This window comes from Myotis myotis, unplaced genomic scaffold (assembly GCF_014108235.1).
Source record: "Myotis myotis isolate mMyoMyo1 unplaced genomic scaffold, mMyoMyo1.p scaffold_m19_p_10, whole genome shotgun sequence".
Lineage (NCBI taxonomy): Eukaryota > Metazoa > Chordata > Mammalia > Chiroptera > Vespertilionidae > Myotis > Myotis myotis.
Window position 1 is genome coordinate 44869649 of NW_023416314.1, and position 255849 is coordinate 45125497.

A 255849-nucleotide genomic window follows, 5' to 3' on the forward strand; every position below is an offset into this window, starting at 1 on the left:
CTAATTAAATAATTATTTTCCAACAGTTTATAAGTTACAAATAATTTGAGATTCCAATAAGATTTTATCTTAGAAAAAAAGCGTGCTTCTAAACTTCACATGGAAAATGAACAGATTACATAATCTTGGAGTTTACAAAGAGCAGGGAAGTGGCCTCTTCTATCAAGTATTAGAACACGTAAATGCTTAAATATTTGATTTCTGGTTCTAATTCTACCATTTATATATATAAAAACCTAAGCAACCAGATGACTGGCTGGTCGCTATGACACACACTGACCACCAGGGAGCAGACACTCAATGCAGGAGCTGCCCCCTGGTGGTCAGTGTGCTCCCATAGCTGGAGTGCCACTCAGCGAGCTTACCGAGTGGCGGCGGTGGCAGGTGCAGTGGGGCCAGGATGAGTGGGAGCAGTGCGGCGCCCAGCCTGGGCTCAGGCTCCTTGCTGGCCGCCAGCTGCTTCTCTCACTACTACATCCCTCAGGGGATGTCGGACTGCTGATTTCAGCCCGATCCCTGCAGGCCAGATGGGGCCAAAACTGGCAGTCTGACATCCCCTGAGGGATCCTGGATTGCGAGAGGGCACAAGCCAGGCTGAGGGACCCCACCGGTGCACGAATCCGTGCACTGGGCCTCTAGTAGAATATAAGAGATCATTGGAACAGAATAGAACCTTTAAAACTGTATAATGAAGCAATCAGTATCAACTGAAAAGACTATTAAATGATACCCTGATAGCTGGATAATAATTAGAAAAACTGGTGATTTATATCCAACACATGTTAAATTTATCTCTCTCCCCAAAATGTGTTACCTAAGACTAAATGAGTATAATACCCTGAAGATCCATGTTGTCGCAAATGGCAAGATTTCATTCTTTTTTATTGCTTTGTAATATTCAATTCTATAGGTACCACATCTTCTTTATCCATTCATCTATCGATGGACACCTAGGTTGCTTCCATATCTTGGCTCTTATAAAAAATGCTGCAGTGAGAATAGGGGTGCACATATCTTTTTGAATTAGTATTTTCATTTTCTTTTGATAAATCCCCAGGTGTGGAATTGCTGGGTCTTATGGTATGTCTATTTTTAGGTTTTTGAGCAATCTCTATACTGTTTGCCATAAGGCTGCACCAGCTTGCAGTCCCACCAACTTTTCTGTATCTTGACTGTATCAGTGTCAGTGCAACAAGTTATTAGAGAATACTGAGTAAAGAAAAGGTATATGGCATCTCTCTGTGTTATTTTTGACAGCTGCAAGTGGATCTATAATTACCTCAAATTAAAAGAATAAGTGAGTGAACATTAATAAAGTCAAGTCATAGAATACCACATGAAAGTTATTCAGATAATAGAACGTGTAACATTCTGTTAAGAATTTAAGTCATAAAACAAAACAAGCCGTAGATGTGTCCTTTTATGTGCCTGCTTCTCTCCCTGCTCTGTCCCACTTCTCCTCTCTGATTCTTACATGTCTGCCTGTCATACAGAGTCTGAGCTTCTTGAAGAATTCATATGAAACACACCAAACATATATAACAAGAAATGTAAAATAACCATTTAAAGTCAGCTGTATATTTCCATTTGTGAGGGGAAAGGTACGTATATGTCTATGTGTGTTAAATACGCTTTTACTTTTATACACCTAGTGAAAACAGGGAGATACCTAAGCAATCAGAAATACGTTTGTTGCTCGAGAGTAGGATTACTCTAGGGTAGTCGTTTTCAATTTTATTTTTATCTCATGTCTCCTCTGTGTTGTTAAAAATTATGCAGGACCACAAGGAGCTTTGTTTTTGTGAGTTATATCTGTAGACATTTACCACATCAGAAGTAAAAACTGAGACCTTAAAAAGTATTATTTTATTTTTAATTATAACAATAAATCAGTTACATGTTAACATAAACAATATGTTGATATATACAAATAACCACATTTTACAAAATTTTAAAAAATAGAAGAGTAACATGGTTTTACCTTTTTGTAATTCTAAGGTTTGGCTGAAAAAAGACAGCTTCTGAATTCGATCTGCTATACGCTATACTCTTGAGAGAATTAGAGGAAAAACAACAATAAAATCTTAGTATCATTATGAAAATAGTTTTGACCCAGATCCCTACACAACTTTGAGAACTACTTCCCTGGAAGAGAAGAGGAAGATTTTTTTTTTCACCATAGAATCTGTTTTATAGTTCCCTAAGCCCTACCTGTTAAATAGGAAAAATAACACTGCTTTGTAAAATCTTTGTGAGGAATGTGTGTAATGTGCTTAGAAGAGAAATAAGCACATTTCAGGCAAGTAATAAATGACAGACATTATTATAATAATCACTTATTATGGTGATTGTTACGTTCAAAGCCAGGATGAAAACTTCTGAATTTAAACCCAGTGCTCTTTTCACGGAGGCCACCATATGGTTTGGAGGCTGTAGACATGGCTGCAAGGGCTTAATGTACCCTTTTTGGAAAACTGTGTTTTGAATCAGCCAGAGCCCCATTTGTCAAAGTGGGACTCTGGGGTTGTTGGGATAACTGCTAAAACCATCTCTGGACACTGATAGGCATTAGAGCACTGACGATTTCAAACAAGGAGGAGAGAGGCCACCCAGAAAGGAGGCCAGGGAAAGTGTGAGTAGCAAAATGGAGCCAGTGCAGCCAATTAGTCCACTCAGGGTTCTGCTCTATGAAGGACCCACTGGGCTTACACCCAGGGCAGAATGGGCATAGCCCACACAGCGCTTGGGGGCAGGGAGCCTAAAAAGACAAGGTTGACATGATAATGTGGAAATTGGGGGCAGAATGGTTAGGTACTGTCATCCATTGGAGCCATGGCAGGGGCATGGGTGCTCTTCCCAAATTTTACCTGCTCCCCACATTCCCCACACTCTTGGGGCTACCTGGGGTCAACATGACTGGTTTGGGACAATGGACACAATGAAAAGGTATAAGTATGATATGTACATTGTGAAATGGCAGTGAAAAGGCAGGAAGGATATCTATTTGTTTGGAGTTCAAATGAATGTAATAGAGGAAAGATAAGTATCTGAGGAGATAAAAAATTGAAATTTTCGGAATCAAGTAAATATATGAGTCCTTAGACTGAAAGTGTACTCCTAGAACCTAAAAAGGTTCATAGTGAATCTGCATAGCAACAAGAATGAAAGAAAATCTTTAATGCTGTTAGGGGGAAAATATAGATTGTATACAAAGCAATAATGATTATCTTAATAGCTGACTTCTCAGTAGAAATATCTGGCAGAAGATAAAAGAATAGTATTGAATGATAAACCATTAATCAAGACTTAAAAAATTTTTTCAAGTATTCTTTAGAAAGACGTGGTTAAAGGGAAAAAATTGGAAATAAATAATTTTGAGTGTGCCGAGTATTGCCTGAGGATATACTCCTAGGTTTACAGGCATAGAAAGCCAGGGAACTGGGAACATAGCTAAGCTACCCAGAATTCTATCACCAAATCTGCCACATCCCCAGTATTGCAGTGGAGCAGTAAACTAAATTATACTTAAAAGGACATATACTAAACCAGAGAATTGGGGGGCTGCAAAACAACTAAAAAGGATAACACAGAAGAAAAGTGGGAAAATTAAAAAAAAAAAAAAGGAAAAAAACAACAACACCTTAACATTCAACATTGAGCTTGCTAGCCAAAATTGTAACATATGAAGAGACTTAATGTTAAGAAAGCCTACAAAATCAAGTGAAAAAAATGAATTCATTACAAATGTTATTACATTTCTAGAATAGATGGTTATAAGATCAGTGTATTGAATGTATTTAAAGAAGTGCATGAAGGCAAACCTCCCATTATAAAAATAAAATCAGTTATGTAACAAATAGGCATGGAGAAAAACAGATTTTAAAAGAACAATTAAAATACCGTGGAAATGAAGAATATAGTCATTAAAGGAAAAGATTAAGACAAGAATATCAACTCCATAATATAAAACTCTTATAATGTAAACTATTGAGAAGGGAATTTGATATTTTGAAGAAATATATTTGAAACTCATTCATAACATTGCCCATAGAGACAAAGAGATTTAAAGTATACTTGTGTGACTAGGAGATGAGGCGACAAGAAAAGCACATCTGCTTTTGACATTTCTATTCAACATTTTCCTGGAGGTTTTAGCCAGGGAAATCAGGAAAGAAAAGAACTAAAAGACATGCAGTTTGGAAATGAAGATGTAAAACTATCCTTACAGGTGGCATGAGCTTGTATATTGAAAATTTTAAGAATCCCCCTTTCCCACAAAACAATAGAGGTTAATAAGTGAGTTCAGTAAAGTTGCACGATACAATACATAAAAATCAATTGTATTTCAAAACACCAGCAGTGAAAAATCTGACAATGAAATTAAGAAAACAATTCTATTCTCAATAGCATCAAAAAGTTATAATACTTGGAAATAAATATCTATATATATAAAAGGCTAATATGCTAAGTGTTTGTCCGACTGGTAGCTATGACATGCACTGACCCCAGGGGGCAGACACTCAATGTAGGAGCTGCCAAGCTGCAGTGACTTGGCAGTGGCAGTTCTCGGGTGACACACCCTGGAACCAGAGAAGAGGGAGCCTGATTCCTCATGGGCCACATGATTCCACCTTCGGCCATGGGTTATGTTGTTGCTGGGGCACTGTTGCCTGAATCTGGTTACTACACACTTGCATTTGTGTTCCACATCCTGTATGACAGCATCTTTGCAGAGTGCCCTCTTGCACTCTGGGACCCTGTGGGGGATGTCGGAGAGCTAGTTTTGGCCCAATCCCCGCAGGCCAGGCCAAAGGACCCCACCTGCCAGAGGGACCCCCCCTCACTCCACAGATGCCCTTTGAGCCACAGCGCCACCCCAGGTGTGGCTTTCCGGGGAGGGACTGCAGGAGGTTGGCCCAGTCCCGCCCTGCTGGCTACCTTCTAATTAATTTCAATGTGCACCAATCCGTACCCTGGGTCATTAGTAACAAAATAAGTATAAAACTTGTACACTGAAAACAACATATCATAAGACTGGTACTGACCTAGGAAAAACATAGATCAATGGAATAGAATTGAAAGTCCAGAAATAAAGCCAATCATCTATAGTCAATTGATTTTCTAATTTATTTTTACTTTTTTTAAAATTACAATTTACATTTAACATTCTTCTGTATTAGTTTCAGATGTACAGCATAGTGGCTAGCAATCATGCACTTTACAGAGTGGTCCCCCAGTATTTCTAGTGCCCACCTGGCCCCATACGTAGTTATTACGATATTATTGACTATATTCCCTATGCTGTAATTTACATCTCTGTGACTGTTCTGTAACTACCAATCTGTACTTTTTAATCCCTTCACCTTTACCCAGTCCCCCCAAAACCCTCTCCTCTGTCAACTGTCAGTCTCTTCTCTGTATCTATGAGTCTGTTCTATTTTGTTTGTCTATTATATAAGTAACATCATATGGTATTTGTCTGTCTCTGGCTTATTTCACTTAACGTAATACCCTCTAGGTCCATGCATGCTGTTGCAAAACATAAGATTTTATTCTTTTTTATGGCTGAGTAGTGTTCCATTGTGTATATTTATCAACTGATTTTCAACAAAGGCAGCAAGACCATTCTATAGGCAAAAAGTTTTTTTCCATATGTATTTTTTAAATTTATTTTTATTGTTGAGGGTATTAGAGATATCCCCTATCTTCCCCTCCTTTAACCCTCTACATCCTCTCCCTCCCCACCCCAGGTGTTCATTGCACTATTGTCTGTGTCCATGGGCTATGCATCTAAATTCTTTGGTTAATCTCTCCCCCTCCCCCCTTCCCTCTGAGATCTATCAGTCTGTTGCATGCTTCCATGTCTCTGGGCCTATTTGTTCATCAGCCTATTTTGTTGATTAGATTCCACATATAAGTGAAATTTAATGGGGCTTGGACAAATGGATTGTTACATACAAAAGAATGAATTTGGACCCCTACATTATACCATATACAAAACATTAACTTAATATCAATCAAAGACCTACAGGTAAGAGTTAAATCTAGAAAACTCTTAGAAGGAAACAGCACTAAATCTTTATGCCCTTTGATTAGGTGATTTTTTTCTTAGATATGATACCTAAAGCACTAGAGACCAAAGACAAAATAGATAAATTAGAATTCATCAAAATAAAAGACTTCTGTGTTTCAAAGGTTACTATAAGAAAGTGGAAAGATAAATCATGGGATAGGAGAAAATTCTTACAAATCCTATCTCTGATAAGGGTCTAGTATCTCAGTCATATGCAAATGAGTGAGAATGATAATGACATTGGGTTTTTTAGCAGCATCACCGTCACAAGAAGACATCATCCTAATTGGGAATATGTTAGAAGCATTTTCTTTTAGAACAGGAACAGAGAAATGCCATGTGTTCTCATAATGAGGAAAATTGATTCCAAATTAATCTATTGATTCAGTGCAACTTCAACTAAAATAACTACAGAGCACTTTTACAGAATTTACTAAGCTAATTCTGAAATTCTGAGGGAGGTATTATGGGCCAAAAATAGAAAAGCCATTTTGCAGAAAAAGACCAGGGAAAAATGACAATATTGTGAGATGATTTTGTGTGTGTGTGTCCAGATAATTTCTATGTGGGAAGAAGAATAAACGCTATTATTTATAAGTAGTTTTATTTTCCAGTTTATTAATCATATGAATCTAGAATTCACTTAAATATTAATAACATCCACTGAATATTTACACAGCATGTACATAAACTGATAAACTTAGTCACTACACAGATTAAATTTCCTCAAATATTTAAACATTGATTGCAAATTTAATCAACAATCTAAACCTTTAATTAGAATCCCTTTGAATATATGAATCTCCTAAATGCTCTAAATTTTCAAAAAGCTGTCAAAGTGCATATGTGGTATAATTATTATAAAACTGATATATACCAGAAACCCTGAGTATAAAATATTTAAACTAGGGGTTTAAAATTACTTTTTATCTTCATTCTTATATCTATTTTAGGAATTGCCTTTAAGGTGAAGTTTAGTGATATTTCTTTCATACCTTCCAACATTTTCAATAATTTTTCAGACCCCAAAGGAAAGAGGTACATATGAAAACGACTGAGAGTACAGAATGTGGATAACAGAATATGGGCTACCTTGTGGTTGGTTAGAACACATGAAGTTGATTAATTTTTAATAGTAAAGCTTTCCTTCTTATATCATGAGACTTTTTCATTCACCATCTGCCATATTAACACTAACTTTTTACCCTTGATATCTTTTCCAGAAATGATTTATTCTTTACATTTCAGGTAACTATTGTCCATTGTTCTTTGATCATGATATAACCATCTTTAGTCTAAGATTTTCTATTATATTTACAATTATAAACCTAAGATATGAAGTCACTGTTATATGGGCCAAAGGACTGATTCGAAAGCCCACAAATAGACCCAGGAAAGTATGGAAACTTCATTTATTGCAAAAGTGACATTTCTAATCAGTGGGGAAAATGATGGGTGACTGAATATATGAAGGTGGGATCATTGGTTACCCGTATAAAAAACTGAGTTCATTATCTCACACATACATAAAATAAGTGAGCTCCTGGTATATCAAAATGTGAATGTTTAAAACAAAACTTAGAAATTTTGAGAAGAAAGTATTGAATAAAATATTTATGAAATTGGATAAGAAAGGATTTCTTAATACATAGCACAAATACATATAAAATAAATACTTTTGACATATTTTACTGTATTAAAATTTAAAAATTTCCAGAACATTAAATCCCATAGTTTAGAACACATGAAGTTGATTAATTTTTAATAGTAAAGCTTAAGTTTTATTGAATGAGCTGGACTGAGTAGAATGCAAATAGAAACAACCTTACACAACTACACTTTCAAACCTGGATTTCAACGTGAGTTTCATGTTTCTGGGTGAAATTTCAGTGAGTTCTCCTAGTTTTTGGTCTCTATAAAATAATTTTTTTCTTATTCTTGGCATTTAAATTTTCAGTCCTCTATACTATAAAACTCTAAACTTGATTAAATGTAGTTTTTAATTTAAATATAGTTGGTATACAATGTTATATTGGTTATATAGTTTCAGGTGCACAATAGAGTGATTTGACATTTTATACATTACAATGTGATCACCCCACTAATTCTAGTAATCATCTATCACCGTGTAAACTTATCACAATATTGTTGACTAAATTCCTTTTCCCCTTTCCACCGCCCCCCTCCCCTAAACTTCCTTCTGGTAACCATGCTTTTGGTTTCTGTTTCTATGAGTTTGTTTTGTTTCTTTGGTTTTGTTTTTAGATTCCACATGTAAGTGAAACCATACAGTATTTGTCTTCCTCTGCCTAACTCATTCCACTCAGCATAATACCCTCTAGATCCCTCCATGTTGTTGCAAATGGCAAGATTTTATTCTTTTTTATCGTGGTGTAGTATTCCATTGTGTATATATACCACAACTTCTTTATCCACTCACCTATTGACTATTAATGGACGCCTCGGTTGCTTCCATAAATGTAATTTTTTTCTTCCCCAATTTGAGTTTTGTTTCAGACTAGAAAGCCTGCATTGGTGGAGGGTGCGTGATTGAGTTCTCTTTTTTCCTGTCTCCTCCTCCTCCTTTCTTGATTCTCAGATGATGTTTATGGCCTCTCCAGAGCAGAGTGAAGAGAAAGGTGGGGTGGATAAAGGCCCAGCATCTTAATTTGACTGTTAAAGTTAGAGTGGATGTTAGTGCTTCTAAGTGTGGCAGCTACCTGAAGCTGACTTCTTCTCTCCTGGGACTTTACAGAGGCCACCTCTCCCCCTACTCTTGGAAGCATCTGACAGCTGTTTCCTTGTTCTAATCCCCTGCCCAGGTTGACTCTTTTGACTCCTTCTCACAGCCCCTAGGCCTCTGGCAGTCACGTTTTTTGTTTTTTTTTATTTTTTATATATTTTATTGATTTTTTACAGAGAGGAAGGGAGAGAGATAGAGAGTTAGAAACATCGATGAGAGAGAAACATCGATCAGCTGCATCCTGCACATCTCCTACTGGGGATGTGCCCGCAACTCAGATACATGCCCTCGACCGGAATCGAACCTGGGACCTTTCAGTCCGCACGCCGACGCTCTATCCACTGAGCAAAACCGGTTTTGGCAAGTCACGTGTTTTTTTTTTTATTAGAAGTGCATTCAATAATGATCTACTAGAGGCCCGGTGCACAAAATTCATGCACAGGTAGGGTCCCTAGGCCGGCCGGCGGTCAAGGCCAATCGGGGCCTTCCGGCTGCCAGCTGGGGCCTTCCTTACCCCAGCTGCTGGCCAGGGTCGTCCTTCATTCCACGGCGCACCCTGGTGGTTAGCACACGTCATAGTGAGCGGTCGAACTCCCGGTCGGTTGAACTCCCAGTTGGTCAAACTCTTAAGAGGACAATTTGCATATTAGCCTTTTATTATATAGGATTATATTTATAGGGCACAAAACTGAAGTAGAATATCAAGTAATGAGTACAACTATGTGAGAGGGTTTTTTGGGGGGGTTTTACTTCCCTATTTATCAAATCTCATTTTAGTGGATATGACAGATCTTGTCATCTGGTAAATCCAAATGAAATGGCACACAGAGTTTCCACTGACATGTGAAATGGCCTGAAGGAACAAGTGTTTTCATGATTAAATGCCTACATGTTTTCATCAATAAGTCGATGTGATCAGTATAAGAAAATAAACTAATTTCACAATTATGAAGCTCAACGCAGCACAGCAGCAACTTAAATATAACTTAAATTGATCTCTGTGTCTTAATTTTGGAATGATTTTGTATGTTTTTTTCCAGAATAATTGATCATACAGACGTCAGCTATAATTCTAGGAGAATCTCCCCAAAATGTAATTTGATCAAAAGAAAGCAGAAACTTAATGTCTAAATTATGAACTATAAAGAATAAATAAATAAATAACAAATGTTGGTAATCATGCTAAAGGAAATACTGAACCATTTCCCTCAAACCTGGGGTCCACTACTCTTTTACACAAAGTTCAAAGACACCGTCTGGGAAAAAATATTGTCATGTAGGCAGTTGACAAGGGGACTATGCAGAGCATGTATATGTCCAGAAAATCTGTATTGTCAAAGCCATCATAGGGATACAGTAAAGTTGTTTTTTTTTTTTTCTGTTTCTGATATATCAGTAATAAAACATAGAAAAATATTTTCTTGAAACTGTTCCCAATGCCAAATTACTTGTACACACAGTTAAAAAGTCTAGTTAAATGTATGTTCGGATAATTTCATCCATGCAAAAATAGTGACTTATTTCTGGCCTTTTAGTTGTATATGAGATGCCAGAAAAATACATTTATTTTATTATTAGGCATCAGAGTAAAAGATAGAGATGAATGAGTGAGAATTAGTTAATATAATTGACCACATAAAAAGTATTGACATGTTAGGACACTAATTCTTCTTAAAAAGAAAACTGGTTGGGTGTCTCAGTTGGTTGGAATGTCGTCTGGTACACCAAAAGGTTGCGAGTTTGATTCCCCGTCAGGGCATCGATTCCTGGTCAGGACATGGATCCCATGTCATGGCATGTACGGGAGACAACCAATCCATGCTTCTCTTTTTCTCTCTCTCTCTCTTCCTCTCTCTCTAAAAATAAATAAAACCATGTCCTCGAGTGAGGATTAAAAATGAAAAGAAAACTGGGTTATAATCACCAAAAAAAGAATCATTGCAGTGTCTAAATCTTCAAACTTCCAAGCAAAAAATAGGGGTTGCCCCAAATGCACATAATTACCAGATTTTCCCCATCATCTCCTGACTCAAGGCAACTGTGCCCTCCAGCAACCACTGACTGGGCCTATAGTTACATCCTGAGGGCTGATGCTAATGCATACAACCTACTACTAAAAGAGTCTGAGATAAGCACGGTCCCCTGAATACTGCTAAACCTCACCTGCTTTGTTGAAAATCTACAAGGTGCTTTCCAAAAAAATCCAGACAAGACCCCATAGCAGTGGTTCTCAACCTTCTGGCCCTTTAAATACAGTTCCTCATGTTGTGACCCAACCATAAAATTATTTTCATTGCTACTTCATAACTGTAATGTTGCTACTGTTATGAATCGTAATGTAAATATCTGATATGCAGGATGGTCTTAGGCGACCGCTGTGAAAGGGTCATTCTATCACCAAAGGGGTCGCGACCCACAGGTTGAGAACCGCTTCCATATAGGGTTAACTATGTATAGTAGTACCCCCTTATCCTATCCCAGTTTTACTTTCTGTGGTTTCAGTTAACCACAGTCAACCATAGTCCAAAAGTATTAAATGGAAATAATAAGCTTTCAATTGCTCACCGTTCTGAGTAGCATGGTGAATCTTAAGCCGTTCTGATCCATCCTGCAGGGGACATGACTCTTCCCTTTGTCCAACATATTCGCTCCCCACCAGGTAGTCAATTGCTAGCCATCTGGGTTATCAGATCCACGTTTCAGTATTGTGGTGCTTGATTTCAAGTTGCTCTTAGTTATTTAAGAATGGCTCCAACACACAAAAGTAGTGATGTTAGCAATTCAGATAAGCCAAAGAGAAGGCGTGAAGTGCTTCCTTTAAGTGAAAGGTATGTATGTATGTATGGGGGAGGGGAACAGTACAGATTGGCGCAAAAGTAGGTTTACAGTTGCTTGTATGGAAAATAATAGAATAATACAATAATAAATAACAATACAAGAATAAACTGTGTTTCGAGTACTCACAACTGTAAACCTACTTGCCCCACCCAATGTATATAGGATTCCATACTATCCCCAGTTTCAGGTGTCCACTGGGGGTCTTGGAACGTATTCCCTGCAGATAGGGAGGACTGCTACCACTCAGTTCTAGTCAGTGAGATATAAGCAGACTTTGTTGAGTGTAGCTCTTGGGAAAACTCCTAAAGGGTGGTATGCTCAGTTGGGACACACCTTCTATGTCTTTTGCCCTTGCCCTTTGTCCAGTCGGGAATAAAGATGAGGTATCCAGCGATGGAGCAATTGTCATGTGCCCGTGGCTAAGGATGTCTGAGTAAACAGAAGGAGCAGGGGCTTGATGTGCTTGAAGCAGCCTGGGATTATCCATCGCAGCAGAAGAGTAAACTCTGATTTTGGTTAAGCCACATTTTCAAAGAGAGAGAGTTAGTACTAGGATTCTTCCTGAGTATAGAATTCTTCCTTTTTCCAATATGTTCATATCCATAAAACATATATTGTTTTAGATAACATTTTATATTAGTAAGATCATTCCATACTTATTTGGCAACCTTTTAAAAATTAATTACTGTGATTTCAAAGTTGATCCATATTAATACATGCAGATCTAGATCACTCATTTAAACCACTGTATCATAGTCCATTGTTTGAAAATGTTACAATTCGATGGTTGTTCATTTAATCCTTTCCCCCTATTGGTAGACATTTAGATCACATACTATTTTTCTTTTTACAGTCCTGGCATATGTCTCCTTGTGCACATGTGCTAGAATAGGAAAAGATATAATTTACTATAACAACTGAAATATCACCAGTTGTTTATAACACAAATAATGAAATTTACAAAATTATAAGATTTTACCAAAGACCGTAAAGGAGGGGGCCCATATTGTTTTAGGATAGAAAGACTGTGTGTATATAGAAAGAGGTCATAGTCTATGTCTGTGCACATATTCAGTGCAGTTCCAATAAAAGCCCAACAAAATTTCTTTTCAACTTTACAAGTACAAAAATATATACGTAAAAGTACTCAAAATTTTTGAGAAAGACTAATGAAAGCAGCTTGCTCGAGTAGATATTAAAATGCATTATAAAGTTAAAGCAATGAAAATGCATACGTCACTGGTACAAAAGAACTATGGGAAGAATCCAGCTTCAGACTGAGAACCAAGTGTTTATGGGGAGTTTATGTCTGTGAAGGTAGCTTTTAAATTAGATTAGTAAGTGAAGTTAAGACAATTAGCTAGCCATTTGAAAAAAGACCTGGATTCCTACCTCACTTACTAAATTCTTGCTGAAATCACGAAATACTAAGTCATTAGGGATTATAATTGTGGCTTGGGGAAGAACTTTCTTTTTCTCAGCATCAGAAAACATAATGGGAAATATTGATAAATGACTATTTAAAAATAAAAATTCTGTATAAAAATAAACACCATAAAAAGTTGAAAGATAGAAGGCAAATTGGAAAATTATTTTTTAAAATATTAGACAAAGAATACCCCAGGTAAATAGAGAGCTCTTGCAAATTAATAGGAAAAATATTTAATGTTTTAATGAAAAATTAGCAAAATACTTTAAGGCAAATTACCAAAGAACACAAAGAAGAGGGTTCCCCCTCAGATTGAAGGGTCTCAGGTTCAATTCCAGTTAAGGGCACATACCTCAGTTGCAGGCTTTATCCCTGGTCGGGGCCTTCTGATGGAGGCAACCAATCAACGTGTCTCTCTCACATCCATGTTTCTCTTTCTCTGTCTCTCCTTCTCCCCTCCACTCTCTTTAAAAATCACTGGAAAAGTGTCCTCTTGTGAGGACGCTTTATCATTTTATTGGAAAACTAGAGGCCCAGTGCACAAAAATCATGCACAGGTAGGCAATCAGGGCCGGCAATCAGGGCCTATCTGTGGGGCAACCGGTGGGGCAATTGGGGGGCTCCTGCCTTGGCTGGCCTGGGGCCTGCAGGCTGGAGGCAGCTCCTGCATTGAGCGTCTGCCCCTGGTGGTCAGTGCACATCATAGCGACCAGTCGTTCTGCTGGTCATTCCGCTGTTTGGTTGATTTGCATATTAGGCTTTTATTATATAGAAGAAACCAATGCTCCTTGGAGAAATGGATAATGCCCCCCCTATCCCACTTGGTCTCTGACTGCCATGCCCGCCTGCCCCTCAAATAGTCAAGGAAGCACTGGTAAAATGTAAATAGTATTTTCCCCTCCATCAAACCAGCAAAGGTTAAAATTATTGCCAACCTCAAATTTGCAGTTGTGAGGGATAGCAAGTATTGTTGAGAGTGGAAAACAGTCACATCACCTTAGGAAAGGGGTGCAGAGTATATCTTGAAATGTAAAAAATTTCATTCTGCAGCACACTTCTGGGAATTTACCCTAAGGAGAATGAATGTGCATTACCGATCTCTTTGCAATGAAAATGTGAAACCATCTTAATGTCCATCAGTAATGGACTCGTAAAGTAAATTAGGTAGGAATTTCATGCAGCTCTTGCAAGTGGACTCTATTGATTGACTGGAAAGATCTTATTGAATGAAAAATGAAGGTTTCAGAATACAGGCTATATAAAATTGTAATAATGGATTTGTGTGTCTGTTGATGAATAGAGAGAGATGCTTGAAAGGAAGCCCACCCTCCCCCCAGAAGAAAAGTAATAAAAAATAATTCACATTTCATGTTAAACAAATCAAATGCTACAAAAATGTAAAAAGTAAAAAGCGAAAGTGCTTCTCTCATGGACTCCCCATAACACATGGCCCCAGGGAAAAGCAGTGTTAACAAATTGAGTTCTAACCTTTAGATCTTAAAATTCATTTATAATCTGATGTAGAATCAACTAGTCAAATCAACCTCCTGTGGCATGACTGCCCTCCTCCACACTGGCGTTTGCTTTTTAGTATCTGATCTTTTCATCTCTTTGTAGAGATGTTTTGATTCATAGAATATCCCTTTTAATTTCTCTGAAAAGGTAAAGTTTTGATTTCATTTTTCTTTTTTGTAGTTTCTATGCATGTGTCTCCTGTCATCTCCTTTATGCTAATTACTTACCGAGAATGGGGGAACAGGGCCACCATCTATACCTGGACTATTCTGCACTCCACAATGCTCAGAGGCATCCTTTACATAGTTGTAGGACAAATTTTGTAAAACTGTTATACAGCAGCAGGTCTACAGATCAGTTGTATGGGAACTGGTATTAACTCAAGGACAGCATGCATTACTTCTCCTTGGTCCTCTCTGAGAACCTGGACACTGTTTTAATCGTGCTCTTATAAATTGAACTAAAGAATCATCGTGTCAGTTTATAATTCTGTGTAACATTTCAGTTACTGCCAGGGGAGAGCAAGCAAGGATTGGAGCCACCAGTAAGTATACTAAGGCAACAACCTTAATTCAGAAAGGTTGTGTCTGGCACTGTGGCAGAGACTCCTACCTGAGCACACACTGACTATACTGTTCAGCTCCCGTTACTGTTGGGTGTGATCACATGACAAGTTCTCACCAGGGGAATGTGAGCTCAGGTCATGGGTGTCCCCACTGCGATAAAGTAATTAAGAGTCAGTAAAGCTTTCTCCACGGTGGTTTAATGAAAGTATGCATTTTGTCTTTGTCTTGGGTTCCTTGCACAGAACTCCTAAAACCTTTGCAATCTCTTGAGGGAAGAGTGTCTTTTCTATATTAATGAGATGACTCCCGACAAGGGCGGGTGTTGGGGTCAGTGTAGATAATTTCAAGGTGAGGGCTGGTGACTTCAAAAACCAAGCCAGGGCCGAAACCGGTTTGGCTCAGTGGATAGAGCGTCGGCCTGCGGACTGAAGGGTCCCGGTTCGACTTCGGTCAAGGGCATGTACCTGGGTTGCGGGCGCGTCCCCGGTGGGGGATGCGCAGGAGGCGGCTGGTCGATGTTTCTCTCTCATCGATGTTTCTGACTCTCTGTCTCTCTCCCTTCCTCTCTGTAAAAAATCAATAAAATATATTAAAAAAAAAAAGCCAGGATTAGAGGGTTTTGTTTTTTAGCTCCACCTCCTGATCTTCAGGGAGAGGAGGACTGGATATTGAGTTAATCACCAATGGCTAATAGTGTAAGCAGTCATGTCTCTCTAATGAAACTTCCATTGGAAAGGGTTCAGAGAGTTTCTGGTTTGGTGGTCACATCAAGGTGCTGAGAGGGTGATATACCTGAAGAAGGCATGGATATGCATGTGTTGACATGGAGGGGCAGGCTGGCAGGGAAGTCAGAGACCAAGAGGGGTAGCGAGGGCATCATCTGTACCGAGGGGCTTCCTGTCAAAAGATCCTGGACTTGGAGTAAGTAGAGGTGAGCATCCATGCAGGGAAGAAGGTAGGCAGTGATGGAAGATTGGTTTCATGCCACAGAGATTTATTTTTTCAAACAAATATAATAAGGGTAATTCCCACAATATTTGTCACTGTGACAGAGGAGAGATACAAATATGGATGAACCTATGGCATCAGATTGGAATTAGAGCTATTGGTGTGAACTCCTGGACTTCTGTAAATACGGATGGATATAGAAATACAGGTAGATGTAAATAATGGTGTGAATGTTCTGTGGACTGGGAGGGCCTAGAGGCTTCACCTCCAAGGCACATGTATGCCCAGATTTTGGCTTCTAAATAGCATTTTATTGGAAAATAAAAGAAACCAATGCTCCTTGGAGAAATGGCTGATACCAAGGCTGGGGCAGGGAAATTGCAAAATGAGCCCAGAACATCTTTTTATACCAGAAAGCAAGGAGGTGCTGAAAGAATGATGAGACGTGTCAAAAGTACATCAGAGCCATTTTTAAAGCCATTTGAGTATCAAAATAAATCAGGATTGCAGTTGACCCTTAAACAACATGGGTTTGAACTGCGCTGGTCCACTTACATGTGGATGTTTTTCTGTTGAATCTGCTCAGTTCAAAACCGAGTTGTTTAAGGGTCAACTGGAGGTTGGGAATTTATGTATTTGGAGGGCAGACTTACATTAAACACGGATTTTTGACTGTGTGGGTGGTAGGCACTGCTAACCCCAGGGCTGTTTAAGGGTCAACTGTCTAACTCATTGAATAAAAAAGGAAACAATAGTCCATTCTGATATAACTAAATTGACAAGAAAGTTTGATGAACAATGAGATATTTACATATCCCATTGAAACTATTTACATACTTTCAAACAATGTCTTCAGAAAACATATTAATTTCAAAGGAAAAAATGTAACTTACAGTAAAGAAGTGCGTAAACCACCTTAAATGATGAAAGCTGGCATCATCAGTGATGGGGAAATTGCAATCTTCTGTCACCTGATAGATGCATGACAAGAACACATCATGTTCTCTAATGTATCTGCCAAATCGCGTACTCTGATTCTAGTCATAAGGAGACATCAGACACCCCAAAATGGAGAGACGTGATGCAAAATAACTGGCCTGTGATCTTCAGAAGTCACAAACGCAACACATACTTCCTAATACTTAAATACAACATGTAATTCTAAACTGGATCCTTTTGCTATAAAGGACATTATTGTGATGACTGGAAAAACTTAAGTGGGGTCTGAGGCTTAGGTGATATTAACATGCCACATTAATTTCCTGATTTTGATGTTCATATTTTCATTATTAAGATAATATCCTTGCTTGTTGGAAACACACACTAAAGTATTCAGGGAGTAATGGGACATCAGGTCAGCAATTCACACTTGAAGGTTTTTGGTGTTTTTTTATGTACTGTATATACTATTCTTCTGTAAGTTTGAGATTATTTCAAAATAAAATTTGTGCCAAAGAAGAAAATGGTTTGTGGGATTTCCTACATTTTTACAATATGTTTTTATTGATTTTAGAGTTAGAAGAAGGGGGAGAGAGAGAGAGAAACATTGATCAGCTGCCTCCTGCACATTCCCTACTGGGGATTGAGCCACAACCCGGGCATGAACCCTGAGCAGGAATTGAACCTGGGACCTCTCAGTGCATGAGACAACACTCAACCAATTGAGCCACACCGGCCAGGGATGTGGGATTCCTATTAAAGTCAACTACAGAACTTCCATGCCAGTCCCAAATATGTTTTCTCTCAGTGCATGCTCCCCTCCACAGCCTTGAGCAGCTTCTTTTCTCATGTGGCTCACATGGTACTGGCCACACTCCTCACTCCTATCTCCTCTTCACCGCACCATTTCTGGAATTAGGATGTGCTTATTTTTAGAACCTGGATTTTCACCATTAGAAAGGAGATACCAATGACTTAGGCACATTTCAGCACATGTTCCGTTCACGTTTACAGAAACATGAGGTCAGGTTGTCAGAGCCTTCAGTAGATACGACATTATAATTTGTATTTTTGTCCTAGTGCGTTATATTTGATACTCAGGAAATTTTCTATTTATAATATAAACCCAATGGCATTACATTATGTATTTCCTCACAAATATCCAGCCTATGAAAGTTTACATATATAAAAATATTTGTACCTTATTTTGATAATTAAAACTTTTAAAAATTATCAATAATTTATTTAAAGTTTATAAATGTATATATCCTTGAGATGTGAAAGCTAAATATTGCAATGGATTGGTATAAACATAGTACACTCTGTGTGTCAGAAACCAAATAATCTGTCAGAGAAAACACAGTATGTTTATTGCCATCTGCCTAGACAAGTAGAAAATATATAAATTAAGTAACTGAAGAAAAATGAAAAAACCATATGCACTGGAGAAAAGAATATGATTGCTCAACTATTTGGGGACTTCCTTTGGGATGGAGGGACTTATTAAGTATGCACCTTATCACTCAACTTCAACTAAATGTAATATCTTTAGCACTGCTGTGGTTGTTTAATGCAGGAGCTGGAGGGATGCATCACTGGGCCACTTGATATGTCCCTCAAAATGTCTCAGAGGCACCTTAATTCAACATGTGCACTTCCTAGAAACCAAGAAATTACCTGAACTCCTCCTCTCTCTTCCTCCTACACCTGTTCAGATGTCCAATTCTCCCTTTAATACAGGGTGGGGCAGAAATAGGTTTACAGTTGTGAGTATGTGAAACAGTTTATTTTTGTATTATTTAACTAAAGGCCTGGTGCACGAAATTCGTGCACTAATGGGAAGAGGGGTCCCTCGGCCTGGCCTGCGCCCTCTTGCAATCCAGGAGCCGTTGGGGGATGTCTGATTGAGCCAGCAGTTGGACATTCTTAGCACTGCTACAGAGGTGGAAGAGGCTTCTGCCACCGCTGCTGTGCTCACCAGCCATGAGCCCAGCCGGCTCAGGGCTTCTGGCTGAGTGGCGCTCCTCCTGTGTTGAGCATCTGCCCCCTGGTGGTCAGTGCGCATCATAGCGACTGGTTGTTCCACCATTCAGTCAATTTGCATATTGGCCTGTTATTATATAGGATTATTGTATTATTTTCTATATGAACAACTGTAAAAACCTACTTTTGCCCCTGTATTATATCCAACTTTGATTGGATATTAAGTATTTGAAACCTGTATTCACTGTCCCTGTCAATTCCTTAGTTCAGTAATTACTTTTTTACTTGGGTTATTGCTAATATCTCCTATTTTGTTTCCCTATTTCAAATTCTTTTCCCCTTCCATCAGAATTATCTTTATAAACCACTAATCTAATCAGATTACATCTTAAAATTCTACAACTCTATCCTAAGGATCTAGTGTAATATTTAATAGAAATACAAGTGTATGTATGAAGGTGTTAATCATAGTATAATATTAATGAAAAATGGAAATGACATAAATTTTCAACAATAAGGAAATGGGTAAATTGACTATAATGTATCCATTCAATGGAATATCCTGCGGCCAATAGTAATAATTTTCAAGAAACTAGAGCAGACTAAATCTGAGGGATGCATATTGGAGCTTGTGCAAATTTATGTTCCCATTTTTTTCTACAACCCACGCAGACTTATTCTGACTTAATACTACAAGGAAATTGCTTCATGTTCGTGGAGGTCACGTGCAACTTTAATGGATCTCAGAAACTCTGCAAACCTATCCCAATTAAACTACAAGCAGTCTCATAATGGCAGTCACTGACTTCTGTGCCTGCTTCTCTTGTTTTCTTTCCTTCTTTTTTTTTAAAATCCTCACCTGAGAATATTTTTCCATTGATTTTTTTAGAGAGAGTTGAAGAGAGAGGCAAAGACAGAAAGAAATATCCATGTGAGAGAAACACATGGATTGGTTGCCTCCTGCACGCGCCACAACCAGGGCCCAGGTTGGGGAGGCGCCTGCAACCAAGGTATGTGCCCTGGACCAGAATTGAACCAGGGACCCTTGGGTCCGCAGGCCGAAGCTCTATCCACTAAGCCAAACTGGCCAGGGTTCCTCTTGCTTTCTTTGTCCTGGTTTTTATCCTCTGGACCCATACCTCCAATTTAATATTCAATTCTAGTCTCGTTGGATTTGAACAAATACAGGACAGATCCTCCAGGCTCTCTTCAAAGTTCATGTTCCCACCTGGGCTTTATCATGCCTTTATTTTTACTGTCCTATGCCCCTACTTTTTTGAATAAAGATTTCCTTGCTCCTGAAATCAGAATTATCTGTGTGGTCCATCTTCAGAATTTATTTGTGGAATTCTGAATTCCCAATCTTCCATCATTCACTCAAGACAACTGATGAAACATGGTCACTGTGCTACCCCAGCAAAAGGGAATGCAACACAATTGAATGAAAATGTGAGGTTACACAGACAGGAAACTGCTATGACTACACAATTAACTATTACGAAGCTTGAATTTGTGGTGGAATATCCACAAGGACTGTGAGAAAAGACCCTTCCTGAGTCTTCTTCCTAAGATTGATTTGGGGAAGATGGGGTGGTGGGAGGGGAAGGGATGTCTGAAAGAAATGCCCAGCCTTTCTCCTGCATAAGCGACCTGTAGGTTGCAGGGACCCCTGAAAGGGAGGGTTTTTTGTGTCTGCTTATCTAAGGAGAATGAACTGTAAGTGGGTGGTCTTCATCCCCACTTAAAGGGAGTGAGTTCCTTTTAAGGGGATGCACAGGATTCTGGGGCTTAAAGTGTGATATAGTTGACAGTCTATATCCTGTGTATATCCTAAACATCCTATATTCAGGACATACTGAATGCTGATGAAAATGACTTTCTCTCTGGGAAAGCAAAGAGAGAAATTGAAGCCTCCTATATCACAGTATTTATCTAGCTGATTTAACATCTTGAAGGAAACCTCTTCTTGTGGGCTGAGGAAAGACTCTTTTTTTTCATGGCTATAGACATTAATATTACAGGAGGGAAGAGAAGATGTGTTCTATTCACTTCTATATCCCCAGAGTCTTGCACAGCATCTGCCACATAGGTGTTAAAGAGATACTTTGTTTAATGAAGGAAGCAAGGACTATTTCTTTGCCTCAGGGCCTGTGTCCTAGTCCTAAAATATCATTTCATGTGTGAAGGTTTCTAACTCATTTCAAGTTTCCTACTGGTTTCTTTAATTTAAATACACATTTAAACCTTTGTTTTTATCTAGGCGTAAGAATAAAGTAGCAATTATGTTCCTGCCCTCTCAATGACATACTTTTACTAATAACGATGGTGATGATGATGATGATGATAGACGATGTTTATTAAGTACTTACTATATGCTAAATATGCTTCTAAGCCCTTTTATGTACTGATTTATTTATTCTTCACAACAACTCTATGAAGCAGATGCTATTATCAACCCCATTATACTAAGGAGGAGACCAAGGCACAAGAGGTTTTAAATAATTTGCTCTTGATCATAATAGCTAGAAAGCAATAGAAGTAGCAGTTAAGCTTGAAAATTCGCACTCTTGAATTCATTCTTATTTTCCTTACATTATGTCCTTCCTATTTCAAGAATTCTTTCCTAATAGCTCCCACATATTTTAGGACCATAATACCAACTGTTATTTAGATTGAATTACCACTAGTCTCATTGATTGCTGTTCTTTCCTGTATATTATATTTTCACCATCTTGAGATCTTTATGCTAATGCAGTTTTCACTTGGCTAGAGTACTTTCATGAGTATCTCCTTTTTTCAGAAAGGAAATATGGATGTGATACTTTCTAAGTGCTTGCATGCCTAAGAAATTCTTGCCACCATGAAAGAACAAAATTTGAGTGGATACAGTCATGCAGAATTACTTTCTTTCTTAAAAATCCACACATATTGCTCCACTGATATTCATATAAAGATATGGTGCCAACCTGATTATGATTTTTTTTTTTTAGGTAACTGATATTTTCTGTATAGAAGGTTTTAGGACTTTATCTTTTGATTCTAAAGTGACACTAAATGTATATATAGATTTTTTCAATAATCTTGACCGATATTTGGTTTTTCAACTCAGAGGAATTTTCTTCAGTTCAACTTTTGTTGCCATTTCTCCTCCATCAGGTCTTTTCTCTCCCTTCAATCCTCTCATTTTTTTGGATTGGAGCACCTGGATTTATCCTCTATGAGTTTTCTCATCTTTTCTATCTCTTTGTCTTCTTGCTCTACATTCTGGGAGCATTATTTGTCTCAATAATTAAACTCTTTAATTGTTCTGTAACATACATTCTTTCTGTTCATTGCCTCTATTGAGTTTTTCATTATAGCAAATAGGATTTTTATATTGAAAAATAGTTTCTTATTGTCAAATTGTTCTTTAGCATAGCAGCCTGATATGTTTTTTATCAATACATTATCCCACTAACACAGAATGGTACTTAAAATTCTTTGAAGTCTTCACCTATTTTTTACATTAACTCTTTTTTTAATGTTGGCCTATTTGCCGTGGTTAATCTGTTGCATACTCTATTTTGATGTGTTCATTTGTTTCATGATTTTTCCCCCTTGAAGAGCTGCACTAGGGTGGGTCCTTTCAAATCCTGTGTAATTCTGGCATCTGTAGGTCCAGAGAAGCAGCAATTGGATATATTTCCTAAAGATCATAGATGAGAGGTAGGCAGGCCCACCCATACAAGGCAGATGGATATGTAGGTCTTCACCTTAAGTGGCTCTTCTCAGAGGTAAATGACTACAAGATCCTCAGATGATACAAGTGACTATGAGAATTCCATTCATGTTAATTCCTTGGAAAGTTAGAAAGGATGAAAGTGCCAGCAATATGACTGCTAAGCAGGACCCTTTGATCTGGGTAAGCAGCTATGGGCAGTTCTGGCTTACAGCTTTTTACAGGAAGGCAGAATAACTACAGTTAGGCAGCATGGACCTGAGGAAGACAAGAGAGCTGCCACCTAGCCAGCTTCTACTTGCTTGTAGTCACTAATAGCAGATAGTGAGAACGTGGATGTTCTTTACTCCATCATTTTATGAACCTAAAGTTGCTGGTATGTTGTTCTGGTCTCTCTCTATTTTCCAATGATAATAATTTGGCTATATTTTATCTTTAATATTTGTTGGATTATCTCAGTAGCAAATAGAACTTAGGTTTCTATCTTCTCATTATTGTAAATGTCCTTCATATTTTATTTTTCTGGCTTCATATTTGCAGTGATGGAGGTACATTTCTTAATCTCTAGAAATTGACCATAGCCTCCATTTATCTCCACCTCTTCAATTGTAGGTGCTATAGAATGCTCAGGTAACATTTACCAAACTGGCCCTCACCTCATAGTTCTTTAGACAATATGGTCAGATGAGAAATGCTATGAAAACATAATTCACTTCTGTAAAATCTCCATATGTGGGCTAGGATATTGCAAATGGATCAGCAGTAGAAAGACATGATGGTATGAGAAACATGATCAATTCTGGAAATTGCAAAAGGTCTGCCATGTTTATAGTGGAGTGTGGAAAAGATGAGGCTAGGGAGTTGGGTAAGAGCCAGATTGACTCTTTTTTTTTTTTTTTAATGCCCTGACAAAGAGTTTGAACATTATCCAGAAGGCAATAGGAAGTTGAAGGCTTTTAAGGAAGGGAGCAAAAAGATTAGATGTGTGTTTTAAGGAGATCATTCTAGTAGCAGTGTGAAAAATGAATTGGATGAGGAGAATGGAGCGAGGAAACCCATTAGGAAGCTATTAAAGAGGTTTAGGTGAAAATTTATGAGGCTTCTACCAGGGCCAGTAGGAATGTGGAGAATAGTGGAGAGATTCAAAAGCTATTTAGTAAGTAGAATAAACAGACTTGATGTTTGATTATGTGTGGAATGAGGAGAAGCCAGAGCCTAGAATGCCTTGGTGATGGGTGTGTCTGGTGATATATTACTTGAGGCAGAGAATATAGGAGGAGAACTGCGTTTAGGGAAAAAGAGGACATATTGTGTATAACTTGTCTAAGATATTTGAATGTAAATGTCCAAATATGTATGCATCACATACTAGTATCACACATACATAGTTAAATTATTCAGTAAGGATATATGAACTAGTCAGATTTCTAGATATGAAAATTAACAGCATATGGTTGATGTGTAAAGAATAGTAATGGTAAATACAATTTTGGGGTTATTAATATGGTCTAGGTAGCATTCTGGTGTTTTAGGGATGGACAGAAGAGAGGAGTCTAGAATCTCAGAGATTAGAGTCAGAGAGGTAAACAGAATATGAAGAGAATCTGAGGCCAAAAAAATGTGAGGGAGGTAGAGAAGGGAGTTTCAAAGTATAGAACAAAGTCATATTCTAGAGATTTCAAACAAGTTGAGGAGTAAAAAAATGTCCTGCTCTGTGACTAAATGGTTGGAGCATCAGCCGGTGCACTGAATGGTCTCAGGTTCACTCCCAGCCCCCCAGTTGGGGCACATGCCCTGAGGCAACCAATCAATGTGTCTCTCTCATATCGATGTTTCTCTCTCTCTCTCTCTCTGTCTCTCTCCTTCCCCTCCCTCCATCTCTTCCACTCTCTCTTTGAAAAAGCAATGGAAAAAAATATCCTTGGGTGAGGATATTTTGACAGGAAGTTATGGAAATTATAATTAAAGGGCACAGAAGAGTTCCAATATATTTCCTCAGAGTTGCATTTGACTTTGATGAGTTGCCTTTTGCACAATTTGTAGAGGAAGTACCTGAGATTAGAAGAAGGTCTCAGAAGAAAAAGTGTGGTAGTGATTGCGTATTGTTGGGAGTGAATAGAGCCAAATCCCTGGAGAGGGAGAGAAAGGATAAAACAAACCCCACACCCACAGAGCAGGTGGAGGCAAATGAACAAAATCACCTCAGTGTTGGGAGACTCCCACCATACCTGTGCTTCAGAAGGGATGGGCAAGGCTGAGGAACCTGAATAGGCTTCCGTAAGGTGACTTAGAGGGAGGAAGGTGAATGTACTAGATGCTGAGGCCTGTCATCTAGACCCCTCCTCCAGGAGGGAGGCACTCATTCTTCCAGTCGTCAGGAAGGTTGACTGCTGGTTGCTCATTCCCTCCGCAGAACTTGTCCTTGTCGAAGGTTATGCTCCCTCCCCAGGGGCAGCGGAATTCAGTGATGGTTGATGCAGGGATATCAGAGCCCAGTCCCCTTGCTTCAAATCCAGGGCCATCCCAGCTTCAGAGCTCCTGTGAGATTGGCTGAAACCTCAGTGCAACCATATATATTCCTTTAACCTCTTTCTTAGCAGAATCCAGTTTCCCTTACTTAGAGGCATTGTTCTCAAGAACAGTTCTTAATAAACCTCCTGCATCAAATCTTGGTTGCAGTATTTTGTTTCTGGGGGAACTCAACCTAAGGGAGTTGGTATATATTTCATAATCAGCTTTATGTCTCCTAGATTTGGATCTGACAGGAACAGAGTTTTGATTTTATCCTGTAGAGGACTGATCAAAAGACTCCAAAATGGGAAAGTAATGTGATAGAATTCTAAAGGGGTAGTTCTCAACTGGGAGCAGAGGATAAAGATAGGGAGGATATATCCTATGGCTGTGCCCATATTTGTCCACTCTTAATACCTTTCTTCCCTAAATTCTGATACCCTACATTGACTTCACCACTTCTTTGAGAAACATTCTAATACAATGGAACTGTCTGTACATTGGGGTGGACTGAACCAGGGGAGGAGGGTGGCACTGCAGAGGGAAAGCCCGGGGGGAGAGTGACACACGGTGGTGAGGAGAGGGGGAGGGCAGAGGAGAGCTCTTTCAGTTTATTTTATTTAAGGGAGGTACTTCAGTGTGTTTGTATTCTGGGTGAAAAAGACCAATGAAGAAGTTGTGAATACAGGAGAGAGAAGAAATAATTAAGAAAGGAAGGACCACTTTTCCTGAAAAGACCGTATACCAACCAATCGCTGTACATTTTTCTCCAGTAGTCTCATTTCCATATTCATAATGCTGAACTCTTACTCTGCATCTTTAGAGTTCCCATCTCCAAATTCCCAGACCCCTGAGTGCAACACTTCCCTCAGGTTGGTGATATTTGATAGAGACTTTCAATGATGTTTTTCTTTTTTTATAACAAAGGGAAAGTAGCCTTAGGTATTGCCATATTTTATGGGGTTTTGTTTTGCTTTGTGTTTTTATTGATGTACTAGAGCAGTGCACGAAATTCATACCAGGGGGTTTGGGTTGGGGGGGGGGGGCGGTGTTCCTCAGCCCAGCCTGCACCCTCTCCAATCTGGGACCCCTCGAGGGATGTCTGACTGCCCGGTGTGGGATCGGGCCTAAAAGGGCAGTCAGACATCCCTCTCACAATTCAGGACTGCTGGCTCCCAACCGCTCGCCTGCCTGCCTGCCTGATTGCCCCTAACCACTTCTGCCTTCCAGCTTGATCACCCCCTAACCCAGGGGTGGGCAAACTTTTTGACTCGAGGGCCACAATGGGTTCTTAAACTGGACCGGAGGGCTGGAACAAAAGCATGGATGGAGTGTTTGTGTGAACTAATATAAATTCAAAGTAAACATCATTACATAAAAGGGTACGGTCTTTTTTTTTTTAGTTTTATTCATTTCAAACGGGCTGGATCCGGCCCGCGGGCTGTAGTTTGCCCACGGCTGCCCTAACCACTCCCTTGCCAGCCTCATCAACACCTAACTGCTCCCCTGCTGGCCCAATTGCCTCTAACTGCCCTCCCCTGCTGGCCTGGTAACCCCCAACTGCCCTCCCCTGTGGCCATCTTGTGGTGGCCATCTTGTAATTTGGAGTGGTGGTCAATTTGCATATTACCCCTTTATTAGATAGGATAATTGGCCAATAACATTATAGTAGTTTCAGTCATACAAATATGATTTGGTATTTGTATACACTGTGAAATGATGATCACAATACGTGTAGTTAACATACATCACCATACATAGTTACAATTTTTTTTCTTGTGATGAAGACTTTTAAGATCTATTCTCTTAGCAACTTTCAAATATGCAAAGCAGGCGTGACTGCAGTCACCATGCTGTACATTATATTTCCCAGGCCTTATTTACTTTATAGCTGGATGCTTGTGCCTTTCGACCTCCTTTTGCCCATTTTGCTCACGTAATGTTTTGCTGACTCATTTCTAAATGACTTTCAGCTGCTGGGGGTCCTCATGAGAACGGCAAGTTTCAACTGCTTTGGAGATCTATTTATGCCTCTATACTTTTTGCTTACAACTTTCCTGATGTGCTGGGTGGTTATGCAGTGGCCATTCTTCCCCTTGAATAAAAACCCAAAGGTTAATCAGTCCCTTCATATCTAACAGCTAGTATCAGCTATAATTATGATGAAACAAAACTGGGAGTCCAGGTAAATGTTACCGCTGAAGGGAGGTGTGTTTGGGAGCGCTCGTGCGATAAGGCTTCGCTGCAATTAGAAATCACTCCTGGATGTTGACACCTCCCTCTGAGTTTCAGTGAGAGAATAAATTGGGTAGGGGGAAGGGACAGGGCATGCAAGAGGGAAGAATTTTAAAAGATGTCTGACAAATCGCAGCTTGAAGGTTGAACCCTTTTTTTTTTTTTTTTTCCAACTGCTTTGGGGGATGAAAGCAAATTTCTCTGGTAAGAATGGACAGATTTGCCGAACCGGTTTGGCTCAGTGGATGGAGCGTCGGCCTGCGGACTCAAGGGTCCCGGGTTCGATTCCGGTCAAGGGCATGTACCTTGGTTGCAGGCACATCCCCAGTGGGGGGCGTGCAGGAGGCAGCTGATCGATGTTTCTCTCTCATCGATGTTTCTAACTCTCTATCCCTCTCCCTTCTTCTCTGTAAAAAATCAATAAAATATATAAAAAAAAAAAGAATGGACAGATTTATGGGACCGACTTGGGGGCTATTAACAAGATGTGATCTGAGTGCGACGCTTCCCCCAGGCCATAAAGATGATTGCATGCAGGAGCTGATCATTAGAAAAATGATTGAGGCTATTATTAACCCATTAGTCAATTACTTATTAATTACTTTAAAATGTGGCTAAAAATGAGGCAATTAGGAGATCACAATTCTAACCGATATTTGAAATCACAGAGGGTGAATTGATGGGCACCAGCTGCTCTGACACTGCCTGGTGGTCAGCTCCTGCAGAGGAGGCTGTAGAGCCATAGCCCATAACCTCTCTTTCACAGCACCCCACACTCAGGGAGGGCAGATGTTTTTCTGGGAGAATAGAAACGCACTCACACTTCCATTTGACTGGAGAGCCGTGCTGTCAGGATCGGGCTGAAGCATGCAGCCCTGGTGGAAAGTAAGACCGGAACTTCCCCATAGTGGACGTGGGAACTAAAGCTGCACCCAGGAAATGCCTGTGGGTGTGCCTGAGTTCAGAATTAAACTTCCGGCCCAAGTGGGTTATTAGCCAGCCAGGCACAGTGTAAATGCCAATACTACAGCCTTCAGAGTCCTCTGCTTGTGAGAGTGGGTGGGCTAACCACTCAAGACACCCTCCATTCTTCATTCTCCACCGCCTTGAGCCTGCTAATACCATGTTGGCCTCAAGAAAAGGATGATTCAGAAAAGGTCATTTTTCTTCAAAATTCCATCTTAATTCTTCAGAGAGCCACTAACGGAAGGAAGTTGTATGTAACCGAAAGCTTAGGGATAAGCAGAAAGAATTTTTGTGGACTTGTGGTACCAATCGGTTTTACTGCCCAGTGTCCTTTCCTTTTTGGCTGGGAACAGCCCTCTTCCTTTGGGAAACTGCTCCAGTTCCATCCCATTGGTTTCTGGGAGGGTGTCGTCACCGTGCCCACACCTCATAGCAGCAGTCATTGGTCCAACTGAGGAAACAGTAACCCGAGTGATATATGGACACTGAGAAAGAGTATTTATTTTTTCATTGGGTTACTAAGGTCAGACCGTGGAAACCCAGAGCTGCCGGTAATCATCTTCCCTAACTTCGTGGAAAAAGTTCATCTATAGTAAGAGAGCAGCAGAATTAAAAAAAAAATGCGGAGAGGGCCGTAGCCAGTTTGGCTCAGTGGATGCGGAGTGAGGGTCCCAGGTTTGATTCTGGTCAAGGGCACATGCCCGGGTTGCAGGCTCTATCCCCAGTTGGGGGGCGGGGTGTGTGTGTGCAGGAGGCAGCCGATCGATGATTCTCTCTCATCATTAATGTTTCTCTCTCCCTCTGCTCCCCCTCCTCTCTGAAATCAATAAAATATATTTTTTTAAAATGAGGAGGGCCTGGAGGAGGAGTGCAGAAAAAGGGGCAGGAAAGGAGGGGGAATCAAATTATTTAAACCCTTTAGCCCAGGTGTGCCTGAGAGGAGCCATTGACCCCTAGACTTTCCAGGGATGTGAGCCAGTATGCTTCATTTGGCTTGTGATTCTGTTATTAGTGACCTATAGCCTCCTGATTAAAACCTAAATTGGTTCAGAGGTTGGAGGGATTCAACTGGCAGACTTGTAATTATGGATCTAGCAAAGAACTTGGGTGTTGGGTAGTGAGGTCCCTTGCTGGGAAGTTGAGGATCTTGGTTGAGCAGTTGTCAAAAGCTGGTTCAACTACCATCTACTTGGTCAGACTCTGTACCTACACTAACGCTGGGATTTCAGGGACCTTGTGGGAAAATGTAAGGCTGGCGAAGCATTTTTGCTACTTCTGATGCCCTTTGTAAACGTCCTGTAAGAAAAGAGATAAGCTTTGGTTCAAGATGGCCCATCTAAAAATAGTAAATAGAAAAATAAAATAGCATGTGACTTTGTAAAGAGATGCCCTTAAGCCCTAGAATCAACAATTCAAGCCCCTGGAGGGGAGGGGAGGTTTCAAATGATCAGAAATCTTTTGAAAATGCACATGCTTAATTATAAGCCTCTACACCAGTGGTTCTCAACCTTTCTAATGCCGTGATCCTTTAATACAGTTCCTCATGTTGTGGTGACCCCCAATTTCATTTTTACAAATTGAACATAATTAAAGCATAGTGATTAATCACAAAAACAATATATAATTATATATGTGTTTTCCGGTGGTCTTAGGCGACCCCAGTGAAAGGGTCATTCAACCCCCAAAGGGGTCGCGACCCACAGGTTGAGAACCGCTGCTCTACATAGTCATGAAAGTGGCAAAAAAAAAAAAAAAAAAAAAAAAAGGAAATACTATTGGCATCTGAGAAATGCAGGGTGTCTTGTGGGATTTATGCTTTCTTTCTTAAGATAGGAAGAACTATTGTCCTTTCCTTTGCTTTTTTCTAAGAAAATTTAAAGATCTTGAAAAACAAAGAATAATATGAAAATGCCTATTCTCCTGCAACCCAGAATTAACAGACACAGATAAACTACATGTAGTTCAGAATTTTTATTCACTATAGAGTATTTCATAATATGGCTATAAATATAACAAGCTTGTCTATTTCTTTTGTAATAGACATTTTGGTGGTTGTCAGCTTTATAGTATCCCAACAATTGATTAATCATTATATAGTTGTGTGGTACATACATATGATAATTTTTTCTAGCTTGTACATCTAGAAGTGGACTGCTGGATCATAAAGTCTGCATAGTTGTGATTTTACTAGTGCTACCAATTGCTCTCCAAAATTGCTATACCATTTTATATTCGTGCCAGTAATGTATGAGTATTCTCTTTTCACCAAATCCTTGCAAATAATTGATATTGTCAGGCTTTTTAAATATTTGCCTATTTAATGAGAGAAACATGGGACTTATGTTGTTACTTTGCATTCAATTTTGAAAAATCCAAATGAGGTTGACATCTTTTTGTGTGTTTATTGCCCATTCAGATTCCTTCTCCTGTGAAATTTATAACCTGTGACTGTTTTTCTGTTTTCTCTTCTGGATTTGTGGAACATCTTTTACATATTCTGCATATGTATCCTTTGTTTGGGTGGCGGTTACAGGCTTTGTTTGATCCAGTTCATCTCTGAATTCTGGTTTCTTACTAACCACAGAGTTGCTTATCTACTCTGTTGTTTAGTTTTCTTGTCTTTAAATAAGAGATGCTAAGAGTTCTCCCTCATATTGTTTTCAGGAGGACTTATTGAATTAGTAGCTATATAAAGGAATTAGCACAGTTTTGACAAAGTGCCAGAATGGGAAGGAGAGAAAAACGTAAGGAGCTCACATTCTTTTCAATTCTTTTACAGCAGCAGAAACAAAACAACCATTAGTAGGTCAATAAATTATCCTGGTACACACTGTGTAGTATTTTTGCCAGTTTCCTTAACCATTCGCATGCCCTTTCTTTGCCTGTCCCCATTCGGTGTGCCTTTCAGGCTTCTACACTGCTCTACAAATTTAGCATAAAGAGTGTATTTTAACAGAATTTATTAGATGGTCTGTCCCTTGATTTTCAAAGCTTCCTGAACACACCTTGAACTTAGCCCTTAGCTGACAGTATAGTAATATACTCTACATCTCTGCTTAAGCCTGTGAGGGAGTTAAGGGAAAAGACTGCCCATTCATCCCAATATGCTCAGCAGTAGAGTCATTACTGCCACTTAGAAGGGAATGTTGAATGACTGCCTGACAGAAGGTGTTTCCAACTGGAGGAAAAATGCTTTAAAATGTGTGTCCAGCTAATCAGTAATTAAAGGTACAAGAGCATTAGTGAAGGTTAACATTGGAATCATTTATTAAATACAGCTTTCATAAATTGTAAGGTTTTGTTTGGGAAATTTAGTACACATGTATTATGTGTACACAGCACCTATCACTAGCATACCATGAGCATACACACACACACACACACACACACACACACACACACACACACACGCTATTTATTGTAGAAAAACAGAAAAATCTTGGGGAAATATAGTGTGCTATTTAGTTCTTCCTAGAGCTCATCTTAGAGCTTATTTAAAAAAAATTTTTTTTCCATTTGGGGCCTCAGCACAGAACTCTGCTAAACTGCAGTTCCTGGGCAGGTAACACATAAGAGAAAAAGGAAGGTGTCATTTGGTAATTTGGCTGCTGCTAATGACACAGTCATTGTTCAGGGAAAAAGTTAGCTCCAGGCGAGGGCTGCCTGTTAAAGCAAAAGGATGGGAAGTTAAGAGAATTGGTTGCTAGGTTTTCTTTGTGGGAAAGCAAGCTAATTTTTTTTTTTTTTTTTTTTTTTTTTTTTTTTTTTTGCTGAGTATGAGAAAAATGCAACCTATTTATTCTGATGGAGATAATACTAGAAATGGGGAAGCTGAAAATCAGGAATATAAATCTTGAGAGGCACAGGGACTGTGAGGTCACTGAGGGGAGGGAATTTTGCCTGTTTTATTCACCCTTGGAGGGTGAACAGTGTCTGGCACTAGTGGACACTTGGTTAATATTTGTTGAATTAGTATATGAATGAATGTCTACTTAGATTTGAGAAGTATCCCCTTATCATTTTTGCAGCAATTCTTTAATTATTATAAAAATACTATAGGCCTGGTGCACAAATTCGTGCATGGGTGGGGTCCAGCTGGCCTGCTCCAATGGTGGCCCATCGGGCCATGCCAGCCAGAGGGAGGGGCCGTGGGCAGTTGGCCGGCTGGCCCTGTCCATGATCAGGGTGCTGGGGGCCAATCAGAGGCAGGGCTGACCGGGGGGAGGGCTACAGGCAGCTGGCCGGCTGGCCCTACCCCCAATCAGGATGTTGGGGCCGATTGAGGGCTGGGCTGGCATGGCGGGGAGGGGGCGGCAGAGGCTGATCAGGCCCTGGATCAGGCTGGTTGGCTGCTGCAGTGCACATCATAGCCACCAGTCATTCCACCATTCAGGTCCCTGGGCTTTTATATATATAGACTAGAGGCCCGGTGCATGAAATTTGTGCACTGGGGGGCGGGGGGGCGTTCCTCAGCCCGGCCTGCCCCTTCTCACAGTCCGGGAGCCCTCAGGTGATGTCCTAAGCTGCAGTCTGGCCTCCCTCTGCCAGAGGCGACCAGGTGATCAGGGAAAGGCACCACCCTTATCACCCCCTTGCTGCTGCTGCCTCTGGACTCCCTCTGCAGGAGGTGACCCAGCAACCAGGGGAAGGCAACACCCCCATCACGCCTCTGCTGCTGCCACTGCCAGCTGTGAGGCTGTCTGAGCCTTGGCCTTTGCAGCCACTGCAGCTTGCCTGAGCCTCTCTCAGCCCTCATTGCCTGAGCCCCGGGCCGGCCCTGGGCAAGCGGCAGCCGCCATCGTGTTCCCAGTGCTGCAAGTCCCTGCCCCCATCCCCGACGCTGCAAGTCCCCACCCACCCGCGCCTGCTGCGCATGCAGCCTGCTGATCGGTTGTTACTGTGATGGCGTCCCGACTAATTTGTATATTGCTCTATTATTAGATAGATAATAGTCTCGATATAATCAAAACTACAAAAAAAAATAAAGAGAATCAAAGAAAACAAATTTATAATCCACCCATAAAGATAGATTAGGATTTTGATATATTCCTGCTGTCATTTTTATGTAGGCATGTATTGGTATATGTGTGTGTGCATGATCGTGTTATGTAAACAGTTTTATTCTAATTTTTGTTTGTATTAATATTTTCCAATTTTTTAGAATAATTTATTTGAGGATATTTATAATTGCTGCAAATATATTATTAATTTATCTACATTAAATGATTATTTCCTAGTATTAGAAAATTAAACTGTTTTTAAATAGCTGCTATTTTAAAAACACAAATTCCAATTAGTAAAGATCCTTTCTTTAGTCTAAGGATATTAATATCTAATTACTTTGGTATACTTTTCCAAAATTATTTTTCAGACAGGATTGTACCTAATGCTAGTATACATCGCCCTCACTAATACTAAATATTATAGCTTTTAGAGATTTTTTTTAACCTTTAGAATCAGAAAAATATTGTTTTGTTGTTATTTTAACACACATGTCTTTCATAACTAAAAAGATCAAACTTTAAAAAAAAAGTTTTTTGCCTCTTTATCTTTCTTTGGTGAATTATCTGTCATGAGGCAATAGTGTCATTTCTTCTTGATTTGACAACAATTTTTAAAAATATTTTAAGAAGACTACATCTTTGTCTACAGATAATTTCCAGGGTTCTCAAATTTCTTTGAATGTTATTTTATGGTAACTTAGAAACAGGTTTTAGAATTCTAAGTAATTAATCTACTTTTTTTGTTGTTGTTGCTTATATGTTCTTTGCTTTGTGAGTTCTTCTATGTTTTTCATTCTTAGAAAAAAAGTTTCCTTCCTAGGGTCTACAAAATGCTCATTTATAGTGTTTTCTTTGGTTCAGTTTTATTTTGTCTTAATTTTAAGCACATCACTAAATCATTTCAGTCTAGCTTCATTCTTTTCTAAATACCTAACCAATTGTTCCAACATCATTTATTGAATGCTCCTCCCTTTACACATTGATTTATGATGGACATTTGGCTATATATTAAATTCTTACATATAAGAGTGTTGGTTTCTAAAATGTTTATATTGCTCCATTGATCAAACTGTCAATTCTTTCCTTAGATACACAGCATCTTAATAACTGAAAGTTTATTGTTGGCTTTATTATCTTGTAAGACAAATCTATCTTTGTTACTCTTTCCATCTTATTTTATTTTATCTCTGGAAATTTTTTACTATGCAACACTACATACTTTTAAAATGAACTATGTTACCACTTTGTCAAAAAATTAGAACTAGTTTAGAAAAATTTTATTGGAATCACATTAAATCTTTAAATTATTTAAGAAGAATTAATAAATTACCTTTATATTATTTAGTATTCTCCTTCAGGAACATGGTGCATCTCCTCATTTATTTTACAATTATATCTTTCCATATGTTTTCCAATTCTCTTCATAGAGATGACATAATTATTGAAACTGTTTTTTTTACAGATTTGTTATTAAAGTTATTTGTAAATTTGCTTAATTATTTTTGATGATATAGAATAAAATAGTTTCACCATCCTAATTTTGACTTATATTAGTGCTGGCAAAAAGAAGCAACCATTAATATTTTATATTTATGTTTGCATCTGAACATTTTCCTAAATTTTCAAACTTGTTTGAATAATTTTTGTTAAACTTTCCTGGGTCTTCTAGGTCAAAAGATCAATTATTTGTATAATGTTTTTCTCCTTGGCTTAATAGCTATGGCTTATTTCTCACATGGCAAGGAATTAAAAGAGGTCTCCAGCCCATAGTTAGCAAAATCCTCAGATCCTCAGTTCAACAGCCTGTGAAGAACTGAAGCAGCAACCTACCATATGAGGGAGATGGTAGGGGATTCTCTCCCAGTCAAGCCTTCAGATGAGACCACAGCCCTGACTTAACGCTTGACCACAACCTCTTGAGAAACCTTGAGCCAGAGTCCACCTAAGCCACACCTGGATTCCTGACCCCAGAGACTGTGAGAAAATACATTTTAAGTTTGTCACTTTAAGTTCCTAAGTTTTAGGGTAGTTTGTTATGCAACAACAGATAATTAATTCAGTGGGAAAAATAATCAATTGTATGTTACTGATAGTTGATTAATTTGGGTGAGGACTTATTTGGAATTCTGAATGGAATGAATGGAATCAAGTGTGTACTAGAATCAGAGTGTAGGAAATACAATGCTATCAGTTCAAGGATGCATCATTGTGTAAAGCAACATGCCAGGGGAAATTACACCAGACCATCCATTTTCATGATTCCAGTTGATTCATATGTAAATCTGTTTTAGAAGAGACAACACAAAGGCTCAGGTGGAGCCTAGCCAGGCAAACCTGACCTGTCTTTCCTCCCTTCCCAATGAAAACAGAAAGTTTCAAGGGGATATTGTTAAAAAATCTGGCAGAGCCCAAGGATAAAGCCGCTCACCACAGTGTGTTGGGAGCCTTAAGTGAGGAGGATGCTAAGGGGTCCGGAGCTTTCACCTACCAAACACTGCAGAAGAGCCACTCTCCTTGTGCCCCTCCTCCAACCATACACACATTAGCAAGTCTCTTTCTTTTAGGGAATTCAGTTCCCAGGATCCAACATAGCTGAGGGCACACAGAGGCAAATGGTGGAGCAGTGTATCCAGAGACATCCAGTTGATAGTCTAAAGAACAGAGGCAAGAGAGGGCTTTGAAGCCTCCTTGCTCACATTAGTACATTTTTTATTACACCTGTGGGCTGGAACAAATTCTCAGTGTTTCCCATCCTTATATTTGCCTTGTTGTAATTCTAAAATCAATTAGTTCTAAACACATAATTGCCAACGTTCTGTTCTATTTTAAACTGTGATTTTATTTAGTATTCGCATTACAAAGGCCATTTCTAGAACCTGCCTGCAACAGGGGCCTGGCCAGCCAAATAATGGGGTCTTGTGGTGAATAAAGCAGTCTCCAGCAGGTTGCCTGGGTTCAAACCCCACCCTACAACCTGTGGTGTGTCACTGTGGACGGGTGACTTAATCTCCCCAGGCTTCAACTTCCTTACTTGTAAAATGGATATAATAATAGCACCTACCTGATAGTATTGTTTTGAGGATTCAGTCAATTAATGCTTGCAAAGTGCTTAGAACAGCAACAGCTCCACAAATGGGTCTTCTCTAGGCTAGCCATTAGTTTTGTAATAGAATAGCAGATGCTGGAGGAGGGGAGGGGCGGGATACTGGTGGACAAGAAAAGAGACCTGAAGCTTCTTCCCCAGTACAGAGAAGTTTCTTTTGCCTCAGGAGTCATCCTGACCCAGAAACAGTGTTAGTGATGTGACATAAGGCTGCTTGTGTTCCCTGAAAAATCCCAGGTTCATATTAATACTTGTGGGATGGTCTCGGGAGGCCTGGACTTGGACCTGCTTTCACCTTAGCCCTGTTGGGCCTTAACTCATCCATATTTACTCAGACAAGTATGGCTTACGCTGAGGGGGGAAATCAGCTTATTGGGCCTTAATTTTTTATTTTATGGTTCTATCTTTTCTTTCAGAAAACCAGTGATGTATTCTCTTGCCCCTCTTGGGGCAGAGCAGGTAATAAGCTGAAAATAACTATCTACGGAAAGAAATGTTGCAGATAATAGTTCTTCTAACAGACTGAACATCTATTCAGTAGAGAAAGCCAAGCTTGCTTGCTATTTTTTAATACTCTAAACACACACACACACAAACACACACTCACCCCCCCCCCCCCCCCCAGAACTCTGAGACTGGTAGCTTTTCCACAGTCATTTTTATCTAAACTTCAGAGTGCATATGATCCTCCACCCAGGATTAGGGAATGGAGACTCACAGATCGACATAGCAAGAGGCATGAGGCTCCTTTGGCTTGTTCTCTAGGATAAACTCTAACTTGGAGGACAGCTTCTAGGTTAAGGTAGGGCTGGGAATGCCAAGGGGCATTAAAGAAGTCCCTTCCTGTCACGGGACTCATCAACACACACAGTGCACCCTCAGAGGTCTCTCTCATGCGTCTCGCAGGCCCATGCCACTAAAGTTCACATTTACTCTTACATTTCTTGCATATGTGTGTGCACTCAGACACGTTCATCCACGCACTACTCACCTATAAACATTCACACCTTTAAGACACAGTCACATATATAGGCACATGGTGATCATGGTCCAAGGTGTTAAGAGTTAGAGGGGATCGAGGATGGGAGAGGGGTTTACATCGGTTCAGACAAGGGAGCTTTTTTTTTTTTAAATCCTCACCCAAGGATATTTTCCCACTGATTTTTAGAGAGAGTAGAAGAGAAAGACAGAGAGAAATATCGATGTTAGAGAAACACATTGATTGGTTGCCTCCTGCACAGCCCCAGGCCAGGGAGGAGCCTGCAACTGAGGTACATGCTCTTGACCAGAATCAAATCTGGGACCCTTTGGTCCAAAGACCGACACTCTATCCACTGAGCAAAACTAGCTAAGGCCAGACAAGGGAGCTTGTTGATCAATTACTAGCAAAGTGAACTGAGACCTAGAGCCTTTTTGAAGTCCTTTGGAGAGATTCACAAGGGTAAGGTGCTAGGCCAGGAATAGCTCCTTGTGATTATTTAATATTTATCTTTAAATTCAGTTGTTTGAAGCCTGTCAATTTCAGGCAATGAATTCCACCTGATTCTGAGACATTAGAATAGGAGAAGAAGACAAATTTCAGTCATCAACCAGTCAACATGCATGTACTTAACTGATACCTGTTATGGGCGAGGCAGTGTCCTGGGCACTGGGACACAGGGATGATTGCGATATGATTCCTACCCCATTCTAGTCTAACAGGGGAGATGAGACTAACACATGAGACAGACTAATCCAAGATAAACGTCAACACCCAAAACGACCTTGTCCTATTTAATATGGTCATTTTGGCAATGGGATACTGATATCCAGAGAGTTACATTCTATGATCCTTGGACAAGATATTAGACAGATGCTTCTTGATACTAAACAGAATTACTCTCTCCATCCCTGTGCATTGTTTTATAATTCTATAAAAATATTAACAAGGCCTTGTGTTTTAACTGGGTACCACCTGTCTATATTTACTCCAGGATTGTGCTCAATTTATCAGCCTAAACTGAACTGAAATAGTCCAGGTAACTTTACTCTGCCATTCAATACACAGGAAAGCAGCACAGGTATAAAGAAACAAGTATAAATATAAATAACATATTTCATGCTTGGCATAAAAATTAAGACATGTTTTCAAACCCTTCTGTTATCCATTTTGACCTCAGCTCTTGTATAATTTCACTGACAAACATAATGCGTTTTCATTTCAGCAGCAGGAAAAGGTCAGGTTCCTCCAGTGCTTTTGACACTATATAGTCACAGAATCATTGAAATGTTTTGATATATTTCTCCTAAGGGGTTTATTGAAATCATACCAGCTCACCCAATCATCAAACATTTATTAAAATAAGGATTTTAAAAATAATCTGCTCTGTGCCAAATACTGGGCAAGTGGTAGGCTACAAATTTGCCTGGCTGAATATTTGCTCTATGCCCAGAAAAATATAATGGCATAGCTGTTATATTCATTTCCTAGGGCTGCTATAACAAATTACCATAACCCTGGTGGCTTAAACCAACAGAAATTTATTCTCTCACTATTCTGGAGGCTGGGAGTCTGAAATCAAGGAGTCGGCAGGGCTCTGCTGTTTCTGGAGACTCCGGGAAAGAATCCTTCCATGCCTTTTCCTAGCTTCTGGTGGCTCCTGGCAATTCCTGAGATTCCCTGGCCTGTAGGTGCATCACTACAATCTCCAATTCTGTCTGCTTCTCTGTATATCTCTCTGTATCGGCTCCTCTTAGAAGAAACCCACCCTAAATCCAGGATGATTTCATCTCTACATCCTTAACTAATTACGTCTGCAAAGACCTAATTTCCAAATAAGGCCACATTCTTGAGGTTCCAGGTAGACCTGAATGATGTGTGTGTGTGTGTGTGTGTGTGTGTGTGTGTGTGTGCGCGCGCGCGCGCGCGCACATGGGGGGGGGTACTTTTCAACAGCTGTCACTGCACTTGCCCTTGACTAGCTTGGATCTGTGTTGATAAGCCTGAAAGTAAAAGAGGTGACATTGGAAGGAAGCTTACCTTTGTTTCCTTGAATGAGCTCCTCCACTTTGCTTCTCGTCTTGCCCACGTCCCGCATACATCCCCATCCAGACTGCTCACTTGGATTCTGAACTCCTGATGCACAAGACTCTTTGACAGAGGACACTGGTACTTACGTGTTTGCCAAGCTCCTGACCCCATGCTCTCACAAGTGCCCTGGCCCATGTGGATTTCATTATCTACCTTCCTTCAGTTAACAAACATTCACTGGCCAGTTCCTAAGAGTCAGGACCTGTATTGGATGCTCGATTCTCAGTGATGAGAGACATAGTCCCTACCCTCATGGGGAATGAAGGATGGGAATAAGGAAAAAACAAGCAAAGATAGTTGGCACCCGGTTTTTGGCACATGGTAGGTGCTTACTAAATATTTGTGATCTGATAGGATGAGCAAGATCATTTCTAATAGTCATAAATGATATGAGAAAATGGATTAATGTGAAATAGAGCATTTAATAGGGTCAATGAGGAAGGCCAGAGGAGGTGATGTTTAGGCTAAATGTGAAGAAAAGGAAGGAGCCAGCAGAGGGTGTGTGTCTAAGGTAGAGGAAAAGAGCAAGTGAAACATCAGTGAATTGTATTTGGGGACAGAAAGAGAACTGTAATTGAGACAAATTGAACAAGGGAGAGAGTAGCACAAGTTGGTGTCAGGAAGGTAGAGGCAACAGACTGTGGAATCTCAGAGGGAGGGTGGGGGAGGATGGGTGGGCTGGAAGAGATCAGCGAAAGAACTTGTATGCACTTATGCATAACCCAAGGACACAGACAATAGGGTGGGGAAGGCCTGGGGCAGGGGGTGGAGGCCGGCTAGAAGAAGTCAATAGGGGGAATGAGTAGGACATAAGTAATACTTTCAACAATAGAGATTTTTTAAAAAAAGGTAGAGGGATGCTCAGTTATGTTGGACACTATAGATCAAACAAAGGATTTTGGGTTTAATTTCCAGTGCAATTGGAAGCCATTTGAGGTTTAAGCAGTGAATCGATGTGATTGAACTCACAAATTAAAAGAACAATATAGCAGCTCTAAGGAGCAAGGACTGTAGGAGGCAAGGCTGGGAGAAGGAAGACTGCTTAGGAAATGCATCAGTTAGGATGTGTTAGTGCATAAACAAGTTGTAGGTGTAAGCAATATTGATTCCTTCAGTCCTTATGTAACCAGGAGAGGACTGGCTGGCAAAAGCCACGGGGTTGGTTTCTCTTCAGACCCATCCTTTAACGTGAGCTTGCTGAATGAATAGCATCATTTTCCATGTCGGCCACAATGTGAAAAAGACGGGAAAGCGCTGTGCTAATGAATGTTTTTCATGCTTTCTGGCCACCCAGCTCTTTTCACACCTCTTTCTGTATTTGGAGAGTTTCCCAGCCTCCAAGGTGGCCTGCAGTGATCCGCACACCTTGGTGTTCACCCGGCATAGTCCCCTCTCACACTGTACTAGGTTTTGTCTGTATAACTAACAGAACCCAACCAAAATGATGGCATACCACTTCTAAGATTAGGTTATAAAAGACTGTGGCTTATGTCTGGGGCTCTTTTCTCTCTTTAGGATCACTCACTATGGTGGAACCAGCTGCCATGTCTTGAATCCCCAGGTATCCCTGTGAAAGGCCCACCTGGCAAGAGACCGAGGCTTCCAGCAACAGCCAACCATAAGCCTCTTGAAAGCAGCTCCAGTCAAGCCTTCAGAGGATACAGCCCTGGCTGCAACTTGACCAGGAGAGCCCTGGACCAGAACCACCCAGCTCAGCGACTCTCAGATTCCTGATGGTGAGAAACTGTGAACTAACAAATGTTTATTGGTTTACGTTTTGGGATAATTTGTCACATAGCAATAGATAACTAACTCATCCCGTTTATAAGTCCTGCCACCCCAAGGTGGAAGAGAGAAGCTCTCTTGATTAGCCTCCCTTGCAGCTAGCAAGCATGTCACACATGTGGCCCGCCGACCACGAGTTTGACCTGCTTGAGCTAAGGTGAAGGCTGAAGGTGAAGGCAAGTGGCTTAAGCCCTGCCAGTCTGACCCATGTGGCTGAGACTTCAGTTCAGGAAATGATGCCGTGAAGAAGGGGGTGCTCAGAGAACAATCCCAGGGAAGGAAGAGGAGGGAGATTCACAGGGGGCAGTGGTAAGTGGCTAGGGGTGAACCTCACGCCCAGCCTGTCACTGTGAACGTCTGTGCCTGCACCCGGTGGTGGAGGGAGTGGTAAGGTCTTGGGTTCTGTCTGCTGATGTATCATGATACTGTTCCTGGATTCCAAACCTGGTTCACTCCGGGACATTCTTTCATCACGTGCTGAAACTACCCATTGGGCTCTGTTGTTGGCAGTTAGGAACTCAGACTGACACGGAAGCCTTGGAAAGCCAGGAACAGAAACCACTGCCTCAAAGTGGCTGAAGTGATATGGCAGTGAACTCCCTCCCATAACAGGCAGCAAGGAGGAAGGAGGCTGGGGCTGTGCCATCGAGACTCTGGCTCCCCTTTGCTGGGGCTCTCAGGCCCATGCCCTTCTCTGTATGCCTGCTGCCTCCTCTCTGCCTGGGTTCAGTTTGGCTGCGGCAGTTCCAGGTGTCAGATTGGATATGACGATGTCCAGAGGTGGAAGGAGGCTGTATGTTCCTTGTATTCCTTTGCAAAAGTGAGGGGCCTTACTCAGGGGTCCTCCACAGTTCAGTCAGGTGCTCCTTCTTAAAAGGGGTCACTGGCAAGGAGAATGGTATTGCCACAATTGCCGTGGACTAATTATGTACAGTGGGGCCTTGACTTACGAGTTTAATTCATTCCGAGACCCAGCTCGTTAAGGAGCTCGTTAACTCAAATTACTCTATCAACTCAATGCAAAAAATCGGCTGAGAGACAGCTGGTATCTGAAAAAACTCGTTAGTTGGGACACTCGTAAGTCAAGGCCCCACTCTACTTACCTTCGGGTTCTGGGGACTCCCCTGAAGCACGTGGCCAGGTGGAAGAAGGTGGCTATAAGGAAAACCTTAGGGCTCTCCTAGAGATGCATAGATGCTGAGCAATCAACCAATACCATCTGCTGTAGCAGGTGATTACAGGGTCCTAGCAGAAGGGAATACAGTGGGGCATTGACTTACGAGTGTCCCGACTGATGAGTTTTTTGAGATACCAGCTGTCTCTCGGCCGATTTTTTGCATTGAGTTGATAGAGTAATTTGAGTTAATGAGCTCCTTAAGGAGCTCCGTCTCGGAACGAATTAAACTCGTAAGTCAAGGCCCTACTGTAGTTGTTTGTATGGAGATAATGTAGTGGGAGCAGAGAGACAGAGACAGACTGGGAATAAACTACACATCTAAGAGCAACAAGATTTGTTGGTGTATTGAATTAGGAAGGAGAGGAAAGGGAACGGGACAAAGGCAATGATGCATTAGTGTTGACCTGAGCATTTAAATAGTTCACTCAAATTAGGAGGGTTGGAAAGAAACAGGTTGGGGTGAAGGTGAAGTTACACATTTAAGTGGTTATCAAGTAGGCAATTTAATATATGAGCTTGGAGCTAAGAAGGAAATCGTGGATGGAGATATAAACTTGAAAGTCATCAGTGTATACAGGATATTTTAAATCCTAGGGCTGAATGAAATGCTGTAGGGAAAAGTATAGCAAGACAGGAATAGAGGTCCAAGAACCAAACTCAGGGCATCCAACAGCTAGAGGTCAGGTAGAAGCGAAGTCAGCAATGGAGAAAGAGAGTGTAGCCTGTTATAAAAACAAACAAAAACAACAACAACAACAACAAAACCCCAAAATAGATCTCGGAGGACAAGAGAGAGTTGTTCTCCAACCTCTCCAGCCCTGATTCTTCTCCACCCTCCCCATTCCATCCCTGGGTGTCTGTGATTGCTGGAAGGTAACAACCATCTTCTGCATTTTAAATTGCATCTGTGTTTGAAGTTTCATAGAACAGATTTACTTCAAGTGATTTCACCCTCAGTTGAGCCTAAAAACCACAGGTTACTGAAGAAAAATCTATATATATAAAAACCTAAGCAACCTTTTGATCAGTAGCTATGATACACACTGACCACCAGGGGGCAGATGCTCAATGCACCGGCATGGAAACATGGAACAGACTGATGAATCTCAGAGGGAAGGGGGAAGGAGGTGGGTGGGAAGAGATTAACCAAAGATCTTATATACATACTAGAGGCCTGGTTCTCGGATTTGTGCACTGGTGGGGTTCCTCAGCCTGGCCTGCAGGATCAGGCCAAAACCGACAGTCTGACATCCCCCAGATTGCGAGAGGGTGCAGGCCAGGCCAAGGGGCCTCTGGTAGGAACATAATTGGGGGGGGGGGAAAAACACTTTAGAAAACTTGTCTACATTTTCTTCTTTGCATGATATGTGCCTTACATTTCCCTTTAAATGTCATAGTAAATGGCTAAAAAAAATTCCCACAAGACAAGCTTTGAACATATCTTTTAATATCCCAAACGTTTTAAAACAAAAAATATAAAAGACCATGCCTTCCTCTTTTATTGAAACTATCTTTAAAGCAGTTCACAAATAACATTATGTTGCTTTAAATAGAATTATTTCAAATAGGATGACTGATACATAATGCTCTCTCTTTTGAAGATCAAAAAGAAAATTAAGGACTGTTCTTTTGTTTTAATCAATGGGAGTTAAAGTTATAGTTTAAATGGTACACCTCTTCTTCCAATTAAACCCTCAAAGTCAGACAGCCATCTACAGTTCATTAAAGTTCAGCTTTTGCATAAAACCTTCATTATCTCAACTTGATGAGTTTCCCTTCCTCTCAATACCCTGCACTCTCTCAGAAGAGGTCTCAACTCAAAAGACCCTTCAAAAATAGTGCAATAAGCCCTCATCCTGGCTCACAGCTGTGCCCCGATGAACCTGAAGAACTCTAACCCTCTTTGGAAACAATTATTCTTCCGCAGGGAATAAAATTATTTAAAAGAAAAATATTGCTCATTTGCTACATCCACATGAGCCCAGGAAAGTTGTTTTGTATTGTAATAGAATCCATCATTACTTCCTGTACTGGCCAAAAGAGCAATTGTTTTCTCAACTCAAAGGCAGAGGTTACTCAAAACACACACACACACACACACACACACACACACACACACACGGAAAGAATTAATTGTGTGATAAAGGACAGCAATTATTTTGCAGTTATTGAATAAGAGGAAAACTTATGTGTAGTTAGAGGAAACTCTGTATGCAAAGTCTGAACTCTGATGAGTTGCTATGGAGAAATTGAGGTCTCTGTGCTGGAGGAAGCAATTCCAAGGCCTACACTGAAGGCAGAAGAGAGGGAGCAGAAGGAGGCTGCTAGGCTTTTAGGCAGGTGGACTAGGTTAACAGAATAATGGGAGCACCGAGGGTTTTGCTTGTAGTTTATCATATAATTGCCTGGGCTTTAATCAAGTCTTTATTAAGCTGTATATAATTCATTTTAGAGTATAAAGTTGGGTTTCCTGTGATTGTCCAGGGGGATCGAAAGGTTCTCCAAGAAGGTAAATAAAACTTGAAAAATCCTTCCAGGCAACTCTGCTATGAAATTCATGGGGAGGCACATTGTTTAACAGTTAGATTTCAGTCTCTAGAGCAGTGGTTCTCAGCCTTGGCTGCACATTACAATCACCTGGGAATCTTTAAAATCCTGATTTCTGGGCTTCATCCTCCGGAAATTCTGTTTCTTTGTTACTAATGTTTTGGCCCCACCCCATAACAAAGAAACAGAATTTCCAGAGGATGAGGCCCAGGAATCAGGATTTTAAAAGATTCCCAGGTGATTCTAATGGGCAGCCAAGGTTGAGAACCACTGCTCTAGAGTCTCTCCAACATGGGTTTGGATCGGTTCCCTCACTTGCTAGAGGGCCTTGGGCAGGTGACTTAGGACCCAGAGTTTCAGTGTTCCCATCTGTAAAGTCAGGATGATAACATTCTCTATTTCAAATGGTTGTGGTGATGACTCAGTTAAGACAAGCACGTAAGGCACAGCACACAGCACGTGGTACTGAGAAATTGCTCAGTAAATGTCTGCTATGAATGAACATTAGGCCCATCTGGAAGGACCACACAGGACTTCAATGCACATTGGGCAGATCTTGCCCATTTTCCTGTGCAGAAAACAAAATTAAGGCTTAGATATGATTGCCTCCCCCAGAGTTGGTGAAGGCACAGGCCAGTGCTGCTCTTTTGGCCATTTGGGCTTGTTCGGCCTCAGGGTGTGGTCTCACCTGGACCGAGGGTACCCACCTGCAAAGGAGGGCAGGGCTCAGGAGTCACACAGCCCATTGCAACCACTGACTAGCCATGTGACCCGGGCAGCCCACTTAAACTTTGTGCTTGTGTTTCCTTAGTTGGAAAGTAGGGGTCATTAATAACAATTCCCTTCTCATAGGGTTGATATGGAGATTATGTGAGCTAATACATTTAGAGCATTTTTAGAGTGTCTGGTATATCACATTAGCTCAAAAACTATGGGAAAAATAATAGTATCATAATAATTATGATAATAACTTTGAAAAAGACCTGTAGGATTCCCAATTCTACTTTGCTTCCTGAAAAAAAGCTTTGCAGAATGAATTTATGGAAAGAAAATGAGAAGGAAGGAGATTAGGACCAGGTAGTTAGAGGTGGGAAAGAAAAGTCAAGAAGATTTGCAATAGGGACAACTCAAAGTATAAGCAATAGTGAGAGGATAAAGTTTTGAATAGCGAATGCAATATATAAAAAGAAGTTTTAAGTATAGAAATGTAATATTCAGCCCAGAAGTTGTATCAAAATATCCTCACTTAGTGAGCACTCAACAGTGTTGGAGAGGGGGCAATTCCCCCACTCCCCTTCTTGAGTGCTTATGGCTGAACACATAATAAAATTGACATAAGACCAGACTAATATGTGCACATGGGAGGGAGATCAAGAATGATGCTCAGAAAAATGATGGAACCAGCCCAGCTTTTCATGATTTTTAGACAAAGAAACTCTAAATTCATGAAGACTTGACATGAATTTATATTAATGAAGAATCTAAGCAAAGTTAGGGCTTGGGTAATAAATTAGTAACAAGGTTTTTTTGTTTGTTTTTTCAAGATTTTGAGAGAGTGAGGAAGAATGAGAAAAAGAGAAACATTGATGTTAGAGCTAAACGTTAATTAGCTGCCTTAATTAAAATCAAACCAGCAACCTTTCAATGCACAGGATGATGCCCAACCTACTGAGCAACACCGGCCAACGCAATGAGGTTTGTTTATACAGGCTGATCCTTCTGAATAAGGCTAGAGGGCAATAAAATGGATGCGTCGCTCTCTCTGTCTCTGTCTCTACACAGCGATTTTGGTCAAAGCCATTTATTGCTAAACAAAAAATTAAGAAAGGGATTGTTAAAACTCTTATTTAAGTGTTTAATACCGTAACATTCTCACCCCAAAGTGAGCACATTGACCTCTTAACAGCCAGGCACCTGAGGGCAGGTCAAGCTGCTCTGCATCCATTTGCTTTTGTTTCTTAAATATAGTTTTCTTGATCTCAGAGAGGGAAGGAGAGGGAGAATCATTGACTGGCTGCCTCCTGCATGCCCCCACCTGGGGACCGAGCCTACAACCCCGGGCATGTGCCCTGACCGGGAATGGAACTATGACCTTCTGGTTTTAGATTAATGCTCAACCACTGAGCCACGCCGGCTGGGCTCTACACCCATTTTCAGCCCTGAGGATGGAGGGCAGCTTGCTGTGGAAGGTGAGAAAAGGCTGGTTATTTTGAATCGTCTCTTCTGGCAGCTCTTTAGTTGGATATTCCACGATCCCATGACCACTGTGAACAGTCTAGCCAGTTTTGGACTTCATCATCCTCTCTCTTTCCAGCAGCCAGAGTGACTCCAGTAGTTTCCCTGCCCTGCCCGGGTGAGGGACATTGGCTGCTCTGAAAGGCAGCTCAAGGAACACCAAAAGTATTCTTGATGGTGGAGGGTCCTGAGGTCCATGTTTCTCAGTCAGCAGATCTCTCACCTCTGCTCTCTCCTCTGGCCTCATTCTGAAAAGATGAATAAATGTGGGGCCATGAATGTCTTCTAAGAGGAGAGAGGAGTGCCAGGCCTTCTGACCCGGAACTTCGCCTTCTGTTCCCTTCATAATCCTTCTTTTAATTGGGGTATCTTTTAAGTGTTAAAACTGATCAATCTCTACTCTTTCAAGTCAAACAATTGGAGTTAAAACTTTGTAATTGGCAATTATAAATCTCAGAAGGAACTAACACACACAGGAAGGAAGAATAAAGATTTTGAACATCCTAAACAACTTGCTACTTGGTACAATAACAGACACATGACAAAGTGGAGCTACCCAATCCAAAATTTGCCTTTATTTTATCTCTCAGGAAAAATGAACTCCAAATAGGGAAGGGCCAAGCTCGGAGATTTAAAAAGAGATTGATGCCCAACATGGGAGAGTTGTCACAGAACAGGAGCTCAGTGCTGGTCTTCTGGTCCAGGTGAATTATATGTAAGACTCTAAATCAAGTGAGAGGATGAAAACCTGTTTGGAATAATGAAGCAGGAGATTTGTGGGTATTTTATTGGCGTGCTAATCACTGGAGACAGCATGGGCTCACACAAAACAAGTCCTGCCAGTTGAACCTTATTTTCTCTTGTTAAAGGCAACTGTCTGGCAAGGAACCGAATCAAACAAAATGACAATAATTCACAGTTCTGCCATTAGGAATCTCAAACCATTTCTGAAGTATAGAACCTGGGTCTTGGGACCAGAAGTGAGGATATGGTCTAAGAGCAGCATGAAAGACTCGTGGGATTCTGGGATTTCTTTTATTAATTTTCTGTTTTCTGCCTTTATTGAGGAATAGTTGGCAAAATTTTATATATATATATTAGATTCTGTTCATAAGTGATACTGTACTATTTGACTTTTTCTCTCTGGATTATTTCACTGTTTCAACTTAGCATAATGCCCTCCATGTTCATCCAGGTTGCAAATGCCAGGATTTCCTCTTTTTTATGCCTGTTTATATATAATATATACATATACATACACACCACATTTTCTCTATCTGTTGTCTGTAAGTGGACACTTAGGCTGTTTCCATGTTTAGGCTATTGTGAATAATGCTGCAGTGAACATGAGGGTGCACATATTTCTTTGAGATAATAAAGAAATTATATATATATTAGCTGGATCATATGTTGTTCTATTTTCTACTTTTTACAGAATCTCCATACTATTTTCCATAGTGTCTGTACCAATTTACATTCCTACCATCAGTGCACCAGGGTTCCCTTTTGTCCACATTCTAGCCAACCACCATTCTGACACCGGAATATCACTTTCACACACTCGGTTGGCTAAAGTAAGTTGTAGGGCCAGCTCAGATTTAAGGGCAAGGGAAATAGACTTGATGTCTTGGTTGGAGTAGTGGTAAAGTCACATTGCAGAAGGACAGGTGACTGCCTCTGGAAACAATCTACCCATGTGTCCTTGGGAAAATTATTTAAACACCTGATTTCACTTTCTTCACCTGTAAAATAGGAAATTATAGCATCTGCCACTTAGGGAGGTTGTAAATGTTTAGCACATAGCACATTGTGGTAGACACACAACAGCAACCACAAAAACATATTGATTGAGCCTATACTATGTGGCAACACTATGCTAAATACTTTCTGTAATCTTATAACAACCCAGTGCTGCACATATTAGTATTATTTAATGAGAAACCTTAGGCAAAAAAACGCTAAGTAACTTCCACAAGGGAGGTTGCACAGTAACCATTTTCTCTAAATTTTGTGTCTTATTGTCTGCTCCATCTAAAGGACATTTTTTTTTTTTCACCTCACATGCCTTGCCTTCCTTTCAGGACCAGCTTCTGCTCTACCTCCTCCACAGGCTCCCTCTCAGCAGGTTCTTCTCCTCTCTAATTTCTTAGGGTAGAAAGTGTACTTGCCTTTTTACAACTCTGGAGTTACCTTTACAACTCTGCATTTTCTCTGCTATTCCAATAGAACAGCAATTTTCTTTCTTTCTTTTTTTTTTTAAATATATTTTATTGATTTTTTACAGAGAGGAAGGGAGAGAGATAGAGAGTTAGAAACATCGATGAGAGAGAAACATCGATCAGCTGCCTCCTGCACATCTCCTACCGGGGATATGCCCGCAACCCAGGTACATGCCCTTGACCAGAATCGAACCTGGGACCTTTCAGTCCGCAGGCCGACGCTCTATCCACTGAGCCAAACCGGTTTCGGCAGAACAGCAATTTTCAACTGGTGTGCTGCAAGAATTTTTAAAACATGCAGTATCTGATTATTTAGTCATGGGCACTGACCTCTTTTCCCTTAGATGCAAATAAAAATATGACAATAGCTAACATAACAAAGCTATTCAGTGTGAATGGAACAAAATTATACCTTTTTTTTGTTGGATCGGCAAAAAAATAAATTTTTTTTTGGTGCGTGCTGCAGAACTTTAGTAATTAGTTTACGTGTGCCATGAGATGAAAAGGCTGAGAACTGCTGCAATGGAAGGTCCTTCAGGCCCTAGCACCAGTCACAGCAGGATTTCAAAGCGTTCCTGTGGGGTGAGCACTCTGTGGCACCCTGAATTACCTTTCTGCACATGCTTTGCTATGAGATGTCCCCAGCAACAGCACAACCTTATGGCTAAGAATGCCAGTTATAGAGATTCCACCCCAATGGTTTTAGAGTGGCGCCTGGACACGAGTATATAAAAGCCACCAGAACAACAAAAACCAAGGTTACCCTGCCTCCCCATATAATGAAAAATGGCAGGTACCATTTTTCTGAGTCTCGGTTTTTCATTGGCAAAACGGGGATAACACTTACACAGACCTTGTTGGGCCATCCAGAGAATTAAATGAGATTATATATGTAAAAGGCTTGTGGTACAGTGCCCAGCACGCACGCACACACACAAAAGAGCTATGTAGTTATTTCTGGGCTTACTGCATGAAAGGCTGAAGAGGTGGATGTATGAGCGGTGCCCTGTATTCCCAAATTCTGTGATACCCTTCCTTGGTGTGTGCTGGAAACACGTTGGCAATCCTTGAATTTCCAATCAGTTGCTCAGAACACCAGCCAAGATCTACAAAGCTCCAGGTAAGTCCCAATGTGTTTCTCGGGCGCCATTTGAGCTTAGTTCTGATCTGAGAGCCTCCACCTCTCCCAATCACCAAGGTGGTGGAAAAGGTCCTGCGCTTGGGAACTCTTTCCTTTGATGGCGAACCTTGGCCCCAAACCCCACATTTGGGCATCTAGTGCTCTTAGGCCCGTGGTTTTTGGACAGGCGGTGCTTTTCAAGTTTGAAACCGGCCCTATGTTCTCCAGATCTGGCGGGTGTGGTTCAGTCTGCACCTTTTCCTCCACGCACCGCACCCCAAAACGTGCTTTGGCCACACGCGGCGACGGGAGGTGGAAGAGGTTGGCTTGCATCAGGTCGGAGGGGTGCGGTGGGGAGAGCGCCCGGAGCGCGCACCCACTCATACACTCCAAACCTGGGTGCCACCGCTCTGAGCGCGAGGTGCGAGCGGAGTCCCGCGCTCCTCTAGGAGCCGGCGAGCGCCCGGAGTTCCCCGCGGGCGCCCCAGCAGGGACCGCCGAGATCCCACTCTGCGGCGCGCACCCCTGACCCGACCCCGCCCCTGGCGGCCGTGAGTGGCGGGCGGAGCGCTAGGAGCGAGGCGCGCTGGGCTGTGCGGCGCCACCTCTCCCGGTGCCGGGGGAGGGACGGAGGGGCCGGAAGGGAGAGAGAGAAAGCCCGACCGACCGGCTGGCAAAGAGCTGCATGCAACCGGTGGGAGGCCGGGCCGGCTGGGGCTGGGGCTCGGGCCGTTTCTCCGCGGGTCCCTGGCGGCGAGCGCGGACGGCCCGGAGGCGGCGGCTCTGAGCTGGCAGGCGGAGGGTTGTCTCCCGCGCCCGCCTGCCCGGCGCGGTCCGAGGATGCGGGGGGGCGATGCCCGGGGCCAGGGACGCGCTCTGTCACCAGGCGCTGCAGCTGCTGGCCGAGCTCTGTGCCCGCGGGGCCCTGGAGCACGACAGCTGCCAGGAATTCATCTACCACCTGCGGGACCGCGCCAGACCCCGGCTCCGCGACCCAGGTGAGTGCCGCCGCCACTGCCCGGCGCGGTCGGAGGGCCCTGGGCTGGGAGTTGGGGCCGCACCGGGGCCTGAGGCAGAAGAGCGACGCGGACTGGAAGGAAGGGAGGGGGGTTTGCCCACGAGCCAGAGGAGGGGATCAGGAACCAGCGCCCCGGGCCTGATGCCGGAACCGGGCAGGGACCCCGGGGGAGGCTGCTGAGCGGAGGCCGAGTCCAGGTGGGCTGGGGTAAGGTTGGAGGGACCACACCCGCCACCTGCGCTACCAACGCTCGGGCTCCTGGGGGCGGCTCCAGAGCGCACAGCTCCGCGCCCCCTTCTCCTGGCTCTGCGCTCCGGGCCGGGGGAGGCCGTGACGGCCTCGGAGCCCTGGGAAGGGGGTCGAGGCCCGAGGAAAAGTCTGGGAAGTTGAGAGTTGGGGACGGCCCGTGTAGCGACTGAATCCCACTGGGCGCTCGTTATCCTCGCGCTGAAGCGCCCATTTCCCTTCTTTGGTCTGGGTAAGAAGGGCGGGGAGGGATCCGTCGTTGAGTAGGGGACAGGGAGCCCCAGGTCCTGGGCAGCCGGGCCTGAACCCGTTCCCTGCGGGTCCCTCGGCGTGGAGGCGGCCTGGGCCTGGCATGACCAGCTGCCACCTCTGGGCACACCTGGGTCAGTGGGCTCTCTGGCCAAGGCTTGTGCACCTGCAGTTATCCCCAGTGAAAGTTGTGAAGCTCCTAACTTTGGAAAGTTCATTTATTTTGGCATCTGACCAATTAAGGCTGGAGGAGGGAGTTTTGGTGGAGCCATTTGCTTTCCCCAAAGGCGCTGGGTCTCCCAGGTCTGACTTCTCATCCACTACTAGTTACTGGCATACACAGTTCCTGTAAATATTTTCTTGAGATTCTACTCACCTGGAGAAAGTATTTTTTCAAATATTCTCTCAGCCTAAATACTAAAAAAAATAAATAATTGTGATTGGATTGTTAAAGATGGGATGAAAAAAAAAATATGGCCTTTCCCCTGATAGTCCTGTGTATAAATTTTGGAAATGAGCTATTGCTGTGCAAATTATCCAGCACAAATATACCTCATTTTAAGCCAATCTGTTATATAAAAACCCATTTCCCAAAGGATAAATTAGACAACGGTTTGATTCACAAAGAGGTACACACCGAGCCTGACTTAAATAGCATTTCCTTGGAGAGTATATTCAAAATGAGTCTGTGGGGTGAAGAGGACTCTTCGGTTAAAAGTTTACAATATATTTTTCCTACGCAAAGGCTTTTATTTCTATGGAAAAAGAAAAATTATTGTTCCCTATTGCCTGTGGTTACATTAATTAAGTTTATTGGATGATCAGTAATGTGTTATGTACGCCAAGTGGAGAATTAAGTCAAGAAATACTGTTGATCCCACATGATTTCCCCAGAATTTTAATGCCCGGCCTTTGTGTGGCGTGTTGCTGAATGTGACATGCTACACAGACCGCAGGCATGAATGAGCGTGCCTCATGTCATGAACTAGGGGCGCAGGATGAAGTCCTAAGTGGGGCAAGTTCCGCCCTTCAGCAGCAGGAAGGAGACAGGTATTTAGCATGCGGCAGCCAAAGCAAGCCCTAATGTTGCTGCGCCCCACGTCCTTGGCTGCGACTGTGCCGTGAGTTCCCATTGTTTTCCCCCATAAGCAGTTGTCTTCGGCTTTTGTACAAGAGAAGATGGATGAGGCCTCTTGCTGAGTTGCATGTTTAACATCTTTTTGGCCGATTTTATGCCTCTGTTCTTTTTCACCCACGAGCTGGATTCCATGTTCTTAGGTTTCCCTCAGCCCCTACACTGGGCGGCCCTGTAGGAAGAGTCACAGAGAAGGTTCCTTACAAAAGACAAATCTGATTCTTTGGCTGAGAAATAGCCATAGACAGGAGTATGCCTTGCTGCTCTTTGAGTTCTTGAAAGCACTGCTCTGCTTTCTTAAACTACAGCCCAGGGGTTTTTGAGGCAGCCCCGGAGGATTATGGGTTTATGTCAGGAAGTATCCTGCTTTTGAGGAAGGGGTTGTGGGGCGGGTGGGGGGGTGGTGGTGAACTGTGAGTGCAAGGTGAGAGGAACTGAGGCTGAAGTTGACATCCAAAGTGTACCCTCTCTCCCAGGGCACTTCAGCTCGGGCCAGAATTTTGTTTTCACTTTCCTCTTTCCTCTCCTTGCTTACATTCATTCTTACATCAGATGCATTTATCTCCCTCCCTCCGAAGCTGTTTGTACACGCCAAGAGTGGCTTCAGTTTCTGAGCCCTGAAAGCTGAGTGGCTGGAGTAGCTGCACAACCAGCGCTGTGCATGGTGCCTCTGCTGTTGTGTAGTGAACCAGAACCACCCTGCACAGCAGCCCTGACAAGAGTCCCACGAGGGAGCTGTCTGTCTGCAGCCGTGACTTCCTCTTCTGGGAAGGAACCCACCTGCATGCCGCGCTCCAGCTTTCTCTAATTTCCATCCCTGGCTACCTAGTGGTGGCCAGGTTTTCTCAAGCTCAGTTGAGGAACTTTGGTTTTAAAAGGAGAAAACATATGTAATTCCCTGTGGACTGCATAATGACACTGACTCTCGGATGTTTGTTCATGTTACAAGTGGGGTAAGCCTGGGTTACAGACCCGCGGGCATCAGAAGGGTGATTCTTTCAGTGCTCTGATGTGGGAGTATTGCCCCTCATCTTTCTTAACTTGGTGTTAAGAGGGGATTTGATCAAGTGTGATTTTAAAAAATGAAGCTAAGTCACAATTGAAACCGGGATGCCTCACCCATTTCTTCATCGGTACCAATTATGGAAAGTAAAATGCTGACCTTTAAGCTAAGTGTGAGTACTTTTTTCCACAGAAAGCAATTAGGATGCTTCTGTTAGGGGTCTTTCGGTTGTTTTTTATACCGACAGGGTGGGGCAAAAGTTGGTTTACAAGTTGTGAGTATGCAAAACACAGTTTATTCTTGTATTATTATTAATTAATTATTGTATTATTTGCCATACAAGGAACTGTAAACCTACTTTTGCCCCACCCTGTATTGGCAATGTGGGACATAAATGTGCAAATCTCAGAGAATAGCCTTCATGGCCAAGGGAAGAGCAAGTGCAAGGGTCCTGAGACAGAAGTGTCCTTAATGTGATCCAAGGAAACACTGAGTTCAAGGGCATCTGAAGCAGAGTGAAAAAAAGATGGAGAATAACAAGAAATGTGCCGAAACCGGTTTGGCTCAGTGGATAGAGCGTCGGCCTGCGGACTGAAGGGTCCCAGGTTCGATTTCGGTCAAGGGCATGTACCTGGGTTTCGGGCACATCCCCAGTAGATGTGCAGGAGGCAGCTGATTAATGTTTCTCTCTCATCGATGTTTCTAATTCTCTATCTCTCTCCCTTTCTCTCTGTAGAAAATCAATAAAATATTTTTTTTTTTTTAAAAAAGAAATGTGATCAAGGGTTTGAGGGAGAAGAGCATGTAGGACCTTATAAACTATTATATAGTCTTTGGTTTTTACTATGAAGGAGATGTGGAACCATCAGAAGGGGTTGAGCAGAGAAGTGGCAATACACTGGCCGCTGTGTTGAGAAAATACTGTAGAAGGTCATGGCTTGAAGACAGAGAAACATGTTAGGAGGCTATTGTAGTAATCCAGGCAGAGGAGATGACCAAGGTCGTCTTAATGGAGATGGTGAGAAGGAATTGGAGTATGAACACTGAAGGCACAACATTAGGGTTTGTTGATGGAATGGATGTGAGGAGTGAGAGAACAGAAGTTAAGGATGACGACTCCAAAGCTTTTTGACTTAAGTATCTCAACTTACTACAGAGAAGACTTCCCGTTGGAGTGGGGGAGGGAAATGAGGAGGTTCCTGATTTATTTATTTTTTAATTGTACTTATTGTGTGTTTAACAGTGACCCGAAGCATGTCTTCTTTAATATCACCAACTGGTCTATGCTTGGATTTTGTAAATGGGGACTTCACTCTCTCCTAAAGAAGGCCAGTTGATTATAGGACAGCATTTATTGTTAAAAGGTTTCTCCTTGTATGGAATGAAAAGCTGTCTTTCACTTTCACCCATTGATCTTGCTTGTACTTTTTCCCGTCAAAAAAAAAAATGTCTCTTCTGGGGGATGGGGGTGAGGAGAGAATGTCTATTCTCATTACACACCTTTGGCTGTTAGGAAGTAGCTATTTTAACTTTTCTCAACCTGTTGTTTCCACATCTGGAAAAGAGGATTGGATCATGGGACTTCTAGGTTTTCACCACATTTTATTATTTTCTTAAATCTTTTCTTCTGTAGGCTGCCAACCATGTCTGTGCCACGCATTTAATGTAGGCCACTTAATTTAATCCTCATAATGTCTTCTAAGACCTTGCTGCTCAAAGTGTTCATCTGTGGACCAGCCCCATAGGCATCCTCAGGCAGCTTATGAGGACCCTGCCCGGACCTACTGCATATCATTCTGTGCATTAGCAGGAGCCTCAGCTGGTTCATAGGGACATTGAAGTTTGAGGGGCATTGTATACAAGATTGATGTATACGAATAAACTAAAGCTCAGAGAGCTAAGCTAGCCCAAGGCCACGGGCTCCATTTAAGAAAAGAGTTGAGTCTAAGTCAAAGTAGCATCTTAGGTAAACATATCACACATACTAAGAGTGTAGGAGTTATCGTCAATGAAAATTCCCTAGGTGTTTTTCATCAGAGCCATCTTTAGACTCACTTTCTCTGTTCTGCACTTCTATATTGGATTTCATTTCTAAGTGTAGGTTAAATTCTATGCAGTTTTAGGGATTCAGCTCAGTTTTGGGTTATGCATTTTTGAATTATATGAATTTGAATTATATGAAGTATTTGAGTTTTATGAATTATTCAGGATACTGGTTTTCCATTGACATTCTAGCTTTGTATTTCTAGAGACTTTTCTTCATTTTCTGGATCACCTGGTCAGGGTTTGAGCAGGGCCTTCGGACACATCGCTGATGACTGATGGACATTAACCCTATTCAGGAAAAGCTTTTTCTAAACCAGTGGTTTTCAATATTAGGCAGCCTTACCAAACAAACAAAAATAAAACAAACAAAAAAATTAAAACATTCAATCGGAATCTCTGGGGCTGGGGCCTCGTATCGGTATTTTTTTACTTCCTCAGCTGATTCAAATGTGCACCCAGGAGGAGGACAACTGTTAAGACCAAGTGGAGGATGAATCCACCTGACTCTGCTCAGCTTGCAAAACTACCCAAATCAACTAATTCTTAACTTTCTTTTGACATTATTACCCCAAACTTTTATTTTGCAGGCTCTTTAAAATTATCATGAGAATATATTACGTTCACTTAGTTGGGGGGGGGGGGAGGAAGAACAAAATGAGAAAATCATGTCCAAATGCTATTTCATTAAAAGGCCGTAATGTGGAAATTTTATTAATGTCACATTATAGTGAATTAGAGTGAAGTAAACTCATTAGAAGATGTACATGTAAAATGATAATTAAATATAGTTTCTAAGGGAAATTTTCCAAAATAATTACCAAGATTAAATATTAGCCTTAATTCACATTTTCACAGATAGTCCAAAGAAAATCAACCTGAAAACACTGGGTTTTTATGAATAGACATTGATGTGATTATGCACAATGGGGTTAATTTTAAAAATGAATGTTAATTGCAATCAGGAAATCGTCTTCTAAGGAATGAGTGGCATATTGGATGCATAATATGTGAAGAACTAATTTACATTTACTTCAGTGACATTTTGGAGCTTCTTCATAAATATTTTATTTAAACAAGTATGTTTTCATCTCTGTGGGATTCCTCTACATGGACCTTCAAGTGGTGTAGTCATGAGGCAATTGTCAAAAGGGAAAAACAAAAGCTAACCATGGTAAAGGCTTCACAGGCAGCCCTGTGACCAGCTGCCTCTTCTAGAATAAAAAATCAAAAGCACAAACTTTTTGATGTGGGCTAAACTCTCACAGAAAAATGAAGCTGACACCCAGGAAAATTACCCTGATATTCTCTATGTTGTAAAGAAGATAGGCAATTGCTTTCACTGGAAAAGCATATTGGCATTTTTGTATTTGTGTGTGCACATGTGCTTTCCCGTATGTTTGGCTTCAAAACAAACAAACAAACAAACAAACAAACATTTCATAGTTCTTTCTTAACTGATTTACTTGAAAGAACTAACAAGTTCACCTGCTATCATGTTGGAGAAAGGGGAGGAACTTAGTGATATGCAGAAGTGGGAGAGCTGTCTCATTTTTTAAGGGATAATTTGGAGTATTTCTACTTTCTAAATGAAATCAGTTTCAGCCATAAAAGTGCTCCGTGTCTGCTGCTTTTAAGTGTTTCATCGGTTGGCTGGTGGGAACTGCTTTAAACCAAAGCAATTCCCAGCAAGTAGGTTTTGCAGATCTCCGTGAAATAGTCATCCTGTGCATGTACCTTATCACACGAAAACTTTTATATCAACATTGATAGAGCTGCATCTGAAAGGAAAATAAATGAACTCACCCAGGAAATCAAGATGACAAAATGGAATAGACAAGAGCTTTGGAGTCATAATCTGATCCTGCACTTACTAGCTTTGTGACCTTGAGCAAAATATTTAACTCTTCACTTTATTCATCTGTAAAATGGGAGTGGGTGGCTGTCTAGCATAGTGCCTGGGGCCGGGGTGGGGAATGTAGAGTGGCAGGCTGTATAAAGCCCGGGAAATCATTTGGTCTGGCCCTGCCAAGGCATTAGGGGTGAGTTAATTAAATGTTGACCAAATATAGCAGGCCAATTTTTTAGTTGATAATTTTGTATGGCCTGCTAATGATGTTATAAATATCCAAATGGCCCTTGGTGGTAAAAAGGTTCCCTACCCCTGGCCTAGGGTAAGTGCTCAATAAATCGAAATTGGTGATAGTAGCATCACCTGTCTATGTTTCCTCTCAGCTGTGTCCATGACATGCATGTTTCACTTATTTGTAATCATTCAGAAACAAAATTTTCTATTCTACATTTTGTAAACTTAGCATTTTATTACAACTTATTAGCTGTATGCTCCCGGGTAAGTCAATTTTGTGTCCTTGTTTTCTCATCAGTAAAATGGATTACTAGTCTCCAGGTAAACTACAGAAAGCCCAATTTAATTTGAATTTCAGATAAGCAACAGATAATATTGCATGGGACATACTTAGATTAAATAATTATGCTTGTCTATCTGACATTCAAATTGAACTGGGCATCTTACATTTTTATTGGCTAAATCTGCCGATCCTCTATTAGTACCTATCTCATAATGCATGAAATACCATAGTAACCGGCACATAGCAAATGCTCAATAATTATTAACCATTATTTCTATTATAATTTTTTCATAATGAACAATTATTGTGATGACAATATATATTCTGAAGAGTAAACATACCTTTTTAATGTAACTATTTTAGGGGGGATTTCTAGATTTTAATTTTTCATTACTATTAATAATATTTTGTATTTATGGTATCCTACTCCCTTTTGGGAAAATTTCTTAATGATAAATGATCAACAGTGGGCTCAAATTGCTTTCCAGTAGATTGATGCTATTAAGCCCTGCTACATGCCAACAGTAAATCCACTAGCATTAGGTGGTATAAAGTGAACTTAAGGTTGCTATTTAACAGGAAATGTGTTTCTTTACAAGGGCATATGTATGGCCATTTACTTGTACTTTTTAAAGTAGTTACCTCATTGTTGTTTCAATTTGTACTTCTTGTAGGTAGAATTGAATATATTTAATATTTTAAACCTACTTGTATTTCCTCTTATGTAATTTTTCAGTGTTTATTCTGTACCATATGCCAGTTTATTTTTTTTTGAGAATCTAATGTTTTTCTTACAAATTTCCATTAGTTTAAAATATAAATATTCTCTTAACATTAGCTCATAGGAGGAACATTGTATAGTGAATGAATACCGATTAACTATAATCAATCTATCATAGTAATTAAACTGCCTTTAAAAATTTTAGGGGTGCATCATTGTAGCATTCTTTTTTTTTTTTTTTTTTTTTTTGAGGGGAGGGTTAAGCTTTAATTGAACAATGTTGAAAATTAGAATTTTTCATTTTCTGTCCATAATGGCAAAGAGATGAAAACTAACACATTGTAACATTCTTTCCGATGCAAAGTGCTGCTTTTATTTATAGGAAATATGAAAACAATTTGTTGTTACATAACTCGGATATCTTTTTCCTTTATGTTTTCTTTCCCTTTTTTCAACCTCTTGTCCCTTCCAGCACTTATGTAACCTTTACTCAAGCCACTCTGATAGGACCACTCTTTTTAAATTATAATTAAGTTAAATTTAAAAAAAAATGTGTTGAGTGCCTCTTAAGTGCCAGGTACTAGGTTAGGCATCAGTAATTCAGAGATACATTAGACATGGTCATTACCTCTATGGAATTGAGATAAAAGAATATTTGCAATGAAAAAAATGAAGAGAAGAAGGGAGATAAGTGCTGGAGACCGTGCAGGAAAGAGGAGAGAAGTAATTAGCTGACTGAGCGGGTCTGCAGGGGTTTCCTAGAAAAGTTGATTCTTGGGTGGAGCACTTTGCCTGGGAAGGGTGGGAAGGACAGTCTAGGAACTCAGAAAGGCCCTAAGACAGGAGAGAGTGGATCTTCGGTAAAAGTAAGCACAGTGTGTGTTGGGGCTGTAGAGGGATGAGGCTGTTTCTGGTAGACACTGGTCAGAGGGTGGAAGTTCTTGCATGCCATTGTCTAAGTCCCACAGAGGACTTGGGCTAGAGCACTTCCATGCAGAAATCTTGAAAGAAATACAATTTACTGTGATGAGCCTAAAGGATCCATTCTCAGCAAAGTACTACAGGAGATTTCAGGATGGGGGGAGTTCTGTGAGTGCACTCAAGTCTGCGTGGTTCTGTGGGAAGTGAGCTCGAGTGGGTGGTAAGGACGCTCTTCCTGTCCAAGGTATGGTCCTGACAGATTGGAATCACGAGATGGGGGATTACCTGTTTTAGATCCCCAATCATGTCACCCTGAACACAACTCATAGAGTTGTAAAAACTACCTTGAGCAAGTTTAGTCGCCTGGTTCAAGCATCTGGGCCCCAGATATAATTTCAGACTATGCCAACAGTGACATCTTGATTCTCTGCCTGGTTATTTAACAATGAAAAAGCAACATATTGAGTTACATTGAATGACTCAGTTTGTGGATATGCACAGTCTGTTTTTTCTGATGATGTAGGCCTGTTACCAGAAAGGGACCCGGCCTGGAGTGGGTCTGCTTTGGGCTGGCGGGTAGTACGTGGGTTCTTGACTTTGTGAGGAAAGTGAGATGAAGGGTTTTTGTTTTCATTTTAAACTGTAAGAGATAACAGCACTAATGTGATGGGAATGATCTAGTAGAGAACAGAAATGCATGATGTAGGATAAGGAGGGGAGGATTGCTGGAGCAGTGTCCTTGAATGAGCATTTGGATATCCTTCCAGGGAGTTCAGTGAAGAAGTCTGGTCTGCATATATACATTTAGGGACAATCAGCAAAAAGATGATATTTAAAGCTGAGAAACTAGATTAGATCACCAACAGGCAAATGAAGATTAAAAAGAAAAGAAGTCAAGCAACTAGTTAGATGTTAGGGAGATGAGAAGGAACCAACAAAGGAGTAAAGGATCAGCAAGCACATGGAAGGGTCAGGATCGTGGTGTCCTAGACGTGGAGAAAGTGTTCCTGAGAGGAGAGAGGGATCCCTTCTGTGAAAGGCAGCTGGTAGATCAGGTAAGATGAGGACAGAGAACCGACCATTGCCTTTAGCAACACACAGGTTCCTTGGTGACCTCGAATTGAGTGATTTTGGAAGAGAGGTGGGTGAGCTGAGTTGGCGAAAGTCTGACTAGAGTCTCTTCAAGAGAGAACAGGAGAAGTCGAAGAAAGAGAATGCACATAACTTTTTTTGAGTTTTGTTATGAAAGAAAATAATAATTCAAAAGATGGTTTTTAAAGAACAAAATAACTGCATGTTAAAAGTGATACAGAGAATTGAACTGCCTGAGTGGTGTGCTTGAGGAGGTGGGGTTTTCAACAGTTTGTTCATTGTCAAGGAGTCAGAGCAGAATACACAGGCCCAGGTGGGCAGATATGGTTTGGGGATCTTACAGAAGTTTGTCCTCTGATTGCTATTCCAACATGGGTGAGAAAGGAAGCAGCAAGGTTATCAGCTGAGACTGAGGATGGGATAGGAGGTGATGGAAAAGAAAACAGAAAAGGGTCTGATAGTCCAGGAGATAGAAGAGTGAATGGATTAGGGAGGTGGAGTATGTTTGCCAGGCAACCTTAAGGACCCTCTTGAAGTTGGTGATCATGACTTTAAAGTGATATCCCCCACCATAGGACAGCTCTGTTTGTGCAGGCATGGAGAGACAGGAGATTGTGTTTGAGCAGGGTCGTGCTTATGTATGACAACAAAAGAGTGGCAAGGAGTTGAGGGTGTATATAATGGAGCGATTAGGATGATTGGCTCTGAAATTTCATCTGAGTAAGGAGAGTAAAGTGGGCATGTGGGGGTTAGGGATAGTCCAAAGGTGATAGGAGTGTAGGCCCTCTGGGCTGGGATGCTTCCTGAGAATGCAGTGAAGAAGAGGGGGCCAGAGATTACGGAAGGGCTGCGGTTGTTGGATGGTCGGGTCTAGGGTATGATCATGGGCGTGAGGCACTAAGTTAGGCTGGAAGACAAATTACTGAAGGAGACAAGGAGAAGAATGGAAATACCAGAGTTTTGGAGGTATTGAATTAACCAAAAATTAAGAAAAAAGTAGTGTTGGAGAGAGTGACAACAAGCCAGATATGGGATGGGGGAGAGACCTGAAGAAGAGTAGGTGTCCATGACGAGGCTGGGTGTCAGGGGTGTAAGGGGTATAAGGGCTGCACTCAGCCAACATGACATTCAAAGCTGGGGGATCTTAGAGAAAACACCAGAAGTAGTAGACTGTTAGTATTTATCTAGGCAGAGGTGTTGAAGGAATGCTTTAAGGAAATGGAGTTGAAGAAGAGGAAATAGATATAAAAAATATTCAACAGGTAAAATAGTCAGTACACTGAAACGAATGGAGGGGTCCTAATTCCCAAATTTTTGGCACAAGCGCCCTGGAGGATGGTCTTATCAGGTTTACCACAGGAAGTCTGGGAAAGCAATGAGATTAACTTTGAATACTTTAAGTTTGAGGATGTGCCTATCCAATGCAGATGTCCAGGGAAGTTAACTGCTGGAACCATTGGAAAGAAGTTACTGGAAATCAGAGAGTGAGAAGTGGTTGAATTCTAAGGCCACTTCTAAATGGAAGGGTTTTGGAAAGTGATTCTCAAACCCAGCTAGGCATCAGAATCAATTGGGGAACTTCTGAAGATGCAAGTGCCATGTCCCCCGATTGACTAAATCAGAATCTTCTGAGCTGACACCTAACATATCTCGACACATGAGTCTGGTGTGCAGCCAAGGTTGCAAATGACATGCATTTATGGCCTTTATGGGTGGATATTACTTTTTACAGCCCCATTGTCAAAATAAATGCTCTAACCATTTGTTATAAAATATTAGGCAAGAAAATCCCAGCACAAAAATGCATTTACTATCTGTCATTGATCCTTATTTTCTTACCAGAGTGGGAGGTATCTCAAAGTATTAGTAAGTACGGCTGCTGTTGGTGCAACTAATAATAAATTCTGTATAAAATTTAGCTGTAGGATGTAACTCTAGCATCCTGGCACTAAAATCATGGTCTTCTTTATTGCTAGGCTTATAGTACTATGATTCTGATTTATTTTTAATTTAGGGTAACCATGCTGTAAATGCACTCTGTAAAAATTCTAAGTAGGCCGTGAACTCAGAGAAGAACATGCTTGCTTGATTCCTGTGGGCCGTCCCTCATTCTTGCCAACATGTTCACTTCCTGTCAGAAAAACCTGGGAAACAAAGAAAGAGGGGTCACATTAGAACCACTTTGAACACTTTTCAGAAAATCTTAGGTCAAACATATTTTCCTTTCTGAATTTTTCAAATAACATGGGTGTCAGTAATGTGGATGGCATAGCTGAGCCAGCTCTGAATGCTTCCCAAATTATTTCAGAGGGAGTGAGAGAACTGTTGTTTGCTTTTCTTTAATCTGTTCCACGGCGGCCGCTACTTTAGATTTAATGTCACTGTAATATCCTGAATTTATAGGTCATCCTTCTTCCAGGGCTTTTAAAGTGCTTTGTGTGAATTACTTTAATTTTCGGGGAGTTAAAATTCATCATGTTATGGAATATATTTCAGAGAGAGTTTACAAAGGGAACTAGAAAACCCCCTACGTGCTTCTTTTTGCCTTCCAGCTGCTGTGGGTAGAATCACCCATTGATCCTAACTCCACAACAGCTTTAGAGCCCATTTATGTGTGGATTTCTGTAGGCTTCTCGTGGGGCATCTAATCCCCAGAGGTTCAATTTGAGAGGATCCACTCTGTAGGCCCATAAAGATTAAAATAGCAGCTCTTTTTCATTACATTGGTTTTATGATCTTTTAATTTTCATATTGTCTTACGCTTCAGTGACTCAATCACCACTCTCTTACCAGTGCCTTAGAATGTGGGAATTGGGAAGTTAACGTAGATTCACCAACAAGAGCTCTACAGTGTACGCCTGCATAGTAAAGGGTGATGGTTCAGGACTGTGGACACAGTGCTATGGACAGCCATCAGCTTTGATCAGGGAAGCTCCTGGGGAGCAGCAGGTGGTAAATAGTGGCCTTAATCATGCAGCTAAGAACAGGAGGAAATGTCAGGAGGACCAGAGTTAGCTTTACACTAGCTGGTTCTTTTTTAAAAATATATTTTTATTGATTTAAAAGAGGGAGGGAGAGAAAGATAGAAATATCAGTGATGAGAGGGAATCATTGATTGGCTGCCTCCTGCACACCCCCTACTGAAAACTAAGCCCACAACCCAGGCAGATGCCCTTGACTGAAATCAAACCTGTGACCCTTCAATCTGCTGGCTGACGCTCCATCCACTGAACCAAGTCAGCTAGGGAACACTAGCTGGTTCTTTAAATGTTCAAGAACTAGTTTCATTAAAGATATTAAAATAACAAGTTTAAAATATCTGTGGATTGTATATTGTCTGTATCTACTCTTTTTGCAAAGCCTCATGCTAATTAAACTAGCATTCCTATAATATACTGAATGTGACATACAAGTCATTGAGTAAAATTTACTTTATTTTACTTTTTCTTGTAAAAAGGCGTCTATTTGGCTTTTAGTACAAAATGACTCAGAGAGACACAGAAAGAAAATGTACAAGCCAGTTATTGAATTTAAAAAAATCCCCAGTAGACAAATCTCAGTCACATTCCCTGTCCTCGGTCTGGACTAGAAACCAGGAAGCTACAAACCCACCAATATCTGACCCTTTGAAGAGATGGTTTTTAAAAAGGAAAGAAAGTACAGAAGAATAAACAAACAGTCCCTGAAATCTGGCAGGTGGTTTTTAGAGGCTCCTGTACTCTTGCCTTAGTCCCCCTGTGAAATGAGGTAACTGTGGTTGGAACGTGGCCACCTCCTCCTAGTACCTGGATCTTCATATGAAGGGAGGATGCTGGTAAATAAAACTTATTTTAAACTGATCAACAGAACAATAAATAAAGAAGACTTAGCAGCCATACACTTTTAACTTTCAGAAATGAAGCAGTATTTAAATATATAGAACCAAGATTGTTAAAATTTCAAAGCTAGAAAAATCAGAATTATAGAGGGAAATCACCACACTTCACTAATAACCTGACATTTCGAATAGACACATAAACAGAGGATAGAAAATTGTCATTAAAAGTTTGATTTGTATGAAATACTTAAGGAATTTTCTACTCACCAAGAGAAAAATCATGTTCGTAGAATATTTCAAAAAGGTGGTCGCTATCATAAAAGGGGAACTGATCAGGCCATGTGTATGGGCCACATTTCATTGACCATAATGCAATGAAATGATCAGTGAATGAGCAACAAGAAACAACACCACCAAAACCCTAAACACCTAAAACTTGAACTCTTTTGGAGATAGATTCAGTAAAATAAATAAATAAATAAATAAATAAATAAATAAAATCAGAAATGGAAACTGAAATTATAGCTATTGAAAATATATAATGGAGATAAGAGTACATATATCAAAACTGTGGAGTGCAGCCAAAACTATATTTAAATGAAAATTCATAACTTTAACTTGATATGGTACATAAAAGAATGATAGAAAATAAATAAATCAAGCATTAAATTGTAGAACCTAGAAATGGAAAAATAAAGTAATCCAAAAAAATGAAGGAGCAAAGAAAGCATTAGTGATACCAAAAGATGAAATTAATGAATTAGAAAGTGGGGAAAAAACAAAACCAAGGTATGTTTCTTTGAATTGTAAATAAATAAATATTTTGTTATTCTGACCAAGAAAAAAAAATGTGAGAAAACAAATATAAAGCAAAAGGGATGAGAAAAGGAATATTATAACCAATGTAGAAGAGATTTCAAAACTTATATAAGAAAATGCTATATATGCCAATAATATCTCCATACAAATTGAGTGGAAGGCATAAACATCTCAGAACAGGTATAAAAATGTCTAGAAGACATTATAAGCTACAGGCCAGATATTTGTACAGGTCAGCTTATCAAAATATCAGTAATGCATCATCCTCTTTTGTTGGAGCTATAATAGTTATTGCACATTTGTTTTAAATTCACATTGCAGAAAGAAGAAAAACATTTTAAATTAGCACAAGAAATAAGTAATGGTCACAAGCACTTCCACTACCCAGAAAGAGTCACTTATTTTTTTAAAAAAAACTGGAATTGAAATTGCTAAATGTAGGCTTATACACATTACATATTTTAATATAAAATTATCAAGTTGTTCTCTGTAGAAGCTTAACAATTCATATATTTTTAAAACTATTCCACAACACAGAAAAATATAGAAAACTTCCCAATTCACTTTATTAGGCTAGGAGCATACCAATATTAAATCTAACAAAGACAATAGGGAAATATTTTTTTAAACTATTTATGCACATAAAAAATATCAAGCACATAAGTACTCAAATTTTATGTTAAATAATAGTAAAATAAGTACAGTTTTTGTATTAAAAGAATGATGTGCTGTAAGCTTGTAAGGTTTATTTCAAGAATACAAGAATGGTAAAGCACTAGGAAACCTGTTATCACAATGATAAGGTTTTTTTTTAAATCTTTATTTTCTTTATTGGTTAAGGTATTACAAATGTGTCCTCATCCCCCCTTTAACCCCCAACCTCCTCCTTCCCACCCCCCACTCATGCTCTCATCCTCCTGTTGTCCGTGTCCATTGGTTTGGCTTATATGTATGCATACAAGCCCTTTGGTTGATCTCTTCCCCTTTCTCCCACCCTCAGCGATCAGACTGTCAGTCCCACAATGATGAGTTTTATTTTGTTGTTGTTGATGTATATAATTTGTTTTAATTTTTGACCATGTTTATACAAAATAAGTAACATAACTTTTGCAGATTTTTCTCAATCTCCAGCCATTCCCTTATTTTTAAAAAAAATAAATTTTTGAGACATATTTTATGTCAAATAATTCACCCACTTTAAGTTTACAATTGAGGGATTATTTAATAAATCTGTGAAGTTGTGCAAGCATCATTATAAATCACCTTTAGATTTCCTCCACCCCAGCAATATCCCTCATGTTCATTCGCAGTTAATCTGGTTGAGAAGGCCACTGATTCACTCTCTGTCTCCAAAGATTTGCTTTCTCTGGACATTACATACAAATGGAATCATATTGTATGTGGTCTCTTTCGTGACTGCCTTCTTTCACTGAGACACTGTTTTTGAGGCCCAGCCATGTTGTAGCCTGTGTTATTAGTTCTTTCCTTTTTATTAGTGATGAGTGTTTCATGGTATGGATATGCTATATTTTATTTATCCATTCACCAGTTCATGGACTTTTGTGTTGTTTACAATTTGGGGGCCATTATTGCTGCAAAGTAAATTCAGTTGCAAATTTTTGCATGGACCCATGTTTTACTTTCCCTTGGGTACATACCCATCAGTGGGATTTCAGGGCCATATGATAACTCAATGCTGAAAATTTTGAGGAACTGCCAAACTGTTTTCCAAAATGGCTGCACTGTTTTACATTCCAGTCAGTAGTGTAGAAGGGCACCCATTTCTCTGTATCCTCACCAATATTTGTCATTATCTATCTTTTTTATTATAGCCTTTCTAGTGAGTGTGAAATGGTGTCTCAGTCACAATAATAAATTTTTAGAGAAACATAATCATCTCAGGTGATGTCCAAAAGTCATCTGATAAAATTTTACATTATTCTTGTTAGTAACTTAGGAAACAAACCGCTACCTTAATAAGAATGCTGGTGTGATGATGATGGTGATGATATGGTAAAAATCACATTGTAACTGTTAATAACAATGATGATGATACATAATAGAACTTAATCCCAGATACTGTTCAAAGCTTTTTGTATAATAATGCATTTAACACAGCAACCTTGAGGTAGGTTCTAGTGTTATCTTCATTTTACAGAGGAGGAATCCAAAGCTTATGCAGAAGAAAGTGATTCCTCTGACTCACAGCTAGTAAGTAAGTCATGGAGCCAGAGTTTGAATGCAGGCATTGGGGATGCAGAGTCCAACCCGTTAATCCTTACCCTGCAATACAGAGACTCTCATCTCTGCTGGGCCCTCAGTGCTGCCTCATTGATCGTACTTCTATCATTTGGCCTCTGCCTTGCCCTTTTCCCACTCATCTTTAGCTCCACTTCTACTCTCAACTTGCTGCAGCTAACTTTACTTCCCACTTCTTAGATAAAATAAAGATTATAACCGCCCCCCCCCCCCAAAAAAAAACCCCCACAAAACCCCTAATGGAACAAAGTAACATGGCAATATAGTATTTGGTAAAGGTGGCATGTCAAATGAATGGGGGAGAAAGTGAATTATTTAGTAAATGGTGTTGGGATAATTGGCTATTTGGCTAATTATTGTATTTATCACGTTTTGAATTTTACAAACAGTAAAACCATTAAAATTCTAAAGGATGATAAAATAATGTATAATCAGGATTTTCTATGTATGACAGAAAAGCATAAAAACGGTGGCTTAACACAGAAAGTACATTTAAAAAATTCTCTCACGTAAGTAGACCTAGAGACGGGCTGCCCAGGTCTGGGAGGCTCCAGGCAGCAGTAAGACCCAGGTTCCATGGACTTTCTATTTTGCCTTCTTGAGTGCATGGCTTCTCACTCCAGTCACCGCATGGGCTGAGGTGGCTGCTGGAATTCCAGCGCTCACGTTTGCATTTCTCAGAGCGACTGAAGGCCCCACCTCCAACCCGATTTTCACTTCAAATCCTGAGCCTGCTCTTAAGTAACCTTTCTGGAAGTCCTACTCAACACTGTGCTCTCATAGATCAGAGTTTAGTCACATGGCCACACCTCAGTAGAAGGAAAGTTGGGAAATGTAGTCTTTTGGCTTATTATCTTGTCAGTCCAAATACAACTTAAATTTCAGGGTATTTTTAATTTGGAAAAAGGAAAAAGTAGATATTGGGTGGCAACTACCAGTATATTTTAGGTAGGTGATGCATTCTTGAGCATAACCCCAAAGCCAACAACTCTAATAGACAAGCTTGATGGAGTTTGACGAACACAACAGCGACAGTATTTTTTTCTTTTGCAAAAGGCATTATAAGCAAAATGAAGGCAAACAACAAAATGGGACAGAATAGTTGCCATGAATGACATATGATTAATTTTCGTAAAGTATAAAGGAATACACTAATCAGTAAGAAACGTGATTGTGTCTTTTGAAGGGAAGCTATTAATTCTTTGGTTCTCCTTTAAATGTACAAAAATACATTATGGACAATGCTTAATCTTATGTGTACTCTTCTTTCTTTAAAAAAATATATACTTTATTGATTTTTTACAGAGAGGAAGGGAGAGGGATAGAGAGTTAGAAACATCGATGAGAGAGAAACATCGATCAGCTGCCTCCTGCACACTCCCTCCTGGGGATGTGCCTGCAACCCAGGTACATGCCCTGGACTGGAATCGAATCTGGGACCCTTGAGTCCGCAGGCTGACGCTCTATCCACTGAGCCAAACTGGTTAGGGCTTATGTGTACTTTTCAAAGAAAAACCATGTTGATCTTTTAGCCAGCAGGAGCATTTTTTGTTTTGGGTGTACACATCTAGGCTCATCAGTTTAATGCTTCTCTGTATTAATACATGTATGGTGATGGGCTACACGATTTAGGAGAGACTCAGCTAGATTACCTGAATGCTCAATTAACTGCCTTGGTGAGAGTCATCTGCTTTCAAATTGCTAAGAAGATCAAATCAGCAGCCATTCTCAGTTCAGTGCTTTATCAGGAAGTGAATGAAAGTGAAACAAACCATTAGCCGTCATTTTTCTAAATATTAATAACTGAATTTCAAATCCTAGAAAAAAGCTTTGCTTGTTTTTAGTGGGATGTTTTTACCCGAGGTCAGGACTTGGGGACACTGGGAGGAGGTACTGCTTCTCGCCTGATTGCTTAGATAACAATAATTCTTCATAGCTTTCTCTTAATATCTTTTGATTAACAAGCAAGTTGGAGCCAAGTGGATTTCAGTTATTTGGTATCCTTGGTAACCACTGTTAGATGATGAATTGGATCAGTTAAAATTAATTTCTTGTGAAAATCTGCTTTCATGAGAAAATATTAGCTTTGATGTTTAGATGTACAAGAAATAAATGTACGTGTGTGTGTGTGTGTGTGTGATCATACATGGAGACTAATTATAGACAAAAACTACAAAGCCTAGTAAATTTATAAAATGGAGATGAGGGAAGGCTGTAAGGGCTCTGCCTTTAAGGACCGGCTTTTACCTGGAGAGAGGGGACTTCTATAAATGAAGGAACATGAGGTATAATAGCCACTACGTGAGCTTTTGTTCAGCTACAGGAGTAGCCTTTCTTCCCTTGCATTTGTGAATGCTGTCATGACAAAGCTATTTTATTGTTATCAAAGTTTGGAAAAAGAGAACATTTTTTTGTTCCAGTATAAAATAACCCACTATACTGTATATTTTAGCGCCAAGCACATTCTTATGTCAATTTAGGAAGCATTTTCCTTTGGTCACAATGGGTACCTTAGGTGAGGCCCATATCTATGACAAGTCATGCATTTCTGGAAATTTACACATTGGGGGTATTGCTCGAGCATGACAGAACCCTTTCTGGACTGTGTGGCATGGGCTGGGACTGCTGGTTGGTGAGATAGCAGTACGTCCATCCTCACATTTGGAGCCTGCAGCAAAGGGTGGGCTAGAGAAGCCCATTGTACTGAGGTGCCCCGGGTCCCAGCAACCACACATTTCCCTAGAGGGGGCCTGTGAGAGGGGGCTTTCAGTTGCAGGTAGGATTTTGGCTGCTGTGACTTCAGGATATTCTCTTTGCTCTCAGAGGAGCAATAAGATAGAGATTTAAAGTGAAAAAGCAAGAGCTGAGCTATAACAGGGTGAATCACAGTGTTATTTATAAGATTAGCTGCTTAGAACTTTTTACCATCAAATCTCCCTTGCTCTACAGTTAAATATTCCCTAAATGAATACTTCCAGGGAAAGGCAAATATCCTTGGCAGTCCATGTAAACTGAGTGCAAAGACTGCTTCACCACCTCATAGTTGTATAACTTGGTGCGAGTTACCTCATTTCTTGGTGTCTCAAATTTTTTTGTATCTGTGCAAAACTAGGATAATAGTGTTTGTAGGGGAACTGTAAGGTGTAAATGACATTATGGATTTGGACAAGGCCTGGCACTTAGAGCTCAATAAATGTTAGTTCCCTTATTACTCCCCTCAGGGAAAGGTTTTTCTGAGGTGTTTTAAAAAAAAATCTGTGCAAGTGACTCTTGCCCCATCCTTTATTTTTGCTTTCTTTTATTTCTTCCATTAATCTCCCTTGTTTTTCACTCACCTTCTGATGCCCTGCTACATTATTGTTTTATTGTTTTCTCTTCTCTAACTTCATCTTGTCATCCCCTCTTGCCTCATTTTGTCCTCCAAACTTGTTATTAGCCCTTTGCTGCTGTTTTTCATAAGTGATAATACAGTGTAATCTAGCTATTCATTCACTGCGTTTAACAGGAAACTCCCATGTTCTGGGCGCTGTCCTTGGTGCTAGACTTGTTGTGATGAGAAAGGAATGGCCCCTGTCCTCAAGATTACCGTCTAGTAGAGGATATAGATAAGTAAACAGGCAATTATAATGTAGCGCAGTAAGGGAAAGTGTGGTGTTTTATGGAAGTTCATAAGAAGGTTACAAAACTTGAACTTGGTAGGAGTGGTATCAAAGACAGCTTCCCCAGAGAAGGAATAAACAAGCTCTGACACGTTATAGAAGCGAAAGTTCAAGCAAAGCATTCAGACATAGAGTTTTGTTTTGTTTTTGGGGGGGAGGAGCATGTGAAAAGGCCTGAGTATTTGAAGTGGTGCATGACCTTAGGGAGCCTGAAGGAGTTTAGGGTAGGTGGAGTTGAATTTGGGAGTTAGAGTAGGGGGTGGTTACATGATGAGAGAGAAAATCAGAAAGGTACATGGGGTCTTGTGGGCCATGTTAAGAATTTGAATCTTGTCCTAAAGGCAATAATGATATGTTTTATGGTAGAATCCATCTGGTATAGTATATTAGGAGGGAAGTATAAAGGAAGTCCGAGGCTTCTGATTTAGGCAGCTAATTCATGCAGAATATTGAAGAAGGAGCAGATTGAGGGAGTGAGAGAAACTGAGTTGGGTTTTAGAAATGTGTGTTTGAGGTATATAGTAGTTGTAACTATGTGTCAAAATGAAAAGCATTTTCAAATTTTATTTTGAAATTATGACAGTGATTCTATATGCCATTCCCAACTGTTTTCTTGGTGTGTGTGTGTGTGTGTGGGGGGGGCGCGCGCAGTTTCTTCCCCATGATTCTGGTCCTTCTGCCGGTTCGTATATTTCGGTGTGCATGGTTGGGTAATGATGGCTCAAGTACATGTATCCAAGAGGGATCAAAGTGAGTCCCATGGCCAGAAACATGGGCTGATGGTGATTCCAAGGGAAGTACAGTGGGGCCTTGACTTACGAGTTTAATTCGTTCTGTGATGGATCTCGTAACTCAAATTACTCGTATGTCAAATCTTAAAGTGAACGAGTGAAACGTGATGCTGGGCTGATGTTGTGGCGTTCACTGTGACGTTCGCTGCGCCAACTAGCGGTGGGGTATCTGAAGCTGGCTCGTAACCTGAATTTTAGCTCTCAAAGCAAAAAATCGGCCGAGAGATGGCTTGTATCTCGAAAAACTCGTTAGACGGGACACTCATAAGTCAAGGCCCCACTGTATATGAATGAGGGTTTGGCAGGGGGAGGCAGGGGTAAGTGATAGGTAAAGTCTTATCCTGCCTAAACTCAATCTCCAAGATGAGAGATGTCTCTAAATCAGCTAATTTCATTGAAGAAACAACCATGGCTTTGTTATTGCTGAATTTTCCCCAAAATGTGTGGAGTCTATTTTTACTTCTGGCTTGTATGCCCTTTGAGATAAAGTTCCATGATAAGTGTATTACCTGTGGGGCTATGTAGAACTGCCTTTGATTTGTCAGACCCTAACTTCTCTTTTGCTTCCAGTGGAGCCCTCTCATTCTGGTCTTTCAGGATTGGTTGACCAAATCCATCTTTCTGTAGTTTACAACGGTCATGAATGTATAATTGATCATACCTCTATTAAGTTCACATTTTCACTGTGTTAGTTGTTTGTTTCCCTTCTCCCCACACTGCTGTGCTCTTGTCTCCATCACTACTCAAGTTTTCCCTTTCTTCACCTCTCACAACCCACCTGGTGCAAGGAACCGTACCTGACCTTGAACTTCTGGGGCTGATGCCTTATAGTGTAAATGGAGGAATGAGGAGTCTTCCCTTACAGGACGCAGCAGCCACACCGAAGGCCACCTTCTCAGGAAACCTAGCAGTGGTTTCTCAGCCCCTTTCTCAGCTCCAGCCCCTCCACTGACAAACATCATTTATTTGTTTTGTTTTGTTTACAACATCTCCTGTTACACCTGATTCCTCCCATAGATTTGGGAGACCATCCTAAAGGGTCTTGCAATCCACTGAAGTGAAGAAGGCTGAGTGATCTAACAGCTTCATCCTGGCCCTGTAAAGCCCAGGGCATGGGCTGGAATTAGTTCTTAGGAGACAGGGCTGCACAAAGACACCTGGCAAAGTGTACATGGCTTCTGCTCCAGTCTGGGCATGCCCCTGGCCTGCCAGCACTGCTCCAGCTGACCTCTCCTGATTTGCCAGCCTCTGGACTTTGCCCATCACTTCTCCAGCGGCCTCTCTCTTCACAGCCACACTGCTCATAAAATAGCTTACATTTGCTGGGTTGCTTCCTCATCTTCTTCAATTTGCACACCCACCAGCCCTCTGAGGCTGCTCTAACTGTAGTCACCAGTGACCTGCTAATTGCTAATCCCAGTGGCCACATTTCCGTTATTGGAATGCTACTGCTCTTGAAATGGTGATCACTGCTTCCTACGTTCTTGAATTTTGCAGTACCGAATCCAGTTCTTTTTCCACTTTCATGGGTTTCTTCTCTTCTGCTTGCACCTTAAATGTTGGTGTTTCCTAATTACTTGGCATGGCCCCTGCTTTTCTCACTTTTTGCACTTTCCCCCAAGTCTTTCCCTGCACTCTCAAGATCCACCAGCCCCCAATACTCTGATAGTTCCCAGTCCACGTCTCTGCCCAGAACTATGTTGAGCTTTAGGCCTGAAGTTTAATGGCCTCGTGGATGTCTCCCTCTGGATAGACAAAAGTCACCTCAAATTCATCATGTCCAAAACTGGAGTCATCATGTTGGCCTTTACCCTTGATATTCTTCTGCTGGAAATATTCTCCCCACAGTTCCCACAGGCTTGCCACACTCTTCATTGAGTCTCTCTCAATCAGCACCTTCTCAGGCCCCATAGGAACCTATTTCTTCCCTGGCTTTACTTTTCTTCAGAGCTCATATATCTGAATTTACATGATAGATTTTTTTTTTTACTTGTTTAGTGTTTGCCTCCCCCCATTAGAATTAAGCTCCTTTTATCTGTCTAGTTCACGATTATGTTTGTAGCACTAGACCAGTTTCTGGAATGTAGTAGGTGCCCAAATATGAAGTGAATGAATAAATCATCTCTCCAACTCCAGACTGAATTCTGGATTTTTTTTTATAATATATTTTTTATTGATATTTTACAGAGAGGAAGGGAGAGAGATAGAGAGTTAGAAACATCGATGAGAGAGAAACATCAACCAGCTGCCTCCTGCACATCTCCCACTGGGGATGTGCCCGCAACCCAGGTACATGCCCTTGACCGGAATCGAACCTGGGACCTTTCAGTCCACAGGCCGACGCTCTATCCACTGAGCCAAACCGGTTTCAGCAGATTTTTTTTAATCTTGTTGGTAACACCACCCCATCCTCAGTCACTCAGAAGCTTCTGTGTCATTCCAGAAACTTCTGTAACCATCCCCATGTCCCTACCTCCCTTCACACAACAGGAACCAATTCCAGCCAGTTTTATCTCATACGTTGTTCTCATATCTATCTCCCAGCTCCGTTCCTATAACCACCACCTATTGCAGGCCCTCAAGTCTCTCTCCTGTATTATTGGAGCTCCTCATGGGCTTCCTGCCTCTGTTCTTAACCAGCCTCCACGGAAGCCAGAGTGGTCTTTCCATAAAAACAAATCTGACCCTGCTGCTTTCCTTTGTAAAACTCTTCACAGGACCAATCAGCTACAGGATCAAGTCCAAGCTCCTTAGCGTGACATATGAGAGACTAATCTCGTCACACAACGTAGTGGGTGCTGTGCAGTTGGTCTCTGTACTAAAACTGTCTGCTCGTTCTCGAATGACTCTCCTCCCACCCCTGCCCCTCACACTTAAACCCCCCCCCCCACAAAACTTTATCGTTGACTCTATTACAGATGTCTCCATTTTGCCCTCTTTTGCCTAGCCCCCGCCCCCGCTTCCCTCTGGCCATCACCACACTGTTGTCTGGATCTTTGTGTCATGCACTCAGCTTTGAGTCTCTTTCACCTGGATTCTCTGTATCTGCACTTAAAACATTATTTGCCCATCTGTCCATCTGTCTGCCTCCTTCATTAAATTGGGAACGCTAATGAAAGAAGCCATTTATTTGATGGAAAAGACTGTGTTTCATTCATCTTTCTATTCCCTTGTATAATCTAGTGACTGCAGCATAAGTCCCTGATAAATGTTTGAATAGGTGGGAGGATGAATGAATAACCTGTCTAGATGGGTGTTTCTGGCTGAATTCTGGTCATTGTCAAGTTATGGCACAGAATTGCATTTCCCAAACTAGAAAGGTATCAGTGCAATCTGCAAAGCTCTGTTACAGAACTTTCTCCTTATACCTGTCTGAAAGTGCCCATTTCTTGCCTTCCCTGTGGACCTATTAAAGCGAAATGTCCGCTTAACAGTAACTGAAAAGAAAAAAGAAAACGAAAAAGGACCATTGGTAGATTACACCCATTGGTTTCTGTTCCGGAATCTGAAGGGTTTTCTCCAACAAGAACTAAAGGACATTTTTTTGCCATAGTAATGCAATTGCATTGTTATTATAATGTATATTGTGTCAGGCACATGGACAGTGTGGCTTCGTGGATAATTTCTCTAGGATTGAGAGTATGCTTAGTGGAAAGCTGCTACTCCTTCCCCTAGAGTACATATGAGATTTGAGTTTTCAATGTGAAAACAAATGTTTCTGTTGCAGAACTTTATCGTCAACTTGTTGGAATTCATGCCCAGAATATTTTGAGTTAACAGTTCTAAGTGGCATGTAAAGATTCACTAAGAAAGGCACTGTGCCAGTGATGCTATAAACTTGTCAAAAGCTAGGCATGCTGCACAATACTTAAATGGCAGGGAAAAGCCCGTCCCTGATTGAGGAGCTTGAATCAGCACAGTGGTTTCAGAACTGTTTTCCTGAGCTCTGAGATTGTTCGACATCGTCGTGGCTACAGCTGGACATAAGGGGCAACACTAAAGCTGCACCTCACTCCCGCTGCAGCTAGGCCACCGGCACCAGCATCTGGCTTATAGAGAGTGGCTGTTTATCATATTTCACTTGGCATTGCATTTGACTTGATTTGGCCGAATGTAGCTGGACTTGTGTTCTGTAATATAGGGAGAATTTTAAATGAATAAAACTGGGTAATAATTTCATGCAGTCAGATTCCAAATAGCTCAAGAGGAATGAAAAACATAAAGGGTCTTTTAGGTCCTCACATTCTAACTCTTAAAAGTGGGGGTGGGGGAGACCCCACCATTTCAGAAACTAGTGCTGATGAGCACAAATTTAAAGGGTTATGGGCATACAAATGAAACAGCCAGGCAAATATATATTTAGGGACTTTAAGGAGGAATAATACACCATGAAGATATTTCCAGGAATGCTGATGGCAAGACTGAGTTGGTGTTTTGGAAACACCCATAGAATAATTAGAGGTGTATTATCTTAATTTATATTCAAACCAAGAAGGAAGATATCTCCCTGCTTGGGGGAGGAAGTAATGACAGATGCCAGGAGACATCCAATAGAGGCAGGAGCAATGCCAGCAGATAGAGTTGGGCAGATGGCCCAGTCCTCACAGTGGAGGATATGTGGAATCGAGAAATTCAAGGCTCATGAGGTTGGTGACTATCACTGGCAAAGTCCTAAGCCAATTTAGCAGATGGTTTGTGAGCACCTAGAAAAGAAAAGGTACCCCCGAGTTGTCTTATTAAAATCAAGTCACAGTAAGCGTCTCATGTTTCCGTTATTAGTAGAGTCACTCATGACTTCAGCAAGATTTTTCATGAGGCTGCTTAGATGACCGATGCAAGTGTGTGTGTGGTTTTTTTTTTTTTCACTGGGAACAAAAAGACTGAGCTGGGTGGGTAGGGAAAGGCTCATGTCAGCTGAAGAGAAAAGCCAGAGAGGCGGGAAGGCACCTCCTTATGGCCAGCTCGAAGGAGCTGGTTAGAATCTGCTTAAGAAAGGAGCATAGATGAGCTGCTATGTTAATGTTCACTATGTTAATGTCCACTGCATTTCTCAACCTGTGAACCACGAGGCACCTGCCTTCAGAGATACTGGGGGTGTTTGTTTATAATGAAGATTCCTGGGCCTCCCCTGGGATCAGGATCTCTGGGTGCACAGCCCAGGAATCTGTATTTTTAACAGCTTCCCAGGCAATTATCAAGCACACGTACATTTCAAAGCTGTTGCTTTAAAGTTAAAATCATCTGTTGTGAAGAAGGTTCCTAGTTATGGAAGCGTAGGATTCCTTTAGTTGTTTTATAAGCAGATCCACTTTTTTATATCATATAGGCCCAGTCATTTCTCATCTTCCTAGTCATTTAATTGCCAAGGGTTAAGCTCAACTCTTTGGAGCACTAAAGTGGGAATTCTGAACCAGGTAAAGACCTTATGTAGAGCAATGGGGCATAGAAACTTAGGTCTTTACAGTTGCCGGAGAAAGTCAGTCTCCATGCTGCCTGAGTTGGGGGCAGTCGTGTGCTGCTGCCTGTGTAGCAGCTAGTTCTGCAGAATTAAAAATGTATGCGTAAATACACACTCAGAAGTTTACTATAAATTTTACTGCTATAAAGGCTATGCAATATACAATTCACAATAAAATAGACTTTATTGATGGCATTACAATTGATTCTTATAGAATGCATTCCTTGATTTTTGTCCAAGTTCTGTATCCGTAGCAACCTTTGATGGCAATTGACAAATGAGTGTAGGTCCAACATGCATGGTGGTTGATAGTTTCATTTATGTTGACAAGTGAGATGAAACTGAAACAACAAGGACCCATGTCGTGAGTTCATTTCAGTCATTTGTCAGTAACAATGTGGAGCAGCTTCTTTATTGAGTCAGATAATAGTTTTTGAAAACTCAAATAATTTATCTCCAATCTTTTGTGATAGTCACAATATAATCACTGTATATGTGACACACTTTTAATCAGCATTATTGACATTTTTTTCTTCACTTTTTAAAATTTTTTTTAAAATAAATCTTTATTGTTGAAAGTATTGCATATGTCCCTTTTTCACCCTTGCATTGTCCTTTCCTACCCTCCTTCCCCCAAGCCTTCACCACCCTATTGTCTGTGTCTATGGGTTATGTAAATACGCATATGAGTTTATTGGTTGATCTCTTCCCCAACTCTACCCCAGTCTGCCTTCCCTCTGAGGCTTGACAGTCTGTTCGATGTTTCTATGTCTCTAGGTCTATTTTTGTTCATCAGTTTATGTTGTTCATTAGATTCCACATATGAGTGAGATCATATGATACTTATCTTTCTCTGACTGGCTTATTTTGCTTAGCATAATGCTCTCTAGGTCCATCCATGCTGTCTCAAAGGGTAAGAGTTCTTTCTTTTTTACAACTGTGTAGTATTCCATTATATAGATGTACTACAATCTTTTAATCCATTCATCTGCTGATGGGCACTTAGGCTGTTTCCAAATCTTAGCTATGATAAATTGTGCCACTATGAACATAGGGGTGCATATATTCTTTCTGATGGGTGTTTCTGAGTTCTGTAAATGCTTTTTTAAAATTGATTTTAGAGAGCGAGGAAGGGAGAGGGAGAGAGAGAAACATCAATTGGCAACCTCCTGCATACCCCCTCTTGGGGGTCAAACTTGCAGCCTGGGCATGTGTCCTGACTTGGAATTGAACCTGTGACCTATCAGTGCATGGAACAATGCTCAACCACTGAGCCACACCGGCCAGGGCTTCAGCACTTCCTTAAGACTAGTCTATCAACAAAATAAAGTCAAGCCCTGATTTGTGGGGTGGGAATTTCCCATGGTATAAATTCTCCCACCACGGCCCACTTCAGCCTACCAATATGACATCACTGAATGCCGAGTTGGGAAAAGATGTGCAGTAGCACCATCATTTTATAGTATATCCACTATACAGATGTGATACATGTCAATAACCTTGAGAACATAGATAGTAGTAAAATGAGTAGGAAAGGATGACTTTTGAATACTTATTACCTTTGTTTTTAATATCATTTAGATAATTACAAGTTTACATAATTAAATTTTGAAATGATGGCCGTGTTTAATAACTAGCTCTCAAAAATTCATGAAAATTTAACAGTTGTCTCTCATGAGCTGCTGTGAGCTGGCCCCAGCCCACTACTGAATAGGGGTGAGTTTTCTGAACTTGCAGATAGGTGATTGGGTTACCTCCCTGCTTTTATGCAGGAGCACCAATATGATATTCAGGTACATTTTCATATTTGCATAAACTGCAGCTTTTCTATGCAAGAACATAGCAGTAACATGCATGACAAACGTGTCCTGCCCTGGGCATCAGAGTGAAGAGGAATTCCTGAACAGATGAGGTCGGATCCAATAGAACAGGTTTCCCATCGTGTCTGGGAAAGTATGACTCATGCTTTTTGCCAGCTCTGGGTTTTGCATCAGCAGACATCCTGACATGTAAAGCTGCCTCTCTTGTGTTGCATCCTACTGATTTCAACAAAACTGTCTTTGTGCTTTGACACTCTCCAGTCTACAGACCCTTCTAAATACAATTGTCGTACTATTGTTTCTTACTTTTCTATTTTCTTCTACACCTGTACTATAAAAGGGCAGTCAGATTGTCATTAAAATCTGATGAAAGCCTGGCTGTGGCCACTAGAGTATATTTTTGGACTCCTTTGCTCAAAGCCAGATATAGAACTGATTTACAATTTGTATGTTTTTGGAGCTGGAAGTTTGAAGCCACATGCAAAGATATTAGGATTTGAGCCACACCTTTCCATAAATTCATATTAAAACTGACAGTGCTGTGGGTGTTGTCTCTGATAGATGTTTTGGGTAGTCGGGGAGTTAGGACTGTGCCTCCATATTCTTTTTTTCCTGTTTTCTCACTGTATTGCTATGAGCAAATTGTTAAATAATTTCATTCCTCTCCCCAAGAGCATTTTCTAAAGTCTGTGTGAATTTCCCACTATAGAGACCTGGGCTCTACCAATATTTTCTGTACTGACTCTTGTAATTATGGCCCAGGGACCTAATTAAACAGAACTTTGCTTGCCAAACAAATATAAACACAAAATTGTTATAAGTTGCTAATTATGTTTTTCTGCTGTGGATATTGGCTTTATAACCCAGCAATTTGGCTACTATTTCAGTTATAAGAGACCTTCTGCAGGCTCTCAAACACTTCTTCAAGTCAGCATTCTTATGGTGTTCACTGATTCTTAACTGGGGTAAGGAAGCTTCTCCCTTAATGAGATATATCACTCTTTTCATTTTATAAATGTAATGTTTTCACATTTGAAAAACCAAAGTGAAACCAATCAATCTTTTTTGGCTGGAGGGAGACCCCGAACCCATTTCACAGCATCGGTGCCGTCTTCCCATTTCTCTCTTCAAGCCAAGTCCGTGCACAGAGCGTGTGTGCTCAGTGTATGCTCGCCTGATTCCATGGACTTTGTTCAGAGCAAAAACTGGAAGCACGTCCTAGGGCTTCTATAAAATACCCTTTGGCCAGGTAGGCACGTAGGTGTGAGTTCACAGAAGCAGGCGGGTAGACAGATGGCAGGCGAGGTACCCTGGGCTTCACGTGCCTGGTGACAAGCAGCACATAATTGCAGTTCGTCCCATGCCACCTCCCAGGGCACTATGCGCAGGCACCGACCTAGGGAGTGGCCGCCGTCTGGGTCCTTCAGCCCAAGTAGCCTATAGGCAGCGTAGTAGGAAGTTTCTGGGAGCAGAAACCTTCCCACGTGCTTTCCTGTTGCTTTTTGGCATCTGTTTCCGTTGAGACAGAGTGTCTTGTGGGCCCTTCATGATCCTCTGTAGTCAGAATTGGGACTATTTCAGCTTCCCAATTTAAAACATGTTGTTAAAAATTTTATATTTACTTCTTCACCTTTTATTTTAAAATTTTCATTATAATTGTTCAAGTAATATATACACAATGTTGTTTTTTTATTATTGATTTTTTTACGGAGAGGAAGGGAGAGGGATAGAGAGTTAGAAACATCGATGAGAGAGAAACATCGATCAGCTGCCTCCTGCACACCTCCTACTGGGGATGTGCCCGCAGCCCAGGTATATGCCCTTGATCGGAATCGAACCTGGGACCCTTCAGTCTGCAGGCCGACGGTCTATCCACTGAGCCAAACTGGTTAAGGCTATGCTATATACACAATGTTTGTTTTTTTTAAAAAAAATCACACAATACTGAAAAAAAAAGAGAAAGAAGAGCTTTAATTGTTATCCATGGGTCTACTCTCAGAGGCAACTATTTTTATAATTTTTTCTAGTTGTAGGTTTTTCTGTAAATAATATTGTTGTTCATACTGTTCATACTGTAAATAATATTGTTGTACCCTCCATACTGTAAATAATATTCTTGTATGTCATTTTGTTCACCAACTTTAGACTATATATATATATATATATATATATATATATATATATATATCGACAAAAAAAAAAGAGAAACATGGTAATTGGCGTACGACCGCTACCCTTTTCATTGGCTAATCAGCGAGATATGCAAATTAACTGTCAGCCAAGATGGCGGCCGGCAGCCAGGCAGCTTGAAGCTAACATGAGGCTTGCTTGCCTCAGTGATGGAGGATCGTTGGAGGAAACCAACGTTCCCCACCTGCGGCTGCAGGCCTCTGAGCGGGCAGTTTAAGAAACATTGTAACAAATACCGCCGGACTTCAGCCAGCAGATTCGCAACATTGTAAGCAAAGGCCAGAAACCTACTTTCAGCCGCGGAGGCCTAAGAGCTGGAGCCAAGAATAAAAGCTGGCCCAGAATAAAAAAAAAAAAAAGGAAAAAAGGAACGGTTGGGAACTTCAGTCACTCCCAGCCTGAAAACAGCCCTCAGCCCCTCACCCAGACTGGCCAGGCACTCCAGTGGGGACCCCCACCCTGATTCAGGACGCCCTTCAGGGCAAACCAGCCGGCCCCCACCCATGCACCAGGCCTCTACCCTATATAGTAAAAGGGTAATATGCCTCCCGGCACCGGGATCAGCATGACAGGGGGCAGCGCCCAAACCCCCCGATCGCCCTGTGGCTCTGTGTGTGACAGGGGGCGGGGCCCCAACCCCCTGAGCAGCCCTGCTCTGTGCCTGATAGGGGGCAGCTCCCCAACCCCCCCCCCCCGGGCCCTGCTCTGTGTGTGATGGGGTAGAGCCATAACCTCCCCATCGGCCCTGCCCTGAGTGTGACAGTGGCGGCGCCCCAACCCCTTGATCGGCCCTGCTCTGTGGGTGATAGAGGGTGGTGCCCAACCCCCTGATGGGCCCTGCTCTGTGTGTGACGGGGGGCGGTGCCCCAACCCCCCTGATGGGCCCTTCTCTGTGTGTGACAGAGGCAGCGCTCCAACCCCCTGATTGGCCCTGCTCTGTGCATGACGGGGTGGCGCCCCAACTCCCCAGTCGGCCCTGCTCTGAGCCCAACCAGGGGCTGCACCTAGGGATTGGGCCTGCCCTCTGCCACCCGGGAACAGGCCTAAGCCAGCAGGTTGTTAACTCCCGAGGGGTCCCAGACTGCGAGAGGGCACAGGCTGGGCTGAGGGACCCCCCTCCCCCCTGAGTGCACAAATTTTTGTGCACCGGGCCTCTAGTATATATATATGTGTGTGTGTGTGTGTGTATATATATATATATATATATATATATATATATATATATATATATATATATATCTCCTATCTAATAAAAGAGAAACATGGTAATTAGTGTACGTCCACTACCCTTCCCATTGGCTAATCAGCGAGATCTGCAAATTAACTGCCAGCCAAGATGGCGGCCGGCAGCCAGGCAGCTTGAAACGAACATGAGGCTTGCTTGCTTCAGTGACGGAGGAAACAAACATTCCCCGCCTGCCTTGCTGGCCTCTGAGCTTGCAGTTTGAAACATAGTTACAAATATAGAAGCTAAACAAAACCCCAGAAACCTGCTTTCAGCGAGCCGGGATCTCAGACTGGAGTTGATACAGTGTTTCGATTATAGAACACAAACAAACCAGGTACCTGCTTTCAGCAGCAGAGGCCTCAGAGCTGGAGTCAGAGCTAAAGGTGGCCCAGAATAAAAAAAGAAAAAAGAAAAAAAGGAGCGGTTGGGAGCTTCAGTCACCCGCCAGCCTGAAAACAGCCATCATCCCCTCACCCAGGCTGGCCAGGCACCCCAGTGGGGACCCCCATCCTGATCCAGGACACCCTTCAGGGCAAACCAGCCGGCCCCCACCCATGCACCAGGCCTCTATCCTATATAGTAAAAGGGTAATATGCCTCCCAGCACCAGGATCAGCGGAGCCGCGAGGCCTCCTGGTACCGGGATCAGCGTGATGGGGCAGCGCCCAAACCCCCTGATCGCCCTGCGGCTCTGTGTGTGACAGGGTGCGGTGCCCCAACCCCCCCACGGGCCCTGCTCTGTGTGTGACAGTGGTCAGCGCCCCAGCCCCCTGATCGGCCCTGCTCTGTGGGTGATAGGGTAGAGCCATAACCTCCCCATCGGCCCTGCCCTGAGTGTGACAGTGGCGGCGCCCCAACCCCCTGATTGGCCCTGCTCTGTGGGTGACAGGTGGGAGCTCCTCAACCCCCTGATTGACCCTTCTCTGTGCATGACAGGGTATGGAGCCCCAACCCCCCTGATGGGCCCTGCTCTGTGCGTGACAGGGGGCAGTGCCCCAAACCCCTGATTGGCCCTGCTCTGTGCGTGACAGGGGTGGCGCCGCAACCTCCCCATCAACCCTGCCTTGAGTGTGACAGGGGACGGTGCCCCAACCCCCCAATTGGCCCTACCCTGAGTGTGACTGAGGGTGGCATTACAACCTCCCAATCCGCCCTGCTCTGTGCATGACGGGGCGGCGCCCCAACTCCCCAATCGGCCCTGTTCTGAGCCCGACCAGGGGCTGCACCTAGGGATTGGGCCTGCCCTCTGCCACCCGGGAGCAGGCCTAAGCCAGCAAGTCGTTATCTCCCGAGGGGTCCCAGACTGTGAGAGGGCACAGGCCGGGCTGAGGGACTCCCCCTACCCCCGAGTGCACAAATTTTTGTGCACCGGGCCTCTAGTAATATATATAAGCAAGATGAGGAACTTTCCCATTCCCAATTTATATTTGCTATATTATTTTGGATTCCTTTATTGGTTACATTTTTAGGCTTAAATTCTTTTTTAAGTTTTCATTTCCTATTGTATGGACTTTAGACATTTTTTCTGGATCCTTTACTTTGTAAAATGAAGCTATTGGTTGACTATTAAACTAATGGTATACTGTGATGTTAAAATTTTTACACATTCTGAATTATAAAGTCATTCATGTATTATCTGTTTTGTTAATTCTAAACATTACATATCAACAAACTCTTTCATGGTATATTTAAAGCTTTTTTAACCAACTTCCAGTGATCTCACTGGCCAGAATGATCAGGGCTCATTTCTTCTAGAAAACATTTTGGTAAATACCATGACAGGCTGAGTTCTCACGATAGCAGACTATACACTACTATTTCTGTTTATTTCTGCTCCCATAAATTAAGCTGAATGCTAATGAAGAAGCAGTTATTTTTGTTCCAAAACTTGTTTATTCAGGTTGGACTTGTTATTCAATTGTGTAATTTAATTAAATATTACATATACTGATGAAAGATAAATACTAAAAGAATTGTTTCTATGAAAACTGAATTAAATGCTAAGACTCAATAAAGGTAAGTTATTTTTTAAATGGTGCTGAATTATAAAGTGGAGGAACAACTATGAAAGACTGAAAACCCTGGTAATAATCTAGAAGGATTCTTCTCTTTGACTGCTTCACAGATATCTTAAACTTTTTATTCTACTTTAAACGAACTTGAGTTGGACACACCCTGACTTGTGGGTGTTTCTGATATAAGAAAGATAACACAAAACTATAATGAGGGGACCCATTTTCAAAGGAAAGAACTATATAGCAAAGGATTGGTAAAGTCAATATTTTAAGTCAAAATAAAGCATTCATGTTAAAATAAAATATTTAAGCTTAAGGGAGGGGGGTGATATTTTTCCTTTAACTGACTTTTTCAATTAACTGGTGCCACCCACAATAGCTAACAGTGTTATCAGCTTTTAATAGTAGAGTATAGTGATTAAGAGTAGACTTCAGCCGAAACCGGTTTGGCTCAGTGGATAGAGTGTCGGCCTGCGGACTGAAGGGTCCCAGGTTCGATTCCGGTCAAGGGCATGTACCTCGGTTGCGGGCACATCCCCAGTAGGATATGTGCAGAAGTCAGCTGATCGATGTTTCTCTCTCATCGATGTTTCTAACTCTCTATCCCTCTTCCTTCCTCTCTGTAAAAAATCAATAAAATATATATATATAAAAAAAAAGAGTAGACTTCAGCAGGTTACTTCACCTTTCTGTCCTTAGGTTTCCTCATCTGTTAAATAGTATTAATCATAGGGTTTCATAATGATCAACGACTTAGCACATAGGTCAGTGGTTCTGAACCTTCTGGCCCTTTAAATACAGTTCCTCATGTTGTGACCTAACCATAAAATTATTTTCGTTGCTACTTCATAACTGTAATGTTGCTACTGTTATGAATTGTAATGTAAATATCTGATATGCAGGATGGTCTTAGGTGACCCCTGTGAAACGGTCGTTCGACCGCCAAAAGGGTCGCGACCCACAGGTTGAGAACCACTGACATAGGTAATGCTTATCAGAGCATTAGCACTTGTTTGGCATTCAAAGGTGGAGCTGTTATCATTGGTATTACAACATTGTAATTTTGTAAAATTTAGTATCTACTGAGCCATAAAGTATGATTGGACCCTGGAAAAAGGAACCAGAGTTTTATGTTGTTAATCTTGGGCCACTTGCAGGGTTTAGTTTCTTGCATCCAAAGTCTTCAGTTATATGCCATAAGTTATTAAAATAACTTGTCATATTTGAATTGGTTTTATACTTGACAATTACTTTCTTTTATGGCATTTTGTGTTTCTTAGACTATTTTATATTTTCTATCATAAAATATGTAGGACATTTGGTAAACAAAAAGAAGCATATTTCTTCACAATATTATTAAATATGCCCTGTCTCTTGATCATTCATTTGGTAGTGGGAACTCACTTTCTTCCTTATAGTATTTTCCCAGGAGTTCCTGATCACATCCATAAATATTCTTACACAGAGTGTGATGTCCTGGGACCCCATATCACTTGCACTTGGAAGTTAGGTACACTGTTTATTAGTTTTCTGACTAAATAAGTTAATTTTCTCTTTCTCTAATTCTTTTTCATTTAGCTGGAGTACATCTTCAAGTAAAATTTTCAGAAATGTACATAAGGCCCTGGCCAGTGTGGCTCAGTTGATTGAGCTCATCCCATGCACCGAAAGGTTGCTAGTTTGATTCCTGATCAGGTTACATGCCCATGTTGCAGGCTCAATCCCCGATCCTCCATCAGGGTGTGTGCATGAGGCAGTCAATCGATGTTTTGCCCTTTCCCTCTCTCTCTAAAAAAAAAGGAAAACAAATATATTTTAAAAGTGAAATAGACATAGGATATAAATATTGAGTCATTTTCTGAAAATGCTTTTATTTTGCCCTCATTATTATGGATGGTTTGGCTGAGCATACATTCTATAATAAAAATAACCTTCTCTTGGAATTTTAAAGGTATTGTTCCATGGTGTTTTTGCATTATAGAATTGCTTAAAAGAAGTCTGCAGGCAGCTCGCTTCTAGATCTTTCATGGTTTTCTCTCTACCCTTTGGTTTTGAAATTTCTTAGCAATGTGTTTGAGTACATGCCCTTTTTCATTCATCTTGCTCAGCATTTCCTGGGATATTCGATTAAAAACCTTATGACTTTCACTCTGGGAAATGTTATTTTTATGAGAATTTCTTTGTAGGAGGCCTCCTAGGTTAACTGTCTGTTTCTTAGCTTCTCCACAGCTTTTTGTCTCTTTGCTATATATTCTTAGTATCTTAGGAAGCAAAAGTTCACCTCAGAATATTTAGTGAGTCTTTTGTTCCCTCCTGTTATTTCTCATACTTTTTTCCTTTTACATGATCCTTTCACCATCATTCCATACCCTTCCTCTCACCTAAGTATGGAGTTTGAGCATTGAGAAACAAAAAAAAGATAGCTCATCAAAAGTTTACTCAGGCCATTCACTTATAATTCCACCTCCCCAAGCTGCCTAAGTCTGGGATGCTATAATAAACTACCATAGACTGGGTGGCCTATAAACAATAGGAATTTATTTCTCACTGTTCTGGAGGCTGTGAATTTCAGGATCCAGGTACAGGCAGATTTGACCCACTTCCTCAAAGAAGATGCCTTCTCTCCGTATTCTCACATGATGGGAAGAATGATGAAACTCTCTTGGGCCTCTGTGTAAGGGAACGAATCTCATTCATGGGGCCTCTACTCTCATGACCTAATCATATCCCAAAGGCCCCACTTCCTAATGTCATCATTTTAGTAGGATATAACACTCAGATGAATTTTGGGGGGAAACAGAAACAATCAGTCTATAGCACAAGCTGTTCCTAGACCCTGTTTTAGGGGAATTTTGAGGCTAAAGATCAGGTGGGCTTCTCTCTTCTTGCAATGCCCATGTTAAATGAGTGGTTCTTTTCATAAGTTCATGAGTGTAATGGTCAGAAGTCAGTGACCAACACTAGTCAGAAGGGATTTTCAGCAAAGTCCACTTACTTCTTTCAGGACATTAAGTAATAACTGGATGTAATTACCCACATTGACTTCTCAGTTCACTGATGGTTGTGGTCTCTATCCTTAATTTTTCAAAGATCTGAGGAGAAATTGAGTTATTCTCTATCTCAGAAGGGGATCCAACTCCTGACTCATAACCTGGTCATTGCTTCTTCCCTTTAAGTTAATCTACATCCATATTTTAAACCTAACTCAGTCAGTAGTAATGACATCTAATTGCAACATTTTCTTTCTCACTTTGGGGACAATGAGATAGGGGCTCCCTTCTAGTCTTTAACAAATTATAAACCAGCGAACCATCCAGAATTTCCCAAGGCAGTACTCAGATTATGAAGAGAATCAGACACTCTGTGCTTTCATCCCATTTCCTTGTATATTTTATGTTACCTATGGAAGTGGGATGTTTTAAGCTTTGATGTACCTTGTTTTCCAGGTGACACATAGCAGTTCATATGGACACAGTTGTGACATCCTGGCAAATGGCAAAGGTACTCCCTAGTCTTAATTTGCAGGGTTATCCAAGGGTCTTCTGACATAGACTCCCAGGGTCAACACAGTGAGGATAAGTATGTGACTGTTAGGGTCCTGGGAAACCCTAGGAGGAATCCCGGACTCTGGAGAGGGTAGTACTCCATTAGGAGTACTCTAGTAGAACAGTTTGAGAGGGACTATGCAAGCCTATTATTGATATTTAGTAGAGCTGTGTGTGGAGTTAAATGTATTTGTTAAAAATCTAACTCTTCATCAGTCTTCTCTTGCTTAGTAATTCTCTTGTGTTTTTTTTTTAAAAAATATATTTTTTATTGATTTTTTACAGAGAAGAAGGGAGAGAGATAGAGAGTTAGAAACATCGATGAGAGAGAAACATCGATCAGCTGCCTCCTGCACACCTCCCACTGGGGATGTGCCCGCAACCCAGGTACATGCCCTTGACCGGAATCGAACCCGGGACCCTTCAGTCCGCAGGCCGACGCTCTATCCACTGAGCCAAACCGGTTTCGGCCTCTTGTGTTTTTATGGTGGTAATGTCTCATCCTTTCTAGTAGTATCTATACCTTTTATTTCTGTTTCTTTTAGTATTGTGTAACCTAAATATCTCCCTCAATATCACGCACTCATGGGCTGGGCGAGGCTACTTTAGCATCTGTACCTAGACTTGCTGGATCATTAAGCCTTTACCTGCTAAGGGATAGGACGGTCCCCTGTCATTTCACTTCTTGTATTTTCCTTTGAGTCCCTCATGGGGGATATGGTGGATAACAATATCCCACATAAAATGAGCCACCTCCTTAGCTTTGGCATCTTTCAGCTGAGCCTACCTATTGCTTTTGTCATCCCTTTGATCCACACTTGCTGTTCTTGCTCTTTCTCTCCTCTGATGCTGCTCCTGTTCTCCTTGCCTTGGCTGCCTGTTCATCTCTGCTCTGTAGGTCCCTGCTTGACCTACCATAGTGATCAGCTTCTGTTTCTTCTGCCTCTGCAAGTGTGAGAACCCTGCCTCAGTATTGCTGCCGCTTGGAGTCTTCCTGACTCCGATGCTCACATTCTTGGTCATTAGGGAAACACTTCCTATCTCAAGCCCAGCTTGGACAGAGAGTGTCTCACGTGCTGCTTGCTCCCCTATTGATGCAGGATGCTGATGGGTGCCCAGAAAAGTGAGAGAAGCTCTGTGCATCTTCAGGAGAGTGTATGTCCACCCAGGGTCAGGAGATCTGGAGAATGTTAGTAAAACACCAATTGTAGCCCCCATTTTCCACTTCAGTCTCCAAAGCATCCCATGGGGTGTGCCCCAGACACTTCTTTACTCAGCATTCAGGTAGCAGCCTGCCTGTGCTCTTTGGCTGGGCTCATCTCCAGTTCCCCCTGTGCACTTTTGGGAGGTGATGAGCCTATTTCATGACCAACTTTTACAAAATGAAGCCAACTGCTTGGTTTATCAGAAAGACAAAAAGTAGAGCAGTGCTTTCCAGGGACAGGGGTGGTGGGGCAGGGAGAAGGGAGCGGGGAGTTATTGTTTAGTGGGTATTGAATTTCAGGATGGGGTGATGAACATTTCCTGGAGATGGGGTAGTGAGGATGGTTGCACAGCAATGCAAATAAACTTAATGTCACTGAACTGTACACTGAAAAAAAATGGTTAAAATGGTAAAGGTTATGTTATATAGATTTTTACCACAATTTTAAAGAAACACCTACCCAGTTTAAAGAGAAGTGAGGATTGCATCTCTGATTGGAGGGGCAGGTCTCAGGAGAGCACTGTTAAGAATATTCCTTGTTCTTTCCGTTAGAGTTGAGTAATTTGCATTAAAATCTAAAGTATTTTTTCTTTATGATGAATGCTTTTTAGAATGATTGCTGCATTCCTGGGTCATATACCGGTATTATTGATCATTCTGATGACAAATAAATGCCAATTTCTATGCATGACTACTGATGAAAATTAGAGAATTAAAGAAACCATCCTCATTTCAGCAGCATTGAGTATTTACTGAAAGGAAGTTGACTTACAAACATATAATTTGTAGAAAATTGACAGGTAAATACAAAGATACAAGAATCCATGCTTTCAATTAGTTGCCAATAATCTAAGCCTGATTGTGCTTTTAGCACAGAAAGGTGTACGATTTGGGGGAACGTCAGGTTTTCAGGTATAGAAATCCAAGCTAGTAAGAGGTTACATGTTGGAAAAGAGTCCGTGATTTTAGTTTTGGACCAGGGTTTGCGCCAGACAGAGAAACAAAGAAATAGGGAAGAGTTTGAGCCGGGAGTGGACTTTAAGCAACCTTGCCACGTGGAACTTTCTCAGGAGAGGTATTTGTAGGGTTAGTGTTGGCCATAAGACATGACTATCTGGAGACATCACCTGGCTGTAAGGTGTCTCCTGAAAATGTAGTTTATGTGGCACACTCCACCCGCAATTACATAATATCTTCATCAGGGCAGCTCAGCTCAATGCGTTGTGAAGTTAGGTCAACAGGTAATGCCTCTCTCCGGAGCCCGTGCTCCTTTCACTGCGCTGCACTGCCTCTGTGGAGTCGTAAATGTGCAGAGAAGCATGAAATATTGTGTCATTTTTTTAATCATGAGGAAAAGGTAATCCTAATGCTCCCTCTATACACACTTGAAAACATGACTTCCTCGGCAGTTCCTTTCCCAGAAGCACATTTTTTTTTTTAGTGGGTATAAACGTGGAAGTGATACCTAGGTTAGAATTTTATCATTCAGCAAACACTGAGTGCCTCCTGCATGCCAGGCATCACACTAAGTTGCAGAAGATATTTTAGATATACAATTTCTCTCAATTCCAGAATATGCGCTTAGAAGGGCCCTTTCATCTCATCCCATTTCGTTTTATATTAGGAAACTTGGGCTGAGATATGAGTTTCGGTTCCCTGAGCTTATGCAGGTGACTACAGGTAGGGCCCAGAATACAAAACAATTCATTCTTCAGCAAATCCATCTGGCTCCCAGTGGAAACAGGCAGCACGATCAAACTAGGCAATTTGAGGAGCGTTTAATACAGGAACTTTTTATAAAGGCATGGTCAGGATTCAGGGAAACCCGCAAGGGGCAGGGCAGTACTCCAGGGCTAGTAACAACAGGGAGCCATTGCCACCCATAGGCCTGAAAGAACCCAGGAAAAGAGCTGTGGCTTTTGGTAAATGGACATATGCCACAGGGCGACCTAGCAGGAAGAAAGCTGGAAGAGTAGATACTGTAACTTCATTCTCTTCCCACCCTCTAATAGCCCACTAAGATCTCCTATTGGCTGAACCCAACAGAAGTCAAAGGCAAGGGAGCCCGTTGATATAGTCCATATGAGTCAGCCTCCAAGGTCCAGAGCAGAGTGGAGAGGGGAGGAGAGTGGATTTGCAGTGCTAAATGGAAATGTACAACACACAGTTCCCTACCAGAAGACTTTGTATGCACCCGGTCTCCAAACCCTGAAGCACTTTCACATAGTTTCAGGGTTAATTAGATGTTGGAAGGTCTTTGGCTCTCTTATAAAGGATACCACCTATGAAGGCTGAGTTTTTTGAGTATAAGATTTTTAAATTTTCTCATTTGAAAGAGACAGTATTGTTTTAGAGTCATAGAATTCTAATAACTGAAATGCCCAGAACCTAAGCTCTCATTGGCCCACTGCCCCCAACAGCTCACCAGGGTGCACCAGGACTTCAGGTACTTCTTGCAAGAATTATTGGGAAACTCTAGGGAGTGTCTCACGTGTGTTTTGTGTTTTAATCCTCACCTGAGGTTATGTTCATTGACTCGAGAGAAAGAAAGATCCACATGAGAGAGAAACATTGTTTGGTTGCCTCCTGAACACACCCAACCAGGGATCGAACCTTCAACCTAGGTATTTACCCTGACTAGAATCAAACCTGCAACCTTTTGATGTAAGGGATGACACTTCAACCAGGACTCACATGTGTTTAAAAACAAGTTTGTACTCAGACTCTGGGTCATTTCCTCATATATCCAGGCTCTCACCTAGTTGTGCTATGAAAAACAATCTCATCATTTAACTCCCTTCATGCTAATAGAAGCCTGGCAGTCCTCTGTCCATACCTGTATAGGCACAGCTAACCGTGAGCACCTGCATGGGACTGCTCTCAGTCAGGCCCTATGTGTAAGGGTCAAGGTTGTGCCTGAGGAAGAACCAAGGAGAAAATCTGCCTACTTCTGGAGTCCAAAGCAATAACAGACTTCCAAATACTGCATTGGACCCCATGCGGGTGGACACATGTCAAGTGCAAGGCTACCTTGAGCTTTCTAATCAAGCAACCCACTTACCCTCTGTACAGAGAGGTAAGAGATAGGAAAACTAACCAGAAGCATTTGGAGAAAAGTCACTCTTCATGGGAGCCAGTAATGGGAAGAAGCAGCCCACCCTAACATTACACATTTATTTCTTTATGATATCATTGTAAAGCTCGTTCACTAACGTGGTTGTCAGCAACCTTTTGATCATGTTTCACAGGGTAGATGAGAAATGTAAACACTAATTGGATCAAAGCAAGACCAGATCAGCCTAGGAAATGGCTTGGGCTGACAGAGTTTGGAAAGGGGTCCTGTGGGAGGCGGGAGTTATTGAGTCAATGCAGCAGCCACAGCTTCAAAAGAAGTTCAAGCCTCACAATGAAAGCTCAGTAGCAGGCTTTTATACACATGCAAGTGCATCTAATTTTCAAAAAGAGCCCAGCAAGGAGGAATCTCTCCCCTTATTTTTAGAGGTGAGAAATGGCCCAGGAGAAGTGTGGGCAGCCCAAAATCTCGTAGGAGGTATTAGAGCTGGACACCAGGTCTCCGGTTGGCAACTCCTCTCCCCCTCCAGCTCCTGTTTCCTGCACACACACACACTGAGGAGTGTTGCTGAACTCTGGCCTGTACCCAGTCCCCGCATGTTCTCGGGTTTTGTTCCATGGTGTTCTTTTCAGGCAGAGACTGCCCCTGGCCTGAAACTTTGCACGTAAGATTTTCTATTATTTTGCAAGAATCCTGGTGCTTCTGAATGCTTCCATCCGCCTTGCACAGGCCAGGATGCCATGCCAGAAAACACTGCGGATCTCACAAGCACTTACAGGGAAAGTGCAGTGGGTGGTAAAATATTTTTAAGTGGATACTTTCCAATTAAATAATTTCAGTAGAGAATGAGTACAAAGAGAGTAGAAATCCAATAGCAAAGCTGATGGTAATTCCTGAGCCTTCCTGTTATGCAGACAGCCAGCAGGAGCTCAGGCACAGGGGGATTGGGAAGTCAGGGATTACGGACTGGAGAGCTAACACCCAGCTCTTACTGTCTGCAGCTTCAGCCACTGTGTAGCCTCCACAGACCCCGCCCCTTCTGCTGGAGGCAGAGGGCGTGAAGCCAGTGTGAAGAGGAGCTGGTTACACTGATGAGGCTGCACTTTGCAAATAGAAGGTGCAACAGAAAGTGTTCTCTTATTACTAATTTTAGGCCAGTTGCTTGGTTCACACAGGTAGAGTCATCTGGGCAGCCTTCTGAGGAAGGGATCTGAGGGCTGGTGACACAGTCCTGTTAAAGATGCTCCTCCCTGTATGTAATCACAGCAAAAGGCAGTCGATGCCCTTGGCCAGTTTCTGTGTTCTACATCATTTTACTGGTCTAAGGGCTTCTTAGAGTTAAGGCGGTAGAATGCTGTTTATCTGGCTCAGTACCTTAATAATGGCATGGCCCCTGCAGGCCCAAGTTAATGCTCCCTTAATCCTTACAGTTGGCACCACGAGCGAATGCTAAGAGAGCCTCCTGCATGCTACCTGAATGAAAAGCAAGAATGGTCCTAAAACATAGTCTCCAGTTGGATAGTGCCCATTGACTTGTGGTTGTTAATAGAAATTATTATAATGGCTTTAGCCTTAGCTATAGAACTTGCTGTGAACGCAAAGTCATTTGTCAGTTCCATAAGAACCACAGAATGTAAGAGCCATGTCCAAGCCCTTATGAGAGCCGAGGAAGAGCATAGAGGGGTAGTGACTTACCCAAGGCCACAAAATATAAGTGGTGGCAAAGCTGGTCCTAGAGCCCTTAGACCAGCCGTGGGCAAACTACGGCCCGCGGGCCGGATCCGGCCCATTTGAAATGAATAAAACTAAAAAAAAAAAAAAGACCGTACCCTTTTATGTAATGATGTTTACTTTGAATTTGTATTAGTTCACACAAACACTCCATCCATGCTTTTGTTCCGGCCCTCCGGTCCAGTTTAAGAATCCATTGTGGCCCTCGAGTCAAAAAGTTTGCCCACCCCTGCCTTAGACCATGTGAGCTCTTTCCTGGGGCTTCCAGATGCAGTTGAGCAAGCTGTGTCTTGTGCAACATGGGCGAACCTGCACAGAAGCCCTAGCTCTCTCTTCTCCCGGCGTAGCCTCTTGACCACATGGCCAAATGACCCAGGGTTGGTCTTTATATAAGAGAAGTGGCTTTAAGTCAAACGTGGCCCACTCCTCTTTTATGGGCAGTCTTCTCCGAACCCCGCTCCGGGTTCCAGTGGCACTCTGCGAGTTGTGAATAGCCTTACACGGCTATTTTTGAGGGCAGGGTCTAGTTTTATTTACCTTGCATCCCTGGGTTAGTCTTTAGCAAATACCAGGTGCTCCGTAGGAGCTCCTGCTCCTGTCCTTAATATTCAGCTCAATAAGCACCCACTAGATGCCTGATTTTGCTCGTTGCCGGCTCACTTCATAAAGCTTCAGGAGGCCTCAGTATTTATAGACCAAGGTGACCACTTTGTGGCAGTAGAAATAAGTCTGGATATGGAGTGGCTGAATGCAAAGACATCTCATGAAAAAAACAAAACAAACAAATAAAAAAAAAACCCCAAAACTTACATTGATTGAGTGCCAGTACCTTTCTAAGCACTCACTACAACCCCAAGAGGTAAATACTATTATTATCCCAATGTTGCCATGAGAAACCAAATATGGAGACCTTAGGTTGCACAACAGATGTTGGCTGCAGACCTCCATTGTGTGATTCTAGAGTGTTCTGAACTGCTGGGCTGTGCTGCCTACAGTGTTATTAAAGAGCAAAGTCTTCCCATGATTGCATTGCTCAGACAATTCAAGTTCAGTCTTTTAAACACCAAAGCATCTCATTTTAGCCTAAAAATATTACATGTTTCTTATACAAGATACCTCAGGGTCACCATTCAGAAGTCACCCTCTGGACTATTGAGGTGTGTACGGAACTGAGTTCCCCTTCACAGGGTAACTCCAGAATTCTGTGATTTTTTTATGCAACAAATGTATTATTATTATTATTATTTTATGTTTTTTAAATTGTAAAGTAATCCATGTTTATTTTATTAAGCTTAAAAAATACAGAAAATAAAGTATTCAAATGGAGGCCTCGTGGCCACTGGAAGAGATGGCTGATGAGGGAATCAGCTCCCTAAGGTTTCTCCTAATAACAATGTTTCCTCATTGGTTCACCTAACATCTCCTGAGAGCTGTCTGCTCTTGTCTGTTTCCTCTATCGAATCACATCACCTCTTTCCCTACAAGGCACCCTGCGATATCCTCACGTTCTCCGTGGCTAATGGTCTTAACTGGATTTCCCAGGGTTACCTTTATTAGGCCCCCAAGACACAAGGGTTTTAGGATTAGGAAAGCATCTTGTGTTGTGAACCACAGTATAAACATATTTCCTGGATCCAGTTTACACAGTGTCATTTATAGACCATCTGCAGCAAATTGATCAGAAATCTGACGTGCTTGTTTAAAATGGAGGTTAAGGGTCCTCACCCCAGACCTATTAAATAATACTGTCTAAGACTAAAACATGTTTTGCTTTTTCTTTTTCTTTAGGAAACTGTCCAACATAGAGAAAATAATATAATAAACTCTACATACTCATTACTCAGTTTCAAAAATTATTAGCCCATCGTCAACCTTGTTTCACCTACATTTTGAAGCAAAAACTAGACATCATATCATTTGCATGTTTTCTATATGTATCTACACAACATAACCACTGGACTTGAGAACCCGGGTTATTCTCTTTGTGATTATGGATTTATACATTTTATTTTGAATCAATGAGTGGTATGGGCCTCAGGACAGGATATAAATATATATGCAGAATTTCCATTATGAATCACATTTCCCTTAAATTTTTTCATATACATATTTGCACCTATATTTACTTAGTAACATCAAGTTGAAGTATCTGTACCTCCTCCTGCTAACAATACAGTTCATTTCATTTGCTTTTACATCCTTCCTTCTTTCTTCTCCCATGTATGTTGAAATTGTTGGAATGGAAGTGAATGTATGGTAGTCATTCCTTTGCTCTTTTAAGTCTTTTTTTTTTCCCTAAAGGTTACATTAAACTTCATAATCTCATAACTAAATTATTTAGATTTTATGAAATTTTTACTGTTTGCTTCGCTTATAACTAATTCTTGTGATCATAGAATGTAGTATGCACTTGTGTAGTATGCTCTTTCCTTCTTGGTCTCTCTATTCTGACATGCATTTTTATTTGTCTGTTTGGAGAATTTCCTTAGGTTTTATGCAGGAGAGAGCGCATGAATAGCGTGTCTTCTGAGTCATTGACGGCTGAAAATGCCTTTCCTTTCCTCCTGTGATTGTGGCTGTGGAATTCTAGGACTACAGTCTCCTTGGTGGGGTCTCAGGGTATCTGCCTGTGGTTACTGCTGCAGCCATATTTCTCACTCGTAGCCCCTGTTTTAAACATCTCACTGAGTCGATGGATCAAGTTGCCTCTTGCATTAATTTGTTATATGTCAAGAGCCATTTATTCTGATGGCTCAGCTTGGTTAGTCTCTTTAAGTTGCTAATTTGTCCCATGTATCCCCTGACGTCAGTTGTCAGTTTATGTGTCCTCTCTGGCCCTCCGCCATTTAGCAGGGCAACCGCCCTTCCCTTGTCCATTCGCAGTGTATGGGTGCTCAAGCTTTTCACCCATTGGACAATAATATTCCCGTTTTAAAGTAAGTCCTTACTGTGCAGGGATCCCTTAGAACTGTACGTGTCCAGCTGGTATGTCTGCTGGGTTAGAGGCTAGAGGTGTCACGATATGTTGTATCTGGTGTCCAGTGATGCTACTGCCATACATTACGTCATATGGCTGGGGCTAACAGTACGCTATGTCCTGTGGCTGTGGCTAACAGTACATCATGTCCTGTGGCTGGGGCTAACAGTACGCTATGTCCTGTGGCTGGGGCTAACAATACGTCATGTCCTGTGGCTGTGGCTAACAGTACGCTATGTCCTGTGGCTGGGGCTAACAGTACGCTATGTCCTGTGGCTGTGGCTAACAGTACATCATGTCCTGTGGCTGGGGCTAACAATACGTCATGTCCTGTGGCTGGGGCTAACAGTACGCTATGTCCTGTGGCTGTGGCTAACAGTACATCATGTCCTGTGGCTGGGGCTAACAATACATCATGTCCTGTGGCTGGGGCTAACAATACATCATGTCCTGTGGCTGGGGCTAACAATACGTTATGTCCTGTGGCTGTGGCTAACAGTACATCATGTCCTGTGGCTGGGGCTAACAATACATCATGTCCTGTGGCTGGGGCTAACAATACATAATGTCCTGTGGATGGGGCTAACAATACGTTATGTCCTGTGGCTGGGGCTAACAATACGTTATGTCCTGTGGCTGGGGCTAACAATACGTTATGTCCTGTGGCTGGGGCTAACAATACGTTATGTCCTGTGGCTGGGGCTAACAATACGTTATGTCCTGTGGCTGGGGCTAACAATACGTTATGTCCTGTGGCTGGGGCTAACAATACGTTATGTCCTGTGGCTGGGGCTAACAATACGTCATGTCCTGTGGCTGTGGCTAACAATACATCATGTCCTGTGGCTGGGGCTAACAATACGTTATGTCCTGTGGCTGGTGGAAGAGGGTTCTGATGGTCAGGGTGATTGCGGGGCATCCATGCCACATCTTCCCTGGGAGGATGCACTCCGTGGCATCTCTGGGTAGTTTCATGCACAGTCACCCGTGAGCAGCAGCACCTCCCCAATCTGGATCAGACTTGGGTTACCATTTGTCTCCTTTTAGCCCTGAATCTCCATCTGCTTATTCTCTTGAGCTTTGGACAAAAGGACCAATTAGAAAAAAAAAAATTCCTGTTCTTTAGAAAAATTATCTTTAGAATAATAATTTTGAATGTCACTAATTTTTATAATTTTTACTATGAAATATACCATGAAAGCCAAAGAGTATACATAGTGAATACATGTAGTTTAAAGATCAACAATAAAATGAATAGCCATGTACCTACCACCTTACTGAAGAAATAACTTCTGTTCTTCTAAATAAAGCTATGTTGTGATTCTAAGTGGATTCTTCCTCCTTTCCTGAGGTCGTGAGGTCTGAAGTAGGTAGTATGTATGGCCTTAGTGACTCCATAACAATTTTCTCAGCACTTCTTTCTGAAAAATGAGAGAAAAGTACAGACATACTGTGTAGAGAGCCCCCTGAGCTGCTTGCAAACAGAAGTCCAGATGATCACGCTCAGTGGTTGGCGTAGCTATGTAGGTCACCATGGTTTCTCTTGGGAGATGTTCCCTGGCCCACTGCTAACCCATGTGGCACCTTTCTGTGAATAAGAAAAAGCCACTCCAGCCCAACCGGTGCTGCTCAGTGGTTGAGCGTTGACTTATGAACAAGGAAGTCACAGTTCGATTCCCAGTCAGGCCACATGCCCACGTTGAGGGCTCGATCCCCAGTAGGGGGCATGCAGGAGGCAGCTGGTCAATGATTCTCTCTCATCATTGATGTTTCTGTCTCCCTCTCTCCTTCTCTCTTCCTCTCTGAAATCAATAAAAATAAAAATTTAAAAAATAATAGAAAAGAGAAGAAAAAGCCACTCTTGCCATTTGCCAAAAACTTTCTGTAACAACTCTATACACAAAAATTTATAACTCTGAGTGTGATTAGCGCCTCCTGGAGTTTACTAGCCACATTGCAAGTCATGGTAAACACAGGAGGTAACTACAGGGTTCCTAGTGGGCTTCATCAAACTTTTACCTACTGTGCCTACTATGTGCCAGGCGCTCTTTTAGATGCTGAGTAGACAGACGAGTTATCTGCTCTCATGGGTCCCCCATGACTGGACTTGGGAGCAAGCTGTTTTTTTGGGTGCATGAGCTGGGAGTCAACTAACAAGCTGGAGTTGTTCTTGATCTGGATCAGGACCCTGTGATGTCTAGCCAAGGTGAGCCTAGGCTTTCATTTATTTAGCATGGTTTCTATGCTATGTGAGCCCTGAGGGGCCATGCTGTACCAAGCTGATGAGTTCAGAGTTCAGGTGGGATTCTTAAATCCAGAGTGACCAAATGACCTGCTTTTCCCTGGACAGTCCTGCGTGAAGTCTCTTGTCCCATAGGATTATTTATATCGCCTCTTTTCCCTCTTAAAGGTGTCCCAACCCTGGACAATAAATTATAGGGTCATGTATACTAGTCAACTTCCTGTCGTGGTAACAAACACCTTCAAAATCGTAGTGACTTAAAACATCAGCTGCTCAGCTGCAGCCTCTGCCCTGCCTGCGGGTCAGGTTTCAGTTTCCTGCTCATTCTGGATTTTGCGCCTCTGCCCCAGCCATCCCATGATGGCACCCAGGCTGGAAGACCAGCCCTTACATGAGGTCTGAGGTGGCATGGGCCATATCTACTCATATTTCACTGACTAGAGCAAGTCAGGGGGCCAAGACCAACATCGGGGCCTTGGGGTTCATCCTCCTCCCTAGGAGGGAGGGGTGCTGTGGTGGGGAAGAGTGAATATTGGGTGGATGATAGTACAGCTGACCCTACTGCCTTCCCGAGTACCCCTCCTCGAGCCATCCTGGGGGTCTCCTGTTGGTGCCTGCATCAGGACAGTGCCGGAGTTATTAAGGAAGGGGTTTTACTTCCACTTGGATTACAGACTGTATTATGGGATTTCACTGGGGTGTGAAGCCTGTTTTGTGTTCGGATTTGATTAGAGGGAGTGGGGGTTGATTGCTGTGACAGCCTGATTAGCTGGGATGGGGCCTCCCTCCTGTGCTTCCACCACTACCACCTATCATAGAAGTTACACCAACACATTTTCACTCCTGTGTGAGCTGGCAGGCCAGGGGGAGCCTGTGGCCAAACCATGCTCCCCTACCACCTGTCTGGGCTCTATGGTGGGTGACTTCTAGTGCCCTTTACGTTGCCTCACTGACTGCCTATTTCTCATCCCTGCCCTTGTTGCTCTGCATCTGAGTTTTTTTGTCTGTTTACTTGTGTTTTTTTAGAGAGGAGAGGGAGGGAAGGAGGGAGGAAGGGAGGGAGGGAGAGAGAGAGAGAGAGAGAGAGAGAGAGAGACAGAGAGAGACAGAGAGAGACAGAGACATCAAGGGTGAGAATCATTGATTGGCTGCCTCCTGTACATCCCATACTGAGGATGGAGCCCACAATCCTGGGCATCTGTCCAACCAGGAATCGAACCCTGACCTCCCCTAGTTCATAGGTTGATGCTCAACCACTGTGCCATACTGGCTGGGCCTGCATCTGTGTTTTTTAATTTTTGCTTTTCCCTCTGTGTCCTGTGTTTTCATTTGCCTTTGTTCAGCATGCAGCACTAATTGGCTTTTCCTTTAAAAGCAATTACAGAAATTCCTCAGTGTTACTGGTTCACGGATGGATTGATGGTACCCATCCTTGTTTTTCATTGTTACATAAGTTGCTCATCTCATTCCCATGGGACTGAAAAACAGAAAAGTAGCAAAGATTTGAGCTCATTACCCATGTTGAAGTTGGAACCCCAGAGTTTTCAAACAGAGATGCGATGTTGTTTCACTATTAGGGCAAAGATTGATTGGGAGTCATAGAGGAGATACAGTATATCCATCACCAGCCCTGGCAGCTGGCTCTCTGTCAAGAGCAATTTTTCATGAAGAAATGGTTTCATCATTTTAGAACAATGATCAGGTACCTTCAGAGTCATATTGAAAAGCACGTGGGTGCCAGGAGGTCAGCTTGACTCAGGAGGTCAGTGGTTTGCAGGAAGGGTTCGTTTGCATGCCTAAGCAGACTGCCATGGATCATGGATTGCTGATGTGCTGTGGGTAGTTAAATTCGTGAATATTGCCCGGCCACTGTGGCTCAATGATTGTACCTCAACCTAGGAACTATGAGGTCACAGTTCCCAATCAGGGTACATGCCTGGGTTTCAGACTCCATGCCCAGTAGGGAATGTGCAGGAGGCAGGCAATCAATGAGAATCATCTCTGATGTTTCTATCTCTCTCCTTCTCTCCCTTCCTCTCTGAAATCAATTAAAAAATTTGTGAATATTAAATAATCAATTCCTAATTTTCTTCTTTACTATTGTATCTCCAAAGCCTAGCACAGTGCCTGGCATGTATAATGATTGAGAAAACTTTGGCTAACACAGTATGAATATTACTGATGGGCAGTAAAGGTATAACCCAGGGAGAGTCCTTGTAGCACAGTAAGGGCAGTAGGGGTGTGCTTTAAAGGAAGGGGTTACAGTGCCAGGACTGACTCAGGTTGACACCTCAGCCTCCTTGGCTCCACTAGAAGGTGGGGCGGAAGCATGGAGGGGGCTGGGCTTTGTTCTGAGAGTTAAAAGCTCAGCCACTAGATTCCACACTGTCATGGACCCTAGCTGAGGCCATGGCGCCACAGTCTACGTGGCAGATGCTGTTATCGCCCTGCCATATCCCCTCACACTCACCCTCACCACCTGAGCACATGCCCCCTGCCCTCTAAAGGCCAGCCTTTGTGTTATTTGAATGTGTGATTTTTCTGGCCACTGCAGCTTACTTTGCCACCCATGCTGCAGGTTGGAAATGCCCCCTGAGAACTTCCCTCAAATCAGTGACTGAAGGGAGTCAATGTTATAAATGGCCCAAGTCCCTGGTCCCTGGCCCCTGGCACGGGGAGACTCCCAGTGTGTGGAGCCTCCTCAGCAGGCTCACCCTCCAGTCCCCCGTGGTGGTAACTGGCTTGATAAAGCCGCCTTTACTTCTGGCTTCCTTCCCTGGATCACTGCCCTTCTCCCCTCGCTGTGTTAGCTTCATCTCAGCACACCACTTGCCCTTGAATACTTGTCTCAGGTTTGCTACCCGGGAAATCCAAACGGGGAGCACCGGCCCTGGTCCTGGGCACCCTGACCGCCGGGATGTGGGTATTCCTGAGATTTCAGAGGGCTTGAGCTTCATTTTGCTGAGACCCTTAAAAGTTGATATCAAGATAGGGAAAGAGCACTCTAGTTTTTTGTTTTGTTTTGTTTTGTTTTATAAAGTTGTACTCACACAACTCACAAGTGATACTATACAGCTCTCTGTGATGACAGAGGAATTGTTTTTGTTTTTTTATTGTTGACACTATTACAGGTGTCCTACATTTCCCTCCTCCCCCGTTTGCCCATCTCCACCCAGCCCTGCCACCCCTCCCCCGGCCTTCACCACTCTGTTTTGTGTGTCCACAGGCTATGTATATATGTTCTTTGGATACTCTCTTCACTGTCTTTTATCCAGTCCACCCTCCCTTCCCCTCTGAGATGACAGAGTAATTTTTAAGGACAATGAAAACGCCATACTCATCTAGTATCATGATTTGTGTTGCCGTGGGAAAGTGTAAATAGTAATGCAGTATGGTTGACTTGCAGGGCCTTTCTAGGCCCCCTGGATATACCCTGTCTCTTGCTGCAGCAACCTGTTTCTTGTTTCTAAGCACGGCCTGCATGTTACTTCCTCAGCTGGCTGCTGAGGGATGGATGGGTGGCAGGGCCATTTGACCTGCCCAGTGCAATGGCAGGGTGGCGGGTAACAATCATACTGACCTTTAATCTCTGCTTCTTTGCAGATATCTCGGTGAGCCTGCTGACCCTTCTGGTCACTGCCTGCGGCCTCGCTCTCTTTGGTGTGTCTCTCTTCGTGTCTTGGAAACTCTGCTGGGTTCCGTGGCGAGAACGAGGCCTGTTCTCTGGTAGCAAAGACAACAACCAGGAGCCTCTTAACTATACGGACACAGACATCAATGAGCAGGAGAACAGTGAGGGCTTCCTAGACCCTCCCAGCCCCTCCTCCATGAAGATCAGCCACACCTCCCCGGACATCCCCCTCTCCACCCAGACGGGGGCCCAGGAGAACTGTGCCCACAGCGTCCGCGTGAAGCGCCAAGTCACAGAGCCAACCTCGTCGACTCGGTCAGTAACGCCTCCTTCCTTTCTGAATGCAAAGCAGGGACCATCCACCCCTTCCCCTCTCTTGGCAGCAGTGACATTGAGTCACCAAGGAGCCTGTGACCTTTCACATGTCCATTCGCTGTCACAGACGTGAATACGGGAACTCGGTGCTGCTCAGTGTATTGCACTGAGGTTCCTGAGCTCCGCGCCGTCTCTGCTTGGTCCACAATAACATTTAGTTAGCGTGACTAAGACTTACTCTGTCAGGTACCGTCTAAGAACTTCATCCGCACTATTGCATTATGGCTCACAACTTTGTGTGAAGTAGATCCTATTATCGTTTTCATTTCACAGAAGAAACGTAATTCCAGCAGATGAAGTAACAAAGTTATATATTGGTAGGCACCTAGGTCAGGGTTTGAACCGGGTTCAATCACCATCAGAGCCTGAGTGTTTACCACTCCCAGTGCCAGGGCGTTTCTTCCCTTGCCTCGGACCTAGCCTAGCCGGCACGCACCAGCTCTCTGCACTCCAGACTGGCCAGAGGTCTTGGTCCATTTCTAGCCTCTGCAAGGCCTGTGCAGTGCCCAGGCCTAGGGCCCCTCTCTGTGTGGCTGGACACTCTGTGCCCTTTGGCAGTGGAGGGATAGTATAATGCAGTCATAAAAGCAAGCGTCTGGGGCCCAGGGAACTGGCTTTACTTAGACATGTGATACTGGACACCTTAATCTCCGGGTTTCCATTTCCTCTTCTGTAAGAAAGAGTGACAGCAGACGTATGGGTGGTTTTAAGAATGAAACAACGGCGTGGACATCCTGTGCTTTTCCAGGCCTCTACCTGTAACTACTCCAAAACATGAGCTGCCCGTCTGCTCTCAGGGCTGCTGTTTACAGCACCATTATCCTGGAGGCGGGCCTCTCCCAAGACTCAGATGTTGCATAAAGGTGGCTTTGAGGTCAAACAGCCAATTCTGAATCTTTGGATATAAAAATTCACTTTCAATAAGAGACTATAGGAAAAGAGACTTGGGGAGCAGCTTTTTTAAAAATGAGAATATTTGCTTGAGCAATAGCCAGAGCTGAAAAGCGTGTGCTGTTATTTAGAAAGTCGGAGCACAATTTGGGGGGATTTAAAAAAAAAAATCTTTTTTATTTGTTCTCTAGAAGCAGCAATAAGATTTTACCCTTTTAAATGTTAATCGAGTATATCCTGGAAGCTCTGCTCATTCACATTCAGTAGGATGGAATATGACAGTTTGTAATTTAATTTTTTCAGAAACCCACTTTAGCATCATTTCCAATTCTGAGTCAAAGAGCTAAACCTAAGCTGTTCCTCTGCGAGGAAAGGGGTGGTTGTTTGCCTTTTGGTTTAGAAGAAATCCTCGGATTCTATTGCTAGGATTTCTCTTCAGCTTTAACACTTAAGTATAACTGGAGCTCCTCGATGGTGCTATGGGGCTCACGCAGTGGTGCAGACTCATAACAAAATCTCAGTATTCCAATAACTGGGGCCTGTCAGGGGGGGTTCCCATTGAAACTGTCTCCTGTTTGGTTTTACTCTGCATGTTAATTGTTCTGATCTGGGTCCCCTCGACACAGGGTGATGTGCTGGGTTTTTATTAGATTGTAGATCTGAGGACTCTGCCATCATTCTGATGAATTGATAGCAACACATCACTCTGATTACCACAGTATTTATTCTAGAAAAGTGTGTAAGGGCTCTGCATACCAAAAAGAGATTGTATTTAAAAATAAAAACTATAGATACCTTCACCACTGATTTGTAGACATTAGCTAGAAGGAAAAAAATAAGTAAAAATAGAAGAGAGATGGAATTATTCCTGTAAAATATATTTTACTGCATTTAGATTGATTTTTGTTTTGGAGTCATGCAATTAAATTACCTTTTCTGACGTCCAAAGCAAGCTTAGTTCTATCTGAACTACTATCAGAAAACTAAACTCTTTCCATCTGCATATGACCTAATACTGATAATGTGCATCATTATGCATTTAAAATACTTACCTAAATTACCACTGAACTCCTTTTATGAGTTTTGTCTGGAAACACACATCTTTGCTGATGGTATTACTGTAAGAATGGTGTGTGGTCTTGTAATTCTCTAGGAATTATGTTATATTATAAACACACACAGTGACAAAATGGGGGAAATTAGTAAAATGTCCTTCATGCTCCAAAACATTTTTAACATCTTTTTTTAAGTCACATTTTTGATACCCTGTTTGGGAAGGGGAAGGTACTCTTCGCTGAGATGACGCTAAGTAGTCTGCTCTGCTGGTTACTGTTTCTTCTCCCTCTTTCTCCTGTGTTCTTTACCTTCTCACTGCGGCACTTCCTGTCTTACTGCTTCCTTCCTGCAGCTGTTACCACTTGTCCCAAAATTCCCAGGACACCTCCTTGGCCCAGACTGGCGGTTAAGGGCATTGCAGTTGGCATGGCTTCTGTCACAGCATTTCCATCAGAAACTCCCCTCCCTCCCGCCGCCACACACACACACACACACACACACACACGCACACACACGCACACCACACAAACACAAACACAACACACATACCCACACACACACCACACACACACACGCACACACACACCACACACACACACACACACACACACACCACACACACACGCACACCACACACCACACACACAACACAAACACAACACACACACACAACACACACACGCACGCACACACAACACACACCCACGTGCCCACACCCCACACACACATCACACACACACACCACACACACACACCACACACACGCACACACACGCATACCACACACCACACACACACACACACCACACACACAACATACACACAACACACACACAACACACACCTGGCCTCTTCAGCTTGCACATATGTGCTTCCACCAATGCCTTTTGGAATGTTCTGACGATAAGCTTTGTTTCACCTTCTAAGAATATTTCTGGTCAAGGTGACTTTCTCTTGTTCTTCTAATATCAAACACCTTAGCATTCTCTTTCTAGTTAGCACCATTACTATTAGAAACCTCCAAAATTCTTCTTAATTCTTTTTAATTTAGGTGAAATCTCTCTTGTATAATGAAATCTCTCTAATGTCCTGGGAATGTGGGTGACCCCCCGCAGAATTCCCAGGACATTTTACAGGTCTGTATTCCAAATATATGAAAACCCTGGATCCTTCAAACAGAAGGAACCTTGGCAGGCCATCTACTCCCGTCTCTGACTTATGTCCCACAATGCAGGTCCAATCTGTTTTTCAAGCCTTCTCAAGTTTCCTCTGTCATCTATGATGTGTGTTTCTAGAGTACACATAAGGATGCCATGGACATAATCATTTCTGATGATTAAATCCCAGCAGAGCAAATACACATTTACATCTAGTTTCAGGTTCTCATGGTGGTTGAGAGAGGTCTGAGGTCCATTTTTGAAGCTGTCAGTTTATGAAAATCTGAAGCAAGCACTAAATGAGTACTTCAAAAGCGGTTCTTTTAAATGTGTCTGTCTAACTGATGCTCCCAATGCAAAACAGTAGCTGAATAGAATTGTGCTGCTCACAGGGTGATTACGTTTCATCCTAGGGCACCACTTTCTGGAGTTTTATAAAAACTTCAGTTGCCACACCACAGGCTCCTTATCAAATCTGTGGAGGCTCTGTGTGCCGCTTCTATCCGCTGTCAGCCTCACCTCTCGGCCAGGCCACCGCGTGGCACAGCCCAGGGGGCACTGTCAACGTGGACTCAGTAGGAGGCTTGCGTGAAAAAGCTCAGTACACTCTAGCTCAGCCATGGGCAAACTACAGCCCGCGGGCCGGATCCGGCCCGTTTGAAATGAATAAAACTAAAAAAAAAAAAAGACCGTACCCTTTTATGTAATGATGTTTACTTTGAATTTATATTAGTTCACACAAACACTCCATCCATGCTTTTGTTCCGGCCCTCCGGTCCAGTTTAAGAACCCATTGTGGCCTTCGAGTCAAAAAGTTTGCCCACCCCTGCCCTAGCTTCTCTCTTAGCAACCTCAGTGTCTCCAGCCCTTTCCTGCCTTCAGGCCTTCACACGGGCTGTTCCCTCTGCCTGAAATGCTTTTCCTTTTAATTTTCCATGCCTGGCTCCTGTGCAGCCTTCATTCCCACCTAAAATGTCACCTCCTCAGAGAGGCCTCCCTGATCACCCTGTCTGAAGCATGTGTTCTTTCCTCCACTCCCTCCCACTCTTCATTCTCTCACACATTGCCTTGCTTTCACTTCTCCACAGGATTGAGCTCCATTGTAAACAAAATGATTGTTTATTGCCTACATTCCCTCTAGACTATGAGTCTGTGAGCTCAAAGACCGGCCCACCTACCTTGTTTCTCCTTAAATATGTCACCCCAGGTGTGGCCTCTGGCACATAGCAGACTTTTTCGTGAATGACTGACAACACATTCATCAATATCAGGCCACTTCTCTGTGTTCTGCTGACAGGACTGGCAAAGAGCCAAAAGTATAAACTGAGTAGGGGCCAGAATGGTATGAGGTTGGTGTACCAGGTCTCACATTCATTAAGAGCCTTACATTCAGACTCCCGGCCTTATCTCTGAACTAAGCAATTCCTACAGTCACCAAATACACTGACCAAACTGAAAGAAGATAGTCATCATCCTTTAAATTTAAATCATCCTAATACTTGCTACGTACGTGGTGCCGCTAGGATGAAATGTAATTACTCTGTGAGTAACACAATTCTGTTAAGCTAGACTGTTTTGTGTTGAGAGCATTGGTTAGATAGAAACATTTAAAACAATTTTTTGAATTACTCTTTTAGTTATTTCTTCAGATTTTAATATACTGACATCTTCAAAAGTGGAAGTTACATAGACTTCTCTCAACTAGATGTAAATGTGTATTTTCTATACTGGGATTTAATTACAGGAAACTGTTATGTCTGTGGCATTCCTATATTTACTTTAGAGGCATGCATTAAGCATCTGCTATGTGCAAAGTTCTACATTATATGCTAATAATAAAGAGAAAAAAAGATATAGCTCTGGCCTCAAAAGCCTGCAGACTAATTGGGGACATACTAAGGCTAATCTCAGGAATGGGGGACATAGGCTCAACTTAGTCTTGGGGGGTACAATATTGGAAGGTGACACCAAGGTTTTAAACCTGTTTTGCTTGGGCGGAAGTGGGAAGAAGCTGGTTATGCTTTAGTGTATCTAACTATACCTGACCACACACCTCCACTGGCCAAGGCCTGATGCCTACATCATCATTATCTCACTCGCTCTAGAAGCCTGTGAATCCCATTACAGGAAAGCCTCAGATTCCCCATCCTGCCCTGTAATCAGGTAACTGCGTCTGTCCTGTCTGCCACTCCCCTTCCTCGGTGTCTGCCTGTGGATCCGGACAACCCAACTCTCTCCTCCCCATCACCAGGGGAGTTTCAAGAAGGGAAACAGAGTCCTGTCTCCACTGTTTCCAAACCTCCCTGTCTTGACTCGAACTTAGTAAAAAAAACCATGATGGTTCCGAAATAACAATTTGCTTCTCTCTTCCCTCTCCTTGGACCCTGAAGCCTTGTCAGCATGGATGCCCCAGAACTAGGGAAGAGATCGACCAAGTTTCACCTCTGAGATGGGGGCCCTGAGAGGCGGGAGGATAGAAGAGTGTACCCTTGTCTGTGGCTGCACAGGGGAAATCCAGTGATGGGAGGGATGCTGGTGGTCCGAGTGCCAGATGTTAGGAGAAAGCTGCTGGGGCAGAGGAGCTGGAGACCTCATCTTGCTGGAGAGCTGGGGACCAAGAGGAAAACACAGTTAATTTCCCTGTTGAGGTCTAGAGTGTCAGCTTGAAGGCTGATAAGGATGAGGCCAAGTTAAGTAGGCAGGCTCAGCTCAAGTTCCATCTCCTCCATGACAGTTTCCCAAGCCAGAGGCATTTTTTCCCCCTCTGTCTGCTTCTGTGGCTCTCTAACCTCCAGTCATGGGGTTTTTAATCCCTCTCTGCCCTGATTTATAGTTAGTGTATGACTATCTCATCACCCGCCTGGGCGTCATTTCCTTGAAGGCATTGAAGAGGTTTGCCTCTCTCTCCCTCCTACCCTACCTGACACCTTGCTTTGCATATCCAAATTTGTTGACTCACAGGAATGGTCTCTTTCTTAAGATCCAGTGGTGGAAGCTGGCCTTTGGGTGAGGGCTCTGTGACTGAGACTTTGGAGGTCTCAACGTGGGATGCTGGACATGGTTCATTTGAATCTGAGGGAACGAGGGGAGGAAAAGCCACTTGCATCTGGGCATCTGTGGCTCCTGACCTTTACCTGCAACTGAACCGCAGGCTCAGATCCCTTCAGGCATGGAAGCGTGTTTTTGAGTTTGTTAGGGGAAGTCTGCTTCATAGATTTTGTTAGTCATCTTTGAAATTAGGCTTTCTTCAGGCGCAACCACGAGTCTTCCAGTTCGGGTCTGGGACAGCCACGTGCAGGAAGTTCTCATCCTGGCCTCTTTCAGACAGGAAACTGGCCTCTAATGGGAGGTGGACCACGCTGAGAGTTTCAACTCCAGGTCCAGCTTTCTAAGACAGCGTTAGGGTGAAATGTAGGTACAGCATTCCTTATCACACCCATCCTTGGGGCTCACCCCCTCTTCCATTCATTGTATACATTAAGCCGTGAGAACACCAAAATACTGGACTCCCCAGCCCTGCTCAGTGGACGCCTGCCTGGGACACAGATCCCTCCTTATCACACTCTCAGTGTCACTCAGCAGCGTTCAAATCCTAGAGCCTTGGTGGGCGGGGCAAGGCCTCTAGTTTAGTGCACTCAAGTACCACCTCCACTGACCATTTCAGAATTCCTCATCTGGGTGCCCAGAGCCAGGCCACAACACTCTGTTCTGAATCTTTCCTCTGTCTTGCTGTTGACTTGCTTATCCTCCCAACTCCATTTGAATAGCCCAGGAGAGCCATGGAATATTGATTTTCCATTTCCTCTACCTCCCTTCTCCTCCATGTCCCTAGGGCAGGCTCCCTGCTCTACTTTCTCATTTCTCAGTCCAGAGAGCTGCAGAGAGTATGCAGGGAGGTGATGAGTTACCTTGGCTCTCTGGCTGCCCTGAGCATCTCTAGCCCATGCCTCCAACTCCGGGAATGCTGACTCTCTCCTGAAAGGAAATTGAAAGCGACTGAAAGAGAGCCCCAGGGAGTGAGAACTGTCCTGGCCTGTTACAGTCCCTGCTCTCTGCTTTAAGCCACTGCCTTACAGTGGGTTCCACTGTTTTCCCCAAAGTAAGTGTGATTCTGAATGGGGGCGGGGGGAGTTTGGGAATGAAACTCATATATAACATTTGGGTGGATAATAGTATTCATACCTGCGCTCAATTTTTAAAAGAAATCTTCAGCTGTGTTGGAATTTGGAATGGAGGCATCCTAATTGCTTTCTGAGGGGATGTTTTGGTCTTTGAAATACAGATGTCTCCCTAACGCCCTCCCCAATGCACTCCGTCTACCCCCTGGCCGGGAACAGCGGAACACGTAGGACTTACTTCTCTTCAGATTTCATGTCTTAAGAAAATGCACGAGGAAAACAGAGTATGTTCCATTGCTAAGCAGCCAAATTCATGTAGGTTTAAATTAAAATGTAAATGTACATGGCTGGCTTCGTCCTGCAGATAAAGGTTAAGACAAAATGTTCCTGTGATGAATCTGAAGCCAGTCTTTCCAAAACATCGAAGGTAAGTTGTGATGCACAGAGAGCCTGCTCAGAGCACCTTGGGGGAGAAGTGACAGCAGAGTCTGGGGCTGGCGTGGACTCAGGACCAGCGTCCCATCACAGACGCTGGTGCAGAGAAGACGTATCCCGTGGGTCTAGAATACTCTAGATGGAGCACTTTTAGTATTTAAACAGCGTCACTGGGAGTTCCCAGAATGGCCATCATAGATGTGAACTAACTCCAGACCCCAATGTGGCCCTTGTGTGAAGCCAGCCTGGAGGGAAAAAGCAATAGCAGAGGAAGCCAGAGCTGGTACCAGCCCCTTAAGGCCTCTGCACAGGGCGGGGTACTCGCTGCTCCCTGCCAGTCATTTCTGCCCAGAGATCCCAGCAGAGCAAGACTAAAGCTCTGTTCTAGCACTCCAGAGGTTAGCATCTCCACAAGGGAGTGACTTGGCTATACTTGCACAGAGAGGCAATTTAGGTGCTTAAGAGCATCTGCCATCTCTCTCCCTACCCCTGAAAAATCAGAGATAAGAGATACAGAGGAAACTTAAGGTTGTGGATTTCTCTGCAAGAAATTAAAATCTCACAGCAGAAACTTTCAGACCACACAGTTTTTACTCACGTGGCAATGTCCATGCCTGGGGTATGTGTCTGCTTGTGGGGGACTGTGCTGGCTGTGACAGGTGCAAATGGCAGCTCTGTGATTGTGTTCTTGTTATACTAGCTCAGTGACTAGGAGTGTATTTTAGGACAAAGAGGAATGTTCAGCATAGCAACATCTGAATGACAAGGGGGAATAGTTTTAACCATGTCTCGGTGGCTATTTATCCCACTTTTACATCTTTATTTTATAAAGTAGCCTTCAGAAAGGAAAACAAGATCAACTCAAATGTTTATTCTGCCTCTCCAACTACATATTTACCAATCCATCCAAGACGGCCAGCTGTTGCTTTTGACCTGGTGGCGAGAGGCTATTTTAATTAAGATCATTGAGAGACTACAGAAAATACAGTATCATGCCTCTGAAATCTGAGCTAAAAACAAACAAAAATGGCCTTAAGAAAATCTTGTATGTAATGACTGCTTCTTTCCATTTACCAAGACCCACACGATGATGCATGTTTCAAAGAGAATTTCTGGGACGCTTCTAGTCCAAACCAATAAGCTTACTAGTACTAGGTGAAGAGTCGATTCTGTTAGCAAATATTTGATTTGCAAGTGTCGGTATCCAACCTTCCCTGACTGAATTCTTGTATACATTTTTAGCAGCTTCCCTTCCCTTTGATGCCCATAGTGTTTATTACAGAAATAAACTCTTCCTGCTGCTTAGCAGTTACCCATGTGGCATTGCGAACACTCACAGAGCTGTCACTCGCCCCTGTCAGAGCTGACGCGGTCCACTGCAAGCAGACACGTCCTGTCCCATACATCCACCCTCACACAAGCAAAACTTGTGTTCTTGTGAGGAAATGATCTGATTTGAAGCAGTAAGAATATACAGCCTTAGAAAGCGGTAAGCCAGTGATAGGAAAGTCTGTGCAATTTAGAGACAGAATCATTCTTCTTAAGAAGACAGACAGTTATTTCAGTTTCAGGATGACATTGTATATAAAAACGAATAACTTTATTTTTAAACCAGTGTGAACAAATCTTTACATCCCACCGGCCAGATAAGCTTTCTTAATGGTTTATCAGTTGAGAAAGTGCATTAAACCTTTAAAGCTCCAAGGTCACAGGTAATCATTTCATTTCCTGACACCAGCCCTCAATTTTGGGTTTCAAGCCTTGGGGAGAAGCTTACTCACATTAATGTGCATATTGAATTTAGCCCCCCTCCCCCAAAAAAGGGCCCACAGATCTAAGTTTTTTAACCGTGCGTAACAGTCTACCTAAATCCCAGGCACATGTTTCTGAAAGACCTGTAGCTAATGAGGCTATAACTTTGTCCTCTCTTGCTCCTCACTGAAGGCATAATTCAATCCGAGGACAACTCAACCTGTCGAACCCGGACTTCAATATCCAGCAACTGCAAAAACAAGAACAGCTGGCCGGGATCGGCCGCATTAAACCGGAGTTATACAAGCAGAGGTCACTGGACAGCGATGATGGGAGAAGGAGTAACAGCAAAGCCTGTGGGAAACTGAACTTTATTTTAAAATATGACTGTGACCTAGAGCAGCTCATAGTGAAGATTCACAAAGCCGTCAATTTGCCCGCCAAGGACTTTTCTGGGACCTCAGATCCTTATGTCAAGATCTATTTGCTTCCGGATCGGAAAACAAAACACCAGACCAAAGTTCACAGGAAGACCCTGAACCCTGTGTTTGACGAAGTGTTTCTGTTTCCTGTTCCCTACAACGACCTTGAGGCCCGGAAACTGCACTTCTCTGTGTATGACTTTGACAGGTTCTCCCGCCACGACTTAATCGGCCAGGTGGTGGTAGACCACTTCTTAGACTTGGCTGATTTCCCCAGGGAGTGCATCCTTTGGAAGGACATCGAATATGTCACCAATGTAAGTCCAGCATTTCTTCTTTTGGGGGGAGTTGTGGAGGTGTTTCTTGGTCAGCATGCGATTAAATGACTTATACCTTATTTTATTGGGGGGGGGGCAAAGTATGAAATTCATGTCAATATACATAGAACTATGGCTTCAGAACCTCCTCATGTCTTTCTAGAAACAGGGCTTTAACAATATTCACTCTGAAATTTCCAAGAATTATTGATGAAAACAATATACAAGAATAACCTTCGCTCTTTTCTACTTTCTAATTCTCAGCAGTTCTCTAATAGACAATAGATATTATATGCTCTCCTTACCACATTTTCTTTAGAGCTTTCTTAGGTTGTTTGTGCTAAGTGGATCCTGGCATCCTATTGACCGTAATCTGCAGCAAAGAGCCCAAGTCCTTACCCATGTTCTCAGGTCAGCTCAGTTCAGAGGCATTCCTCATGAGATCTTCACCTTTAACCCCAGACGTGAGAATGGTTGAGAAGAGTTGGCATCACATTTTCAAATATTGAGTCATAGCTACAAGAAGAGAAGCCTGCAAAGGTCTGCAGACATTGGCAGTGCCAATCTATAGAAGGTCAAATCCAGCTTAGAGCTCGGGAGAGAGAGGGCAGAAGAGCCTGGAGGGAGGCCTTAAATCCATGCATACATTTCAACACGAGATTGCGTGGGGATATTTTTACTCAATTTACATCCTTTTCATTATTCTGCAGAGGTGCATTGACACTTCCGAAATAGAAAGGAAAATTGGACTTTCCTAGGTAACTCTGATATTTTAATGCCACTTGTTTCTTCCACCTTTTCTCCTCAGGTAACTGTTAGCTTGTCTTCTGGAATATGGCCCTTCTAAGGCCTTTCTCTTCCTCTTCCTCTCTCTCTCTCTCTCTCTCTCTCTCTCTCTCTCTCTCTCTCTCTCTCTCTCTCTCTCTCTCTCTCTCTCTCCTCTTTCCATCTTCCTTTCCCTTTATCTGTCTCTGCCTTGCCATCCAAAGACACCAAACTCCCAATCCTTACTCAGCTCAGACCATGATCCAGCTTGAGTTTGGAGCCCATCTTGTGAGAGGCTGTCCCTCTGCTCAGGAAGAGAACACACATTCTCTGCCTGATGACCAAATAACCACACTAGTACTTTCTCATCCTCAGCCATGTTTGTGAACTGGGGACTCACCCATACTTGGGCACCTTCTCCATGCCACCAGGTAGGTACCTGTGGCAACTTTGTCCCGCTGCTCAGATGAGTGAAGTGTAGCATGGGGGTTTGCTGGCCTTTATCATAATGACAGGAAAGAAAAGGAGGAGCTGGAGAAGGTGCAGAGAGCATCAGGGGATGAAACTAAAGTGATTTGGGAGATCTCTTCAACCTTGAAAAGTGTGATATTGGTAAACCAAAAACTCGATGCACGGGGAAGCAAGGATTATACTTATTCCCGCATTAGTAGGCAGCAAGAGAGGCTCTAAAGAAACAAGATGGCCAGGCTGCTTATGCTGCTTTGAATGATGCAAGAATGGACCCTCTCATTGGAGTATTTGCCAAGTCCCCTTGGATATAAGCTGAGATACTGTCTGCCAACAGTGATGAGCCCTGGTAGAAGGAGGTTGGTCATACCATCTAGTGTGACATCAATTTATATTTTTTGACAAATGCATTCCATAAAATAGCTGGAATGGTTATTAAAAGGCTCAACAGGGTCCTAGCCAGTTTGGCTCAGTGGATAGAGTGTCGGCCTGGAGACTGAAAGAGCCCAGATTTGATTCCGGCATACCTCAGTTGCAGGCTCAGTCCCTGGCCCTGGTTGGGGCTCGTGTGGAAGGCAACCAATCTGTGTGTCTCTCTCACATTGATGTTTCTTTCTCAGTGTGTCTCTCCCCCTCCCTTCCACTCTCTCTAAAAATCAATGGGAAGGTGAGGATTAACAAAAACAACAAAAAAGCTCAACAGGGATCTGCTGTAAGTTGCTTCCAGAGACTTTGTGGAAAGAGCAACACTGAGTGCTAAAAATGTGGGTAAGGTTGATTCCTGAACATCTTCAAGGGCAGTTTCCCATGGGATAGGAATATAGAATGGCAGCCCACAGGATGTTCTGCCCCAAGATCACTGTCATGTGCTTAGCACTCTCCTGGGACTAAGAGTTCCCTGTCTATTTCTGGAGAAGTCTTGATTTCCATAGAATTTCTGAAGAATGTTAATTTATTTATCCAGGAGGAAATCCAAAAGGGCTAAAGGCCTCAAAATTCTTGTTTCTTCAGCTTAAAAAAAAAAAATTCTAAGAATTGATCTAGGCCTTGACTGATACTTGAATTTTCTCATAAATTTTAGAATTTAACTGTCAAGTTAAACAAAAATTTTTCTTGTATTTGTTTGGACTTGTATGAAGTCTATAGATTCACTTAGGGAAGTTTTGTATCTTTTTCGACATTGAGTCTTCCTACTTGTGACCATTGTGCATTTCTCCATTTATTCAGTTCTTTAAAGTTTATCATTTGAGGCTTATAATTTTTTTCTACAGGAGGATCTTGCATGTCTCTTGTGAGATTTATTGCCAGATATTTTTTTGTTATTTTAAATAGTATATTTTCTTTTTTAAAAATAAATCTTTATTGTTTAGATTATTACAGATGTTCCTCTTTTTTTTACCCCCATAGCTCGCCTCCAACTAGTTCCCACCCCACCCCATGCCCTTACCTCCCGCCACTGTCTTCATCTGTAGGTGTAAGATTTTTGTCCAGTCTCTTCCCGCACCCCTCACACCCCCTTCCTCCTGAGAATTGTCAGTCCATTCCCTTTCTATGCCCCTGCTTCTATTATATTCACCAGTTTATTCTGTTCATCAGATTCTTTTATTGACTTAATTTTTAGACTCACTTGTTGATAGATATGTATTTGTTGTCACTTTGTTCATAATTTTTATCTTTACCTTTTTCTTATTCTTCCTCTTCTTAAAGAATACCCTTCAGCATTTCATATAATCCTGGTTTGGTGGTGATGAACTCCTTTAGCTTTTTCTTGTCTGTGAAGCTCTTTATCTGACCATCAATTCTACATGATAGCTTTGCTGGGTAGAGTAATCTTGGTTGTAGGTTCTTGATATTCATCTCTTTGAATATTTCTTGCCACTCCCTTCTGGCCTGCATGGTTTCTGTTGAGAAATCAGCTGACAGTCCATATGGGTACTCCCTTGTAGGTAACTAACTGTTTTTCTCTTGCTGCTTTTAAGATTCTCTCTTTGTCTTTTGCCCTTGGCATTTTAATTATGATGTGTCTTGGTGTGGTCCTCTTTGGATTCCTCTTATTTGGGGTTCTCTTTGCTTTCTGGACTTCTAAGTCTATTTCTTTCATCAGGTAGGGGAAGTTTTCTGTCATTATTTCTTCTAATAGGCTTTCAATATCTTGCTCTCTCTCTTCTTCTGGCACCCCCATAATTCGGATGTTGGTACGTTTGAAGTTGTCCCAGAGGCTCTTTACACTATCTTCATATTTTTGGATTCTTTTTTCTTTTTGCTTTTCAGGATGGTTTTTTTTTTTTTTTTTTTTTTTTTGCCTCCTCATATTTCAAATCTTTCACTTGATTCTTGGGATTCTCTAGTCTGCTGTTGGATCTCTGTAAATTATTCTTTATTTCAGTCAGTGTATGCTTAATTTCTGACTGGTCCTTTTCCATTTTTTTTGGCATTCTCATTAAGATCCTTTAAGGTCTCACTAAGTTCCTCGGAGGTTCGTAGAAGATTCTTGAGTAACCTTATAACTGTGGTTTTGAACTCTATATCCAGTAGTTTGCTTTCCTCCTTTCCTTTCATTTGTGACCTGTTTCTTTGTGTCCACATTTTGGCTGCTTCCCTGTGTTGATAGAGTGGCTTTGTGTGGTAGGTGTCCTATTGGGCCCAGTGGCTCAGCCTCCCCAATCACCTGAGGTGGACACTCTTGGTGTACCCCTTTGTGGGCTGGGTGCACAGTCTTATTGTAGTTAAGCCTTGATTGCTGTTGGTATCCCTGGGAGGAAACGACCTCTAGGCCAATTGACTGCGAGGACCCGCTGTGTCTATAGCGGAAGAACTTTTGTGCAGTAGACACCCTTATGGGGCAGGACTTGCTTCAGTGGGGCTTTGGTGCTCACTGAGTCTGTCTCTTGAGTGTGTCACTTATGGATGTGAGGAGTTGAAATCTGGTATCTGACCACTGGGTACACTGGCTCCTGGATCTCTAAGGAGGTGCAAATTCAGTTGCTGTGTGAGTCCATCCAGCAGGAGCTACAGCGAGATCTACAGATTTCCCCTCTTTGTTTGGGGTTTGGAACTTTTGAAGCTCTCTGACCCAGCTGCAGTTTGTTAGGTTAGGCTGCAGGCAGACAGGCGATTCATTTGCACAGCTGCGCACAGCTTGGGTGGAGTTGTAAATTGGGTGGGGCAGGGTCTCAGAGAATCACCAGGGTGGAACAAACAGTGATGGCTGTCAGTCAGCCGTCTCTGCATCTTCTCGTTCCCAAATCCTGGAGTCCTGCGCCCCCACAGTAACAATGATCCCTGCGAGCAGCTCTGCGAGAAAGCCACCCTCGCTTTCCGACCCAATGCCAGACAGCCCAGTTTCTCTCCGTAGGAGTCTGGGTCCCTAGAGTCTCGCCGGAAACGAGTTCAGTGCAGTCGAGAGCTTGTATCTCCCTTCCGATTGAAAAAAACCATGCACCCAGGTGCCGCCGTTTCGTGCGCCTCCGTACCTCTGTTCTTGGCGCCTCCGCCAAGGCACCTCCTACCCAGCCTTAATGAGCTTTTTTCTTTCCTTCTAGTTGTAGAACTTCCACTCAGTCAGCTTTCCCCTGGTTCTGGATGATGGCTGTTTTGTCTTTTAGTTGTAGTTTTAATGTGGTTGTGGGGGTGCAGCACGTACAGGTATATACCGTATGCCGCCATCTTGGTTCTCTAATAGTATATTTTCTAAAATTGCATTTTCTAACTAGTAAAGTGATGCAGTTTTGTATATTTATTTTCTATTTGTCAATTTTGCAAAACTATTAATTCTTATAATTGGATTGTGGATTCTGCTGAATTTTCCTTGTAGATAATCAGTCATGTGAATTATGATAGTTTGTTTCTTTCTATTTGTATACCTTTTATTCTTTAAAAAAAATATTTAGTGCACAGACTTGGAGTTTCAATACAATGCTGAGTAATAATTATGGTAGTAGTAACCTTTGATTTTTCCTTATTTTAAATGGAATGTTTTTAATATTTACATTGATATAATTTTTCTAAAGATAGTTTGTGGTTATCTTTGTAATATTAAAAATATATCCCTCTATTCCTACTTGACTAAAACTTTATCACAAACAGTTGTTTTATCAAATGCTATGATCCTGTGAGGTTCCCCCCCTTTTGATATGCTACTTTGGTCAGTTACATTAATTAATTTTCTCATTTTGAGCCACTCTTATATTCCTAGTATGATCCCAATTAACCTTGATATATTGCCTGTCTTAAACATTGCTGAGTTCAGTGTGCTAATATTTTGTTTAGCATTTTTGGCATCTGTGCTCCTGAGTGGTACATGTAACCTACTTTCTTGTGTGGTCCTTATCTGGGTTGGGATCAGTGTGATTCTTGGTCTATAAAATTGGCTGGGAGTGTTATTTTGGATACATTGCATTTGCCTGTGCTCAGTGCCCCTAGATGCGTTGGAGGTTTTGTTTATTTTTCTACAAACTGAAAAGATCTCCTTTAGTGGCTTCTGATTAGATTCAGACAATGAGGAAGGGAGGAGAGTGAAGTGGGAATATTTATTTCTCTAGATGCCTTCTATTGAGTCTCCATAGGCTGGCAATACTCTTCAACAAAGAGCCACACCTCCTTTGTTTTGCTTTTGTTCTTAGAAGATTGTTTTTGTCTGGGTATAAATTTTGGGGGCATAGAACTCTTAGTTACTCTGATTTGGGGTATTGTAAAGCCGTCATTCCATAGTCTTCTGACCTCCAGTTGCTTTTGAGAAGTCAACAATTGGTCTAATATGTATTCCTTGTATGTAATTTTCCTTTTCTTTCTTACTGCTCTCCAGATTTTGCTTTCCTGTTTAGTGTTCTGTAGTTTAACTATAAAATTGCTAGGTGGGCCTTTCTTTTTATTTATCCTGGCTGAGATTTATTGGGTTTCCTGGATCTGAAATTGTTTCCTTTTTTTCAGTTCTGGAAAATTCTCAGCCATTTGTAGAAGTATTTTTGATGTGTTTTCATATTTGCTTAGCATATTTACTAATTTCTTCAATTTACTTTCAGTTCCCTTTTCTATTTCTCTTACCCTTCCATGAATAGTTTTTATATATGTATATAAATGTACATGTTTATGTATGTTCACATATATATTCATATACATATACATATATGTATATATACCCATATATACATATATGTATATACACACATCTTACCTAATAATAGACAAACATGCAAATTGACCGTACCTTCGCTATGCCTTAAGCCACATCCACCAGCCAATCAGAGTGACTATATGCAAATTAACCCAACCAAGATGGCGGCTGGCAGCCACAGAGCTGGAGCAAGCAGAAGGCTTGGTTGCCCCAATGATGGAAGAAGCCAAACTTCCCGGCCAGCTGCTGCCTCCTGTCAAGGCAACAAAGTTTCAATTATAGAAGGTAAATAAACCCCAGATACCTGCTTCCAGTCACATGGCCACGGAGCTGGAGCGAATAGAAAAAAAAAACACACAAAAAAGGAAAGGCTGGGAGCTTCGGTCTCCAGGGGCCTTGGTCAGTCTGAAAACAGCCATCAGCCCCTCACCCAGGCTGGCCAGGCACCCCAATGGGGACCCCCACCCTGAAGGGTTTGTGGGCAGCCTGAAAATGGCCCTCAGCCCCTCACCCAGGCTGGCCAAACCCCCATGGGGTGAGGGTCCCCACTGAGGGGCTTGACCAGCCTGCAAATAGCCATCAGCCCCTCACTCAGGCTTGCCAGGCACCCCAGTGAGACCCCCACCCTGATCCAGGACACCCTTCAGGGCAAACCAGTCAGCCCCCACCCGTGCACCAGGCCTCTATTCTATATAATAAAAGGGTAATATGCAAATTGACCCTAACAGCAGAATGACTGGGAATGACTGGTCACCATGACACACACTGACCACCAGGGGACAGATGCTCAATGCAGGAGCTGCCCCCTGGTGGTCAGTGCGCTCCCACAGGGGAAGCCCTGCTCAGCCACAAGCCAGGCTGATGGCTGCCAGCACAGCGGTGGTGGTGGGAGCCTATCCTGCCTCCTCAGCAGCACTAAGGATGTCCACCTGCAGCTTAGGTCTGCTCCCTGCTGGCAAGTGGACATCCCCCGAGGGCTGCCAGGCTGCCAGAGGGATGTCTGACTGCCAGCTTGGGCCCGATCCCCCAGGGAGCGGGCCTAAGCCAGCAGGTGGACATCCTCCAAGGGGTCCCAGACTGCAAGATGGCATAGGCCGGGCTGAGGGACCCCCCCCCACCACCCCCAGTGCACAAATTTTTGTGCACCGGGCCTCTAGTATATTATATTCTGTTGCTCATAACTCCAATAGCTATAACCTTTGCAGCTCTGATTCTTTTGTTTGGCATTTCCATCCACTCCATAACTTATCATGTCTTGTTGTCTCTCATATTTAGTGATTTATTATTGTGAGCTCATCTATCTTGGAATATTGCCAGTACAGTTATCCTTGGTTATCTATGGGGAATCGGTTCCAGGATTCCCGTGGATATCAAAATCTGCAGATTTTCCAGTCCCTTAGTCAGCCCTCAGCATCCATGGGTTCCACATCCTTGGATTCAGCCAACAACGGATTGATAGTGGAATCTGCAGATTCAGACCTCATGGACCAGGGGGGCCTCTGAAGTTTCCAAGCCCTAGGTTGAAAGTACATTTCTTCAGAGATGATTTGCAATTGTTTCTACCAGATGCCTAGGTGAACTACCAACATGCAGCCACTTTAAGCGTGGCTTTGAGCGTGAGTGTTTTTGGATAACTATAGGCTACAAATCTGTAAGTTTAGGCTTGTGTTGGTGGTTAAAAACTGGCAAGCGGGATATCCTATATAATAAAAGGCTAATATGCAAATAGACCAAACGGCAGAACAACTGGTCACTATGACATGCACTGACCACCAGGGGGCAGATGCTCAATGCAGGAGCTGTGCACTCCCACAGGGGGACTGCCGCTCAGCCAGAAGCCAGGCTCATGGCTGGCAGTCAGACATCCTCCGAGGGCTCCCGGACTGCAAGAGGGCACAGGCCAGGCTGAGGGACCCCCCGAGTGCACAAATTTCATGCATCGGGCCTCTAATATATATATTGCTTTACCCAGAGCAAATCCAAGTCCAAGACAGGAAGGATCTTGAACATCTATGTATGCAAGACAGATATTCTATTGTGTTTATCTTTTTAAAATGTGACCCTTGATCTTTAGGACCCCAGCTTTATGCAGGATTCTCCTACAGTCCTCTGCAACCCAGGCACAGAACCCTGAGAGATTTGCATGTACCTCCATTTACGCTCTAGCTCTGGAGCTCATTCACTGCTGTGGGGTCATGCTTTCTTACTGTTCTGGTCACTGAATAATTCCATTCCTGTCCTGTCAGCTTTGCTATGCATTTAAAAGGATTTTATAATCCAGTATTTTTACCTAGACGAGTTTCTGTGACCATCTAACCTATTACTGGAAGCATTGTGTACTGTGTTGCTCAAAGTCTGTTCAGAAAGCAGATTTTACTTGTACTAACTGAATAGTAATCTATGTATTATATATGTGCCTTGTGATTGAATAGCTGCAAAGAGTCTTAGAGGTCCTGGAATCTAAAGTCCTACTTTACCACATAAAACTGAGTGGAGGCCATTAGGAGATTCAACAAAGGTCACACAGCTGGATAATGGGGAATTAGGACTAAGTTTTTCAACAGCCAACTCAGTCAGTTCAAATTATTATATATGGCCCTGGCAGGAGCATCGTCCTGAACACCAAAAATTGTGGGTTTGATTCCCAGTCAGGGCACATACCCAGGTTGTTGTGGGTTCCATTCCCAGTCAGGGTACATATGTGAGGCAACCAATTGATGTTTGTATCGTTCTCTCTCTCTCTCTAAAAATCAATGAAAACGTATCCTTGGGTCATGATTAAAAAATGTATTATATATGCTGGTTTACTCCTTCTTTTCCCCCCTCTCTCCCTGGCTTAAATGCCACTTCCTCACAGAACTCTTACCTGAGCCCTGTACTACAATAGGTTTTTCTGGCATTTGCTTCCATGAAAATGATACTCTCTACTTCTGTCATTACTTATCATACCTTCTTTAATTGTTCAATTTTCTTTCTTCTCCATTAGATAGGTCTGTGAGTGCAAAGACCATATCTGGCTTGGATGCCACTGTGTGCCCAGCCTCTAGAATGGTGTCTAGAAGTGAAACAATTAGTAAGCACTAATTGAATAAAATGATGCTCCTTAAGGGGGTGGGGAGGGGCGCTAGTTTGGTGAGGCTCTAGGGCAGTGGTTCTCAACCTTGGCTGCACATTAGAATCACTGGGAATCTTTTTAAAATACTGATTCCTGGGCCTCATCCTCCAGAAATTCTGTTTCGTTGTTATGGGGTGAGAACCACTGCCTAGGGCCTGATTTGGTTAGAAGATGTTATACAGATCTGAGCCTATGAACTAATTTTTTGAAAAAAAATTGTTCTTTATTTCTCCAAGCAGATTATGAGTTTTATAAATGTTAGCAGTCAAGTAAAAATTCTCACACCTTCCTGTGAAGAACAAAAAATAGCAATTGTTGAATATAAAAATGATAGTTTAATTAAACCTCTCAACTTTGAAGCCAGATCAGTCAATAATGGTACCTGCATCATTGTGAGACACGAGTCAGCCCACAGAAGAGAAGGCAGCATCTGGGGAGGTCAGGGAAGGGAGAGCGTGAGCTGAGTGGTCTGGGTGAATGTCAGCTGTCATGCCCATACTCCTGGAATTTTTACTTTTATTTATTTATACATTTTTTCACTTAACCCTTAAACACTTTATTTATTAAGTAAAAGTTTACCGTATGATAATGTACAGAGTAACCTCTTAAAACTATGCTAACCTATTCTGACCCAACAGTTTTGTTATTATTTTTCAATTTTATTATTTTTTTTCTTTCAATTTATTTTGTATTGGTTTCAGATGTACAGCTTAATGGTTAGACAATTATATACTTTACATAGTGTTCCCCTCAATATTTCCAATACCTCAGTCGGCACCATATATAGTTATCGCAATATTATTGAGTGTATTTCCTATGCTTTACTTACGTCTCTGTGACTATTTTGTAACTACCAATCTGTGCTTCTTAATCCCTCCTCTTTTTTCACCCATTTCCCTAATGTCTCTCCCCTCTGGCAGTTACCAGTTCACTCTCTGTGTCTGTTTCTGTTTTGTTAGTTTGTTTATGTTGTTCTTTAGATTGCACATATAACTGTCTGACGTATTTCATTGAGCATAATACTCTCTAGGTCCATCCATGCTTTTGCAATGGTAAGATTTCATTCTTTTTTATGGGCTCCTGGCATTTTTAGTATACCCTGCTCATCTCTGGCTTTCTGGCCAGTAGGCATTGAGCACTTCAGGAATCTCTCTCAGTGACCCAACTTAGAAACTGGCTCAGAGACTTTCAATGGGACTGTGGTCATCTCAGCTTGACCCTGATTTGGAGGAGATGCCTGCCTCCTCACCTGGAAACACTAGAATTCATGAGGTTCCCTCTGTGCCAGTGTGGACCCAAGTTCAGAAAAGGGAAGGGTATGCTTTACAACAGCATAGGGTTTATTTTAATGCTAAGAAATGAAAAACCTTACATGTCCCTCAAAATTTTACTTTCTGAGTCATTGCCAAGTCCAGTATTTTATAGTGGCTGATTTATAGTGGCAGGGTCTACCTCCAAGACCCTGGGGCTACTTTTGGACCTAATAGCAGAAGACACTTGGAACCACTCGGGGACAATATAAATTTCCAGGAAATCCCAGGATGCATGCTTCTCACAGTTGAATATGTATGGCTCTGCCACATATTCATGGTGTCCTGGTAGATGTGTACGTGGCTGAGGTGGGAGGGGTAGAAAGGGGACCTGACATTGAGCATCTGTTTTTCTCTCGGTGTAAATACTGCCAGCAGGGCTGATTTGAAGTATCCATGTGACATCACTGAAAGCAGTTTTGGCAAAGATGCTCACATTGACTCTTGCCAGCGGGAGCCAGTGGTAGGAGAAGCTCCAGTACACCATTTACATGTGGCACCGAAAACACTAAGGCTGGTTGGATAACTGATCCCAAGGGACCAACCATTTGAAAAGCCCCACAGAAAGCCCTGGTGCCCAGCTGATGACAGCGGAGACAAGTTCCTTCTGTACGGTGGAGGTGCGTGGACTGGGCCATCACCGGGCTCTAATGAGCTGTGTCTCTGTGAGAGTCCACCAGATCCCACCCCCTCACTCACTGTCTCTCAGACATGTTGTCCCCTCATGTCTAGATGATTCAGAGGGGGTGGAGGGTGGTAGAACTGCAGAACAGAACGTCTGAAAGAAGGAATCAATAACGCTACAGGTCTCTGACAGAGACTTTGACAGCTTTTATCCTAGTGTATATGCCAGGACAAAGCATTTTCTTTCTTAAATGAAATATGTGACACATCCAAGAGTATATATGTGATTTAAAAATAACAAAGAGTACATCAGTCCATCAGAATTTAGCTGAAGAGAACATTATCAGCCTCTCCGAAGCTCCCTGTGTGTCCCTTCTCCATCCGCACAGTCCCCCCAGGGATAATCAATATACTGAGTTTCATACCTATAATTCTCTTGTTTTTAAAATAATTTTACCACATAAAAGTAGGTTGTTCAGCATTTTTGAGATTTAAATGAAATTTAAATCTATTTTTGAGATTTAATGAAAGACATTATAACATGCCATCCTTCTGCAAACTGCTATTTTCAGTATTTGTATTGATTCATTTGTGTTCATGTTTGTACTGTGGTTCTTTTTTTTTTTTTTTTTTTGCAGAGGTGTTTTAGTTTTCCATTGTAATGGCATATCATAATTTTTATCTAGTCTCTTACCAATGGATATTTGAATAAGCTTATTTTCTATTTTAGAAAAATGCTGCAATATGTATACTTTTGATACATGTCTCTTGGCAAACATGTGCAAAGATTTCTCTATGGTATGTATAACTAGGAATGGAGTTGCTAGATCAAAAAAAATTATATCTCAAAGTGGTTTAACCAGATTATAATCCCAGCAGCAGTAGGGGAGCCCATCTTATTGTGAATGTTCAGCTATTTGGTTTGTTAATATTTTGTTAAAGGTTTTTGCAACTAAATTCAAGTGTGAGATCACCTCTGATTCTATTTTCTTATTCTTTCTTGGGGTTCACAAAGAGGACAGGGCAGGAAGCTGCAGGCTGGCTCTGTTGGGGTTCCTGTGTACATACATGGAGGCAATACTACAGCTCAGAGAAGATAGCAGGGGATACTGATATTTTTCTCTATACAGTCTACCCACATTTAGATTATTTTAGATGAAATTTGAAAACCAGTAAATTTATAAGAGAAATAAAAGCATATTTATTTTTAAAATTTCTATGAACATGTATGTGAATGTTTACAGCAGTCTTATTCACAATTACCAAAAAATGGAAGCAACCTCAATGTCCTTCAGTGCATAAATGGATAAACTGTTATATCCATACAATGGAATACTTACTATTCAGCAGTAAACAATCAACATGTGCACAGTATGCACACAATAGTATAAATGAATCTCAGGTGCATTGTGCTAAGTGAAAGAAGCCCAGACCCAAAAGGCTACATACTTTTTCACAGTATTATTCCATTTACATGATGTTGTTAAAAAGGCAAAATTATAGAGAAAGAGAACAAATCAGTGGTTGCCAGGAGTTGGGATGGGGAGATGAGTTGACTACAAGGGGTCAGCAAGAGGGAATTTTGGAGGAGAGATGGAGTTGTTCTCCATTGCAGTCATGGTGGGTGCATGACTCTATGCATTTGACAAATCTCATAGTACAGTCTAACGAAACTCTGAATTGTACGGAATATAGAAATTTTTTAATTATTATTTTTTTACTACTACTCTATGTTTTATTTTATATTTTTAAATTCTTTATTGTTGAAAGTATTACATGTGTCCCCTTTTCTCCCCATTGACATCTCCCAGCCCCCAGCTCCGGCCTTCACCCCTCTTTTGTCTGTGTCCATTGGTTATGCTTATATGCATACAGGTTCTTTGGTTGATCTTTTACCCCCCCCCCCCCCACACACACACACACTCTCCTCTGCCTTCCCTGTGAGGTTTGACAGTTCGTCTGATGCTTCTATGTCTCTGGACCTATTTTTGTTCATCAGTTTATGTTCATTATATTCCACAAATGAGTGAGATCATGTGATACTTATTTTTCTCTGACTGGCTTATTTCACTTAGCATACTAATGTTCTCCAGGTCCATAAAAATCTAAAAATCACTATTTTTTTTGGGGGGGGGGGCGGCATCAATTGAATGAGAAATCTAATGAAAAGAGTCAGTGCAGAGAGAGTTTGAAAACATCTATACTAATAAAAGGGTAATATGCTAATTAGACTGGATAGACCGGACGTCTTCCGGATGTCCTTCCGGACAAGCCACAGTGGCTGTGAGGGCCAAGGGCCAGCGCTGTGGGAGAGGTGGTGGCGCAGGAGAGGCTGAGGAAAGCTGGCAGCCGCGGCAGCTGCAGCGGGTTGATGGGGACAGCGCCTTCCCCTGATCCACCGGTTGCCTCCTGCAGAGATAGACCAGACCATCAGTAGGACATCCCCTGAGGGCTTTCAGATTGTGAGAGGGGGCAGGTCGGGCTGAGGGATTTCCCCCCCCTTCAGTGCATAAATATTCGTGTACTGGGCCTCTAGTCTATAATAATGAAAGTGTAAAATGCAAATTGACTGAACGGCTGAACAGCGGAACGACCATTTGGATGACCTTCTGGAATAAGCCAAAGCTGCGAGGGCTGAGGCAGCTGGGGCTGCAAGGGCCTATCCTTGCATGAATTTCATGCATTAGGCCTCTACTATATATATATATATATATAAAAGCCTAAGTGACCAAGTGACCGGTCAACAGGTCACTATGATGAGCACTGACCACAAGGACAGATAGATACTCAATGCACAGAATAGGACTCCCTCCTGTCTGGATCAGGACTGCAGGGATCGGGCCAAAACAGGCTATCTGACATCCCCTGAGGACGTCTCAGATTGTGATAGGGTGAAGGCCAGCCTAGGGAGCCCACCGGAGCACAAACCCATGCACCGGGCCTCTAGTAGGTATATAACATAGGATAATCAATAAAGCAATTTCTCTAAAAAAGTAGGAGACAGGATCTGAAATTCAGGTAGAGTGCTGGCTTTAGATAAATGACATTTCCTTTATTGTAGAATTGGTGAGAAAAATGTGGGAGCAGATACAGGAAAGTTTATAGATTTAGAGATTTGCAGTTGAAGATGAACATAAAAACATATGGGCCAAAAAAATGGCCAAATATTTTGATCTTAAGGACTAATTCTAGTCAATGGATGCTAGCTGACTGGTGAGCTGTGTTAAGGATTTAGGGCTCAGCAAATGAGAAGCCCGGGCTCCAATAGCAATATCTGCCATAAGTTTTGGACAACCAGCCCCCTCTGTTACTCCTTCTAATTCCCTCTAATTGTTCATTCGTGTATTTGTTCTGTTCACACACTGTTCTCTGTCTGCAGTGACCTTTACTTGCACTCCTCTTCTCTGTTCAACTAAAGATTTAACCATCACCTTGCAAGCCCTTCCTATATCCACTAGGAACAGATTAGTGTCCCCGGGAGCTCTTCAAGTATCCTCTATGTATCTCTTCACAGCAGATATTACATTTGATTGTGAGTATCTGTCCTGCCTACCCCTCTAACTAATTGCTCCTTGAAGACAAAGTCTCTGACTGTGTCTTCAGTACTTAACCTAAGAGTTAGATGACAAATCCTCTTTGAGTGAATGAATGAGTGAATGAGCGAACGGGTGAATGAAATGAAAATAGCGCCAATATAATGTGTGTGTCTTAAGTATGATTCCCTAGAAGCAAAGGCTAAGAGGGATTCTTGTGCAGGTGATTTACTGAGGAACTGATTTCAAGTAAAATCTGTAAAGAAGTAAGGGCAGCAGGATAGGCAAAGATGGGGCTTCAGCTAAAGCCCTGAGCCTGACCCCACAGGCAGCTGCAGAACCTGAAAGGCACCACAGAGGCATCCCTCTCTGAGACAAGGGGCTCCCTCTTTACCTTGCCTTTGTCCCTGGCTATGGGCCACCCCTGGAGAGAGGGTAGAACTTGCCAGTCATTTTTAAGGGGTCTCCCATCAGCTGAGGGGAATTCTCCCAAGGAGGATGCAGCAATGAGCTGTGAGCAGCCGACACTCCCAGCAGCCCAGGGATGGGTGCACTGACCTGGCCACAGTGGGGTCTACTGCAGTGTGATGGACAGAACAGAACAATGGGAAAGGGGTTATGGTGACACAAGCCAGACCCTGGATCAGGTGACCTCTGAGATGTAGGGAAATGATGAAGAAAGAGGGAAGGGACCTTCTTCTTCCCATCCCCCCTGACCTCTACCCTACCCACTCCTTTCCTGGGCAAGCGTCTGCTGTGCTTTGGCATGGGTACCAAAGTCAGGTGTGTGTGTGTGTGTGTGTGTGTGTGTGTGTGTGTGTGTGTGTGTCCCGCTGGATGCTCCTGAGAAGGGGGGCTGACTTTATAGGGAGCCAAAGTGGGCTCCACTTGGTCCCCCTGTATGCAATCAAATATCTTTATGGGGACAGTCTATCTCAATGAAAAATATCTCCTGCAAACCTAGAACAACTAAAGGAGACTTAATAGAGTTGTCAAGGATGGCATTTTCATCTCTGAAGAAAGGTGAGGCTGGTCAGGTAGAATGTCCCCCTGGGACTGCTTTTAATGATCTTCTACCCGTGGAAGCATTACTGTCCAAAACAGCAAGCCAGCTTCCTGACAGAAAGCCTTGTCCCCTGGACTGGCGTTTGCTTGCTTGGAAATGAGTTTGGAGCCTTTGGAGAATCGAAGCAGGCTGTGGTATTTACAGTGCAGCCTGACTGTCCAGTAGCTAAGTGTAGTCTAATTCTGACAGATGGCTCTCAGGGGAAATTTTCTTTCAGATAGGATTATGCTTCCATGCTGAAATGCTCTAATTAAGGGGAGTCTATAAAGTGGGGAGTGGAAGGGAGGGACAAGCAGGCTGTTTCTTAGGAAGCCGTCCTGGAACATGGCCATGGTTGCAATCTTGACCTTCCCAGCCCCACCCTCCGCGGCACTGAGAATATAGGCCACTGCTGTGCTGGGAACATGGCAGTGCTGGTTCGCGGTCAGCTCTCAGCAGCCAGCGGTGACTTCTTGTCCGACAGGCCCTGCCTCTCTAGCCTCATCTCCAGCCAGTTTCCTTCTTTGTTAACTGTCTTGTTAATTAACTTTGTAACTCTCTTGCAGTATAACTTCCAGAATAATTGTATCATTAAAATGAGTATGACTGATTTTTTAAAAACCCAATTCAGCTATGTTTAACATTGTTAACCTTTCTTTTCTGAGTCCAATACTTTGGTTTTAACGTGTTTAATACTACTTAAGATATGGCTCTAGTACATTCTTTTTTTGTTTAAATTTTTATTATTTTTTAATATACTTTTTATTGTTGATAGTATTACAGATATCTCCCATCTCCCCTCTCCGCCCCACCTCTTTCCAGCCCCTACCCGCCCCCCAGGTCTTCACTACTCTATTGCCCGTGTCCAGGGGCTATTCGTATAAGTATATACGTTCTTTGGTTTATCTCTTCTTGTCCTCCCTACTCCACATTGAGGTATGTCAGTCTGTTCCATGCCTCCATGCTTCATTTCTTATTTTGTTGGTCAATTCATTACGTTCATTAGATTCCACAAATAAGTGAGGCCATTATTACCAATTTGAGACCTAAGTAACTAAAGGAAAAGTACATTTGGCTGTCAGATCCAGAAGGATGGATTTTGCAAGAGTGGATTGAGAAAAATCTAATTTGGAAGTCAGAGAGTGAGTCTGGGTCAGGAAGTGAGTCCCAGGTCTACCTCAGTCATTTATTCAACCAATGTTTTTAAATCCCTACTTTGTGCTAGGCAATGCACTAGGTATCAAGTATATAATGATCCCTATACTCTTGAAGGTGGGGGAGGGAAAGATAGAAAACAAAAAATTGCATAGATAATCATTTACATATGTGGTTGGTGCTGTGGAGACATAGGCAAGACCTAACCTAGTCTGGTGCATCCAAAAAGGATGCCTGAAGGTGGTAACATTGAAGCTGAAGCTAAAGGATGATTGGTTAGGAGTTCACTTGGAAGGGCAAAGTCCCAGCCAAAAGGAATTGGCATGTGCAAAGGCCCTGAGACAGGAAAAATGTTTGCAACTTCCAAGAGAAAACATAAGCATTAAAGGGGAAGGAGAGGGGGACAAGATGGAAAAGAAACTGGGATTCAGGCAGGAGCAGGAATAGGTAGGACCTTGTAGGTAAGAATAAGTCATTGGGTCTTTATTTTATGAGTAAATTTAACGAATTGTGAGCAGTGAAACAACACATATAGATTTATGTTCTAAAAATATCACTTTGGCTGCAGTGCAGAGAATGGAAAAGAGGGAAGAGCAAGGAAAGGGTCAAGCTACTGTTGAAGCACAGGATAGAGGTGATTTCCCTCACCAGGATAGTGGTAATAGAAAAGGAGGACAGTAGCAAGTTCCAGAAAAAAATTTAACGGTTTTATTGAGGAATAATTAGTATATAGCAAACTGCATATGTTTAAGGTATATAATTTGATAGTTTTGACATATGTATACATTTGTGAATCCATCGCCATGATCAAAATATTAATAAACAAATTTGTTACCCCCAAAACTTGTCATGTGTCCCTTTGTAATCCTTTCCTACCTCCCCTCCCTGCCACCCATCCTTTAGTCCTTAACAAGTATTGATCTGGATTCTGTCTCAATAGGTTAGTTGGGATTTTTCTAGAATTTTATATACATAAGAGCCATATTGTGTATTCTCTGTTTTGTTGGAGTTCTGCCTATCAGAATAATTGAGATTCATCCATGTTGTTGTGTGTATTAATAGTTCAGTATTTTTATTGCTGAGTACTATCCCATTGCATGGATATACCACTATTTTTTTATCCATTGCATATTTGTATTATTATGTTTTAATTTTATTTTATGGTAATTGTCTTTATTTTTATTTTTTAAAATATGTTTTTATTAATTTCAGAGAGAGGAAGGGGAGGAGAGAGAGATAGTAACATCGATGATGAGAGAGAATCATCGATTGGTTGCCTCCTGCACACCCCCTACTGGGGATCGAACCTGCAAACCGGGCATGCGCCTTGATCGTAATTGAACTGTGATTCCTGGTCATAGGTCAGTGCTCAAATACTGAGCCACACTAGCCAGGCTTTATTTTTATTTTTAACTCAATGTGTTGGGTGATATTGGTTAATGAAATTATTAGATTATTTGGATTATTTTCACTTTAGAACTATTACAGATAAAGTTGCTATCAGCATTCATGTGCTTTGTGTGGGCATACACTTTCATTTTTCTTACATAATTACCTGGGAATAGAATGGCTGGATCATATGGTAGGTGTATGGTCACCTTTCGAAGGAACTGCCAAACGGTTTACCAAGATGGTTATATGATTTTCCATCCACATCAGTAGGGTATGAAAGTTCTTGCTCTACATTCTCACCAGCATTTGGCAAGATCAGTCTTTAATTTTAGACCTTCTTTTTAAAAAAATATATTTTTATTGATTTCAGAGAGGAAATGAGAGGGAGAGAGAGATAGAAACATCAATAATGAGAGAAAATCATTGATTGGCTGCCTCCTGCATGCCCCCAACTGAGGATCAAACCCACAACTCTCGGGCATGTGTCCTGACTGGCAATGCATGGATCAATGCTCAAACACTGAGCCACACTGGCTGGGCTCTTTTGTCCATTTTTAATTGGGTTATTTGGTTTTTTATTATTGAGTTCTGAGTGTTCTTTACATATTTTGGATGCCCATTCTTTATCCAATATATTAAGTGCACGTATTTTCTCCCACACTGTGGAATTTTTATTTTATTAACATTATCTTTTGAAAGGGAGAGTTCTTAATTTTGTTCAAGTCCATTTTATCGTTTAATCTTTATTATAGAGTATCTTTGATGCATTAAAACTTACACAGTATGATTTTTTTTTTCCTGTTTTCTTTTAGAAGTTTTATGCTCTCAGTTCCTACATTTGTGACTTTGATCCATTTTGAGTGGTTTTTATATATGTTGTATGAAGTATGGATTAGAGTCCTTTTTTAAAATGGTATTTAATTGTTCCAGTACCACTGTTGAAAAGACTGTTCTTGATCTAACTGCCTTTTGTACTTTTGAAGAAAATCAACTGACCATGTATATGGGGCTACTTCTGTGCCCTCTTCTTATACACCGCTCTATTTGTCATCCTCACTCCAATACCAAGTGTCTTGATTGTTGCAGATTTAACATATAAGTCCTGAAATCAGGTAATGTGAGTGCTCCAACTTTGTCCTACTTTTTCAAAGTGGTTTTGGTTGTTCTGTGTCCTTCACATTTCTATATGAATTTTATAATCAGCTTATCTATTTACACACACACACACACACACACACATACTCTGTTGGAATTTTGAGTAGGCTTGCATTGACTATAAAACCAATTTGGAAAGATTAGACACCTTAAAAACATTGAACCTTCCCAACTACAAACAGGGCATATCTTTTCATGTGCTATACCCTTAATTTATTTCAGCAATGCTTTATACTACAGATCTCTAGAGCTCTCTCAATGTTCATCTCTCTCCTCTGATAATCTTCCCTGCAATTCTCCAGCTGGGTTGGCTTTTCCAAGCTCCCAAGTTCATTTCCTCAACTCAGGGAACCCACTAGGCTCCCCATGGGTTCCCACCTCTCTGTGCTGTGTCTTGAAAATTCTTTCTAGGTAGCAAGCAGAGGCGATTGTAGGACTTACCTTGATTGTTTCCTGTCACTCAAATATCACGTATCTTCATCGTCTGATGTCCAGTGTATTGGAAACCATTGTTTCATATACTTTGTCCAGGTTTTTAGTTGTTTAAGATGAAAGGGTGAAATCACCTCCTGTCTCTGTATCATTGTGACACTTGAAGAATGGGAGAGGTCAGAGACAATTTCCTGGTTTCCAGCATAAGCAACTTCAAGGAAGGTGTTGGTATTTACTGAGATAGGAAGAATTAGGTGAAGAATAAGGTGTTTGTTTGCTGTTGTGTGTGTGTTTTGGTGTATGTAGGTCCCATGTTCCAATTTTAACATACTCAGTTTCTATTTCCAGTGAAACATTCAAGTGTGAAAAAATAAAAAGCAATTGGATATGTGAGGCTGGAGCTCAGAAGTAGGTTCTCAGTTGGAAATATAAATGTATGAGTTGTCATCATATACTGTGTATGGTTTTCAAATCATAGAGGTTGCTGAAGTTATTTAATAGTAGAATCTCGAGTCAAGGAGGAAGAGGGTGTGGGGCCAATCCCTGAGATCTTAAAGTAACCTGAAGTGGGACAGTCAAAGAGGTAAAAGGAAAATTGCTTGATTGTGTTGTAGAAGTCACCAGAAGATTGTCTCCAGGAACTGTGAGCCGTCAGGTGGGTTAAGTAAGAAAGGACTGGAAAGAAACCATTGGTGGCTCTGGTTCAGGAAGTTAGCAATAAGGACTGAAGCCAGAGTGGAGAAGACTAAAAAGCAAATTAAAGGCAGAATATTTAAATGTGATACATTTGGCTACAAAGAAGAGGAGAGATTGGTCAGGGAGGAGGAGGAAGAGGAGGGGCAGACATTTTAAAAGCTGACAGGTAAGGGCCAGGAAGTGGGGGAGCTTAAGGATGGAAGAACGAGAGGGTGAGCAGCAGAGGGCGCCTCGTGGCGGGCAGCCCATTGGAAGGTGAGTGTGGATGGGATCCAGAACGGAGCTGGCGGATCGCCTTTGGATAGGACACTTCCTCCCTAGTCACAAGTGGGAAGGAGAAGCCCTCTGTAGGCAGGAAGTGTAGCCCATGGGGTGGCTCTCTTTTCTCTGCGAAGCATGAGGCAGAGCTGTGTGCTGAGAGGGAATGTGAAACAGTCTCTGCCCTCAGGGAGCCGGGGGTCCTATGGGGTTACTACTCTGCTTATTCCTTTTACAGTAACTACAAGTAACTTGTTAAACTCAGTCTCACTTTATCTTTGGCCTATTTTAAACTTTAGACCATATTATTTTTCAAAAACAATTCATTGGGGGTTTTCTTTATTAGGTAATTTGTGCGATACAGAAAACTTGAGTAGAAACAGAAGGGTAGCACAGAGTCCCCCAGAACCCTTCTGCCCAGAGGCATCCACTGTTAAAGTCTGGCTCTGTCTTTCCTATATAATCTCTGTCCGTGGCTCTTTGTTTGAAATTTTCATATGGTTGCCGCACGATTCGCTCCACTTCCTTGCGTTAATTTAAGGAAAGGAGCAGAATGGGCAGTGCGTATCTCAGAGAAACCGCTCTGCAGGCAGCGGGGCTCCTGACCTTGAAGAGCTGAACAGGGCTTTGTTCCCTCCGTCCACATTTCCCGAGGTCAAGGCTTCCTGGAGGGCCAGGCAACCCTGGGCAGCACAGTCCAGGGTGCAGCCTTCAGAGGGGGCTTGTCTGGCTCCTTCTCTCTTTGCAGGCACAGTCCGTGTGTCTGAGAGGGAAGCTGCCACTGATCCGTTCACCAATACTCCTTTCAAACAGTTCTTAGGAAACGTTGTCAATCAAAGTAGGGTCCTGCTGCAGGGCCGGGTCCGGTCCTGGGAAGTCTCCGGGCAGCTTCAGGGATCTGGGGCCAGCATCTCTGTGCTGAAGGGTGCCATGGGCCTGGGGGAGTAAGGACGTGTGCAGATGGGAAGTGCTTCCACTTAGGCCTGGAGGAGAGGCCTCACTTCTTCCACAACAGGCTGTGGACAGCAGCTTGCTGAGGGGATGGGAAGCCAAACAGAGGACATGTTGGCCTTTTGCCATATTGAGAAAGAGATCAACAACTCTGAGAGCAGAGCATGAGGGCACGGTCAAGGTCCAGCGGAGCATTTGTTCTTCCAACAGACCTTCCCAGTCAGGCTCTATGCTGGGCACTGGGTCGCTGTGGAAACTGAGGAAGCCACAAGTGGGCTAAGTCAGTGGCACCAGGGCAGAAGCAATTCCAAGAATGAGCAACTCGTCTCCAGCTGCATTTATTCCCCTCTCAGTCTGGAGGAGTGAGGAGAGACAGTTTCTAATAAGGGGCTTTGGCTAATACCCGGGTTTTATATGCATAGATGCTTCGGAATGAAAAGGAATACTTGCAGCATAGGAGGCGCCCATCGGGCCATGCGATGTTTAGTAGCCATAGTTTGATCACATTCTTCTAGAATAAAAATAGGGGATCCCCCCTCATAGATGTACACGGGCTCCAGGAAGCCACTGAGAATCTTGTGTTGGCCACTGCACCTACCCCATCACCCTCCCCAGTCTCTAGTCATCTGTTTCCAAAAAGAAATGTCACCAGATGGCCCTGCAAATGTCACCTGGCCGCCAGCATGGCTTCACCCCAAACGGAGGGATATCCGAGAATCTAATTCACAGTTGGTTTTCTTCATTTTGGGTCAGTTTAGGATTCTACACTCAGCATTTAGTGCTTTCTTAACACGCTGGGCTGGACAGGAAGGTCCATAATTGTGCCGTCATGAGAGAACATTACTTTTACACTTAATGGAGGAGGGTCCCAGTAACTCCAACTCCTCCCCGGTTAGCATTTAGTGCCAAGTTCTCCCGCCCTGTGCCTCACGCACTGCACACTCCCTCAGCATCCGTAATACCCTGAGCTATTTTTATCATTTAATCCCCTCCAGGTAGCAGAGCCATCAGCCCTTGTTTTTGTTTGTTTTTAAAAGAGAATCCTTCCACGTTTTCAGATGTGAGTGGTCGTTTTTAGGAATTGAACTGGTCCTTTTTTAAAAATGGGTTTTTCTTTTGCTCTCCCTTAGATGTCATGCCCAGGCACGGGCCTGGGTCTGGCCCTGGCCCTGGCCCTGTGTGTTTCTCAGCTGTGGCAGGTACAGAAAGTAGCCAAGGTCAGTTTGATCCTGGAGAAAGCAAGGGAAGCTGAGCTCCACAAGCTGAGGAGCTTCCGGGCCACAGGCAGTGGTGGGGTGGGAGGGGTTTGCTGGGCTCTCAGGCAGAGGGGCCGCACGCCCTGAGGGCGGTTTGAGCTCCCCACAGCTTTTGAGGAGTGGCTTCTGAAGGAGTCACGAAATTGAGAGGTGGGTTTGCCCATGTCACCACCACTTACTCTCCCCGCTGGGGCTGGGAGTGGGGGAAATGGGAGTTACTGGTTAATGGAAAGAGTGTCTGAGATGATGCAGAAGTTCTAGAAATAGTGGTGGTGCTTGCACAACAATGCGAATGTACTTACTGCTACCGAATTGTATAACAACAAATGGCTAAAATGGCAAATTTTATGTAATATATATTTTACCCTAATTTGAAAAATATACAGAAAAACAAAAATCTCTGCCAGGGTGTGAAAGAGACTTGGAGCCAGCCCAGGAGAGCCAGACCCGCGTGCCCAGGGCTGCCCTGCCCCAGCGGGCACTGGCACAGCGTCGCTGAGGGGGGCTCCTCGCATTCCAGAACAGGCCCAGGCAGGGAGGCCGGTCTTGCTTCAGCTCTTGAGGCCCCGGCAGTCACCCCGCCAACATCTGTCCTAACAAAATCCACCCTTTATCTTTCACTCTCTTCCCCTATTTCTCCCTTCTCACACCATCCCTTTGCAAGGGTCTCTCCTGGGTACTGAGTATACCCATTGGAAATACAAGACAGAAATCTTATTAGAAAAGGTTTGACTCATCTAAGAAGCATCGGTGTGGTCAAAGAACAGCTGCCCTGTGGCCGAACCCTTAATCCTCTGAGTGCCCTTGAGGCTGGGTCTCAGCCACTTTCCACTGGAGGATGGAGGACGAAGGGGGACTTGAGTAACTCACACTTCCTGTGTGCCAGACCCGAGGCTCAATTACATTTCCTGATTAATTTTCACAAACGTGAAATAGGTATTGTACCCATATTATATAAGAAGACATTGAAATGGGGGGCGGGGGGAGTTCATTACTTGCCTAAGGTCACGCAAGTATTAAGGGGCAAAGCAAAGTTCGAATGTCAGAACCTGTGTGCAGAGCCGTTACAGCACACTCCAGAATGCCTGCCCGAGTGCAAAACACCTTTTGAACAATCCCTTAGCCACCTCTGGCATAAAAATGAGTTTGTAGCATCATGTGTGTCTGGCATGCTTACCAGAGTCACCTGTGTTCCAGGGGTTTTCACCATGGACCCGCTCCACCTTGTGAGTCACTCATGCCACTGGGACCGCCCACAACACCCTTTCCCCCCACCTCTGTGTCGTTTTTGATGAATAGATGTTACATCAGAGCCCGAATAAGGGGCAGGCTGGCCAGACAGATGTCCAAAGAACGAATCAATAAAGGATGCGAAAACACTGAGGTGGAGGAAACTATCCATCACTATTTGTCTCCAGGAGAATATTGCAGACGGTTGGAAATAACACTGTAATCAGCCACTGAGGGAGAGCGATGACATTCCCACATAGCTCAGGCTGCAAGGACTGCTCACTAACCTGTCTTCCGAAGATCCGGGCCCGGCTGACCAAGCTACGGGCCGGACTGTTCAGGTGATAGAGGGGAGCCCAGTACCGCCTCCATCAACCTGCTTTCTCGATCCACCAGAGCAGTCAACTTCTCTTCTAATACACCCTGACCAGGTAGTTAAAGAATACCAGTTTGCACCCAGCTGGCATGGCTCAGTGGTTCAGCATCGACCTATGAACCAAGAGATTTCAGGCAGATTCCAGTCAGGGTACAGGCCCAGGTTGCAGGCTCGATCCCCAGTGTGGGGTGGGGTGTGCAGGAGGCAGCCGATCAATGATTCTCTCTCATCATTGATGTTTCTCTCTCTCTTCCCTCTCCCTTCCGCTCTGAAATCAATAAAAATGTATTTTAAAATAAATAAATAAAAAATAAAGAATACCAGTATGAAGGATGGACAGAGTCGGCTGCTGCCTGAGCTGCCCACATGTACTGGTCTGTTCGACAGGCCACGGTCTTCATCCCTGTGAGCTCCCTCCTGCATCATAGACGGGTACCTCCAAAACGCAGGGCTGTGGCTTCGCTGACTCTCCCTCACCTCCCTTGTCTCAGGTTACCGCTAAGGCCTCGTTCTGTCTTTTTTCAGTCTGGGGCTCTCCCCTCTCGGCGCCCTCTCCTCGGCTCCTCCTTTCATGGCCGGCATTGCTGTTGCTGCCACCCCCAACTTTCACCCCGAGAGTATGATTGCTCCAGAAGATAGGAGGGCAGAGCAGCAGGGAGAAAATACACGCCACATGCATTTTCACACTGCTTGAAATCAGAGAAACTCGCAGCCTTTGCAAACACTGCCAAGTAATGTCTAAAACAACTGTTTTTAGTGAGTTTTTTTTACCCTGACACCATTACTAACCCTCTTCCTATTTATGAGTGATGGCCATGTCTGGGTCAGGGATGGGGTAAGCATCCACTTAGTAATAAAACCAGTGATTTCTGTGATAGGATGCTCTTGTCTTAAAAGCATCCAGATCAAAGTTACCACCTTTAAAAACCTTGCTTTTTATATGAATAGCTAGGGTTTTAAAAAAAATAATTTTTTTTAATGATTATTTTTGTACCTTGAAAGAAATAAAGTGGTGAGTACTGTATTGCTTGTTTCTTTATGGTTGGATATCATGAAGAAAGAAACTAAAAGCTCAATAGCTCCTAAGATCTTTAGCACAAGTAATGCAGGACCTGTGCATTGTTCGGGGCAGTGGTTACATGTTCAAGAGTCTGTACTAATTGGCCAGGGATGTGGCTAGCCAAGGTCAAGCTCCCACAGTCAGCGCATGAGGGCCCTGAGGCTTTGGGCAGCCTGTCCGATGGCAGTGACCTAATGCACGATGCAGTGGGATGCTGGCCTACTTTTGAGAGCAGCTCCTGAGTGATGGGGTCCCCACGTGGGAGCTGTGTATCAGCCTGGAGCTGCAGACTGCTCCTCCCCTGCCCAGAGCCTTAGCCTGTCATCATTGATTTTTATGGGGAAAGAAAGCATTTCCTTTCGTAAACACCACACCAGCGTCTTCCATAAGATGATGTAATGGGATTAATGATGCACTTTCCAGAATCCTTATCGATTCTGAAGGTGGAAGCAGAAACTTGAAATGAGGCTAAGGTCTGTTTTGTCAACATTTGGCTGCTCTTTTAAGCAAAGCATCCTCAAACAGTGGGCTGACTTGAAAGAGATGCTGGTGTTTGAAAAACTAGGGCTTCGAGGATTCTGTCTGTGTAGCAGACATCACTAGGAGTGTGAGAGGCCTGAGAGGGAGGAGAAAGGAAGGAAAAAAAAAAAGAGCAACCAACTAGTCTGTGCAAGAGCGGGCTGTTTGGGTGAGCTGCGGCTGATTGGGTTGTGAATGTGTTTCCCAGGGAACAAGCCCCACAGGAGTGATGGGGACAGGCTGCGGGGAGGAGAGCAGAAGGACCACCAGACCTTGCTTTTCTTTGCAAGTCTAGGTCTGCTGCTCTTCTAAGGAGGGCCCAGGTGGTGAGCAGTTGTGTGGCTATCAGGCCAAATCCCAACAGCTCAACCGGCCATGCCGGAGAGGTTTGGGAAATGTGTGGATTTGTGAAGTGCTGTGTGATTTTATGGAGCAGAGCAATCTTTAGATTTCTGACATGAATGATTTTAAAGGAAGTGGGTGTTGCCTTCCTAAAGGAGTGTAGACACGTGTAATTTTAGAATCTCAGGAGTTTCCATTTAAGTGTTGACCAAGCACATCAGAGATGGAGAAGAGATCAGTGACTCTCCGGAAAGGCAGCTGGGCCTGCATAGCTGAGCTGAACGTCTGTGCTGGGAATGAGAGTGGATATACATAGACTTGGCAGAAAGTTGTACAACTGATATTCAAACTGACATCAACAAATGCATTGTATTAGATGTTCTCTTGCCTTGTATCCCTGGATGAGGTGAGTCAAACAATGTGACCCAGACCTCTATAGACTGAAGTGTGGAAACCCCCAGGGATAAAGAAAAATGAAGTACCTGGTAAATATTGAGATTATTTAAGAATAGTTGGTGATGATGGATATATTTGTGGCATAAATTGTGGTGATGGTTTCACATGTGTATACTTATCTTCAGACTCATCAAGTTGTTTACATTCAATACTTACAGTTTTTTGTATGGCCACAATATCTTTTTAAAAAATATATACTTTTATTGATTTTAGAGAGGAAGGGAGAAGGAGAGGGAGGGAGAGATGGAAACACCAATGATGAGAGAGAGTTGTTGATCAGCTGCCTCCTGCATGCCCCACACTGGGAATTGAGCTGCAACCCAGGCATGTGCTCTGACTGGGAATTGAACCGTGACCTCCTGGTTCATGGGTCAACGTTCAACCATTGAACCACACTGGCCAGGCTGTCCACTATGTCTTAATGAGGTTTTTTATTTGTTTGTTTTAAGAATACTCTGGCCCTAGCTGGTTTTGCTCAGTATATAGAGCGTTGGCCTGCAGACTGAAGGGTCTCGGGTTTGATTCTGGTCAAGGGCACATGCCCAGGTTGTGGGCTCAATCCCCAGTAGGGGGCATGCAGGAGGCAGCCAATCAATAATTTTCTCTCATCATTGATGTTTCTCTCTCTCTCTCTCTTTCTCTCTCTTTCTACCTTCCTCTCTGAAATCAATAAAAATATTTTTTTGAAAAATAGTCTGAATCAACCATTAGCAAGTCTGTGATGACTGTAATTTTTTGTCTGGTCTTATGGAGAATAGTATAGAATCATGTGCCATGAGTCCCATGCAGTTGTTAGGGAAGATGAAATACACCAATGAAACACTAAAGTAGCAGTACAGAGCAGATTCTTACAAACATGTGACATGCACAGAGATTACAGGGAGGCTCATACAAACACGTGATATGCACAGAGATTACTGTGAGCTGGAATGATGAGAGAGGCACAGCGGAATAAGTAGTGATGAATTTGAGTGCAGTGATCTCCAAAGCAGGGGTGGGAGACATTCATTGAATTATAAGAATAAAATATTAGAACTTCTATTCATATTATGTCATTTTTATTTCTATTTTGTGTATGTTTATTATATATAATTTACTAAAATGTTCTACATGCATATAAGTTATGAGTTCTGAATGTTCCAGTTATAAATAAATGTGTTTCGTCTTAGCTGCAAATTCGGACTCGCTTGCCCACTCTGGAAAACTAGAGTTGGGACCTTTACATATGTTTGCTTTCCACCTGGCACAATGTTAAACTCTGTCAGTAGAGAGTGTGGGGGAGGCAATGAAAGGAAGGGGATTTCTTCCTAGTTCTGGTGTCCTCCTGTCCTCCATCTTCTGCAGTAAGCACAGCTTCAGCACCCAGCTCCTGCAGTGTAGACCAGGCTTCTTCAGCACCCAGTCCTGCAGTGTAGACCAGGCTTCTTCAGCACCCAGTCCTGCAGTGTAGACCAGGCTTCTTCAGTACTCAGTCTTGCGGTGTAGACCAGGCTTCTTTAGCACCCAGTCCTATAGTGTAGACCAGGCTTCTTCAGCACCCAGTCCTGCAGTGTAGACCAGGCTTCTTCAGCACCCAGTCCTACAGTATAGACCAGGCTTCTTCAGCACCCAGCTCCTGCAGTGTAGACCAGGCTTCTTCAACACCCATTCCTGTGGTGTAGACCAGGCTTCTTCAGCACCCGGCTCATGCAGCTGCTTCAGTGCCAGGTTCCACAACCAGGAGACCTCTTCAGCACTTGGCTCTGCTGAGCACGGCAGCCAGCAGCACTCGGTGGCCAGCAACTTCTGGCACCCCCTCTGGTGGGTTTGTAGCTCAGTGCCTCTAGTGAGGCACCATTACCTGCTGTTCCATAGTCTTTAGAGTTCTCTTTACTTCTTGCTAGCTCATCCTTCATTACTCCAATCCTCTGTCACATTAATAATTCTTTATATTAAACTTTCCATGCCTGATTTACTGGATGGTTTCTCTCTCCAGTTAAGACCCAGACTGATACAGTGAACTTCTATTAAAAAAAAAAAGTAAAATGAGTATGCACTGCCAATATATGCGTATTTTCTTATGAGTTATATTTATGCACTATTTACAAATTTAATGAACATGTTAAAACATACACATCCTATATAATAAAACCCTAATATGCAAATTGACCAAACGGTGGAATGACCAGTCACTATGATGTGCACTGACCACCAAAGGGCAGATGCTCAATGCAGGAGCTGCCTTCTGGTGGTCAGTGCACTCCCACAGGGGGAGTGCCACTCAGCCAGAAGCCAGGCTTACAGCTGGTGAGCACAGTGGCGGTGGCGGAAGCCTCCACTGCAGGCAGGCGGTAAGGAGAGAGAGGTCCCAGCCTGCGAGAGCCCCGGACTGCGAGAGGGGATCAGGCCTAAGCCAGCAGGCGGACATCCCTCAAGGGGTCCCAGACTGTGAGAGGGCGCAGGCCAGGCTGAGGGACCTCCCCCCCCTCCCCCGCTTCCCGCCCAGTGCATGAATCTTGTGCACCAGGCCTCTAGTAATTTAATAAGATTAAGATAAAATATTGTATATTAAATATATTTTAACTATCTTGTTGAGTATAATGGCTTTATACTGTCATTAGCAAACATCCCAAATTATAATATAGACTGTGTATCATTAATAATTGTAAATAAATCTCTGCATTTCAAGTAATGTTTTTGATTGGGATTGATGGAAGTTATCTGTGCTTATCTTTATATTAAGTATGAGTAGACTTTCTTTTTAAGATAACAAATAAAGGCAAAGAGAAGTTCTTTTGTTTACTTACCCTACTCCACAGCGCCATACTGCACAGCTCTGGGGTATATGGACCCTCTTTAGACTCCTCTGATCTAAGTCACCTGCTTGTCTCCTTTCTAGTATGTTACCTACACCATAGCCATAGTAATTCCCATTAAAAAAAATGTCACTCTCTTTCTTAAAAACACTCCACTGGCTCCCCGTTGCTCTTATGATAAATTACAAAACATATCAGTAGGCCACTTTTGAGCAGGCCACCCGTTTGCAGACATGTAGGTCTCTAGGCCTTGGTGAAGCTGATAGTCCAGACTCTGGCAGGACCAGCCGTGTCTTCTTCCCAGTCTGGTCACCTACTCCCACTCACCTGAGTTGGGGGACACATGCTGAGCGGTCCTGTACCAGGGCTTTCCTGTTGGATTCCATGTCCTGAGGCTTGGACTTCCTCAAATCAGATACGTGACCCCTTCCTCAGTTCTGAAAAGTTTTTGAGTAAGTTGGTAATTCAAGGACCTGCTTCCACATGCTCTCAGCTGATTGGTGTTTTCACCTGTTCTCCTTTTTTCTTTTTCTTTCTTTCTTTCTTTCTTTCTTTCTTTCTGTATTTCTTTCTTTCTTTCTTTCTTTCTTTCTTTCTTTCTTTCTTTCTTTCTTTCTTTTTTAGCATAATGCTTTGTGTTTTCCTTTTCTTGGCAAAAAACTGCTCATTTGCTGGACCCACTGTGATGCTTTACAATTTGTTCTCAGAGGTGGTGGTGCGAGCCTTCTGTGTGCAGGGGCTGTGGAAGTATATCCATCATCTTACTTGTCACTATCACGTCACCCCCACAGTGATAGCATGGGTGCTTGGGAATACTCTCCCAGCCTGCTCTTCCATTGCTCTCTATGCCTCAGTTTTCTCACCTGGAAAACATATCTACCTATGCAGTTGTTGTGAAGAACAAGTGAGTTAGTGTTTGGACTAGTACCTATAATAAAATAGGCATTTCAATAAACACTAATTCTTTTCAAGGTCCCCACCAAGATAAAAAGTACATTTCCATAGGTTTTCTGCCTGCTACTCCTCTCAGACACGTCCATATCTGACCCCACCTGAAACCCGAAAGAGGCGATTTTCTCTTTCCTGCCGTCAGACTCCTCAATCTGAGCTTCCCAGCTGACACAATACAGGACACAGATGTGCCGCAGATGGCTTACAGGTGTGCCGAGATACGATTTCCCCTTGGCTTTCTGGGAGGCCAGATGGGATTCCATTACCTCTGGTCTTACTTCATTACCTAGCCAATTTACCCCAGTGTATACTACAGATATGGCTTTCTGTGTTTGCCACAACAGAAAATATTAAGAAAGGGTTTCCTTTTACTCTTCCTCTCCTCTCTCTTCTGTTGATCTTTCTGGCCTCAACTCAAATCCCAACTTTTCCTTAAATCCTTTCCTACTTTCCTTACCCAGGAGGAATAGAAGTATCCACCTGAAGCAAGTTACTCCGCTTTCTTCTGCTGCAGCTATTGTCTGATCCATTAATTACACAATTGGACAGATACTGGGACTCCACCTTGGGACATCTCTTCAATGCTGTTCCTGAGTTAAAGAATGGAGAGAGAGCAGTGAAATTGATGGGGCTGGCCTTGGAATGGTACACAGAGGAAAGGAACCTTATCAGGGTTTGCTGGAATCTGTCCAGTGTCACCTGGAGCTGGGATTCCAGGGTTGTTATAAATGACTTACAGTTGTGCTGTTTGTGTTGCTCATGCTGTGTCTTCTCTCCCCAGTAGCTCCTTGGGGACCCATTCTTTTCCTTGCTAACTTGGGTCTGCCACAGCGAGCCTGGCCCAGGGCCCTGTACAAATAGGAGCTCGTAAAATGCTCCTTATTTGAAACCGATTGCCTTTTCCTTGGATTTTATTTGAGAATCAAACCTAAGTCATTTTAGTAGCATGAGAGTTTCTCACATGCTCCCTAACAGTCTCAGGTCTAGGCTGAGATAGCTGACAGTGGGTTTGGGCCTGTCCATGAGCTGAGGTTGGTCTCTGTGGTTAAAGTCAACAAATACTAATGAGCTTGACAAAGAAGGGAAGAAGCAGTTCCAAGTGGCAGCTTGTCTGGATCCCAAATGTAGTTGTAGTACAGAAAGAAAGCCTGAAATGTTTGGTGAGTCTACTGTTTGCATCTTCAAACTTGAGTCACCTTTCTCGTTTGTGAAATTTAATTTTAACAACTTTTTTGCAACTTGTACATTGAGCATCTAGACCAGTGATGGCGAACCTTTTGAGCTCGGCATGTCAGCATTTTGAAAAACCCTAACTTAACTCTGGTACTGTGTCACATATAGAAATTTTTTGATATTTGCAACCATAGTAAAACAAAGACTTATATTTTTGATATTTATTTTATACATTTAAATGCCATTTAACAAAAAAAAATCAACCAAAAAAATGAGTTCGCGTGTCACCTCTGACGCGCATGTCATAGGTTCGCCATCACTGATCTAGACCAAGCATGTCAAACTCAAAGGCTAACACGGGCCAAATAAACTAGGCATGCGGCCCACGAGCTTGACATGCTTGATCTAGACCAGTGGTCGGCAAACCGTGGCTCGCGAGCCACATGCGGCTCTTTGGCCCCTTGAGTGTGGCTCTCCCACAAAATACCACATGCAGGCGCTCGTATACAGTGCGATTGAAACTTCGTGGCCCATGCGCAGAAGTCTGTTTTCAGCCTGGGCGAGTATATTTTGAAGAAGTGGCCTTACAAGAAGTGGGGGGTGTCGGTCGGGTGACGGGAGACTCGGAGCAGGCGGGCCGCGGGATACACAGCGCGGGGGAGGTACATTGTTCTGAGGTACGTTCGCTGAGGTCGACCCCTTCCAACTCTCCCATCCACACTCCTCTATCTGAAACAAGTATACAAGACGAGTGTGGATGAGAGAGTTGGAAGGGGTCAACCTCAGTGAATGTACCTCAATCAGATTGAGGACATTTTTAGCAGAGGCCAGCTTAGGAGTACCCTAATCAAGTTAATAACAATGTACCTACCTATATAGTTTAAGTTTAAAAAATTTGACTCTCAAAAGAAATTTCAGTCGTTGTACTATTGATATTTGGCTCTGTTGACTAATGAGTTTGCCGACCACTGACCTAGACCATCCCTTGGCAGAAGTGGCTGCCTCTGTATTTCAGTGTCGTAAACTGTGAACAGTCAGCATCAAGGCTGTAGCCTAACAACCCTAGTCTCTTATTCTCTTCCCAATTTATGGAGGAAAGCATGTTTCATATTTTTTCTCAGCTAAAACATGAAAAAAAAAAGTTATATTTACTCATTTTCTGTTTTTGCAAGGCTAAAAATATTTTTAAGAACTTAATAGTCTATCATGTTCTGGTAATGTTTGCATTGTTTAACTGTAAGTTGTATATCATTTGCACTTCTGAGAAAACTGTATTGAAACTCCACAAGGCAAGGGGACTCTTTCATTCACCTTTGCTTACCCGAACTCTAGCACCCCATGCCATGCCTGGCATCTCATGGATGACAATAGGTTTTTTTGTTTATCTATATATATAAAACCCTAATATGCAATAGACTGAACGGTGGAACAACCGAACAACTGAACAACCGAACAACCGGTTGATATGACATGCTGACCACCAGGGGAACATGTCAGGCATCGGCAGCAGGTTGCAGAGCACGGAACATGGTGGGCATTGGCTGCAGCGGGATGGTGGAGCAGGTGAGTGGGGGCGCCAGACCAAGGTGGGAGGCCAGTCGCTTCATCAGGGTGAGCCTCTGGTGGTTACTGAAAATTCTTTGCTCCTGCGCACTATGGTCCAGCCCAGTGCTTGTACGTGCTGCCGGCACTGGCCTTACCTGCACCCACAGCCGACACCGGAGCCGCCACTCACCCCCCATTGCTCGGCGCCATCAGTGGGTGCAAGCAGTGGCTGCAGCCCCAATCACGCCTCGGGGCTTCTCTGCTGGGGTCCTGCCCCAGCATGTCCACTCCACCTCCCCCTGCTCCTGCGGGGGATTGGGCTGGCAGCCACACCTCGCACCTGACAGTGACGGCCAACTTGCACCCACTGATGGTGCGGAAGATGGGCCGAGACCCGCCCCTGTGCCCACCGCAGCCTCGCAGATCACAGTTCCTTTCAAGGTGCACAAATTCGTGCCCTGGGCCCCTAGTTTTTTCATAAATGAATGAATGGCTAACAACTTTTTTTTGCAAAGTATTTTCACCAACAGTTTTTATTAGCTTCTGGTTCTCATTACTTTCTCTCTACCGTCCTTTTCAGAGTATGGTGGGCGTGCTGGGGCTAGGGTCTCCTCTCCGTGTCCTGCATGGAGGGGGAGACTTGAACCAGTTCGAGCAAGCTAGGAGGCGCTTTCGGGATTAAAGAATAATGAAAGACAGACATAAAATAGATTAAAAGCTTGGGCTGGGTGTGGTGCCTGCCCTCTGGAGGGACATAGCACATAGAGAGAGCGCCAGCTCCGAAAGCTGTTTACTATATACTCGAATTACAGGAAGTTACATCACATCTGGGTGGGCCTTTGACATCATGAGATCCATCCCCTTAACACTGGGAGCAAGAGTCAGACTGAGTGGAGTCCAGTCTTTGCCTGGTCCTGTCCTCAGGGAGTGGCTCTGCACTCGCCCTGAGTCCCAGCTGACGTAAATTAAGCCAAGTGTATTCTAACGGCCCTTAACATCAGTTTTAATTTTTCTAATGGTTTTAATTATTGTTTTAGTTAGTGTGGATGGACCTCCCAGGTTTTTCCTGTTACCATAATTTTTTTTTTTATAACCTAATAGGCAAACTGAATATAGCAGGATGATTTTGACATAATTCGTGTTTCTTATATTAATGAAGATAAACATCTTTGTGTGTGTTGGTTGACCATTTGTTTTTCTTTGGTGACTTGTCTGTTTCTTTCATTTGTTTTTGTATTGGGATTTACTTTTTTGCTTAGAAATTTTTAAGATCTCTTGGAAGTTAAAAGTGTCAGCCTTGGTTGCTTTTTGACATTGGTAGATGCGTGTGCATGATGTTCCACCATTGGAGATTCTTCCTTTGGAGCTGGGCTTGGAAAGGCCCTCCCATACCACCCTCACTCCTGAGATTGCAGAAATCGCCTGTAGTAACACCACCAACATCAAGAGCCAGCATTTACTGAGTACCTAACCATTTGCCAGGTCCTAACAACGTTTGTACATGTTATCTTCTTTATTCATCACAAAAGCCTTATGAGGCATATGATATCATTATATCTCATTTTACAAGTGAAGAAACTGAGACACAAAATGGTCAAGTGACTTGTTCAAGGTCACAGAGAGAGGGGCAGAGCCTGGAGTCAAACCCAGGCAGTCTGATTTCAGAGTCTGAATACAATTGGAATGAATTTGATACACATACATGCTTGTGATCTTAACTAATTTCTTCAACTAATCAGTTATATCAACCCCAACTGAATAAAACAGCCTTTCTAAATTACCGATATCTATACTAATAAAAGGGTAATATGCTAATTAGACTGGATAGACTGGATGTCTTCCGGATGTCATTTTGGACATCCTTCCTGACAAAGCCAGGGGAGTGGCTGGCCTGCAAACCCTCGGCAGCTCCAAGCCCAGGCCAGCCCTGCCACTCAGCGGCAACCCCCACCCCGATCAGGGGCATGGCCAGCCTGAAAACCTCTGGTGGCCCCTCACCCAGGCTGGCCCTCCCCGCCAACCCCAGCGGGGACCCTCATCCTGATCAGGGGCATGGCCAGCCTGCAAACAGCTGATGGTCCCTCGCCCTGGCCGGCCTCAACCCCCTAGCGGGGACCCCCTACCCCCATCCAGGGCCCTGTTCAGGGCAGGCCAGCCAGCCCTCACCCATGCACCAGGCCTCTATGCTATATAATAAAAGGGTAATATGCAAATTGACCCTAACAGCAGAATGACCAGAATGACCACTTGACCAGTCACTATGAAGCGCACTGACCACCTCTTGGTCCCTTTCCCCGGCCAGCAGGCTCCGATCGCCTAATGGCCACCCACGGTGGGGGTGGGGCCGGCAAACGGGCTAGAATAGCCAACCTCTCAGTCCCTTCCTCCGGACGTCAGGCACTGATCACCCAATGGCGAATGGGTAAATGGCGGGAGTGGGGGGGTGGGGCGGGGCCGGGGGGGGGCGGCGGGGGGGGGGCAGCTGCAGGGAGCTGGCCCTGATCATAGGCTAGGCCTAGGGATTGTACCCGTGCATGAATCTCATGCGCCAGGCCTCTAGTTTTCATATAAAAAATACTCATGTTAAACTTTTGTGCCATTTTCATATTTGAGCCTTATACATCATCACTACACCACCTTTTAAAACCCACTTTTGACATTTGATGCATTAGCTGATAATGATTTTGAGACCTATTTCAAGTGGCATTGCTAAAACGGATCAGTTTCAGGAGAACCTTCATTTTCATTTGATTAGTGGCATTTATATGATTGATATAATTGATTAAAATTGTGTGTCATTTTATTCTTATTTTGAAGACAGACACAATAGAATGCTTGTTGTATGAGCCCATTAATGTAGAATTCAGAAAAGGCAAATCTATTGAGATTCAAAGCAGATTAGTGGTTGTCTAGGATTGGGGTGGGAAGGGGGAGTGACTGTAATTGGGCATGAAATTTCTTTTTAAGGCGATGCAAATGTTCTGAAATTAGATTGTGGCGATGGTTGTAAATTTCTGTAAATGTAGTATTAAAATTCATTGAATTTTAGCCCTAGCCAATGTGTTTAGTGGTTAGAGCATTACCCCTCCCACCCCACACTGAAGGGTTGTGAGTTCCATCCTCTGGGCATGTGAGGTAGTCAACCAATAGATGTGTTTCTCTCACATGGATGTTTCTCTCTCTCTCTCTCTCTCTCTCTTTCTAAAAATCAATGGAAAAAATATCCTTGGGTGAGGATTAACAAATCTATACATATAAAAGCCTAATATGTTAAGTGTTGGACTGAGTGGTTGACTGATCGGCCAGTCACTATGATGCGCACTGACCACCAGGGGAAGACACTCCAACTGGTAGGTTAACTTGCTGTGGGGGTCCAGCAGATCAGGACTGGGTGAAACAGGGCCAGACACGCCCTGGAGCCCTCCCCACGGTCCCTCCCCAGCAGCCAACCTCCTGCAGGAACTAGGTGATTGCCGACCAGGTGGAGGGACCCCACCCATGCACAAATTCGTGCACCAGGCCTCTAGTACATAATTAATAAATAAATAAATAAACAAATAAATAAATAAATAAATAAAATTCATTGAATTTTACATTTAGAACTTTATGATGCAGATTATGTCTCAGCAAGGCAATTAAAAAACTGGCCTATACCCCACTCAAACACACACCGAAGATGGGAACTTGAGAAGTGCTGATATGAAGCATAAAGTATAAGCATCAAAACAGTATTGAAATTGGGATAAGTATAGAAATAATTAGAATTTGAAAGCAGTTCACTGTTATCCTCAAACAGATGTGCTCTTACACGTAGACTGTTAATTCTAGGACCTATTGTGAATGAAAGAAAATGTTGGGAACATATTGTTAAAACTTGTGTGGTTAGGATTTTAATAGCATTTTTAGTTCTCAGAGAATAGAAATCCCTTTGTAATATCTAAGTATGTTTTTCAGTTTTATACATTTGTATTCCGTATGTTTTTATGAGATAATTATGTACCAAAGTAGGGGACTGTCTGTATGCTTTGGTCTATTTTTGTACTCAATGTTTTTTTCTTCTATTTTTTCTAACATTCCTGCTAGCAATATGCTGATATTATAATTATAGCATTTTTTTGCTATCTAGTAAGACAGATTTCCCATCTTATTTTTATAAATGATAAAAAGATTGGTTGTTTCACCCATTTAATCTTGCAAGTAAAGCCTTTATATCATTTAGGAAAGATGTTTAAAAATGAATGATGACATTACTTTGGATTTTAGTTATATTTAATACAACTTTGGTGTGAATGAATATCTTTATAATATTAAATATTCCCATCAGCAAATATAGAATATCTACATTTAACCCAGTCTTTTCATTTAATAGCATTTTGTATAATTTCTTTGTTTGGATTCATTACATTTCCTTGTAAGGTTTTTTTATTGTGTACTTTATATTTTTGCTACCATTGAAAATGAGGTATCATCATTTTTAAAATCTGTTTTATTCACTGCTACATATAGAAAAGACTTTTAAATGGAGATAATTTTCAGTTGATGAAATGCATAGATCTAAGTGCTCACCCAGTATGATGAGTTCTGACACTTGTGTTCACACATGTCACCATCACCCAAAGCAAGGTATCGAGTGTTTCCATCATCCAGCAAGTTCATCATGCCCTGGTCTAGGCAACCCCTCCACTCCTACCCCAGCAGCAGCCAATTTCTGACTTCTACTACCATGACTGCCTCTTCTTATATGTCAGACTTTTGTGAGAAGGGGAGTTCTTTTGCTCAACATAATTTTTGATATCCATCCATGATGTGAAGTATATTAGTAGTGTGTTCCCTTTTTTACCGCGTAATATTACACTGTATGAGTACAACAGAATTTGTTTATCCATTCTCCTGCTTTTGGACATATGGGTTGTTTCTAGTGTTGGTGGGTTTTTTTTCCTTGTTTGTGTTTGTTTGGGGCCGATATGAATACAGCTGTTGTAAACATCCTTACACAAGTTGATGCGTGGACATGTGCTTTTAAATTTTTCTTGGATAAATACCTAGGAGTAAAATGCCTTGGTCACAGGGTAGATATATGTTTATAGAAAACACACACAGTTTTTCAAAGTGTTGTACTGTTCCAAATTCTGAGCAGCAGAACATTTGAGGACAGTGGCCGCATATCCCTGCCAGTATTTGGTGCTGCCATCTTTTAACTTGAGCCTTCGTGATGGCTTTCCTTCGTGACTGCTGATGTCAGGCCCCTCTTCTTGCTTGTCATATACCTTCTGTGGTAAAATTTACATTTTAGCTTTTTGCCCATTTTTATTGAGTTACCTTTTGGGATTTATAGAACTTCTTTATTTTTACATACTTATTATTGAGCTACTTGTTTTATTAGTTCCAGTTATTATTTGCTTGGTTATAAACAATCATATCTTGCGTGCAGATCATATATTTGCTCCTTTTTTTGCAATAATTTTACCTTTTCTACATTTTTCTTATGTATGACACTGACTACCACTTCACAAACTATTGAGTAACGGGAGTGATAGCCGGGCTTCTTGTCCTGATCTTGGATTTGATGATAATGAACTTTGTGTTACCTTATTGTTTTATTGGATATTGAATGTTATCTAATATCATTTCCATTAAGATGTTTGCATGACTTTTCTTCTTGATCCACTAATGTGATTTACTAATTTTGAAACATCCATGTCTCTTGGAATAAATCCTACTTATTCAAGATGTATTACTAGTATGGATAGATTTTATTTGTTAATGTATTACATAGGTTTTTTCAACTATATCATGGAAGAATTGGCCTATAGTTTGTTTGTTGCTTTTTTGTTATTGGTTTTGTGGAGGTGCTTGCTTCTTTGGTGCATCTTTCCCAGATATTTGTTTCGAGGTTATACTGACCACAATGAATGTTATATTTTTTCCTCTGAAATATATTCCCATCCCCCTATCAGTTTTACCCTTGAGTGATTTCCTTCATCGCATACATCTTCTTCCTATGTTGTTACTGTCCAGTGCTGAGCTCCGGAGTTTCCCAAGCCCCCGACTCACCTGCTCTGGGTCCCGCTGCTGCAGGTCTAGGCGTTGTCAGGACCCTTGGCTGCCCTGAGTTGTTGAGGTTTGCAGTTCATTTTGGAGTGAGTTCTTGTGCACTAAGTCCAAAGGCATTTCATGAGAACATCGAGGGCAGCAGCAAGATGAGCTCACATTGACCCTGAGCCGTGAAATTGGTTACATTCTATGAAATTGCTGATAGTCCCCCATTTTTTACTACAAAAGTGGCAGCTTCACAGAATTCAAGCTCATAGTTGGACTCTCTCCTCCCGGATGTCTGGAAGCACCTGGAGGCTGGGGAAGTATTCACTTCTTCCCTGTTAGAGACCCTGGAGTGAGAGACCTTCAGTGGGTGTGATCGGGGGCCCTGGGTGTGGGGGCAAGGCTTCCTGATGACCATTTTCAACATCCTTTTTACATTTCTCTAGATTGCCCTAGAGGGCTTTGCTCTGATACCCCAGAGTTCCTGGGAGAATCTTCAGTTAGGCCCCTATTGTAAATCTTCCTAGACACAAGGAGCACCCTACCATCCACTTCAAGATCTGACAAGATGAGTAGCAGAAACGTGTCTACAGTGGGAGCAATGGTTAATTCAATGACCAAGTAAAATACTTCTTAATGACTAAAGAGAACTTGTAAAATCCAAGACAATCTAATTCTAAAGCAATTAGCTAAAAATAGTCAAAGCATAGATTGAAGGTTTATTGCAGTGGCCTCTCACTGGTTATTTGCCTTCACCTCTCCCCCGCCCCTCCTTTAGTCTGTTCTCTACACAAAAGCTAGAGGGATCCTTTCACCTTTATGGTTGATTCTTGTTACATTTTTGTCCCAAATCCTTTAATGACTTCCATCTCATCAGAATAAAAGCCAGAGTCCTCCGGGATTTGGACCCCTCCCCCCATTATCTCTGACATCATCCCCTACTAATCTCCCAAACATTTTCTCCCCTTTGACTACACTGGAGCCTCCTTTCTGATGTTCAGACACACTCTGGCCTCAGCGCCGTGTTCTCTGCCTGAACCACTCCTCCTAGATACCCATGTGCCTTGCCTGCTTCATCCCTCCCTTCCTCTTCTTTCAAATGTCATCATCTGATGTCTTCCCTGACCATCCTATGTAAGGTGGAATTTTCTTACACCACCTCCTATTTCCCTGTATTATTTTAGTAACACTTTTCACCATTTAACATACAATATAGTGTACTTATGTAATTTGTTTATTGTCTTGGTTCTAGAATGTCAACTATAATGACAACTGCATCATAGCAATGATTCTTATCTTTTTCCCCCTTTGTAGTCTCAGCACTTAGTACAGATCTGGGTACATGGTCGGTATCGAACACCTACTAGTACTCATTGAGTAAGTGAATACATTTAAAATGAAGACTTTTTCTGAGATGTGCCCAAGTTCTCCCCTGCCCCCTGCAGAGCTGCCTTTGTTCCTGTCCTGGGTGAATGGGAACTATGCCTTTTTAGAGAGAGGAGAGAACCCCAATACCACATAGACTGAGTTGTGACTCTAGGGAGGGGGGTGGTCAGGGAAACCTCAGTGTCTGGGTTTGTCACCCAGATCATCCCAACAGGCAGAATGACCAAGAAGGAGACTCTGTGGCAGTTGACTTACTCTTCCTGGAAATGCCTGTGAGTCTCAAATGGAACATTGGATGTTGAAAACTGAAGACCCTCTTCTGAGCCCTGGGAGTTGGAGTGGGAGGTTTGTTCTAAAATTCTAGCCTCTCTTACCCAGAATTCTGAAAGGTTTGATTGACACGTTCTACAAATCCCTACCTTTGAATGGAGACTTAGGGATGGAGAAAACACATTGAAATGGAAAGAACCTTCAAATCTATTTTCTTTTTTAAATATTGTTTTGTATTAGTTTTAGGTGTACAGCACAGCAATTGGAAAATCACATACTTTACAGGTGTCCCCTCCAATATTTCCAGTATTGACCTGGCACCATACATAGTAATGACTACAGTATTATTGAATATATTTCCTATGCTGTACATTACATCCCTGTGACTGTTTCGTAACTACCAATTTGTATTATGAATTCCTTCACTTTTTTTATTCAGTCGCCTGAAACTCTTCCCCTCTGATAACCACCAGTCTGTTCTCTGTTTCTATGAATCTTTCAATTTTTCCAAATCCATTTTGACACTGGTGAATTTCGTGACCACAGGCAATTTGTTCAACCTCTTGGGTGGTATCTGATAACTAACTGTCTGTAGGTCCCAGGGTATGCCTATTAAAAAGGATCTCTTATTGGTTTTCTTTCCTGTATAATTTTATCCATGGCCTAGGAAATTTTTGTAGCCCCATGTGTCTCCTTTATTTAGCTTATAGATCAGGAAGTGAGAGTGTCTTCAAATGGGAGTAGACTGATGGAGAGGAGTCCTCACTCTGTGCTTTCTCTAACCTATCAGTCTTTCCCTTTAGAGCAGCGGTTCTCAACCTGTGGGTCGCGACCCCTTTGGGGGTCGAACGACCCTTTCACAGGGGTCACCTAAGACCATTGGATAACACTCATAATTACATATTGTTTTTGTGATTAATCACTATGCTTTAATTATGTTCAATCTGTAACAATGAAATTGGGGGTCACCACAACATGAGGAACTGTATTAAAGGGTTGCGGCATTAGGAAGGTTGAGAACCACTGCTTTAGAGACTACTGCTATTCATTCGCTGATGCATTGCGCTTACTAATTATGGACCTACTCTGTGCCAGAGGTATGGGAGGGACACTGATAATGAGTTAACTCATATATTTCAGATACGGTGCTTAATGCTTTACATATATTAGTTAATTTAATTTCTGAGAAGAAGAAAAAGAAAAAGATAGAGGTAGACTATTCTCATTATCTTTACTGGAAGTGCTTCTGAGCTGCCCCTGGTTCCACCTACACTAACCTTCACTGTAGCATAATCTCTTATTCCCCTGAGGAGCTCTAGGAGATGTTAGTGGACACAGAGGAAATGGTCTGATGTTTGTATGTGAAGGAAAGGCAGAGCTTCTTTTGCTAAAGCCCCATTTGCCCTCGTTCTTAAATAGGGTTCAGTCAAGGCAGCTTCCTTCTCTTTTCTTCTTTTCCCCACTAGCTGCAAAGGCAAAAGCAATTTGGAGCAGATAAAAGGTGTGAGGAGGTCAGCCCTGAAGGTGGAAACATTGTGTGGTAAAGGGAAGAATCTGGAGACTTTTAGCTCCAAGTTCAGCTCCTCCAAGTTTCCTTAAGTCTCCACCGCACACAAAGAGGGAAAACTGGGCCACCTTCCCCTCAACTGTCCTCTTAGACCAGTGGTTCTCAACCTTCCTCATGCCGCGACCCTTTAATACAGTTCCTCCTGTTGTGGTGACCCCCCAACCATAAAATTATTTTCGTTGCTACTTCATAACTGTAATTTTGCTACTGTTATGAATGGTAATGTAAATATCTGATATGCAGGATGTATTTTTATTGTTACAAATTGAACATAATTAAAGCATAGTGATTAATCACAAAAACAATATGTAATTATATATGTGTCTTCCGATGGTCTTAGGAGACCCCTGTGAAAGGGTTGTTCAACCCCCAAAGGGGTTGCGACCCACAAGTTGATAACCGCTGTCTTAGATCCTCTTGGGCTATGTTAGGGCTTCCCACTCGGGAGTGCTATAGGCTTTGCAGCCACGCTGCCTGGTTGTGGGGTGACTCCAACACTAACTAACTAGCTGTGTGACCTGAGGCAGGTTGCTGAACCTCTCTGACCCAGGGTTCTCCTCTGTAAAATGGCCAGGGTCTCAGATAAAAGTTCCAAAAGGAAGAAGATACAGCTCCCACCTTCAGTAGCTCACAGTCTAACAATCATATCTCTAATTTCATGTGGTGATAGAAATATGGACACAGGGTTGCCAGTACAGAGAGCACAGGCTTGGGGAGACCTGGAGGTTGCACAGAGAGAATAACTTGCAAGCTGGGTCTTCAAAGATACAAAAGAACATTTTCCAGCAGAGAAGTGAGCAGACTCATTCGGGAAGAAAAAACAGCACTTAAAGGAATGGGAGTAATAAGGAATGCGTTGGGAGTTAAAAATAGTTCCCACTGATTGGGGAATTAGACGTGTTAGAGAAACAAAAGGACACGTTAGGAAAATAACAGTTGGAGAAGTCACCTTTTATAGGGTATGCCAACAGGTTCAATTTTTAACCTAAGAGCATCCAGGATCTGTTGAAGGATTTAAGTAAGGAGTGAAATGATCAGATCTGTGTTTATGTGGAGAATGGATTAGAAGAGGTAGAATTGCCCCTGAACAATCTTTCCGAGACTGATGCAAAGGACATGAAGAGGAAGAGTTGTAATCAGGATGCATTTTGGAGGCCCAATGAAATGACCCAGTGACTCATGTACTGCTAAGCTCTGAGAGTTCATTAGTAGTAGGGATGGAGGGACAGTTGATGGGGACAGAACTGGGGTGGGATGCCTAGTGCGCATCCCCAGTAAAAGGTTAAACACACCTGTGATTATCTGTGGAGTAGATCTCCATCCAGGGGCAAATAAAAATAATGTGTTTTCCTTTCCGATTGCTCATACCACTGAGCATGTTGGTTTCGTTCACTCACTGCCAGGCTTCTCTTTAGAAGACATCGTTGCTAGAGAATTTCACCCTCCCATCTCCCATAAATTATGTGAATTCTTAGTTTTGATGGAAATTTTCAGGATGACAGTGAGGCTTAGGATACAGGGTGAATTCATAATTATTGCCAACTCATCTTAATGTTTTCTTCACGTCAGTGAAACACGAGGCAGCAGTCAGAGCCAGCAGACCATGCCCAAGGTTCTAAGGATGCTCTGATATTCCCAAATGAGAACAAATTTTCCTTTCCAATTACTTCTTTTTTTTTTTCTATTGAGAATTGATGGATCTATAAAAAGTCTTTTCAGAATAGATTATTTACATTCAAATTAAATATTAAAGCCTTTTCTGTGGCCCTTTAACTTACGAAATCTGCTGTCTTTGTTTTCACCAAGGACACTCTTTCTCTAGACATAGGGGAAAAGGGGGCATTGAAAGGTCATCTGTGAATCTCTATTTATCTATTAGGGAAGCGTGTTAAGAAAGAATAAGAAGGTTCAGGAGGACCTCAGTACTCAAACTCCCTATGTGAAGTGCATCAGGGCTGGGAATTCACCTCCTTTTCCCCATGCCCTTAACGGAATGGAAGTAATAAGGAAAGCATAGGGAGTTAAAAATAGTTCCCACTGATTGGGGAATTAGATGTGTTAGAAAAATAAAAGGACACATGGTCCTGGGATGCTGAGTTAAGCATTGTGTCAGTAGCCCTAATCGTTTCTGACCTTCCAGGCTCCAGATCTTCCCCTGAAATACAGTTGCCCAGTCCACCAAGTTCTGTCTCCTAAATCACACTTCCGACGACACGATTGCTTTGTTCCAAAGCTTTGTCTCCTCCTGCCCACAGGGAAATTGCAGGATATTAGGGCTGGGACAGGCTTGACTTGATACTCAATTCTTCTCTAAAGCAGAGAAACCTACCAAACACACAGGGAACTGATCGCCCTCAGAGACAGACTATGGTGTGGGACTGGGAAAGAGAAGACTATTCTAAATCTTCTGTGGCTTCCACTTGTTGGTTCTCATTCTTATCCTTGGAACCACTGAGAACAAGGTTCGTCCCTCCTCGGGGTGACACCACTCCAGGTATGTGCTGACAAGAACCTTGTCTTTCTTGCATCTTTTCCAGAAAGCTTTCAGCTTTCCTCTGCTCCTCGTTCACCCCACCCCTCTCGCATGGTAGTTGCTGGTCTCTAAAATGAGGATGCTCAGGGCAAGATTCATGTTTTGGGTGTGTTGTGGCTGCTGTACACCCTCCCTCTCTAGACTATACCCCTATTGATGTAGCTTAAAGCAAAATTAGTTTCTGGTGGCTGTATCACATTTTGATTCAAAATACGCTTGAGCCATAAGCCTTTTATTTTCACACCTATTAGGTTACATCTTCTTAAGAGGTTGCAGCTACTTCAGAGGTTGCATCATTGACTTTTTAGGCCCTCAAATAATTTATCTTGATGAATTTATATTGTTAGGCTTTATCCACGTCACCTTCCTGTCACGCTTTTGATGAATCTTGATTCTGGATTCCAGTGTACTTATTCTACCTATTGTGTCATACCCAAATTTTATGTCTTCTTCTAAGTTATTGATAAAATCACAGAACTGGATAACACCCAACCACCCTTTAGTTACAATTGTCCAACTGAATATGGATTCACAGCATTTTGCTGTCATTCAGCCTCAATTGACCCAGATCCTCTACAAGGTGGTCAGATGCTGTGCTGAGGTCCACATTGACTGTGTCTACAAAAGGACTCAGATGTGTGAGTCAGAGCGCCCAAATCAAAAAAAAACAAAAACAAAGTGTGTGAGTCTAATAATATCACCTGTTTGTAATGAAGCCATAAAAAACTCAGTGATATTTTTTAGGGCCTCCAAAACCGTACTTTTAAAGTAATTGATCTTGGGGGATGGGAGTGGGTCAATGGGGGAAAAAGGAGACACATGTAATGCTTTCAACAATAAAGAATTTAATTTTTTTAAAAGCATAATTATAAAAAAATAAAAACATAATCGATTTTGATAACATGTCTGAGAAAGCACTGAGCATAATTTCCCAGGAAGAGGCTCAGCTCATAACTCTGGGTCCATGGTTTCCATCTCTGCCAGTTAGGGCTCCGGCCACTGTCTGTGGTGAAGCTCTGTCTAGATGGTCAGTTCCTTGGGGTGCAAGCCAGTCTCCAAGCTCTCCCTTTACCCCCCAGTGCTGAGAACAGCTGAGCACCTAGTAAGCCCAAAGTGATATTTATCATTCTTCTTACCATTGAATTCTTGTTTGTGTTATTGTTATTGTTATTATCTATCCTATCTGCCATTGCAGCTCTGGGACACAGCTGGTTTCCTGGTCGGTGGAGATGTGACAGCCACCAGGTCATGCTCTAGAAGCCTCTGAGGGAACGATCCAGTCATGTGGGCATTAGGGGACTGCCACATCCTCTCCACGGGTGGAACCAGTCCTTTTCTGACGCTCTCTCTGTGTACCTACCAGTGCACTGGCCCAGAATGGGAATCCCACACTCAGAGGCATGTGGCGGTGCAGGCATGAGGCTGCGCAAGCAATCAGCAGAGGCTGCCTTCTCTCTGGAGCAGCTGTGAGCCATAGAGAATCATGTGCAATGAGCACATCATAGCAGCCATCTGCCTCACGGATTCACTTCTCCTTTTGCTTTAGCTGTTCTGTAGTAGTTCATGTGAGAGAGGTGATGGTATCTTGGAATAGGGTAGCCCTATAGAGAAAAAGAAATCTGGACAGAATCTAGATGTTTCTGGAGAGAGAAATAACATGACTTGCAGCTGTGGGAGGGTGACAGACGAGGAGGGATGAAGATATGATGACTACCAGATTTTGAGCTTCAGTCTTTGGCAGGATGTTTTTATCAAACTGAGATGATGAAGACTTGGGTAGGAAGGATGGGTGGTAGGGGATGGAATCAGCTTCATTTTTGAAATAGTAAGATTGAGATGCCTGTTAGGCAATTTGGATGTATGAGTCTATAATGCAGGGGAGAGATTGGGATGGAGATGTAAGTGTTGGCGTCATACATACATCAGTGGTGTTTTAAACCAGGGAACTGGATAAGATCAGATAAGATATTGACGTGAATGTTTTTTAGTCCACCACAAAGTGCTTTACACACTTGTGATGCTATTCTCCTGCCAGTTCCCAGCTGAACATATCATTAGTCAAAGCAAATAATTTCTATTGTAGGGGCAGTCCTATGGAATCAGACCTAGAACAATCTGAGGGAGCAACTCAGAGAAGAAAAAGGCGTGGGCTGATCATAGCCCTCTCTCCACACCCTGTGAGGGCTGCTGGGTTCACGCATGCCCCAGCACCAGCTCAGAAAGTGTCATCCTCCAGGCACACTTCCAGTGCAATTAATCACGTTAATATCTATAAATAAAGTGCCATCAACAGTTACTTTAACAGTGCATGCCAATTACTGGTAAGCTCTGTCGCTGAAAATGGGTGTTTTTGCCAATTTTGTCATGTCTGGGGCAAGTATTAGGAATACAGTTGGAGTTTCTGAGAAAATAGAATGATCAAATCGTTAACAGCTTCCATGTTACAGGTAGGCCAAGTGTGGGCCAGCGGTGTGATTATTACAGGTGAGGATCAATGACACTTGAGAGAAAGATTGCAACTCATATTTCCTCTCCACTTGCTAAATAACGATTTTTTTTTTTCTGCTGTATCTCACAGGGTTTTGTTTTTGAAAGAGACTTTGTAATAACAGGATTTCTCGGTGAGTTGACAGTACTGAAGATTGGGGGTGGTAGTGACCAGATGTCCCATTGTGTGGTGGTGGCTCACTGGAAATTTGATCCAAAAGCCCCAAGAAGCTGGGATATTGAGGCTGCAGCAAATATCCAAGGACCCTTGCACCCCCTGCATTTGCATATAAATTCGTTAAATTAAAAAATATTGACTGACATAGTCTTGTGTCAGCCACCGGGAGAGGTGGATATGTGGGACTTGGACGTGAAGAGTACACAGACCAGTGAGGCTGAGAAACATGTAATCAAATGCATTAGTCATAATAGATACCGCATATTTGGTAGTTACTGCACACATATGTTTTCTCATTTAATTTTTAAAATAACTCTATGCTTTAGATATTATTTCCAGTTTCCAAATTAGGAAGCAGAACAGAGAAACTGAGAAGTTACGGAGTTTATCTAAGATTGCGTCATAGTAAGTGAGGAGCTAAGACTTGAACTCAGTTTTGATGAGTTTCACTTTATGTGTAGGCTTCAGGGCCTTAAAATACCAATTAAATCATCATCCTGCTTATACCCAACCTCAATTACCACCCATCAGAAGCAAATACTTTCAACTACTTTGACTGTTGGTGGGAAAGCAGATGGGTGCAGCCACTGTGGAAAACAGCATGGTGGTTCCTCAAAAAATAAAAAAATGAAACTGCTTTATGACCCAGCGATTCCACTTCTGGATATATAGCCAAAGAAACCTCCATATATTTTTTAAATGCTTTATTTTTAGTGTTAGGTTTCTATTGAATTTTATTGTGGAAGATGAGGATTTAGCTCACAAGTTCGCTACACATACTTCCCTCCCCCATCTTCTCAAAAGTTATGTCACAAATTTGTGGAGATAATGATTCATGTCTATATCATTATTGCGTAAACTTCGTTTAGAGCTGAACCATGTAGTGTGCTGTGATTGCACTGTCTCTTTCCCCCCAGGAGTTGGTGTTTGTATCTCTAGCCTGGCTCTTTCTGCTGATCTTTGTACTCCTATCTACTTGGCTACCTGACTTCCCCATTTTGATCTCACATTTAATGGACCCAAAACTGAGTTCCTGATCTCTCCCGTGGCCCCTTCCATTTAGAAATGAAGGTTAATGGCAATTCTACCTTTCCATGAACTCAGGCCAAAAATACTGGAATCTTTCTTGGTTCCTCTCTTTCTGTCATTTAATCTATTAGAAAATCCTGTTTTATCTTCAAAATTGGATGACTTCTCACTATCTCTCCTGCTTTCTCTGGACCAAGTCACCTCAACCTGTCAACAGGTTCATTGCACCAGTCTCCTAACTGATGGCTCTGCTTCTGCCCTGTCCCCTCAGACTGTTCTCAACAGAACAGCTCAGGCGATCCTATTAAGTAAAGTCCCACTGTGCTACTTTCCTACTTCAGTCCTTTTAATGGCTTCCATTCCCGCTCAGAGCATAAGCCAAAATCCTTCGATAACCTACATAACCTGGTCTCCCACCTCATTATTTTTACCCTCTCTCTTTTCCACTATCTCCTTTCCCTTCCTCAGACATAGCCGCTCCCTCCCACCGCAGGCGTCCGCACTTGCTCCTTGGTCTGTGTGGAGTCTTCCCCAGGAGCTGCATGACTAGCCTCCTCACCTCTTTTCTCCAGGCCCTCACTCGAAAGGCACTCTCTTGTGAAGCCTTCCCTTTAACATTTTATTTAACCCCTCAACACTGCTTAACCCCTTTCTCTACTTCCCCCCTCCCATTTCATTATACATGTGTGTTATATATGTATATATGTATAATTGATTTTATGAATTTATCTTGGTTTTATCTGCCATGTGTCGATGTGTGTGTTCATGCAGCTATCACTAATTCATCCCAAACTCTCTCACGTGGTAGTCTCTTGTAACTATATCACGTTTCATTTCTTTCTGTAGAGGACAGCTTTCTAGAGCAGAGAGCAGGGAGTGGTGTGGAGAAGCAAATGAAGAAAACCAATGCATCAGACAAATGTTCATATGCACATGAGCCCATTCCAGATATCTGTATGCAACTCCATTGTTTTATTTGACTTGCACAAATGCTGCACTAGTCCATTCCATTCCGGACACTAATTGCACAGCAATTCTAATAAATCTTCCTATCCAGGAAAGTAAGGTCTCCCAATTTGTTCTTCTTCAAGAGAATCTTGACTGGTCTTGGCACTTTGCATGTCCAAATACAATTTAGGATCCATTTGTCAAGTTGTAATGTGATTGGAATTTAGCCTGTATATCTGTTTGGAGGATATCTTTATAATATTGAGCCTCCCATTTTATGAACATGGTATATCTCTTCATTTATATAGAACTTCCTTAACTTTACTCAATAATCCTTTATTATTTTCTGTAAAGGAATATTGGCTATTTTGGGGTAAATTTACTCCAAGATACTTGATGTTTTTGATGCTATTTTAAGTGAGTTTTTGGTTCTATTTTTATTTTTTACCTTTATTTCCTAGTGTGGAAAAGTGAAATTTATTTTTGTTCACTGACCCCATATTCATCTATCTATAAATCATCAACAACCATGCTTATTAATTCCAATAATTTGTAGAGGTTTTATTTTTATTATTTCTTTACACATGTCATCTAACAATGACAGAAGGATTTTTTTACTCAACAGTTTATATCTTTTATTTCTTTTTATGCCTTATTTCACTATCTAGGGCTTCACATACAATGTAGAAGTAGTAATATGTCTTAATTTTAACATTAATTGAGAAGCTTTCCACATTTCACCATTATGTACACCATCACTTTAGCCTTCTTTTTAGATGCCCTCCATCAGATAAGTAATACCCCTTCCATGTCTGGTGTTTTAAAAGCTTTTAACATAAATAAATGCTTGATTTTAATCATAATTTTCTATTTTCATTTGATTATTCTTTTTATTTTGTTACCTTAGACAATTATGTTTTTAAATTTTTCATATGTTAATTCAACCTTATAAACTTGAGATAAAGCACATCTGTTAGTAACATATTATTATTTTGGGGGCTGTAGGACACCCAGATGCCCCAAGCCTGAGGCTGACGCTGCCAGGATCGTGGGAGGAGGAGACTTCACTGTCCTTTTTTTTATCTACTTAATTTATTTTGTCTTTGTCTTAATTTTTTAATAAAACTGTTGGCCTACTAATATATATATTTTTTTTCATGTTTTTCTGCGTTCAGTTTTCTAACATTTTGTTTTATTTTTTAATCTCAGTTCAAATATAATTGGTCTATAATTTTGCCTTTCTTATAATGTGCATTTCAGTGTTTAGTACCCAAAATATGATTGGGATGGCTTCAAAAAAATGAATTCGGGAATTTTCTCTATTTTTCTCTTTTCTGAAAGTGTTTGTGTAATGTTAAGCATTTATTTCTCATCTAAATATTTAATAGAATTCAGCAGTGAACCCAACTGGGCCTGAAATTTTCTTTATGGTGAGGTATATAATTACAGATTCAATTTTTTTAATGAGCCATAGAAATTCAGCCTTTAATTCCTCTTATATTGATTTTCTAAGTTTTGTGTTATAAAAAATTCATCCATTTTTGTCTGATTTTTAAAATATGTGGGTATAAAGGTATTTATAAAATCCTTTCTTTATAATTTTTAATGCTTTTTTTTTTAAGTAAAGATCTGTAGTGATGTTGCATTTGAATCATGACATAGTTATTTGTGCCTTTTCCCCTGCTTCCTCCTCTTTTCTTATCTGTCTTGAAAGAAGATGAGCAATTTTTATTAGCTTTTCAAAATCTAACTTTTGACTTTGTTGATTCTCTCTACATATATTTTTCTCTATTTCATTAGTTTCTCTTCTTATATGCATCATTTTCTTCCTTCTACTTTGGATTTAGTTTGTTCTTTTTCCAAGCTCTTAAGATAGATGCATGCTTTGATCACTGATAATCAGCCTTATTTTCTTGTTATACATTTAAAGCTAAAAATTTTCCTTAATCAGATTTTTAATTAATCTTTTAATCTTACTCTGCGTGTTTCTCCTTCGCTGTCACACTGCTGCCATGCCCACCATATTTGTGACACCAGACATGTGGAGGTCATTTCTCCCACAGGCAGTTCTGTGACACCAGTCGGGTGCCCTACAAAGTAAGTCAGTTCTGACACTATTTACCTGGAGAGGGTGTCAGATCCCACAGGTTAAGGGCTCATCCCACAAGACTGACTGCCTTTGCCCCCCACTTCAGATTCCAGTTGCAACTAGTAGGGCCCCAGGACACCCACAGCTTCTGACTTGGCGACACATCAGAGATTCTTATGACCTTCTCTCCCTTGGATTTGATTATTTGCTAGAAGAGCTCACAGAACTCAGGGAAACACTTACCAGTTTACCAGTTTATGAAAGGGTACGGATGAACAACCAGATGAAGAGAGACATGGGGTAGCTCTCCAAACCCAACATTGTGAAGGTTTTATGGAGGTTCCTTCATGTGGGCATGATCTATTATGAATGCTGCTTCTAGCCCCTCTCTAGAGAATGGGGGCGAGGGGTGCTGAAAATTCCAAGCTTCTAATCATGGCGTGATCTTTCTAGTGACCCATCTAGGCTCCATCTGGGAGCCCAGGCAGAGTCACCTCAATAGAACAAAACGATGCTCCTAGTGCTCTTATCACTTAGGAAATTACAAGGGTTTCAGGAACCCTGTGTCAGCAACAGGGACAAAGATCAAATGTGTATTTCTTATTATAAATCACGATATATAGCATTCTACATGTACTGAAATGTATTATTTTTATTATCATCTAATTCAGGATGTTTGTAATTTTCATTGTGATTTTTAACTTAGAGCCATGGTTTATTTGAAAGTGTTTATTTCTTAGTTTCCGAACATATAGAAACCTTCCAGTTATCTTTTTGTTATAGATTTACTAGAGGCCCGGTGCACAAAAATTTGTGCACTCAGGGGGGAGGGGGGTCACTCAGCCCGGCCTGTGCCCTCTCGCAGTCTGGGACCCCTCAAGAGATAACGACCTGCTGGCTTAGGCCTGCTCCCAGGTGGCAGAGGGCAGGCCCAATCCCTAGGTGCAGCCCCTGGTTGGGCTCAGAGCAGGGCCGATTGGGGAGTTGGGGCGCCGCCCCCTGTCATGCACAGAGCAGGGCGGATCGGGAGGTTGCGATGCCACCCTCAGTCACGCTCAGGGTAAGGCCAATTGGGGGTTTGGGGCACCGCCCCCTGTCACACTCAAGGCAGGGTCGATGGGGAGGTTGTGGCGCCACCCCCTGTCACGCACAGAGCAGGGTCAATCAGGGGGTTGGGGAGCTCCCCCCTGTCTCGCACAGAGCAGGGTGGATCAGGGGGTTGGGGCGCCACCCTCTATCACCCACAGAGCAGGGCCGATCAGGGGGTTGGGGCGCTGCCACTGTCACACTCAGGGCAGGGCCCATGGGGGGGGGGGAGTTGGGGCGCCACACCCTGTCACACACAGAGCCGCAGGGCGATCAGGGGGTTTGGGTGCTGCCCCCTGTCACGCTGATCCCGGTGCTGGGAGGCCTCGCTGCTCCGCTGATCCCGATGCTGGGAGGCATATTACCCTTTTATTATATACGATAGAGGCCTGGTGCACGTGTGGGGGCCGGCTGGTTTGCCCTGGAGGGTGTCCTGGATCAGGGTGGGGATCCCCACTGGGGTGCCTGGCCAGTCTGGGTGAGGGGCTGAGGGCTGTTTTCAGGCTGGCGGGTGACTGAAGCTCCCAACCGCTCCTTTTTTTCTTTATTTTTAAATTCTGGGCCAGCTTTAGCTCTGAGGCTTGTCTCCAGCTCTGAGGCCTCTGCTGCTGAAAGCAGGTGTCTGGTTTGTTTGGGTTCTATAATCGAAACACTGTTTCAACTCCAGCTCTGAGATCCCGGCTGGCTGAAAGCAGGTTTCTGGAGTTTGTTTAGATTCTATATTTGTAACAATGTTTCAAACTGCAAGCTCAGAGGCCGGCAGGGCAGGCAGGGAACATTGGAGTCCTCCGTCACTGAAGCAAGCAAGCCTCCTGTTCGCTTCAAGCTGCCTGGCTGCCAGCCGCCATTTGGCTGGCAGTTAATTTGCATATCACCCTGATTAGCCAATGGGAAGGGTAGCGGAGGTACGGCTAATTACCATGTTTGTCTTTTATTAGATAGGATAGTATGATTGCATGATGCTCCTCCCTCCTCCTAGCTAACATCTCTTCCAGGCTGTGTGGCTAGCTAGCCTCCATCCAGAACGTCACCCATGACGTCAACCATTGCTCTCTGCGTGAGAATGTGTAATGGTTGGGTACACACGCATATGAACCACAACCACTTCTCTCCTTTTCAGGCAGGAAACTGTGTGTGAAAAGGCAGGTGGAAATAAGGGTGTTGTGTGTATGCAGTACAGGGTTAAGTCAGCAAGCGTGAGGTGCTCAAACCCTGCATATCCCAAAGAAAGGCCTGGCCCTGGACTGATTCCTGCCAGATTGCCTCTAAACCAGTGGTTCTCAACCTTCCTAATGCCGCGACCCTTTAATACAGTTACTCATGTTGTGGTGACCACCAATTTCATTGTTACAAATTGAACGTAATTAAAACATAGTGATTAATCACAAAAACAATATGTAATTATATATGTGTTTTCCGATGGTCTTGGGCGACCCCTGTGAAAGGGTCGTTCGACCCCCAAAGGGGTCGTGACCCACAGGTTGAGAACCGCTGCTCTAAACCCTAACACACCCTGTTTGATAAGAGTTCCTTGTATAACAGACCTTAGCTACACCAGGTATTTTATGCTGACAGTGTGATTTGTAGTGAACTGTTTTGCTCACCCAGGGCCCTGGGCCCTGTGGCTTAACCTCTGATGAAGAGAATGAAGACTGACCAGTTAAGGGCAGTCATGTGGGCACTCCTTGCCACCTGCAGTCAGAACCTTGGATATCAAGGTTTATGTGAGCATCCCTAGTTGGCAGTGCTCCCCTTGTATTGTTACATGTCACTGCTAAGAGAAACAGTGCTGTCCGCGTGACTCCACTGGTGAGGACAGCCAAAGCTCATGCCTCGCTTCCCTTGGACCTCGCCCCGTGTGTCTTTTTTTTTTGCTGACTTCCATCTGTGTCCCTTTGCTGTAATAAACTGTAACCATAACAGCTTTTCTGTGTCCTGAGGTCCTTCTAGTGACTCATAAAATCTGAGGGTGGGCTTGGGGACCCCAATATCGTAGTAGAAAAATATTAAGGAGACTAGGGCATCAACAGCCTTTTGATAATGAGTCTCTTTACCTAATTTGTATAACCTTCTATAAAACCAAAGTTCAATAACTGTGGTGGTGTTAATATCATACAAATAGTATTAGAGAATAATTTATCAGAACTTCCAGTTAGATTCATCAGATGAAATAGATAAGACTGCCTCCACTCCCTCCTGAGGCTCCTCAAAAAATGATAGTAAAGGAACTACAAACAGCATAAGCAGTGGGAGATGTGCTTTGACCCTTTGTTTCCATCCTCTTAGCTAGTTAATATTAATAAAGGAAAGAAAGCAGAGGGCAAGCCAGACATTATGAACATGGTCATCTGGGCAGCTTAACCAGGAAGCTACTGCTTCACGCTCCCCAGGGAACCACTGGTCCATTTCCTGCAGATCCCTGGGAGAAGGGTTCAAACAAAGGGGGAGATGGGCACATGCACAGTGAAGTTGGGGTGACATAGGGAAGGTGCTAGCTGTCGGTCTAGCCTGGGAAAAGAATGGAGCCACTGCAAGTGCGCAAAATCTTGGAAAGTTAAAATCCCCAGACAAAGAGTTTCTTTTTTCTCTTGTGCTCTTGCTCCGCTCTTGTTCTGTCTTGCTTTGTGGCCCACACTAACCTGCGTGCTAGCCTCCATTGCCAGGTGGCCTTAAGTGTCCTGTGGACTCCACAGGAAGGATGTGGAATGGACTGTGCTTTTATGTGGAGCAGAAATTCTGGGCAGTAGCCTTAATCCTGGCCCTGCTGAAAACAAGGTTGGACTTCTTCCATGGTGAGACAGAGATGGGACCTTGGAGGGGAGCCCTCTTAATGTCACATCATCAATAAAGGGCCTCAGGAAACTCTTTTCCTCGAGGCACCCCAAGAACTCCACTGCTACCAACAACACCTTCAGTTATAAATATAGACCATTAGGGATGTCCTAATAGGAAAACCAACTTCATGAAAGAGAAAGTCCAAAATAAGTAGATCGCTGGAGAAAAGGAGATTAAAGCCACGAGAAAGAATTCTACCTGACATCGATCACTGAGGACCAAGCGACATCAGTGAGAACAAGATATCTAAATACCTTTTAGGGAAATTTCAGAAGCGACAACTACAAAGTAAAAGTACAAAGAAACAATCTTAAAACCTCCCTGATTGAAAAAAAAAAAAATCTACAAAAGAATGGCATTAAACACCCCAGCTGGAAGTACTAGGACACATTGTGACAATATAAAATGATTCTAAGATAAAATTATTTGAGCCTAAATTCCATGCCAACTTTCTTTTAAGTATTGGAGTGCAATAAAGATTGTTTTAGCTCCCTGTGAACCCTGGGAAAAAAGGTACTCAAGGACATACTCAAGCAAAATGAAGATTGTATCTAAAAAGCAGGGATGATGTGAGTTTTAAGAAACTGCAGTGAGCCAAGAAATGAGAATATTTTAACCATACTTTACATGTTTGTTAATAATTTGGCAGGGAAACATAATGGAATAGTGAGAAACGACATTTGAAAAGACAAAAGCATGATAAATAATAAATTAAATTATAGGAAGAAAAAGATTTGGATACAAAATTAACAAGCTTGAGTTAATAGACATATAAAAATGTACCCCTGCCCAGCCAGTGTTGCTCAGTGGTTAAGCATTGACCCATGAACCAGGAGGTCATGGTTTGATTCCTGGTCAGGGCACATGCCTGGTTTATTTGCTCAATCCCAAGTAGGGGGCATGCAGGAGGCAGCTGATCAATGATTCTCATCATTGATGTTTCTATCTCTCTCTCCCTCTCCCTGCCAATAAAAAAATTTGTCACCTACAAATAGAGAATACCCATTATTTTTATTAGTAGATACATTGGGATAGAATAGGATAGAATAAGATAATTCTAAACTCAAAACTAGAAAACAAAAATATAGTCCTCTGCAAAATCTGTCTTCTCACAATTTCTAAACCCCTATTAATTTATATAAAATGAAATTAACCAATGTTAAGTGTGTAAGTTTTGTCACATGTGTAGTCATGTAACCAGAACTATAACCATGACATAGAATGGATATATCACCGCCAAAGGTTTCCTAATGCTCTGTAACAGTCAGTCTCCTCTGCCCAGTCCTGGTTCCTAGCACCCACTGATCACTTTCTGGCACTGAAAATTTGCTTTTCCTAGAATTTCATACAATATGTTGTCTTTTGTGTGTGACTTCTTTCACTGAGTACAATACTTTTGATATTTTTCATGTTTTTTCTTATATTGGCAGTTTGTTTCATTTGGTTGCTGATTAGTATTCTATTGTAGGGATATGCCACATTTTGTTTATCCATTCACCATTGAATGCTACATTTGGGTTTCTTTTCACTTTGGGCTCAAAAAAATTGCATACCAGTATTTGGATGGATGGATGGATTTTATTTCACTTGGGTGAATAACTAGGTATGGGATTTATGGGTCATTTAGCAAGTGTATGTGTATCTTCAAGGGAAATTGCCAAACTATTTTTTCAAATAGTTGACATGTTGCCTTTTCAGGAGCAAGCATATCAGAGGATCAGTCGCTTGGCATCTTGGGTAACAGTCGTTCATGTTAACTAGTCTAGTGGGTGTGTAGTTTCTCACTGAGGTTTAGTGTAATTTGGATGAAGTGTCTGTTCCGATCTTTTGCCCATATTTTTGTCAGGTTGTTTCGCTGAGTTGTAGGAGTTCTTTATATAGTCCGGATAGAAGTCCTTTATTAGCTCTATTGTTTGCAAGTATGATCCTTCAACCTAACATAAAGTTATATTATGCTGCTTGTACTGTATATAGTGCAAGAACCTTACAACAGTTCTGGTTTCCTATCTTCCCAGGGAATAACCCCAATAGAATGAGAATTTCTCAATATTGACTTTCCAGTATCAGGGAGGACTCTACATGGCCTTGCTTGGGTTACATAACTCATACCTGAACAAGCGACAGTGGACAGTGACGTGAACATTTTGGTACACGTGAATTCCTGCAGCAGCCCTCCTACAACTTCACCAAATCGAGGAAGAGCTCACCAGAAGAATCCAGCAAGAGGAATGCAAGAGTATCCTAGTTAGATAAACACTAGAGCAGTCATAGGCCATCACAGGCAAATATATCACAGAACGAGTTTACAGATTGGCAGGTAGAGAATTCATGCACACTTGCTGTAAATTCCCAGGATACTAGTATCTTGCCAACCACACTATCCTTGGCCACACAAAGCAAGAGCGCACGAAGCATTTCTCTGTATGACATTTTCCTTCCCCTTGTACCCCCCAGGGCACTCGGCTACCAGTGACACTTCTGCCATTTGGTTCCTGTCAAGCTAAAAAGAAGCCAAATACCCCACCACCCTTTTAGGTGTGACTTTTATCAGCATTCTGAAAAAGAATTTTACGAACAATATAAGCACTTCTGTATAATGCAGTTTCTCAGCCTTGAGACCAGAGCATTCCTTATAGAGAAGGGCTGCCCTGTACATTACAGAATGTTTAGCAGCATCCCTGAACTCTACCCACTGGATGTCAGTAAGATACCCACCTCCCCAGTTTTGGCAATTAAAATTTTCTCCGGGTAGTAGAAATTGCCTCCTGGTTGAGAAGCACTAGTTTAAGGGAATGTGTACAAATATAAGGATCTATAGGCTCTTTTTTTTCTTTTTATTGAATTTATTGGGGTGACACTGGTTAACAAAATTACAAAGGTTTCCAGTGCACAATTCTACAACATATCAAGAAAAAACTACAGGTTCTGAGCTCAAATTAGCATCAGCTGATGGGGAGAAAGCAGAGTTAGCATTAGGTGCCATCAACTCCTGCTCCATATCCCAGCAAACCCATCTCTCATCAAGGGACCATGTCTGTTTTTCAGTGCTGCAAATACAGCTCGCAGCACCTGGCAAAAAGCAGTGCTGGACAACCACAACTGCAGCAAATGTTAAAAGAATAAGTGAGCGGCCCTGGTTAGAGTGTCAGCCCACAGACCAAAGGGTCGAGGGTTCGATTCCCAGCCAAGGGCACGTACCTCGATTGCAGGTTTGATCCCCAGCCCCAGTCGGGGTGTATACAGGAGGTAGCCAATCGATGTGTGTCTCTCTCTCCCCTTCTCTTCCTCCCTTCTACTCTCTTGGAAAAGAAGGAAAGAAAGAAAAATATGGATGATTATTCACAGTGTTACTCTGGGGAAAGGAGTGACATAGGTGGTATATACATAAAAGGGGATGTTTTACTTTAAAACTTCTATATTTGAACTTTATCGTTTTCACTCTCATAACAAATTTTTAATGATTATTTTAAAGCGTTTGGAAATCAAAGCAAGCATTTTCTCTTTGATAACTGTTTCTTTCATTTGCAGGGTTGTTTTGTTTGTTTGCTTGTTAAGTACATATGTGGACACCAGCCCTAGTTCACATTCTGAAGTAACATCAAGTCCAAAGCTATGATTTTTTTTTTCTTTTAACTCATGAGCAGACAGTCATGTAATATAAATATTTGTGAATGAGGTTTATGTTGGGAAAAAAATGTACTTGGCACAATAGTAGCCCGACACGTCACATTCAGTTTTGTGCACTGGCCTGGAGAGTGTCACGTCTCGAACCCTACAGAGCGAGTGCAGTGTGGCCCTTGGGAATCATATGCTGAAAAGACGGATGGTGATGAAGCTTCATGGGGTGATTTTGGTCCCTCCTGTTTTACTCTGTCCAACCAAGATGTTCTGGGCAGATGAGAGGAGAGGAGGGGTGAGCTGGGTGCCGGGAAGCCCTCTGAGGGAGAACAGGTGTCTGGGTCTTTCTACTTGAGGCAGACAGAGGGCCAAGGATCAGGCCAGGGAGTGAGGAAGGAAAAAGATAATTTGTGGCGACAGCCGTTGCTTCTCTTTCTCCTGTGCCACAGCAGGACGCTGGGTCAGACCCTCTATCTGTGGTCAGACGTTCCTCCTGCAGATCACCCACACCTGCCCCTTGCCCCCCCCCCGCCCCCCATCCTGTGTAATCCTCGTCTCCTCCCCTCACCTCCAGCCCAGAGGGCAAGGCCCAGCCACCTGGGTCTCTTGAGGTCAGGGTTCCAGGAATCAGGCGCGCCTGGCTTGCAAGGTGAGGTCATTTGTTTACTCGAGGCAGGCAATGCAGGGAGATACAAAGCAATCCATCTGCCTTAGCCACCAAATAGATTCCCTCCACCTTCCTCCAGCAGAAGCCATCAGGCAGGGAGGCCGGGCTGGCCACGGTGACCTTTCAGAGCTGAATCTATGCTTCTAAAAATAGCAGCATCCTTGGAGAATGGAGAGGGGGAGGGGAGGCTGTGGACGTTGAGCAGGAACTGGACTCCCCAGAGCATTGTCGGAATGAAACTGTATTAATCAGACACACGCACCCAGCTCAGTAACCTCAGGTGTCACAAATTGAAACTAAATGAACTGGCTTCGTTCTTCTCCTTTCTGGTTACACTCTCCCTGGACTAAGACGGAGAAAGAGAAGCATGTCTCCTGCCTTATTTGAATGGCTGTGTACTGCCGAGGAGATGTCTTCCCCAGCAGAGAGGAAAGGGGGCTCCTGAGGGGCACAGGAGAGGGCCTGCACCCACCACCGCGAAGTGGGAGACCCCAGGCGGCGGTAGGGACCTGGGGGCCTGGGTCCCAGCCATCTCTGCCTGCACGGAGACCGCCCGGGGCTCTGTCTGAAGCTGGGTGTCCAGGACTGTGATGTGTGGGGTTGCTGGGTGCCCCTCTCAGGCTTTTGCGGGATCCTTCTCCAGAGCCACGTGGGGACTAGATGTTTCCAAGATCCAGTGGAGCCGTGTGCTGGTCTCACAGGTTGTGTGAGACCAGGCTGCGTGCAGTGCTCTGGTGGGTGGAGGTGCGTGTGTGTTTGTTTCAGGGTATGGGGTGTTTGCAGGAGTTTATGGGGGTATTGTGGCAAACTGTTTGGGGCAGGGGCTGTGAAGAGGCATGTGTGGGTCAAGGTTGCATACAGACAGTGGGCCTGTGTGGTGCCCGTGGGAAGAACTTGGGGGAGGCCATGTGGGAAACGAGGTAGGGGAGCCTCTGAGGGACCTGTGGGGACCAGTTTGAGGCCACGTGGGGCCGGGCGGGGACGTGTGAAGCTGGGTGGGGCTGTGTGCAGAGCGCATCTATGTGAAGGCTGTGATGAGGGCTGCACAGTAAGGCGGCTCCTCTTTGTATAGCATCATTTGTTGGCTCTGTGTGGATTGTGATGGGGATCTGAATGGACCCACACAGGGGACTCCGTGGGGAATAGTTAAGGCTCTGGGGGCTTCGGCTCTGGGGGCTACTTTCAGGGTCACCGGTATGAGGCCGTGCAGGGCTGCACGAGGGTGGCAGAGGCCCTGGGTAGCCTCCCAGCTTTGCCATCTAAAGGTGGGCTGGGCTTCCTTAGGGCAAGGGGCTCCCGAGTGCAGGCGTTTACTCTTCTCCATGTGACTGGCGTGGAGCTGAGAGGCACCAGGGATCCCAAGATGAGGGGAGGGAGCAGGGCTGACCCTCCAGGTGCCACCTTGCAGCTGGCCCTCTGCACACCAGCCTGGAGGCACTTCCTAACACTTCTGTGTGCGCTTTCTCAACAGGACAATGTGGATCTTGGCGAGCTGATGTTTTCCCTCTGCTACCTTCCCACTGCTGGCAGGCTGACCATCACTGTTATAAAAGCAAGGAATTTAAAGGCGATGGACATAACAGGAGCATCAGGTGGGACAGTGTCTAACTCGAGCTTTCTCATGCAGTTCTTGTGTAGGATCTTATGAAGTTTCTGGTAAAGTAATAAACACATGGACTGTGGGACCAAACTACCTAGGTGTAAGCCTTGTTTTAGATCAGGGGTGGGCAAACTTTTTGACTCGAGGGCCACAATGGGTTCTTAAACTGGACCGGAGGGCCGGAACAAAAGCATGGGTGGAGTGTTTGTGTGAACTAATATAAATTCAAAGTAAACATCATTACATAAAAGGGTACGGTCTTTTTTTTTTTTTTTAGTTTTATTCATTTCAAAGGCCTGAGGGCTGTAGTTTGCCCACAGCTGTTTTAGACTGAATAGCTGTGTGACCTTGGGCAAGTCCCTTAATCTCTCTGGGCTTCAGATTCCCCATCTGTAAAAGAACAGTAATAATAGTAACTGAGTCATTGGGTTATTATAAGATTACATGAGTTCCTTCATATAAAGTCACAAGAACATGCCTGGCACATACTAAATGCTACCTATCCTCATATTATTATTCTCTCTTAAGTCTTCTTCACCATAATTGTGAATGAGGCCCACAATTTACATATGATGATATAGCTTATCTAATTGAGTCTTTCCTCAGTATAAGCAATTACCATCTCAAGCTTACTGAAGATTGAAGAATCCTATCCTATATAATCAAAGGCTAACATGCAAATCGACTGAATGGTGGAATGACTGGTTGCTATGATGCGCACTGATCACCAGAGGGCAGGCTCTCGACACAGGAGCTGCCTCTGGTGGTCAGTGTGCTCCCAAAGGGGGAGTGCCGCTCAGCGATAAGTCCTGAGCTGGGCTTATGACTGGCGAGCGCAGCGGCAGTGGCCGAAGCCTCTCCCACCTCTGTGGCAGTGCCAAGGATATCCGACTAAGGGCTTAGGCCCGTTCCTGCAGGCCTAAGCCATCAGTCAAACATCCCCCGAGGGCTCCCAGACTGCGAGAGGGTGCAGGCTGGGCTGAAGGAACCCGCCCCCGTCCCCAGCCTGGTGCACGAATTTCGTGCACTGGACCTCTAGTATGCTTATAAAAGGCTCATTAGTGAACTATGCAGTTTTTGTTTTTCCAGGGAATCAAACATGTAGCTTAACTTCTAAACCCTAAAAAACAAGCCGCGCATGCAGTTCCTAACATACAAAATCACAAGCAACCTTTGCAGGGGATCCTAAAATGTGGTCATAAAATACCCCGTCCACCAGCTGTTGGCCGCTGAAATCAAAGGACATCAGATGCAACACATTCCGCTTCCTATACTCCAGGGCTTTTACCAGCAGAAAAAAGATGGGGCCCTCCTGGCTCTCACAGTCCCTCCTGGGCAGTGTATGGGAGTCAGGGCAGCACACTGTTATGCAGGTGAAGGGACACAAGCTCCCCACTGAGCAGGAGGGCAGTGAGGTGGAACCAGGCAAGTCCCCCCTGCGGCAGAGACCAGCCTTGTCACCTGTCACCCCCTCCCAGCGTGCACCCCAAGCCAGCCTGTGTCCTCTCTCCCGGACGCGCTGAACTGCTTCGCCCTTTGCAACCCAACTGCAGGCAGCTCTGAGGGCTCAAGGCCCCTGCACTCAGGGAATCAAACCCCGATACTCCTCTCGTCCCCTAGGAATTCAGCCCCTCCCTTTCCCAAAGACCTGATGTTTAGGAAAACATTGTCTGAGTGGCTGCGTCCAGCCCACAGCCCTTTCTCCACACCTTGAAGGTGCCTTTGCGTTTCTCTTCCTGTCACAGCCAGGCAGGTCTGAGTTCTTCCTGGAACGGTTTCTCATCTGGTAACATGTTTTTTCACACTATTTTTAAATTCTATGTATTTTTGAGGAAACCAGGTCCTGTGCTTTTTTGTGAATGAGTGGCTTACTTATGCTCACTCTAGTCCAGCCGTGGGCAAACTACGGCCCGCGGGCCGGATCCAGCCCGTTTGAAATGAATAAAACTAAAAAAAAAAAAGATCGTACCCTTTTATGTAATGATGTTTACTTTGAATTTATGTTAGTTCACACAAACACTCCATCCATGCTTTTGTTCCGGCCCTCCGGTCCAGTTTAAGAACCCATTGTGGCCCTCGAGTCAAAACGTTTGCCCACCCCTGCCACTGCCTAGGCATGGTTTTAGTGAAACTCCTCAAGCTCCAGTCCACAGGCAGGGAAAGCACACACGGTCTGTGAAACCCCACAGTGAGGAGGCTGCTGGCCTGCACCCGCATCTGTCCTCACAGACCCCTGCTTCTCGTGGTCTCCACAGATCCCTACGTGAAAGTCTCCATGATGTGTGACGGCAGGCGGCTGAAGAAGAGGAAAACGTCCACCAAGAGGAACACCCTGAATCCTGTTTACAACGAAGCCATAGTCTTTGACGTCCCCCCCGAGAGCATTGACCAAATCCACTTGTCCATAGCGGTCATGGACTACGACCGGTGAGATACCTGGGACTCTCTCAGGGCAGGTCCGCTGTGTCCAGGGCAAGGAGGGCAGGGGGGCGGGGGTAGCCCAGCTTCTTAGCTGGTCCCTGGGCAGTAGGAGATGAAGCAAGTGAGCAGCACGTGGAAAGGTGACAGACAAGGAGTCCGAACCACGCTGTCGAGTCAGGTTATGAAAGTGCCTCTTAGCAACCCCATTCTTTCCTTCCCCTTTTTGAAAACCTTTCTCCTTCTCCATCCTCCTCTACCCCCACCTCTTCCCCACTGCATCCCCGAGAACCTCAGCTTGGAGAACTGTGGCCCCAGAGGTCCATCATCTCTCGGGGTCCTGCCTGGCCTGCAGGGAAAGCTCCCACTCAGAGCAGCAGAGTGATTGCTTTAGCCAGACCCTCAACATTTCCGAATACATAACTTCGTTATTTTTTTCCCTTCTCCCGATGTGTTCAATAAAGATCATTTCCATCCACTTAAGTCTGAAAGCAAACACAGAAATGTTCCCTTGAAAATGCTAGCATCAGTATGGATGACAGGGCACATTAAAATGTATAAGATGCTCGACTTTCTAATTAATACAGCACAGAAAAGATATTTATAGCCTACATTGTAGCCAATTGTGTATTTAAAGGACAGATTTGAAAAAAACAGTCACTTTAATATGCAAAGAAAGCACCCATAGGGAATTATATATGTTAAACCAGTCATTAGACTGAAATGAAAAGTCTCTTTTTAATTGGAAACCTCCCACGTGGTCCTGGTACAATTATGAAAAAAAAAGTCACTCTGACTTCTAATACAATGTTCCAAATACTGTTTGTAGCTAAGCTGTTTCCAACAGACCCCTGAAACGTCAGCAGAGCAGCCCCAGCGCCCTGAACGCTCCCTCCAGCAGATGCCTGGGGGAAGCATAACCTCTTCCAACCCAGGGCACACGGGTGGCTGAGCTGCCATGGGTGTGCCAGCCCACGCTGGACGGGAGACCCCCCTCCTGCCTCCTCTGGATGACACACAACCCCAGGAGTGTCAGGCCACAGGAGGGGACATTGCCCATGAGCCTGGAAAGCTAGGGCAGCATTTTTCAAGCTATTGCCAAGTTTCCCGCATCGACAAATCTGATTATGTGAGCTCTGCTTCAGTTTAATTCTCAGTAAACTCATGAATCTGGCCTGGAAAAATCCATGGCAGAATTCACGGAGCTTCTGCATGCAACCGATTTTAATGAGCATAAACTCAAATACCCTTTCCCACCTCGTCTCCCCCTTATAGATAGAGAGAATAGTCATCTTTGCAGAAAGAAAAAAGGAGAGAAAATCTGATGTGTTTGGATACCAAAGAGTTAAAGGATGGGCCATGTCATTCTAGTTGTGCCAAGGATTTCTCACCAAAATTTGCGAAGGGAAAAAAAAAAGGGGCCATGGCAGGGACCTATGCAGGGAATGTTTCAGAAATATTAGCCCTTCAGGTTAAAAGAGCTGAGGATGTTTTTACAGTAGGGAAGTCAAATCGGGTCAAAGAAGCAATGCTGGGTTTGGAAGGAAGGAGGAAAGAGCATGAGAAAACGCGCTCTCTAAAGAGAGGGGAAGCAGAGAGACCCAGGAGCAGGGAAGTGTTTGTCCTCAGCTCTGCCCTCGCTGTGAGCTCAAGACTATGGCTGCCACACACAGAGCTGCCTCCTCATCGGCACTTGGTTGCCTCTTGCAGGAATCTAAGCAGCTGTTATTGCAAGAAACTCCATCCAGGTGGCCCCTTTCATGACATGGATTTGGAGGCCTGGAGGCGTGCCAAGGGGTGGCATCCTTAGCGTGCCTCAGGGAGCCCCTCAAACATGGGGTTCTTGGGAACAAGCTAAGCCGTGCCACGTAACACGTTCATGCTACAAAAGCCTCGGTGTGGGAGGGCCAGACTGCTCTTCCTCTCTGTGCCACTGAGTACGATAATGGATCCCAAGTCCTGTTCTCTGTTCAACTTGGCATTGAATTTTAAATTAGGAAATGAACCACTCCTCCCCTGTTTCCCTTATTGGTTTAATTGAGTAGCTATTCTTATATGCCAAATTTTTAAGAAAAATCTATTGTGGGCTGTTTTCACAGTATAGGTCACAATGAGATCATCGGCGTGTGTCAAGTAGGCAACACAGCTGAGAGGCTGGGCAGAGACCACTGGAGTGAAATGTTGTCCTACCCTCGGAAGCCCATCGCACACTGGCATTCCCTGGTGGAGGTAAGACCCCGACCCCTGATGCTCCACTTTATGGAAGAATAAATGCTTGACTGTTGAAATGGAGGAGCCACCAAAAATGTGAGTGTACATTTCCGGGGATGTTAGAATTGCATTCAGTCCGAGGTTGGGTCTGTGATCCCCACCAGCCTGGGGATTTTGAGCAAAGGCCAGGGATCATCCCTCCCTTTGATTGTTTTTTTAAAAAGGTCAAAATTCTGTGAGTCTGTTTAATGGCTTTGGGTTGACAGTTGAAGGACATCTGCAGGATCTGGTGAGGTTGGTGTTTTTAGGCCATCCTACAGTGACTTAGGCCTGATGCCAGAAAGAACTTGAGACGGGAAGAGAGGAGGTCTGGATACTGGGACTGACTCTAGCATGAACTTGTGATTCTGGACAAGTTGGTCAGTATCAGATTCAACTACATATGATAAAAAAACCAAAAAACAACAAACCACAAAACAGCAAGTGAAATGAACATTTATGTATGTTTTACATAAGTAAGGTCCAGAGGAAGGCAGTCCTGGTTGTTATAGGGTTTCTGAGGTCCACTAGACTTCCATCTTTCTACCTCACTGACCTAGAGTGGCTTTTTTTTTTTTGAGGTCACCTCATTGCCCAATATGGCTGCTTAGCTTTAGCCATCACATATCTTATTGGCCATAGAAGGTGACCAAAAGCATGCACATTCCTTTTCCAAGGATTTTCTGTGATGTGTCATGCAACACTGGTACTTACAATTAACTTAGTTACAGAACTTAGTCATGGACATGTGTGGGGAATGTATTCTTTTTGTTGGGTGGAAATGTGCCCAACTGAAAACAGGGTTTTGTTTGCAAGAAAGAAGAGGGCAATGGGTACCTAGAAGCAATGGGCCACCATCCTGCCTCTCTTAGACCCTCATTCATTCTCTCACTCCCCCATCATTTCCTTCTCATTTATTCTCTTCCCGTTCATCTTTCCTCATTGCCACACTCTCTTATTTATTTACTAACCCCTTCTCCCAGAAATAAATTGCATTCACTAGGTAACATCTCTGAGAGTCAAATGCCATATTAGGTACTGATAGTAGATGTGAATAAGAAACCATCCATTCCTTCCCTTGAAGAGCTTCCACACCTTAAGAGACAGAATATGGTGTGTACACTCGTCACTAAAGGCACATTCATGATCATTGGCATCCACACCCAGTGCTACCGAGCACGAAGCAGGGAAGTGTTTGTCCAGCTTAGATGTGATTGTCCAAGAAGCATTTCCTCCTGCTGCTCCTGGTAACTGAAGGGAACTGAGCCCTATGGAACGGGGACACCAGGGAGCCTGGGTTTGGGGCAGAGAACTTCTCTCTTACTCTCCCAGCACAGACAGCTCTGCCCTTGCAGAGCCATCCTGAGAGGCCTCGCTGGGTGTGGGCTCTGCTGTTGTTGACAGCCAGGTTGGTCTGGTTGTAGTAAACATGCAGGCAGCTGCAGAGAGGCAGAGCAGCCCCCACCTGGCCTGGGGACAGAGGGACAGTCTCCCTTTGTTGGAGATGGTGCCGGATGGAGGAGAGCAGGGCAGGATTTGTGAATTGATTCTAAGCTTCAGGGTACCAGGTCCTCCTTGGGCCCCCAGTTCGCAGGTCCCTGAGGACACATCTGCCCCTGGGCCATCGAAGCCAGACTCTTTCTTTCCTGGACTCAAAATTAATCCCTAAGGGAGACCCTTAGGCCCCATGAAGCTGGAGAAGTAGCTGGAGGGCTGTGCTGACCGCCTGCACCTCACTCCTCGCTCCTGTAGCTCCTGGTGTGAGTCTCAAAGGCTTCCACTGGGGGCTCATTAAATCGGCGCCTGGTGCTAGCAGTGGCCAGCGGCCGTTAGAGGAGTCACAATAGACATTTGCACCCTTGTGAGTCACTGCTGACTTCAGTGCTTATTTGTAATCTGGCGTGTCAAAGAGTGTCAGAGCTCTCTGCTTCTCGAGACACAGGACATGGGGAAGGATAAGGACGAGGGGTGTGGCGTGGGGGGTGCGACGCGAGCCCTGATCCAGTGTACAAGCCAGGGACCTTGCCAGGAGATAACCAAGTGGCACGTGTACACAAGGGGGCGTGCAGACAGCGGACCTCGGAGGCTTCCTGCCTGGCCAAGGAAAAGACGCTGCATGACTCTGGCCACCTGGGAGGTGCTCCCGAAACCCTCAGCACCTGGCTCTTTGCAGATCTGTGTCTGATGGTTATGTAAGTGAGAAATAAATGTTTCAGGGTTAACCCACTGACTCTTGGAAATCGATCGTTCCAGCAGCTAGAATAACCGGCTCATACGATGGTCGTTCTCAACTGTTGCAGCGGAACCTAAGGCATGAAATGCCTGGGCCCCTCCAATGAAGGGCAAGCCGAGGAGGCTGGCCCTGCCCCGTGGCTTCCTGACTCTTTGAAGTTCATGCTCAGAACTCCAGATCCATCCTTAGTGGGGAGGCAATACTTTTCCCTTTAAAAATAAATGTGCAGAATTGGGGCACTGGCACCAGAGGAGATGAAGAGCGGTATCGGGGCGGTCACTGCCCTTCGCCCACAGCCGTGAGGATGGAGGAGGCCGCAGGCAGGCGGTGGGAAGCCCTCACTTTGGGGTTGGATGGACCTAGATCCAAGCCCGGGGGCTGCTACTCTCAAGTTGTTTCTCTCTTTCTGAATCTGAGTTTCCTCATCCGTAAAGTGGCCGTCACAGAGCCTATCTCACAGGGTGGTGGTGAGGAGTAAAACACCTAATCTGTGTGAAGCACCATGGCTGGCACATAATACATGCTCAGTAAAGTCCTCGCTTGTCATTGTGTCCCACACTCCGAGCGACTGCACTGTGTCCTCATGTGACTGTCACACGAAGACATATCATCCCTAATGTGTGTCACGGAGGATCACAGGAAGGCTGGGCACCCCTGTCCCCTGCGCCCCGGGAGCCATCACCTCAGATTGGGGGAAGGTGTCATTTGCAGCTTTGCCAGGCATAGACACGTGTATAAGTTCTTCTCCTTTCTTCCTCAGCCTTCAAGAAAACTTGCTATTACACCCTCTTCCTTTAAATGTCTGCTTTAAAACAAAAATAGTAGTGAAGTCGCAGGTCTCGTGCGCGCGCACGTTTGTGTGTGTGTGTAAGCATGTGTGTTTGAGAGAGAGAAAAGGGAAAGAGAATATGGGGTAGTTAGGATTTGGTGCGAAGGGAGGCTGGCCTGGCAGAAGCTCTTCACTGCTGGGGGCCAAGGGACCAGGTTAGGACTGAACCCCGAGCCTGCAGAGATCTGGCAGCCGCCCGGGGCTGCATCCAGCATGCCTGACCTTGCCAGGGCAGGTGGCAGATGGAGCCTTCAAAGCCAGTGAGTTGAGAAATCCGTTTCTCTCCCAGGGACTCTGGACAGCTTCACCGCACACTCAAAGGTCAGCCAGCCCGCTCCCTTTCTGCCCAGATGTCAGAGGCCTGGGACGTGGCATGGCTCCCCCAGAGCAGGCTGCTGGCACCTGGGGACAGGAGTGTCCCCTCTGTGGGGCCTCAGGAGATGACAGAACTCTCAGGGCTCCCACCACAGAACCCCCTCTGCCGTGTACCCAAGATGCCTCCTGGCCATATCCCAGCACCTGGCCCACCTCTTCGGGGTGGAGCTGACCGACCTCACGATCCCCAGAGAGAATCATAGAAATGGTTCCAGGTTTTCATCGCTTCCATGTGTAGTGCTATATGCACCTTCTCCATTAACAAGACACAAACCTGGTTTGATGGGAAGATACTGTTTGGTTAAATCGAATTTTGCTTTTCTAAGAGAGACAAAGACAGAGGCTCTAACCGGAATTCACAGTGAAGATCAGCAGCGTTGTCCTGAATGGCAGAGGTGCAAGATTCTAAGCCAGTGATGGCGAACCTATGACACGCGTGTCAGAGGTGACACGCGAACTCATTTTTTTGGTTGATTTTTCTTTGTTAAATGGCATTTAAATATATAAAATAAATATCAAAAATATAAGTCTTTGTTTTACTATGGTTGCAAATATCAAAAAATTTCTATATGTGACACGGCACCAGAGTTAAGTTAGGGTTTTTCAAAATGCTGACACGCCGAGCTCAAAAGGTTCGCCATCACTGTCTAAGCCAAAGCCCCACTCGGGCGGCCCAGGTGTGGAGAAGGCCCTCTCTCCAAGCCCAGCCTTTTCTATGGGTGTGCAGCTAGTCTGGCCTGCCGGGACCGCCCCAGGGAGCCTGGTGCCCCCCGGAACTCAGGGTTCTACAATTCCCAGCATAACGAGGGGGCAGGTGTGGCCCCGTGAACCCTGGCAGGCAGAGTCCTCATCGACCACCCTCTGCCTTGTTCAGGTTGTAAACTTAGAGCTATAGAACTAAAGCCAACGTCAGTTCCACAGACGCAACAGGAAGTTTCACGACGAGGCCCTTTACACCAGGTTCCCAGCAGAGCCCACCTGGACTCTCTGAGGTCCACACCTTCTCAGGAGAAAGCATCTGGTTGCCCAGGTTGGGTTATGTGCCCACCTGGTCCAGGTCGCCGCAGGTCATGGGAATGTGATGGGGCGCTCACCCCAGCAGGAATATGGGAAGGAGACTTCCTGAGGTGGGCCTGACGGACAGAGTGATTGACAGACGTGAACAGGACTGGTCCCCAAAGATGGTGAAGCGAGGGAGTCAGAGGCGTTAGCACTCTGGGGAAGTTGTCATTCACCACAGATTAGGGAACAGGAGTGATTCTCCAGAAAGAGGGTGGGTGACCAGGACACGCCAAGCAAATCAGGTTCCCATCAAAGGGGTTATGTAGTGGTTCTCAACCTTCTGGCCCTTTAAATACAGTTCCTCATGTTGTGACCCAACCATAAAATTATTTTCGTTTCTACTTCATAACTGTAATGTTGCTACTGTTATGAATCAAATATCTGATATGCAGGATGGTCTTAGGCGACCCCTGTGAAAGGGTCGTTCAACCGGCAAAGGGGTCGCGACCCACAGGTTGAGAACCGCTGGGTTTGGGGGTGTTGTGGGACTTGGGTCCTGGTAAGAATTAGACCAGTAGAGAAGGAAACTGAGACAGAAAAATTGTTTTGAAACAGCGTGGCCTGAGGCTCTGTTCCTTCTCTCTCCCTGTTTCAGGGGAAACTTTAGGAAGTGCTGCCCCTCAGCAAGCAGGGGTACTTGAGGTGCCCCGAGGCACCCAGCTTGCCAGTCTTTGGAAACCCCATGAACTCCACTCCCCGTTAGTAGGCATTGATAGGCTGGTGATCACATGCTTTGCCCACGTAAGGCCTGGCTCAAGACCTGCGCATAAGCCTACGTGGGTGTCAGGGGATAGTAACGGAGGAGATGAGTAGTGGGTACATGGAGGCCATGTGTCATCACACCATCTCCCCCACGTTGTGACATGCATCCCAGGCGTGGTCCAGCAGAATGTCCCAGTGTCCCAGAGAACAAAACATCTGTTCTGGATGGAAACTGAGAGAACAAAACATGTTGTAAAGTCCATTAGAATAGTGCAAGAAAATGTTAAGTTCCTTCATCTAAAACAGGTACCCTTCCTGGTAAGAAACAGGAAAGGAAAAAAATAAACTGGCTCTTGCTCATTACTGTTTTTCAGTCATTTCCTGGTCTTATCAGTCTCTTTGGGGTAAATATTCAATCCAATGTAACATTCGGTTTCCCAACTACAACTGTTTTCCTTCTTCCTCGCGGTTTCCTCCCTCCTCCCTCCTCCCTCCTTCCCCCGCTGGTGTCTTGGTGCAGGAAGTGCAAAGCTGGCGGCAGGCGGTGGTCTGGGGGCTTGGGCGTGTTGTCCTGCTTGTCTCTGTCACCCCCGGAGCTGATGAGGATCCCTGTAGGTGTGATGTGCACCGTCTCGCCATCAGCCAAATAAGGAGACTGCTTCCCGGGAGCCCAGCCCACACTGAGGCGGACCAGGCCCCACCTGAGCTGTTCATGGCCCTGCCGATCTCATCGGATGCCTGGCCCAGAGGTCTTTGCAGCCCTTAGCACAGGGTCATTTCCCCGCTTGCTGGAACCCTCCCAGAACCCTGTCACCAGTACTGTCACCTCCTTCCACACCCTCGGGGCACGCAAGGACACATGGGAACTGCGGGAGACTCGGTGCCGTCACAGGTGCCCTCGTTATGCTGTTCCTGGTCATTTCTGTATTGTTCCTCTAGCCTCTTGTTGGCACAGGGCTACATCCGCTTTCTGCTTCCTCCTCAATCCACCTGAAACCTGCGATTTCAAGCCTGAGAGGTGGAAGCCAGGACCTCCCATCAGAGCCTCTGTTCTTTCCCTCTCCCTGTTTCTCCCACCAAAGGCTCTCTATGGAAACTTTCTTTATATTCACAGCATGATTCCTCTCTCCCTATGCCTTCTGCTCAGGTACCCAAGGTCTCCTCTCAACATCTAAAGGGAACACTTGGAATTTAGATGCGTCTCTTTTTGACAAGGCCTGGCTCTTGCTTCATGAGGGACTAGCTGATCGTTGACTGTAGGCTATTTGCCTTTGATCTGCTGGATCATACGGCATTGATTAATTGCATGGAACAATATGATTTACAGGGAGTGGAAATACTGTCCCTATTACATAGATATTGAATTAGTATTTGATGAATGAATGAGTGAATGAATGAGACATACAATGAAAGCAAGCGGGTTCCTTTGGTTCTGCAGTTCCACAACTCCCCACTTAGTGGATCCAAAGTAGAAGTCAGTTTGGGATGATGTGAAAGATATTGAGACTTGAATTTGCAGTCGGCTCTTCAAATGGAGATGGCCCTTCTCAGGCTCCAAGCTTGAATTACCTTTTTTCCACTTAGGAGGAGGACATGCGAGGAGGTCCTTTGCCCCCTTGGGTCCCATGTGGGCCATCTGATGGTACTGGCTTTGCGTTCTGATTGCAGTTGAGAAATATTCAGGACAGTAACTGAGTCACCTTGTAAATCATGAAGCTTTCTCTTGAGCTTAAGTGGATGCCCAGGTTCTAGAGTACTTCAGCATCTTCCTTCATAAGAGACAGAAGAAACAGAAATGCCACAGAGACTCCTGTGGCGAGTGGCAGACCGTTGTACCCTGAATGAGAACTGATCAGGAGGTGACAAGGATATTAGTCCACAAGTTGGCATTTCTCACCAGGGAAACATTTTAGCAGCAGTTTACACAAAATAATGATTCACTCCACCTACATGTGAAGACAAAAAAAGAGAAAAATAATGGAAAAGTATTGTTTGGACAAAATAGAGGACTTATAATTGATATTCCCCTCCCCCCACACACACATAAAAAATAAGCTATTTTTATGGGTGGGATTTAGCATGGGGCAGTCTCCATAAATACCTGCAGGGCCACTGAAGCAAAACTGATTGCAAAGAACATAAAAATGTGCTACATGTTTGGGAATCTGAGAAGCATTAACAACCCCATTAGAATCTGTGCTAGTTAATTTAAGTGTCCAGAATGCAGTTTGGACAAGTAGGTTTCCAGCTAGTGGAAGGAATGGTCAGCAAACAAAGCCAAGAGCATTCAGATTTCCCAAGTAAGCCTTCTTTCTTATATTGAATGATCTGTACAAAAAAGGATGCTAAACATTTTCTTCTCTTCAGCTGGAATACAAAACCAGCGACTCTTCCTGAGGTCTATGGAGATAGTAACCACACACAACATGCGGGTAAACATTGAGGGTATAAAAGAGAATGTGTTGGGAAATAACATCACTGCCCAAACAGAAAGACAACTGCATCTGACTCTCCTCCCCTTCACAAATGACCTTGCCCAGCAGTCACTGCGCTGGACCGCTCCTGTGGCACACCTGAGTAGTAATTAAATAAGCAAGTGGCTAACCGTGGGCTGGAGCCTTCAGCAATCTCCGACTCGAGGAACAGCATTCCGAAGTGGCCACTGGATGATGGGCCGGTGGGCCAATTCATCCCCCTAAAATAAATGAACTGGACTGGTTTATGTAAGCAGTATGTGGGATTTCTCTTGCTGAAAACAGAAAATACCTTCTCAAACCATTCCCAAAGCTGCCATGAGATTAACCCTTCTGTCTTGCTCACTATGGTATGTCCAGACCTAACAAAGTATATGGCATATGAGGGACCGGCTATAAAGTTTTCCTAATGAAACAAATTACGATGTTTGGTTAATTAGCTTATGAGTTGGAATAGCTTATGGTCAAAAGAAAGACTTTCTCTTTTTAAAATATGTTTGTATTGATTTCAGGGAGAGGGAGAGATAGATAGAAACATCAATGACGAGAGAGAATCATTGATCGGCTGCCTCCTGCATGCCCCACACAGGGGATAGAGCTAGCAACCCGGGCATGTGCCCTGACTGGGAATTGAACCATGACCTCCTGGTTCATAGATCTGTGCTCAGCCACTGAGCCACACTGTCCAGGCCAGACTCTCTATCTTAATGACACATTAGTAATGTTAAAAAATTAGAAAAATGCTTTCCTTTTGTATTTTATTTACCAAGGGGAATTCAAATCCTGCATGGACTTGAGGGAGCCCTGGGCAGCCCTCTGTCTTCTGTTGGCTCCCTGGGTTGAGAAAGACTCAGTTTCTAGGGGCGAAGATCAGCCACATGACTGTCCTTTCCCATGTACGTGTCCTACCATGTCCTGCAATTCATTTGTTTAGAATCAAAATGAAAATCTATACTCATTTAATAATGAGTTTTTAGTATTTTAGCAACTTGAACCTTATCTTTCAATCCTGTATTTATTATTTTTATTTATAAGCTAAAGCTCAGTTGTATGGTAAAGTCTGTGATTAGCAGTGGTGGAATTGCATACTTCCCCCATTTTAAGTAAAGTTGAGAATATGAATGTGATGACATTGATCATTGAAATTCTTGAAAATAAGGAAAGGACTTGGGGCAGTGCATACACAACACAATATATAGGTGATGTATTATAGAACTGTATCCCTGCAACCTGTGAACTTTTATTAACCAACTAGAGGCCCAATGCATGAAATTTGTGCACTGGTAGTGTCCCTAGGCCTGGCCTGCGATCAGAGCTGATCTTCCCCAGCTGTCAGCAGCTGGCCCTGCCCCCCACCACTGGTCACCCTCTGTATGTGGAGCGACTGGCGGGGCGATCAGGGCCCCGTTCGCACCTGCCTTGGCCTTGTGCAGCCTGCATCCACCACCACTGCCCCTAGTTTCCCATTCCCCATTGGATGATCGGAGCCTGCAGGCTGGAGGCAGCTCCTACATTGAGCGTCTGCCCCCTGGTGGTGAGTGCACATCATAGCGACCAGTTGTTCTGTGGTCCAGTCAATTTGCATATTACCCTTCTATATATATAGATGTCACCCCACTACATTCAATAAAAAGTAAGGAAAGGGTGTCTCCAAAGCCAGGGAGCTTTACAGTCATTAAGCACTGACACAATGTGACCTGCACTCCTGGGATGTGCTATGGGGAGTTGTGCTCAGACTGTCAGGAAGAGGCGGTTATAAACAGGAAACATGGTGCGATTTTTTTCCTGTGGAGCTGAGGGATCTAAATGGAGTATGCTTAAACATTGTACATATTGATAGGAAGTGTCCAGATTGAAAAACTTTGCTTAGAGGAAGGTTGTAAAACCAATCAAGGAAGCAGATGCCGTGCAGAGGAATTCAGATCCACTAGATGTAAACAATGTAAACATTCTGGATTTTTCCGTCAATGCTAACGTCTATAACGTCTGTGCGTCCAGACGGTGCAGTCGGCTGGGTCTTGTCTGTTTCTCCCTCCCTGTTGGCTAGTGTCAGGGTCACATGGAGTATAGAGCTGGATGGGCACAGTCAACTCCTGCTCCTAGGGGAAGATGGGCCTGGAGGCACTGGATGCAAAGGGGCTCACAGACCCATAACCAATATCTGGAGGCTGAGCATCTGGTGCTCATTCTAGAAGCTTCCATACAGAAATGGGATTGGGGGCGGCTCCTGTGGCAACAACTGTGGCCCCAGATCCAGCCTCTAACAAGGGACCCAAGAGTCAGGCAGGAGTCAGTGGGATTCTGGTGGTAGGGTGATGACAGAGGTCTTCATGGCAGACCTTGAGGTTTGAGGTCGATCCAAGCAGGACCCCAGCATGGCAGGCTGGCTCTGCCTGGAGGTGGAGTTAGACTCACTTTGGCACGCAAGACCAAGGAATGGATTGACAACCAAGGCCCTTGGCTGTGGAAAACTGTGTGACAGGACCCCGCAGCATGGCTGGCAGCCACAGGATTGCCGTCCGCTGTCACCTGGAGCCTGTAGTAGGGAAAGGTCCACACTATATTCCTAGGTGAGGGTCCAAGGCTGAGTGAATCTGATCTTTCACTTGCCTTTAAAATGTTATGTTCCTGCGCTAGCTGGTTTGGCTCAGGGGATAGAGCGTCAGCCTGCTGACTGAAGGGCCCTAGGTTTGATTCTGGTCAAGGGCACATGCCTATGTTGCGGGCTCGATCCCCCATGGGGGGCATGCAGGAGGCAGCCAATCAATGATTCTCTCTAATCATTAATGTTTCTATCTCTATTTCCCTCTCTTTTCCTCTCTGAAATCAATAAAAATATTTTTTAAAAAATGAAATAAAATGTTATGTTCCTGCCTGGCTGGTGTGGCTTAGTGGTTGAGCGTTGACCTATGAACCAGAAGGTCACAGTTCGATTTCCAGTCAGGGCACATGCCCGGGTTGTGGGCTCGATCCCCAGTAGAGGGCCTGCAGGAGGAAGCAGCAATAATTCTCTGTCATCATTGATGACTCTATTTCTCTCTCCCTTCCTCTCTGAACTCAATAAAAATATTTTTAAAATAAAATAAAATGTTATGTTCCTTAAAGTTGCAGAATGTCTACTCCTAGGATTAGCACTAATGGTTCTTATCCTGCCGCTTAAAAATAATATGACCTTTGCATTGCTCTCCAATTGTAGAACCAACGTAGCATGTGAATGTGAGCTTACCTGGAGCAAAATCTTACACCAGGAGTAAGGATCCAGGGATCCTTGCCGAGAAGGAAATAGAGATGCAGAGAAACCCTCCACTCCCAGGATGAGGGGGAATCAGGAATACCACGGGGTCCTGCAGAATCGAAGCTGTCACACACAGTGGCCATCTGCTCGGCCCAGTCCTACTCTCACACGCCCGTGGGCCCAAAAGAGTTAAGAGCAAAGGCCTTGAGAAGGCTGGGCTTTGTTACAGGGAAAAAGCTTTTAGCTCCAGCTGCTGCTGTCAGCGGAGATGCTTGAAAGCAAAGAAGGGAATAATTGGAAAGAAAAGGACTTTAGAATCCCATGGGCGTCTCCGAGGCCGCCTCAGCCCAGGTGTGGCTCTTCCTGCTTCAAGCCTGTGGTTCTCTGAAGCCTGCAGCTCAGATGGAGCTCCCTTTGCTGTCTTTGCAGACTGTGTCTGAGTTCACGGGGGCCCAGCAGACTGCTCCACAGGGCAGGAGCTTCCTCAGGACAGGGATGGGCACAGAATTAATAACAGTGACAGCCCTGGAAATGCAGTCGTATATCATAGATGAGGTGGGTGGCTCTGAGCTTTATAAGAGTCCCTGAGCGGTTGCCGACGGACTGCTGTCACTTTTCGCTTAGTGCATCAGCTGCAAAGACCAGAAGGGGCCTCCGTGGTCCAGGAAATGATGGAGAACCAGGGCGATGAAAGAAGGGACAGATCTGGACCAGACTCAGGGCTTTACCCACCCAGAGAGGAGGGCTGGGAAGTTAAAGGCCGGGCCCCCTCCACTGTCACCTCCCCTCCATGATCAGAGAACATTGGGTGGCCTCTGTTTATAGTGCTCTGTGTTGCTCAGTGGGATATGCCTGCTGAGTAGCTGTTGAGTGGGGTGGGGTGGGAGCTAGTATGAGGGGTTGTGGTTGAAGAAGCTGAAGGAAGAGTAGGTTTGGGAGAAGCAGAGTGGTGGAGGGCAGCCAGCGACAGGGGAAGGAGTTGGGTATCTTGGGGGAGGTGGCCCGTAGGATAGGGAGATAAAAGACATTTAAAGATTTGTAGTCAGTTTTGCTGGCATGAGACAAGGTCACCTTCATAGCTCCAGGAAGTCTTCCATGGCATTAACATGGATATGAATTTGGATTATGTTATGAGAGCTTGCAGAGTCTGACTCCCAAACTGGAGGTCCCATGAAGGTTCTACATGATTCTATAGCCCATTTGTGCCGCATTCATGTTTTATAGGGAGGGAACCTACACAGCTCTGCCACTTAGAGCTGTGCGCTTGGCAAATCACCTAATCTCTCTGAGGATCATGAAGGAGGAATCCTTCATGAAATGGGGATATTAATACCTAGTTTTATTTTTATTTTATTTTATTTTATTTTATATCTTTACCTGTGGATATTTTTCCATTAATTTTTAGAGAGAGTGGAAGGGAAGGGGAGAGACAGAAACATCGATGTGCGAGAGACACATTGATTGGTTGCCTCCTGCATGTAGCCTGACCAGGGCAGGGGATCGAGCCTACAACTGAAGTACCTCCCCTTGATGGGAATTGAACCCGGAACCCTTCAGTCCGAGGGCCACCGCTCTAAACGCTGAGCAAACACGGCCATAGTCAGTACCTCATTTTAAGTACCTATATGATTAAATGATACAACCTATTTCAGCGGTTCTCAACCTGTGGGTCGCTGCCCCTTTGGGGGTCGAACAACCCTTTCACAGGGATCGCCTAAGACCATCGGAAAACACATATATAATTACATACTGTTTTTGTGATTAATCACTATGTTTTAATTATGTTCAATTTGTAACAGTGAAATTGGGGGTCACCACAACATGAGGAACTGTATTAAAGGGTCGGGGCATTAGGAAGGTTGAGAACCACTGACCTATATGAAAGCACCTAGCACAGTGTCTGGCAGTGGCAGGTGCTCCCCGAGTGTTGAACAAGGAGGAAAACAGAACTCCGCCCCGCATCTCCATCACTGATTTTTGATGATGCTGCTACAGTGCTCAACTAAAGATAACTTTTCTGGGGAGAGTCCAAGTTTGTCATTTCTCTGGCTTTTGGAATCTTCAATGATTCACAGAGACTTAGATGGTAAGAATGTAAGGTGTGGCGACACTGTATTTCATTAAGTTCCCGATTATACAGGAAGTAGAGCAGCGTGCCTCAAGCAATCTTGGCTGAGACTTACAGGATACGTTATACATCATGATACACACAGATACAAAACTAGGACAAAAGTTTCTTGAAAAAATACACATACATATGATGCATTTGTTGAAAGAAATTTTATTTTATTAAAAAAAAATACTGGTCACACATTAAATTGCCTTCCAAACCTAATGATGGGTCACCTTCCAGACTATGAAAAACTGAAGTAAAGGTTGTGCACTTCTGGTGAGGCCGATGTCTTTCTGAGGCCGTGTGGGAGGACTACAAGGGAAATGTAGGCTCCTACCCAAACTCCCATCCAGAATCCTTTTCTGGACCAGAATTCTCTGCTTTTCATCACGTCTGTTTGTCAGGAAGCAACAGCATCCCTTGGTTTGGGCTTCTCTGCACATGGTGCTGCACACCTGAGTGTGTGTTGCCACGTTTGCATGCGCACAAATAGATGACTCTGATCACAAATATTGAACCAACCAGTTTGGAGCTGGGCTTAGCCTGAAAGTGCTCGAGCAGCACAGAGACACCAACTGTGTGTTGATAACTGAAGAAAACCGCTGGGTAAAGCCACGGAAGGAAGGCAGGGGCATTCCAGCTGGACATGTGTGTCATTGCTATGAGAGGGTTCCCTGGGATGACAGGACTCCTCTCCCGCCCGGGGTCGGGTACTGTCTTGGGTGGGGAGGTCCTGCTGCAAGGACTCCGGAGGGGGGTGGAGGGGAGGGCAGCCTAGCAGTAAATTGTATAGTCTGTGTTTTCAGAAGTTGTTTGGGAGCACAGAGGAGAGTGTTCCCAGCCATCCATTGGGGAAGGGTGGTGACCCAAGAGACACACTGAACCCCCTGGACAGGTTCTTGAAAATGAGTGGAAATCCTCCTGTTGAACAAAGAGGAAAAGGAATTTCGAGGGGAAAGGTTAATGCATTCACATGCAGGCAGGTGTGAAAGAGGAGGGCTGCCCCAGGGACACCAAGGGCTTCAGGACTGAAACCCAGGGTCCATGGGAGGGAATTGAGGCCAGAAAGGGCGGGAAGGGCTCCTTCAACCGAGATAAGGGCTTAGAGCTTTCTGTAAGGGGGCTCTGGGATGATTTTAAGAACAGACTCAAATCTGTGTTGTAAAAGGGTCACGCTGGCCATCTGGAGGAGTGTGAGTGGGAGGGGACAAGGCTAGAGGCAGATGTGCCACCCTTGGGCCTGAAGCAGACAGATGTGGAGAGGATGGGTGGGGAGACGGAATGAATGCCCTTGCGGAGGTCTGTGAGAGGTCCGCGAGAGGGAGGAGGCCTGTATGTGGATGTATGGTCCCAACATCTGAACTACAGAATGGTAGAGAAGGGACAGAGTGTTTGGAACAAGGGTGGGGGATGGGCGAGCTGACAAGGAGAGGGGAGATTAAGGCATTTCAAGGCCAAGAGCAGAAGAACTTGACAAAGTGTACCATTCACCTGTTACCTTTGGAAAGATGCTCTTCCGGAAGATATATTGTGTTCACAACTAAGTTACTTAGATCTTAACCACCCACCCCTCACACACATGTGCACACACCGTGCTCCCACCTCTTACCCTTTTCTTAGCTGACCGCCAGTCAGATTCTATTATAGGCCCACGGCCACACGCAGAAGGCAGATCGGTCCACCCGGGTTTTAAATGGAAATGCCTGTGCCCCAAATCTCCTGACAAAAGGCTGACTCGCCTGAATTTAAAGCCCAGATCCCTAGGGAAAGAGATGTCAGGAAGCTCCAAGCATGACGGACAGAAGCTCTGGGTGAACTGGGCAGGGAGGGGCTGCAGGTTTCCCAGCGGCCCAGGTATCAGCATGAGGTCCCCACTCAGCACTGACCCTCCTGGGACGGGAAGGGACCTGGGCTCAGACAGGCGGGATCTGCCCATAGCACCCCCTCCCTGCTGAGGCCGAGTGTTAGGACTGGAAAAACAGTCTGGGACAGTAGTCATCAGGGGATCTCGGACAGATGGTGGCCTCCCAGCGCGGAGGAGAGGAGGCAGCGAGGACTGGGGGACAGGGCCACACTCAGACAGTCACGTGGGGCCCCGACAGGCCCAGCCACAAGGAAGACTTAGCAAAATCTGTTCAAATCAACTTCAAATATTTTTTCAATTACAGTTGACATTCGATATCATATTATTTCCAGGTCCACAGCATAGTGGTTAGACAAGTATATGCCATGACCTATCTGACACCATACACAGTTATTACAGTACTAGAGGCCTGGTGCACAAATTTGTGCATGGGTGGGGTCTGGCCGGCCCACCCCAATGGGGGCCGATCAGGGCTGGGCGGGAGGGGCCATGGGAGGTTGGCTGGCTCTGCCCCTGATGGGGGGCTGATTGGGGGCAGGGCCCGTGGGGGTAGGGGGGTCCGATCGGGGGCAGGGCTAGCCAGGGGGAAGGGCTGCAGGCGGTTGGGAGGGCTGATCGAGGCCCTGATTGGGCTGGTTGGCCGCCACAGTGCACGTCATTGTGACCGGTCGTTCCAGTCATTCCGGTCATTTCGGCATTCCAGTCACTTGGCTTTTATATATATAAATTATTGACTATATACTCTATGCGGTACTTTACATCCCCATGACTATTTTATCACTACCAATTTGTACTTCTTAACCCCTTCACCTCTTTCACCCATCCCTCCAAGCCCCCTCCCATCTGGCAACCATCAGTCTGTTTTCTGTGTCTGAGTCTGTTTCTGTTTTGTTTGTTCATCTGTTTTGTTTTTTAGAGTCCACATATAAGTGGAATCATACAGTATCTGTCTTTCTCTGACTGACTTATTTCGCTGAGCATAATATCCTCTAGGTCTATCCATGCTGTCGCAAATGGGGAAGATTTCATTCTGTTTTATGGACGAGTAAGATTCCGTTGTATGTATGCACCACAATGTCTTTATCCACTCAGCTATTGATGGGCCCTTGGGTTGCTTCCACATCTTGGCTATTGTAAATAACACTACGATGAACAATATTTTAAAATCTTTCCTCGACACTATGCCCCATCTCTTTGCTACCTTTCAAGTTTCTCAAATATCTTGAGAAAGAGAGAGCACGCTGGCATTTCTGTGTGCCCGGGCTGGTTGGCGGGCTACCCTGAGCTTTCATGTCTGTGTGTCTCCCTCGCCCAAGGAGAGCAGTCTCAGTAGACAGTGGAATCTGATGGCCTCCGAGTTTATGCTTATAGACAACTCCTCCAAGTTTCTGGGCTGAAAGGGGGAGGCAAGAGACAGGCCCGTTGCTAGAAAAAGGATGAAGGATTTTGACAATGGGATTTTCTTTGTCAGAAGCAAGAAATTTGAATGTTTTTATAGGCTGAGGAAAAGGCTAATAGGGAAGGAAAGGTTGAAGATAGAGAGAGAAGATAGCTGGTGTGTGGGCTTTAACCTGGAGACACATGGCCAGGGCCTAGGCCTAGCTCTTACCCAGCACACAGGCTGTTCCTCTCCTCCTGCTTCTGGCCATCAAGACTCCATCTCGCCTGTGGGCCATGGAAGCACATGCCACCCCACAGGAAGGGTTAAGAAGTAGCCTGTGCTGCTTTCAGTCCCAGGGCAGAGCACCCAGTGGCTATACAGCGAGTCCCAGATGATCCCCTGCCTCCTGTCGCCCCACATCTGCAGGTCCCAGGTTTTCTCGGCATCCCCACTGCATGCTCCCAGGTCCTGGAGGCAGCTCTGCCCTCTTCCAACCTGGCTCCGCCTTGAAAGGGCCTTTTCCTTACCTGGATCCTGCTGGGCTGTTCGCCAGCATTCAGATCCTGCCCCTGTTCTTCCATCAGCTTGGATCACACCGTCTGGGATAACCCAGCCTCTTCCCACTATGCTGCTCTGCACTTTGACATTGCACCCCTCAGGCCAGAGCCCCACTCCCTGTCAAACCGTGCAGGGTCTGATACCACCCACGTCCCACCCCGACACCTGATGGACATGCCATGCCTCTGCTTACTCTCCTCTCTGACTTCATCCTCGGCCCTGATGCAGGAGCATCTCCCTGCCGCGTGCGGCCCCCCCCCCCCCGCCCCCCCGAGCTCTGACTCACAGCCCCACCCCCATTTAGTCCCAGCAAGTCCAGCTGTGGACAGTCTTTGAGCTTTTATTCTCAAGTCCCAAAGGGTCTGACGCTGCTGCGAGAGGCCCCCTCTCACCATTCAGGATGCACTCACTGTGCCTGCGTGGCTTCCATCAGACAAACTGCAAGGCGTTCAGGGGGATGCATAGAACACATACACATACACGTTGACCCTTGAACAACGTGGGTTTGAACTGTGTGGGTCCACTTATATGTAGATTTTTTTTCTTCAGTAAATACTGTAGGTGTATTTTCTCTTCCTTGTGGTTACATATCCTTTTTCCTCTAGCTTACTTTATGGTAAGAATGCGGTCTGTAATGCATGCAGCATTCAGAGTATGTGTTAATCGACTATTTGTGTTATAGGTGAGGCTTCACACCCACATTGTTCAAGGGTCAACTGTAAATTAATCTAAGAAGGAGAAAGACAAAGAACATGTGTGGAAAAACAAGAACTCTTTGGCAAAATAGTAAGTAGGCCCTTAGGGAAATCATCATAGAGATTATGGTAGCAAAAGAGAGAATGTTTGGATATGGTCAGAGTCCACCACCAGGTTTAGAATAAAGAGTTTCAAAAACTCTGAAGGAAAAAAAAGTGGGTAGACATTTTCAATTGCTGGGAGCCTGTATGGAGAGATTCAAACTATTTGAAAAGCTCTTTAAAATGCTATTGTGGCGATGCAATCAGAATGATGGTAGGGGAGGCACTCACAGACACACACGACTACTGATGTTTTACAAGGACGTGCACGAAAGCTGAAAACAGTGAGGAGCTGCAGGCCTGCCTTTGTCTTACTATCTGCTCTCAGCACCACCTGGCCCCTTGCTCACCCTTTTGCCTCTCAAGTACATTTATTGTCTAGAAATACAGAGCTTTGCCTGTCTCTCCACTTCCGGAGGGGCCTGCTCCAGACCGGCACCAAGAAATCTGGGTCTCTGTCTATACTGGGAAGCTGAGCTTCTTCGAGGAACCACACACTTGACACTTGTGTTTCACAATGGGGTCACTTAGGCATCAGCACGTGGGCTTCCATCAAAGCTTTGGTCACACGAACTGAGGGTCCGCGCCTCTCCACACTGTCCTGGGCCCAGGGCCTCCCAGCGCTGCTGGCGCTCAGAGCATCCCGAAAGGACAGGCGTCCTACCACCCGAGTTAGCTGGCCACGTCACATCCCCCAAGGCCCAAAGGCCCTGATCCGGGGGAGCTCTTTCCAACCTCAGGCAGATGCCCTTCTTCAGACAGATGAAAACTACCATCTCCTCGTCCCCTAGTGATGTCTGTCTGACCTTCCAGCCGTGACTCCCTCCTTTCCCCTGATGTCTGCCCACAGCATCTCTGGGCTCCATTCTCTGCCCTCTGGAAACAAACCGCTTTCTAGCTGATTCCAAAAGGCTCAAGCCAACAGAGGCTCCACAGGGAAGCAAATGAAGTCTGGGCCCCACAGTTTGCCAGACCAACAGCCCCCACTGAGACCCTCTCCAGGGGAGAGGTGGTCCTGCAGGCAGCAGCCGGCCGCTCTCCACCTGCCTCCTGTCTGATCTCTGCACCTGCCCTTAGCACTCAAAGCTCCGGGGGAAATGAACTGAGATGAGGAGCAATTCTTCTAATGGCCCAGAACACTCTGCCGGTCCCCACAGCTGCGGGGGACCTGGAGTGTGAGAGCATCCTCCATGCTCCGGTGGGGGTCCCTGCCCTCTCTCCCAATCAGGATGGGGGGGTGCTGTCAGGCCTGACTTTCAGGACACTTGTCACTTTAAGAATGACAACGCCCCCAGGGTAAGTTCGGAGCTCCCAGAGGTGCTGGACACAGGGCTTGTGCTGCCAGCACTGTGACTCTCTCTAGACGACTTCACTTGGGGTCCCGGACTCCGCTCCTCTCTCCACACACCTCTGCCCCAGCACTGGCCACCAGCTCCGCACTCTCATTGATCTCTCCCCTTAATGACGCTGGGCTTTGTTGGACTTGTGTCAACAATTTTCTCCAGTCCTGGTGCTCTCAGTGTCCTCAAATACTCACACAGTTAAGAGGACCCTTGCCTCAATGCCAAAGGATCTCCATGGAGGAAATGGCCCTTTCCTGGGGCCTCTGCCATCAGCTCTGCTACCCTTTCCTGCCCTCTGATGGCCATCATCGCCACTGCAGGTAACCTTTCAGGGTTCTGAGGGCTTTCACTGATGTGCTTATTCAATAAACACTTCTTTAGGGCCACTCAGTACTACACAATGTGTAGATAGTAAGTATTCAGTGATGACAATACATGTGCTTGGCTTCCAAGATCACAGTCCCATGAAGAAAAGTGTGTGTGTGTGTGTGTGTGTGTGTGTGTGTGTGAGAGAGAGAGAGAGAGAGAGAGAGAGAGGAGAGAGAAAGAAATATTATGAATGAATGGGAGTGAATGAATTGTAGTGTACCCCTGTGTAAGCCTAGATTTGCTCATCATTGCACAGACTTTACCTCCAGCGCCTTCACCTGACAACATCCTTGGAATTGAGCACCCTTCCCCGGTTAGAGGTGGAGAGTGTCAGTGACATTTGCCTTCTCCCTAGCATTTTATGGTTTTTCATTTATAAATCAAATATTTCTGAGCGGGTGCCGAGCTTGATTCTCCATGAAACTTATAGTCCAGATAAGGGGCTAGACATAAGTAAATAATCAGACAGATTGCTTGATGACAGTTAGGTGTTACCTAGGGCTGTGTTCTGACTTGTTTACTCCTAGTAAGAGCCATGCACTGCCAGGATAGGGCATGAGATGCATGATTTGGAGGGAGAAGGAATAACCCACAGAGGAGCACAGCCTATGCACACAGTAGGCATCTCGGAAGTGCCGAGTGCATGATAGAGGCTACAAAGCAGGCAAGGCTGAGGACCAAGCCAATGTCTCCAACAAGCTTTGCTGAAATCAGCAGGTCATGTGTCCTCCCCTCCCCTGCAGCATGCCCACCACATCCTGACACTCTTCCATCCAACTAACTCATCTCCAGATGCAGGTCCAGATGTGTGAGATGGTGTTGGTTGGGACCTGTAGCAGGTTCCAGTCAAGGATAATTCAAGAGCCACAGTCCAAAATTGTAGGAGTCGCATCTGCTCAGCACCTGGTGCATAGGAAGCACTCTGTGGTTCTGTTGGGATTATTGAATGAATACATGAATTTTGCATAGTCATCCAGGCAGGAGCTTAGCTTCTGCGAAGATTTCAGTCATGATTGTACTCATCTGATCAGTGGAGATCGCCATTCTGGTCCATTGTAACGGAAGTGGATTTATAACTTAAATTGGTGTGTTGGCCACCAGCAGTGTGTAGACTCTGGGAGAGAGAGTGTGCAGTGAGGGTGCAGGCAGGGGTGCAGAACAGCCATGAGAACATATCCCCAAGGTTTGGGAGGCAAACCTCTGGAAGGACTAAGCTCTCTTGGACGGGTCCTGGTGGCCCCTGTGCTGGGAGGGACCGACTCCCTCAGAGATCCAGCAGGGGTGGCTACACATGTTGCTTAAAACTATAGCCGGTTTGTAATTTTGGCCTCAGACAGTAATTACAGTTGCCGGGGCTCCTTGGAGAGATAATTACAGGGAGGATTCAGCATATTCATTTTATCTACACACTTAACCATCAATTAAATCATTACTGTCTGATCCTATTCCAGAGTCTAGAAATGTTCTGTGAATGTATAATTTTGGAGGCACTGGAGTTGTTTTCATATGGTTTTAAGTGAGAAATTGCCCAATTTCCAGAGCAAAGGCCCACGTGCATGCTTCCCGGTGGAGGCAGAGCCAGGGATATCCTGTGGAGGCTGCCTCCCGGGAGGCCCGAGTCACAGGAGGGGCCAGGCCGAAGGGATTGGCAGGCAGTGCAGCTTTGCCTTTGCTCTCCCACACAGTTCATGATTTTCCAGAGCTGATTGTTCCTGGGACCTAGAGGTCAGCGGCTGGGAACAGGAGGGAGGGCGGCTTAATTTGCCAAGAGGCTTTTAGGAGGGTCCTCCCCTGCCAGGATTTTGCCGAGCCCCTGGGCCACCTTCCACTAACTCATAGCCAAAGAGGCGGTCCTTTCACTGTGGTATTTAAAAGCACAGGCTCTGGAGTCAGACCACAGGGCTCACATTTGGCTTCCCCACTTCTGAGCTGTGTGCGCTTGAGCCAGTGTCTGAACCTTTCTCAGCCTCAGATCATTCTCCTTTGTAACGGCACAATGCAGACCCTACCCAACAGAGCTGTGATGAGACCTCAATGGGAAAATAATGCAGTATGCTTAGCACAGTGTGAGCACTTAATGGCTACTAGGTAAATCTTAATAATTAATGTTATTTAACACTAGAGGCCTGGTGCACGAATTCATGCACGGGTGGGGTCCCTCTGCCTGGCCGGCGATTGGGGCCGATCAGGGCCTGTCTCGCCCAGTCCTGATTGGGGCTGATCGGGCTGGCCGGCCGGGGGGAGGGACTGCGGGAGGTTGGCTGGCTACAGGAGGTTGACTGTGGAAGCATACTGACCACCAGGGGGCAACTCCTGCATTGAGCATCACCCCATGGTGGTCAGTGCACATCATAGCAACTGGTCATAATGGTTGCTTAGGCTTTTATATATATAGTTTGTTTTCCTACACATACATAACTATGATAATGTTTAATTTATAAATTAGGCACTGTAAGGGATGAGTTGTAATAACTGGTAATAAGATAGATTAAGTATAACAAGGTACTGTAATAAAAAGTTATGTGAATGTGGTGGTCTCTCACTCAAAATATCTTGCTTACTGTACTCACCTTTTCACTTAGAGGAAGCACTTTAGGGCTTCCCATTGGCATGCCCAAATTGCCAGCATCACTACTCTTGCACTTTGTGACTAATAGTAAGTAATATGGGGTTGGTCATTTGAACACAAGCACTACCATACCAGACAGTCAATCTGACAACCAAATTGGCTACTAAGAGACTAAGAGTGGGGATTGTCTATAGCGTGGATTCAAAGGGATGATTCACATCCTGGGCTGGACAGAAGGGGACAGTGTGAGACTTCGTCACGCTACTCAGAATAGTGTGCAATTTAAAACTTGGGAGTTATTTGTTTCTGAAATTTTCCATTTAATATTTTGGACTCCAGTTGACTGCAGGTAACTGAAACCTCAGAAAGCAACACTGTGGATAAAGGTGGGGACTGCTGTACTTGTTTCAGATTCAACCCAAGTGTAGCCTCCTGTCTGTGTATACAGCTTGTGGAGCTCCCATAATGCTGCTTTGTTGTCCGGGTTTGCTTTCCTGAACAGACTATGAGATCCCTGAGAACAGGATTGTATCTCCTTTGTCTCTGATTCTCTGGACCCTTGTGTGGGCCCAGCAAAGAGTAGGTGCTCAGTATTGGCTGAATGAGAAATAGACGGAGGGAAGGAGAGGAGGATCTGGCATCCCAGGTGCTCGGCTTGAGGTACGTTCGCCCCTTTCTTGACTCATGGAGTTGGGTCCTTCCCCAACAAGCACTACATGATTTCAGCAGGTTTTCATGTTCAAACTTCTACGCGCTGAAAAGCTGACTGTAAAAGCCCTTGCTGACAGCATCCGTGCTTTGCCTGACAGCACAGGGGCTCTCCCTGGCTGGGGGGACTTGTAGGAAAAGTCTGTATGGTCCACAAGGAGAGAAGTGCATCCGGTCTTCAGGGTCCTGAAGACTTCGGGGTATTTCACATTTTGAGGTGATTTGGTGACTTTTTGTGAAACTGAGACTGTGAGAGATGGAGAGGAAGCAGGGAGTCAGGACAGAGGACGGAGGAGGCTGTGGCCTCCACAAATGCTTCAGAGCCACCACTTCTGTCTCAGGTCTATTCTGGAAACAGCCTTTTGCAGTGTGAGGGTTCTGCTCTCACCTGTGGGGACCTGGTACACGATTTTCAGGAAACATCATTGCCATTGATGTTCCCTGTGAGGTGAGCAGAGGACTCATTGGGTCTTAGCTTCTGCACTCAGAGCTCCAGTCCATGCCCTGCTCGCCACAGGGAGCACGCTCACCGCCTGCGCCAAAGAGGAAAGCGTCCCATGCGTGCACTTGTGCTGGCTTCAACAAGCTGGCGGCGCTTTATTATTGCAATTTCATGCTGTGATTTTTCTACTTCATTCTGTGCTGAAAGTGGCAACTGTCCCCACTGTGTCTCCAGCATTGCGTGGCGCATGGTTTTGGTTTCCAGACCCACGGAATTCATTTGATAAAGTGGCAGAAATCTCATACAGGTGTGGCTTGGTTAAGCATTGTCCCGAGCACCGAAAGGTTGCCTGTTCGAATGCCGGTCAGGGCACATACCTGGGTTGTAGGTTCCATCCTTGGCCGGGACATATACAGAAGGCAACCAATTAATGTTTCTTTCTCACATCTATGTTTCTTCTTCTTCCTTCTTCCTTCTTCTTCCTTCTTCCTTCTTCTTCCGTCTTCCTTCTTCCTTCTTCCTTCTTCCTCTTCCTTCTTCCTTCTTCCCCTTCCCCTTCCCCTCCCCCTCCCCCTCCCCCTCCTTCTCCTTCTCTCTCTTTCTTGCCTCTCCCAACTTCCTCTCTTTAAGCATGTCCTCAGGTGAGGAATTTTTTTAAAAAGTGGCAAACATCTATGTGCTATGTGCACAAAGAATTCTCTCAAAGTAACTCCCTTCTATAGGCCCCTTCAATAATTCTGCTGGGTACACTGAGTTAGAGGCCCGTGTGTCCAGCTTCCACAGAGGCCCGAATCTGCCTCCTCACCCCCCTGTCACGGCAATCACCAGGATGCCTGGCATGGTTTCATGGTGGGATGGGTTGGCACCACGTGAGCCACTGCCCTGGCCTGGTCATTGGTGTGGGGCAATGGCACGGCTTGGTGTGGAAGGGAAAACCGGGAACAGCAGGGCCTTCATCTTCAGAGATGAAGGGGTGGCCAGGGATGTTGCTGGTGGCTGCAGGGAAGAGGGGTGTAGGGGTGACGGCAGTTTTATAAGAAGGTGGAGAGACAAAAGCATTGAGGAGCAAAAGAGACAGCGCACCACCCCACCCGAGATACATGGGATGCGAGGGATTCACAGCCTTCTCGAGAGAGGTCACAGAGACAGGTGTGCCTTCGAGGGAGAACCAGGCTTCACTCAAGGCAAGGATGTGGAAAGAAGGTTTTACGAGAGTCAGGACATAGAAGATGGTAGGTGGAGAGCCCCATAGGTGGTTGGAGACAGTTCACACAGCGGGTTCTTTCAGGGAAGGGGAAGTACAGGCCGGGATGTGGGTGACAATGGTGTGAGGATAGGCGACTGGACAGTGGGACAGAAGGCAGGTTCAGTCTCAAGGGGCAAAGTTGGCCTTACCTGGAGGAAGTACTGTAGCTGCGTTGTCCTGGGGGCGAGAAGATAAAGCCTCTGCCACCTTCAGACCAATGGCTCTCCCAGGGTTGTTTGAAAGGGGGCTGAGCTGTCTCTCTCACCCATGTATCTGTTCATTCATCATTACCCAGTGCTCATAAGCCTTGGGTCTACTGTGCCCCTGGCCTTTCCCCCACCTTAAACCCCCACCCATCTGCCTGACCACCACCTCCCCTCCTGCTGCCCTGGGTCCTGCCTTCGCCCAGTGCCGCTTGTTGTCCTCCTGACAAGCAGGCTTACCTTCCCTACACATGACACCTCACAGTAATAATGTCACATCAGCTTTCCTACATCAGACACCTGCTTGATCCAAGGCACTATACTAGGCACTGGATGTACATCATCTAATTTCACCCTCAACCTGTGAGGCAAACAGTAGTATCTCCCCAGATGAGAAAAGCTGAGGCTTTACTGACTTAGCTACCATCATGAGGCAAATAAGTGGGAGAGCTAGCATATTGATGTAGATTGTCTTATGTCTCCACTGTTCTATGTCCCCTCCACAGTCTTGCATGGGTCTTTCATGCCAGTGACTTTGGACTTTGCCCTGTGGCGTGCTCAGATCAATAGAATATGAGAGGGGTGACAGTTCCAAGTGATGGCTTTAAAAGCACCGCGTATTTCTACTCACCCCCTTGAGCTTTTGACATCTGTCATGGGAACTACCTACGTCCTAGAATGAGCAGTCACAGCAGCTCTCCTCTAGCCAGATCCAGTGGAGCCCAGCAGAGCTGCTGCCAACCCACAAACCCATGAATAGGAAATACAAGGTTATCGTTGTAAATGACCAAGATCAGTGGGGAATGTGTCATTATAACAAGAGCTTACTAATATAGAGTGAAACTAAGATCTTTCTGATTCCATACAGTGCTTTTATTTTATTTATTGTTTAATGTTTTTACTGTTGTTTTTTTTTTTAGAGAAAGGGGCAGGGAGAGGGACAGAGAGAAAGAAACATCTATCGGCTGCCTCCTGCTCACCCCCTGTTGGGGGTCAGGCCCACAACCCAGACATGTGCCCTGCCTGGGAATCAACTGGAGACCTCTTGGTACATAGGTCGATGCTCAGTCAACTGGGCCACACCAGCTTGGCCCTACAGTGCTTTTAAAAGCAGCGTTTTTCTATCTCGGTGCTTCTTAGGCTTGGACATCAGGGCTTCCTGGCCTGGATCCAAATGTGGACCCCTGTTCAGCCCCTTAGGCTCTCTTCCTTCATCACCTCATCATCAAATTGAAGTGGCAGCCTCTACCTGTTCCAGTTGTACTCTTCCTCTTTCCTCCCCTTTCCTCTTCCTAGAAGGAAACCTGCACGTGCCTACACCCCTCGGCAAGTCTCTCAAACCCGCTTCCCTGCCAGCCAGGCAGCATGGAAGAAAACACAGCTGGACCAGCCTCGCACGGCCAGTTTCTCACTGGCCAGCCCAGGTGTGGGCCACACAGCTGGTTCTGAATGATGCTTTCCTTCTGGGCTGCTGGTATTCAGCTCAATTAAGAATGTAAACCTGAAACAAGGCCTAAGAGTTCTCTGGAAAGCTGTTTCGTTTTCATCGTGCTGGCACCGGTGCCTGGTCCCTTATGATCTCACATTCCCAAGTGGTGTGTCATGTAAGCTTTTGGCTAATGTACTTTCAGTTGTTTTGCCTTTGCTGTTGCTTCCCCCACCTAATCATCTGCTTCAATATAACCGTAATTTTCAAACTCAGTAGGATGTGCAGTGAACAATAGGCAGTAAAGTTGATTAACTGAAAAAGCCCTTTAAAAAAAATCCTTCAAGCTAATGGAATACATTTTTTGTTTTGCTTTGTTTTGGCAGTCATGTTATGTTCTGTGGGCTTTTTCCACAATTGTGTTTTTAAATGTTGTATTGCCCAGCTGGTGTGGTTCAGTGGTTGAGCATCGACCCATGAACCAAGAGGTCACTGGCTCGATTCCCTGTCAAGGCACATGCCTGGGTTGCAGGCTCGATCCCCAGTGCGGGGTGTGCAGGAGGCAGCCAATTGATGATTCTCTCTCCTCGATGTTTCTATCTCTGTCCCTCTCTCTTCCATTCTCTCTAAAAAATTAATTAAAAAACAATTTAAATGTTGTAATCTGATAAGACTATACTTTGTAACTACAAAGATTTGATTCCTTCAAATTAGAACATGATTTTCCCTAGTTATCTTTTTTCTAATTGATTTTAGAAAGGAAGAGGGAGAGAGAGAGAAACATTGATTGGTTGTTCCACTTATTGATGCATTAATTGGTTGATTCTTATATGTGTCCTGACTGGCAATCAAACCCCCAACCTTGGCATATCGGTACGACGCTCTAACCAACTGAGCTACCTAGCCAGGGCTTTCCCTGCTTATCTTAATGAAAAATTTTGAAATGAAAACTTATTATTTCATTTATGCAGCAGGTACCTGAGAAGGAGGTAGCCCAGGGTCTGTCCTCTCTCCCTCAGGGGGTCTGTGGGCATAACTCCAGCAGCCCCTTAGTCATTCCCGTCTCATCCTAAGCCATTCTCCTGGGAAGGAGAACCAGATTTTACCAGTTCTCCCCCTTCAAAAGCTTCCACTGGCTGGCCATACCTATTAATATTTCCCAAATTAATTCTTCTATGTTGTGCCTTTTCTCCTAATGCTCTCTCAGCCTAGAATACCTTTCCTCTACATTCTCACCATGTGAATCCTATGTAACCATCAGGATTCAATTTAAGTGCCACCTCTTCTGTGAAATCTCCAGTGACTATACCCCACTTAACTCGAAGTGTTCCCATGATACTTTATGATTTACATTGACCACATTCTGCCTCTAGTTGTGGCTTTATAGTTAGTTCATTCACCTATCTTCTCTCTTGACTATGAACCCCTTCAGGTCTGAGATTGTGTTTGCTCCCCAGGGTGAAAAATAGGGTCTTTCATGTTCACTGTGTTGATGTTTCTAGCTGGTTTGGGCTCATTGCTGACTTTTGCTACAGATGGTGATTGAGCCTCACTCTGTGGTTTGTAGAGAGGTTTTCAGTCTATGATGTCCGTTCACATTCACCAGGCAGGAGGGGACTGGTCAGTGTGAGGGCACCTGAGGGAGGATTAACACAGAGGCAGTCTATACCCGGCTCCTCACAGAGGGTGGAAGCTCCCAGAGGGGAGACACAGGTGCCCACACGTGCAGCTGGCTGGGTGTGCCTCCCTCCAGTGTCTCCCTCATGTCAGGCAAATGAGAACTAGAAGTCATTGGGGTCTTTTTATCCAGAAAATGTCCATTATTCATAAGTGGTAATGGTGATATCCTGAAGTCAGGGTCACAGGTGAACAAATCTAGCATCCAGTTTATTGTGCACTAACATATAGGGTCCGCTGGTGGTTGGGAGGCAAGCATATGTCGTCATTTACGATGTCTTCAGCATTTATGTTTATAGCTCTTGGTTATTTTTCAGAGCCCCCTTTCCAGGAAATACTGAATTTAAGCACTCAGGTCCTGTTTTGTGCCCAGCCAAATAGAGCTCTCAGAATCCAAAGCCAGTTAGCTCCTCCCCCCTTCACTGACAAACTTACCCAGGGCCAGGGTGGGAGGCCTAGTGGGGCAGTAGAGGTGCCTCAGTGGCTCCCACATGGTCACTCAGCTCTGCTCTCCTGCTTGCCTGTCTGTTCCCCAGTCCAGGCTACACTGCTTCCAAGGTCCAAGTCCTGAAACACTATCTGATCGTGCCCTCCCCTGCTTAAAACTCCTCAATAACTGTCCTTTGTTCAGAACAAGGTCAGGCTTCCTCACTTGGCCTTCAGGGTGCCCTGTGACCCACCTCCATCTCCTCCTTGCACTTCATGCCCAGTTGCTGGTGGTCCACACCGTGCTTCCTACTCACCCCCATGCCCTTGTCTCTGCTTTCACTTCTTGTGCTGCCTCCCTTCCCTCTTTGCTTGGCTAGGTCCCACTTATCTTTTAAGCATCTGGATTCATTTTCCCCTTCTGCAGGAAGCATTCTGAAGATCCTCCTACTCTCTTCCCCTAGTACCCTGTGCCCACCCCTAATATAACATCTGGTGCCACTTGACATCGTCTGGGTGTGTGTCACCCACAGCACGTCCAGCAGCTTTGTGAGGTTGTTATTCACCATTGTATAACCAGGGCCTGGCAACATGCCTGGCTCAAAGTCAGCCCTGAGTATATTCTTGTAGGATAGAATTCCAATTTATTCTATCTTACAGTTTGGGAAATGCTTGCTGATGTGTTAGATGGACTCTGCATCTCCTATTTTCAAATCTTCAGGCGTGGTGTTTCTGTTAATGTATAAAAGTAGCCCCATGCTAGCTCCGAAAGCCAAAGCAACTTCATTTTTTCGTGAGGATTAAATGAGCCCTACCTTCCTTCCAGCCCCCAGTTCTCCAAGTGCAAGGTGACACCCGTGAGGGTTGAGACAATGCAATTAAGTTCCCAGCCATTGTCTCAGGTGAGATTTGTAGCAACACAAAAGCCCAGGCAGCTTACATTAAGGTCTCTGCAGAGAAACATCTCAGTTTAAAAGCAGGTTGGGAGACCCATGACCATTTCCTCTAGAACACTCAGAATTCCATCATGTGTGGAGTCACCATATTGGCCGCTTATCTCAGCAATCTTTCAAGATGCCCCTTTGCATTTACGTGGTGCTCAATAAATGCTTGTGGAATGAATTACTGAATAGATATAGTGAATGTAAACTTAAAGTAACAAACTCCAAATATCCTCTATTTCACTTTGTCAGGTAGAGTAAGTTTTTCCTTGCAGTAACTCTAACATGCCCCTTTATCTGAAAACCTATGTCTGTACTCTGCTCACCTTTGGAATGGCATCCCCCTTAGAGCCCTTGCTTCTGGCTTGTTTCCGATGAACCCCTCTCAGGAACAGTCTACATGTCACACGTGCCACCATTCACCACCTGTACGCTCAAGGTTGACTTGACAATGGATCCTGATACACTTTCCTGCAAAGATGGGACTGTTCAGTTCAGTTTCTGAACCGGGAATCCTTTTTAGAACGGCATCTCCATGGAGTTGGTATTGAATGGCAGTATTTGCCATGCCGGGCATAGTACTTGAAGAGCATGCATTTGGGCCCATAAACGAGTGATGGCAGACTCTGGCTCTGCCATTTACTGCCTTTGTTACTTTGTCTTTCTCAGACCCAGTTAGCTCTGCAAACATGCAATGGTAATATCTACCACAGAGGGCCAAGGCTGAATGAGGTAAGACATGCCGAGTTCTTAGGGTAGAGCAGGGTGCTTTAGTGCTCATTGAATAGTAGTTATTCCCCAAATGGCCCCTTTCATTTTCCATGCTATTGCCCCAGTCTCCTGACTGGAAATATAGTTATAGCCATACTGATTTATTTCTTTAACAGACTGATTCTTTTTTTAAAAGAATATATTTTTATTGATTTCCGAGAGGAAGGGAGAAGGAGAGAAAGATAGAAACATCAATGATGAGAGAAACATTGATCCTGCATGCTCCCTACTGGATGGAGATCAAGCCCTCAGCTGGGGCATGTGCCCTGACCAGGAATAGAACCTCAACCTCCTGGTTCATAGGTCAACGCTCAACCACTGAGCCACACTGACCAGACAGCATACTGATTCTTTGAGGGGTGAAGGGGAGTGAACAATAAAGAATGTCCTCTTTAGAGAAAGGGAGAAGGGAAGAATCAGATTCTAAGTGGGTGTGGCATGATGTTCCATCATCTACTTGCAAAGCTGTGGTACATAATAAATAGGCAACATAATCCTGGATTTTTATGCTTTTTTAAATAAAATTTTAAAATTCAAGTTTAACCATATTAAGTGCATTTAAGATTGAATAATGTAATGAGTCACTTCAATTTTTGACAAGCTTCTTCATTCTCCCTTAGATACTTCCTGTAATCAAAACCCATTTTCAAATTCACAGGAAGATATTATCTAATGATCCACTCAGTCTTTTCATGGTCTTAATTTGAGGTCAGTCTCAGTGGCCTGTCTCACATCAGCTGTCATTTTTGTGATTGAAATGTCACTTCACATTACAGTTTTCACTGGGACAGTTCTCATCTTTGGTTTCAATTCAATTTAATTCAAATCAGATTCATATGTCTCAGAGCAATTGAATTCGCTTAAAATCCCCTCTGTTCAGAAAAGATTATAACCACTACTCCTGCTGATGCCACTAAACTCCCTGATACCCTCTAAACCCCAGGTGCTGCCTGGGAGGCCTGATAACAAGGTTGCTGCTGCTTCTGCCCACTAAAATGGGCCTGGTGCCAGCCCTGGACCAGCAAGGCCAGCCTTAGGGCCACCGGGGCTTGAACACCATTGTTATCTAGTCTTGATGCCACGGTCACCACCACCCCATCCCCCCACCAAGTTCCTACTGGGTCAGATTGGTTGGTTGGTTGAGTTTTTCCAGTCTTCTTCCCACAAGACAAACCAAAGGGTTTGAGCCATAGCACAGTTCACCCATGCCATGCTCGAAATCGCCCTTCTCCTGGAACAACTGAACTGCTTTCCTCACACTGACTTGTATCCCTGACTTTCCCCAGGAGAGCATCATTTTCAAGAAGCTTCTCTTACAAGACCTCTGGTGGAGATGAGCCCTGCGTCCCACTAGACCAGGGGTGGGCAAACTTTTTGACTCGAGGGCCACAATGGGTTCTTAAACTGGACCGGAGGGCCGGAACAAAAGCATGGATGGAGTGTTTGTGTGAACTAATATAAATTCAAAGTAAACATCATTACATAAAAGGGTACGGTCTTTTTTTTCAATAGTTTTATTCATTTCAAACGGGCCGGATCCGGCCCGCGGGCCGTAGTTTGCCCACGGCTGCACTAGACACACTGAAACTCCTTTATCCCATCATCGTGTGGCTGGCGGGCCAAAAACATTCTGGGGACTTAGTGGCACTGCCAAGAGGAGGAAAACATAGGATACTAGGACCAGACATTATCAGGGCCCAGAAAACTTACTCAGCTGGAGAAGGGGAGACCGTAGTCTACTCCACAGTATTCCCAGGGGCTGAGCTTGACTCCAGCTAATTGTGCACGAGGAAACTCACTAACTGAGCGAAGGCCAGCTATGGAGGCCAGATTGGAGCTTTCCTGTGGTTTGGCCATTGGCAGATGGCCTCTGCTCGTGGTATTACTGAGCCTGGGAACTGGTAAAAGACTGGCTGAGGTCGTAGCCCAGCCCTCTAAGCCGGCTTCAGATTAGGCCAGAACAAATCAGAAAAGGGAGTGTCCCTGCGGCGTGGGCATTTCGGGAGAGCTCTACCCAGACAGTCTGAAGGAAATGGAGGTGAAATAAGGTCAGAACAAGGGAGCCTGGGGTTGTACATAGAACTGAGGGGCAAATGAGACACACAAGCAGGTCACTAACCAGGGGGATCCAGAGGAATGGAATAAGAAAGTAGGAACCGTAAGTGGGGTGTGGCACCTGCTGCATTCTACTAATTGGACTGGAGTTTCTTACAGTTACCTCATCTGCCTAGAAAAACCAAGGCAGAAGCTTCAATGGATAGACTGAACTTACAGAATGAGTTTAGGGGTCATGTAATTGTTAGAGCTTAGACTTTGAAGTTAGACATCTTGGGTTCACATCCCAGCTCTGTCACTTAGTAACAGTGTGGCTTTGGGCAAATTAATCTTTTGGTATCTGCATCCTCCAGTAAAGAACCTCGTAGGATTCTCTTAAGGATTTGAACAGTTCATTTCCTTGTGCCTGGCACACAACAGGTACTACAACGCTGGAAGAATGTGGCACATGGCCTCATTGTCTAATAGCAGGACAACTAATTCCAGGCCGAATTCATTGGTGGGGCGGAGCCTGTCCATAGATTGCCTTCCCTCATACGGAAGGCCGCAGGCTGCTCACTGGACCTGCAGCTGTGGGCCTCACAGCTGAGAGAAGGGGCTCTGGGAAGCAGGGCCTGCTGTGGGTGGTGGATGGGGAAGTAGAGCCACTCGGAGGGAACTCCTGAGCATCAGCTAGCCTGGGAGCATTGTATCTGAATCACAATATAAGGCAAATATCCACTCACATTTCCCTCCTGGATTCAGAAAGGAACATAGCCTTTCCTAGGGGGATGGGTGCTCCCACACCCAGACACGCGCTTCAAAGCCCCGGGTCGCAGTCCGACATGCTTTTCCCTCGCCAGTGTACGCTCTCTGGCTTGTGTTTCTCTCTCTACTAGCCTCGCGTGTGAACACCTGGGCTTTGGAATTCGGTTCATGTATCCTGGTTGGAGAATTTCTGGGCTCTCCCATCGTGTCTGTGCATCGTTTTTGTCATCGCCGTGCCCCTGGCAGTGACTCCCGTTTTCTTTCTCTCTGTGACTCACCTTGAATTCCCTCCATCTGCACTGGGAAATGGCCTGAGTTGATAAGTTAAGTTGAAGGCTGGGCTGACGGGGAAACAAAAGATCTTGCTTCTCTAAGTCTGGGCTCCACTGAAAGCCTGCCCTTCATGGACTGGAAACAAGGAAGGGATGTTGCACCATTCCCCAGCTCACTTCCCACGACTCCGCCCCTCACTCCACCTCGTTCTGACAATACATCCAGTGTGCCACGTGCCCTTTCCTGCCTCGTGCCTGTGCCCAGCTCTCTCCTCTCCTGATGGATGCCCTCCCTTTCAGCCTAAATGCTCCAGCTCAAGACGTATCCTTCTTCTTGTTTGTCCCTTTGCTTTGGTTCTTTAGATTCCACGTGTAAATGAAACCATATGGTATTTGTCTTTTTGTCTGACTTATTTCACTGAGCAAAATAACCTGCAGGTCTATCCATGGTGTCGCAAACGGCAAGCTTTTATTCATTTTTATTGCTGAGTAATATTTCATTGTATATATGTACCACACCTGCTTTATCCATCCATATATTAATGGACACCTACATTGCTTCTATATGTTGGTTATTGGAAATAAGTCCTCAATATATATAGGGGTGCATATATCTTTTTTTTTTAATTAAATCTGTATTGTTCAGATTATTACATTTGTTCCTCTTTCCCCCCCCCCAAAACTCCCCTCCTCCCAGTTCCCGCCCCACCCTCCGCCCTCACTTCCCACCCACTGTCCTCATCCATAGGTGCACGATTTTTGTCCAGTCTCTTCCCGCATCTCCCACACCCCTTTCCCCCCCAAGAGTAGTCAGTCCATTCCCTTTCTATGTCCCTGATTCTATTATAATCACCAGTTCATTCTGTTCATCAGATTAGTTATTCACTTGATTCTTAGATTCACTTGTTGATAGATGTATATTTGTTGTTCATAATTTGTATCTTTACCTTTTTCTTCCTCTTCCTCTTCTTAAAGGATACCTTTCAGCATTTCATATAATACTGGTTTGGTGGTGATGAACTCCTTTAGCTTTTCCTTATCTGTGAAGCTCTTTATCTGACCTTCAATTCTGAATGATAGCTTTGCTGGATAAAGTAATCTTGGTTGTAGGTTCTTGGCATTCATCACTTTGAATATTTCTTGCCATTCCCTTCTGGCCTGCAAAGTTTCTGTTGAGAAATCAGCTGACAGTCGTATGGGTATTCCCTTGTAGGTAACTGAGTTTCTTTCTCTTGCTGCTTTTAAGAGTCTCTCTTTGTCTTTTGCTCTTGGCATTTTAATTATGATGTGTCTTGGTGTGGTCCTCTTTGGATTCCTTTTGTTTGGGGTTCTCTGCGCTTCCTGGACCTGTAAGTCTATTTCTTTCACCAGGTGGGGGAAGTTTTCTGTCATTATTTCTTCAAATAGGTTTTCAATATCTTGCTCTCTCTCATCTTCTGGCACCCCTATAATTCTGATGTCGTTACGCTTGAAGCTGTCCCAGAGGCTCCTTACACTATCTTCGTATTTTCGGATTCTTTTTTCATTTTGCTTTTCTGGTTGGGTGTTTTTTGCTTCTTCGCATTTCAAATCTTTGCCTTGATTCTTGCGCTCCTCTGGTCTGCTGTTGGGAGTCTGTATAGTATTCTTTATTTCAGTCAGTGTATGCTTAATTTCTAGTTGGTTCTTTATCATAACATCAAGGGTCTCATTAGATTTCTTGTAGATCTCATTAAGTTTATTGGCAGCTTCTAGACAGTTCTTAAGAGACCTTAAAAGTGTGGTTCTGAACTCTATATCTTCCATTGACAATTTTGTCCTGTTTCTTTGTCTCCGCATTTTTTATGCTTTCTTGGTGCAACTCCTAGTGTTCTTTATGCGCAGTCTTGTTGTAGTTAAGCCTAGATTGTTGTAGGTAATACTGGCAGGGATTTGACCTCCAGGCCAACTGGCTGTGAGAATCAGCTGTGTCTGCAGTGAGAGAACTTCTGTCCTCTAGGGAGGTGCTAATCTAGCCTTTGCCTGAGGCTATCTGGCAAATGCCTCTGGGCAGGGCTTGGGCGGGGCGGGTCTCACGGGATCAACAGGGTGGGCCGGAGCGAGCAGTTATGGCTGCTCTCAGTCCCGTCCCCAGGGGCTCTGCCTCTCTGAGTCCCAGCAACTGCTGCAAACCTTGGAGAAAAAGCTGCCTTCGAGTTCCGACCGAAGCCAGACAGTCCCGCTTCTCCCGTTTGAGTCTGGGTCCCTAAAGACTCACCCGGATCTGGAGCTCAGAGTCTGCGACCCCCTCCCGATTGAAAACACCAACTGCGCCCTCAGCCACCAGCCCGCTCTGCATGCACTCCGCACCTTAGTATTTGGCTTCAGCACTGCACCTCCTCTGAGTCTTGTTATGTGTTTCTCTTTCCTCCTAGTTGTAGGACTTCCACTCAGCCAGTGTTCCTGTGGTTCTGGGTGATGTCCGTTCCGTCTTTTAGTTGTTTTTTTTCAAGTGGTTGTTCGAGGCAGCAAACTCCGGCATTAACCTATGCCGCCATCTTGGTTTCCTCCATATATCTTTTTAAATTCGTGTTTTTATTTTGTTCGGATAAATACCCAGAAGTGGAATTGCTGGGTCCTATGGTAGTTCTATTTTTAATTTTTTGAGGAAACTCCATACTGATTTCTGTAGTGGCTGCACCAATCTGCTGCCCTACCAACAGTGCCCAAGGGTTGCCTGTCCACTTCCTTGCCAACACGTGTTATTCATTGACTTTTTGCTAATAGCTATTCTGACTTTTGTGAGGTGGTAGCTCATTGTGGTTTCAACTTGCTTTCTTTGCAGACTCATAGAAACAGATCAAACTGATGGCTGCCAAAGGGGAGGGGGTGGTGCATGGGTGGGAAGGTGAAGGGGAATATAGTCAATAATATTGTGATAAATTTTCATGGTGACAAACGATTACTAGACTTAGTGTGGTGGTCACAGTGTAAGGTATATAAAAGTCTAATCACTTTATTGTACACCTGGAACTAATGTAATATTTATACCAACTATACTTAAAGATTTTTTAAAAATTTAAAGACTTATCTTTCAGCATCCTCTCTGCAGCCTCCTCAACCCCCTGGAAGCTCTCCCCTCCCTCCTACTTGCTCTGATGCATTTTAATGTGCACCTCTGTTATTCAGCTTCCCATGTTGTAATTTCTCCCTCTGTGAGCCCCCTGGAAAGCAAGGTGTGTGTCTTACCCATGGGACTGCATCCCCTGCATCCAGCACAATGCCTGGCACTTGTTTGCTACACGTTCAAAATATGTGAGTGAAAACCAAAGCATTCTTTTTGTTTCTTCTTCCTGCAGAAACGATGACTGTGGGTAAGAGAACTGCTTTGCCACGGACACAGTAGGACAACCATCTCACAAAGATCTTAAGTAACATTCCCTATCCAACAACGCCCGGACGACTCCAGTGACCAAATGCTCAGCTGTAACCACAGTGATAACTGGCCTTCTTTCCAGACTGGGTTTGGTGAACATGAATGGTCCAGTTGTCTTCAGATGGTCTAAGGTGGTGTGCTGTCGGGGCAGCACGTCTCTCACAGTCAAGAACCAGGATTGGACCACGGAGGAAACCAGCTGATACAGTGAGAGGACTGAGAGGACCTTGAGTACCAGGACTCTCAGTGATGGCACAGCATCTGCCCTGGTAACGTCATACTGACATGATGCTATTTGTTTGAATGCCCTGGAAGGACAGAATACTTTAAAATATATCCAGGTGCTAACTAGGCAGCAGGTTTAATTCATCTTTGAGCTAATAGCTGTCTCCAGAAAATATTTTACCCAACAAGTGTTCCAGCTTTGCCAGGAATAGCTCCAGGATGGAGTAGGATAAGCACGCTGTCCCCTGGAGAAGATCTAGTGCAAGGAGGGCTAGCTCACAGCAAACCCACTGCCCTCTCCCATACACATGGCAGCGAGTACCAGTTGATCGTGACCCTCTCGTCTGCTAAACCCAGGTTCTGAGGAGTCAGAATCCACAGCACTATCTTCTGGGTAGCCAGCAGCCACTTCTTTCCAACCAGTGTTGGCATTAGAATGAAAGTTATCATCCCTGTTAGCGATGCATCCATCTCAGTGGTGTAAGCACTGAGTACCCTTTCCCAGACTCATTTGCCCATGGAGGGAACAGCCTCAGAAATAGAGGTGCCATTGTGAGAGCTGAGTTCATGGAGAGATAGTACAGCAATCCCATGAGTGGAGGCACAACTTTTGGGCCTTCTTGGCCTGAGTGCCTTCTGGGGTAATTCCACATGCAGCAGCCCACAGGGTAGCCTTGGGCAGCTACAGACAGGTTTCCTTTCCACTTCCAGACACATAGATCACTCTCATAGCACTTGGGGAATGGAAATACCCACAAGAGTGAAGGTCAAGGGCTCTCCCCAGTAACTCATTACTCAGCTTCCTTTGTGACCATATCAGCCAACTCACTGCCAACTGTGTTCCTCATCCTCATTGCTTCTGCCTTCATATAAATGAAGCCAAAGGCCTCAGCATACCCCGGGCGGAGAAGTCCGCTCTCTCCCATGATGGGTGCAAGGTACCGCACCCACACATTTTCACCACTTCTGCAAGATAACATTTCCCTTTTCATGCGATCCCTTTGCAGCAGAATCCAGAGTTAGATTATAGTTTACCTTCCTGGGAAGCTCATTATCTTTATTTGAATTATCATTTCAGGAGGGCTAACTGGGTGGAAACAGGATCATTGTGTGTCTTCAGAAAGTTTTGTGTTGCCACAGCTGCCTGGTATAGGAAATACCCTGATGTCAGATCTAAAAGGATGGAGGCCTTTGGTTGTATGGGGCACTATTGCTGCGCCCCAGCTTCACGTGCTCCCCAGCCTACCTGATTCATTTCCATCTCATTGGCTTTCATCCTCCAGGATGGAAGGGGGACCCAAGTTTCTGCCTATGTCTGACGACATGAGAAGAATGCTACTTTCTTTGCCCAACTCGTTCTGCCTAGTTCTCCCTATTCAGACATCCTTCACCATTTCAGTGTTAGGAGCAAAGCATGAAACACTCGTACCAGCAGAAATATGATCACCAGAGTCAGGCAGATAAGCCCAGAAGAATGGTCCCAGATAAACCGAACTATCCCGAATAAGTATCAGGCAGCCCTCCCAATAAATTTTGATAGGTCCTTGGCACTGGGAGCCTGGGCAGGAGATCCTGGGGCGGCTGTGTCTGTTATTCCCCCATCAAGATCTTCCTGCCCAAAGAGCTAGCAGCCCTGGGGTACTAATGAGTATGCTCCTGGTTTGTTGGTATGAAACAGAAGGTGGTTTTAAAGAGGCCAGAAGGCAAAGAGGCCTGCCCACATGGCAGGCAGGTGGCTTTGTGTCTGGAAAGCTTTGCCTAGCCAGTCCAGCTGTGGCCAGAGGCCCGTTATACATTTGAACTCCCTCAGCCGATCTGCAACTCTACTTTTGTTCTCTTGCATTCTGTTTGGTTTCCCTTTAGTTTCCTAGTAAATGTTCCTTTTGAAAAATTCCAACCTTGTCTCCTTGAACTTGGGGGGAAGGGTTTTGTCCAACATGCAATACTTAACATGCAGGAGGGTGGAGTGAGGGGTGAGGAGTAAGGGGCAGAGGAGGGGGTGGGGAGTAATATCCGTGGACACTTAAATAGAGCAGAAGCTAAAGAAAGGCAGCTCGTTATGAAGGTTATAGATCTTGCGATGTCACAAGAAATCCTGGAGGAAAACCACGATTATTGTCATTCTACTGACTGCTCACATGCTCGGGTTGGATGCTTTCTCCCCCTCGTCTCTGCGCCAAAGTAAAGGTTCAAACAAGACATTCCCACCCTTGGAAACGCAGAGATGAAAATGCTACGTATACTAAGTTAGAGGTGGTCTGTTCCTTTTCTGAAGACTTCAGAAAGAATTATTGCAGCTAATTAAGAGAGAAGGGTTTTATCAAGTCTAGATTGGATGAACATAATTCTGCCAGCTGTCCCCTCACATAAGGTCTCCACACCACGAGTGTTGCCATGGTGCTTTCTCCAGTTGCCCCTCCCCCCTCGCAGCAGCCCTGCGATATGGAATAGTCTGGGGCCAGTCCACTGACCTTCCCCCTCACCTGGTCTCTATCTAACTCTGCCAGCTTGCTAGAACTTTCAAAACAAAGGTATAGAAAGTGATTTAATAAACGGAGAAAAGGACATAAAACATGGTTGTGCATATGGCCAAAAATGATGCCTGCGTCTTGTATATGGATCCTGGGAATTCGCAGGCCGTTTAGCTGCTCATAGCCCCCCATTTCACTGATGGCCACTGGGGGATATTGGCAATGTCCAGCCTGGAATTGCCACCCACACTCAAGCCAGAGAGGGTGGCCTCGCCTGTTGCTTTACTGTCCCGTCCTAGACCCTGCTAAGAGAATGTCTCTCACACACCGCATTCCTGAGCTGGTTGCTGACACTGAGCATAGCCAGAGCTATGAGTGGCCAGTGAGGTTTCTCTGAGACTGAGGTTTTATCACGGATGGGGCCTTCTGACTCCTGCCCCTCCAATCTTCTCTCCAGAACAGAGAGAGGAGATACCCCTCAACATCCTTTAACAACCACCCGTGGTTGCTTCCCCAGCCACGGAGCCAGTGAAGCTGCAGAGGCGCTGTTCGGGATTTTATCTTTGAAGCCAGAGATCAGTCGCAGGCAGTCCTCAGAGAATTATGGTGGGTCCCTGAGATGCCCTTTCTGGAAAAGAGGCCAAGATGAATGGGGCCCTTTGTTCCCGCACATGCTATTCCACCTTAATCTGACTGCATCTGAAATAGGCTGACCTTCGAGGAAGAGGTGAAATAGTAGAGCTAAGAGAAAGAAAATGACCGGAGGGAGAAGTTGCCCCACCAACCGAGGAAATATCCAGGGAAGACCTGTAGGAGAACTTCAAGGAAAGCAGGGCAAGAGGGTTGGCTGGTATTCCAGGAGCTGTAGAAGGCGAGGCCTGGTCCTCACCTCTAAGCCCAGATGTAAGGCAAACAGAAGCCCCGAGCAGCGCTGTGCACCTGCCTCTAGTGTCGAAGATGTCAGGTATCAAGCGCCCTTTGCTCAGTCTCCTAAGAAATCCGATTCAGGCTCTCCAAGGGCCATGGCAGAACCCCCTCCTCCCTTCTTCCACTCGGAAGGCTTACTTGTCACTTGCTGCCTAGGCTCCCTGGGCATATGGGCTGCAAAATTAAACCAGCAGCATAATCACCCCTGTCCGCACACTCCCTGCTGTCTTTTCACCGTGTCCAGGAGCTCTGGGCCTGGAAAGGACCAATAACCAAGATGGCCCCCAAGCCTCAGAGAGTTAAGCCTTATTGGCATCAGGCTCCCCCAGTTCACCCACAGGCCAGCTGAGCATTCACATGCATCTTTGCCTGGCTGGCAAGAGAACAGGTCGAAGGGACCTGGGCCACAGAGGCTGTTCCCTGAAGTCACTGCACTGCCTCCCACACTCTCACCGTAAGTGAGATTTCTCCGCGAAGGCTAGAGGAGCATTGCCTGACAGTTAGTACAGTGATCAATGTAAAAGTTATAATAATAAACAACACTGTGTTCTATGGCTTACAATGTATGGTATCATTTTTGTCTATTTTCTTTATGTTTTGAAAATTCAATTTGCAGTTCCAGAGAGTAAAAAGTTAGTTTTTTTAAAAAGTTAATATCTTCTTGGCTCCATACTAAATTCATTATAGTTATTATTCCGATATTATTCTTTCCATTAAAGCTATTCCAAGCCAATGCTTGACTAGTAATTGTTAGGTCGGAGAGAGCCCAGGATCGGATACATGCAGACATGACAAGATAATGGACTTCCCCTGGAATTTCTCACAGATCAAGGTGCCAGACACAGATACCAGCTTCTTCTCCCTGAATTCACATACCCCCACACAGATAAGAACTTCGTCCTGAATATTCCGCCCATTCCCTGCAGCAGAGAATTCCTCAGCTCATGTCCCCGCCCCTCACCCAACCGCAGTATAAAAAAAGCGCCCCCCTCCCTGTTGGCGTGAATCCACGTGCCCTGTCCTTGGGGTACGTGGGTCTCCCGGGGACGCAGAATAAACCTTTTCCTTTCCTTTCTTTTCTGATTCACTGGACTCTATTTCTTGCGCCGCCTCCTGAGCCACCTAACCTAACAGTAATATTCATAGCTTTTCCTATCAAGTGAACATTACCCCCAAGATACTGATTTTTTCACAATTTAGACAAAATTCGTTTTTGCATGGTGACAGTATCCAGATTTGAATTAATCAAAGAAAGATAATTTCTCTAATTCACCACACTCAGAGCTTTCAGATAATAAAATAATGTCTTCAAGTATCTGAAGATACTTGTATTCAAGGCTTCAGAGTTGAGCTTGTGGACTATATCAACTGGTAAATAAACTTTCCAGAAACAAGTTTTACCCTCATCTAAAAAAAGTAATGACTTTTAAAAAATAATATTTTTTCCTCAAGAGATTTTGGAACTAACAACATTTTAAGTCTAAAATAAAATTTTCAAAAGTGCACAAGCAAGTGCAAGCCCGATAAGAACCTGATGAAAAAACATTGCCATAAACTTCATGTTTCATAAAGCAACCACAGTGCACCACCCCGCCTGCGTGTCCACAGATCAGATTGGAACTCGACCAACGATTCACTTCCCGGCTGGACCTACCAAGTCTCATGGACTTTCTTAGATGAGCAACAAATCTGCACTTTGTCCCAACATTATGGTCAGTATTTTTAAATTGTGTTTTCTGGATGGAAAGAGTGAATACATAAAGGCTTTATTGAAAATAAGACCCAGCCCTGGAGAGAAACAGGGTATCGGAGCTACCATATAAAATGGAAGAAGAGCAGCTCTATGCTGTGTTCCAAATTAGAACACCTGGGTGGAAAGTACTTCAACCGAAGTAAATATTTGTCTAAGCTATATATTGGTTTTCCTTTGTTCTCTCTGCAAAGTTAAGTGTCACACTGTCTTGAACAGCACTGATAGGGTTGGAAAGAGTTGTGTGAGTTTGAGTAAAATTAACAAGAAGACATTCAAACTTTGCCTCCCAGTGTTTTCCATACTTGAGATCCACAGGAAGCTGCCTGCCTGACCTGCCCCAGTGGATGGGCCCTGACCAGGGCTGTTAACACCTGCTGGCCCTGCCACAGGCCTGAGGATGCTCAGCTCCTGCTGCAGCAGCTTCCAGAAACCCTCCGGGCGTGCATCCAGGTCAAGACAATGCCATTTTGGCAGCAATTGTCACTTGGTTCTTTCCTTCCCCACCCCCACCCCCAAAAAATATCTAAGCAAAGAAGAATGAGCCTATGTCACCAAAAGAATAAGAGCAAGTACAACCTCTGCCTATGAATACAAGGGAGGAGGAAAATTGTCACCTAGAGCCAACCCAAACGCAGTATTCTTCATTGTTTCCTACCTTTTTTATATATATATATTTTTTTATTGATTTTTTACAGAGAGGAAGGGAGAGAGATAGAGAGTTAGAAACATCGATGAGAGAGAAACATCGATCAACTGCCTCCTGCACATCTCCCACTGGGGATGTGCCCGCAACCCAGGTACATGCCCTTGACCGGAATCGAAACTGGGACCTTTCAGTCCACAGGCCGACGCTCTATCCACTGAGCCAAACCGGTTTCGGCTGTTTCCTACCTTTTAAAGCTTACTGATCTTGAAATTTTAGGGGACATAAAGGTGGGAATTTCAAAAAATGTAAACAATGGACTCAGAAAATTCAAGGGTTATGTCTATGACTAAAGAAACCAGAAAAGTTTAGTGAAGTATTCAAATGCTTGTTATATCTGGTAAACCAAATATTGACGTTTAACTGAATGGCTCCATTATGTCAATTTTGACAGCCCATGAAAAAATAAACAGTTGTTGTGGTGCCTCCTTAAACGACCGGTCCTGAGCAGGAAGCCTCAGTGGGATCCACAACCCCCTGGGGGTCCTTTCCGGCTTGGAGGAGAAGAGCAGACACAGGAAACCCCAGCACCATCCACACGTCTTCTGATCTTCCCTGGGGAGGGCAGGTCCTGGTGGAGGAAGGTGTTTATATGATTGAGGGGCGAACTCATGACCTTTGACTCCAGGGGCCAAGGTAAAATCACTAGCTTGGGAAAGGCAGATTTCAGGCTTGAAGCTGTAATTATCCAAGGTTAAGGACTGGGAAGGAAGATTAAACTTTTGCCCACCACTTGAAACTATTTTAGTGCACTATCTCACTGCTTTGGGCTCTCATCGTAAAACGTTTGCCTTATTCTGGTAGATGGAAGCAGTGGGAGAGACCAGCTGGCCTGAGAAGATGCAGAAGGAACTCAAACCAGTTCGCTCCAAGCAGAGTGTGGTGGGAAACAGCCGGCCCGTGGTGGGCGGAGGATCTGCTCTGCCACCGACCAGCCCTGTGACCTTTAGGCCTTATCTTCCTACTATTCTCCCGGCCCTTCGGGATCCCTGCCCAGGCCCTTGTCAGTCCCTGGCGCAACCAGATCACAAACATACCCTAAGGACAACAGCAGTTCTGTACTTGGCTTCCACCCTTCTGGGCTTAAAGGGACTCTGGCAATCGCCATAGGGCTCGACACACAAACCAAGTGTGGAACAGGCTGCCCCTGCCTGAACCTCCTCCCTTGCCCCAGCCTCTCAGTGATCTTCACCTAATGTTGCTTGGTATTCCCAGTCACTGTGCACATGCACACACACACGTACATGCAATCACTGTACAGGGACAGCTCGGACGAAGCCAGAGGCCGGAGCAGGGCTTCATGTCCCTCCCTTTCGAGGCAAAGGAAAATGATTGAGGAGAGCAAGGCCTCATGCTGAGCTGGGAGACTTGACCTTGTGCATCTCTGCAGCAAGGAGCTCTAAGGGTCTTAGGGAAATTGCTGCATGGGAATGCCAGGCATAGGGCAAGACTTCCTGAGCATACCTGTCCACCTGGCTAAGGAGCCTACTTCTCTCGGACGCTTCTTTCTGTCTCCTTAGGTACGTATGACCCTCAGTCATGGCAGCTCTCACCTCTCATTTTATGGAAGATTCTATATGACGCTCACCTCTATTACCTGGTCTGCAGCCAGGAAAGGTGTCACTAGGTGTGTCCTCACCACTCTAGGGCCATGATCTGTGGGTTCAGGAAAGGATCGTGTCAGATCAGGTAAAGGGTTTGTCAGGATTGCTGTTTCTGATGAAAAGTTGCCGTTCATATACAGCATTTGCAATGGGCTTGTTAGCCTGAGAAACACTGAGCAAAGACCCAGAAACAGTATAACCGGTGGAGAGAGCCATGGACTGGGGCTGGCCCAGAGCTCTGCTCCTGCCTGTGCCGCTGAGACCACCCGTGGCTCCTGCTGCTTCTCACGTGAGGAGGATGGGCCCAGTGTGTTCTTTGCTCATCCACCTCTGGTGTCTGTGTGTCTCTGAGTCTAAGGAACTGCCATGCCTATAGGGGGGAAGCCGTGTGGCTGGGGTGGGCCTGTGTGGTCCTGGGCTCCTGTTGCTGAGAACCCAGTGCAGACTCTGGAGGAGAGGTTTTTTATTTCCATTCAAATCTCAAAAGGAAACAGACTATGACCAGACCATGACTGCAGCCATAGGCAGGTAACACCTGAAAGTCTCTGCCCTCTAGTGGCTAAAGACTCAAACAAATATTTTGCACAAAATTGACAATATTTGGGCTGGAACACTGAACTGCGATCACCCAAGCAGGTACTCTCTGGGGAGAGGGGTTAGCCCTTCAGCTTTAAGTCCTGGGGTCTGTTCCCAGTGGACTAAATGGTCGTAGGTCCCCAGAGGCCTCACTTACTTGGGAACCGGTGCAGCAGAGACCAAGGGTGGTTCTGTGCTGGGGAAGCCACAGAGCCTGCGTAAGACCAGGCTTCCCACTGGCTGGTGTGGTTCAGTGGTTGAGTGTCGACCTATGAACCAGGAGGTCATGGTTCAATTCCCAGTCAGGGCAGATGCCTGGGTTGCTGGCTCGATCCCCAGTGTGGGGTGTGCAGGAGGCAGCTGATCAATGATTCTCTCATCATCGATGTTTCTATCTCCCTCTTTCTCTCCAAAATCAATAAAAAAATTTTTTTAGAAGACCCAGCTTCCAACTTACCCTGACCAGCCCTGGCCCTGGGGCCTCCTTGGGAAGGAGCTCTATGCAGGTGAGTATGGCAGTATGACATCATTTCCTGGCCAGCAGGTGTTCTCTAGCTGCAGCCACACCTTTCCTACTCCCAGAAGTCACAGGTCACATCCAGTCCCCATCGGTGCCTCTCGTCGCGTCTGCCTCCTCCATTCTGGAGCCGTCCCCATCTGAGTTCATGGCAGCGAGACTTCAGAAGGTCCTGGCAGAGACATGGCTCCCAGGTGCTGCAGGAACAGAGACTCCAAATAGGCCACCTGAGCTCAACCAGCCCACCTGGCAAGTGACAAGTGCCCCTTAGGACCAGACACACAGCCTCCAGAGACAATCATTTCATAGGAAACTATCCAGGTGGGTTTCAAATGTCAAACCAGAATGATCACAATGAGGTTTGGGGAGCTCTGGGGAACTGGTGTACATGGTTTTTCTTTCAAAGAGCAGAGGGAGGCTGTGACCGTTCTACCACGTGAATGCTGGGCAGGCAGCTGTCCATGCTGGGGGCTGCAAAGAGACAGGGCCAGGCTCCTGGCTTCAGGCAAGAACAATGCCACTCGAGAGGATTCTGCCTTGTTCATGATTATACACCCTCCCAGCCCTTGGCAATGACTGCCTGATGCACGGGTGCCAAGGCGGTGTCCCCTGGCCTTAATTGGGGACGTATATGAGAGGGGCCCTCCTGGTTCCAGAGCTCCTGTGAGATTGGTTGAGACCCATGTTGCAACTGCATTGCAGCATCTTTCTGTGCCCATTCATGCTTGACTCACTCCCAACAGCTATTGTTCCAGAGAAAACCACACCCTCAGATGTCTTACATGCAAGTTGGTCTCAGTCTGATTCCAGGGAACCTGACCTACAATACCCTCCAGCCCCATCACCCAGTCATTGAAAGTTCACAGGGAACTTTGATCAGTCCCTCATGTCCACTAAGCTCTCTCTGATTCATGTGTCTTTGTACCTGCTATTGCTTCTGCCTAGAGCCTTCCCCTTCTCTCCTCCCTGCTGTCCACTTTGTAGGCCTAACTCCTATTCATCCTTCAAGTCCCAGCTTAGATGTCACCTCCTTTGGAAAGTCTCCCCTGATTCACTGAGCTCAGAGGCTCCACCCCCACGCTGTCACTGCATTCAGTGCTGGCTCTGTCACTGCATAATTGATTTAAGTATCCACGTGATTGCCTCCCCTTCTGGACTACATCCTCTGCGAGGGCAAGGAATATGTCTATCCTGTCCATAATTGCATGCTAGTGAATGGTGCAAGACTTGGAGCACATAGGTACGCCCAAATAGTTGTTAAATGAATTAAAAGTGGGACATAAAGAAGCCATAAGTAAGGAAGCGGCAGCAGGGTAAAAGGGTAAGAGAGAAGAGAGAATATTTTGATATATATGTAGGTGCTAAAATTAATAAGTTTTCATGACTGATTAAACATAACGCCCAGCCAGACTGGTTCAGTGGTTGAATGTCAACCTATGCACCAGGAGGTTCGATTCCCCCAGCTTCTCTACCCACAGCACCAATGTCCAGATGAGCCCATGTCCAGATCTCCAAGATTCAGACTCCAATGTGTTATGAAAACAGATGAAAGAAGGGGTTATTCTGCTGGGGATGGAGGTGAGGAAGTGGTAGAAAGACACGAAGAATGAATAACAATTCATTGGTTCCAAAAGAGAGGAACATTCTAGGCTGAGGGACCCACATAGGCAAAGACACCATGATGTCATATGTCCTAGGGAAGTTTGGGGATGATTAGATGAGGCTGTTCTGGAGGTGGAAGATGGGAGATGGTAAGAGCTGAAGCAAGAGGGGTTGGCTGAGATTATTGTCAAGGGCTTTCCTTTTGGCATAAACTCAGCCAGTGCTTTATCTAGAAACATAAACCGGGAATTAGAAGCTGCTCCCATCACTCAGGCAGGAAAAAATGTAATTACTTGTAAAAGGTTGGAGCATTGGAGGATGACGTTAAGGCGAAGAGCTATTAGGATGGGGGTAGGAGCCAGAGTGGTGAATGAAAGATAAAGAGAAAAGCTGAGAAGAAAGAGAAGGGAAGAGAAGACAAAAAGATGAGACATCTTGTTCAGATCTGAGCGATGAATTCTAGAATCCCAGATGGGATTCTGTGAGCAGGGCTCTGCCTCCTCAAGAAGACAGTCCCTCTTCACACTTTCCAGAGTCGGTCAGCACCGCTCAGTAACACGGAGGATCCTGGGGGCACAGGAGGCTCTGGAAATCAGGGCCTCAGTTCCTATGGAGGCACAGCAGGAAACGACCACCAGTGGCGAAGGTGGCAAAGAACCCCAAGAGCACCTGGGAAGCTGGACGAGATCAGCCTCGGTGGGCTGGTTGGCTGGGTGTCAATTTGTCCAGTTCTGATTGATCATTTAGGGAAAACAGTCAATCAGGACTGGGCTTACAGATCAAGGCCTAGTGACCTAGATCCAGCCACATGGAGGACATAGTGGTGGCTGCCAAGATTCCTTTCCTCTCTCAAGACACTGCGGCAGGAGAGCAGAAGGATCGGGCCCTGGCAGAGGAGAAAAGGGAGACACTATACTTGGTCACTGTCCTCACTACTGAGCTATAGCAGTGGTCAAGGCCAGAGGTCAAAGGTAAGGAAGGCAAAAGAACCAAGTGAATAATCTTATCCCCATCTCAGACTGCACCAGCCATCTTTTCCTGTCCATTGGTAAGGCTTGCTCTGAATGAAGATGGTCAGAGTTGGCTACTGTCTGTCAGTCAACGCTGTGACTACCTCCAAGGTGAGATCATGTTTCCTTTATGAAACCTCTGGTCACGAGATCACGAGGGTTTCCACTCTGGGTCTGCCCCATGGCTCACCACTCCTAAGGCTCAGGGGAGCCAGCTGTGGGGCTTTGCCATCTCTGGGATCCAGAAGAGTGAAACCCTCCAAGACCATGTGGGTGCAGTTGGAGCAGAGACTAAGCTTGTCCCTATGAGGCTGGCGACTGAGGAGAGGTCAGTGTGAGGCCTGAGTCACTGGCAGGCAGAGGGAGAAACTGCCGGCCTGGACTCTGAGGCCAAGCTCTTTGGAGCGCATCCCATCCACGACGGGGCAACAGCAGCCCCAAGCCTCCCCCCGCGTTCTCACCAACTCTCCGGTAATTCTTTAGACTCATTAATACCGAATGTATATGTCATTGTAAAAGCAATGTAAGCATGCTATAGAAAACCAACAACGAGTTTATCCACAACGCTGCCCCCCAACGTTAATTGTGATGCAATTGTTGATTTCCCCCACTCGACTTTACCCACCTTAGTTCACAGTCTCAACGTTAGGACGCGAGGCGCTCCTGGAAGAAAATCAACCAGAGCACCTTTAGCGGAAGACTTGATTCCAAAATGCCTGGCATGAGACGTTTTCTGAAGAGCCTTCTCGCTTGGGCAAGGAGGCTGAATTGAGCAGTATTTTTAATAAAGATTTACGAGGAAGGACCAGCTGGAGTTCAGCTAGTTTGGAGAATAGTTCAAAGATGGTTCTCATAAATAGGAGGAATTGTTCCTGAGGATGAGGAATCATTGTGATTTTGCCAAGGGTGTGGGGAGGCACAATTAGGGGCTAAGGTCACCTGGAAGAGAGGTAGAAAGGAACATCTAAGGGGGGCAGGGACAGGCAAGGGCCACACTGGAAATTCTCAGTCTGTTAGCATCTCTTGGGAACCCAGGTCTTCTGACTCCTGGCCGGGGTTCCTTCCATGTCCCAGAGATGCCCCAACCTTCCCTATGTTGGTAGGTGATTGAGAAAGAACGATGGGTATCTTGGACCCATCCATGGAAGGAGAGGTTGAGGTAAGTAAAGGCCTACAACAAAGGCAAAAACTAGAAGATTTTGTCCTAAGGATGTGATTTATCTTCAACAGCACTGGAGCCTGTAGGAATTGAGTTCTTCGTATTGCTGGCCTGCAGCTACAGGTGAAGGGACTTCTGCCACTAGAAACTCAGAAAAATCAAGGGCTTCCTTGTAGGAGTTCCATTTCCTGATGATTTAGCCTCAGGAACATCACTAATTGTTGTTGTGCATTTTAATAAAACTCTTCTCTCAATCCTTAGATTTTTTAGCTATCAGCCTGGGTGGCTAGGCCTGCAGCCCATTGTATCTCTCTCCAAGGGGCAATCAGCCCTGTGTATATCCGAGCTTTTCTTCCCCTTGCTGTGCCTTTAAGAGCTGCAGGAATGCAAAGAGAGTCTGGAGGAGGGGTGGGGTCTCCCAACAGGACTTCTGGGAAAAGGATCCTGGGAATTTTTGCCAGAAACAAAGCTGAGATTGCAGCTCTGAGAAGTTGGGAGTGGTGTGTGTTAGGTCAGGGCTGTGATTGGACTGCAGAGTCCACTGGGGGGAGGAAAGCAAAAGTAAAAGAGTTGGGGAGAGGGGAGAAGCCCTTCCTGCATCCACCCCAATGCATGTTCACCCAGGCTCAGAAGCAGGGTGCAGCACTCGCCTGGGGAGGGTCCGTGTGTGTCAGGGTGATGCCAACAGATGCTGGACCCAGGAAGCTCTCTTCCTCAAGTCAGCCCGCTAGGCCTCCAGGGACCCGCTTGCCAACAGCTGGATTTGATCACCAGCTTGCAAAGTGAGGTCATGCATCTGGTGGAATAACAGGCAAACTTTGCTTTCCGGCTGTTCTTAGAGGATTTTCACAGCAGCGGCTGGAAACCAGGAGACCACCACCTGGACCCTTGAGTCTTCTTCGAGGGGCCCAGCATAGAAGATTCCACCCCTGGGTGTTTTGCAGGACGATGCTGGCCCTTCAGCGAGCTTCTGCTCTCCTGGTTCTGTTCCTCTCCGCCTTTGTGCCCCCGCCACAGTGTGCTCAGGACCCAGGCATGGTGCACTACATCTACCAGCGCTTTCAAGTCTTGGAGGTAGGTGGCATCGGTGCACCTGATACAGGAACATGCTTCTCTTACCCATGCTTCCCTATCTACTTGGATGCATTGCTATGGTTACACTTGAAATTTTTATGATCTAGTGGTTCAGAGCACCAGAGTCCACTCTGTGCACCTCCTCCTTGAGCAGGACTTTCCTCTGCACAGTTTTTCTCATCTATAAAATGGGGATGTTCATAGAATTTACCTCCTAAAGCTATTCTGAAGATTTAATATTACTCCATAGTTAGAATAGTGCCTGGCATACTGGTAAATGTCCAAAACTGTTATTATGTGATGGTTCAACTTCTAAAATCTGAAAATTAAAATTTAGGGTCACTTTTTCTTCATTTTCACTATAGTAGGATGAGAGCTAATTTTAGCTTGGCTTTTTGTCTTCTTAGGATAAACCGTTAGGTCACTGTAAAAAGTCATGATATTGTTGTGCCAAGAAGCCGACCTAGCTTCTTTTGCCAAACTGAACTGGGATTTAGAAGTGAGCAGATTTCAGCGATGCTAAACGGAGAAAGAGCCTGGGCCTCTTCTCCATACACTGCAGCTACCATTTCATTGAACTTTGCAAAACACAACATTTTTGTAGCATGAACAGGCTCCCAGGGGCAAATGTGACCTTCTGCCCTACTTGGCCTTTGACACAACCCTGGTGTTGACATTGACTATCTCATGCTTAATCATCTTGCTTTTGTACAAGTTAAATTTTGATAAATTATCCTCTTTCAAAGACATTCTTATCTCCAATATTTATTTTCAATATTTTCCAGAAAAGTCTTAAAAGTCCAAATTATTTGGTCATCTAGTTACAGTCAGGGCAAAATCATTCCGCAGAGCAGTCCCAATGTTGTCTGGCCAACGGACTGAGGCTGGAGGCGGTAGATGAGATGTTCCCAGGCCTGTGGCCTCTTGCTGCTTCTTCACTCGCTCCCTCCTCAGACCCCTCCTCCCCGGCCCCACCTCCTTAAAAGTGCCGGAGTTATACTCAACCACAACATTTAGCACCACCTTGCCCAACATTGAAAAATATATAGGACTAAATGCATGGGAAAACTTAAAAATTGATACATTGAAGTATCCATAGCACTTTAAAGTAAGAAATTAAGGGTGATTTTTATTTTCCCCCTTTTTGATTATTTGTATTTTTTAAATCTTTTCAATGAATGATAGCTATTTATATTACTTGGGTAACTTCAATAACTAGCAGTAATTTGGGAATTTATTTTCTAACTAAAGCAAAGACTGCAAATATGTGCCCAAGCAACGAGGGCATACATTCAAGACTTCCGCGAGTTCTCAAAAAACATATCCGTGATGCTGGGGCAGTGCCACACCTACACAAGCGAGTACAAGAGCGCAGTGAACAACCTGGCACTGAGGGTGGAGCGCGCCCAGCGGGAGATTGACTACCTAGAGTACCTTCGGGAAGCAGACATGTGCGTGGAATCAGAGGACAAGACGCTGGCAGAAAAGCTACTCCAAGAAGCCGAAGAAGAGAAGAAGATCCAGACTCTGCTGAATGCAAGTAAGAGAGCTGTGTCTTGTATATCATGCTGGGGACTGTCACTCAGAGACACAGACAGTACAGGGGTGCTGACCTAGTATGACAGTAATAGCTGGATGTGCCCTCTTATGTGCCCGTGTGGAGGCAACCTTAGCAGGGAACTGGTGTCCAGAGGAGAATCCATTCTTAGAAAGCAGCTTTTCATTTCACACGGCATTCCTAAGGGCCCATAGAAAGTCAGGGCTACAGTGTCAGAGGTCACTAGTAAGAGCATCTCCTGATAGACCTTGGTTTGGCGGAGGTGTGTGGTTGCAGATCTTTCCAGGAGAGTGACAGGTTGGTGGATTCTCCCAGGGCCCTGTGAGCCGGGAGAGGCTGCAAATGTGCCAGGCAACGCTCAGGGTCAGGGTCTGCAGTGAATTATTATTGTGCACACTGTCCCAATGGTGGGATCTCGGGGATTTGTCTCCTATCTTGTGACCCATCAGAATCACTTCCAAGCCATTAAGAATAATGTTTAGGAGCTCAAATTAAAACAAGTAGCAAGCAACAAAAATATAAATGAGAAGGAAAATGTCCTATGCATGAGTCCATTTTGTGAAAATAATGACGAGACAATTCCCTCCCCTTCCCCCCATCCAAGCCTGTATTCTGAGATGGTTTATTGCAAATGGGAAAACTTTATTTATAGGCTAATTATGTGTGCTCCATATGTGAGACACTCCATTAGGGAAATAAGACATAGCTGAATGCCATCATGGTGCCATCATCCCTTCTCAATGTAACCCTCATAAGAACTGCATGGTTCTTCCCAAATGAGATGACACTTGAGATGAGTTTTGAACAAAGAAATTAGAGAAGTATGTGCAGAGGGGACAGCATGTCAAAGATATGAGGGTGTGTATACTTGGGCATGCAGATCTGCAGATATGGCTGAGTGGACCTGTATGGGGCAAGTGAGTGTAGGGAAGCAGGACTGAAGAGTTCAGCAGGATCCAGGTAATGAAAGACCTTGCATGCTAATGGGTTTGCACTTGACTTGAGAAACTATAGAGAACCACTGAGCAGTTTTAAGCAGGGGCCTGACATGAAGGAGGAGGACAGGACTAGAGAGCAAAGACCAGTCAAGGGAATACTGCAGTGATTTGGGCAACAGTGATACTGCCTACATTGTGTCATTGAGATGGAGAACAGATGGATTTGAGAGCCACTGAGACTTGGAATCCACATGGCTTGGTGACTGATAATTAAGAGTGAAAAGTGAGTGAGAAGGATGCATTCAAGATGCTTCCCAGGGATTTGGCTTAGGTCATTGGGTGGTTAATCTGAAATATATTGAGATAGGAAACCCAAGAGGATTTTTGGAGCTCTTATTACTCTACTTTTTTTTTCTTTTTTTTTTTTAGCACTTAATACTTTGAAGTCTTCTAGCTCATTTATTTGGTCACTGCTTGGATCTAAAATGTCAGCTCTATAGAAGCCTAAATCCTGCATTTCATATTCAATGCTGTGTGTGTCCCAGTGCCTAAAATAGTGTTTATGTTCAACAAATCTTTGTCAGTGAATAACTGAGAAAATGAATGAATGTAGAAGGATTGTCAGCACAGAGAGAGGGGCTATACAGTTTTGAAAGAACAGGGAACATCTTATCTCTGAGTCAGAAGACAGAGAGGAGGGTGCCTTATCTATTATAGGAAGCAGTTGATCAAGTTGGTCAAGTGAGTAATCCTTTTTGGCCCTGACATGGTATTGAGATGAGCCATCCTCTGAAAAGGAACAACTGGGGATCAGCATGGGGGGAGGGGAGGGGTAAAGGTAAGGATGGGCTCGCAGGGGATGGAACAGAAGCTGCCCAAAAAAAACAGTGTGTAAGATTGGGTGCTAATGTGGCCTGAGCTAGAATGTCCCTGAACTTTTGTGCCAGGGGTCAGGCAGGACCCCAAGCCTAAACAGTTAGTGAACAGTTAGTGGATCCCTGAGCTGCTCCTTGTCCTTGAATACCCTGAGCCCCTCAGGATTTGAAGTGCCCCTTTCCACTCCAACTTAAGACCAGCATAGTCTGGTCTTCCTACTTATTTAACTCTCATCCTCTGCCTCATCCCTCGCGCACTAAAGGCCTGAAAATTTCCCTCCCCATGGTGAGTTCCCTGTCAGCTTTCTGGAGATTGCTCCTTCCATGCCTGGGGCCTCTGGGGCCCTCATTTGGTGATTTGGTTTATGTTAACAGCCACTTTTGCCCCAACTCTTGGATGGGCCCTGTGCTACATACACAGTAGGGACAGAGGAGTGAGTAGGACGTGCTACATCCTGCACTAGCCCTTTTACTGCTTCTTTCCCTCTGGTCTCACTCCTACAGGCTATCTGCTATCTTGCAGGCTTCCCACAACACCAAATGAATCACATTACTCCTCTGGGTGGTTTTTTTTTTGTTTTGTTTTGTTTTGTTTTGTTTTGTTGTCATTCACCATCAGTTATGAGCAACAACAAAAAATCCATTAGAATCTCTTAACTTTTTGTATAGAGAAGGCCCCTCACAAAGTGGCACAAATTCATCTCCAGCTTCTTAGGTTTCTGTGACTTACCCAATGCAGTTGCAATTAAAAATACAAAATATTGTTTTCTCTACCCACCCTTTATGATTCAAAAAGCTGTGGATTCTGTGAGAAGACTTCTGGGGGTGAGGGAGGTTGGGAGGGGGTTCCAGCAGTTTGGCCTGTAGCACCTCATTCAGTCCTCCAAGGGAGCACTCACATTTTTAACTATATATATGTGTGTGTGTGTGTGTGTGTGTGTGTGTGTGTGTGTGTGTGTGTGTGTGTGTAATTGACTCCTAAACCAGATCACGAGATCAGGAGCTATTACATCTTTTTTTCTGTATTCCCAGAGTCTGGATGAGGGCATCCCATGAAGGAAGCTGTAAAAATTGTCTATAGAAGAGACACTAAGAGCAGGAGGACCTGAGAGCTTAGGATGGGGGTTTGTTTCATGTGTGTGCGTGCGCGCGCGCGCGCGCGTGTGTTTTACAGAAAATCTAAAGGGAGAGGATAATATGACTTCCTTGGGAAAATTCAACCTTGTGTCTCAAGAGATTTCCAGAAAATTCTAACATTAGTCTAAGTGGTGCTTATTTATTCAGGAACTATTTCTTGGGTAACTATGAAGGACCAGGTTCTGGGGATAATTAATATGATGGAGTTGCTCTGTAATTAAACCATTCCCTAGAGAGCTATTCCCAAGTCTTCAAGCTTTATTTTGAGAAGATCCCCAAAGATGTTCCCATGAGAGCCACAGTCCCAGGGATGTTTGGGGGGCAAGTAAATTTTTAGAATATTAACTCTAACAAACATAAACACTCGCTTTCTCCTCAACCCCTCTCTCTCTTCTTCCTTCTCTTCCAGTGATAGAGGGAGAGCAGGTACACACACACACTTTAGAATGCAGTGAGTGAAAGTTACTGGAATACAATCTAACTTATATTTTAAAATCTTTCCAAGTCTTTGATTCTTTAGCTTTTATTAGTATAAAGAAATTTTGCATTGCACTTGACAATTTATGGCAAAACACCATTGCCTCAGATACCCAGATGGAGAACTTACCCAACAGAACTCTTCGGCCAATCCCACACGCTTGCATTCTTGTGTGGATAAGAGTATTAACCTCTTTTTAACTTGTAAATCACTTATAAAGAAATTCTCAAGGCAGTCAAAACGAGCTATTGTGAGAGATTTTATTTCCTGTTTCAGTCCAGCTCCTTTTATTACAAGGATGCGCACAGGTAACCTCAAGTAACCCTCTTCCTGCTAAATTAAATAACTCATGTCTTTTGTTAGATCATGTTTGAAAGAAGAAAGTCTGTTGCTGCAAATTTAAATGCCTGTGGGATCCATTCAGGTAGTGTAAATGTGTGAGCCTCATACTCAAAGCCATTAAAAACAAAATAAAATAAAAAACAAGACAAGTAAGCAAACAAAAACCCTCTGGAAGCCAACTAAAACATACCTGTGAGCCAAGCCCCGGGGTCTGTTAGTTTGTGGTAAGTGCAGCCGAACATTAAGAGATGTGTAACTCTAATTTAAAGCAGATATATTTCCATGAAGGAGGAGAGTGAGGGTATACACACAAGTGTGAGCCCAGGAGAGTGCTTGAGTGCACACACGTGTGCACACATACGTGCACACACACTCTTACACACACAGGTTCTTCACCCAGAAGTTGCTGCATGCATGGGGCCAGCAACGCTGGGGGTGTGTGTGCGCAGCTCATCCTGTGCTGCCTCCTCGAGCAGTGGTCGGCAAACTCATTAGTCAACAGGACAACAATTGAGATTTCTTTTGAGAGCCAATTTTTTTTAACTTAAACTATATAGGTAGGTACATTGTTATTAACTTAATTAGGGTACTCCTAAGGCTTAGGAAGAGCCACACTCAAGGGGCCAAAGAGCCGCATGTGGCTCAAGAGCCGCAGTTTGCCGACCACTGTCCTAGAGAATTCAGGGTCACTGTGCTGGGTCCAGAAAGGCCCCTGTGCACAGCACGTTTCTTGTCCATCCATCCGGAAGGCCTGTGGCCTAGGAGGATACCTCCAGTCCCATCACTACGGATACTAACAGAAGGTCCCAAAGTTGTTTCAGCTGCTGCCTTTGGGCTCTAGGTGGAGTGAACATCCATTTATTCTCTTTAGCTCACTCATTTATTCATTCATTCAACAAATGTCTAACTGAATTCCAGATTAATGCTGGCATTGTGCCAGGCATTAGAGATGGAACACTGACTGGTATAGCATCTTGTCCTGAAAAAGCTTATAGCCACGTGGGGAAGCACGTAAGCGAAGAGGATAACAGCCAGGGTGTGACTGTTCTGGTGGAGGTGTCACAGGAGCAGAAGGGGCCGGCACTAAGCAGTTAAGCAAGGTCAGGGCTGCCTTGGAGATGGGGGAGACTGGAATCTAGAAAGTAACCCTCAAGCTGAGTTTTAATAATGAAAAGAACGGATCAAATGGAGAATAAAGGGCACTTTGAGCGAATGGAACAGTGTGTGGAGGCACAACGGCCTGATCGGGCTTAGCGTTCAGTAGATCTCCGGTGAGGGGGGAGTCTTGGAGAGGAGATTAAAGAACCAGACGAGAGCTAAGCTCCTTTGTGCTAAGCCAGGTCACACTTTCACGCTGTGGGAAATGACAGTCATGTGAACAAGAGTAGCTAGTATTTATTGAGTGCCTGTTATGTAGCAGGTCATCTTTAAGCATTTTATATATTGGATCATATCACCTAATTCTCACAACAACCCTATGAGATAGGGTTACAATCATCCCCCACTTCTGGGTGAGGAAATCAAGGCACTGAGACGATAAGCAACTCTCCAAGGACTCAGAGCTAATTGGCGCCAGAACTGGGATTCAAATGAAGGCAGGCTGGCTCCCACCCTACACCTCTCCCACTGTGTGAGCTATGCTGCTGGACAGTGGTAAGCATGGGAGTGTCCAGGCTCAGACGGAGGTTTTAGGAAGGTCATGCTGGTCACAGTGTACAGAAGGGACTGCAGTAGGGGAGGCTGAGTGGGCATAGGTGGGTGAGACTGGAGGCAGGGAGGTCATCTCCAGGCCTGTCACGCAGGCACTCAAAGTGGGAGCCCTCTGTTCTGAGACTAGATGCCTGTGCCCACAAGGCTCCGCTGCTTCTGATCTTATTGTGGGACACATGTGAAGACCATGTCAATTCTCTTGGTTGCTATTTGATGGTGATTCCTACCATGAACAGTTTGGTTTAAATCCTGGCCGAGAAGGGTCAATTTTCTTCCCCCACCTTCTAGATGTTTAATTCCTGACTTTTCTTCACTTACTCTTAAACTACAAAACTCCTCCGCTTCCCTCTGGTTCCCTCAGGTCACAGAAGAGCTGCACACACACTTCCCTGTGCTAGCAATCTCAGGGCATCTCTTGGGCCCTCATCTGACCGGCACCACAACCCGTAGATTCTTCCTTCTGAGTATCTCTCAAATGTATTCTTTCCATCTGCACCACTCTGATCATCCCTGGTCTTGACTATAAGAGCCTCCTAACTGATCTTCAGGCTGCCACTCGCTTGCGGTACCAGGGCTTTCTTGTATACTGCTGTCATCGGGGTCGTCTTGCTAGAGTTACTTTATCATTGCTTTATCAACGTTGATGGCAACCACAACCTACAGGCTAAAGCAAACCCCATAAAATAGCATAAAGAAAGCCCTTACAACCTGACCCTAATCTAGCTTTCTTTAAATAATTTATTGTGTTATTCTCTATGAAAGTAATACCTGCTGAGTAAATAAAAACTGTGAATAATGTATGTACTATAGTTATTGGATTTACTTTTATTATGAAAGTAGATAACAGTCAACAGTTGACCACAGCAACTTGGAACATTTCTCAGCTTTGTGTCTGATCTGCTATTCTGAAAACAAAAATATACTTCATGCATCCCTGCATTATTCATGCTGTGTTTCTCACAGTGCTTCTGATCTTATTGTGGGACACATATGAAGACCATGTCAATTCTCTTGGGTGCTATTTGATGGTGATTCCTACCATAAACAGTTTGGTTTAAATCCTTTTAAATCCTGGCCGAGAAGGGTCAATTTTCTTCCCCCACCTTCTGCCACAGTGCCTGGAACAGAGTAGAAATCAATATTTTCTGACCTTGAGGAGTAGTTTATTAGACAAAGATTGCATTAAGCACTTTTTATCTGTTATCTTGTCCATGACAACTCTGCTAGGTGGACACCGTGATGACTTATTTTCAGATGAAGGAGCCGTGGCTCAGGGTGTTTCACGCAGCCTGACTTCCTCCCACATTCCTGCTACATCCAGAGGACGCATCACCCCTGAGACACACTGGATTCATCTCAGCCTTCATCTCTGCTCCCCACCCGCTCACCTCTACCCCGTGTCAGTGATCTGTTGCTACAATAATCCACATAACAAACCACTCGGAAAGTGAGCAGTTAAAACAACAATCACTGGTTATTTCTCAGGAGTCTACAGGAGAGCTGGGCAGTTGTGTTGGGCTGGGCCAGCCTTGGCCCCTCTTGTCTGGGTTCCCTAGTGGCACATTGCCCGGGGATGGCTGGCAAAGGCTTCAGCTGGGAAGACTTGGATCTCCTCCATGTGACCTCTGATCTTTCAGAAGGTGAACCTGGTGGAGGCAGAGGTCTGAGAGAGAGGGCACAAGCACACCAAGATCTGGTCACTTTTACCGAATTCTTTTGGCCAAAGCAAGTTCCAAGTCTGGCTCCAGAGCCCACCCTAACAAGGCATTTGGTCTTGACCCCCTGGAAACAGGCAATATTCAGGATCAGTTTTTAAGTTTGCAATTTTCTATATGAGAACAGTGAATCGGGCATTAGTGTGCTTGATAGTTTTGAGATGAGATAGTAGAGCCATTGAGAAGAGCGCTGCAAAGTTCAAGTTCAGGATAACAGGCCCTAGAATTTGAGAAAGGAGGACAAGAACAAAATGAAATGAGTTTATCTCACAGGGAAAATCCATGGCGAAATGTCAAAATGACTTTGTTTCTAACTACACAAATGGGAGAATGGCAGTACCACACCTAGAAATGGAAAAGAATGTTTCTATTCTTTTTAGTTTGGTAAGAATATTACAGGGGGGAAAACACTACACCCCAAATACCCCCCAAACAAACAAAAGCCAGCTCTGTTTTTCAATGAAAAATAAATAAAAGCAGGAAGTTCATAATTACAACCTTGGAATGCTTAAGTGTTGCAACAGTCAGATAATGGATTCAGAGTAGTAGAGCTGTTTGATCAGAAATTCCCGGAGGACGGCCCACTTTGGGCATTCCTTTCCCATCAGTGTTCACCAGCCTGGATCCTCTAGGACAGCATTCTCAAACTTTAGTCTCAGGAACCCTTTACACTTTTAAAAATTATTTGGGACCCCAATGAGTTATGTAAGTTATATCTATTGATATTTACCTTATTCAGATTTAAAATATAGAAATTGTAATGTGTGCTAGTTGGTGTTCTAGGATAAGACATATAGCAGTGAATATACAGATTTGACAAAGCCTGCCCTCCTAAGGTTTACATTCAATTGAGAGGAGTCAAACAGTGAATATGTTAAAAGATAAACATAACATGTCAGATAGAAAATAATAAATACTATGGAGGAAAATCGAATAAGATATGGAGAGCTGGCCGCCTCCGGCAGGAGCACCTGAAGGAGGTTGGCTGTGTAGGACTCTAGCTGTGGGACCTCATTGTGCAAGCAGACTGGACACACACAGCTTCCAGCTCCCGTGTACCCCCATGAAGCAACCAGCCACAGATCAAGTCTGTTTTCTTTCTCACAATCTATTGCTAATCACCAAAAAAAGGAAAACTGTCAGGGCTCCGTATTGGGTGCCATGGAATACTTTGAATTTAGTGCTGGGAACCTAGAACAACCTGTGATATGGATTTAGCAGAGTTCTGTCTAACTCACCAAAATCAACATCTAGAGCATTTATTGTGTTCCAGGCCCTGTTTAAGCCCTGGAGTCACAGCCCTGCAAAGCCACCTCTGAGGGTTCACTGGGTACCATTTCATAGAAGCCTCCCTGCCTTCCTGCCGTCCATCCGCGCAGGCACTCAGACACTGAAATAGCGCCTGCTCATGTGCACACGTACCTCTTGCTATTCAAATCAATTTGATGTTTAAGTTGGTATAGCATGAGTTGGGATAGCAGGTTTGGACACTGACTAATACTGCATTATATGAATTGAACTGATTCCTGAGTTTGGACAGTAAGTAGAAGGTTCAATAGGGGGGAAATAGGTACTGTGTCCCAGGCACTGTGGATAAAAAGACAAATAAGACACGGTTTCTGTTTGAAGGGATGGCAAGGAAACAGTGAATAAGCAATTCCAGTTCAGCATGAGAAGTGCCCTAAGAGAGAGATGCACAGAATGCTTCACATGCAGGAGGAGCAACCATCCCCCGACCCCCCACCCGCCTCCACTGCTCTGCGGGACTCAGAGATTTTGTTTTGAAAGACAAGCAGATGTATCCCGAGTTAGTGAAGGTGAGCTAAGGGGAAGTATGGGCAACGCCTGAAACTTCTGAGAGGCCATGGCATGGTTGGTGACTGTAACCAGTCTAATGTGGCGGGAGAGTGACAAAAGAGGAAATCAGAGGAAGGACCTTGAGTGCCACGCTAGATATCTGAAACTCATTCCATGCGTGAACAGAATGACATGACCCTAATTTCTAGAAAATTAAGTTCACGTTGACAATGTTATTGTAATAGCTTGAAGGGATGTAATTGACTACTCATCTGAGAGCTGTCATCTTCGTCATCCTGGTGTCTAACATCATACCTGTCACTTGATAGGTATTTGTAACTGTTTATTAACATGAATACAATTCAGGTGGTTGAAAAAGTCAAGTTCATAACAGAATTTTAAGAGGCAGTCAAAACATTCATGGTTTTCTGGGAATTCTCTTCTCTTTAATGAATTTGACATTCTTCTTCCCAAGCAAACCTGCCCTCTCTTTTCTGTCACTATCTCATGTGTCTGGTCATCCCATTCTTGAATCTGGTTTGTTACCCAGCTTCCTCTAATTGATTACTAAGACCTGACCTCTCTCTCTTTTTTTTTTAATATATTTTATTGATTTTTTACAGAGAGGAAGAGAGAGGGATAGAGAGTTAGAAACATCGATGAGAGAGAAACATTGATCAGCTGCCTCCTGTACACTCCCTACTGGGGATGTGCCTGCAACCAAGGTACATGCCCTTGACCGGAATCGAACCTGGGACCCTTGAGTCCGCAGGCTGACGCTCTATCCACTGAGCCAAACCAGTTTGGGCCTGACCTCTCTTTTTGTTCCTTGAATCCATACTGGATTATACTTACAGACACTCTACTTGTCTCTCTGTGGCCCCTCTCCCACTCTGCCCCCCTCCAGTTCATTCTCTACCAACATCCAGACTGATGTTCTAAAACATAGTCCTACTGAGTCCTTCCTACAGAAGGATAAGTCTCACTGGGTTGGAGAGTGTGGTTATTAAATAAGGAGGAAAGTATTTTTTAAATTCAAATAAGTGATTTTTGTGCACAAATTCACTGTGCTGCGGCCTTGGGCCAAATTCTGTCCTAATTGCTTGTCTGCAATTCTGCCTGAGGGGAAAGCACAGGTTTCCGTTCTTTGGTTTGCAGGTGGAACCTTGAATGCCACTGTCTCTGTTAAGTAATTTGCATCTTTCTTTGAGATTATTTGTAAGAGTTTATTTGAGCCAATAATTTGCATCTTGGCTGGCCTCAAAGGTTTTACATTTATTTCCTATCCTTCCTTTCCTCCTGCTAATTATCTCTTCTCAAGAGAAGCACAGCAGGGAGTCTCAACTTACCCTTATATTCAAACACTGGAAGTCTATCCTCCCCAAATTCCAAAAAAGGAATGTATAAAAATTATAAAATATATGCCCTTAAAAACTATCCAGCCTAAACCCCTTGTTTTATGGTGGAGGAAGCTAAGCTAAGGCCAGATTGACAAAGGGACTTTTAGGGAGACACAGAGAGAACCAGAGATGGAATTCAGACCCCTCAGGGCTCTGACTCTCCGTCCCAGGTTCCATCGACCAGGGAGGGATAGGAGAAGCAGAGGGAGCACATGGGGGAAATTCTGTTCCTTTTCCCCCAGAACTGTTTCCTGATATAGACCATCTATCAACACCTCTTCGTTTTGCTGTTTCTCCAAGGACTCTGCATTAGAATGGAGGGATAGAAGGAGAAAGAATTTTTGTGTGTTAGTTTCTACTGTAATTTACTTTATTTTTTTAATTTTTCAATTACAGCTGGCATTCAATATTATATTAGTTTCAGGTGTACAGCATAGTGGTTAGACATTTATATACCTTACAAAGTGATCCCCCCCCCCCATGAGTCTAGTACCCACCTGACATTGTATACAGCTGTTATATTATTGGCTATATTCCCTGTGCTATACTTTACATTCCCATGACTATTTTGTAACTGCCAACGTGTACTTCTCCAGTTTAAATGAACATTTTCTTAGGGGTGACATATTGAACGTGCCTTGTTCTTAGACATAATCCCTCCCAGCTAGGCTGCAAGCCTGCTGGCTTCCCTCCTAGAAGGTTGGGCAGGTGGGAGGCTTCCTTGTTAAGGCATATATCGTATCACCCTGTGGTTAGGTCCCAAGGAGTTCATTGCCCTCACCCATGCCTGTGTAGGCACACCCAGACTCACCCACTCTTTACCTCTTTTCACCACACCCATACACACCCCTCCAACATGTCCCTGGGACTAGCTGGAGGTGTCCTGGCTGGCCCTGCCTCCAGGCTCAGACTGAGCTCCAAGGACACAGCTCTGTGACCTATCCAAGTAACTTATCCAAGCCTTTACTTTTTTTTCACTTGGGAAGTGGAGATTAAAATATATACCATGTAGGCTTATTCTAAGAATTAGATAAATTAATCTAAATACCTATCACAGTACCAAGCAGATTATAACTTCTCAAGCCTTTGTGCTTGTTTTTTGATAGCGATGGGGAACTGTTTCTAAGATTCTCTAATATCCCTTCTCCTCACCATTAAAGGTATCTGTGATCACTACAGTGGTTCTCAACCTTCCTAATGCCGCAACCCTTTAATACAGTTCCTCATGTTGTGGTGACCCCCAATTTCATTGTTACAAATTGAACATAATTAAAGCATAGTGATTAATCACAAAACAATATGTAATTATATATGTGTTTTCCAATGGTCTTAGGCGGCCCCTGTGAAAGGGTCGTTCAACCCCCAAAGGGGTCGTGACCCACAGGTGAGAACCTATGACTTAGAAGCTTAAACTTGCATGCATTCACCCTCTGTGATCACCAGAGAATATGGGAGGAGCAGAGCATTTACACGAGACAGCTTGAGCTTGTGAAACTGAAAAAAGGTGTCCTGGGCCCTAGCAGAGACGGGCCTTGGTAAACAGGGAAGCCCACTGCTCCTTCCATGCCGCCGCCCAAGGCTCACTGTGGCCGGGGATCCTCTGTTAGCTCCTCCTGCAGTGCATAGGTTCCCAGCTGGCCCAGGCTCCTCTGCCTTCCCCCGGGGTTGACTTTCTATAATGCAGGTCAATCAGAACAAAGGTGACCCAGAGGCCACAGGAAAGCAATCCCTCAGGCTGGCAAAGCATATCATCAGGGGACAGGGTGGCAGCTGATGGCTGAGAGACTTCTACATCTCATCCCAACGTTTGGCTCTCGCCAAGCTGGGGGACAGGCAAGTTCTGTGAGCTTCTGGGAATAAACAGTGACAACATGACCACTGAAAGGACTGACCTTCTTGGGACTCAGCTTCTCCCACCTAGGGTTGGTCCTTACCCCACTCCTGCCATGTGTTCCCTTGAGGAGAACCTTGTGTCCGATTTTTAAATGAAGTAACGGATTTGAAAGTATCTTACAAGCTTTAAAGTACTTTACAGATAGTATTTACTTAGGACTGTGATCACAACTCCGGATATGCAGCACTATTTAGGCCCTAGAACAGCCGTGGGCAAATTGAAATGAATAAAACTATTGAAAAAAAAGACCGTACCCTTTTATGTAATGATGTTTACTTTGAATTTATATTAGTTCACACAAACACTCCATCCATGCTTTTGTTCCGGCCCTCCGGTCCAGTTTAAGAACCCATTGTGGCCCTCGAGTCAAAAAGTTTGCCCACCCCTGCCCTAGAAAGACATCTACCTGAATGAAGCTGTTTTCCTCATTAATTCAATAGATAGTTATTGAACCCACTGAGCACTGAGTTGGGCAGTAGGGTCCAATAGTAAGCATGAAGACAAAGGCCCTGCTGTTGTGGAGCTTACAGTGTGGTGGGGGAGAAGGGCAATAAGCTAATAAGTAAAACAGATAACATAATTACAGAATGTGATAAGTGATCTCAAGGAAATAGGAAAAGATGCTATGGGCTATAGGACATCATTTTAAATTTAGGTGCAGTAGTCTCAAGATGATTCTTAAAGAGATGATATTGCAACTGTGATTTGAAAGATGAGTAGGAGCAGACTGTGGAAAGATCAAGAAAATGATCACCCCAGGCAGAAAGAATTGCAAGTGCAAAAGCCCTGAGGCAGAAACAAACTTGACTTGCTCCCAGAATAGCAGGAAAGCCAAGGTAGTCACAAGGCAGTGAGCAAGGGAGTGGAGGGGAGATGCTAAAGTCCCAGAAATAGGCAGCAGCCATATCATGTAGGTCCTTTAGGACAGGGTAGGGCAGTGATGGCAAACCTTTTGAGCTTGGCGTGTCAGCATTTTGAAAAACCCTAACTTAACTCTGGTGCCATGTCACATATAGAAATTTTTTGATATTTGCAACCATAGTAAAACAAAGACTTATATTTTTGATATTTATTTTATATATTAAATGCCATTTAACAAAGAAAAATCAACCAAAAAAATGAGTTCGCGTGTCACCTCTGACACGCCATCACTGGGGTAGGGGGTTAGGATTTTATTCCAAGAGTGATAGTAGAAAGGATTTAGCAGGTTAGTCACATAATTTACTCTTACTGCTTTGTGGAGAAGATACTATATATCAGCAAGAGTAAAAAAGGGAGAGAAATTAGAGACTATTGTTATGGTCTAGGCAAGAGGAGAAGATTCAAGGAGTACAAAGGAAGAGGTGGTAGGAAGAGAGGGAGAGAGATGCATTTAAACATTTTAATTTAAGTATAATATCATAATTTAAAAGTAAGTTTTACTATCATAACTTGCTGGTGTGGGAGAAATGGAGGGAAAAGAATCAGGCAGGACTTCCAGAAAATAAATTTGTTGGATGGTTCTTACCAGAAATGGGAAGAGTGGGATTAAAGAGAGTTTGGGGGATAAAAGCAGGAGTTCTGCTTTAGACAGGTAAAGTTAGAAGATATATAAGCAGGGACACTGAGTAGGCAATTGGATAAATTAGTTTGGAATTAAGTAGGTATATCAAGATAGGACATTATTCCAGATATAAATTTGGAATTCATCATTTAGAATTCATATGGGATTCAGAGCCATGTGGTAGAATTAGGTGACTTGGAAAGTGATTGTAGAGAAAAGAAGAAGTATGAGGACAGAGCACTAAAAGGTAGATGATGAGAAGGAACCAGCAATGGATGCCAAGAAAGAAAGCCAGAAAGATGGGAGGGTTGCTCCAAAAAAAAGAGAAGAAAAAGTTTCGAGGGGTTGAGTAGGTTGAAGATTGAGAATGGACCCTTGGATTTATAAATATGAAGCTTGTCAGAGACCATGACAAGAACTGATTTAGTGGAGGGGCAGGGGAATTTAGACCAGTGGAGAACTAGAGCTGATTAGAGTAGCTTGGGGGGTATTTGGAGGTGAGGGAAGTCCTCTTTTAAGGGAAGTCTTCTCTTTTAAACAGAGAAATGGAACCACACTAAAAAGTTCTATTTACTTTGGGGAATGATCCAATAGGGAGGGAGAGACTATTGAGGCAGGAGAGGAAAGATAATTTCATGTGCTATCCTTGAGTAGTGAGAGGGGATTAGATCCACTGAAAAAGCAGAGCAGGAGAGAAGGCAGAGGGTATGGGTTTAGGTGCAATTGGTAGATTTGGTGGTTAGAAAACTCATTCATTCATTCATTCATTCATTCATTCATTCATTCAGCAAATACTGGCCTGTGCGCTAGTTGCTATCCTAGGGAAAAGACATGCAGCAGTGAGTGAAACAGATAAGACAGAGCTCATGCCCTCATGGAGTTTACATTCTATTGAAGGAAGTCAAGCACTATATGTTAACAGATGAGTTTACGATAGGTCAGATAGAAAATAGGAAGCACTTCAGATGAAAATGAATGAGAGAAAAGGGTTATAGAGAGCTGGAGAAGAGGTTGCCATTTTTTATCAGGTTGTCAGAAAAGGCTTTAATGATCAGGGAACATTTGAGAACAGACCTAAAGAAAGTGAGGGAGGAAGCCATGGGGAAATCTTGGGGAAGATAGTTGGGTTGCAAGCAAAAGAAACAAAGAGTGTCCAATTTCTGGGGCAGGATAATGCTTGGCATAATTTGAGGAATAGCAAGGAGACCAGTGAAGCTGACCAAAATGAACATGGTAGAAAGTTGTAGGAGACAAGGCCAGAGAGGCAGTAGGGGGAGCTCACATATGCTCTGGAAGGCAAAGACTCGAGTTTTACTCTCACTGAGATGGAAAGTCACTCCTGAGTTTTGAGCAGACATGTGACATGATCTGACTTACATTTTAAAATGACCCCTTTGGCCCTAGCTGGTTTGGCTCCGTGGATAGAGCGTCAGCCTGCAGACTGAAGGGTCCCAGGTTCGATTCCAGTCAAGGGCATGTACCTTGGTTGTGGGCACATCCCCAGTGGGAGTGTGCAGGAGGCAGCTGATCGATGTTTCTCTCCCATCGATGTTTCTAACTATCTGTCCCTCTCCCTTCCTCTCTGTAAAAAATCAATAAAATATATTTTAAAAAATAAAAATAAAAATAAAATGACCCCTTTGGCTGGGAATGGACTATGGGAGTCAAGGACAGAGGTATGGTCACCAAGTAGGAGACTGTCACAGTAATCCAGGGAGGAGATGTAGTTCTCAGGTTGCTCCTATTTTCTCAGTGAAATAAGAGGCAATATCTTCATAGGAGAGTGAGGAGGGCATGGTGGAGGCTTGAGGAAAGAGAAGGTATGATAATGGTGAGTGACAAATTGATTAAGGATCTACAGTAGAATTTCTACCCAAACATCTGGAGTAATAAGCAGTTTGATTAAAAAAAAAAATTCTTACTTACCTCAGAACCTGTGAGACTTCTCTGACTGCGCACCTTTCTTTCTTGTGTCCAGTTTCTCTCCCATCACCCTATTTCTTGTCCTCTAACTCTAGATGACCTCCAGTTGACCCACAGAACCCAAACATTTATTAAGCAGAAAATGACAACCCACTGGCACATCAGCTTCTTGTACCAAAGTCTTTGGAAGGATTTAAGGAGGCCCTCAGAGTGCCCAGTTCTCCTCGAGAGACTGTTATACACATGTGTATCATTTCACCACCTCACCCTCCAGTCAGTGAGGGAGGACCATAGAGTTCCATTCTCTTATTAAGAACATCCTCTCCTACCCATGATACAGACCTCATCAGTATTTGAGGGAGACCCACAGAGTTTTTCATACTTTCTGCCCCATGATACCACTCACCTCACAATAGACTGACTAACAGAGCAGGCCCAACAAGTCCTCAATTAGAACTGATAACCCCTGAAATGACTAGTAGAACTAGTATCATCTTGACCCAAAATTCTAAGACTCTAAGGTGCTATTTCTGGAAAATAGCATATTAAATGGCAAGGTGGAAATGGATTACACCAGTTCAGTCCATTTCCCACTGGACAGATTGTAGGTCACGGGCTGCAGCCTAACTTCAAAGGAGGCTATGAATGTGTAACTAGGGATGAGGAAAATGAAATGACATTTGATGAACACAGACATTGTCTTTGCCATAAGCAGTCAGAGGTAAAACAAGTAGGCACACAGAGACAGTGGTGACACAGAGATCAAGGAAAGAGAAATCTTCAAGAAGGAGGAATTGATCAATGATGTCATGCTACAGAAAGGCCAAGGAAGATATGGACATAAAAGGTCTGATTTTTTCCTGGTAACATTATGAAGAGTAGTTTCTGTGAAGTTATAATGATGTGAAAGAATGGGAGATGAGGAAGTAGACTATTCTGTAGGAAAATCTAATGAAGTAACTAGAAAAGGGTGTCTACTGAGAGAGATTTTTTTTTTCTTTTAATGCAGGCAAGATGTTTACAAGCTAAAGAACTCATAGTGAAGGAGAAAGTCAAGATAACAGAAAGGTGATAACTCATCAAGGAGGTCTAGAAGAAGCCAGGAAAGGATGAGGCCAGAGCACAGTGAATGTGTTAGTCTTGGACAGGAGGAATGGCATGGCCTCTTCTAAAATGTGTGGGAGGGTAACAAGGGCAGGAACAACTGAAGAAAAAGTTTGTGAGGGAAAGGAAGTGAAGGGAGTTCATGTCTAATGGTGTCCATTTTTCAAATGGTTGATCTGTTGTTATGAAGGGAATGGTGGGATAATTGTGGAGGGTGTATAATAGCTGCTATATGTGGAAGATGTGAGGCTAACCATGAAAAGCAGTATTGTATTTAGGGCTCAGCTGAGGTTGGAGACCCCTAATGTGTAGTGGCACCAGGATACACCATTGTGAGATTTTCTCCACCAGTGCACTCTCCAGGGCAGAGACAAGTGTTTGAACGGATTTTTGTAGAGTGGAATATTGTGAAGTAACGAGGGATTGATGGGTGAAGGTGCTGGTCAGAGAGCTATTACAGTGATCTAGGATGGACAGGAAAGGAAGTGAGGCCAAGAAAAGGCTGATGGTCTGGGAGAAAGCAGAGGTGGAGGGACTGGACAGCATGAGGAAATGGAAGAACGAAGGGGGTCAGAGCAAAGGAGTGAGAAATGAAGAATAAGATGTTGGTGGTGGTGAAGGTAGGATATTAGAGATTTAGATTTATGGTAGGGAACAGTTTTAAAAGGAGAGGGGATCAAGAGTATGGCCATGGGAGGGCGTTGCTAAAGTGACTTGAAAGTAAGGTGCTGTGGAGTGGAAGAGGTTGCAGAGCTCAGGCTCTTGATGCATTTGGGGTAGCATCCTGGACAATAGTCAGTTACTTAGACTAGGAGTTGGCAGTATAAGCTACAAAGGAAGGGTTGGGTTTGTTGTTGTTGTTGTTGTTTGCACAAAAGTGGAATTATAATAGTCTGAAGTGGCACTGAGGAGCTAGAAAAATGTAAACCCCTCTTTTCATTTTATTTTCCTCCACCTAGTTTATATCCTTATCATCCTGTTTGAATTATAGAAATATTCTAATTGGTTTCCCTGATTTTGGCCTCTTTCCCAAGTATCTATTATACACATGACTGCCAGCTAATTAATCTTGTTGAACAGCTTGATCATTGCTCACCCTTGCTCAAAATCCACAGTAGCTCCCTATCTGCCTGTAGAATAAAATCCATCTTCCTTAGCCCCACCCTCAAGGAGCCAAGCATAAATCTGGTTTCAATCTACTACTTTGTTTTATGCATCTACTTTGAGGCATAAATTTGATGCCTCAAATTGCTTTAAATTTGATACTATGTTGTTAACACTAATCTTGGAGGATTTTCCCAAATAAGGTTTTGTTAACTGTCAGGAATGTTCTTCCCACCTATCTTAGAATGTCATTCTTCAAGGGCCAATTCAAATGCAGATTAGCCTCCACCTCCTCAAATGACATCTCTATTCCCTGTTCTTCTTTTGTAAAAAAAATTCACATTAAGCTTTATATCCTAGTTAGTCAAATATGTATTAAGCAAGAACTACTCCTAATTTATCATTGCATCTCAGCCCATGGCACTCCCAGCTCATAACACCCAGGTCAGTATCTTGCCTTTGTAGGTGTCCAATGTCTGCTGACTAAATGCATGCATGAGTTCATGAATAAATAAATGATTGGGTGAATAGAGCTCTTATGATGTTCTAGTAGTTTAGGGCCAGAGTCCTTCACTAGATGATGATCTAGTGTTGATTTTATGTGTGTGTGTGTGTTGGGGCAAAAGTAGGTTTACAGTTGTTTGTGTGGAAAATAATACAATAGTTAATAAATAATAATACAAGAAAAAATAGGAAACCTATACATATGTGTGTGTGTGTGTGTGTATATATATATATATATATATATATATATATATAGAGAGAGAGAGAGAGAGAGAGAGAGAGAGAGAGAGAGAGATTATACAGTAGAAAAGAGATCTATTGCTTCAAAAATACTGTGGAACAAACCAAAACCAAAACTGAATAACTTAAAACAACAATCACTTGTTCTCATGGTCTGTGATTGAATTAGGGTTTGTTGATCTAGGCTGGGTTGAACTGGGGTGATTTGGTTCTACTCCAAGTGTCTCTTATCTTAGCTAAGGCATGTTTTGTTTTGTTTTGTTTTGTTTTCATGGCAATATCAGAAATAGACTTCTTTACCCTTAATGTTTAGCACTATTCTGGGAGTATTATATGCTAAGAACACAGCAGATACCCAATAAAACCTTGGCAAATGGAATTGAATTAGGCAGCTTCACACCTAGGTCATTCTCCCTGTCTCAACCCCCAAGTGCTCTAGAGAGTGAACAGGGCTTTTGACAGCCAATGGCTGTTTGTATCCTGACTTGAATGAAATGCTGACTCTTCTAACTGGACAGCAACTCCCTTAGCAGAGGCCCATTTACTCATTTAATTATTTGATTCATTGAATCATACCATAAATTGTCATTGATCTATGTGATAACTTCATTCTAGACAATGAAGGGGGGAAAAGCCATCTTTGAGAAAAGCAGATATTTCATGTTTATAAAGTAACCTTCCCTTTTTCTCCTGTTTGGCCAGGCTGTGACAACATGCTGATGGGCATAAAGTCTCTGAAAATAGTGAAGAAGACTCTGGACACAGATGGCTCTTGGATGAAAGATGCTGCCAGCAACTCTCCAAAGGTTTATTTCTTAATCGGATCCAGAAATAACACCGTTCGGGAATTTGCAAACATGCAGGCACTCCTGGAAGATAGCACCAAGCCAGGCCCCCGGAAGCTGGTCTTACCACATTCCTGGCAGGGAACAGGCCAAGTGGTCTACAAAGGTTTCCTATTTTTTCATAACCAAGGGACTCCCAATGAGATAGTCAAATACAATCTGCAGAAGAGGACCGTGGAGGATCGGATGCTGCTCCCAGGAGGGGCAGGCCGAGCCCTGGTCTACCAGCACTCCCCGTCAACTTACATTGACCTGGCCGTGGATGAGCACGGGCTCTGGGCCATCCACGCAGGGCCAGGCCTCCATGGTCATTTGGTTCTCACAAAAATTGAGCCTGGCACGCTCGGAGTGGAACACTCATGGGACACTCCATGCAGCAGCCAGGATGCTGAAGCTGGGTTCCTCTTGTGCGGGGTCCTCTATGTGGTCTATCGTTCTGGTGGCCACGGCCCGCATCGCATCACTTGTGTCTATGACCCACGGGGCACTATCAGTGAGGAGGATCTACCCAACTTGTTCTTTCCCAGGCGGCCGAGAAGTCATTCCATGATCCATTACAACGCCAGAGATAAGCAGCTCTATGCCTGGAATGATGGAAGCCAGATCCTTTACAAACTCCAGACAAAGAGAAAGCAGCCTGTGAAGTAACGCATTACAGCCAGAGGGAGAGCGCCTTGGCCTTGGAAACTCCTCTCCAGGACACTGAGGCCACAGCCCCTCTGCAATACTGTCTCCCTCCAATCACACACAGTGAGAGGGTCTAGAAGTCGGAATGCATGTGCTTCCTCCCAGATGTTGCTGCCCTAGAGATCTTCCAAGAGCTTAAAGGAGAGTCTAGCATTCAGAAATTTTCAACAACTTGCATTACCTGTCCAAACGTCTTGCGATCAAGGCCCTCCCCATTCTGATCCAGTTTACTTCCAGCCTTTTCTTTTGCTAGCATTGACTCTAACTCTACCCACCCCATCCCTCCAAGCAGTCAGACATGCAGGCCATCCTCTGATCCTGCTGGCTTTTCCCTCCTCTGGCCTTTGCCCAGATGCTTTCCTCTTTCACAAATGCCTTTTGATATTCTTCCATGTTTACTGCCTAACTAAAGTACGCTTTTTTTTTACTGATGTTTAATCTGGATTTCCCCTAGCTCCGCCTCTTTACCAAGCTAGGAAGATATAATAATAAGGTAAACACATTAGCATTTGAATACCACCTTCCAGGTGCAAAGTGTTTGCACCTTTGTTACACATTTAATTCTTATCATGGGGTTGTATGCAGAACAAATTTTTAAAGTTGCCATTTTAGAGATGAGAAGAGCTTAGGTGAGCCATTGAAAATAACATAGCTACAAAATGAAAGGCAGAGCAATAAAATACTGCAAGTCCCATAGTGTTGTCATTGCCCAAGGAAGCACCAAATACAGTGTGTCTCCAAAAAATGTATGCACCCTTTAACAGCCGGTAGCTCAATTTTGAAAATGAAATGTATTTTAATAAACACTGCTTTTATAATTATTCAAAGTGTGTGTATACATTTTTGGGGGGACACTCGATATGTATGTTTGTCCACCCAATCTTTATAAGCAATATGTTCATCATTTCATACCAAAAATAATGGTCTTCCCTTTAACCACTTTTCATGTTCACACAAGACCTTCCTATAGGCCTTTCAGAAGCTACTTCCTCCAGAAAACCAGTCTGCGGATGAGGACCCGACCTCTAGCCTCATCTGGTCTTTATTCCCCAGCATCTCTCTTCTTGCTTGAAATACAATAAAGCTGACACTAAGCAAACACACTTCATCAGGTTAATTTGCCTACATGCCCTCAAGCAAAGCAGTTTCAGGCCTGGGTTTACAGTGAACAAGCCTCAATACACTGAGGCCCTTGGTAAATATTCTGGAATCTGGATGGAAGCCAAATAGCCTGCAAGTGACTCCCTGCCACAGCAGGCGTGCCATGTGGCACAGGGGACAGAGGGCAGCTGTGCCTGGCCAGAGGGGCTTCTTCAAAATCTTTCCCACGCCTTAGTCCAATTCAGCCAGGTTCGGGTCACAAGTGCAGACTCTGGTGCAAGTCCGTGTCATGTGCGGAGGCCCCTGTGTTCCCAGGTTGGTCACATGAGAGGGTTTGCTTTGTATACTTGCAGCTGTTTTCCAGACTCTGCCAAGCTCAGGCGGGGCCATACGCAGTGAAGAGAGGTTTTCTTCTCTGTAGCATTTGAGTGGATCCTTGGCAGAATGGGATTACTCACCCCATGGATACATTGCAATCACCCACCATTCTAATAGAGTGATACAGAAAGCTCAAATCCATCGTGGGATGAGGCAGGTATGCATGAACATGATGATATTACCCAGTCCATGGGTTTGGGGACATTCCCTACCCTATGGGTAAAAGAAGATTACCCATTTCACAGGGAGAAGGGATGTGAGCTGTCTCTCAGAGGAGGGGAGAGTAGAGTTATTAGCAAGTGGAGCTACGTGCAAGTCCTGGGCACATGGTTCCTTTGGAAGCACAGAGGAGAGGGTGACTTTCATTTGTGACCTGCTTTGTTTTTTTGAATCAATAGTTTTGCAGGGTGCACTTTTGACTAACAACCCACATGGTGCCTGAAATTCCTGCAGCTAGAATCACTCTTTTAGGTCAAGGCATTTTCCCCAGGAAGCCCCTAGTAATGTGCCACTTTTGTACACTTCGGGCTTCTTCCAGGTCAATCGCCTTTTAGCTCTGGGGTTTTTGTTGGATTTTAGTCCAGATTCAAGTCCCTATGACCTATACTAATGGTTCTTAAACTTTACTGCATGTAAGCACTTGAGGAGCTTTTAAAAATCCTAATGCCAGGCCAAACCCCCAACCCATCAAATCGGAACTTCTGGAGGTGGGACTCAGGTACATTTTTGAGTCCCCTCCTCCAAAGTGGTTCCACAGTGCAAATGCGCTTGAGAGCCAGTGACTGACACCATTCTTTAAAGTGATTTTTTAAAGCAATGGCATAGTTCTGAGAACAGACTAGCATCTTCTGGGGGCTGGGGGTTGGGGGCTGGGCAATGGGCCCCTGGGGCAATGACATGTGGGACTTGGGAACACCCATGAACTCTGAACTGCGGCAGCCTCCTCCACAGAAGCCTGCCTGCTGCTATTTTAAGGAAGTGAAAGAGAACTGGAGGGTGTCCTGTTGTAACACAACTCTTGTGGGCCCCAGCCTTCCTCTGCTGGCTTTGCCCTTAGTCTGCTTCTGGCCGGGTTCCTGCAGTGGCCGGAGTCTCATATTTGCCAGGCTGGCTTAAGTCCTGTTCATATATGCATCTTCTGGGCACACTGGTAATTTCAGACCACCGGGGTAATGTGAAAAAAGATGTGTCTGTGGCATTTGTCAACACTCCAGCCTGTAGAAATGTAGAGAAGAAAAAAACAACAGGCCAGGGCTGTGGTGACTCCTGCCAGAGCTGGGGACTATGCCAGAGTCCCTGGTGTCGCTGCCATCTGAGGCCCACACAGGGATTTTAATCAGCTGAACCGAGCAACTAATGCTTGGAGGCCTAGGCAGGGCAACAACCTAGCAGTACAACCAAAGGGGATTCGGGCCATGCACTAGGCAGTGATGGCGAACCTATAACACGCGTGTCGGAGGTGACACGCGAACTCATTTTTTTGGTTGATTTTTCTTTGTTAAATGGCATTTAAATATATAAAATAAA

At 43.9% G+C, this 255849-nt stretch overlaps 2 protein-coding genes across 3 annotated transcripts; both read left to right on the plus strand.

Annotated features, from left to right (window-relative positions):
• Nucleotides 1-51348: 51348 nt before the first annotated feature.
• On the plus strand, nucleotides 51349-219584 carry SYT9 (synaptotagmin 9). Of its 2 annotated transcripts, XM_036325265.1 has the most exons (7): nucleotides 51349-51721; nucleotides 103951-104293; nucleotides 113955-114501; nucleotides 176420-176540; nucleotides 178804-178975; nucleotides 181066-181195; nucleotides 217352-219584. In XM_036325265.1, exons 1-7 carry the CDS (start codon nucleotides 51577-51579, stop codon nucleotides 217358-217360), a joined length of 1467 nt encoding a protein of 488 aa, XP_036181158.1. In that variant the 5' UTR covers nucleotides 51349-51576; the 3' UTR covers nucleotides 217361-219584. The 2 variants fall into 2 exon arrangements, with proteins under 2 accessions (XP_036181158.1, XP_036181157.1); XM_036325264.1 differs by lacking the exon at nucleotides 217352-219584 and having other exon boundaries at nucleotides 181066-181237.
• A 10904-nt stretch (nucleotides 219585-230488) lies between these two features.
• On the plus strand, nucleotides 230489-253942 carry OLFML1 (olfactomedin like 1). The gene is made up of 3 exons (XM_036325266.1): nucleotides 230489-231049; nucleotides 232301-232589; nucleotides 252014-253942. The coding sequence occupies exons 1-3, from the start codon at nucleotides 230924-230926 to the stop codon at nucleotides 252802-252804; spliced, it is 1206 nt and encodes a 401-aa protein (XP_036181159.1). The 5' UTR covers nucleotides 230489-230923; the 3' UTR covers nucleotides 252805-253942.
• The last annotated feature ends 1907 nt before the right edge of the window (nucleotides 253943-255849 follow it).

What these genes read in the sequence shown, in the direction of transcription:
- OLFML1 (XM_036325266.1), top strand. Translation starts at nt 230,924, where the DNA reads ATGCTGGCCCTTCAGCGAGCTTCTGCTCTCCTGGTTCTGTTCCTCTCC. An exon ending in AGCGCTTTCAAGTCTTGGAG is followed by an intron (nt 231,050 to 232,300) that starts GTAGGTGGCATC and finishes TTCTAACTAAAG; the next exon opens with CAAAGACTGCAAATATGTGC. An exon ending in CCAGACTCTGCTGAATGCAA is followed by an intron (nt 232,590 to 252,013) that starts GTAAGAGAGCTG and finishes CTGTTTGGCCAG; the next exon opens with GCTGTGACAACATGCTGATG.
- SYT9 (XM_036325264.1), top strand. Translation starts at nt 51,577, where the DNA reads ATGCCCGGGGCCAGGGACGCGCTCTGTCACCAGGCGCTGCAGCTGCTG. An exon ending in ACCCCGGCTCCGCGACCCAG is followed by an intron (nt 51,722 to 103,950) that starts GTGAGTGCCGCC and finishes GCTTCTTTGCAG; the next exon opens with ATATCTCGGTGAGCCTGCTG. An exon ending in GGACATAACAGGAGCATCAG is followed by an intron (nt 176,541 to 178,803) that starts GTGGGACAGTGT and finishes TGGTCTCCACAG; the next exon opens with ATCCCTACGTGAAAGTCTCC.